Genomic DNA, 288,358 nt, shown 5'->3' on the forward strand with positions numbered 1-288,358 from the left:
TTAAATTATTATTTTAGTACTTTCTACCTCTTGTTCTCCCCAATTTCTGATATCCAGTTGGTAGCTAGTCTTGTCCGATCGCTGTAACTCTTGTACTGACTCAGGTGAGGCGAAGGTCGAGAGCTATGCGTCCTCAGAAACACGACCCGCCAAGCCTCACAGCTTCTTGACACACTGCTCGCTTAACCCGGAAGCCAGCCGCACCAATCTGTCGGAGGAAACATTGTACACCATGCGACAGTGTCAGCGTGCATGCGCCCGGCCCACCACAGGTGTTGCTAGAGCGCGATGTGACAAGGACATCCTGGCCGGCCAAACCCTCCCCTAACCCGGATGACGCTGGGCCAATTGTGCGCCGCCTCATGGGTCTCCCGGTCACGGCCGGCTGCGACACAGCCCGGTATCGATTTGCAGTGACGCCGCTAGTATTAGGCATAAGGATTGGGCCTTTGCTCAAGGAGAGAGAAACAGTCAGACATTACAGCAGCAGGTAAGCCTATAAAATATAACAGAGAATAGACTAACTAGATTCCAATTCAAAACATAAACTCAGCAAAAAAAGAAACGTCCTCTCACTGTCAACTGTGTTTATTTGTATGAACATAACAAGATTCAACATCTGAGACAAACTGAACAAGTTCCACAGACATGTGACTAACAGAAATGGAATAATGTGTCCCTGAACAAAGGGTGGGTCAAAATCAAAAGTAACAGTCAGTATCTGGTGTGGCCACCAGCTGCATTAAGTACTGCATTGCATCTCCTCCTCATAGACTGTACGAGATTTGCCAGTTCATGCTGTGAGATGTTACTCCACTCTTCCACCAAAACACCTGCAAGTTCCCGGACATTTCTGGGGGGAATGGCCCTAGCCCTCACCCTCCGATCCAACAGGTCCCAAACGTGCTCAATGGGATTGAGATCCGGGCTTTTCGCTGGCCATGGCAGAACACTGACATTCCTGTCTTGCAGAAAATCACGCACAGAACGAGCAGTATGGCTGGTGGCATTGTCATGCTGGAGGGTCATTGTCAGTGTACGGATACAGGTATCCTGAGTGTGTATCCTGTATGTGTATTTCTTTTCTCTCCTCCTCCTCACAGGTGACAATCATCACTCCCCAAGCAGAAGACACCTGTTCCTTTTCCCTCAACCAATCACATCCCCTTTTTCACTATTATAATTTGCATGATTTATGTTACGGGTCTCGTTGCCATCCCCCCTAGACTGCAGGGCCAAAGAGTATTCGTAACATAAGTGGGGGCTCATCCGAGATTTGTCATTACTGACACCCATGCCGCTCATGCAGATTGTTATAGTGGTTAGTTCAGTGTTGCGCGTCATAGCATTAGTGTTTGCTATTGGTTGGCTCTTGTGTTTTGGTGTAGTAGTTTAAGATGGCTACTTTTGATGTGAAATCCTTTTTGGATAACCCTTCGTGGGAGGTGTTTGACAAATGTCGTAAAATTGATTTAATGACCTTGGCAGACCATTATTCATTGTCTATTTCGCACAGTTTAGTTAAGGCGGAGGTTAAGAAACTAGTGTTAAATATTTAGTTGGAAGAGCAGGTGCTTGTGTTACCGCTGCCTGAGCTTACTACCCCTGTAAGGGATGTTGTGGCTCCAGTAAGCCCGTCGGTGTCTGAAGGCGAGGCTAAAGCTCCAGCCACATTGCCCCGTTTTGATCCCCTCTCCCCACTGTCAACCGGTAATGCCAGGAGGGATGTCCATTCGATACAGTTCCAACTGGAGGCGGAAGAGAGAGCCTAAATTAGGCGAGAGAATCTCCAGTTGGAGATATGTAAAATTGAGGCAGAAAAAGAAAAAGAACGAGAACAGCGGCAGTTAGAGTTGGAGATGTGTAAAATTGAGGCAGAAAGAGAACAGAAGTGGTCAAAGCTACTGTTCTTCGTGCCAATGAGCTTGTGCCTGAGGCATACCGACAGAGATTTAGGTCTCATTGAAAGTCTTCTAATAAGACTTATGTGGAATTTGCTAGAGACAAGGGAAATCTGTTTGATAAATGGTATGCTGCTAGTAAGGTAACTCTCTCCGGGAGTTAATCTTGTTGGAAGAGTTGAAAAAATGCTTACCCGAACGCATTGTAGTTTACCTAAACAAACAGAAAGTATCCTCCTTATCAGAAGCGTCTGTGTTGGCAGATGAGTTTGTGTTGACGCACAAGAGCGTGTTTTCGGCTCATACTGAGAGTAGAGCCACTGAGTTGCCTACTTTTAGTCCTAGTCGGCAGCAGTATATCAAGCACGCCAGAAAAATTAGTGTCCCTGTTTCTATTGTCATAAAGTGGGACATATGATTAATGATTGCTTCCTGCTAAAACGCAAACAAGGGATGCCTATTCGTGCCAAGCCGCCAACAGGTGTTGGGCTAATTCGTACGGTTGTGAGGTCTGAAACGAAACGGGTGCCTCAGGGTAAATGTAGTTTGAAAGTCTCAGTACCCGACCGCAGTTATGAACCGTTCATTTTCGAGTGGTTTGTGTCCATAGCGAATGACGAAGCATCTCAGCGTCTGGTTAAAATCCTTAGAGATACTGGTGCGGCGCAGTCGTTTATATTGTCTGATGTGTTGCCCTTATCCGACAATACATACTGTGGTTCCAGTGTGTTAGTTCAGGGTATTGAAATGGGTTTTGGCCCAGTGCCATTGCACTTTGTGAATGTACACACTGAGTTAATCAGTGGAATATTCAGAGTGGGGGTACGTCCTATGTTGCCAGTAAAAGGTGTGACCTTTATAATGGGTAACGATATTGCCGGAGGAAAGGTAGTACCTGTATTAGAAGTAATGGATAAAAGTGACCACTCTCTCTCCGATGAGCTGGCACAGAGTTATCCACATGTGTTCCCTGCTTGTGCTGTCACTCGTGCTCAGGCAAGACAAGTGGGTGACGTGATAGATTTATCGAACACTGTTCTGTTCAAAGAAGATGATCAAGAGGATGGGTTGTGTGCTACCTCTGAGAAGCTGATCACCTCTGACAAACAGCCCAGGGAATAATTGAAGTATGTTGAACTTATTGCTGATGCAATACAGTTACCAGTCACTCGTGAGCAGCTGATTGCTAACCAAAAGGTTGACAACAAGCTTGCTAAATGTTTTTCTAGTGTTGTCTCAGTGGAAGAGGTAAAGAAGAAGAATGTGGCTTACTTCATTGATTGTAATCTCCTCATGCGTAAATGGACATCCCATGTTGACGCGGATGGAGATTGGAATGCTGTTTACCAAATAGTGATTCCTACAGCCTTTCGACAAAATGTGTTATCCCTTGCTCATGATCACCAGTGGTCCGGTCATTTAGGAATCACCAAGACTTATGATCGGGTCCTTCGACATTTCTTTTGGCCAGGTTTAAAACAAGATGTGGCTCAGTTCTGCCGGACATGTCACATGTCAGATAACAGGAAAACCAAATCAGGTTATTCCTCCCGCTCCTCTTATTCCTCCCGCTCCTCTACCTATCATAGGTGAACCATTTGAACATGTGGTGGTTGATTGTGTTGGACCGTTACCGAAGACAAAATCGGGTAACCAGTTTCTGTTAACGATAATGTGTATGGCAACAAGATACCCCGAAGCCGTTCCTCTGCGAAGGATTACAGCTCCGGTGGTGAGTAAAGCCTTATTTAAATTCTTCACGACATTCGGGTTACCTAAGGTGGTACAAACTGATCAAGGTACAAATTTCCTGTCAAAGCTCTTCAAGCAGGTGTTAAAATCCTTGTCAATTACGCACCGTGTGTCAAGCGCATATCACCCAGAGTCTCAGGGTGCGCTTGAACGTTGGCATCAGACACTGAAAATATTGTTTGGAATCTGAGAAAGATTGGGATGAGGGAGTTCCTCTAGTTTTGTTTGCTGCTCGTGAAACTGTACAGGAGTCTCTATGGTTCAGCCCGGCTGAACTAGTGTTTGGCCACACAGTGAGAGGACCAATGAAAGTCCTTAAAGAACAGTTTTTGTCCCAAGAGTTGTGTACGGGAGATGAGAATGTGTTGGACTACGTTAGTCGCTTTCGTGAGTGCCTACACCAATCCTGTGCTCTCGCTAAGGAAGCTGTCTTCCTCACAGACGAGTATGAAAAGACACTATGATAAACAGGCTGTTTCTCGTCCACTACAGCCAGGTGACCAAGTACTGGTGTTATTGCCTGTTCCAGGATCTTCACTGTCAGCTCGTTTCTCTGGTCCTTATTTGATTGAAAAGAAATTAACCTCTTGGGGCTAGGTGGGACGCTAGCGTGCCACCCGTGGTGCACTCCATCAACAGCAGGTGCATTTCAAGAGCGGCAAATTTGAATCCAAATAAATGTCAAAATTCAAATTTTTCAAAAATACAACTATTTTACACCATTTGAAAGATAAACATCTCCTTAATCTAACCACGTTTTACGATTTCAAAAAGGTTTTACGGCGAAAGCATACATTTAGAGTATGTTAGGACAGTACATTTACAAGAGTTGTGTGTAATGTTTTGTCAAGTCAAAGACAGGGTCACCAAAACCATAAAACCAGCTAAAATGATGCACTAACCTTTTACAATCTCCATCAGATGACACTCCTAGGACATTATGTTAGACAATGCATGCATTTTTAGTTCTATCAAGTTCATATTTATATCCAAAAACAGCGTTTTACTATGGCATTGATGTTGAGGAAATCGTTTCCCTCCAATAACCGGCAGTCAAGTCAGCGTCACAAATTAAATAATTAAAATTAGAAAACATTGGTAAAATATTATATTGTCATTTAAAGAATTATAGATTTACATCTCTTGAACTCAATCAACTTGCCAGATTTAAAAATAACCTTACTGGGAAATCACACTTTGCAATAATCTGAGCACTGCGCCCAGAAAAATACGCGTTGCGATACAGACTAGACGTCATGTTGGGGAGATCTAAAATCGAAAATACTATGTAAATAATCCATTACCTTTGATTCTCTTCATCAGATGTCACTTCCAGGTATCACAGGTCCATAACGAATGTAGTTTTGTTCAAAAAAGCTCATCATTTATGTCCAAAAATCTCCGTCTCGTTAGCACATGATGTAAGCCAGCCGGACTCTCGTCATGAACGAGGGGAAAAAATATATTTCCGTTCGTTCAAACATGTCAAACGTTGTATAGCATAAATCATTAGGGCCTTTTTAACCAGAACATGAATAATATTCAAGGTGGACGAATGCATACTCTTTTTATAACGTATTGGAACGAGGGTACCCAACATGAACACGCGCGCCAGGTGTCTAATGGGACATCATCGTTCCATGGCTCTTGTTCGGTCAGATCTCCCTCCAGAAGACTCAAAACACTTTGTAAAGGCTGGTGACATCTAGTGGAAGCAATAGGAAGTGCCAAAATATTCCTAAACCCCTGTGTTTTTCAATGGGATAGGTTTAAAGTCAATACAACACATCAGGTATCCACTTCCTGTCAGAAAATGTCTCAGGGTTTTGCCTGCCAAATGAGTTCTGTTATACTCACAGACACCATTCAAACAGTTTTAGAAACTTTAGAGTGTTTTCTATCCATATATAATAAGTATATGCATATTCTAGTTACTGGGTAGGATTAGTAACCAGATTAAATCGGGTACATTTTTTTTTATCCAGACGTGCAAATGCTGCCCCCTAGACCCAACAGGTTAAGTGAAACTGATTATGTGCTTCAAACTCCTGATAGAAAACGCCAATCTCGTGTGTGCCACATTAACATGTTGAAAGCATACCACACCCGACCCATCACCCAGGTAGATAGTTCAAAAACAGCGGAAGGTACTGCTGTCTCCTCTGCTTCTACTGCTATGATAGTGGACTGTCATATTAATGATGTTGATGCAGATGGATTAGAGTTGCGCAATACTCAGCAGCAGTGCGTTAGATTGCCCAACTCAGAAATGCTGCTGTCTCTCCAGTCAGGTCTGGTTCATTTAACGGACGGACAGGCTGACGATATTGTGAGGCTACTACAGTTTTCCATGTCTCTTTAATGACGTTCCTACTCGCACAAACATGTTGGAACATGACATTAATGTTGGATATGCTGCCCCTATCAAGCAACACCCATGTCGTGTCAACGCTTCTGAGAGGAAGATAATGAGGGATGAAGTGAGATATTTGTTGGAGAATGACCTGGCTACGCCAAGTTCAAGCCCTTGGAGTTCTCCTTGCATTCTGGTTCCTAAACCTGATGGTACGTCCAGGTTATGTACGGATTATCGAAAGGTAAATTCTGTCACACTGCCAGATTCGTTCCCGTTACCCAGACTGGACGACTGTATCGACACTTGGTACTGCCACTTATGTAACAAAGTTGGACCTCTTAAAAGGTTACTGGCAGGTTCTGTTAACCTCATGTGCTTCTGAGATTTCTGCCTTTGTGACCCCAGACAACTTCCTACAATACTCTGTCATGGCTTTTGGCATGCGGAATGCACCAGCCACTTTCCAACGACGGGTTAACGCCGTATTAGCTGGCGTTCCCAATTGTAGTGCATACCTTGATGATCTAGTGATTTATTCGTCTGAGTGGTGAGATCCATGTTAACTCTCTAAGGGTAGTATGTGAACGTTTGTCAGCTGCTTCTTTAACCCTGAACTTGGCAAAGTGCGAGTTTTGGAAGGCTACTGTTACCTATCTCGGCAAGGAGGTCGGCCATGGACAGGTGTGCCCTGTTGATGCCAAGGTCTTGGCTATAACTGCATTCCCTGCACCTACCACCAGATGAGAGCTACGCCGCTTTTTAGGGATGGTTGGCTACTACCGTAGTTTCTGTAAACTTCTCTGCGGTAGTTGCTCCATTGACCGATTTGCTCAGTCCGGCAAGATCGTTTGAGTGGTCCCCGGACTGTAAGGTAGCTTTTGATACTGCTAAAGCACTCTTATGTAATACCCCTGTACTTGCTGCTCCAGAGTTTGATCAACCGTTTAAACTTGAGGTAGATGCTTGTGCCAGAGGTGCTGGTGCTGTTCTACTGCAGCAGGACAAGAGTGGAGTGGATCATCCTGTGTTATTTTTCAAGAAAATTTAACAAATGTCAGACAAACTATGCCACCATTGAGCAAGGAGCTCTAGCTTTGTTATTAGCTCTGCAATACTTTGAAGTGTATATTGGTTCTAGTGCCCTATTTGTGATTGTATATACTGATCATAACCCCTTAGTGTTTCTCCACCGTATGTACAATCAGAACCAGTGCCTTATGCGTTGGGCGCTTATTGTGCAAAATTATAATTTGGAGATCCGTCACATAAAGGGTTCTGATAATGTGTTAACAGATGCTTTATCTCGTGTGTAAAAATGATGATTTTTGTATGTTTTGCAAGGTTGCCTTTGTTTGTTGATCTTGTATAATTCATTTGTAAATACTTTGGTCGCAATCCCCCTAGGGTTGCTCTTTTAAGGGTGGGAGTGTTTCAGATACAGGTATCCTGAATGTGTATCCTGTATGTGTATTTCTTTTCTCTCAGGTGACAATCATCACTCCCCAATCAACCACAATCAGAAGACACCTGCTCCTTTTCCCTCAACCAATCACATCCCCTTGGTTTAAAAACCCATTCAGTTGTTTTCTCCCCAGATCAATCTTTGCTCTCTCACTCACTCACTCAAAGGGGGTACCAAGACAAGTCACCCATGGGCATACATTACCCGTAGGAATACTTTGTCTAAGTACCCTAGTTAGAACTGGGCGGACCACCCACTGTATTTTTGGTTAGTTAGCTAGCTGTTATTGAGGTAGGCTAGACTAGCTTAGGGGTGTTTTTGGATTATTGTTTCTTTGCTTGGGTCCAGCTCAGCCCCTTTTCTCACACCCCATTACCGTGTGTTTATAAATAAACCATTAGAGTTTGACGGTAGATTGTAGTTGTTTCTGCCAACTTTCCAAGGTGAGGCAGGATTTATTTCTATAAAAGAAAATCTTAACTATCAGCTTTTTTTTTAAATGTGTGTTTTTAAGAGGGTTTATCATCAATCCAAATACCCAAGTACTTATGATGGGGAACTGGCTCAATTTTGGCTCCCTTGAATCTGCAAATATGTAGGTCCTCAGGGTCAATATTAACCTAAAGAACAGCATAAATGTGGTTGTATTAGCATTTAGCACTAGTTTAAGATCAGTAAGTGCTTTTTGAATTGAGTCAAAACCATGTTGAAGGTCATGAATGGCCTGCTGTACTGAGGGGGCACAGGAGTAAATAACTGTATAATCTGCATAGATATGTTGCAGGTTTTAACAGACCAATATTATTTATATAAATAGTGAAGAGAACACGACAAATAATGTACCCCTGGTTGTAATGTTTAGGGTGTCCAATCAAAAACGCATCTTTTGACCAATGGGTAAAATAATACACTACATTACCAAAAGTATGTGAACACCTGTTTGTTGAACATCTCATTCCAAAATTATGGGCATTAATATGGACTTGGTCCCCCCTTTGCTGCAATAACAGACTCCACGCTTTCCACTAGATGTTGCAACATTGCTGCGGGGACTTGCTTCCATTCAGCCACAAGAGCGTTAGTGAGGTCGGGCACTGATGTTGGGTGATTAAGCCTGGCTCATAGTCAGCATTCCAATTCATCCAAAAGGTGTTCGATGGGGTTGAGGTCGGGGCTCTGTGCAGGCCAGTCAAGTTCTTCCACACCGATCTCGACAAACCATTTCTGAATGGACCTCGCTTTGTGAATGGGGGCATTGTCATGCTGAAACAGCCAGATGGAAGTGATTCATCACTCCAGAGAATGTGTTTCCACAGGTGTAAGGTTCTGTATTTATTTTCTTAGTCAACCTTGTGTTCTGTTTTGTTGTGTTCTTGAACGTAGCCCTGTCTTTCATTTTTGTTCATTGTTTTCACCTGTGTTAGTTACTCACCTGGTCTCATCAGCTCCTTATTTAGTTCAGTTCATTCTGTTTGTGCCTTTGAGGTATTGTTCGTTTTGACTCTAAGCCTTTTCCTAGCTTGTTTGTGAGAACCAGTTAAAGCCTTCAGTCCTAGTTTTGATTCACCTGCCTGTTTGCCTACCTGTGTATGACCATTGCCTGCCTGTGACCACAATTCCTGCCTTCTGCGAAGGCGAAATAAACACCTGCCGCACTCTGCGCGTGAATCGACACCTTTTTATCCCTGAGTATTCATTACAGAATACCTCACCCAAAAACGGAATAGATTCAGCGGAGCTACAGCAGCGCCTAACCCAGCAAGAGGAGCGTATGGAGAAAATCTGCCATTTTCTCCGCCAGCCTATCCCTACTCCTCCAATGCCAGGTATCATAACCCATAGCCCTCCTTCCTTCATATCATGCCTGGAAAATATGACGGTTCACCTGGGAAATGTCAGGGATTTCTGATGTAATGCAGCAAATATATTGAGCACAACCCCACTAACTGAACCTGCCTACGCCATTCAGGCCATCCTTGATTCCAAACGCTTGAGAGGTCGCATCCACTATCTAGTGGACTGGGAAGGTTATGGGCCTGGAGACCGATCCTGGGTCCCCGACCAGGACATCCTCGACCCAGAGATGATTCAGACATTCCACCGTGGTCATCTGCTCTGTTTTGCTCTTGTCTGGTGTGCAGTCCAAAATTATAGAAACATATTTGGCTGCTTTTAGCTTACTGCACACTGTCTGGATCTCTTGTGCATTACATTTTTTTATACATGTCAATGATTTCGTCCTGGATTCTTTTATCGCGGTAGTGCACATGTTTCTTTGGACTGTACTCTACTTCATGATTCCATCAAAGATACCCAGCATTTCCACATACTTCCCATTATTTGGCTCGTTCAGCCTGTCGGTGGTCCCGTGTAGTGCAATGTTCTGGGTGGCCATTACGCATATCGGGGCTATGAACCTCTGCAGCACCTACTGCCAGTGGAGTCTCTCCGTCAATAGCCCGTTGGGCTTGGGCATCGATAGTTTGCTTGGACACCAGCCTGATCTCCAGCTCCTTCCACCTTTGGAAACTAAATAGGTGGTCATGCGACTTCTCATGCAAGCTGAGGTGGCACAGATTCTTCCTGTCCCTGGTTCTGTCCCTGATCTGCACAGATTTGCACTCGTGTGAAAAAAGTTTGCCGCAAAAACAGAAGGCTGCATCGTTTTGCTTGGAATAGACAAGCCATGGTCTCTCCACTCTCTCCCTGTTCGCCATCCTCATTTTGTAGTGGGCCACTGAAACTGTTTGTTGCCCCTCATCTCTTCGAAAATTCCCCTCCTTGTCTTGATGTGGCCACCCTGCACTAACATATCCCATAAAGATCCATTCATATCTTTTGGCCACTCAGCGAGATCTTTTATGTTTTTTGTATGGGAGTCGGATTTAACAGCAGCAGCACCACTGTCATCGGGGACGGGGAGTGACGAATCTGAGTTCGGGTCCCAGATAGGGACTCCGCCTGCATTGTTTGGAGGAGTGGCTAGGCCTGATACGACCACCTGTTCTTGTCCACCCAGAGAGCTGTCATCATCGGTGGAAGTGGATGGTTCGCCCTCGTCGCTGCTGAACCATAGAATGGGGGCTCGTCCGTCTCGGGGAATGAATGGCCTGTCCTCGGAGGCTTGTCATTCTCCACACCGGCTGATGGACATTGCTGCTCACTGGTACATTTCAGCAGCAAATTTCTTTGGTTTAGAAATTCATTTTTTTATATTCACTTCCTGACATGGTAGCACATTTTGTTTCAAATCTCTATAGCTTACTTTTAGCTGAAATGATATCAAATTGTATTTGTCACATGCGCCAAATACAACAGATGTAGTAGACTTTACGGTGAAATGCTTACTTATAAGACTTTATCCAAAAATGAGGTTAAGGAAAATAAGTGTTAAAGTATTTACTCAAATAAACTGAAGTAAAAATAAAATAACAGTAACGCGGCTATATACAGGTGTACCAGTACTGAGTCAATGTGTGGGGCTAAGGTTAGTCAAGGTAATTGAGGTAATACTTACATGTAGGTAGATGTAAAGTGACTATGCATAGATAAGAAACAAGGGTAGCAGCAGCTTAAAAATGTGTGTGTGGGGGGGTCAATGCAAATAGTCTGGGTAGCCATTTGATTAGCTTTTCAGGAGTCTTATGTAGAAGCTGTTAAGAAGCCTTTTGGACCTAGACATGGCACTCCAGTACCGCTTGCCGTGCGGTAGCAGAGAGAACAGTCTGTGACTAGGGTGGCTGGAGTCTTTGACAATTTTTAGGGCCTTCCTCTGACACCGCCTCGTATAAAGGTCCTGGATGGCAGGAAGCTTGGCCCCAGTGATGTACTGGGCTGTACGCACTACCCTCTGTAGTGCCTTGCGGTCAAAGGCCTAGCAGTTGCCATACCAGGCGGTGATGCAACCAGTCAGGATGCTCTCGATGGTGCAGCTGTAGAACATTTTGAGGATCTGAGGATCCATGCCAAATCTTTTTAGTTTCCTGAGGGGGAATAGGCGTTGTCGTGCCCTCTTCACGACTGTCTTGGTATGTTTGGACCATGATAGTTTGTTGGTGATGTGGACACCAAGGAACTTTAAGCTCTTAACCTGCTCCACTACAGCCCTGTCAATGAGAATGGGGGCGTGCTCGGCCCTCCTTTTCCTGTAGTCCATGATCAGCTCCTTTGTCTTGATCACGTTGAGGGAGAGGTTGTTATCCTGGCAGCACATTGCCAGGTCTCTGACCTCCTCCCTATAGGCTGTCTCATCGTTGTTGGTGATCAGGCCTACCACTGGAGTCGTGCTTGGCCATGCAGTCATGGGTGAACAGGGAGTACAAGAGGGGACTGAGCACGCACCCATGAGGGGCCCCCATGTTGAGGATCAGCATGGTAGATGTGCTGTTACCTACCCTTACCACCTGGGGGCGGCCGTCAGTAAGTCCAGGATCCAGTTGCAGAGGGAGGTGTTTAGTCCCAGGTTCCTTAGCTTAGTGATGAGCTTTTTAGGGCACTATGGTGTTGAACGCTGAGCTGTAGTCAATGAATAGCATTCTCACGTAGGTGTTCCTTTTGTCCAGGTTGGAAAGGGCAGCGTGGAGTGCAATAGAGGTTGCATCATCTGTGGATCTGTTGGGGCGGTATGCAAATTGGAGTGGGTCTAAGATTTCTGGGATAATGGTGTTGATGTGAGCCATGACCAGCCTTTCAAAGCCCTTCCTGGCTACAGACGTGAGTGCTATGGGTCGGTATTCATTTAGGCAGGTTAACTTGGTCTTCTTAGGTACATGGACTATGGTGGTCTGCTTGAAACATGTTGGTATTACAGACTCGGTCAGGGAGAGGTAGAAAATGTCAGTGAAGACACTTGACAGTTGGTCAGTGCATGTTCGGTGTACACATCCTGGTAATCTGTCTGGCCCTGCGGCCTTGTGAGTGTTGACCTGTTTAAAGGTCTTACATCGGCTACGGAGAGCGTGATCACACAGTCGTCCAGAACAGCTGGTTGCTTGCCTCGAAGTGTGCATAGAAGTCATTTAGCTCATCTGGTAGGCTCGTGTCACTGGGCAGCTCGCGGCTGTGCTTCCCTTTGTAGTCTGTAACAGTTTGCAAGCCCTGCCACATCCGACGAGTGTCGGAGCCGGTGTAGTAGGATTCAATCTTAGTCCTGTATTGACGGTTCGTCGGAGGGCATAGCGGGATTTCTTATAAGCGTCCGGGTTAGAGTCCCGCTCCTTGAAAGCGGCAGCTCTACCCTTTAGCTCAGTGCGGATGTTGCCTGTAATCCATGGCCCCTTTGGGGTACGTACCCCCACTAGTAGTAGCAGCTAGCTAACGTTAACAGGCTAGGTTAGGCTACTGCCTAATCACTAATCGTCTTCATAAAAAAACAATACAATAATTTAATTGGCAGATTCATTTAAAAATATTTCATTAACACGTCATGGCATTTTGCGGGACAAGGCATAACTCCAGCATATCAACCAATCAGCATCCAGGATCCAAACAACCCATTTGATTTAAGAAATAAGGCACAAGAGGCAGTGCTGTATCATTAATATAGTCACAGGTAAATGGTGTTGTTCATCAACCCATTTACCTGTGACTGTATTCATGATATAGCACTGCCTCCCTTGCATTATTGGTTTTTTATACAACGGGTGGATCTAATGCTGTTTGGTTAAAACCACATTCCAGCCTGTGTCTATTCCACAAGTTACCACTGGCTAAATCTATGACGTTAAAATGCCTATTTACTCGGTTCCATCTGACTGTGCAATCCACTGTCTCATCAGCCCAGCCACGCATTTTATGAACTTCATCTCCACTATAAAAAAACATCTGGATGTTATCTCACTTTTTTTTTAGACTAACATTTCGTTTTCAACAGTGGAGATTTGTATAAACCTTGCTGTCTGTCTCTCCGACATTTGCAGCATTGTTTCAATATTTAAATTTGATCTCCAGCTGTCATATAGTAATAAACGTGTCGGGATGAGGCAGGCAGCTTTTCAGGTAGGCAGCTTTTCTCAGCCAGTCGAAATCATGAATCAGCATCATTTTATGGATATACAATGAAATACCAATAGAAAACAGGTAAAACGAATCGAAGTGCAGCTAGTTTGCAGTCTTTCCAGTTTCAGTTTAAAGTGAATGTGTTAGCTGTGTTGTTGGCTAGATTCCTCTGAACAACAGTGTACTGATGAAGAGCACATTTTCTATGCCAGGTGAAATCTCCCCTCATTAGCTCATTGTTATGGATGTATCCAAATAAATGTCACTAGAAAATAGCTTAAACATTTACATTTTAGTCATTTAGCAGAAGCTCTTATCCAGAGCTACTTACAATACTTTTTTCGTAAACAAATACAAATGCAGCTACTTTGTTATTCTGGCTGCACTGTTTGATGTGACTAAGTTAGCTGTAGTTGGTTAGCTAACAAGCAAGGGATAAGAACGTTGCCAGCCCTCAACATTTAGAACGAACGACTGGGTCGTGTCCATAAAAGGAACAAAAAGACTTAACGACTGGGTCGCATCTCTGGCAACTGAACTGATAGAATGAACGGATTTGCCAGTAGATTGCCAACTTGATTCATGATGATGACTGGTAGCTAAGATTTGAAGTATGATGTTGACATGATCAGTCCAATCAAAGCTACTTTAGATATAACGTGATTTGACCTCATTTTATCTGTGGCCAATGATCTTGAGCCTTTTGGGATGGGCACTTCTAATGTAACTCTATGGCAGCACCCAAGGGGCTTGAATTTTCGAGCTCTACCCATAGATTTGGCGGTGACGTGGTGTCCTCATGAGTGACAAAACACTGAGCCAATCACGACGCAACTAGATTACATTACCAACCCCTATGCTCCGTATTTTCCGCTGGCTGCCCCACCACCACAGAATGCACTGAGCTAGGCTGAAAAACCTGCATTTTGGAGCTGCCTTACTCAAGAAAGCAAAAAAGAGACCATGTTTGTATGGAGGCTTTATTAACTCAAAGATTTTTACAGTTTGCAAGCTGATATGTGACACTTATTAATGCCAAAATAACATGCAAAACAGGCAACTCCCTCAAAAAAGAATTTTTAATAATGTGGGGCTCAAAACAGGTGCTCTGAATGACGGGTTGCCGCTAGAAATAGTTCTTTATCTATTAATATACTGCTCAGCCTAAAAACACGACCTTCCATTAGAGCAAGATTCAATTTGAAGCTCTACATTATTATTGTGACGGCAAGCACGTTTTATTTTTATGATGGACATGTTCTGAAAACTGACCTCCAGGTTATTGAGGGATCTAGTCTAATTTAACCTCATAGGAAGATTGTTTCATTTTATGGAGGTTTAATTTAGGTTTCTCTGTTCAACTAAATACTGTGTTTGTGTTTGACAGGAGAGAGACCAGACTCTCAACCTGACAGCAGGAAGAGTCCTTCAGGGGAATTAGACCCAGAAATGCAAAACAACAGCGAGGCGACACCACTACTCTCATTATGGAAATACTTTTACCTGGTTCAGGAATGTAAAAGATCATGAGAGGACACACACAGGAAAAAAGCCATTCCAATGTGAAAATAAACCCACACGAGAATACACAGGAGAAAAGCCTCACCAATGCCCCCAGCGTGGAAAGCTTTTTAACCGGTTAGGACACCTCAAAACGCATGAGAGGACACACACACAAGAAAAGCCCTACCAAAATGCTTCCTTTGTTTAAAGAGTTTTACCCAGTTAGGAAACCTGAATAAGCATTACCGGAAACACACTGGAGGGGTTAAGCCCTACCACTGCTCCCAGTGTAAAAACAGCTTTACCAAATTAAGGCACCTAAATAGGCATGAAAGAACACATCCACAGGAGGGGAAGACATACCACTGTTGTAATTGTGAAAATGCAATTTCCTCATCAGAGGACCTGAAATCACATGGCTGTGTTCTGACTTATGTTTTTGAATGAGAATGCAATATTTTTTTTTTTTTATGCCACATGAAATCATATTGTATGTACGAAAGCTTAACCAATAATAGGCCTTTTTTGTTTTCTGTCTCAAATCAGATTAAAGATTTTGCTGTGTTTAAAAAAATATATATTCCTACACTATGGAGGTTGGAATAATACTGTGTAATTGTGAACATGAGGACAATGTCCTTTTAGTGTAAGAGCTGTTAGGAAAGACCACTGGAAATTTCTGCCTGTTTTGGTGGGAGGGAGTCTTGGGCTTCCAGGGTGACATCACCATGTGGTGAAATAGTTAGCCTAATATTCCATTAACAAAGAGATTTCCAAAACTGTCTGCCAATAACAGCTCATTTTCAGCTCATTAAACATTTAAAAATGTGTTTTGATGATTAACTTTGATAGATCAGATACAAGTATAAACCCTCAGATATTGCTCGCTATATGATTTGGATATATTAAAATGTAAACTATTTAATAGATCAATAGAATGTACATTTCTTGACTCTAACCTTGAATATAGTCATTTTGTTAGAGTTAATTTGTGTACTTTTAAGAGCTACATTCCACTAGATTCTGTGTTTTATAAAGTTGGGCAGATGAAAGACGTTTGATTGAATCTGGGTGTGACATTTACATGTTATATATATAGTGCATTTGGAAAGTTTTCAGACCCCTTGAGTTTTTCCACATTTTGTTACGTTACAGCCTTATTCTAAAATGGATTAAATAAATACAAATTCTCATCAATCTACACACAATACCCCATAATGACAAAGTCAAAACAGGTTTTTAGAATTGTTTGCAAATGTATTAAAAATAAAAAACGTACCTTATTTACATAAGTATTCAGACTATTTGCTATGAGACTAGAAATTGGGCTCAGGTGCATCCTGTTTCCATTGATTATCCTTGATGTTTCCACAACTTGATTGGAGTCCACCTGTGGTAAATTCAATTGATTGGACATGATTTGGAAAGGGACACGCCTGTCTATATAAGGTCCCACAAATGACAGTGCATGTCAGAGCAAAAACCAAGACATGAGGCACAGATCTGTGGAAGGGTACCAAAAAATGTCTGCAGCATTGAAGGTCCCTAAGAACACAGTGGCCTCTATCATTCTTAAATGGAAGAAGTTTGGAACCACCAAGACTCTTCCTAGAGCTGGCTGCCCGGCCAAACTGAGCAATCGGGGTAGAAGGGCCTTGGTCAGGGAGGTTACCAAGAACCCGATGGTCACTCTGACAGAGCGCCAGAGTTCCTCCGTGGAGATGGGAGAACCTTCCAGAAGGACAACCATCTCTGCAGCACTCCACCAATCAGGCCTTTATGGTAGTGGCCAGACAGAAGCCACTCCTCAGTAAAAGCCACATGACAGAACGCTTGGAGTTTGCCAAAAGGCACCTAAAGGACTCTGACCATGAAAAACAAGATTCTCTGGTCTGATGAAACCAAGATTGAACTCTTTGGTCTGAATGCCAAGCATCACGTCTGGAGGAAACCTGGCACCATACCTACGGTGAAGCATGGTGGTAGCAGCATCATGCTGTGGGGATGTTTTTCAGCGGCAGGGACTGGGAGACTATTCAGGATCGAGGGAAGCTGAACACAGAGATCCTTGATCCTGCTCCGGTGCACCAAGGACAAGTCTGGGGTGAAGGTTCACCTTCCAACAGGACACCAACCCTAAGCACACAGCCAAGACAACGCAGGATTGGCTTCGGGACAAGTCTCTGAATGTCCTTCAGTGGCCCAGCCAGAGCCTGGACTTGAACCTGATCGAACATCTCTGGAGAGACCAGAAAATAGCTGTGCAGCGACGCTCCCCATCCAATCTGACAGAGCTTGAGAGGATCTGCAGAGAAGAATGGGAGAAACTCCCCAAATACAGTTACGCCAAGCTTGTAGCGTCATAACCAAGAAGACTCGAGGCTGTAATCGCTGCCAAAGGTGCTTCAATAATGTACTGAGTAAAGTGTCTGAGAACTTATGTAAATGTAATTTCAGTTTTATTTTTTATAAATTTGCTAATATTTCTAAAAACCTATTTTGCTTTGTGATTATGGGGTATTGTGTGTAGATTTAGGGGGGGGCATTTTAATCAATTTTACAATAAGGCTGTAACGTAACAAAATATGGAAAAAGTCAAGGGGTCTGAATACTGTCCGAATGCACTGAATATACTGAACAGAAATATAAACGCAACATGGAACTGAGTTACAGTTCATATAAGGAAATCAGGCAATTGAAATACATTCCTTAGGCCCTAACCTATGGATTTCATATGACTGGGAATACAGATATGCATCTGTTGGTCACAGATACATTTGGTCATGTAGTGTATGTGGACACTTGCTTGCCGAACATCTCATAAAAAAATTATGGGCATTAATATGGAGTTGGTCCCCCCCTTTGCTGCTATAACAGCCTCCACTCTTCTGGGAAGGCTTTCCACTAGATGTTGGAACACTGCTGCGGGGACTTGCTTCCATTCAGCCACAAGGGCATTAGTGAGGTCAGGCACTGATGTTAGGCGATTAGGCCTGGCTCGCAGACGGCGTTCCAATTCATCTCAAAGGTGTTCAATGGGGTTGAGAGGCCAGTCAAGTTCTTCTACACCGATCTCGACAAACCATTTCTGTATGGACCTCACTTTGTGCACAGTGGCATTGTCATGCTGACACAGGAAAAGTGCTTTCCCCAAACTGCTGCCACAAAGTTGGGAGCACAGAATCTTCTAGAATGTCATTGTATGCTGTAGCATTAAGATTTACCTTCACAGGAACTATAGGGCCTAGCCCAAACCATGAAAAACAGCCCAAGACCATTATTCTTCCTCCACCAAACTTTACAGTTGGCACTATGCATTGGGGCAGGTAGCGTTCTCCTGGTATCCACCAACCCAGATTCGTCTGTTGACTTGTCAGATGGTGAAGCGTGATTCATCACTCCAGAGAACATGTTTCCACTGGCGGTGAGCTTTACACCACTCCAGCCAACGCTTGGCATTACGCATGCTGATCTTAGGCTTCACAATAACAGCACTTACATTTCATTAGAGCAGTTCTAGCAGGGAAGAAATTTGACAAACTGACCTGTTGGAAAGGTGACATCCTGTAACAGTGCCATGTTGAAAGTCACTGCGCTCTTCAGTAAGGCCATTCTATTGCCATTGTTTGTCTATGGAGATTACATGGCTGTGTGCTTGATTTTAAACACCTGTCAGCAACGGATGAGTCTGAAATAGCCAAATCCACTATTTTGAAGCGGTGTCCACATACTTTTGTGAATGTTTAGTGTACCTTAAAAAAAAAGGCAGTTGCGTGGATCAGAAAACCAGTCAGTATCTGGTGCGACCACCATTTGCCTCATGCAGCACGACATATCTCCTTCACATAGAGTTGACCAGGCAGTTGATTGTGGCCTGTGGAATGTTACCCCACTCTTCAATGGCTGTGCGAAGTTGCTGGATATTGGCGGGAACTGGAATACGCTGTCGTACACGTCGATCCAGAGCATCCCAAACGTGCTCAATGGGTAAGATGTCTGGTAAGTATGCAGGCCATGGAAGAACTGGGACATGTTCAGCTTCCAGGAATGTTGTACAGATCCTTGCAACATGGGGCCGTCCATTATCATGCTGAAACATGAGATGGCGGCGGATGAATGGCACAAAACAATGAACCACAGGATCTTGTCACGGTATCTCTGTGTATTCAAATTGCCATCAATAAAATGCAATTGTGTTCATTGTCCATAGGTTATGCCTGCCCATACGGGGCAGCAGGTAGCCTAGTGGTTAGAGCGTTGGGCCAGTAACCGAGAGGTTGCTAGATCGATTCCCTGAGCTGACAAGGTAAAAATCTGTCGTTCTGCCCCTGAACAAGGCAGTTAGCTCACTGTTCCTATGCCGTCATTGTAAATAAGAATATGTTCTTAACTGACTTGCCTAGTTAAATAAAGGTTATATAAAATACCATAACCCCACTGCCACAACGTTGACATCAGCAAACCGCTAGCCCATACATGTGGTCTGCGGTTGTGAGGCCGGTTGGACGCACTGCCAAATCCTCTGGTGGACATTCCTGCAGTCAGCATGTTAATTGCCTACTCCCACAACTTGAGACATCTGTGGCATTGTGTTGTATCAATCAATTTTATTTATAAAGCCCTTTTTATATCAGCAGATGTCACAAAGTGCTATACAGAAACCCAGCCTGATACTCCAAACAGCAAGCAATACAGATGTAGAAACACTGGCTAATAAAAACTCCTTAGAAAGGCAGGAACCTAGGAAGAAACCTAGAGAGGAACCAGGCTCTGAGGGGTGGCCAGTCCTCTTCTGGCTGTGCCAAGTAGAGATTATAAGAGTACATGGCCATTAACTTCTTTGTGATAGGGGGAAGTATTTTCACGGCCGGATAAAAAACGTACCCGATTTAATCTGGTTAATACTCCTGCCCAGAAATGAGAATATGCATATAATTAGTAGATTTGGATAGAAAACACTCTAACCTTTCTAAAACTGTTTGAATGGTGTCTGTGAGTATAACAGAACTCATATGGCAGGCCAAAACCTGAGAAGATTCCATACAGGAAGTGCCCTGTCTGACAATTTGTTGTCCTTCTGTTGCAGCTCTATCGACATTACAGCACTGTGCTGTAACGTGACACTTTCTAAGGCTTCCAATGGCTCTCTAAAGCCGCCAGAAAGTGGAATGGGGTGTCTGCTGTCTCTGGGCAAAGTACAACAGCAGAGTTTGTAAGTGGTCAGCCTGGGGACAGTGAGACTGAGATGCGTGTTCACGAGACTTCTCCATTTTTTTTCTTTCAGCCTTTGAATGAATACAACGTTGCCCGGTTGGAATATTAGCGCTATTTTACGAGAAAAATAGAGTGGCCTTTTATTGTCCCCAGCACAAGGAGCACCTGTGTAATATCATGTGGAATATCATGCTGTTTAATCCGCTTCTTGATATGCCACCACTGTAGGTGGATGGATTATCTTGGCAAAGGAGAAATGCTCACTAACAGGGATGTAAACACATTTTCACAGTAAATACGTTTTTGTGCGTATGGAACACTTCTGGAATCTTTTATTTCAGCGTATTTACCATTGGACCAATACATGTTGGGTTTATATTTTTGTTCAGTGTAAATATGTGTATTGAAAGGGGAGTTACTATGTATTTTTGTGTGTTCATGGACAAGTGTGGGCATGTTGTAGTATGTATCAGGTATGGTGATTGTGTCGTTTTTGTGTTTAGTTTTTGCTTTGATATTTATTTATATACACTACCGTTCAAAAGTTTGGGGTCACTTAGAAATATCCTTGTTTTTGAAAGAAAAGCACATTTTCTGTCCATTAAAATAACATAAAATTGATCAGAAACACAGTGCAGACATTGTTAATGTTGTAAATTACTATTGTAGCTGGAAACGGCTGATGTTTAATGGAATATCTACATAGGCATACAGAGGCCCATTATCAGCAACCATCACCCCTGTGTTCCAATGGCACTTTGTGCTAGCTAATCCAAGTTTATTATTTTAAAAGGCTAATTGATCTTTTGAAAAACCTTTTGCAATTATGTTAGTACAGCTGAAAACTGTTGTGCTGATTAAAGAGGGAATAAAACTGGCCTTCTTTAGACTAGTTGAGTATCTGGAGCATCAGCATTTGTGGGTTCGATTACAGGCTCAAAATGGCCAGAAACAAAGAACTTTCTTCTGAAACTCGTCAGTCTATTCTTGTTCTGAGAAATGAAGGCTATTCCATGCGAGAAATTGCCAAGAAACTGAAGATCTCATACAACGCTGTGTACTACTCCCTTCACAGAACAGCGCAAACTGGCTTTAACCAGAATATAAAGAGGAGTGGGAGGCCCCGGTGCACAACTGAGCAAGTGGACAAGTACATTATAGTGTCTAGTTTGAGAAACAGACGCATCTCAAGTCCTCAACTGGCAGCTTCATTAAATAGTACCCGCAAAACACCAGTCTCAACGTCAACAGTGAAGAGGCGACTCCAAGATGCTGGCCTTCTAGGCAGAGTTCCTCTGTCCAGTGTCTGTGTTCTTTTTCCCATCTTAATCTTTTATTTTTATTGGCCAGTCTGAGATATGGCTTTTCTTTGCAACTCTGCCTGGAAGGCCAGCATCTCAGAGTCGCCTCTTCACTGTTGACGTTGAGACTGGTGTTTTGTGCTTTTCTTTCAAAAACAAGGACATTTCTAAGTGACCCCAAACCTTTGAACAGTGTGTGTGTATTATATATATATATATATATATATATATATATATATATATATATATATATATATATATATATATACATACAGTACAAGTCAAAAGTTTTGACACACCTACTCATTCAAGGGTTTTCCTTTATTTTTGCTATTTCCTACATTGTAGAATAATAGTGAAGACATCAACACTATGAAATAACACATATGGAATCATGTAGTAACCAAAAAAGTGTTAAACAAATCAAAGTATATTTTATATTTGAGATTCTTCAAAGTAGCCACGCTTTGCCTTGATGACAACTTTACACACGGTTGGCATTCTCTCAACCAGCTTCACCTGGAATGCTTTTCCAACAGTCTTGAAGGAGTTTCCACATATGCTGAGCACTTGTTGCCTGCTTTTCCTTCACTCTGCAGTCCAACTCATCCCAAACCACCTCAATTGGGTTGAGATCAGGTAATTGTGGGGGCCAGGTCATCTGATGCAGCACTCCATCATTCTTCTTCTTGGTCAAATAGCCCTTACATAGCCTGGAGGTGTGTTGGGTCATTGTCGTGTTGAAAACAAATGATTGTCCCACTAAGCGCAAACCAGATGGGATGGCGTATCGCTGCAGAATGCTGTGGTAGCCATGCTGGTTAAGTGTGCCTTGAATTCTAAATAAATCACTGACAGTGTCACCAGCAAAGTGTTGAGGAGGATCACCTGAAATTGAAGATTCCTGGTGTCTGCGATGCCTGCTGTTTGGTACGACGCAGACCCGGTGGAGAGCGTGGTGAAATAGAAAAGACACTGTCTGTTCTGCTGAGTTTTGATGTAGAGTCTTTGCCCGACATGGTCAAGTTAGGATGTGTTAGTTATCCCGTGAGAGCTGTTGTCACGAACATATTACAGTGTTTTAGGTGCCAAGCTTATGGTCATGTTGCAGCAGTGTGTAAGAGGGAGATTCCTAGATGTGAGAAGTGAGCAGGAGGGCATGAGACGAAAGAATGTGTAGTATTGGTGGAAAATGTTTGTGTTAGCTGTGGGGGTGCAGAGTAGGTGAAGAGAGTAGTAGAGGAAGATGGGTACAGGGTGAGAGATTCTGAGAGGATCCATGTGAGTAGGCTGAGACCAATCGAGAGTGATAGGAATAATATGTGCTTCAGTAAGGTGGGTTTCTTAGCGTTCATTGCCATGAAAATAGAGTTTGTGGTGGCAGCTGCAGAGAAGTCCTTGGGATAGCGAGGCTTTACTGCATAAGAGTTACAAGGTGTTTTGAATGATAGTGTTCAGTCTTCCTAGGCTGCTGGCCTGGTGAAAGATCAGATAGGGTCAAAGTAGTGGAATAGCAGTGAGATTTTAATAGGTATAGTGGAAGGGCAATTTTATTTATTTATTTTTTTTATTCACAAAGTGTAATGAATTACTACAGAATAGGTGGCGGCATGCATCTATATCAGTTGTTTGCGGACCGCAATAATAACAGAGAAGAAGTCGGTTTGTAGAAATGTGAGAGGCTTTACGGACACGCCTGCTGGTTTTCGGGTTGACTTTTTACACACGTTCCCATGTGACCATCAGGTCTGCGGTCTATTTCTCAGGCTAGAGACCATGTTGCGGAGCCTTCGCTGGATGAGCGGTCATTTGATTGATGAAGAGATGGCCAGCAATCTAATTGCTGTTGCAGAGGAGTTCCTACAAGAGGCAAATGACATCCAACAACGGGAACCTTACGAAGATGGCAAGTTGTTACATTTGTATAATTCGTTTTTTGTACAGCATGTGTGGCAAAGGCTGTGTGTCAAGTCTCCTGTGTCAAGTCAATCAATGAAAAAAAACATTTTGTTGGCCTATAATGCTGTTCCTAAATTCTATATGGTGATCTTATAGTCTTTTAACCTAAAGTTTTTAGGAGTGTATTTTGTATTTATCTATTGTATTTTTTATTTCAGTATCCTATCAAGCGCCTTTGGAGGGAAGGCGGTATCATATCACCAAGGAGCAGCTTGAGTTCCTCATAGATTGCCATATGACCATCAGACAAATGGCAGATGTTCTCAATGCGTCGCACTCTGTGGTCAAGCGGCGCATGGAGGTAAGTTATCGTAATTGAATAAAGCAATTGTAACACTGGAGGGAGATCTCTAGATCCTCTCTAGATTTGATCACATTCCTGATCGATGTATCTTTTTGTGTTATTTTAGTTTTTAGTCATTTTCAGCTTTTCAGGTCCTACTCACTGTTGTCAGACGCTCAGCTGGATGAGAGGATCAAAGAGCTGATATCAATAAAAACAGAATGGCGTCACTATAAGAGAAAAAAATGGTTTTGTAAAACAAATGTATCTTTTTTAGGTGGAGGATTGTTATTCATGGTGCTGTGGATGGTTACAGCAGACTTGTTGTGTTTCTGAAGGCCTCTGACAACAACGGAAGTGCCACAGTCATGGAGACATTCGATGCAGCCGTCACCAGCTACGGAGTACCATCCCGGGTGAGATGTGACCGGGTGGTGAAAACAACCTTATCTGTGCCTTCATGGAGCAGTTCAGGGGTGGTGAGAGGGGAAGTGCCCTCAGAGGAAGTAGCACTCACAACCAGAGGATAGAGCGGCTGTGGGGGGGACGTCTGGCATGGAGTCTCCAACGTTTACCATGACCTGTTCACCTTCTTGGAGATGGAGCAGATCATCGACATCAACAATGAGGTGCACCTGTGGGCACTGCATTTTGTGTTCCTGCCACGGGTGAACAGAGATCTTGCTGTGTTTGCCAGTCAGTGGAACCGCCATGGGCTGAGGACTGAACAACGGCAGTCACCTCTGCAGTTGTTCGTCTCGGGTTCCCTGGCAATGCAGAGGGCCAATCTGACAGCAGTAAGGGATTTGTTCGCCCCAAATTCAACCACCATCAGGTCTCAAGCCACCATCTCAGCTCCCCCAACCACTGGCGCCGCAGCTCTTTATTGGTCGGAATGGGTGATTGTGCCACAAATCCAGTTCACCATCAGCAACACACAGATGGAACTGTTGCGGACAATAATTCCATTGGAAGGCCCCAGAGGCAGCCTGGGAGTTGACAATCTACAGAGGGTTATGGCAGTTATGTCTTCAGTGCCACTCGTTCCTTTGAATCAGTTCATTTTTATAATACTAACATTCCCCCTCTTTCACACACTGTATGATTTGGTCTCTAGAAAGGTACGATAGACATCTTCAACTCTAAACGGATGGGGACCAGAGTTTAGACACAGGTGGCCTTAACAAGTTAAGTACTTCCCCATTCCAGTACGATTCTGTTTGGCCATATTTGGAGAGAGTCAGGTACTGTTAAGATATACGGCCTATGGTTATTGTATTTTGCTCTATGGCTCTTTAGCACAGCATTCCATCTGCTGACACAATATTTGTCTTCCACTCCGTACAACACGACCCAGGAGAGGCCTACTGCAAGCACTGGATTGGAGCCTTCAGAGCGTGCCTGCTGTGGGAGGACAACAGAACATTCTGAATGGACATTATTAAAACAGAACTTACATTCTTGTAATGCCTAATTGGGACTTTTATAAATTGTTAAAATAAATAGTGTGGAGAACGCCCTATAGTTAAAAAAATAAACTATGAAGATAGTGGTTCGCCCCCGTTACATTTGATATAATTGTGATTAACAGCAACCTATTACAGTTAGTAACATAACATTGTGACAGATCAAATGATGTGGTTGAAGATGGACAAGTGCAGGGCTCCTAACCTTGTTCCTGGAGAGCTACTGTCTTGTAGGTTCACTCCGACCCTAATCTAGTGCACCTGATTTTAATAATTACCTGCTTAATGAGTTAATGAGGTTGGATTGTAAACCTACAGGAGGGTAGCTGTCCAGGAACAGGGTTGGATTGAAAACCTACAGGAGGGTAGCTCTCCAGGAACAGGGTTGGATTGTAAACCTACAGGAGGGTATCTCTCCAGGAACAGGGTTGGATTGTAAACCTACAGGAGGGTAGCTGTCCAGGAACAGGGTTGGATTGAAAACCTACAGGAGGGTAGCTCTCCAGGAACAGGGTTGGATTGAAAACCTACAGGAGGGTAGCTCTCCAGGAACAGGGTTGGATTGAAAACCTACAGGAGGGTAGCTCTCCAGGAACAGGGTTGGTTTGAAAACCTACAGGAGGGTAGCTCTCCAGGAACAGGGTTGGATTGAAAACCTACAGGAGGGTATCTCTCCAGGAACAGGGTTGGATTGTAAACCTACAGGAGGGTATCTCTCCAGGAACAGGGTTGGATTGAAAACCTACAGGAGGGTAGCTCTCCAGGAACAGGGTTGGATTGAAAACCTACAGGAGGGTATCTCTCCAGGAACCGGGTTGGATTGAAAACCTACAGGAGGGTAGCTCTCCAGGAACAGGGTTGGAGTGAAAACCTACAGGAGGGTAGCTCTCCAGGAACAGGGTTGGAGAGCCTAGGACTAATGGATCTAGTTCTTAGATCAATGCATTTGAAATTCCATTAGTCACTACGAAGGTGCAGTTCCCAGAAGTGGAGCTGTCACTTAATGCAGTGGATGGGAAGCCTTATTTCATGTAGTTCTAATTAAATGATAATGGCTGAAGTTAATTTGTTCTTAATGTAGGACATCAAATTATCAGATTTGGATGAGTTGGCTGCAATATGACAGCAGTACTTCAGTCAATATCAGCAAAGGATATTGGGTATTAGCGAAGTGTCAGTAAAGTGTTTCTAAAAAAACTAAACCTTAACACCAAGACAAGCAATATGGATTGTTTAATTTAATATTAATGATCATTAAGTGAACAATAACGGCCAATATGGAAATCCAGTGTATTTGGAAAGTATTCAGACCCCTTGACTTTTTCCACATTAGAGCCTTATTCTAAAACGTATTAAATAAATAAAAATGTAGCGTCATACCCAAGAAGACTCTATGGTGTAATTGTTGCCAAAGGTGCTTCAGCAAAGTACTGAGTAAAGGGTAAAAAATGTAATATTTCCTTTTTTTTTTATACATTTGCAAAAATGTCAACCTGTTTTTGCTTTGTCATTATGGGGTATTGTGTGTAGATTGAGGGGAAAAAATGATTGTATCCATTTTCGAAGAAGGCTGTAACGTAATAAAATGTGGAAAAATTCAAGGGGTCTGAATATGTTCTGAATGCACTGTACAAACAATACAGATGTAAGTAGATAAATGCTTAAATGTTGATGTGCAGTTACATTTTCAAACACTCAATTGCTACTGTAATTTAGTGCTACTAGATACAATTATGTATTGTAAAAATGTTTTTATGCAACACCGAAATGTGGGGAATTCACAATACTGGAGGTCATGAATTCCCTAAAGGCATTGTAGGTGCTATGAAGAGGGAGCCTTAGTGTCACAGCACACGTGTTTACCTCTGGGTACTTTTTCTTCTGCTGCCCAGCGAGACACCCTCGCGCTGTGTGGAGGAATTTGATGGTCGGGGTGTCCTCAAACCCAAGGGGTGGCACCACCGTTGCCCCAGTAGCAAACTCCAACACCATCGCCACCGTTAAAGGAGGACATTCTCCATCTGAGGAGTACACAGTAAAACATTTAAAATACATATTTAAATCACAAAATGGAATAATATGCAGTTACCGATAAACTTGAACAATTGACTATTTTACCTTGCACCTCAGCCAGCCAGTTGAACCAGTGGCAGATGGTGTCGTTCTCCAAACACCGCCGGTTGCCACCAGGTATGGAATAGGTTACTTTAAACAGGTCCCTGGCAGTGGGAGGCTTTATGGAGTCCACAAAAAGTGCTTGGAAGCTGTCCGTGTGGTTCCCCAATGCTTCGAGCAACCCAAGAGAGTTGAGACGATATTTGAACCGGTTATGGTTTAGAGACAGTATGTATATTTAAAATAAGTGTTAAGGACAATATAGTGATGTGTATTGATTTAGGGGGTTGGACTGATTAAAAATACTTATGTTAGAGGAGGTAATGACAAGTACTTCACAGATTTATGACAGAGTTGACTTACTGCTCCAAGGCCACCTGCATGCTCCCTTGGACAAATTGTTGAGCCACCAATTCAACCACACCATCTCTGTCCTCCATTGTCTTGACAACAATCCCTTTTTTTTTGTAGGGGAACTAGACTCCTCCTGTCTGTCTTAAAGGCCTCTACATTTGGATTCATCTGGGGGAATGTTTCCCCCAAAACCTTCAAGAAGCTGCTCTCCTCCTGACCATAGGGTACTTTGATCTGCCTCACAGGATACTCTAAAGATACTGAGATATGGAAACATTATTTTAATCTAATAAAACGTATCCTAATATAAAACAGGGAAACAGTCCATGATCTTTAAATCAGTAAAATAACCTACAATAAGTCTATGTTTAATCACAAGATGGATTCACACCTAGCTTACTTACAAAGCATGCACTGTGCATCGCACTGTGTCCTCATGTACTACATGGATATAGGGAAAATGTACCTATCCTGTTCAGCTGCCGGATGGTAGGGTCAGCGATCAGGCAAACCCTCATAGTTATCAACCTGCTTCTCCCGGTTTGCCGCCTTTGGACTCCAGCATTATTCCGTCTCCTGAACGATTGAAACCTGACATGTGAAAACGTTATAAAAGTTACAATAAAGACACAGCATAATCGACACCGCCCATACTCGCGCACCCCACGGTAGATGTTGCAATCATTAGCAAGCTAACGTTCCTAGGTAGTTGTGCCCGGTTAATGTTGACTTTTTCCAAGTATTACCTAACCTACCAGAATTAGGTAGGTTATTAAGGTGGTTGCACTTGGCTGGCAAAACTTAAAAGCGGTCTCATGTTTTCAAGGTTCGACATGACTTAGTCGTTAGTTGGTGATGATGAATGAGAAGTTTTTCATATAGTGATTGGCCAACATTTCCACATAGTTTACATATTGTTATTTAACGTGTATCTTTTTGACACGCAAAGACCCAAACGGCGTTCCATACACAATTGCATTTTATAGAGAGGAATTAGATTACCCAGAAATACCGTGATGAGATCCTGAGGCCCATTGTCATGCCATTCATCCACCGCCATCACCTCATATTTCAGCATGATAATGCACAGCCCCATGTTTTAAGGATCTGTACAAAATTCCTGTAAACTGAAAATGTCCCAGTTCTTCCAAAGCCTGCATACTCACCAGACATGTCACCCAGTGGCAGGGGTGAAAAAAAGCACCCAATTGTCATACTTGAGTAAAAGTAAACATACCTTAATAGAAAATGACTCAAGTGAAACTCACCCTGTAAAAAACCTACTTGAGTAAAAGTCAAAGTATTTGGTTTTAAATATACTTAAGCATCAAAAGTAAATGTAATTGCTCAAATGTACTTAAGTATCAAAAGTAAAAGTATAAATCATTTCAGAAGACGGTCACATTTTCTAGTTTTTTATTTTATTTACGGATAGCCAGGGGCATGCTTTAACACCCAGACATAATTTACAAACTGAAGCATATGTTTAGTGAGTCCGCCAGATAAGAAGCAGTATGGATGACCTGGGATATTCTCTCGATAAGTGTGTGAATTACACAATTTTCCTGTCCTGCTGAGCATTCAAAATGTAACGAGTACTTTCGGGTGTCAGGGAAAATGTATGGAGTAAAAAGTACATAATTGTCTTTAGGAATGTAGTGAAGTAAAAGTTGCCAAAAATATTGAAAGTAAAGAAACTCCCCCAAAACTACTTAAGTAGTACTTTAAAGTATTTTTACTTAAGTACTTTACACCTCTGCCCAGTGGAGGCTCCCGAGGGGAGAACGGCTTATAATAATGGCCCTGAAAGTATTTGATGCCGTTCCACTGATTTCGCTCCAGTTATTACCACAAGCCCATTCTCCCATTCTCCATACCACAAGCCCATTCCCTTCCTATCCCGGTAACGGGATTGCTTGACAAGATAGCAAAAATCTAATAATTTCAATTTCTCAAACAATCAACTATTTTACACCATTTGAAAGATAAACATCTCCTTAATCCAACCACGTTGTCCGATTTCAAAGAGGCTTTATGGCAAAAGCATAAAGTTAGATTATGTTAGGACAGTACATTGACAAAACATTACACACAGCTATTTTCAATGCAAAGACAGGCGTCACCAAAAGCAGAAAACCAGCTAAAATTATGCACTAACCTTTGACAATCTTCATTAGATGACACTCCTAGGACATTATGTTAGACAATATATGCATTTTTTGTTCTATTAAGTTCATATTTATATCCAAAAACAGCATTTTACAATGGCGGTGATGTTCAGAAAATATTTAGTTTCCAAAACTGGCGGTGAACCTGCGCTACAATTTACAAAATTACTATTCGAAAACATTGGTAAAATATAATATTGTCATTCAAAGAATTATAGATTAACATCTCGTGAATGCAACCGCATTGCCAGATTTCAAAATAACTTTACTGGGAAATCACACTTTGCAATAAATGAGGTACCATACTCAGAAAAATAGGCTAGGCGATACAGGTTAGCGCCATCTTGGAACCATCTAAAATCAAATATACTATCGTAAATATTCACTTACATTTGATTATCTTCATCAGAAGGCACTTCCAGGTATTCCCAGGTCCACAACAAATGTAGTTTTGTTCGAAAAAGTTCATAATTTATGTCCATATAGCTCCTTCTTCTTAGCGCGTTCCGAAGGCTACTCAAAATGCGGGACTTGTCGTCACGAAAGTGCAATTATTTATATATTTACGTTCGTTCAAACATGTCAAACGTTGTATAGCATAAATCTTTAGGGCTTTTTTCAATCAGAACTTCAATAATATTCAAGGCGGACGATTGCATTGTCTTACAAAACATTTCGGAACGAGAGAGTACCCACGGGCACGCGCATCATAGTAGAAATGGACTTCCCCCTATGACAAACTTTCCAGGCCTCTCGTTCGGTCAGTTTTTACAGGAGAAGACTCAAACCACTTTGTAAAGACTGTTGACATCTAGTGGAAGCCGTAGGAAGGAACACTAATTTACAGTGTGTTTCATAGGCAAAGGCTTGAAAGTGATTCCACACATCAGATTTCCACTTCCTGTTAGGATTTCTCTCAGGGTTTTAACTGCCATATGAGTTCTGTTAAACTCACAGACACCATTCAAACGGTTTTAGAAACTTCAGAGTGTTTTCTATCCAAATCTACTAATAATATGCATATCCTACGTTCTGAGTTTGAGTAGGAGGCAGTTTAATATGGGCACATATTTTTTCCGAAATTGTCAATACTGCCCCCTAGCCCCAACAGGTTTTAAGGTGCCACCAACCTCCTGTGATGTCACCCATTAACCATGTTTAGGATGCTCTGGATCAACGTGTACCTACGACAGAGTGTTCGAGTTCCCGCCAATATCCAGCAACTTCGCACAGCCATTGAAGACGAGTGAGACAACATTCCACAGGCCACAATCAACAGCCTGATGTCTATGCAAAGGAGATGTGTCGTGCTGCATGAGGCAAATTGTGGTCACCAGATATGGTCTGATTTTCTGATCCATGCCCCTACTTACTTTTTGTCGTTGTTACCAAAAGATGCATATCTGTATTCCCAGTCATGGGAATGGGAATTTCTTTCAATATCCTTATATTAACTGTAACTCAGTAAAATCTTTGAAATTATTGCATGTTGCATTTATATTCAGGCTAACATCAGAGAGACATTCAAACCCTTCCCTCTTGACCAGGTCTGCAGTGAGGTGTCAAGGAGAGGAGGGCAGGGTTTTATTCTGCATAGAAAAGTATTGGGCGGGCTGTCTAAGTGTTTTTTTTGGGCTGCCTATGACCAAACAGTAAAAAATAATATATAATTTTGGGGGGTGGAAAAACGTTTTCAGTGTAAACTTAAACCAGATAAAGTATGTAGAAAAGATAATGGACCTATATCTTTTTTATAATATAATCTTTGAGAACTAACAATCACCAACATAAAAGCTAGACAGTCAGGGAGAATCAAAAATGTAAAAAATAATATGCATTTAGGAGTATTTTTGTCATGGCATGGGGACCCCATAGATTTTATGATGTTTGAGTCACTCGGATAGCATAAGCCATGGGAAAATGTGTAGAATTCCAGGAAATTTGCTTTAAAATTGCACATTTTTCTCTCAGCCTGATGGCAAAATGAGTAGAATTGCAGGAAATTTAAAACGGCTACATTTGGTCACTGCAGCCAACAGGACCGCACCATTGGCCACACTCATGGCAATGCCCCCGTCCACCTGCCCCATAGAGTACCACAGTCTGAGTCATAATACCCCTAAAACCTACAGGTCAAACAGGAAAATGTTTCCAATTGTTTTTCCACCATTCATTTTTCCCATAGGGTAATTTAGAAACACTTAAAATAAGGGTTGTGCTTTGTGTAGGCTTACCCTGGCATTATGTTTTGATAACCATGTACATCTCTTTAGGACAAGGTGACTTTTATCAATATATTCACTTAGTTTTCAGATTTGGCCTATATCCCTGTTTTTTAGACCTGATTAGATAGCTATACCACCCAAATAATGTAAACCTGATCTGCTGCTATACAGACCTATCGATACAGTATTTGTACTTTGCTTTTTTGTCAGTAATAAACCATTTTTATAAAAAAAAAGTGAAACTGCTCTGTGCCTCTATAAATGAAGAAAAACCTAAGTACATTCTCCATATTACACAACCATTATATCAGAACATTCTGAAACATTTTGCCTAATGAATGTGACCCAGTATTGCGGGGCCTTGCTGTAGGGCTGGGGTCTGAACTGAGTGTGTTGAGTAGTTTGTGTGGAGGCTTGGCCAGCTCCCCGTCAGTGAACTTGTTAGGGTGGAGTAGGTAGCTGGACTGGAGCTGTTCCATTAAGGTGATCAAACTGTGGAAACTATCCAGCAACTCCATGTGCATCGGCACCACCTCTTCTGGACCCCCTGACTGCTGAAAGAGGGGTAGGTACCTGATATGTCTCTTTTAGAAGTCTAAAGAAAATAGATTCTCAATGAGAATAACCTGTATAAATAAATATTAAATTCAATATTTGACTGACTCTGAATAGTGTTTTACATTCAGCTGAATCCCAAATACGAGGGCTACCGACAGCACTACACCCAGGAGGTGCTCCAATGCATCCTGGGATACATGCAGGAGGCCTCATAGACCATCAGGAAGGAACAGGAGGGTGACCAGGATGATGATGATGTCAGAGGTCAAGCCAGACACTGCCACCACTGTGGGCACCAAAACAAACTGCAACAGAGGAACAGGCCAAAACATCAGAAATCACACTTAACGATGATGGTCAAACAAGCGGTAAGAGGAAGAGTTACCCAGAGGCAGGCCAAGGCGGCAGTATCGGCAGCCGAAAACAGGAAACCTCTCACCCAACCCAAGACGAAGTCCTCCAGTGACAACACTGTAGCTCCAAAATTCGAAGGCGAAGAAGAGGGGGAGAAGAAGCAGGAAGAAGAGAAGGAAAGCGACGTGGAGGGGAAAGGAGAGGCGGTCCCTAAAGAGGCAGAGGTGAAGAAGTGGCCCAAGCTGAGCTGGCTGTCCTCAGGGAAGCAGCCCAGTATCTTCTCTAAGTTCATGAGCATGGGCTGGATTAGCTGCCACACAGGAGGGAAGACAGAGACAGCCGAACCTGACCAGGAGGACACGCAGAGTAGCCAACCTCAGGAGAATGGTGGGGAACACAGGAAAAACCCTGTAACAGAGGTAACAGAGGAAGCGGAGGAGAAAGCTAAAAGTGAAAGTGAGGTTATAGTTGAGTACATGTCGTTGGAAATCTACTTCATCGACCGTGTCATGTCTGTCACATTTTTTTGTACCCTTGCTTTGGCTATTATGTTTTGTCTATTACTATGTTGAATCCGGACTATCTTTTCCTCTCCCCTGTCCAGAGTGCCTGGGTGTGGACCTGATGGAGCGTTTGTTCCAGGGCCTTCTGGTGTTGAGGACACGCTGTCTGTAATGTGAGTGTCACGCTGAGAGAAGACTTCCAGGACATCAGTGTCCCAGTGCAGGCGGACGAACACCGCACCCCAGACAATAGCTCGGAATGTGAGGGGTGTTATGTGTACACACACTCACACAGGGTTCTTGTTTAATACGGCAATCCTGCAGCCTAGAGACTGTGCTATACACGCACACAAGTTAGCACACGGTCACACATACATGAAGTCACCACTTAAACAAGCTGTTTCAAAGATCAGCCCAAACAACAGTCTCCGCAATGTCTACCTTCTCACCCTAACCCCCTCTCCTCTGCTCTGCTCTGCTCACCACCCCTCCAGTCCCCCCTGACCCCAAGCTGGAGCTGAGAACTCTGAAGTGGGCCATCTCCCAGTTTGCCTCAGTGGAGAGGATCGCAGGAGAGTACCTCTGTGAGACCTGCCACCACTACACTGAGGCTGAGAGGAGTCTGCCGTTTGTTTGAACCCCCAGAGGTCGTCACCATCCACCTCAAGTGCTTCTCTGTCCTTTATAATGCCCTCTGTCTCAAGTCTGCTTGGTTTTGCTCTTACTCTAGTTACAGTAGATGGATGCTTTGTCACTTACATACAACTTCAACACACAATCAGATATAATATAACACAGAAACGCAACACCATATTGTACAACAGTACTTGGTAAGCCGATCTGATGAAAAAAGGAAGGTTTAGATTAGTTCAGTGTTTGTTTTACAACCATCTTTGTAACCTCTGTGTCTCAAGCTACTCAGCATGTGTAAACGGACTCTCTCTCTCTCTGTGTTGTTCAGGATGGACCCGTACGCCGGCCTCTCAAAGGTGAATACCCCCCCTACAGACCCCTTTCAAGCGCTCTCTGGAGGAGTGGTGCATGCACCCCTCAGCCACTGGAGGGCAGCACTACCAGCTGTTTGCTGTGGTCATTCACAGCGCTGTCACCATCTCCAGCGGACGGTACACCACCTACTTCAGGATGATGGACCTCAAGGAAACCAAAGTCCGCCTGCCCGAGGGGGATGAGAAGCAGAGCGGAGAGGAAGAGGAGTGTGGTGGGAAATTGCATCGTCCGCAACCCAAGGAAGAGGTGTTGGATTATGATGACGGGGAAGTGTCTTACAGTCTCAGTGGTGAAGGACAAAATGGTTCTGCTAATGCCAACTCTGCTAGCACCATAATAACCAGAATGAATTGTGGTTTATTTGGTAGCATTTCCGTGGTGTGACTGATTTTACTAATTGCATTAGTACTGTACAAAGTTAGAGGTGCGCTATTTGATAGATTTCCCCGCTCCCCCTACCCCGGGCTTCCAGTGGGGAGACCTGAGGTCAACCTACCCCCGCCCCCTCCCCATCTCGTACTTCTGAGTGGGAGACCTTCCCAGGCAGTAGCCTGCCTAGCTCACAAACTAGAATCAGGGCGCCCACTCCGACAAGGCTAATTGACCCACAGTCCCACACGGTGACATATCATTGACGTGACGTGCAAATGAGCGATAGAAAACCGATCGTGCAAATGTCACCATTCCCCAAACATTTGTGCGGGCGCCCCATGCGGCCTATACCTAAATCCGCAACTGGTGTGAGTGATCAAACTAAGTATTTTCCTCGATTCCTCAAGTCTTCTTTCCTCACCTCTTTCTCAAATATCAGAGGGAAGTGAGGAGAGCTTTGTAAAAGGTCTCCCGGTGTTTTGAGACAAGAGGACTCGTCTTGAAATGCAGCCTGGTTGACATGCTGGTACTCCTGTCACTGATGTCTATAACCAGCCTATGATCCCTTTAAACATTCCTTAACATTCCACTTGCATGCTCCCTCAAAACTGGTGCACCTGTGTAATGATCATGCTGTTTAATCAGCGTCTTGATATACCACACCTGTCTAAGGAGAAACGCTCACTAACATGGATTTTGAGAAATAAGTTTTTTGCGCGTATGGAAAATGTATGATGGTTTCATGAGCTGAAATAAACAAAAACACTTTACATGTTGTGTTTATATTTTCGTTCAGTGTAGATGTAGTATGCTAAAGTTAACTAGCTTGCCTGGCGCATCATTGCCCATTATTAAAGGAAGTTAGGCAAGTATTTATTTTAACCAGGTAGCCTAGGATAACAAAAGCTAAAAGCGTGTGCTGTATGACAGTCATAGACCGTTTTGGCAACATGAAAGAGGATGATGGAATTGGCTTTTCTCTACAGGTAGGGTGAGTCAACATGTTTTTTTCTACTTGGCACGCGCCCACAGCTTACTTTGATTGGACTAAATAGTTGTTGGTATCTTTTAGTTGACACTATTAGTTGACACTATTAGTTTTAGTTGACACATACACCTGAAACCCCACCTCTTTAAGGAATACCTAGGATAGGATAAAGTAATCCTTCTAACCCCCCCCCCCCCCCCCTAAAAGAGTTAGATGCACTATTGTAAAGTGGTTGTTCCACTGGATATCATAAGGTGAATGCACCAATTTGTAAGTCGCTCTGGATAAGAGCGTCTGCTAAATGACTTAAATGTAAATGCATAGGTGATTAGATGGTGTTGAAATTTACATTTACATTACATTTTTATCATTTAGCAGACGCTCTTATCCAGAGCGACTTACAGTAGTGAATGCATACATTTCATACATTTTCTTTTAAAAAATTGTTTTTTTTTTCTCTCCGTACTGCCCCCCCCCCGTGGGAATCAAACCCACAACCCTGGCGTTGCAAACACCATGCTCTACCAACTGAGCCACACAACTTCCAAGGACATACACTGAGTGTACAAAACAGTTTCCAGTGTGTATCAAGAATGGTCCACCACCCAAAGGACATCCAGCCAAAAAGACACAACTGTGAGAAGCATTGGCGTCAACATGGGCCAGCATCACCGTGGAACACTTTGAACACCTTGTAGTCCATGCCCCAATGAATTGAGGTTGTTGTGAGGGCAAAAGGGTGTGCAACTCAATATTAGGAAGGTGTTCCTAATGTTTTGTACACTCAGTGTATGCATGAGGTTACTTATAACAATTCATGGCCCAAGTGTCCCAGTGGTCCAAGGCACTGCATCTCAGCGCAAGAGGCGCCACCACAGACCCCGGCCCGATTCCAGGCTGCATCACAACTGGCGGCGATTGAGAATCCCACAGGGCGGCGCACAACTGGCCCAGCATCGTCTGTGTGTCCAGGGTATGCCGTCATTGCAAATAAGAATTTGCTCTTAAATGACTTGCCTAGTTAAATAAATAAATGTCCATTGGTTCAGGTATTATAGCCCCTGTATGATATGGTGCCATCTAGTGGTGTAGCATGTCTGACTTTGAATGCAGCAACTAATCATTCTCAAATTTATTAGAGTCTAATTCATTGAGTATATATATCAAATTTGGAGTCAATCTAACTTATGGTTCATGAGAAGAAGATAAAACATTTATTTTATCATTAGCATATGTGCTAACATGCATCTATAGTTACAGTGTTGCCATATTTGAACGTAGCAACAATTTTTCTGCAAACTATTAAAGACTAACGTAATGAGTCTAAATACCAAATCTGGAGTGAATATGATGTATGGTTCATGAGGAGAAGACGATTGCAGGTGATTTTGAGCATTACCATTACATATGCAAATTAGTTATTAATAGTTACTTTTTTATATATATGCCAACTCACTGTAGTTCATCTTAGGGAGGTCCATAATAGCAATGACAAGTTTCAAGTTGATAGGACACTGTGGTCTGGATTTACAGTGGTTTAAATGGACATGTACAATCACATTTTTTAATTGTCAATAACTCGGCCATCTTCTTTTTACTAATCCCTTAGCTTCTCAAACTAAGTTAAGACATGCCATGGTCCTACATTACAAATTTGGTGCAATGGTTCATGAGAAAAACATTTTTAAAGTATCTTTTGCATATTTTAGAACATTAGCATACCAGCATCTATTGGTATAGTGTGACCATCTTTGAATGCATCAATATTATTTTCTCAAACTCTTTAGGGACTATTTTGATGAGTTTAAAGACCACATTTGGAGTGAGAAGAAGATTTTCTATGATTATTTAAAGCATTACATTGTCAAAAGTGAATTGTTAATAGTTTCCTTATTTTTTAAGATAGCAATGCCAAACCTAATATGGTTCACTGTGAGTATGTCTTTGAGGACCCTAAAAATGTACAAGTTTTCATTTGGAGTGGATTTACAAAGGATTTAAATTGACATGTAAAATCAAATTTCCTAATTTACCAATAACTAAACCATCTCTTAAAAATCTCTTAACCAAACGAATTTGGTGTTATTTGGAATTATGGTTCACGGGTGTAGGGTTTTCAAAGGTTTTCCAAAATTTCCAAGATGGAGGAAAATCTATCCTGATGGACCTAATGGGTCCTTGATACAAATTTGTTTAGCATGAGTAAAGACTCCTACATACAAAGTTTCAAGTCTCTACGCCAAATGGGGCGACGGATATGAGGGTTTAAGTGAGAATGCAAAAACCAAGCAATGAGGTCGAAGGAATTGTCCGTAGAGCTCTGAGACAGGATTGTGCTGAGGCACAGGTCACACCAGAAATGGTGCTGGAATAGTGGAGGCAGCTCCTGTTTTCTTTGCGACTTGCAGTAACTCTCCGTAGTTCTAAATTAGTTGTTTAATGGTCCGAAAATGTCAGAAACATTACCTTGCTTGACCATGCTGTAGGTCATGTAAATGTTTATTAAATGCGATATGCTTTGTGGACAGAGGTTGCTCCGGTTTTGTGGTGAAACAAAGGTGTGGTTGAATTTATTCTGTTACTGTCTTCTTATTGCATCGGCCTTAGGCCTATATCACGGTTGCAAGGCATATGAACTAACAGGTTATAGAGCAAACAACGCAATTATCACAACATAGATTGTAATATGGCATTTTTTTCCTGGATTGGCTTCCCCTGGTGATTTTACCCACGCACTGCTACTGTGAATGAAGTCAATCTACTATATAACCCTTTACCATTCATAAATCATACAACGTAGTTGTATGTCCATGGTATCCCACCGGGACAAGTAAACCAAATGTCTTGTTTGTATTTTCCTAGGATATGAAGCCCATATCGGGACATGGCAGACAGTGACGCTAAACTGAGAAATGTGTCAGTGATTGAGTATGTTTACATGCACACTAATAATTTGAAATGAAACATATGGCAGTAGGCAGATTATGCAAAAGTCATGTAAACACCTTACTCAGTTTATCTTAAATCGGCGTAAGGTCAAAATTGAAGTAAGAATATGCATATTAAAACCTGTTTTTCTGAGCAATCTTTCAAATTGTTAGGACATGTAAACAACTTAAATCGGCGTTCCAGTAGTGTATTTGATCTGTTTACACCAGCCGAGCAAGAACCCCCTCTTTAGAGCTAGTGAAGTGAGTTCGGAAACACTAAATGAATGCTTAGTAGAAGTAGTTTTCATGTGCAAACTCCGAATCAAATATGCTTCCCAAAAATAACATGGTCGCTGTGGTAGAACGCTTATTTTGATTGGCCATTTTCTGCATTTATCAGAGTGCCATTAGGTAGCCGGATTTCAGATGTGTCCATGTAAGTAGTTTGGTGGTGTCGGTGCTGATCTTTTTTGCCCATGCTACAGGCGGCTAAATCGGTCCGCTAATACAGGACTAGTAAAGGCTCAGAGGCAGGCCAAGGCAGCAGTATCGGCAGCCGAAAACAGGAAACCTCTCACCCAACCCAAGAGGAAGTCCTCCAGTGACCCAAGGGGGGGGGTCTGCAACAGTATGTAAACATTTTTATCAAATGTATTAATCTGACTACCCACAATAATCGGATTATAGTGTGCATGTAACCATACTCAGTGTAGCCCACCGAATCACATTGGAGTGAGCCGTTCATTTGGCTCCCTAATTTGCATACTGGTAAACTTTTTGGCTGTTAATCTGTAGATAAATTATGAAAGCATTCAATGAAGATGGTGACTCCTCACTGCAGGAACAATAGGTAGTGGAGAGACTTATTCTGTTCCAAATATGACAATGATTAAAAAAAAATACTTAAACATTTTATTTTTTTAATTGTAACCTTTTTTTCAAGATGTGCCCTATTTAACACAATTTTCTATTTTAAAAACCTCTTAGATGTCAGGTCCCATTTTGGGGACCTGCAGGGTTACTGGTACCGGATCCGACCCGACATTTCCGCTTATAAATCGATTTGTAGACACCGTAGATCGAAATGGCTTCCATTGAGCGATAACCCTGGTTCCTACGGACACAGTAATTCATGTCGTGCAGTAAAACTGTATGTAAGACTTTAAACCTGTCTTTTCATATAGGCCTAGACAACATCCAAAATATCTTATAATACACTGAATTTGTATACATTTAGTAAGTAATTTAAATTGTAAAGTCAAGTCTTTCTACACAGTACCACAACTCATTTTATCAATCTTGGAGGAAAACTTGATGAAGTAGCCAATCATTTTGCTGTGTATTTTATATGGAATCAAGTCATTATAACATATCAGAGGCCACCAAAATAAAGCTCATTTGGCAACCTTATTTAAGCCCCCATGGTCTGGGAAGTCCATAGCTGGCTTTACTTAGGGAAAACACTGGCTCCATGCCTTCAAATACTGTTGGACCGTCAGAAATAAGCTGCTCAGTTTTGGTCCATAATGTTTTAAGTTCAGTTAGATATAGATAAAGGAGGCCATCTCGGTCTAGTTCTTGGTGGAATAACTTTTGCACGTGTAGAAAATAACATTTCTTGGTCGATTTATTATTTTGTACAAAATTGTATAAATAAATTCAAGCAGTCAATAAATACCTAGCCAATCACTTTACAAAATGCTAGTACAACATCGCATTGAAGACGACTCCATGTTTTGGCATCGTGGATTAATGTATATAGCCGACATCGGATGTTTTCTTGGTAAGTTCTGTCCAACAGCAGTACCTCATTCCAGTTAAACAAGTTCTGGCCCTATGAAAGATCATATCTAGAATGATAACTTACTATAAGCAATAAAGTTGTAACTTATGTAAAACATAATTTCTATGAATCTTTTCCCTGCTGTCAAAAATATTATTTTCTAAAAAATTTAAAGAAATGGTTTGGTTTTGAAACCAGAAAAGTCCAGAATAGTTTCCTTTGCATGTGAATAATTCCCACATATTTTCTACTTATCGCTCCTGCTATAATTTGTAGATTCTCTTGTACATGTAATAAAACACCAGCATATGCAAAGTTTTTCTTTGTGTTTGCCCAAGAGTTTTTCAAGATTGTCTTTTTCCGTCTTCAAAGAACAGTACTCACCCATTTGGACATTCAAATATTTATTTAGTAAAATATTTAAAGTAAACAAAAAAACTATTCAATGTCAATGTTTAAAACATTTCCCTAATTAAAATCAAAATGTAGCTTAACTAAAAATTATGATAAATAGTGTCAATATATATTTTCAAAGTTTTCTTTCCTTCCAATTTTTGATTAAATATTAAAATGTTCGAGTCGTAAAATGCATTGATACACAGTAAATAAAATAAAAAGTGCACACATGAAATATGAATACAGATTTGACATTATACTTAGTAAGATCCACTTTGTTAAACCCACTGATTGCATAACAGGCTGCCTGCCTGTAAACAAATAAGACACTTGAATGACGTACCAAGTTCGTGGTAACACTTCTTTAGCTTTCCTTCTGCTCGCTATCGGGAACGCTGACTCTGTCTTTACACATGAACAAATTAAGGTAATGATTCTTAATTTCAAGTTTTCTTCATCTTCAAAGTTCAAGCTTGCGGAGACTCATTCTGCTGAAGGAATCCCTGTGGGGAAAAAAGAACACAGAATGCAAAGTCAGACCAGATTGGCCATGCATATAACCTTACACCCAGTAGAGACCAAGTGCAGACAGTTTTACAGAGGTGATTCAAATCACAGAATACCAAACTATCTGGTGAAGCTGTCCGTTTGCTGCATTTAACAGAAGCAAAAGCACGAAATCATATTTATGTGGAGGGGAATGCATAACAAAACATAAGCAATATGAGTATTTCATACGTCCAAATGCACATCATAAACACTCCAAAGAAAGAGTCGCCGCGAACATTAGAAACAGTTTACATTTAAACAGTTTCGATGTCTCAAAAAACATTTGTTGCCATAGTTGCACATGATATAACACTACTTGTTAGCTTTTCCCCATCAGATAGCATAGGGATAAGTATGCCAGGTTAACACCACCAGCTGGACCTGATTTTTCCTGTGACAAATTCTGTAACAGCCAATTAAAAATGTTGACGTGACCAACCCCTTTTTTTCATGAGCGTCCTTAACAGAAGTCACACAGCACCATCTGCTAATCAAAGTTAGTAAAACATGCACAAAACTTAAGTTGGACAGATAGCTCAGTCAGGCTTCTAATCCCAGGTGAGAGAATTTTTTTCCTTTGAAATGTAGACCTACATTTATTTTGATAGTGTGTTGCGAAGGGTGCAGCCAAAACCTTGTAAATGAAGATTACAAATGTATCCAATGAGGAGTTCCTCTCGTAGACCGACACATAGGCTTCTATTATACAGGGGTGTAGATCGACCGGAGCGATGATTCGTCACTTCTCAGAATGGTGCTTGTTTAATAAAGTGTTCTAACTTAAGGTGAATCAATGTTTCGCAAGATCACTTAATGATTCATCAGTATTCTACATAAGCCCAAAATACCGAATATATAATAGCATCGTTTCATGTAACTGTTAGACCAGAAACATCATTTCATATGTAGGCTACACTTACAACATTTTATATGCATTATTAGAAATCATCCACTTTGTTACATTTTGAATCGAGCATCAACGAGTCAGTGAAAAGTTTTGCTCAACAAAAAAGTGTGGGTTCAATTCCCCCTTACGTCAAAAGTGCCCTATGGATTTAGTCAACCGCTTTAGCATTGTGTGCCACTTCGAAGCGATGGTAATAACGCTACATGACCGCTAATCAACAAGTCCATAAGGCTCTTAGTCTATTTATTCGATGTACGATAAACGTACATGTTTGTAAGGACCTAATTGACCTTTTCTCCGCAAAAACTTGGGATTTTGTCATATGTGAAAACAATTGCGTGTAAAGTTAGTACTAGTAGCTAGTTGCCTAGTCAAGGATTCATCAATGCAATATTGGCACACAACATTTTGATACAGACCGATGGAACAAAAGTAAACCTTGAATTTGTAGGTTTAAAATATCCTTCTGGTGGCCAGAGTTGACCTATTTTAAGAAATGCCATTGATAGGCTGATGCGGAATTTATTATAGGACATAATCAGTCATCTGGTGAGGTTAGCATAGGGCTGACGAGACCAAGTACAATGTAGTGCTCGATCACGTTCAAGTAAATCAGCCATTTTAATTGGCTGATGCACATTTTGAGACCGAGAAACAGTTTAATTAGGGGTGAGCCAAGTACTTGGACAAAACGAGTATCGTAACGAATATGGAGAATTTTCCGAATACGATTATGACCAGTCTTTTTTGTAATTATACGGAAAAAAGTACATTTCAGCTGCCAGCACAATTCTCTTTCACTCAATGTGAAGGGCTGTGTGCTCCAAACAACTATTGGCTAGTTCTTCTGTCTGTAAAGAAACAGGCGGGGTATCGGTTGAGCCAGCTGCAACGATTTGGATTAGAACAAGCCGCTCTCAAGTCTCTCCTTCTCCAAACACTGAGTATGAATCAGAATCCGTAGCTAGTCAATGTTCTAGTTATTTCCTGTCCACTTTGCTGATGCTATTTGGTTGTTTTGTCTGTCTACTTGGCGTTGTTTAGTAAGCCTACTTTGTCTGAAGGTATAATTATTCCATTGCTGACGATGTCTGTCGTTATTTCGTGATCCAAACCCATGCATGCTTGCTATTATTATTTATTCTCGCCCAGGCATGTTTACCGAGCGACAGATCATTAGAAAATAAAATTACAAATCTAGATTGTTTATTTTGATTATATACATGTTGTGGCATAAGTGTCAGGAGAGATAAGTTTTGATCCTGTCGAAGGTGAAACAATATATGGGGCGAATTAGCCTATCTTCATTTAAATCTGTGTTTGGAATAAATTCAGGCACTATTTATTAGCCTATTTCGTTGATAATCGAATAGGACTAAGTAAGTAAATCATGTGCATTTTCATCTGTCGGGGTCGTTTAACAATGTGGGTGAATGAATGAAGGACATGGTGGAGAAAATTGCAAGATTATGTTATAATACTCTTATTGCATCAAATGGTTGTTTTATGAAACAGAATAGGGGGTTGTTAGAAAATGTTCATCTGTGTGTGTTCTACTGAGGATGGGCCTCTGGGAGCTTTAATGCTGTCAGAAGATTTACCATGTCTTTGGGTGATGCACCTAACAAGATCGCATTCCATAGCATGAGTTACCGTTCCTGTACTGGGTTACCATGGGGAGATGGCTCCAGTATTGAGTTGGTGGGGCCAGACTCTGGTTTCTACACAACGAGAACAGTCTTGACAGCTGATGGATGCTAATAATTCACAGCAAAGGCTTTCATATGAATTTTAACCTTGTCACCCATTCCATACATCTGGTGTTTGTCATGAACATCCAGGAGGATGGACTTCGCTATAAAATGCTGTGGCTTAGTCCTGCTGGTTGGGCTCTCAACGAATCCCCTACCGGGGGGGGGGGCTCGTTGACAAGCTCCATTACTGCAGTAATTAAATAAGAACGTTTACTTGTTTTGAAGAAATGTACAAGTCTCTCATTCTGATTAGAATAATTCCACAACAAGGAACATAAAGATGCACTTGAGGGATAGCACAGTAATGTGCACTTGAGGTTTAGGCTTTACCAGCATTTAAAGCGCACGTCCGGGTTTCCTGATCAAGAGTAAATCTGATTATGAGTATCAAGTGTGATAAAACGGATACGATTCCGATGAGATCGGCACACCCCTAGTTTAAAGTTAAACTGTTTCTAATGTTCACAAGTATGCCCCAGTATGTTCCTGCTAGTCAACACACACACACACACACCTGTGAGAGTTGACCTGCAGCACAGGTTTATAAAGCTGGGGTATCTTTCTGCAGATGAGTGGCTGTAGCGCCTCCTTCAGACGATGGTAGTTCCTCTCCAACTCCCTCTGGTACTCCTTCTGGTCCGGACCAATCAGACTCTTGTTCTTACGGAGGGCATCTTCACACCTGTATGGAGGAGAATAGGACAGGTGTGAGCAGAGCACTGGACTTCAATATGACCTGTTGCATACAGCACAGGGAATTGGAGTCTATAATCTTGATTTACCGCTTCGTGAAGTCTTTGAAGCAGAGGCGTAGTTTGTTGTGGTGTCTGTAGAGTTTAGGGTCACTGGGGATCTCTGAAAGGAACACCTGGGCCACTTCCAGAGGTCCCTGGTTGACGGTGGTCCCCACAGACCCCTGCAGGACCATTTGCAGCATCTTGGCATCGGAGGGGTCCTGGTTAGTGGCGAAGGCCAGCTCCTGGGTCTTCTTCTGCATATCCTCTATGGCCACCTCGATGGGCATGGAGCTGATCTAACACAGGGCCAGAGAGACAGGGAAAGACGATCAGATGGAGAAAGCAGACGAGAGACAATTGCTTCAATATTTCAAATAAACAGACAGAGGTATATGTCTATTTTTCATACGAATGCGTGTCGGTAAGAACATCGCTGTAGTGGTCCCTATGAGATGTGTCGCGGATTTCATGTAACAGTAGCATGTGGTGCACGGCATCAGACGACGTGCCAGTGCCTCACCTCTTCTTTGTGGACGATGTTGATGCGGGTCTTGATGTAGGGGAAAGCGTGGGAGGTGGTCAGGATGGTTTTGCGCTTGAACTGATCGTGCAGATCCCCGTGCGCACGCCCGTCCAGCGTGAACGGCGTGCAGTAGACAAAGCGCCGCAGGTTGTAGTTCTTGTCGAAGTACGTGATGCGGTCCTTCATCTCATAGGTGTCAAAGTACGGCTCCACGTACGTGATCTGGACATAAGCCTGGACACAGTAAAGATGCACAGTGACACCTGGTTAACATGATGTTTTACCAACATGAACCGCAATACACATAAATAACCAATTCATATTCAAATTAGTGATTATTTGGAATAACATCTTTATCCACAAAACCCTCTCCCCCACACACCTTATTTGGGTCCAGTTTGCACTTGTCCACTGGATTGGAGTCCTTAATGACTTCCACCTGGTCTTCTCCATAGCGCTCGCCATAAAACCCCTAAGAGACCAAACACACAGGACACACTCGGTGCTCCAGCTCTCTCACAGAGTAGACCGAGACCATTTCACAAACTGAGAAGAGACCATTATTTAAAGGAAAATTCCACTGAAAAACAATCTTTTGGTATTGCTTTCATTAGTCCACTGTTGATACGGTCCCATAACGTACTGTAGCAAGAGACACTTTGCATCTTGAAAGTCCAACATCTTGAAAACGTGACTGCTGACACGTGAAACATTTTCAGGACTGTTATCAACAGTAGACTAATGGAAAAAAGATCAAAAGATAGTTTGAGAGACACTCCTCCAAACTGCCATTTACCTCGAGTCGGTGTGAGATCTCTGCTAGCTTGGTGATGGCAGGCTCTTTGTACACAAACTCCTGCTCGTCCAAGTCCCCAAATTTAGAGCCGTAAAATCCGACTCTGAAGTAAGTACCAAACATTCTCTTCCCATCCTGTGAGACAGAAAACATGTTTCACGTGTGCAAATGTAAAATATAAGAACGCACATGCTACTTGAACAAAAACATGCTGCTTTTACACAGAATGTCATCAGAAGTGTAAGGACAAAGTACGGTAGTAACCCCGTGGATGGTGACAGTCTGATTATGTCTGAGCCAGACTATTGATACATTAGCTGAAATCCATCCAACTCAGTGAAACCAAGTTCAAGTTCTCGTCAGCAAACACTTCAATTGCAACACCAAATATGAACACAGATCAACGACCTTCAGCATAATAGACACCGTTATTAGGCTAATGTAAACGTTTGAATAAACTTTCAGAGGCTGACCAATGATGTGTTATTGCTGATCAGATTGGAATATGTGCAATGACCTAGAAACAGTATGTATTTCTGTGTGTTGTGTTGACGTGTGAATGGTTAGATACTACTGCACTGCTGGAGCTAGGAACACAAGCATTTCGCTACACCCGCAATAACATCTGCTAAATATGTGTGTGTGACTAAGAACATCTGATTTGATTTGAGTACATGTGTGAGAAGTCTGTCACGGTCTAAGGTCCCGATGGCCCGGTACCAAAGCCTTTAAACTGGCAGATGAATGAGGAGGGACAGAGGGAAATTAAATGAACAGGCGCTGGTCAAGCAGAGAGCTCTGTAGTTTTTCAGGAAGGAGTGGAGCAGCTAAGGAAACGGGGGTGTGTCGGTGTGGTATGTGTGTGTGAAGAGGGGGAGGAGGATATATGTGTGGCTGTACAGAACCAGGTCAGGACTGAGCCAAACCAGATCAACTCAGTGGCTCAGTTGGTAGAGCATGGTGTTTGCAACGCCAGGGTTGTGGGTTCGATTCCCACGGGGGACCAGTACGGAGAAAAAAAAATGTATGAAATGTATGCATTCACTACTGTAAGTCGCTCTGGATAAGAGCGTCTGCTAAATGACTAAAATGTAAATGTAAATTCAAGGCTGCAAGCTCCCAGTACTGCTCCTATTGGTTGCGTTGAACAATTATTTTAATTTACATAGCTTTGGTATTATATATAGGTATATAGTACAGAGTGAAATACATAGCATATTTTCCTGTGATCAGTTGCTCTGCCATTTGGCTCAGTGGTTGTTTGTCAGTGGTTCATTGCATTACATTCCCCTTCAAAAAGTAACAGAAATAAAGTAACCCCCAAACTAGAAACTTACCACAACACAATAAGTAAAGTGGGAAGGAAGGGTCGGCATGGCAACCAGGGAAATCAAAAGGAGAAAACAAGAACACATTTTAATCAGGATTCCAGGTAATTCACTAGAGAAACTAAACAAGAACAACACAAACCAAGGTAAATAGAATAGACAGCAACCACCAATACCAAAACAATTCTTTTTGACTTTAAGAACACACGACACGAAACATGCGGAGAAAGAGAGGGTGAAGTAAAGGGAGGTGAAAGGAGAGAGGGAGAGAAAAGAGAGCAAAAAAGAGAACGCAGTCATGGTGGTGATGGAGTGCCACAGTCCCTGGAAACATTCAGGGAGCTGTACTCCCAGTCCTTAAGTTCCCTCAGGAGAAAAAGGAGGAGTGTTCTGTCCTTGTCATGCAACACACCAGGTTAATACCAGTTAACACAACAGCAGCAGTATGAATGAAGGAACTCAGGGGTCGATTTTGTTCAAATAAAAAGGGAGAACATTTGACTTAAGTGGGACAAATCTAACAATCCAGTCCAAAATCCTTGGACTTGCACCCTCTTGAAATTCAACATTTCTTAACCAAATGTGGATTCAGTTGGAACTGCATATGGTAAACGCAAGTTTGCAATAGTTTGTGGTTAATTTGTTTGTCAGAACATTCTATTACGAAAGGGCTCTGGTTTGTGGGAGTGTGTGTTGAGAGAACAACCTGGGGGAGTGTATCCTCAGCATGAATATCTGACTAAAATCGAACCCTGTGGCCGTAGATGAGATGAGTTGTGACAACAGGCGAGCGAGCAACAGACCAGATGTTGACGCCCGACCAGACCAGACAGTTTGTTGTTGATGAGAGATGGTCTGACAAGGCAAGGGGTGCAGGTAGGTGATGCACTCATTCACCAAGACTTGCCATTAGTATCACACTGGGGCTCCCATGCACGGCCTGCCAAAACGGTCACGTTAAAACAACCTTCCGCAGACAGAGCAGAAGAGGAAAGGAGAATGAGGAGGGTTGCTGCCCGTAACATGGCATCAGCAGTCCCACAGTTGGTTGGACGGAGGGACAAACGGACAGCACCCAGTCTAGGTAGATGTTAATGGATGGTACAGTATAATGTAACACAGCAGCAGAGAGCAACACAACTAGCAAATAATAAATATGAAGTAGAGACAAAAAGTAAATGAGCAGGCCAAGCAGGAACCATTAGGACCTACCTCCCAGCCAGTGCTCTGTGGTGACAAAGGAAATAGAATATAAACACGTTTACAGTCACGTTGGTACACTGCAGTGACTGTCGGTCTGAGAGTGTACATATTTGGCATGCGCTTTTCTGCAATGCCTCCAACAGACAACAGGGCATTGCACTGGTGGGTCCATGCTCCTAACACACACACGGCACAGTACAGTCACAGTACGTGTTTCTCTGTCCCAGAATCAGACATGCACGCGTAACATCCACAGACAGGCAGTCCTAAACGACCTCCACGCAGAGGTGGGGCACGTAACAGTGTCTGTTGGGCACATAACAGTCCTGTCTGTCTGTTTTCTATACCTACAGTATGTATAGGGCAAGAGCTAGATAAAAGCATGTGGATTTACCTGGTGCACGATTTTGCCAAAGGCTTCCTGTAGTTTACCATGTATGGTGGCCAACTTCTTGGCGTCCCGGTTGGCCTCGTGGATGGGGATCAGGACCTTGTACACCTCGTTCACCGCCTCGTACATACCAGCCTGGGAAAAGGTATTGAAAGTATTGGTGCGCTTGATTTAGCTTGGGGCTTGCACTTTCGGGACTATTCCATTGGTTCGACTATACCGGGCAAAAATGATCAAGTGCATCTTAAGTATTTGACCCAGGTCTGGTTATGTGAAGTATTTATTCCTATGAGTGGTTAGATTAAGCCTTGACAACGCTCCATGTGTCATAGATAGACCAGAGGCAGTCCACAGCTGGTTTATCTTAAGTGCAGTAGTTCTTTCTCCGAGTCTCACCAGGGAGAAGGAGGAAGCAGCCTGATCCAGCAGCCCCACTAGGCCAGCCTCAGTGAAGTATTTCCCCGAGCAGATACCCTCCTCATCGGGAGACACCACGTCGTCAGACACTGCAGACTCCTCCAGCACGTTGGAAGAGACGTTCTGAAACGGAGAAAGACAAGTCACACATGGTCACTCATTATTTAGACAGACATAATACTCTAATGGGTTAATCATGGTATTACATTTTCTTTACAACATGTTACTCTGTATATGCAGTTGATTAAATTGAGTCAGTTGTGATGGCACTGAGCTAGGACTAAACCTGCAGTATCATGTCTCTCCAAGATGATTTCCTGGGCAAAACAAAGTAGTCAAATCTACACAGTCCTAAAATAGTATTTTCCCTTGTCGTCACCTGGAACGTGACACAGCCGACAGGCAGGTACTTGCGGTCCTCCAGCATGCTGAGGTATTCTGCCACCAGGGCCGCGCTGTGCACCAGACACTGTGCTGCCTCCGCGTGATTGGTCCTCTCAGAGTGTTTACCCGCCATGTTCTGCATCCACGTCAGACGCAGGTCTGGAGACGTCTGGTAACCCTTAGCAATCCTGGACACAGACGCAGCAACGCCTTGAAGCAAAGCTCAATGACTGTGTGTGTGTGTGTGTGTGTGTGTGTGTGTATGTGTTCCATACCTGTACATGAGGTCTATGAGCATCTCTGGGTCCTCCTGATGCTCCTTCATCTTGACTGTATCAGACAGGATCATGTGCAGGTTGAACACCAGATCCTGGACCTACAGTACACACAAAAGATCGAAACATGAAGCGTGGGTAATAAGGTGACATCACCATCTCACGTGATTGGACAAGGTATTCCCTTTCCGGTCAGCCATTTTCTGATGACATTTTCATAGGTTTTTTTTGTGTTGTATATTGAAGCACTTTTATATATTGAACAAGTAATTCCACTGCTTTGTACTACAATAACTAAAAAGGGTTAAATGTCAGTAAGTCCGTACTAATCTATTGACATCCAGCATGTCTGCTGCGGTTACCTGGTCAGGGAAGGTGGTGTCCCGGAGTTCCAGGTCTTCCTCGCCGTAGGTCAAGATGGTCTTCAGGGAACGTCGGAGGAATTCCTCGTTGAAGTTCTGAGACGTTCCCACCAGGGAGGACAGGGACATGGTCGCCTGCATCTTCACCCGAGCAAAATTCTACAAAAGGAGCAGGGCCAGTCAGAGAAACGGCGAGAACATAGAACACCTACATGGACATGGAACCTGTCCTGAAAAGGAGGAACATACGTTACATGTGGAATATGTACAAGACGTGCAATCCTTCTCCTGCGTTTCATCAATAATGACCTCTAAAGGGATCAATAGTTGTATTGAAAATTGGTTAAGTAGCTGGCAGGTAGACAGTACTGGTATGCGTCCGTGTTTGCTGTGCGTTGTCCTGACGTTGTACTTACGTTGCCAATCTCAAAGTTCTGCCTCATGAGCAGGTAGAGCGAAGCGGAGGCATGGGATCTGATGGTGCCAATACTGCTGCTACAGTTCCTCAGTAGACGCAGACACAGGTCAGCACACTGCTCTGTCTCCTCCTCGAACAGCAACTCTGGGAACTACACACACACACACACACACACACAAACAGTAGTAGGAAACAGAACAGATACACAGAGATAAACAGACAATACGCAGACGTTTTACAAATTGACTTCACAAAATCTCTTTAAAAAAGTGCAACTCCTCGATGGAAAATATCGACACGATTGTAGACAGGAAGTCAATTCTGACCTTGGAGACGAGAGCCCTCTGTGTAGCAAAGCAGTGCTGGAGGTAGAGGGCACTCTGGTTACAGGCCATGCTATGGAGCAGCACCTTCAACATTCCGCCCAGGATACTCTCCTTCGACTCTGCCACAGACACCGTCTAGGATACACAAATACCGTCATTGCAAATAAGAATTTGCTCGAAATTGACTTGCCTAGTTAAATAAAGGTTAAATAAAACAACATTTAAAAATACATATCACAATCCATCAATAAATTTGTATTATCCCCAGAGGGAAATTTGGCTTGCAAATGTGTCCATCTTTCAACCTGACTGTGTGCGTGCGTGTGTGGGGAGTCTGGTGCCTCTTAAAGGTAGACTCAGCGATATGACATAGGTGCACAGAGTAAACAGCATAGTGGGCACATTTCCACAACAACTAAGAGTGTTGAAGCGCGAGGCTGTACTTATCAGCTATTTTGGTGCCCTGGCTGCCACGCTGCAAGAGCGTGAAGCGAACTTGTGCACGTACACATGCGCAGATATTGCTAGTGACTGTGTGAGAGCAAAGTCTTGCATCTCGATCATCGCAAGATCTGCAGGGCTGCTCGTGGAAATGTCATTCCTCTGTACCTGGACGATGATCTCCAGAGTGTCCAGAATGATCAGGTTGGCCTCCGTTGCCAGGTTACCGTCAATAAGTGCTTCGTGCTCCAGCTCCGCTCGGGTCCTGTCACGGGAAACAGGACGTGACAGACGGTCAGACACTCTCCAAAATGGCCGCCGGCCAGCTCCATACTCATGGGGTCCCCTTGAATGCCACAGCACTCATGCCTGACAGTCACATTCGAGCCATCGCACACAGATAGGAGTTCTTCCATGTGCAACGTACTGTAAGGGGTTTGGTGTATGGAGGGGTTGAAGAGTAGGATGATGGTGGTGGGGCGTTATGACATGTTTTGTTACAGTTGATGAGTTACACACCTAACTACTAAAGGCTCCTGGGTTGTGTAGTAGGATGCCGTCTCTAAACCTGCACGACACATTACTCACACAGTACACCACAGAGTCCAGAGCACACGGTAGCTACGCGCTGCATGGCATGGCTAGCACACGGAGAGGAGAGCAGGGGACCCAAACGCACCTCCAACCCTTGGGGGGGGGGAGTTACATGCTGACCAAACCGGACGCGCACACGTTGATTTTGTTCACCCACACCAGACGCGATCAGGACACGCAGGTTGAAATATCAAAACAAACTCTGAACCAACTACATTAATTTGGGGACAGGTCAAAAAGCATTAAACATTTATGGCAATTAGCTAGCTAGCTAGCTTGCTGTTGCTAGCTAATTTGTCCTGGGATATAAACATTGGATTGTTATTTTACCTGAAATGCACAAGGTCCACTACTCCGACAATTCATCCACAGATAAAACGATAAACCAAATTAGGTTCTCATCATCTCCCCTCCTTCCTTCAGGCTTCTTTTTATTCTTTTATATGAAGGTTGGCAACCAACTTTACAGTGCATTACTACAACTGACTGGAGTGCGGACCGCAATCACCCACGTGGGTATGTGCTCCTAAAAACCAATGAGGAGATGGGAGAGGTCGGACTTGCAGCGCGTTGAGCGTCACAAGTAGAACCAATTTCTATTTTAGCGCCTGGCCACGCAGACGCTCGCGAGCAGTGTGGGTGCAATGATTGAATAACATGCATGTGTAAATTTATTTCGCAATGCTCGCGCACGTGACGCGAGTGGTGTGGTCAGCATGTTAGGCAGCAGAGGTAAGACAGGAGGAAGGTTAGGGAGGCACTGGTTGGATGGAGAGCGGTAGAGGTAGAGAGGCCACACCAATAGAAGATGTGATGTCGATGAAAGTGCTTATCCATTTTTTTGTTGTTGATTAAATGGACATTCAGTATTACAAACGGGTCTAATTGGCAAGTACACATGCTGTACAATCATCTACATGTTCTACTGTGCAAATTGTCACACATGCTAAAATAAACCAATTGAGAACCTACCAGTTAAGACAGAATCACATTGATTTCACCCATCTAAACCCAGAATAGCGAATAGAGGCACACGTCGGTCAGAACCCAAATGAGCACTGCACACTGGTTAAAGGACCAGCAGTCCCACTGCAGGTGCCAGACAGACATAAACCACAAGCACCGTTACAGGAGAGGTTAGGGGTCAGAGTTCAGGGTTCGGAGGTAATGAGTCAGGTCACCAAAGCAGCAGGAGGAACTCAGAGCACTGCAGCACACTGACTCCAGGGGGACCATTCAATACAATACCTGAGTGATCTGTGGCTCCTACACAGAGGCACAGTGAGACACAAGAGAACATTCGGAGGAATGAGTTCACAGATGAAATGGGATGGAGGAAAAGACGCATGTGCCTTACAGGCGTTTTAAACACTGAGCATCTGAAAACAATAGGATAGGGTCAATCAGCGTGTATTCTTCTGTTGTAGCATCAGGAATCCGACCCATATCGCTCGGTGTGGGCTTGTTCTCTTCAAACTAGATTCTTGTTTCTTTTAAGAAGCCCCACTATAGGGCCTGAGTGGATTGTAAGATGGCGATGTGTGCGTGCATCTCTGTGTGTGTGTGTGTGTGTGTGTGTGTGTGTGTGTGTGTGTGTGTAAAAAGCTTAAGCATACTTGTCCATCCTCTCGCTGTGCTGGCGCCAGTGTGTCATGTCTTTCCTCCAGCGCAGATTTTCCTGGCTGCCGAAGGCACTGCCTGACGGACTCCTCTCTACCGGGTGGGGGAAGAGACGACGACATAAGAGGAGGAGAGAAGTTAGAGGGGAAAAAGAAGGCAAGGAGATGTGGAGCGAAAGGGAAAGAGAAGTTGAAGGCGAGAGAGATGGAATGGTCATTTTCAGATCACTTTTCCCAATGCGTGTGTGTGTTCCGTGTGTACCTAGCTGTCCCCTACTGCGGCGGACCATCTCCTGCCGTGCCCCGATGCTCCCCAGTATGGCCTCCTCCAGCTTGGCCTTCATGTCCTTGGACTTCTTGAAGGTCAGGCTGTTCATGCGCTCAAAGGCCTTCTTCCCCTGCATGGTGAAAACAATGTGGGCCTTTTTCCATGATGAGGATGGAGAGAAGTTACACAGGGTTACTGCGCCACACCAAGAGAGGTAAAATGGAAGAGAGATGGATTATATAAGAGTAAGGTGAGCCGAAAAGAGTAGGAAAGCCGAAAAGAGTAAGGAAAGCTCTCCGATTAAGATTACTTTATTAGTCAACTGCACACAAGGTCCAACTGATACTTCAGTTCCACTTGTAACCCAACCTCTCCGAAAAACAAACAAACACACACACACACACACACACACACACACACCACACACACACACACACACACACACACACACACACACACGAAGTCGGAAGTTTACATACACTTAGGTTGGAGTCATTAAAACTTGTTTTTCAACCACTCCACACATTTCTTGTTAACAAACTATTGTTTTGGCAAGTCGGTTAGGACATCTACTTTGTGCATGACAAGTCATGCACAAACAATTGTTTACAGACAGATTTCACTGTATCAGAAATTCCAGTGGGTCAGAAGTTTACATAACCTAAGTTGACTGTGCCTTTAAACAGCTTGGAAAATTCCAGAAAATGTCATGGCTAGAAGCTTCTGACAGGCTAATTGACATCATTTGAGTCAATTGGAGGTGTACCTGTGGATGTATTTCAAGACCTACCTTTCAAACTCAGTGCCTCTGCTTGACCTCATGGGAAAATCAAAAGAAATCAGCCAAGACCTCAGAAAATAAATTGTAGACCTCCACAAGTCCGGTTCATCCTTGGGAGCAATTTCCAAATGCCTGAAGGTACCACGTTCATCTGTACAAACAATAGTACGCAAGTATAAACACCATGGGACCACGCAGCCGTCATACCGCTCAGGAAGGAGACGCGTTCTGTCTCCTAGAGATAAACATACTGTGGTGCGAAAAGTGCACATCAATCCCAGAACAACAGCAAAGGACCTTGTGAAGATGCTGGAGGAAACAGGTACAAAAGTATCTATATCCACAGTAAAACGAGTCCTATATCGACATAATCTGAAAGGCCGCTCAACAAGGAAGAAGCCACTGCTCCAAAACCACGATAAAAAAGCCAGACTTCAGTTTGCAACTGCACATGGGGACAAAGATTGTACTTTTTGGAGGAATGTCCTCTGATCTGATGAAACAAAAATAGAACTGTTTGGCCATAATGACCATCGTTATGTTAGGAGGAAAAAAGGGGGAGGCTTGCAAGCTGAAGAACACCATCCCAACCGTGAAGCAAGAGGGTGGCAGCATCATGTTGTGGAGGTGCTTTGCTGCAGGAGGGACTGGTGCACTTCACAAAATAGATGGCATTATGAGGAAGGAAAATTATGTGGAAATATTGAAGCAACATCTCAAGACATCAGTCAGGAAGTTAAAGCTTGGTCGCAAATGGGTCTTCCAAGTGGACAATGACCCCAAGCTACTTCAAAAGTTGTGGCAAAATGGCTTAAGGACAACAAAGTCAAGTTATTGGAGTAGCCATCACAAAGCCCTGAACTCAATCCTATAGAACATTTGTGGGCAGAACTGAAAAAGCGTGTGAGAGCAAGGAGGCCTACAAACCTGACTCAGTTACACCAGCTCTGTCAGGAGGAATGGGCCAAAATTGACCCACGTTTGACCCAAGTTAAACAATTTAAAGGCAAGTCTACCAAATACTAATTGAGTGTATGTAAACTTCTGACCCACTGGGAATGTGATGAAAGAAATAAAAGCTGAAATAAATCATGCTACTGTTATTCTGACATTTCACATTCTTGAAATAAAGTGGTGTTCCTAACTGATCTAAGACAGGGAATTTTTACTAGGATTAAATGTCAGGAATTGTGAAAAACTGAGTTTAAATATATTTGGCTATCGTGTATGTAAACTTCCGACTTCAACTGTACATATGGGAAGTACAAATTCATAGAACCTTTTGAAATAAGTTTCTTTCCACCCAGTCTTATCCAGGCACGAAATAATGGACTGTCAAGTGAGGCAATACACTTGACGTGCTTATACAGAATTGAGGCATTACTGTTAAGTTCATGTTTTAAGTATCCCTATTTTTCTGTTATTACGGGGCTATCACTCAGTCAAGAGTGCGGCTGCGCAGGAAGTTAGTTCGTGGATGGACCTAGCCGTGAGTGTAATGGCTACCTTGTAGTGTGTTCATACAGTATAGTAAACTTTGTTAAACTGGAACCTTGTCGTTGTGTCATTTCGAGTTAACATTGGTAGCAGAGGATGGCTAATAACTACAATGTGCCACCTCGCTTCGACGAGAAGAGGTCGTACGAAAGTTGGAAAAATGAACTTGGAATCTGGACACGGGTTACTGATCTGGACGCGAAAAAGCAAGCACTTGCGGTGGTATTATCGCTCGAGGGAAGAGCGAGAGATACAGCACTGGAAATATCCGTTGAGGATTTGAACAATGATGATGCTATGGGAACTTTGATCAGAGCACTGGATTCTGTATTTCTTAAAGAAGAGAAAGACCGTGCCTACGAGGCATATTCAAACTTTGACAGTGTTTCGAGAGATATTTCGGTTGCAATGACGGACTACATCATTGATTTCGAACAAAGGTACAATAGGATGCGCAAGTACGACATGGTTCTCCCGGATGCAGTGTTAGCTTTCAAGTTGCTAGATACTGCCTGTCTAGATGGTAGGGAGAAACAGTTGGCTTTGACTGCTTGTACTGTACTGACTTTTGCATCAATGAAGTCGGCACTAAAAAGAATTTTTGGTGAAAAGACGTCTGTCGCGCCGTTAACAGATGGAATGCAAGCGAGTGACGGAGCATATTACACTGAGCAGCAGAGAAAAGGCGCCAAAAAGTCACGTTCAAGACAACCTGAAGAGGGCGCCATTTCCCGGAACAAATCCACTGGACAAATATGGAAGGAGATCAAAATGTGCTGTTTGTCAAAGCACTTACCATTGGGTTAAAGACTGTCCTCATAAAAATGAACAAGTTAAACTAACAGAGGAAAATGTAAACACAGATATAGAGCAGTGTAACATTACACTGTTTTCAAATGAATCTGCTTCTGATACTGAGATTTTTTATAGTTGAATCCTTAGGATCTGCTGTTATTGATACTGCATGTACACGGACAGTGTGTGGTGCAAAATGGCTTGATAGCTATGTTAGTGAACTAAATATGAAAGAAGTACAAAATATGATTGACACACCAAGCAACAGAGCTTTCAAATTTGGAGATGGGAGAATTGTCCATTCTACCAAGAGAGTTAAGATACCAGCAAAAATTGGTCAGTCTAAGTGTCACATTGAAACAGAGGTGGTCCCTACAGATGTCCCCTTACTATTAAGCAAAGCTTCCCTCAAGAAGGCAGGGGCTGTACTAGACATAAAACATGACAAGGCAGTGATGTTTAAACAACCAGTGACTCTTGAACTTACTACCTCAGGCCACTATTGTGTAAACATTTTAGACAAAGACATCACACAGAGTCCATGCAAAAATGAGATTCGGACGGACACAGAGCACATGGAGATTCTGACAGTCACAGAGAACATGAACACAAAAGAAAAACAAAGTATTTTTTAAAGCTTTACAAACAGTTTGGACATGCTACAGTTGACAGACTTCAGAAGTTACTCAGCAGTTCAGGGAATAATGATGAGAGTATTTCCATTCTACAGCAGATAGTTAACAATTGTGAGACATGTCAAAAATACAGTAAACCTAAGCCCAAACCAGCTGTTGGTTTGCCACTAGCTTCCAAGTACAATGAAACAGTGGCTGTAGATCTACATGAGTTAGCACCAAGTGTGTGGTACCTTCACATAATCGACCACTTCACACGCTTCAGCACTGGAAGCATTGTGAATACAAAGAAACCCAGTGACGTCGTCAGGCACTTCATGCATTCCTGGGTAAGTGTGCATGGCCCTCCCCAGAAATTGTACAGTAACAATGGAGGAGAATTCAATAATAATGAAATAAGAGAAATGGCAGAGAAATTCAACATGGAGGTAAAGACAACTGCTGCATACAGTCCATGGAGCAATGGACTTCTGGAGAGACATAATCAAACACTCACAGAGATCATGCTGAAAGTGAAGCAAGACAATGGATGTGACTGGAACACAGCCCTAGATTGGGCTTTGATGGCAAAAAACTCTATGCACAATGTTCATGGTTACAGCCCATACCAACTAGTGTTCGGGCAGAACCCTAATCTTCCCTCTGTACTGGTTGACAAGCCACCAGCACTAGAAGGGGCCAGTGTGAGTGCATGGGTGGGACAGCACCTGTCAGCACTACATGCAGCGAGAAAAGCGTTCACTGAAGCAGAGTGCTCAGAAAGAATTCGCAGGGCTCTGCGTAAACAGCTACGACCCACCGATGAGAAGTACGAAACTGGAGACAAAGTGTACTACAAACGAGTTGACTGTCAAGAGTGGAAGGGACCGGGAGTAGTCATTGGCCAAGATGGTGTGGTGATATTTGTGAGGCACGGAGGCATCATTGTCAGGGTGCATCACTCAAGATTGCAGAAAGTAAATTATCAACAAGATAGAGGGGCTGTTGCTGAGAATCATCCTAATGAAAAGGAGACAGTAACAGACACAAACCTACCAGATGTCACATCCAATGATATGGACACTGAAACTGACACAGGAAATGGAGCAGAGACCTTCAAACATGCCACAGATAATACTGTTGAGCGTTCAAATGAGGAAAACATTCAACAACAGCCACATGTGTTAAGACAACATGGATGTTCCAATCTGAAAACTGGACAAACTGTTAAATACATGGACAGAGAAAGTGGTATTCCACATACAGCAACCATCATTGGACGAGCAGGAAAAGCCAAAGGAAAACACCAGAACTGGTACAACTTGCAGTACTCTGAACCAGTTACACTTTCTGGTACAACAGGGTCAGCTGACCTGTCACTTGTAGATAATCTCAGAATTGAACCAATGGAAAATCGAGAATGACATTCAAAATGATGATGTACTTGAAACAAAGGACGTGTCATTTGACTCAGCTAAGCTAGATGAGCTCAGTAATTGGAGGAAAAATGGAGTGTTTGAGGAAGTTACAGACATTGGCCAAAAATGTGTCTCAACAAGGTGGGTGTGTACCCTTAAAGAGTCCTTAACTGGAATAGTGCCTAAAGCACGTCTAGTGGCTAGAGGTTTTGAGGAGCTGGCTGCTAAACAACTCCCAAAAGACTCACCGACATGCGCCTCAGAGTCACTCAGATTGCTGATGTCCGTGATCTGCCAGAAAAAATGGAAACTTAATTCCATAGACATCAAATCTGCATTTTTGCAGGGAACAGAGCAGTCAAAAAAGATCAGAAGGGTTGTCCGAAGCACACTTGCTGGAGAAACACTTGCTCTTGCGGATGGAATTGACAATGCGATCTTTCTTGCAACTCTGTTCTCAGAGCTTACCACTGGTGAGACAAAACGGCACATTCTACCTGTAGTTTGTGTCACTGACAACTACTCATTAGTTGATGCTTTGAAGTCAACCAAGTCTGTCACAGAGAAAAGACTTCGTCTTCAGATTAGCAGCATCAAGGAACTTATTCAAGCACAGAGAATCCAGCGGATTCTGTGGTCGACCACAAAGGAACAGCTTGCTGACTGTCTGACTAAAAAGGGAGCATCCGGTCTTGTGCTCCTACAGGCTCTCAGTAATGGAAAGTGGCAGCTTGAGTAATACAAATAAAAACTGTCACAAAACCCATTTGTAATGGGGAACTTAAATAATACTTGGACATTGAATTATGTTGTTGATGTTTAATTTGCCTTTAAAGAAAAGGGGGAGATTGTTAAGTTCATGTTTTAAGTATCCCTATATTTCTGTTATTACGGGGCTATCACTCAGTCAAGAGTGCGGCTGCGCAGGAAGTTAGTTCGTGGATGGACCTAGCCGTGAGTGTAATGGCTACCTTGTAGTGTGTTCATACAGTATAGTAAACTTTGTTAAATTGGAACCTTGTCGTTGTGTCATTTCGAGTTAACAATTACTACAATAGATCTACAACACGCGCGTGCCTTTTCTGTGCTCCAGGTGTCACGTTACCTTGTACTCGAAGCAGGAGACACAGAGGAAGAGCATGTCCAGCAGACGGTTGAGCTGGGAGACAGATAGGTCAGTGAACCACTTCTGTAGTACACACTCATCTGCATTCTTCAGAACCCACAGCAGACAGATCAACAGACTGCGACTGGACTCTGCTGAGAAGGTGGCGTGCGGACGACTGGCCTGGGGAGAGAGAGAGATGGGAAAAGACCAAGGGGGAAAAAGGTGAGCAAAACAGAGAGGTAGAAAGGGGGAACTTAACAGAAGGAGAGAAAGTAACCGGAAGAAAAGAGAGGGAATAAGCAAGGAAGGGATGGAGAAAGAGAACAGGAATTGTAGGTGCCTGTGGGTTGAGCAGGAAGCTGCTGGGACGGGACATTGGAGTTGAGGTCCCCGCTATCGCCATGGCAACAGTCTGACTGATCATGCTGTTGCCGTCCTCTACAGACTCATCCCCCCCGGCCCCATCTGCGGACCCCTGAGCTCCCCCAGGGCGGCCCCACTGGATATGGGACTCTACATAAATGAGGGGGGGAGAGGAGAGAAACCAATCAGGATCAACAAGCACAAAACAAAATTAGTCGGGAGTAGCACATTAGAGTTGCAGACATTGTTTAATGGGCTTTTCCTGAGCAGCACCAGAACCAGTGGGATGCCCAAAGATTTCTAAAGCCACCTGATAGTCCATCTATCTAATCACACAGCCATTCAAGTATGGATAAACTCCACATATCTACAGACTCAGAATACTCCTGAAAGTTTAGGACAGGGAAAGGCTAAATGTAGAATTTAGACCCACCTGTGAAGTCGTGCAGCTGGGGCAGCGTTTCCATGACGATGCCGATGAGTGGCAGGTAGAGCATGGCGACACGGGCCTTGACCTCAGGGTCAGCGTAGCGGGGGTCGGAGTCATGGCTGGACAGCAGGTTATGGACCACACTGACCACCTTCTTATGTAAGCCAAACATCCTATAGGTTAGGTAGGGAGAAAGACAGAGGTTATTGTTTATTTGGACAGGGACAAGTTCAAACACATTGACCAAACAATTTCCTGATGCATTGCATTATGGCGTTTCTAGCTTACGCTAATTCTATACAATTGTTTTGTCATTCTTGACCCAAAAACTTTTGCGGAAACAAAAGACAGCGTGTGAGGTATCAAATCAAATGTATTGGTCACATACACATGGTTAGCAGATGTTAATGCAAGTGTAGCGAAATGCTTGGCTTCTAGTTCCGACAATGCAGTAATATCTAACAAGTAATCTAACAAATTCACAAAAACAACCTTATACATACAAATGTAAAGGGATGAATAAGAATATGTACATATAAATATATGGATGAGAGATGGCCGTGCGGCATAGGCAAGATGTAGTAGATGGTATAGAATACAGAATATATATATATGAGATGAGTAATGTAGGATATATAAACATTACTAAAGTGGCATTATTTAAAGTGACTAGTGATACCTTTATTAAGTCCATTTATTTAAGTGGCCAGAGATTTGTGTCTGTATGTTGGCAGCAGCCTCTCTTTGTTAGTGATGGCTGTTTAACAGTCTGATGGCCTTGAGATAGAAGCTGTTTTTCAGTCTCTCGGTCCCAGCTTTGATGCACCTGTACTGACCTCGCCTTCTGGATGATAGCTGGGTGAACAGGCAGTGGCTCGGATGGTTGATTTTTTTTTTTGCCTTCCTGTGACATCGGGTGCTGTAGGTGTCATGGAAGGCATGTAGTTTGCACCCAGTGATGCGTTGTGCAGACCGCACCACCCTCTGGAGAGCCTTGCGGTTGAGGGCGGTGCAGTTGACGTACCACGCTGTGATACAGCCCAACAGGATGCTCTCAATTGTGCATCTGTAAAAGTTTGGGTGTTTTAGGTGACAAGCCAAATTTCTTCAGCCTCCTGAGGTTAAAGAGGCGCTGTTGCGCCTTCTTCACCACGCTGTCTGTGTGGTTGGACCATTTCAGTTTGTCTGTGATGTATACACCGAGGAACTTCAAACTTTCCACCTTCTCCACTGCTGTCCCGTCGATGTGGATGGGGGGGTGCTCCGTCTGCTGTTTCTTGAAGTCCACGATCATCTCCTTTGTTTTGTTGACGTTGACTGAGAGGTTATTTTCCTGACTCCACACTCCGAGGGCCCTCACCTCCTCCTTCCTAACTGACTGAGTATATTGGTTCCTGACTTCCCTGAAGAGTTGCATATTGTTGGGGCTATTCGATCTAATGCAGAACGACACAGGATGTTTTTGTGCTGGTCAAGGGGAGTCAAGTCTGGGGTGAAACAGGCTATATCTGTTCTTAGTTCTACATTTTTTGAACGGGGCATGCTTGTTTAAGATGGAGAGGAAAGCACTTTTGAATAGCAACCAGGCATCCTCTACTGACAGGATGAGGTCAATATCCTTCCAGGATACCCGGGCCAGGTCGGTTAGAAAGTCCTGCTCGCTGAAGTATTTTAGGGAGCTTTTGACAGTGATGAGGGATGGTTGTTTGACCGCGGACCCATTACGCATGCAGGCAATGAGGCAGTGATCGCTGAGATCCTGGTTGAAGACAGCAGAGGTGCATTTAGAGGGCAAGTTGGTCAGGATGATATCTAAGACAGTGCCCATGGTTACGAATTTAGGGTTGTACCTGGTAGGTTCCTTGATAATTTGTGTGAGATTGAGGGCATCAAGCTTAGATTGTAGGACGGCCAGGGTGTTAAGCATGTCCCAATTCATCCAATGGCAGCGAGGAGTATACCACCTCAGTCATCGGCTTCATCAATAAGTGCATCGACGACGTCGTCCCCACAGTGACCTTACGTACATATCCCAACCAGAAGCCATGGATTACAGGCAACATCCGTATTGAGCTAAAAGCTAGAGCTGCCGCTTTCAAGGAGCGGGACATTAATCTGGAAGCTTGTAAGAAATCCTGCTATACCCTCATAAGAACTATCAAACAAGCAAAGCGGATTAAGATCGAATCCTACTAGACCAGCACTGACGCTCGTCGGATGTGGCAGGGCTTGAAAACTATTACAGACTACAAAGGGAAACCCAGACGCAAGCTGCCCAGTGACACGAGCCTACCAGATGAGCTAAATGCCTTTTATGCTCGCTTCGAGACAAGCAACACTGAAGCATGCACGAGAGCACCAGCTGTTCTGGTGAGTTTGAGAGTTGTTCTTGAGAGTTTGAAAGCTGAAAAGGTTGCTTTTAGTACTTGCTGTCCTTCTCTCTATCCATGGGTGCTTCATTCTGTCTCTCCAAAACTGTATCATAACACTCTCGGTAGCCAATGTGAGTGAGACCTTTAAACAGGTCAACATTCACAAAGCCGCGGGGCCAGATGGAATACCAGGATGTGTACTTAAAACATGCACATTACAACTGGCAAGTGTCTCCACTGACATTTTCAACCTCTCCCTGACCGAGTCTGTAATACCTACATGTTTCAAGCAGACCACCGTAGTCCCTGTGCCCAAGGAAGCAAAGGTAACCTGCCTAAATGATAACCACCCCGTGGCACTCACATCGGTAGCCATGAAGTGCTTTGAAAGGCTGGTCATGGCTCACAACAGCATCATCCCAGATACAATAGACCCATTCCAATATGCATACCGCCCCAACAGATCCACAGATGACGCAATCTCAAATTGCAGTCCACACTCACCTTTCCCACATGGACAAAAGGAACACATGTGAAAATGCTATTCATTGACTACAGCTCAGTGTTCAACACCATAGTGACCACGAAGCTCATCACTAGCTAAGGACCATGGGACTAAACACCTTCCTCTGCAACGTGAGCCTGGACTTCCTAAAACGGGCCTCCCCATGTGGTAAGGGTAGGCAACAACACGTCTGCCACGCTGATCCTCAACACTGGGGACCCTCAGGGGTTTGTACTTAGTCCACTCCTGTACTCCACTGTGGGGACGACGTCGTCAATGCACTTTTAGGATGAACATTCATTGTTCACCCACTACTGCGTGGCCAAACACGACTCCAACACCACCATTAAGTTTGCTGACGACACAACAGTGGTAGGCCTGATCACCGACAACGATGAGACAGCCTATAGAGAGGAGGCCAGAGAACTGGCAGTGTGGTGCCAGGACAACAACCTCTCACTCAATGTGAGCAAGACAAAGGAGCTGATCGTGGACTACAGGAAAAGGGCCCCCATTAACATCGACGGGGCTGTAATGGACCGGGTCGAAAGTTTCAAGTTCCTTGGTGTCCACATCAGTTAAATAAAGGTTAAGTAAACAAACACACCAAGACAGTCGTGAAGAGGGCACAACAAAACATTTTCCCCCCTCAGGAGACTGAAAAGATTTGGCAAGGGTCCCTAGGTGCTCAAAAAGTTCTACAGCTGCACCATTGAGAGCATCCTGACCGGTTGTATCATCGCCTGGTATGGCAACTGCTCGGCATCAGACCGTAAGGCGCTACAGAGGGTAGTGCGTACAGCCCAGTACATCAGTGGAGCCAAGTTTCCTGCCATCCAGGACCTCTATAATAGGCAGTGTCAGAGGAAAGCCCATAAAATTGTCAGAGACTCCAGTCCCCCAAGTCAAGGACTGTTTTCTCTGCTACAGCACGGCAAGTGGTCCCAGAGCGCCAAGTCTAGGACCAAAAGGCTCCTTAACAGCTTCTACCCCCAAGCCATAAGACTGCTGAACAATTAATGAAATGGCCACCGGACTATTTACATTGACACCACCCTCCCCCCACATTTGTTTTGTACATTACTGCTACTCGCTGTTTATTATCTATGCATAGTCATTTCACCCCTAATTACATGTACAAATTACCTCAACTAACCTGTACCCCAGCACACTGACTCGGTACCCCCTGTATATAGCCTCGTTATTTTGTGTTACTTTTAATTCTTTTTTACTTTAGTTTATTTGGTGAATATTTTCTTAACTCTTCTTGAACTGCTTGTAAGTAAACATTTCACGATAAGGTCTACACTTGTTGTATTCGGCGCAAGTTACCCCAAGTTACCCTAACAGGTAGGCCTACATTACATTCAATGTGTTTATGCAAGTTTTCTGGGACATAAAATTCACCAATAGGATGCTAACTTGTTAAAAGATCACATTTGGGATCTAGCTAATGATTAGCCTAATAGGGTAAATGCAGATTAGCTATAAATAAATAGGCTGAAGCATGGGGTAGCCTCTATGCTGCATCAGCTGGGCTACAGGTGTTAACGCTTACTGCTAACAGCATACCTGATAACATGGACCATTCATAGGCTATATGGACAAAGTCCAATACCATCACCAGCTGGGCTTTTAAACTGTCACTATATGGGGCAGATGTTCACATCATCATTTTTGTAGGTTTGTGTCAAGAACTGCAACGCTGCTGGGTTTTTCCACGCTCAACAGTTTCCCGTGTGTATCAAGAATGGTCCACCACCCAAAGGACATCCAGCCAACTTGACAACTGTGGGAAGCATTGGAGTCAACATGTGCCAGCATCCCTATGGAATGCTTTCAACACCCTTTAGAGTCCATGCCCCGACCAATTGAGGCTGTTCTGAGGGCAAAATGGGGCGCTGCAGCTCAATATTAGGAAAGTGTCCTTAATATTTTGAATACTCATTGTATACGTCAGATGAACGATAACCCTGCTTATTAACAGTCACTCACTCACACAATGTACTGCCCCTTAGCCTTGAGAGGGTCAAAAATGACAAAGACACACAGTATAGGTCAAAGGAGAGAAACCTTCTCAATAGCACGCCACGCACAGTACCCCCCTAGACCTTCAGAAAGTACAGAATGACCGAGAGAAACATGAGGTCCAAGTGACCACAGTAACCCTCACACACAGTAACAAAATGTACTAACCACCTAGGAGCCTGCCTCGAGAATGACAGAGAGCGACAAAGGAGCCAAATGACATAACCTCTCGGTCTCCCTATCACACACAAACACAAACACACAGACAGTAACACAGTTTATGATTACTGACGCTTCGGCCTCTGGGTCCAGGATGACAGCCAGTTCAGTCAGCACCAGACCAGCCAGGTAGTGCTGCTCTCTGAAGGGGACAGACAACTCAAACATGTTGGCTATCTTCTGGTCCTGGGCATGGGTAGAGAAGCCAGAACTCTGTGGAGATGGAGAGAGGTATGGAGAGAGTGAGAAACAGAAGCAGGGGATGATTTAGAGACATTGTCCACACACCACTTACTCCTCCAAGATGTGTGTGCGTGTGTATATCTATGTGTGTGTCCAGTGTGTGTGTATTGTGTATAGCTGACCTGTGAGGTTGCGGATGACATGCTGGGTGAAGGCGAGGCGGGGGGCGTGAGGAGGCTGCAGGGCAGGTTAAGTGTGACGTAGTGCTCGTGGCTACAGACGATCCTCAGGAAGTCGAGTCTCAGGGACTCCAGAGTCGGGTTCTGCAGCATGTACAGCTTAGTGGATACCTGGGGAAAGACATGGAATGAGGTCTAGAAAACTGCCCAAAAAACAGGGTTTGATGGAGAAGCACTGTTGAGGCCCTTTACTCCAAGTCAGTGAAGTGACATCCAGTAGTGTAATTCAAATCAAATCTTATTTGTTACGTGCTCCGAATACAACAGGTGTAGACCTTACCGTAAAATGCTTACTTACAAGCCCTTAACTAACAATGCAGTTCAAGAAAGAGTTAAAAAGTAACACAATAAAATAACAATAACGAGGCCATATACAGGGGGTACCGGTACCGAGTCAATGTGTGGGGGTACAGGTTAGTCAAGTTATTTTGTACATGTAGGTAGGGGTAAAGTGACTATGCATAGTTAATAAACAGCGAGTAGCAGCAATGTACAAAACAAATGTGGGGGGAGGGTGGTGTCAATGTACAAAACAAAGGGGTTTCAATGTAAATAGTCCGGGTGGCAATTTGATTAATTGTTCAGCAGTCATATGGCTTGGGGGTAGAAGCTGTTAAGGAGCCTTTGGGACATAGACTTGGCATTCCGGTACCGCTTGCTGAGCGGTAGCAGAGTGAACAGTCTATGACTTTGGTGACTGGAGTCTTTAACAACTTGTTGGGCCTTCCTATGACACCGCCTAGCATATAGGTCCTGGATGGCAGGATGTACTGGGCCGTACGCACTTACATCTGTAGCGCCTTTACGGTCAGATGCCGAGCAATTGCCATACCAGGCGGTGATGCAACCGGTCAGGATGCTCTCGATGGTTCCGCTGTAGAACTTTTTGAGGATCTGGGGACCCATGCCAAATTATTTCTCCTGAGGGGGAAAATGTTTTGTCATGCACTCTTCACGACTGTCTTGGTGTGTTTGGACCATGATAGTTCATTTCTGATGTGGACACCAAGGAACTTGAAACTCTCGACCCGGTCCATTACAGCCCTGTCGATATTGATGGGGGCCTGTTCGGCCCGCCATTTCCTGTAGTCTACGATCAGCTCCTTCGTCTTGCTCACATTAAGGGAGAGGCTGTTGTCCTGGCACCACACTGCCAGGTCTCTGACCTCCTCCCTATAGGCTGTCTCGTTGTTGTCGGTGATCAGGCATACCACTGTTGTGTCGTCAGCAAACTTAATGATGGTGTTGGAGTCGTGTTTGGCCACGCAGTCGTGGGTGAACAGGGAGTACACGGGGGGACTAAGCACGCACCCCTTAGGGACCCCAGTGTTGAGGATCAGCGTGGCAGATGTGTTGTTACCTAACCTTAACACCTGGGGGCGGCCCGTCAGGAAGTCCAGGATCCAGTTGCAGAGGGAGGTGTTTAGTAACATTGGCCTTAGCTTAGTGATGAGCTTTGCGGGCACTATGGTGTTGAACGCTGAACTGTAGTCAATGAACAGCATTCTCACATAGGTGTTCCTTTTGTCCAGGTGGGAAAGGGCAGTGTGGAGTGTGATTGAGATTGTGTCATCTGTGGATCTGTTGGAACAGGTATGCGAATTGGAGTGGGTCTAGGGTTTCCGGGATGATGGTGTTGATGTGAGCCATGTCCAGCCTTTCAAAGCACTTCATGGCTACCGACGTGAGTGCTACAGGGCGGTAATCATTTAGGCAGGATAGCAGGATTGATAATTGGCAGAATAGCTACTGTAGCGTTACTTCCGAAATCCTGTGCACAAGGTCACTCTAATCTATCATAGTGGTTTCATCACCAAGCCTTTTAAATGAAAGCAGATTCTGCAAGGATGTTGTCATTGAGGTGCTGTTGGGTGCTAAGTGGGTTGGTTCCCTCTCCCAGTACCTGTTTCCAGTATGTCTTGATGAGGGAGAAGACAAAGCCTCGGTCCATGACAGACAGCAGGTCATTCAGGAAGAAGGCCAGGCTGGTGTTCAGACGCTCCACCAACTCCAGGTCCTGATTGGACAGAAACACAAGGTCAGAGGTCAGGTTAAAGTCTCGAGAACACTGCTCGATCTGATTGACTCAGAACCAGAAAAGGTCAATTTATTTGAAGTATCTGTGTGGTTAGTGGCATTAGAAACTGCTGTGTTGATGTAAGCCTGATCTGTACTGTCCCGTGTGTCCTATGCTGGTGACAAAGTTTATTCAAATTTTCACTCCTACCTTCTGAAAGCGTGAGACAATGTCCCCAGCGATGGTGCTGACCAGGGCTGTAATGTCATCCATGAAGCGCTCGGGGAAACGGTTCTTTCTGGGCGACTCTAGCCGGTCGGTGAAGTACAGGTGGTGGATGATGCTCTTCACCTGAGGAGTGAGGTCATCAAGGTGAGACAGGGCCCAACCATAGATGATAGAGGACTCTAGGGCCCAAAAGCTTGTTTTAGCATGGGCAGCGCCATTGAGGACTTTCACCATTTTGAAGTAGTAACTGGGTGGGACTTCATATGGGTTAAGGATGGATCACATAATTCCATCCAGGTCATCAGGAGGAATCAGCCAATGAATTGTGCTTGTGAGTAAACATTCCATAACTGCAGGTGGCAATACATCGCCAACCTTGGCATAATACCTGTTCAAACAACACACTACTCCATAATGGGACAGACACATTTTTTTACATTTTAGTCATTTAGCAGACGCTCTTATCCAGAGCGACTTACAGTTGTGAATACATTTCATACATTTTTTTTTCTTTTTCGTACTGGTCCCCCGTGGGAATCGAACCCACAACCCTGGCGTTGCAAACACCATGCTCTACCAACTGAGCCACACGGGACTTCCTGAAGACACAGTGATGTCTAAGTCTATGGGCCCAACACATAGTGGTAGTCATGAGTCGTCAACATCTGGCCAAGTTGCAAAGTTGGAAGCCCCATGTAGTTCTACAATTTATCTTCTTAAAATCAGTTTTTCAAACTAACCAAGCAATTCTGGTGGACATGCAACCAGGCCAGAGCAGTACAGGTCGGCACAGCTTAGTAGTGTGAAAAGGGCGCCAGAGATGCAGCTGTGTGTAGTCTTGTCTTACCATGAGCTCAAAGAAGAACCAGGCCTGTTGTAGAGCTCCCTCCCTGACGATGCCACTGCTCACCACCCACTGTAGGGCCAGCTCCTCATGGAACAACTGAGACACAGAGAGATGGAGACACACAGACCAAACAGTTAAGCTCAAACTAAATTGATGTGTGTGTCTATCTTAAACATGTAATATTTGCTCAGAAAGACTAAATAATCCACTTGGTGCACCTGTGTCTGGTGGTAACACTGAAAAGGGAGGCTTCATTAAAATATAAATATGTTTTATTTATATATTTATATAAATAAATATAAAAGTGTGTGCTGTTTCCCTGAACAAGAGTAAAAGTGCTATAGTTAGTGGTACATTACACACAGACACACACACACACACACTTCAATCACAGCCAAGAGGTGGGACTTCTACACTCTACATCAGGGAAGGGCAACTGGAGGCCAGCGACCCCCCTTTTGTCAGTCGAGGTCTCGACTTACTGGTTAGAGTTAGAATAAACAAGGTGCAATTTCTAAATGTGGTTGTGTATCGGCAGTTTTTCTCCTGTTATGTCAGTCACCGAGTCACTCAATTAGGCCATGTCAGCTACATTTTTTTATTTTTTATTTTTAGATCGGCAAGTTAGTCTCGCCAGCTATCTAAACCTGTAGTAATCACAGTTGAATTACCAACCTGGGGTCCCCCATGGATTTTGTTAGTCACTCAGTCACTCAATCAGATATCATATTAAAAACTGCAAACAATTCTCTCCGCTCCATGAAAAATGAGCAGAATTGCAGGAAATTGCTAAATGTTCTCTCCACCCCATGACAATGTGTAGAATTACAGCAAACTTGCTTTAAAACTGCCACATGGCAAAATGTGTAGAATTGCAGAAAATGAACTAATAAAACGTAACATTTTTGTCTCACCTGTCAAGAGGGGGGCTGCTAAAATGTTTTGCTCGCAAGGTGTGGGGACCCTCCAAACAAAATGTAATTTAGGGCTGCATGCTTATTTGGATCCCCATTATCTTTTGCAGAAGCAGCAGCTACTCTCCCGGGGTCCACAAATGTGTGTGTATGGATGTAGGTATGCAGACTTGCATGCCACTGTGGCCCCTCATTAGGAGTTCAGATGTTTTGTGGTCCCCAACCTCATCAAAGTTGCCCATCCCTGCTCTACATCCAAAAAGACCACAATCCCCCAAATACACCATCCAATCAAGAGGCACACATCCAAACACAGACAGGTGAATAAGGTGAGGGGGGCTCTCTGTATGGTTCCTCCCCCAGTGTAGACAGTGGCAGGTACCTTTCTGGTGGGTAACCGTCCTGTTAAAGTTTGCAAGAAACTGGAGCTCTCAGTGTGCGAAGACATGCGGTTGCCACAGCGCTCCATGGCCTATGGGTGGGATGGATGGGACGGTGACAACAACAACAGGTTAGTGAGGTCTAGCTGTAGCACCTTCTCAACCCAAGGAGATGTGTCTGCAGCAGAATCCCTCTCTCACACACACACACACAATTAACAAACATGAGCACAAACAAATCACACAAAACAACATAATCTAACCTACAGTATACAAAACATACAGTACCAATGTAGAAGTAGAGTGTGTGAGTTCCCTCATATTTACATTTCTTACACACCTCATTAGATACATTTTACACAAGTGGAAAAACTGTCGCTAGACATGCAGTTCGTGCACAGTTTAAACTGTGGGGGAAAAATGACAACAAACACCCCAAATGTGGGTTAACTTGTGCGTACAACTTAACTCAGTTAAATAAACATGCATATAGGATTTTTTACTGAATCTTTGGACATGACTAGACCCACAAAACATCCTTCATTTGGGGCGGCAGGTAGCCTAGTGGTTAGAGCGTTGGCTAGATCAAATCTCCGAGCTGACAAGGTAAAAATCTGTCGTTCTGCCCCTGAACAAGGCAGTTAACCCACTGTTCCTAGGCCGTCATTGAAAATAAGAATATGTTCTTACTGACTTGCCTAAATAAATAAAGGCAAAATAAAAAAATAAAAAATGTCAACCAATGACGACAACCATAGTCACAACACAGACAGAAAAAAGACAAAGAGAAGCACGTACACACTCGCAGTCACTCCCAAACCCACCCAGCACACTCCACATCATGCCCGTCCCACACGCTGAATGAGATTAGTAGTAGGTCATGCATGGGTTTAAATGATCATGGTGAAAATTAAACAGGACTGGGAATGACAGGGTGAAGAAAGCCAATTAAAATGAATGTGCAGTGAGAAATTCTTCTGCACTTGTTTCAAGACAGTGACAACCCCCCGGCTTCAGAATGGGCATAGATGTTTCTTCTACAGCCAACTGGAGAGAGAAAGGTGTTGTGTAAAAACTGAAAGGATGACAAGAAGGGAAATAACTAAAGAAGAAAGAACTGAAGATGGCGGTCTAAGGTTCAGCTTTGACTTCCTAAGTCTGGAGCGTGTAGGTGAGGGGTGGTTGAGGTGCGGGTTAAGAAGGGTAGGGAGTGACGGTGATGTGTTTTTTGGTGGGAGAGGAAGGGAGTTATTGTTGAAGCACCTGCATGGTGTCAGTGTCAGAACCGGTGCTGGATCTCCAGGGGGTGCTCTTACACCCCATGGTGTGCACCCAGGAGTTGGAGCGGTCTAGGCCCTGAGACGTCAAGGGTCCCAGGTCAAAGGGTAGGCAAGATTAAGGGAGCAACAAGCGGACGGAGCAGCACAGGGGAAGAAGGAATAGCATAGAGGTTAAAGGTTAAGATGATTGAATCGTAAGCAGCAGGGCGGAATAATAAAGTTAGCTAGTTAAAGATCTGAAATAATTTAATTAGAAACCCATGATTCATGAAAACAGCAAAGCATGAACAGATTAGATCGCATATCCCATCATGATAATCTGCACCCTTGGTTCAGAAACAAGAATACAGGTTAGTTTAGTAGCATTATACTGTAGGTATCATTTGTCACACAGAGGAAGCCATAGAACTAGAATTACTAGGATACCTTGAACAGGAATCTCCATTCAAGTCGATGTGCCATCATGGGTGGCTATTCTATTTCTATGGGGGTAGCATCCATCACGCTAGACCAGACTATTCAGAAAGACCGAGAAGGGAGTGTTCATCACTCACTCATCTGTCAAGCACTTTTGGGGTCAAATTAAGTAATTTGATCAAAGTACCAAATCATTGTACGATTTATATGACTGCATTAGAGTAACAAGTCCATGTTATTAACTCATTTACAAAGTGTCTCTGCAATACACTTGGATACCCCTGGAAATGACCCAACTAACAGAGCCATGAAGATTGTTTAACGTTACTAAAAGTGTGCTACTGTATGCTTTGCTATGCCTTCGTCGCTGAGGTTGCCCTCTCTCTTCTGTGTGTCAGGTTGCCAATACAGGGGTTACAGAGATAAGGTGTTCCTGCTGATGTTTGTCCATCAGCTATAGGGTTTGACAAGTCACACAGTTGAGAAATGCTGCTCTCAGGTTCATAGTGTACAGTAAGTGATACAGTGAACGCTTATGTGGAGGCAGAAACAGTGGGGCTTTTCAATCCAATCCTCTTTGAAGTCAGTGAATCCATGTAAATGAGGGGGGAAAAAAGTGCTTCAGTGTACGCTTGTTATATAATTAAGCAATAAGGCCAGAGTGGGTGTGGTTTATGGCCAATATATCACAGCTAAGGGCTGTTCTTTTGGACGACGCAAAGCGGAAATCCTGGATACAGACCTTAGCTGTGGTATAGTGGTCATATACCACAAACCCCCGAGATACCTTATTGCTATTATAAGCTGGTTACCAATATAATTAGAGCAGTGCATTCGGAAAGTATTCAGAATCCTAGACTTTTTCCACATTGTTACATTACAGCCTTATTCTAAAATGGATTAAATAGTTTGCTCCCCTCAATCTACACACAATACCCCATGACAAAGCAAAAACTGATTTTCGAAATGTTTGCAAAAAAAGGATCTCTGTACTTTCCTCCATTAATCTTTCCCTCGATCCTGATTAGTCGCCCAGTCCCTGCCTCTGAAAAATATCCCGACAGCACGATGCTGCCACCACCATGCTTCATCAGAAGTGACGCTTGGCATTCAGACCAAAGAGTTCAATCTTGGTTTCATCAGACCAGAGAATCTTGTTTCTCATGGTCTGAGAGTCCTTTAGGTGCCTTTTGGCAACTCCAAGCGGGCTGTCATTTGCCTTTTACTGTGGGAGTGGCTTCCGTCTGGCCACTCTACCATAAATACCTGATTGGTGAAGTGCTGCAGAGATGGTTGTCCTTCTGGAAGGTTCTCCCATTTCCACAGAGGAACTCTAGAGCTCTGTCAGTGAGACCATCGACACAATCCTGTCTCAGAGCTCTATGGACAATTCCTTCGACCTCATAGCTTGGTTTTTGCTCTGACATGCACCGTCTACTCTGGGACCTTATATAGACAAGTGTGTGCCTTTCCAAATCATGTCCAATCAATTGAATTTACCACAGGTGGAATATAATCAAGTTGTAGAAACATCTTAAGGATGATCAAAGGAAACGGAATGCACCGGAGCTCAATTTCGAGTCTCATAGCAAAGAGTCTGAATACTTAGGTAAATAAGCATTGGCTTTAAAAAATGTAACATTTGCAAAAAGTTATAAAAACCTGTTTTTGCCTTCTCATTATGGGGTATTGTGTGTAGATTTTTTTATTTAATACATTTTAGAATAAGGCTGTAACATACCAAAATGTGGAAAAAAGTCAAAGGGTCTGAATATCGAAGGCACTGTATATCACGGCTGTCAGCCAAATCAGCATTCAGGGCTCGAACCACCCAGTTTATAATGCAAAATATGTCCCATATAACATAATTCAGACTACAACTGAACTATAGTTTAGTTTCTTACTGAAAAGTAAAACACCAGTGTTTTAATATAAATTTTTTGCTGAAGGAGTTCTATTTTGGTGGCCTCCGGTGAACTGACTCCATCCAAAATATACAGCGAAATGATTGAATCTAATAATGGCGCCAGAGGGGAAGGCTGCCGTTTACGGGCTCCTGACCAATTGCGCTATTTTTGTATATTGCTGATCCTACAATGTTTTGTATATAACAGCGATTACTAACCTCGATTTGGATGAGTACTTCTATTTCAACGAATCGGAGCCAAAGGACATAATGCTCATCCCAGACCAAACCCAATCCCCATCACTCGGAGGCTGCGGCGACATAGATATCCTGCACGCCAACCTCTAACAGGACTGAGTGGATAAGTCGCCATCACCCTCAATTCTATTGGCGAATTTGAAATTATTAGAATATAAACTGGATGAGCTCCATTAGAGACTATCCTATCCATGTGATCTGAAAAACGAATATCCTACGTTTCACCGCTTCGTGGCTGAACAAGTACATGGAAAATATAAATCTAGTTGGTTTTTCTATACATCGGCAGAACAGAACAGCTGCCTAAGGTAAGCTGTGGGGAGGGGGGTGTGTCTCTTCGTCAAAACAGTTGGTGTGCGATATCTAATATTGAGGAAGTCTCAAGGTTCTGCTTAGAATACCTCATGATAAGCTGTAGACCACACTATTTACCAAGAGAGTTTTCATCTACATTTTTCGTAGCCATCTATTTACCACCACAAACCGATGCTGGCACTAAAACCATAAGCGAACAAGAAAATACTCACCCACATGCGGTGCTCCTTGTGTCCAGGGATTTTGATACAGGGAAACTGAAATCTGTTTTGCCTAATTTCTACCAGTATACCTCGTGTGCAACTAAAGGTGAAAAAAAACTACAGATCAACTCTACACTACACACAGAGATGCATACAAAGCTCTGCCTCCATTTGGCAAATCTTACCATAACTCTATCCTCCTGATTCCAGTTTACAAGCAAAAACTAAAGCAGGGAGTACCAGTGACACGCTCCATATGGAAGTGGTCCGATAAAGCGGAAGTCTAAGGTACAGGTGTGTTTTGCTAGCACAGATTGGAAAATTTTCCGGGGTTTCATCCGATGGCATTAAGGAGTTTACCACATCAGTGACTGGCTTCATTATAAGTAAATTGATGATGTAGTCCCGACAGTACATACATATCCTAATTAGAAGCCATGGATTACAGGCAACATCTGCACTGTGCTAAAGGCTAGAGCTGCAACTTTCAAGGAGCGGGACACAAATCCGGACAGGATTATTATTATTATTATTTTTTTTAAATCGATTGAATCTTACTACACCAGCTCTGACGCTCGTCGGATGTGGCAGGCCTTGCAAACTATTACGGATTACAAACGGAAACCCAGCCGCGAGCTGCCTAGTGATGCGAGCCTACCAGATGAGCTAAATGCCTTCGATGCTAGCTTCGAGGCCGGCAACATGGAACCATGCATGAGAGCACCAGCTGTTCCGGACGACTGTGTGATCACGCTCGCTGTAGCCGATGTGAGTAAGACTTTAAACAGGTTAACATTCACAAGGCTGCAGGGCAGATTACCAGGATGCGTACTCAGAGCATGTGCTGACCAGCTAGCAAGTGTCTTGACTGACATTTTCAACCTCTCCCTGACCCAGTCTGTAATATCAAAGTTTCAAGCAGACCACCATAGTCCCCATCCTCAAGAACGCCAAGGTAACCGGTCTAAATTATTATCACATTGTACCGCTCACATCTGTAACCATGAAATGCTTTGAAAGGCTGGTCATGGCTCACATTAACACAATCATCCCAGACACCATGGACCCACTCCAGTTTGCAAAACGCCCCAACAGATCAACAGATGACGAAATCTCTATTGCACTCCACACTGCCCTTTCCCCCCTTGACAAAAGGAATACCTATGTGAGAATGCTGTTCATTGACTACAGCTCAGCGTTCAAGACCATAGTGCCCTCCAAGCTCGTCACTAAGCTAAGGACCCTGGGATTGAACACATCCCTCTGCAATTGGATACTGGACTTCCTAACGGGCCGCCCCCAGGTAGTGAAGGTAGTCAACAACACATCCCTCACGCTGACCCTCAACACGGGGGCCCCTCACGGGTGCGTTCTGAGCCCCTTCCTGTACTCCCTCTTCAGCCATGACTGCGTCGCCACACATGACTCCAACGCCATCATTGACTTTGCTGATGACAACGTTGGTAGGCCTGATCACCGACAAAGATGAGACAGTCTACAGGGTGGAGGTCAAAGACCTGGCAGTGTGGTGCCAGGTCAACAACCTCTCCCTCAAACGTCAGCAAGACAAAGAAGCTGATCGTGGGTTACAGGAAACGAAGTGCCGAGCATGCCCCCATTAACATCGACAGGGCTGTAGAGGTAGACGATCGAGTGCTTCAAGTTACTCGGTGTCCACATCACTAAGGACCTATCATAGTCCAAACACACCAACATAGTCATGAAGAGGGCACGACAAAACCTCTTCCCCCTCAAGAGGCTGAAAAGATATGGCATGGGACCTCAGATCCTCAAAAGCTTCTACAGCTGCATCATTGAGAGCATATTGACCGGCAGCATCACCAGTTGGTATGGCAACTGCTCGAAATCTGACCGCACGGCGCTACAGAGGGTAGTGCGTACAGCTCAGTACATCACTGGGGCCGATGGTTCTCCCTACCATCCAGGACATCTATACCAGGCGGTGTCAGAGGGAGGCCCTAAAAATTGTCAAAGACTCCAGCGACCCAAGTCACAGTCTATTTTCTCTGCAACCGCACGGCAAGCAGTACCGGAGCAACAAGTCTAGGACCAAATAGGCACCTTAACAGCTTCTATCCTAAAGTCATAAGACTGCTGAACAGTTAATTAAACGTCTACTCAAACGTTCTGCTTATCACCCCCTAGCTACATGTAAACTCAGCAAAAAAAGAAACGTCCTCTCACTGTCAACTGCGATAATTTTCCGCAAACTTAACATGTGTAAATATTTGTATGAACATATCAAGATTCAACAACTGAGACAAACTGAACAGGTTCCACAGACATGTGACTAACAGAAATGGAATACTGTGTCCCTGAACAAAGGGGGGGGGGGGGTCAAAATCAAAAGTAACAGTCAGTATCTGGTGTGGCCACCAGCTGCATTGAGTACTGCAGTGCATCTCCTCCTAGACTGTACCAGATTTGCCAGTTCATGCTGTGAGATGTTACTCCACTCTTCCACCAAGGCACCTGCAAGTTCCCGGACATTTCTGGGGGGAATGGCCCTAGCCCTCACCCTCCGATCCAACAGGTCCCAGACGTGCTCAATGGGATTGAGATCCGGGCTCTTCGCTGGCCATGGCAGAACACTGACATTCCTGTCTTGCAGGAAATCACGCACAGAACGAGCAGTATGGCTGGTGGCATTGTCATGCTGGAGGGTCATGTCAGGATGAGCCTGCAAGAAGGGTACCACATGAGGGAAGAGAATGTCTTCCCTGTAACGCACAGCGTTGAGATTGCCTGCAATGACGACAAGCTCAGTCCGATGATGCTGTGACACACCACCCCAGACCATGACGGACCCTCCAACTCCAAATCAATCCCGCTCCTGAGTACAGGCCTCGGCGTAACGCTCATTCCTTCGACGATAATCGTGAATCCGACCATCACCCCTGGTGAGACAAAACCGCGACTCGTCAATGAAGAGCACTTTTTGCCAGTTCTGTCTGGTCCAGCGACGGTGGGCTTGTGCCCATAGGCGACGTTGTAGCCTGTGATGTCTGGTGAGGAACTGCCTTACAACAGGGCTACAAGCCCTTAGTCCAGCCTCTCTCAGCCTATTGTGGACAGTCTGAGCAATGATGGAGGGATTGTGCATTACTGGTGTAAGTCGGGCAGTTGTTGTTGCCATCCTGTACCTGTCCCGCAGGTGTGATGTTTGGATGTACCGATCCTGTGCATGTGTTGTTACGCGTGGTCTGCCACTGCGAGGACGATCAGCTGTCCGTCCTGTCTCCCTATAGCGCTGTCTTAGGCGTCTCACAGTACGGACATTGCAATTTATTTCCCTGGCCACATCTCCGTCCTCATGCCTCCTTGCAGCATGCCTAAGGCACGTTCACGCAGATGAGCAGGGACCCTGGGCATCTTTCTTTTGGTGTTTTTCAGAGTCAGTAGAAAGGCCTCTTTAGTGTCCTAAGTTTTCATAACTGTGACCTAAATTGCCTACCGTCTGTAAGCTGTTAGTGTCTTAACGACCGTTCCACAGGTGCATGTTCATTAATTGTTTATGGTTCATTGAACAAGCATGGGAAACAGTGTTTAAACCCTTTACAATGAAGATCTGTGAAGTTATTTGGATTTTTACGAATTATCTTTGAAAGACATGGTCCTGAAAAAGGTCAGTTTCTTTTGTGCTGAGTTTACGTAGTACTTCAATCAATCACCTTACCAAACCTAAATGTACATACCTCAACCAATCACCCCAACTACCTCGTACCTCAGTAAACTGACTTGGTAGCGTTACTCCTTGAATATAGCCTGCATACAGTGCATTCGGAAAGTATTCAGACCCCTTGACCTTTTCAACATTTTGTTACGTTCAAGCGTTATTCTGAAATGGATCAAATAAAAACATGTCCTCAATCTACACACAATACCCCATAATAACAAAGCAAATGGTACGAATAAAAAACAGATACCTTATTTACATAAGTATTCAGACCTTTTGCTATGAGACTCAAAAATGAGCTCAGGTGCATCCTGTTTCCATTGATCATCATTGAGATATTTCTACAACTTGATTGAAGTCCACCTGTGGTAAATTCAATTGATTGGACATGATTTGGAAAGGCACACACCTGTCTATATAAGGTCCCACAGTTGACAGCGCATGTCAGATGAAAAACCAAGCCATGAGGTCGAAGGAATTGTCCATAGAGCTCCAAAACAGGATTGCATCAAGGCACCGATCTGGGGAAGAGTACCAAAACATTTTTTCAGCGTTGAAGGTCCCCAAGAACTCAATCATTCTTAAATGGAAGAAGTTTGGAACCACCAAGACTCTTCCTAGAGCTGGCCGCTTGAGAGAATCTGCAGAGAAGAATGGGAGAAACTCCCCAAATACAGGTGTGCCAAGCTTGTAACGTTATACCCAAGAAGGCTCAAGGCTGTAATCGCTGCCAAAGGTGCTTCAACAAAGAGTGAGTAAAGGGTCTGATATTTCCGTTTTCTTATTTGTAATACATTTAAAAAAACTTCTAAATACCTGTGTTTACTTAGTCATTATTGGGGTATTGTGCGTAGATTGATGAGGATTATTATTATTTTTATAATCCATTTTAGAATAAGGCTGTAACTTAACAAGATGTGGAAAACATCAAGGGGTCTGAATACTTTCCAAATGCACTGTATAGCCTCATTGTTATTGTGTTACTATTTCATTTTGTTACCATTTTATTTGTATCTATTTGTTAATTTTCTTACTTTATAACTGCATTGTTAGGAAAGGGCTTGTAAGTCTACACTTGTTGTATTTGGCGCATGTGAAAAACACAGATTTGTTTTAATTGAGTTATCTCCCAGATTGGAAAGATGTGTTGTTATTTTGTAGAAAGAAATGACTTCACAATTTAAATTACTAAGCCTATATGATCAGGACTATTTTCTAAGTACGAGACCATTAAAATCTTTAAACGGTCTTCGAGATTAAAGTTTTATTTACAGTTTTACTGCAAGATATGAATTGCCACAATGTTTGTTCTTCAAATTATGTATTTTATTCAAACAGAAAAATTAAGTAAATAACACATACTATCTTGAAAACATTAACTATAATTTAAGGGCTTCATTGCCAAAATCCTGAAGTATCCCTTTATCTACTTCCCCAGAGTAAGATTAAATTGTGTATACCATTTTTATGCCTTAGCATAAAAGTAAGTTACCAATTTGAAGGAAGTTGCTATCTAGCATTGCCGCAATTGCTAACTAACATTAGCGCAATGACTGGAAGTCTATGGTAACAGCTAGCATGCTAGTAGATATCATCGACTTCCAGTCATTGGGCTAATGCTAGTTAGTATTGGCTCCCGAAACTACCTCCAACTTCCTTCATACTTGATACAAAGACAATCAGAATTCATCTCTCTGGTGAAGTAGATAAAAGGCTTCATTGACAAATACCCAGTGTCCCTTTAAATTGAAAAAAGAAAAGGGTTATCAGTCTTAAGTATTTTACAAAGCCTAAATCAATGTAAATTTATGAAATCAAATTCTATTGGTAAGATATCCATATTTAGCAGGTGTTATTGCGGGTGAAGCGAGATGCTTGTGTTCCTAACTCCAACAGGGCATTCGTATCTAAAGAATTCACAACAATACACACAAATCTAAAAGTAAAAGAATGGAATTAAGAAATAGTGCCTTCGGAAAGTATTCAGACCCATTGAGTTTCACATTTTGTTATGTTACAGCCTTTTTCTAAAATGGATTAAATAAAACAATTTCCTCAGCAATCTTCACACAATACCCCATAATGACAAAGCGAAAACAGATTTTTGGAAATGTATTAAAAACAGCAATAACTTATTTACATAGGTATTCAGACCCTTTGCCATGAGACTCGAAATACAGCTCAGGTGCATCCTGTTTCCATTGATCATCCTTGAGATGTTTCTACAATTTGAATGGAGTCCACCCGTGGTGAATTAAATTGACATGATTTGGAAAGGCACACACCTGTCTATATAAGGTCCCACAGTTGGCAGTACATGTCAGAGCAAAAACCAAGCCATGAGGTTGAAGGAATTGTCCGGAGAGCTCCGAGACAGGATTGCGTTGAGGCACAGATCTGGGGAAAGGTACCAAAACATTCCTGCAGCATTGGATGTCCCCAAGAACACAGTGGCCTCCATCATTCTTAAATGAAAGACGTTTGGAACCACCAATACTCTTCCTAGAGCTGGCTGCCCGGCCAAACTGAGCAATCGGGGGAGAAGGGCCTTGGTCAGATAGGTGACCAAGAACCCAATGGTCACTCAGACAGAGCTCTAGAGCTCCTCTGTGGAGATGGGAGAACCTTCCAGAAGGACAACCATCTCTGCAGCACTTCACCAATTAGGGCTTTATGGTAGAGTGGCCAAATGGAAGCCACTCCTCTCATATTTCCAGTCACCTTCGCATGGATAAATGCAGTTGTTCGTGGTTTCGGTTTTGCGCAAATGCTGCAATCTATCCATGGTTTCTGGTTTGGGTAAGTTTTAATAGTCACAGTGGGAACAACATCCCCTATAAACTTTCTGATGAACTCAGTCACCGTGTCTGTGTATACGTCAATGTTATTCTCAGAGGAAACCTGGAACATATCCCAGTCCATGTGATCAAAACAATCTTGAAGCGTGGATTCCGATATGTCAGACCAGCGTTGAATAGACCTTAGCACGGCTACTTGCTGTTTCTGCCTATAGGAAGGGAGGAGCAAAATGGAGTTGTGATCTGATTTGGCATCTCGAAAGGGGGAGTAGCAGTGGTCCAGTGTTTTTCCAGAGCGAGTACTATAGTCAATGTGTTGACAGAACTTTGGTAGCGTTTTCCTGAAATTTGCTTTATTAAAATCCCCAGCTACAATAAATGCGACCTGAGGATGTGGATTCCAGTTTGCATGAAGTCCAGTGTAGTTATTTGAGGGACGTCATGGTATCGGCTTGAGGGAGAAGTATACACGGCTGTGACTATAACCAAAGATTCTGCCCCTGAACAAGGCCGTTAACCCACTGTTCCTAGGCCGTCATTGAAAATAATATTTTTTTCTTAACTGACTTGCCTAGTTATATAAATGTATTTTTTTTTTTTATAAATAATAATAATAATAATAAATATATATAATGTCGACCGTAATTGTATTAAGGTTATATATATATATATATATATATATAAAACCTTAATACAATTACGGTCGACATTTGATTGTGAGGTATTCTAGGTCGGGTGAACAAAAGGACTTGAGTTTCTGTATGTTATCACAATCACACCATGAGTAGTTAATCATGAAACATACACTACCGCCTTTCTTCTTCCCGGAGAGTTCTTTATTCCTCTCTGCATGATGTACTGTGAACCCAGCTGGCTGTATGGACGGGGACAGTATATCCCGAGGGAGCCATGACTCCATGAAACAGAGTATGTTACAGTCCCTGATATCTCTCTGGAAGGAGATCCTCGCCCTGAGCTCGTCTTCTTTATTGTCCAGAGACTGAACATTAGCGAGTAATATACTCAGAAGCGGTGGAAGGTGTGCATGCCTCCTGAGTCGGACTAGAAGTCCACTCCGAATACCTCTTCTCCCCCGGTGGTATCTTGGAGCAGGCTCTGGGATAAGTTCAATTGCCTTGGGGGGTACGAACAAAGGATCCAATTTGGTGGTCGTAATGCAGGTAAGTTACCGCCGCACTGATATCCAAAAGTTATTTCCGTAAGAAATAACAATACACTGCAAAGTTGCTTAGGAGCTAGAAGCAGAGCTCGCCCATATCTCAGAAACCCACTGCAGCCCTCATCCTTCACATGCAACATCCGTTCAGTTAAAGGTCCCCAAAGCACACACATTCCTGGGTTGCTCCTTTTTTCAGTTTGCTGCAGCTAGCGACTGGAACGAGCTGCAACAAAACACTCAAACTGGAGAGATTTATCTCCATCTCTTCATTCAAAGACTCAATCATGGACACTCTTACTGACAGTTGTGGCTGCTTAGCGTGATATATTGTTGACTCTACCTTCTTGCCTTTGTGTTGTTGTCTGTGCCTAATAATGTTTGTACCATGTTTTGTGCTGCTGCCATCTTGTGTTGCTACCATGTTGTTGTCATGTGGTGTTGCTATAGACCATGTCATGTGTTGCTGCCATGCTATGTTGTTGTCTTAGGTCTCTCTTTATGTAGTGGTGTCTCTTGTCGTGATCCGTGTTTGGTCCTATATTTTATTTTTAACCCCAGCCCACATCCCCGTAGGAGGCCTTTCGCCTTTTGGTACGCCATCATTGTAAATAAGAATTAGTTATTAACTGTCTTGCCTAGTTAAATAAAAGGTTAAATAAAAAAAATATATATAAAAAAAGAGATGCCATGTCTGTCGGCGCCTTCTTGGGTAGGGCCCTATAAAATCCATTAAAATATGCCTGAGTCCGGGTTTATTTTTCCAGGTTTTCGCTCTCAAAAATCACTTCTTTATAGAAAAACAACAAATGTTATCTTTTAAGTCCACAACCATGCTTAAACCACATAAGGAGACCACTTTTGATGTCTGGGAAAAATCTGAGAAATATATATTTTTGAGTGTAGTTACCATTAATTCAAGTGCGCACATAGCTAGAGGCTGTTGTTTAGCAGTGTTTTTGTAGCGGTAGAGTTCGCTAAACAAATACCCACTGGATTAAATTAAATTAAATGAATGAAAAACAAATCATGATATAATGCTGCCAGGTAAGGATAGGCTACTTTGCAGTAAAAATGTAATTGAGAAAGTTTTTGGGAAAGCCTTTCCAACTTCCAGAAGACTATTTGCATTAGCATCATCACTAACAGCTACACAAAGCGGTAGACGACTGTGCCGTACATACAGAGACAGAGGCATTCTCATTGCCTCTTCAGAAAGTAGCAGGTAACATGAACCAATGATGCATTCTGTTCATGACTTACAATAAACATGTATACATTTCCTATACATTTAGTTGATTCCCTACTACGGTCAATGTGTTTTTTTTTTATATTGTTGAATTCCGTTTCAATGCTTGGATTGCGCAAGGGCCCTAATTATCGTATTTGGACCCGAATGAGGCTCTCCACTACCCATTGTTCCTGCAGTGATGATTCACCATCTTCATCTAATGTTTTCATAATTTATTCGCAGATAATTTCCAAAAAGCCTACCAGTAGCCTATGCAAATGAACGTCTCTCTCACCGATACGAGTCGGCAGGCTACACTGACTAACGAGATGATAGTCACTCACAGACATGCAAACCTCAGCATGGCGGCGGCACCCCAATAGATCGCTAGAAGATGCATATCGTTCATTCTAGCGGGAAAGGGTGCGACGGGACTAGCGATTTGAAACTTTGAGTTAGTTAATATAAAGTGGAAAAAGTAGCCGGCTCAAAATGAGTCTGTAACCGTCTGATTAGCCGACGGCTGGCGCTAATGGAAAACACTGCACCATTGATGCATAGTGGACTGACTACACCCCAAAAGTACTGAGAAACATAACGCAAGCCATGTGTTGTCTGTGGCGTGTCTCCTACCTTACTACCGATGATGGATCGGACCTCATCGTCAGGGGAGGTGGGTGTGCCAGAGATATCAGGGTTACTGTTGCTAAGGCTACGGGAGCGGTTGAGGTTTAGGCTGGCAGGTCGCTGGGCGGACCTGGCCATGGTGGCATAGTGGACTGAACCACCCAGACCTGGACCTAAGACAAACGCACACATGGAAGAGAAGAAAAGAGTAGTTATCGCTCCACAATAAATGTAATGGCTCTTACAATTTAATTGATTTTAATATCATTTAATAGAAGTAAAAAGAGGTAAAACAAAAAAAATAAAGCTGAGGTACCTGGTGAGGGGGAGTTGGGGTCCATGTTGGGCAGGCGGAAGACGTAGTATATGTAAGAGGAGAGCAGGCTGTTTCTGCCGTGCATGTCCTGACTAGTGTCCAAGTACTTATGGAGCCGGTTCACTATGGACGCCATCACCTCGAACGACGCCTGGCCCAGGTTCACTACACATACAGACATGGACAACACATTTAGGACCAGAAAGTACAGTGGTTTTATTCAATGCCAGTTCAGTGGCAGCACAAATAAATAAGTTCAAAGGCACATGTTTCAGGTTTGTTCTTAAAATATGTGCACTTTGAATATTTGTGTCATTTATGATCTTCCTATTATTGTTAATCATTTGGAAGGTTAGATGACCGACGGAATATAATTATTTAAATGAAGTCATTGAAAGGCTACAGTTCCTATGAGCCTGGATGCGGTACCCATCTGTCCTGATATGACGGGCGGCCGCACCACGAGCAGCACCAGCTTGTCCAATAGGAGGTGGAGGAAGCGGACGATGGGCTCCAGCTGGGAGGAGTTTAGCGCGGCGATGCTGGACTTTAACTCCTCCTCCAGGTTGTTCTCCATGATGCGCATGTCTCCTATCCGCACAGGGAACATGTGGTCCAGGGCATGGACCAATGCAAAAAACTTATCCAGGTACTGGTCCTGATGGCGGGAGGGATGGAAGGAGGGAGGGAAAGAAAGAAAGAGAGAGAGATGGGGGGGATGGGAGAAGTCAGTAACAAAGAAAACCTGGCTTTGATAAAATAAATATGCGAGACTCCACCGCACAATAGAAGTGCTCGAACTGTGTGCTCTGTGGTAAGAGCAACAGACTAGAGGTCGACCGATTATGATTTTTCAACGCCGATACCGATTATTGGAGGAACAAAAAAAAGCGGATACCGATTAAAAATCGGCCGATTTTTATATATATTTGTAATAATGACATTTACAACAATACTGAATGAACACTTATTTTAACTTAAAATACATAAATAAACTCAATTTAGTCTCAAATAAATAAATGGAACATTTTCAATTTGGTTTAAATAATGCAACACAGTGTTGGAGAAGAATCTAAAAGTGTGTGCCATGTAAAAAAGCCAACGTTGAAGTTTCTTGCTCAGAACATATGAAAGCTGGTGGTTCCTTTTAACATGAGTCTTCAATAATCCCAGGTAAGAAGTTTTAGGTTGTAGTTATTATAGGAATTATAGGACTATTTCTCTCTATACCATTTGTATTTCATATACCTTTTGACTATTGGATGTTCTTATAGGCACTATAGTATTGCCAGCCTAATCTTGGGAGTTGATAGGCTTGAAGTCATAAACAGCGCTGTGTTTCAAGCATTGCGAAGAGCTGCTGGCAAATGCAGGAAAGTGCTGTTTGAATGAATGCTTACGAGCCTGCTGCACTTAATTATAATATAATAAACACACATAAATATGAGCCTTAGGTCATTAATATGGTCAAATCCAGAAACTATCATTTAGAAAACAAAACATTTATTCTTTCAGTGAAATACAGAACCGTTCTGTATTTTATCGAACAGGTGGCAACCCTAAGTCTAAATATTGCTGTTACATTGCACAACCTTCAATGTTATGTCATAATTACGTAAAATTCTGGCAAATGAATTACGGTCTTTGTTAGGAAGAAATGGTCTTCACACAGTTCGCAACGAGCCAGGCGGCCCAAACTGCTGCATATACCCTGACTCTGCTTGCACTGAACACAAGAGAAGTGACACAATTTCCCTTGTTAATATTGCCTGCTAACGTGAATTTCTTTTAACTAAATATGCAGGTTTAAAAAAATACTTGTGTATTGATTTTAAGAAAGGCATTGATGGTTAGGTACATTGGTGCAACGATTGTGCTTTTTTCGCGAATGCGCTTTTGTTAAACCATCACCCGTTTGGCGAAGTAGGCTGTGATTCAATGATAAATGAACAGTTAAACTAGTAATATCATCAACCATGTGTAGTTAACTAGTGACTATGTTGATTGATTGTTTTTCATAAGACAAGTTTAATGCTAGCTAGCAACTTACCTTGGCTCCTTGCTGCACTCGTGTAACAGGTAGTCAGCCTGCCACGCAGTCTCCTCGTGGATTGCAATGTAATTGGCCATAATCGGTGTCCCAAAAAATGCTGATTACCGATTGTTATGAAATCTTGAAAATCGTCCATGACGATTAAATCGGTCGACCTCTACTACAGACTACAGTAGGGTAATGCAGTGAGCAGAGCTACCTCTCCACACTACAGCCAACAGAACAGAGCGATGGAGTGGGCTGCACTAAATAACACCAGTGAAGTTCAACCAGTAAAGAACTGAGGAAGGGACACATTACGCTCACCTCTCCTCCTCCTTCCACTACCCATGTTGTGGTATTTTATCTATCTATCAGTCTCAGAGTCTGACACAGATATATGCTATACATGTATACCAGGTAGTGAATGGAAAGTGTAGGGGGTCCTTTGTATGAAATACCTGGGTCGTGTTCAGTTGAGGCACACTGTAACAAAACGTTTTGCAACAGAAAATGTTGGTTGTGGTAGGCTATACCTGTGTGTGGACAGTGGAAACGGATGTCACTTCAACGTTAAAAACACCTCTGTGGTTATCCACCCATTTCATCCCAGGTAGAGGAACATCGGGGGAGAGAACAGAGTAGGACTGAGGAGGTTTCTCCAGAGACACAGGCAGACAGAAGTTTCCTGTACGCAGACGACCGTTCTGCAGCATAGGAATCCACTAAGGAGTGAAAAACAGATGATTAGGGCCTGATAACAAAAGGCATGTGTGTGTGCTTGTGTACCTGTGTGTGTGACATGCCCGTGCATATATGTGCAGTAGTTACCGTGTATCCCACGGGGGTCTCCAGAGGGGTGTTCTGTTTCTGCTGGCAGCTAACGTGGTAGAAGGTGAACAGGATGTGGTGGTGGTCAGTCAGAGAAGCCGGCAGCTTGATCTTCACCTCATCATGGAAGTCTGGGGACCTGGGGGAAACACAACAACCATTACACACAGAGTTGAATTAAAATGGTTGGTTAGGGCTTTATAAGAAATAAACGTCTGGGAAAGACTGGGGTCGTATAGGAATAGCCATCTAAAAAGGAGTATAGAGAAGTCAGGGAATCTGAGAAGCACAACAACCATTACAGAGTCATGGTCAGTTAGGGCTGTAAAAGGAATAAGGGCTGTAAAAGGAATAAGCATCTAAATGTTACGGTTGGTTAGGGCAGAGGTTTATAGGAATAAACAACACACTAAAGACTGAAAAGAAAGAAGCAAGGGGTTAATAGCTATAGAATAAACATCTAAATTAGTACAGAGCAAGCCTTTTTCTCATGGAGAAGATAAAATAGATTGTGGATAAAAGGGTAAAAACATCCTTTGGAGTGAAGGAGCCTGAGCAACCTATTCCCCTAAGGGAAAATATAACATTATTGGACAGGCCGAGAGAATTAAACCCCAAACATCCAAAGTGCAAAAGGTGAAACCTTTCAAAATCTGTGGTAACTTTTTTTTAAACTATGTTAATCCTTAACACTAGAAAAGCCGAAGGCGTCATATGGACGCAAAACAAATGTACATGTTTTATTACTCTGCCATTTTTAAATTCATGTCCCCCATGTCCTTGACTTTTCCTAAATAAATCTAATACACATTGTCAACATCTTAATATCACAAACAGAATGTGTTATAAGCAGTTAAGAGGACATGTCATTCCCCCTCCCCTTTCATTGATGACCGAACAGCAAGTGTTGACTAGTTTATCAAAGGTGTTGAGCTGAGTGAATGAAGTCAATCTCCTATATCCCTTTGCCATTCATAAATCACACAACGTAGTTAGAGTGGCAAGAAAAAGTTTGTGAACCCTTTGGAATTACCTGGATTTCTGCATAAACTGGACATCAAAATTGATCTGATCTTCATCTAAGTCACAGCAATAGAGAAATGTAGTGTGCTTAAACTAATAGCATACAAATTATTGTATTTGTCTTGTCTATATTGAATACATCATTTAAACATTCACAGTGTAGGTTGGAAAAAGTATGTGAACCCCTAGGCCAGTGGTCACCAAACGGCGACTTGTCAATCTCCAAGGATTTTGTAGTCATTCGCCAAACATTTCTGTAAAAAACCAAACGATAAAGCTTTGTTTTCCAAAAAAAAAAAAAAGTGTCTGGCTGTTGATGGTAGGTGCAGCAAATTCAACTGCCCTACGCGCCGGGTAGGCAAACTGTTGCCGTTTCATGTGTCTGAAGGTACAAACTGGGCCTTCCCGGTGGGCCCAGAGAGGAAATCAAGTACACTATAAGCCTACCGCTGACCAATCAGATTGCTCAGATAACCGAGTCTGCAGTAACATAGCAGGCATGAAAGAAAGCTACGGCAAAATTGATGCTGTGAGATTTCAAAACGTTCAAAACCATGACTGGAGAGAGACCGTCAACGAATACACCAAAGAGCTGCTGTTTTTATGAGGGAGTTCATGTTTAAGTTCTTACTCAGCACTGTCAACACTTTTATAAGTCATAAAATGAGTGTTCAGATTTCCACTCAGCGCTACAACAAGCAGTGCAGCAGTAATGACTGAGTAGGAAAGTGTATATATAGGCTTGCGCTGTTATTATTAGCAGTTTGGGTCTTTTTTAACATCAAGGAATATTTCACTTTCTCTGTTCATAGGAGTAACAACATGAATTTGTGCATGAGGCAGAAATAATGCGGTGCGACTCGAGTTTCGCCATCAGCTGGAAGACGGTGTCTCTTTGGTCAGTGTCAGTGGAGGAAAGGGAGAGCCGAGGGACGTTGAGAGACGGACCCTCAGTCTGCTGCTCTCTCCCTCCACTGAGACTGACCATCAGATGCATGCACCATCAGCCCAGTAAAAATAAAAAGCTAATTATTTAAATGTGTGCTCACTCAGCTCTTCCTCACAAGTAATTCAACAATGGATCTATTACCGGTGTGATCATATAGCCTACCTCAAATGTTTGAAATATAATTAAAGAAAATGTCCTGAACAACAATGCATTCATTGGCAGGTAAATTCAAGCAAAGCCAGTATGCGGTGATAATGTATTGGGCCTATAGCTTACTGCACAAAACCTCACTGCTACAGTACTGTTTTTAACTGGTTAATGTTGCATAGGCTTACATTTTTTAAGTCATGTTAATAAACAAATCAGAGCTGTAGATCTCGCGGCATGCATTTTGACTCAGAAAGTGATCTTGACTCAGAAAAGGTTGGTGACCACTTGAGGTTGGCTAATGACTTCCCCAAAAGCTAATTGGAGTCAGGAGTCAGCTAACCTGGAGTCCAATCATTGAGACGAGATCGGAGATGTTGGTTAGAGCTGCCTTGCCGTATAAAAAACACTCACAAAATTGGAGTTTGCTATTCACAAGAAGCATTGTCTGACGTGAACCATGCCTTGAATAAAAGAGATCTCAGAAGACCTAAAATTAAGAATTGTTGATTTGCATAAAGCTGGAAAGGGTTACAAAAGTATCTCTAAAAGCCTTGATGTTAATCAGTACACAGTAAGACAAATTGTCTATAAATTGAGAAAGTTCAGCAGTGGCCATCCTGCAAAGATGACTGCAAGAGCACAGCGCAGAAGAATCCTAGAGTTTCAGCTAAAGACTTAGCATGTTCCAGAGACTTCTCTAACATCTCTTGACGAGTCTACGATACGTAAAACACTAAACAAGAATGGTGTTCATGGGAGGACACCACGGAAGAAGACACTGCTGTCCAAAAAAAACATTGCTGCACATCTGAAGTTTTCAAAAGTGCACCTGGATGTTCCACAGCACTACTGGCAAAATATTCTGTGGACAGATGAAACTACAGTTGAGTTATTTGGAAGGAACACACAACACTATGTGTGGAGAAAAAAAAAGGCACAGCACACCAACATCAAAACTCATCCCAACTGTAAAGTATGGTGGAGGGAACATCATGGTTTTGGGGCTGCTTTGCTGCGTCAGGGCCTGGGTAGCGTACTATCGTCGACAGAAAAATGAATTCCCAAGTTTATCAAGACATTTTGCAGGAGAATGTTAGGCTATCTGTCCACCAATTGAAGCTCAACAGAAGTTGGGTGATGCAACAGGACAATGACCCAAAACACAGAAGTAAATCGACAGAATGGCTTCAACAGAAGAAAATAAGCCTTCTGGAGTGGCCCAGTCAGAGTCCTGACCTCAACCCGATTGAGATGCTGTGGCATGACCTCAAGAGAGCAGTTCACACCAGACATCCCAAGAATATTGCTGAACTAAAACAGTTTTGTAAAGAGGCAAAATTCCTCCTGACCGTTTTGCAGGTCTGATCTGCAACTACAGAAAATGTTTGGTTGAGGTTACTGCTGCCAAAGGAGGGTCAACCAGTTATTAAATCCAAGGGTCCACCCTGCACTGTGAATGTTTACACGGTGCGTTCAATAAAGACATGAAAACGTATAATTGTTTGTGTTATTAGTTTAAGCAGACTGTTTGTCTATTGTTGTGACTTAGATGAATATCAGAAAATGTTATGACCAATTCATGCAGAAATCCAGGTAATTCCAAAGGATTCACATACTTTTTGTTGCCACTGTATATGTCCATGGTATCGTACTGGGACAAGTAAACCAAAGATCTTGTTTGTATATTCCTAGAATATAAAAATGGCGGGACTTGGCAGTGAATGACTCGTCAGTGTAGCCTACCAAATCGCATTGTTGAGTGCGGTTCATTTGGCTCCTTAACTTGCACACTGGTAGGCTTTTTGGCGATTATTTGCAGATACATTATGAAAACGTTCAATGAAGTGCAACAATAGGTAGTGGCGAGAGAGCCTCATTCTGGTCTAAATATGAGAATGATACTTAATTTCAGTAAAATCAGAATGATATAATACTTAAGACTGATATAACCCTTTTATTTTTAAAACATCACTTTGTTTATTTTTCAAGATAATATGCCCTTTTTAGTAAATTTTTCTGATGAAATAAAATACATAATTTGAAGAACAAACATTGTGGCAATTCATATATCTTGCAGTAAAACTGAAAATGAGACTTCAAGGTTTAATGTTCTCCACTTAGAAAATAGTCCTGATCATATAAACCTAGGCCTCGACGATATCGAAAGAACAAACAATACAATGAATTTTCAGTAAATTAACATTTTAAAATTGTAAAGTCATGTCTTTCTACACAATACCACAACTCATTTTACCAATCTGGGCAGTAGCCTTGATAAAATATTCAATCATTTTGCTGCGTATTTTGGGTGGAATCAAGGCATTAGAATGTACCAGAGGCCACGAAAATAGAGCTTGTTCTGTAAAAAAAATATTTTACCTGCGATGTGTAACTGTATAATCCCCCCAATCACTACTAAGCATGACCATGTCCCAGATAAATCTCTACATTAAATAATGTAAAATCAGGATAAAATAAGACCGTCAGATCATACAGAGGGGGAAGACCTGAGTACATCTGACAGAGTAACCCTCAATGGGGTTACAGATTGAGCCTTCAGCTAACCCATTATAACCTATACACTTTTTGGGAGGCTCAATTTCAGCCTCTTCAGAAAATCACATTCAAGACAATGTGTGACCGACCGGCTCGAGCTTATGTAGCAAAATTTGAAATTCTTTTTTTTTTTTTTACATTGGATAAAACTACAGACTTAGAGCTAGAAACATTGTATTTTATACACTGCAGTTGAGGAACAATGGGAAAGTAATTATTTGAAAGTTGATAAACCTGTAACCTCACTTTTGCGAAAATGGCCCTTCAATGTTTTGGTACACCTACTGCAGAGCTCTTCTTTGTCTACTCATATTCAGCATCGTTCACACCCTCTTAAGCCCTAACCCCACCCATCTCTTTAAGGATTCACATGTGACGCCATGTACTAAACAATCAAAGATGTCAATACTAAAGGCTGGTTTATACTACGGATGTGTTCGTAAATTCAATCTGGAGTGCCAGAGTGCGCTCTGGGCATTCGTAAACTCATAACTTTCTCAGATTGTCCGTTCGAAAACTTCGAGGAGTAGGCCGAGGAGTAGGGTTGATCCGAGCGTTCTGACCTAACAGCAGCAGTCAAGCACCCAAACTATCTGGCTAACGTTGGCTTGCTACTTCCAGACACAAACCTGATAGAACAGCTCACTCTGACCATTTTACTCGTCCTTGCAGAGCTGGTTAGGCTGTTTTCATATTATCCAGAGCGTTGGTGACCGTAACTGTGCTGCTGGCAAAAATGTTATTACGTTTATTTGCCAACGTTTACTGACACCGGCCATATTCAAAAGGTGTTGAGCGTTCTTAAATGTGTCAGTTATTCTGTGCTCTGGCACACACACGAGAGTGGTCTGAAATCAGAGTAGATAGCCAGAGCAAATTTACCAGCAACGTCTATCGACGGTTGTCGTAGTGACATCATGAACATTCCACTGAAATGGTTACTTGCATAGTGGAGACTTTTGTTTAAAAATGTAGCTAGCTAAACAATGAAACATAATCCCAACTCATAACGTTACTACCCTGCATGAATCTGGTTCAATGTTAGCTTGCTAATATAAATTTGCTAATAATTCTAAAAACCTGTTTATGCTTTGTCATTATGGGGTATTGTGTGTAGATTGATTAAATACATTTTTTCCTCATCAATTTTAAAATAAGGCAGGAATGTCACAAAATGTGGAAAAAGTCAAGGGGTCTGAATAGACTGTCCATGGATGGACGCTTCTCCTTCTGTCACGGATGCCATGGTTGCCCTTAGTTTGAAGATGTAATCCGGAGACAGGTGTTTTATACAACAGCCTTCGATGTGTTCAATTTTCAAATCCCTCAATATTTGCAATCAAACGCTATAATTTTCTCCATCTCCCTAGCTATCATACTCTAATCCCACCGGAGAGCAACACCTTTGCTTTTTGCAGTTCTACTACGAGATATCGTTCAAAAATACTGCGTTAGAAAGGATTACCTACACATACTGACCAGCTCATGTTATAGACAGAAGCGTGTTACATGGCAGACCAATCCAAAATCATCTCTCGACATGTCCAGACCAACCATTATCTCAGCCAATCATGGCTAGCGGGAAGGTCCCTGTCTTTTTCGGTGGCTAAACCAACGAGGAAAATCAACATCAAATTTTATTGGTCACATACACATGGTTAGGAGATGTTATTGCGAGTGTAGCGAAATGCTTATGCTTCTAGATCCGACAGTGCAGCAGTATCTAACAGGTAATATCTAACAATTCCACAACAAAACCTAATACACACAAACTAGTGAAGGAATGGGATGAGAATATTTAACCTTAAATAAATGGATGAGCAGTGACAGAGTGGCTAAGATGCAATAGATAGTGAAGGATACAGTGTACAGTATATACATATGAGATGAGTAATGCGAGATATGTACACATTCTTAAAGTGGCATTAAAGTGACTAGTGTTCCATTTATTAAAGTGGTTTCCTGAAACGAGTCTCATATAAGCTTGCTAGCGAATTCAATATTATTCTCTTCTTATTGGTGTCCTTTAGTAGTGGTTTCTTTGCAGCAATTCGACCATGACGGCCTGATTCACACAGTCTCCTCTGGACAGTTGAGATACTGTCTGTTACTTGAACTCTGTGAAGCTTTTATTTGGACTGCAATTTCTGAGGTTGGTAATTATAATGAACTTATCCTCTGCAGCAGAGGGAACTCTGGGTCTTCCTTTCCTGTGGCCGTCCTCATGAGCCAGTTTCATCATAGCACTGGTTGGTTGATGGTTTTTGCGACTGCACTTGAAGAAACTTTTAAACAATTTTCCAGATTGACTGACCATGTCTTACAGCAGCCTTTCTTAAAGTACGGGTCGCGACCCGGGCCTGTTAATGGTGGGTCGCGACTTGTCAGAGTAAATTTATAATTATTTAATGAATTACTGGAATTTATTTGGCCAAGTGCATCTGCGGGCTCTGCTCAGTTTAGCAGCTGAGGGAGAGCGATGCCTGTGTGCTTCGTGGTTTACAGGATCTTTTTTCTGCAGTTTTCTTGAAGATCACTCCGCGACACACGATGCAGCACTGTCGTTCAGCAACAGATGATTCGCTGTGAGCCACTGACTTGTCATTCCCACTCGCCATCACTAACCGCTGTCGTCAAATGGACTCATGCTAGCCACAAGTTCTGACTGAGCTCAAATTGTCATGAAACGCATATACAGCGCTGAGTTTCTCGCTCTTTCATACAAACTTATAACGAGGAGTGCCCACAATGCGTTTTGTGCAGGGAAGTGCTTAGTAGTGCTTCGACAATGGAAAAGTCAGTCAGCTAGCAAGGCATTGTTGTCATTTTAAAACAGGTGGTGATAAGCAGAAATAAGGGAGTACTTACTAACTCATAGTAGTAGATGTGAGTTTATCTTTCTAACAATCCCCTGGCCTTGTACACAAATAATCGCTAACATTAGCCAAAGCAAGCTAACATCCCTTAGTAACAGTACAGATGAAGATGAAAAATGATCAGGCCTACTGTACATCTTACTGTTGAAAACTAGTCTAGGTTGGAACTGTTGCTGTTAAAATACAAGTAATACTTTTTACTCTGAACTGGAATGAACTGATTGAAGCAAGATGCTTTTGAGGCAAACACTCACACAGTTCTGGGTTGCTCATCTACAGAAGGAAGGGGTCTCCTGCCTGACTGAGAAAGCAGTAGATGTTCTGATCCAGTTTGGCACCACATACCTCAGTGTTCTCAACTCTGACATACTTAAAAAACAAGTACAGAAACAGTTTCAAGGCTGAGCATGACCTCAGTGTTGTACTGTCAATAATGGAGCCCAGAATCAGCTTCTTCCAGTTCAGAATAAAAATATGTATTGTATTTTAACAGCGACAGTTCCAACCCAGACTTTCTTTCAACAATAATTTATACAGTAAGATGTACAGTAGGCCTGATCATTTTTCATCTGTACTGTTACTTAGGGTTGCACTATCAAAAAGCCTGTGTGTGTGTTCTGTTATTCATCTGTGTGATCAATCAGTTTAGAATGAAAATGATTTATTGTATTTAACAGCAACAGTTACAACCTAGACAGATATGTGAGTGTTTTTAAATGGGTTTTATATTTATATGGATATTTCATTTAATTGTTATTTATTTTTGTCTATATTTCATTTGTTTTAGGCATAAGGGCAATGAAATGTACCGATATTTATGTATAGTTGCTTATTTTCCTAAGCTTGGGTCCCAGGAAAACACAGAATTTCTCATTTTGGTCCCAGGCTGAAAAAGTTTAAGAACCCCTGTCTTAAAGTAATGATGGACTGTCCTTTCTCTTTGCTTATTTGAGCTGTTCCTGGACTCAGTCTTTTACCAAATAGGGCTATGTTCTGTATACCACCCTTATCTTGTCACAACACAACTAAGTAATTCACAACACAACTAAGTAATTCAAATAACCAAATTCAACCTAGCTAATTTCCGATTTATACGAAATTGTTTGACTACAGAGGTAGCAAAACTGTACTTCAAATCTATGATACTCCCCCACTTAACATACTGCTTGACTAGTTAGGCCCAAGCTTGCTGTACAACATTAACACCTATTCAGTCTGTCTACAAACAGGCTCTCAAAGTGCTTGATAGGAAGCCCAATAGCCATCATCACTGTTACATCCTCAGAAATCATGAGCTCCTGAGTTGGGAAAATCTTGTGCAATACACCGACGCATGTCTTGTAGTCAAGATCCTAAATGGCCTGGCTCCCCCTCCACTCAGTATTTTTGTTAAACAGAAAACCCAAACATATGGCAGCAGATCCACAAGGTCTGCCATGAGAGGTGACTGTATAGTTCCCTTAAGGAAAAGCACCTTTAGTAAATCCGCTTTCTCTGTGAGAGCTTCCCATGTCTGGAATACACTGCCATCAGACACACACAACTGACATAACAGACATAACAGACATAACACTTTCACAAAAAGCATGAAGACATGGCTAAAGGTCAATCAGATTTGTGAACATAATCCCTAGCTATGTATTGCCGCTTTCCATGTTGTCTGTTGTCTGTAGCTTGTGAGGTGTGGAAACACTTTGTTGCATTTATGGATCTTGTCTTGTTGCTTTTTGTTCTATGTTGCTCTGTCTGTATGCTACGTCTTGCTTGTCCTATGATGCTCTGCGTGTGCTCACTGCTAAATGATTGTCTACATTGTAATTGTTTTTAGTAACCTGCCCAGGGACTGCGGTTGAAAATTAGCCGGCTGGCTAAAACCGGCACTTTTACTGAAACGTTGATTAATGTGCACTGTCCCTGTAAAAATAAAATAAACTCAAACTGATTGTCTCAAACGCATTAAGGAAAAAAATTCCACAAATTAACTTTTAACAAGGCACACCTGTTAACCTGTTAGGGCTATGGGGCAGTATTGACACGGCTGGATAAAAAACATACCCGATTTAATCTGGTTACTACTCCTGCCCAGTAACTAGAATATGCATATAATTATTGGCTTTGGATAGAAAACACTCCAAAGTTTCTAAAACTGTTTGAATGGTGTCTGTGAGTATAACAGAAATCAAATGGCAGGTCAAAACCTGAGAAGATTCTGTACAGATAGTACCCTGTCTGACCATTTCTTCCCCTTCTTGATTATCTCTATCCATTACAAAGGATCTCTGCTGTTACGTGACACTTCCTACGGCTCACATGGGCTCTCAGAAGGCAGCAAAAAGCTGAATCGTGGCTTTGCAGGCTCTGGCTGAAACAAAGTAGCGCGTTTGGGTAGTGGCTGGTTACAGTACTGTGAGACTCAGGCTCGTGCCCGCGTCGACCGAATGCTTTGTTTTCTTTCCTCTGTTTACCTAAACGGAGATTCCCGGTCGGAATATTATCGCTTTTTTACGAGAAAAATGGCATAAAAATGGATTTTAAACAGCGGTTGACATGCTTCGAAGTACGGTAATGGAATATTTAGATTTTTTTTGTCACGAATTGCGCCATGCTCGCGACCCTGATTTACCATTTCGGATAGTGTCTGGAACGCACGAACAAAACGCCGCTATTTGGATATAACGATGGATTATTTTGGACCAAACAAACATTTGTTATTGAAGTAGCAGTCCTGGGAGTGCATTCTGACGAAGACAACAAAGGGAATCAAACTTTTGTAATAGTAAATCTGATTTTGGTGAAGGCTAAACTTGCTGGGTGTCTAAATAGCTAGCCCGTGATGGCTGGGCTATGTACTTAGAATATTGCAAAATGTGCTTTCACCAAAAAGCTATTTTAAAATCGGACATATCGAGTGCATAGAGGAGTTCTGTATCTATAATTCTTAAAATAATTGTTATGCTTTTTGTGAACGTTTATCGTGAGTAATTTAGTAAATTGTTAGTAAATTCGCCGGAAGTTTGCGGGGGGTATGCTAGTTCTGAACGTCACATGCTAATGTGAAAAGCTGGTTTTTGATATAAATATGAACTTGATTGAACAAAACATGCATGTATTGTATAACAATGTCCTAGGGTTGTCATCTGATGAAGATCAAAGGTTAGTGCTGCATTTAGCTGTGGTTTGGGTTTTTGTGACATTATATGCTAGCTTGAAAAATGGGTGTCTGATTATTTCTGGCTGGGTACTCTGCTGACATAATCTAATGTTTTGCTTTCGTTGTAAAGCCTTTTTGAAATCGGACAGTGTGGTTAGATTAACGAGAGTCTTGTCTTTAAAATGCTGTAAAATAGTCATATGTTTGAGAAATTGAAGTAATAGTTTTTCTAAGGTATTTGAAAATCGCGCCACGGGATTCAACTGGCTGTTGCGTAGGTGGGATGAATTCGTCCCGCCTAGCCCAGAGAGGTTAATTGAAATGCATTCCAGGTGACTACCTCATGAAGCTGGTTGAGAGAATTCCAAGAGTGTGCAAAGCTGTCATCAAGGCAAAGGGTGGCTATCTGAAGAATCTCAAATATAAAATATATTTTGATTTGTTTAACACTTTTTTGGTTACTACATGATTCCATATGTGTTATTCATAGTTTTGACATCTTCACTATTATTCTACAATGTAGAAAATAGGAAAAATAAAGAAAAACCCTTGAATGAGTAGGTGTCCAAACTTTTGACTGGTACTGTGCATACTTCTTTTAACCTGTTAGGGCTAGGGGGCAGCATTTGCACGTCTGGATAAAAAAATTTACCCGATTTAATCTGGTTACTAATCCTACCCAGTAACTAGAATATGCATATACTTATTATATATGGATAGAAAACACTCTAAAGTTTCTAAAACTGTTTGAATGGTGTCTGTGAGTATAACAGAACTCATTTGGCAGGCAAAACCCTGAGACATTTTCTGACAGGAAGTGGATACCTGATGTGTTGTATTACCTTTAAACCTATCCCATTGAAAAACACAGGGGCTGAGGAATATTTTGGCACTTCCTATTGCTTCCACTAGATGTCACCAGCCTTTACAAAGTGTTTTGAGTCTTCTGGAGGGAGATCTGACCGAACAAGAGCCATGGAACGATGATGTCCCATTAGACACCTGACGCGCGAGTTCATGTTGGGTACCCTCGTTCCAATACGTTATAAAAGAGTATGCATTCGTCCACCTTGAATATTATTCATGTTCTGGTTAAAAAAGGCCCTAATGATTTATGCTATACAACGTTTGACATGTTTGAACGAACGTAAATATATTTTTTCCCCTCGTTCATGACGAGAAGTCCGGCTGGCTTAGATCATGTGCTAACAAGACGGAGATTTTTGGACATAAATGAGCTTTTTTGAACAAAACTACATTCGTTATGGACCTGTGATACCTGGAAGTGACATCTGATGAAGAGAATCAAAGGTAATGGATTATTTACATAGTATTTTCGATTTTAGATCTCCCCAACATCGCAACGCGTATTTTTCTGGGCGCAGTGCTCAGATTATTGCAAAGTGTGATTTCCCAGTAAGGTTATTTTTAAATCTGGCAAGTTGATTGCGTTCAAGAGATGTAAATCTATAATTCTTTAAATGACAATATAATATTTTACCAATGTTTTCTAATTTTAATTATTTAATTTGTGACGCTGACTTGACTGCCGGTTATTGGAGGGAAACGATTTCCTCAACATCAATGCCATAGTAAAATGCTGTTTTTGGATATAAATATGAACTTGATAGAACTAAAAATGCATGCATTGTCTAACATAATGTCCTAGGAGTGTCATCTGATGGAGATTGTAAAAGGTTAGTGCATCATTTTAGCTGGTTTTATGGTTTTGGTGACCCTGTCTTTGACTTGACAAAACATTACACACAACTCTTGTAAATGTACTGTCCTAACATACTCTAAATTTATGCTTTCGCCGTAAAACCTTTTTGAAATCGTAAAACGTGGTTAGATTAAGGAGATGTTTATCTTTCAAAGGGTGTAAAATAGTTGTATGTTTGAAAAATTTGAATTTTGACATTTATTTGGATTCAAATTTGCCGCTCTTGAAATGCACCTGCTGTTGATGGAGTGCACCACGGGTGGCACGCTAGCGTCCCACCTAGCCCATAGAGGTTAAGAAAGGGCCTAAGCACACTTCATACAAAATGGAAACATCAGTGAATTGTCAAAGCTGGATCGGAGTCCCTCACCTGTTATGATACACTACAGCAGTGTATGCTTCTTTGGCGTAGTCGGCACAGCTAGACTTGCCAAAAATCACCTGGGGAAGAGAGAGACAAGAAATAAACTTAGATGAAGAACAGCATACAGGGGTTGAATTACAGAGGAAGAGAGGCAACATACAGTGGACATTAGACTTATGTTTGTCTGCATGTGTTAAAATGATGTCTTTAGTAACAGAGCTCAAATATACTTGAACACCATTCAGTCTAGGATTGTGCAGCGGTACCTGGTAAAGCACCAAAATACACTAATAACTCTATGAGACATTCTCGTGGGAGGGTGAGCTAAGAGGAATTATTGTGGGTGGGTGGGCTAAGAAGCATTCTCGTGTGTGTGTGTGTGTGTGTGTGTGTGTGTGTGTGTGTCATTATTACCGGCATTGCGTTGTTGGGGTCCTCCCCGTTCATGAACTGCACTTTCACTGTGATGTTCCGGGCTGAGCCTTGACGGTTGGCAAAGTTCAGGCTGTGTGGGTTCACATACAGCAGGTTCCTAGAACACACACATATAGACACGCATTCCCATCGTGAAACCAAACCACCTTCCATCAAAACAGGAACACATGAACTCAACTGACATAGCAGCACTGTTGATACTGTATGTATCAACAGCTCTGAGTGAATTTCACAACATTGTCCCCTCTCCATTTTCCTTAGGACATTACATACCCCCTACATATAATGTACTGAATATAACACCTGTATAGTACTATCAATAGGTCAGTGACTGGAGTGACCAAGGCCATCAGGGTAGACCTCTGTGGCCACTGACTGGTGGAAAAGGGAGGCTGGTCCTGTCAATCACTCTGGATCCACGGCAACTAAATCCTCTGCTGGGCTGGATTGGGGGGGGGGGGCACGGGGGCAACATTTACCTTACTGCACCACTGCTGGGGGAAGGTGCAATAATGCCATGGCCAACTGTGCATGTTCGATACCGTCAAAGAGGTATAATGTTCATCATCGATGAAAGATATGTAAATTGGACAGTTATTTGACTTTTTTTTTTTTTAAATGTGTCTATAGGTCCAAAAGTTGATGTTTTAAAAAAGTCCTCCTCTCTTCTCCACAGGCAGTAAGCAGCGGGGCTTCAGTTAACACTAGAAAGGCAGAGAGTGTCATAATGACGCAAAACAATAAAAAAAAAATGTATTACTCTGCCATTTTTTAAGTCGTGGTATAAAGTATAATGGCAGTATTGCATTTGTGCTGATTTTCACTATTCACAAGCACACTTGGCACTTATACGGCTGTATAGGCTACTGATATTTTCTTGATTTGACCGGAGGTCTTGGTGGTTTGGGTATTTATATTTGTTTTGCTGTTATAAAAATAAAGCTTTTACTCTGTTCTAACATACATGATTTTTGTTTCAGAGTTGTAACAAAGGCACTCCACGAATAACTTTTATTTTACACTTGAAAGTGTGTTTTTAGTTTTTACATATAGCCGACAGTAACAAACAAATGAACATGTTACGTTATATCAAATAGTATTTTTTTGCAGTCTCACTTTATTTGGATAGTCCATCTGTATATACTATACAGATGGTTATACTATCAATATATAACCAACTGCTTGCTAAGTTTCGGTTAGATTTAGAATAAGGGTAAGGGTTAAGGTTAGGTTAAGGGTTCATTTACAGTTGGGATAAGTGTTGGGGTTAGGACAAAGGTTAGTAGATAGTTAGTTGAAATGTAACTGATAGTCCATCTGTAGATGCATTACAATCCAATCCAAATAAGGTGGTACCAATGTTTCGTATTGTAATGTTACCTAAGACCTTCATAAACACAACCAAACGTTTTTTTTTTTTTACAATAGCATATATTTAATCTATTTATTAGACTATTAGAATTTTGAAAAGACGTGTCATTGCCACGAAGGGCCAGGCTTTTCTAGTGCTAACAAGCTGGACACACGCTTTAGGGTTCCCAGGGTTACGACCCCAGAACGTCCGAGGCAGCCGCAGCGCAGTGGCCTGACCACATTGACGTAGATTCCGCCGCAGGGGAGGTCCCCCTAGGACCACAGCTGTGATGACAAATGGCTGAAACCGTGGGAATCCCTCATCCTTTCTCTCTCGGTTCATCTCCCTCACTCACGCTCTATCTATTTAATTTCCTCTCCCTTCGTTCCTCCCTCCCCGTCTAGTAGCTGGTCACGTGTGTCTCCGTGAAGGCGAAGAGCTGGATGATTTTTTTGATCTCCTTGATTGTTCTTTGAGGCACCCATGGTGATTTTAGAATTATGTAATTGCATTGCAATAAAAAGCCATTCTTACACATACGGACCAGATACAGCTCCCTTTTCAGCACGAGGCCAATTCTCTCCTTCAGCCTCAACAGATTAATCTCAGATTAATCAATTACTTGACTCAGAGGAGCTGCATAACCAAACCAAGCCTAAGTACTGTTTGGGAGTCACACAGTCAGCACTCGTCTCCCACTGTAGGCCTACAACATGTCTCAATGTGAATATTGTACCCTGTCTGGGCTCCCCACAGATTTAGGAAGGAGAACATATAGGGAGTAAGGAATCTTGTAGACAGCTTTTAGCTAAGCAAGCACAGCTCAGAATCATGTAGGAATGGTGTTTGTTCAGAAACCCATATTTACTAAGGACATATTGCAGCCAGAGTCTCTGTACTGTATGAACAAATAGCCAGCGTATCTGCATTTGCTATGAACTTTGCTATGCACTAGAGTAGGGATGGGTAACTTTGATGGGGGTGGGGGCCGCAGAAAAAAATCTGAACTCATCATGGGCTGCCACAGTTGCTCACGGGTCCAAGTACTACACATTTTGGCATGGGACGGAGAGAAATGTTAGTTTTTAGTAAGATATTTGACTGACTAACAAAATCAATGGGGCCTGTAATTCGGCCATGATAACAAGTTAGATAGCTGGCCGCTAAACTAACTTAGTAATCTAAAATAAATTAGCTAGCATGGACTAATTGACTGACTATCAGTGACTGACATAAGAGAAAAACTGCTGATGCACAAACAAATTTCAAAATGGGGGAGTGGGGGAGGGGGGGGGTTGATCCGAGGGGGGCCACCAGTTGCCCATCCCTGCACTAGAGTTACCCGCGTCTGTAACGGCATGGCGAGTTTTGTCATGCATTTACAAGAAACAAATGCTAAAGCAACTTCTGACAAAGGAGACGCTAACTACCTCCCCACAATGTGCCTCTGTTGAAGGGAAGTTGCTGTCCATCACTCTTTCCTCATTATGTACTGGTGTTTTATTTGAAACTTTTGGGGACCCCAAAAATAAAGTAGAGCCACCGCTTTTCAGTTGGATAAACAACCTAAAAAGGCCAAAAGTTGCTAAAAAGTCCTAGAGGCCCCCCCCCCAACTCTCTGCCCCAACCCACCCACCTCTACACCCAATAAAACATATAGTAGAGTAGGACTAATATGATTTAGAGTCACTGAACCACATTGAAACATGCTGTCGAGATAGTTTGACCAACATCTCAAAGTAGTCAGATTATTGGGAGCATTAAAATAATATTGGCTAAGTAGGAGCAACAAAAGATGCTCACAAAGAGAGCTCGGTCAGATTGCAGAACTAGAATAGTCAAATATGGCAACAGAACGTAACAACAATTTAGGCTTTGTATTCATCATTAGTGGAAGCTTGGATTTGTACAGTAACGATATAGTGGATATGAAACGACAAGCCAAGAACAAACCACTGACTAGGAATTCCTATTAAAAGTGATTCATTAAAATAGATCTTTAGATTGATCAGAAAGACTAGACTACATTAAATCAGAATAGTACGATCAAACAAAACCAAAATGAGTTCAGTCGTCTACATTTAGGACATTATTCTCACCCAATGCAAACTACAGCAAATACCATAGCATTGATGACATCCACCTGCCTCTCTCAGTACATACAGCACACCTCATCTAGACCCAGCGAGAGGGACCTGAGAGAGTGATGCTGGGCTGATTCAGCAGGACGTTAAATCAAACCCATAGACAACAATTGTGTGACATATTATGAATCATGGTGAGGTGTGGCTGCTATAAGGTGAGATTGATAGGGACAAATGAGCCATCATCTGATGGCCTTCCACTGTTGGCTTTCTGCTGATCAGCTAAAGCAGGGTACTGCAGATGGAAGCTGGGTGGGGTGTGGTGGGTGATTTGGGAGGTTAAGCGGGGGGGGAGCTGTCGTGCTAAAGGGGTGTATTTGCTATTCGCTCACTGCAGTGATTTGTTTGTTTATGAAAGGAGGGGGTTGAGGGGGCCCCCGAGGGGATTTCAGGGGGCCCAGTAGCTCAAGCATAACAGGGCTTAATGATCAACTAATCTACCCTTCCCTTGCTGGACTGGGGTATATAACACAGGCCTGCCTGCTGCTCTCACATCTTTCTAGCAGACTGACAGAGAGAGAGGTAGAGGGAAAGAGGGAGAGTAAGAGGTGTACAGACAGACAGAGTGAAAGTAGGGCAGCTGAAGGAAGAACAGAGAGAGAGACTACTTCTTGCTATTCCACGATTGCTGAGAGAGATTTGACCATGAAGCTCTTCTGCCTCTTGTTTCTGCTGGGTGTGTCTACAGTTCAGGCAGCTCATCAGGACACCTCCAGGGTCTACCCCACCGTACCCTCGCAACTCAAGCCCCAGACGGAGCCTCCAGCCGAGGCCAAGTCCCGCTTTGCCATGCTGGACGATGTCCGTCTCCTTGCCAACGGCTTGCTCCAACTGGGTCAGAGCCTCAGGGAGTTTGTCCACAAGACCAAGGCCCAGATCAACGACATCTTTCAAAAACTCAACATCTTTGACCGCTCTTTCTACCAGCTCTCTGTGGTCACCTCTGAGATAAAGGAGGAAGAGGAGGAGCTGAAGAAGACCACCACATTCCTCAAGGCCAACAACGAGGAGATCCGGAACCTGTCTCTGGAGATCAACTCCAAGATCAACAGTATCCTGCAAGAGAGGAGCCAGCTGCAGAGTAAAGTAGGAGGGCTGGAGGAGAAACTGAAGGGACTGTCGGAGAGCATGATACCCGCAGAGCAGCTCAACGAGATCAAGTCACTCAAGGTACACTGCTGACCTTCACTCATTAAATCAGTACTGAGATTTATGACTTATTCTGTTTCAATGTGAAATGTCTTTGTTCTAGAATAAGATTGTGTTTCTGGCACACATATTCAACATACAATTCCTACTGAATATTACATCAAATTTTATTTTGCTGAATTCATTGAGAAGTTTAATTTATTAATGATTTCAATTTCAAGTTATGCCATTAGGAAATGTATTTTAATGTGAGCATTAACGAGACAGTGTTAACTGGTCTGTTTCAGGATGTGATTGAGGTTCAGGAGAGGACCATCACGGACCTGCTGAAAGCTGTGAGGGAGCAGCACGATCAGCTCAACCACCAAAAAACTAAGATCAAGACTCTGGAGGAAAAGGTACTCGTCTCTGTTGCTTAAAGAGATAATCGAATTGTATACAGTAGACCAAAGGTAATGGCCATTTCTTTCATCCCAGTTCAATCAGTGTATGTAAAAGGCCACTAAAAACAGTTAAGGAGACACCATACCGTTTTAAATTTTGCCTGCTATTCCAGATCAGCATTGACAATTTCCAGGACACAACTGACAAAGCAGCGGATTCCAACTCGGAGACGCCAGACATGTTTGAATACCTGACAGGCAACTCCACTGGTCCGGACACAGACCTATCCATGGACTGCAGTGATCTGTTCAACAGAGGAGAGCGAAACAGCGGGGTGTACTCTGTCAAGCCAAACCTATCTGAGCCTTTCAACGTGTACTGTGAACTGACCTCAGGTAAGACACAATCCCGTCTCAAATTCTCAACCAACTATGTGACAGTAATGTGTCAAACCATTTCTTTGCACTACATACAAGCGTTAGCAGTTGATGTTACTCTTCAAAAACACAACCCCCAAAGCAAATCAGGGGGAGGAAAATAGGTTTATTCACCAAAGAGAACAACTCATGCGGGGAGGTAGATAGATGTTCATGCTCCCCCATCCTCAGTGATTCTCTCCACAGAACAAAGCAACAGGATGTAATTTATAACCCCCCCCACACTAGCCTGTGGCTGACCAATTAGAAGTCCTTGCAGTACAACCAAATAACAAGTATCCTGCTCCAGACTCAATGTACAGACGATTCAGTCTAGAGAAAGGAACTGGACTTCGTTGTTGTTGTGTTTCTCTGTCCATGTATTGACTACATGTCCCATCTCCCACATCTACAGAAGGAGGATCAACAGTCATCCAGAGCAGGGAGGACGGGTCTGTGGATTTTGACCAGGCATGGGAGAAGTACGAGAACGGATTTGGGGATCTGGAAAGTTAGTTTGGCTTATTTCTTTCTATCAGTACATTTTGTCAGTGGTTTGGACAGTAGAGCACGAACGATATGTTTTTTGGGGTTCGATACAGATTCCGATTTTTGGGGGAAGAAAAGGTACAGATACCAATATATCTGCCAATATACTGTTTTACTGCGGGGGAAATTAAAAATTGTCATTTTCCCCACTGAATTCTCATAAATTGCCATCCAAATGAGCAATTGTCCAATCTCTACGCTTCAAATGTTGATTAAATACATTGTGACAATAATGACATGAGAATGGCCGCAAGGGTTCAGATAAGCATTAGATTCCTTTTTTTCATCCTATTTATTGTGTGTTGGTTATCGTTGGACTAGCGATAAAAGGCCAATATCGGCCGATAATATCGTTGAACCAATATCTCGGTCGGGATCTAGTAGACAGTCAATACATCTCTATCTATAAAGAACGAAACAAACAAAGTATATCTTTATGGCTCAACTCAACTCAGCTGCAAGCACCCATACCTGATTATGCCTTTATATCCTGATTCCAGTCTACAAAATGCCTGTAGGCATTCATAAAGCAGGAAACAGCCAATACAGCCACACTCCACCACTCTTAAATACTTCCTGAAGGAACAGCGGACAGGAAACAGCTATTGTAAATTAGCTTATCAGGCACCCTTTGACAGATTGACTTCCTCCATTGTCTGACTAGACAAAGCAATAGCTGCACTTAACTTCAGCCAGGCTTGGACCCCAGCTCATAGGCATATAGTCCTACTGCATTCCAACAATGCCACAGGTCCTTTAAGCTATGAATTGTTCAGTGTCAGTTTCCTTCGCTGCTACGAGCGTAATTATGTCATCACACCCATGACTACAGTATGCAGCCAGCGGCTAGGGAAAATAGTATTGAGTGTCAGAACTTGCCCCACACTATTTAACACGAGTCATGGGCATGGCATACAGAACAAAACAAAGTAGCTAGGCCTACAGTATAGAATCTGAACTAGCTTTATGGCCATTTGATGGCATTGTATGTGTTTGTGATCTGTTAAAGTAGAGTTCTGACATGTGTGTGATCTGTGTTACTATAGAAGTGTTAACAGAATGTGTTTGTTCTCTGTGTTATCATAGGACAGTTCTGACAGAATGCGTGTTTTATCTGTGTGTTGTAGCTCTATGGCCATTCAATTACATTTGTGTGTGTTATCTGTGTTATTGTAGGAGAGTTCTGGCTGGGCCTGAGGAAGATCCACAGCCTTGCTAGTCAGGGTGAATCTATCCTGCGTATTGAGCTGGAGGACTGGAAGGAGGAGAGGAGGTCTGTAGAGTACCAGTTCACCCTGGAGGGACCCCAGGCCCACTACACCCTCCACCTCACCCACCTGTCTGGTGATCTTCCCGACGCCATGGGCAACCACAGTGGCATGATGTTCTCAACCAAGGACAGAGACAACGACAACCACCAGGACTCCAACTGTGCCAAAAACTACACAGGTATGTATAGACCACACACCTGATGCAACTACAGGTACGGACTACACACTTGGTACAGGTTCACAGCACTGTCTGGTACCATACACCTGTTAAAGACATTTCCAAGCAGGCAGCACAGAGATTGACTATGGGTTCTAGACTTGTTATATAATTTAACCCATTTCTGGCAGGTGGCTGGTGGTTCAATGCCTGTGGTGACACCAACCTGAACGGCAGGTACGTGTGGCTGAGGTCAAAGGGTCGTTCCATGAGGAGGAAAGGAATCCAGTGGAAACCTATGGGGACCTCCTACTCCCTCAAGACCACCAAGATCTCCATACGACCCGTCTCACCCGCCCCCCTCACCTCAAGCCCCCCCTTAACCTCGTCCCCAACTACATTACACCTCGTTGGTATGGCAACAACAAATACACCCCCTCTCGCCGTAACCTTCCACTTACCCACCCTCACATTACACATTGTTGGCATGGTAGCAAAAGATTGAGCAGTTGCTGACAGTAGAAAAAAAAAAAGTCAGCCGCCAATAACAGCCAGCCAACAAATTTGTATGACAGAAAATAAGCTGATTCGTCAGAATGAGGCAATAGCAGTCAGCCGGTCAATGACCTCACAAATTGTTCCAGAAACACAGAGAGTTGGGTAACAACTGGGAGGGGTAATCGGTTTTATAAGAGCCAAGTTTTGCTTTGGATGGAATGTCAGATGATTCAACACTGTCTGTCCTGGTCTGCAACACATCCCAGCACTGAGAAGCTAGGCTACCTTCAAAGGGTGGGAGAAAAAAAAAATCAATTAAGTAATTATGTAACCGACAGAACACTCTGTTTTAGATAAGTTACTACTCATTATGTGTTAAATGAATGAACTGCATGTGACAAAGGCATAATCCTTATCCACTGATTTATCACTCTATATTGTATTTCTGCACATTTGGTGGCTGTTGCTGAATGTACCAAATATTCACACGTAAGTAGACAAAATATCAACATGATGCATAGATCTTCAAATGTATATGAGCTTAGTGTTTTCACCATCTTTTTAAAAACTTTATACTGTATTTAAAACTATTTTGATAATGTTCTATTAAATGTGCTGCCAGGTTAGTTAACGTCAGGTCATTTACATTGGTCATATTGACTCGTCTCCTGCCAACTCTTATCTTTCTGCTGCATTTAAAACGGCTGCTACATACTGTACATATTTTATGTTTCTTACTAATTATTGCTGAGCGATTAAATTAAATGTAGTTTTTTTCCCCCCATTATTAAACTAATTGACCGACGTTGGTTCAATTACTTGAATTCCATTTCATTTTTGTCAGTTCAACGCGCCGTTCCTCTAGAGAAATAAAAACAAGCAAGAGAGAAAACAGATCAAGAATGAACTGAAATGCTAAAGAAAGTTTTTCAATAGAATAATATTTAACCTAGTTCAGCGCATAAGTGGTAATTAACTACAATGTCCATAATCCATTGCGCCTGTACTGCCTTCCATATGTTACTCTCGGCCATATGCATGAGAGAGTTATGTACACAAAACCGACAAAAGGGATAGAGACAGTTTGAGAGGTAGCTCTACCCGATTGACAGTTGTAGTATTTGGTAATTAGCAGTCTTGAAAGTGATTTTTTCATACAGCATAGGCAGCTAGCTACTAGCTTAGCTAAATAGGATAACTAGTTGGAGAGAACGTCAGATGGTTGTCTGGCTGGCTGCTACTGTCTGAGCAGAGATGAGATGACTAACAAATTAAATAGAATAAAAAGTAATAAGACTGTTAGAATGTTTTCAATGTTTTGGCAATTGGAGGTTCTCAATATTTGGCTTTGGAATATTTCTTAAAAAGCTCTAAAATCATTTTAAGGTAATCATTTCATGTAAAAAAAGTTTTTTTTACCAAAATAAAAATCCCCCACAAAAACACTAATCGCTCAGCACTATTACTTCCACCTTATCAGAGAGACTCTGGTAAACTACTGTATATTTATAAATGACAAATAAAACCATCATACTCAAAACAAATATACCGCTGTCCTTTGTATTCTTTGCCAAGGAAAAACCAACAAACTGGGCTAATGATCTAATGCCATCTAAGCAGGTTTAGCCAATGCTTTACCAACCACAGGTCATCACACCCCTGGCCTATAAACTCAACAGTTGAGTCCGATCAGCCCGCAATGCTGACAACAATCCTGAAACATTATTTGCATTAACTATCTTATGCAAGTGAGAGGCCAATATACAGTACACGCAAACAACAGTGAGTAAATGGCATTTGCTACCGTGCCCAGATGTACTGTACCGCTTATCCAATCAACATGTAAATGTACATAGGTAAATAAACTTCAGAGCTCACAGCGTTTTCTACCATAGAATTAGAATACTAGAATGGACATGAACCTTCTTATGACAGTATAAATGGTAAGCAATGGTGAGTTGCTGTGATAAGATCGTGTAAGACGATTAATTTGAAGATTATCTGCACTGTGCGTTTGTTAGCTAGCTAAACAGACAGGTTTAGTGGAATGATTGCAGTAGTTCTTCAAATTAAACTGCCAATACGACAACATTCCATACAAACAATGCAGTCAATCCACAGCCACAGAGTGGCTGAAATAAGTTGATGATAGGACTTAGACAAGTTGGAAATGCAAGTACTGATATTGTAATATCACTCATAGCTTTCCAAGAAAACAAAAATGGAGACATGGTCCGTTGACATATTTCCCCATCTCAGGAGGTAACTATAGTAGGTGCCCATTTAAAGTAACAGGGTTGACGATTTAATCTTATATCAGTCATAAATCCCTGTGTGACAGGGGGAATGGAAGCTTGTTGTGTGCAACAGGGAGTGGCAATTGAATGCAAGCGTCACAAAAAGTAATTGCTAAAACATTTCTAACCCATATATCTTTGGGTAAGAGGGACGACGTGTTATGTTCGACCGGCTCGGTTTTCAACCACAAAACCCCAGAAAATTGCCAAAAAGGGTAGAACCTAAATGAATCACTAATCATATGAAATAAATCATAATCTTCAGAAATTACTGTCAAAGCAACAACATAACTAGGGCTTTACAGTGACGGTAAAACCAACCTTTGGAGTAAGTGGGTTGAAAGCTTCCTAGAAGATAATATTTTGCACTTTGGCAAACCTTTTTCATATTAAAAAACAAACTTATTGAATTCTCCATGTGGTCTACATTAAAGGGCACTTCATTTAACAAAATAAAAAAATCTATATAGGTGCACAACTTCAACTAAAATATCAATGGGACGGAAAAGGGACTTTTTGTGGAACGAATCACATGACAATATTTTAGGTTGACAATAACTATTACATGTAGTGATGTACCGAAATGACATTTTTGGCCGATACCGATATCTTCCTTGTAAAAAAAAACCCTGATACCGATAACCGATATTTAACATTTTGGCAGCCTTTTAAGCATTCTAGTACAGTTAAATAGTTCGCACACACACACGGACACAGCGGTCTAAGGCACTGCATCTCAGTGCAAGAGGCGTCCCTACAGTCCCTGGTTCGAATCCAGGCTGTATCACATCTGGCCGTGATTGGGAGTCCCATAGGGTGGCAGACAATTGGCCCAGCATTGTAGGCCGTCATTGTAAATAAGAATTTGTTCTTAACTGACTTGCCTATTTAAATAAAGGTTACACACACAAAAGTTATTTTGTTGGCATTTAGGCATGTCCCCATCACCAGTAAAATATAATCAAGACCTATTTATTTCACTTACTTGCTGTGCTGTTTCGTTCAGTCGTTTCATTCTCAACCAGGATTCTATGGAATGTTGTTTGGGTCTTTGCGTGTCAAAAAATATACTATTTGACGTGTCAAATAAGCTTGTTGACCAATCAGGACCCGAATATGACTGCACGTCACATAATTTAACGCATTCATACATTTTTTATGTAGTTATTACACATTGATTACACTATCACTCGTATTTCATGTCACAACGATTCATCGATACGTATACTATGACGCTGGTAACATTGTCTCGCACTCCTACAGTGCAGGTCATAAAAAAAGCTAGCTAGCTTATGGATGCAAACAATGTTCTTCCCCAAAAACATAGCAAAACAATATAATCTGTTTCAGGAGGTTAAATAAAGGTAAAATAAAATAAAAATATCGTGCATCCCTAATGACAGGATTTCTGATATCTCCCATTTTACTTCTATTTTCCTGCATACGTAAAAGCAGGAAATGCATCACCTACAGTATGCCTCTACTGCCATTTATTCCAATTAGAATGGTTTGGATTTCTCCCTGACCAAAATGGCTGCCATTACCAAACCATTCTGGGTTTATGATATATCCCTCCTAGTAATGTAATAGTTTCTACCACATCAATCTCCTTAACCAGGAAGTATGCAGAGCAACTAAAGCAGAGATACTAAAGCTGGCAGGAGCTCAATCTAGGAAGGCCCTGACTGCTATCAGGAGCCAAACAAGGCCTCAGGGCAGTTGAAGTGACCATGTCAACACAACCTGTGATAAGGGTCCTCTCGCTCTTTCTTTCTTTCCTTCTTTCGCTCTATCCCTCTCTCATTCCCTCCATGCCACCACAGTGTCTGATAAGAGCCCTCTCTCCCTCCCTTCATCTCCCTCTTTCTCTCTCGCCATGTCAACACAGCGTCTGATAAAAGTCCCCTCTCCCTCACTCTCTGACCTTGACTAAAATAGCAGCAGGGCTCAGAAGGTCACTCAACACAAGGCTGTGTGCAGTTAGTCAGTCGATCTGGCAGTCACACGGGACATGGGGTGCCGTTACAGATTGTTACATGTTGAACCCGATGCGCCACGCCTAGGAGGAAAGCTTAATATCAACAGGAAGGCCTGTAGGTTGTGTGTTGTGCTGCTCTGTTACAGTAGTGTTACCCCCATGGCTCAGATGAAAGCGAGACACAGAGTGGAAGGGAGAAAGACCGTTTGGTTCGTCTGTGTCCTCCAGGCTCCAGTGTGTTTGATCAGAACAGTTAGATGGAAAAACACAGTCTCAAAAACAGGAAGGACTTCATGTGTGTCACATTCCCCTTGACGACTAGGAATGACATCAACGTGTCAGGAATGCCCTGTTGGTGGTATTAGATTGTAAGTTTCAGGATGGTATTGTATTACAAATTCAAGCCATCTAGCACAAACTTCCGCCGTACCTTACTTCATTTTTAAACTACAGACTTACCAGACCCGATCACAGGGATGGCAAACTCTATAAGTCCCGTTGAACTGTTGAGGAATGTGATTGCTTTTCATTAATTGCTTGCAAGTACTGTATGTTTTTATTGCATTGCATTTGTAAAATGCTGTATTTGTATGCAGGGCTCTCTTGAAAGAGAGGCCTTGGTCTCAATGGGATTTCCCTGCTAAAATAAAGGTTAAATAAATATCCATGCATGTCATCTTGTTATGTTGCCTGCTGGTTGGTAGAGTGTATCATTACACGTAAGGCTAAGTAATGTACAGTGCATTCGAAGAGTATTCAGACCCCTTCACTTTTTCCACATATGTTACGTTACAGCCGTATTCTAAAATTGATTAAATTGTTGTTGTTTTTTTACTCATCTACACAGACACACTACACCATAATGTCAAAGCAAAAACAGGTAAAGAACTTTTTCAAAATGTATAAAAAAAACTAAAAATGAAATAACATTTACATAAGTATTCATTATGTAAATAAAGTTTGTTTTTCATTTTAAATACACGTTTTTGCTTTGTCATTACGGGGTATTGTGTGGAGATTAACGAGCAAAAACATTTTGTTAATCCATTTTAGAATAAGGCTATAACGTAACAAAATGTGGGAAAAAAGTAGAAAATAAATACTTTCCGAATGCACTGTAAGTGGTATTGTTTCATTACCTGTAGGTGGTGTTGGGTAATGCTAGCTAAGTAATGTACAGTAAGTGGTATTGTTTCATTACCTGTAGGTGGTGTTTGGTACGTAGACGTCCTTGGGTGGGAACTCCAGTATCTCCCTGGTGGGGCGGACCCTGCTGTCTGGGTAGGGCTTGACCTGCTGGAGGTCAGGGGTCAAGCAGTAGTGGGGGTTCTCTGGGGCCGGCGAGATGTCAATCTTCAGCTGGGCTGGAGGGAACAAGACAGGGTAAACAACATCACACACAGAGCTCTAGACCTCAACGAATATCTAAGCCTAATGGACTGATATGGCAGTGGTGCTCTCTCACTGGAAGTTATATGTAAGTCAGAGGTTTTCAAAGTGTGGGGCGCCAGAGAGTTTTAGTGGAGGTGTGAAAGGAAAGTCAAACTGTATTCTCTTCTCGAATAACATCGCAGGGAAAACACACCTTTTAAAGCAGATTTGATGCATACATTTTTTTTTAAAAGAGGGTGTCAAGCTTTCCAGTGATACCACATTTACTTCTCAACTCCTAGAATTGTGCACATGGCATCATAAAAAAAACGCATATACAACCAGTTTGTAGCATGGTTTAGGCACAATCAAACTCTTAAAGGGGCAGCGGCATTTTAAAAATGCCAGACATACTTTGTAACAGAAACCAAAATATTATTTTCAGATTAAATAATAAATTACTTGGATATCCTGAAAGCACTTTTATTGATTTCGTTTTTAATAGGTCAGTTGCATGTTCATGAAGTTGTGCAGAGCATGGTTTAACTCCAACAAGCCCACTGTGACGCCAGCGTGTTCTGGACTTCTAACCCCTTTAAAAACACAGACTTCTGTGTTGTGCCATTGGATTTGTCTATTTGTTCTGCATCCATTGATACAACCATTAGTCTGTGATTAATGGGGGCTGAGCTAGAGCAGTGTTTGTGAGACAAGGGCAAATCACAAAGGGGCCAGGGGCGGGGTCTATAATACTGTAATAAGCTCACATAGTTGCTGTCAAACACCAAACAGTTGTCACTGACTAGTTGGATATTAATTTCCACTGAGCAAACAATATCTGTAAGTAAACATTTCTGTACACATAAATTCATTATCAGGTTTTTGCTTTGGAAAAACATATAATTTGACATTTGTCAATAAAACTCATGTAACTTTTTATGTCAAATTGTTTTGTGTTCCGCTTGTAGACCTGGCTGTCCTGAAAATAAAATGGTAAAACACTTAATTGTGAGGCTAAATATAAAGACTGGAAAGTCAGATAAATAAAAAGCTACTTTTTTCTGGGGTCTCAGGATTAATGCCTTCAATCAGGACAGTGTCCATAAATAAAAAGTTGTTCTCCAAAAGTTGTATTGAAACTACTGTATTTGAGAAATTAATAGAATATATTTTTCCTGATTTTCTCTGACGGGAGGCCCACTGTATCAGACTTTGAAAAAGCCTGATGTAAGTAATTAGATGTGCTTGCTGAAAGCAAAGAACAACTTTAAAAACGGTTAATATTATCATCATTATTGCGCTGGAAACTCTAGCACTAAAACTGTAAAAACTGTAAAAGCTACCAACACCAAAATAACAAAAAAAATTGCAGATTGGCACTGGTCAGAATGCTTTTTGATACTACTTACACTTTTCACACTACAACCATATTTTCATAAATCCCAATGCATTTCAATGGCCATAGACTTCGACAGGAAACATTCCGGTCGTAACCAGTCTTCCACCGTTTAAGATAGAAACACCATTCAAAATTTCAAGCGCAGTCTGGAATAGGTTGCATACAGCTTTTTGATACCATTTAAATTATAACTTGTATTTTTTTATTTAACTTCTATTTATTCAGGGGAACCCAATTGAGACCAGTGTCTCATTCTCAAATGGTGCAATGAGAACAAACAATTCAACATTATAATGCAATAAAACAGCAACAACACAAAATACTCCTAGATACATTACAACACAAATAAATGATTACAATCAACCAGAACACTCAGTGAATTCATTCCTTATCAGCGTTCCAAACGGCCCTATTGGCACCAGTGATTCAAGACGTAATGAGGATTGTAAATGATTCCAAACGTGGGTGGGGCGTTAAAACGAGAGGTCAACCGATTAATTGGAATGGCCGATTAATTAGGGACGATTTCAAGTTTTCATAACAATCGGTAAATCGGCATTTTTGGATACCGATCATGGCCGATTACATTGCACTCCACGAGGAGACTGCGTGGCAGGCCGACTACCTGTTATGCGAGTGCAGCAAGGAGCCAAGGTTAGGTGCTAGCTAGCATTAAACGTATCTTATAAAAAACAATCAATCTATCATAATCACTAGTTAACTACACATGGTTGATGATATTACTAGTTTATCTAGCTTGTCCTGCGTTGCATATAATCGATGCGGTGCCTGTTAATTTATCATTGAATCACAGCCTACCTCGCCAAACGGGTGATTTAACAAGCACATTCGCGAAAGAAACCACTGTCGTTGCACCAATGTGTACCTAACCATAAACATCAACGCCTTTCTTAAAATCAATACACAACTATATACTTTTAAACCTGCATATTTAGTCAATATTGCCTGCTAACATGAATTTATTTTAACCTCTTTGGGCTAGGGGGCAGTATTTTGACATCCGGATGAAAATCGTGCCCAAAGTAAACTGCCTTTTACTCAGGCCCAGAAGCTAGGATATGCATATATGGTAGATATGGATAGAAAACACTCTAAAGTTTCCAAACTGTTAAAATAATGTCTGTGAGTATAACAGAACTGATATGGCAGGCGAAAACCTGAGGAAAATCCATCCAGGAAGTGCCATTATTTTGAAATGGGTGTTTTTCCATTGAAAGCCTATCCACCATATAAAGGGACATGACCCAGATTGCGTTCCCTATGGCTTCCACTAGATGTGAAGTCTTTAGACATTGTTTCAGGCTTTTATTCTGAAAAATTAGGCATATTTAGTTAATATTTCCTGCTAACATGAATTTCTTTTAACTAGGAAAATTGTGTCACTTCTCTTGCGTTCTGTGGAACAGAGTCAGGGTATATGCAGGAGTTCGGGCCGCCTGGCTCGTTGCGAACTAATTTGCTAGAATTTTACGTAATTATGACATAACATTGAAGGTTGTGCAATGTAACAGCAATATTTAGACTTAGGGATGCCACCCGTTAGATAAATTACGGAACGGTTCCGTATTTCACTGAATGAATAAACATTTTGTTTTCGAAATGATAGTGTCCGGATTTGACCATATTGATGACCTAAGGCTCGTATTTCTGTGTGTTTATTATATTATAATTAAGTCTATGATTTGATATTTGATAGAGCAGTCTGACTGAGCGGCGGGAGGCAGCAGCAGGCTCGTAAGCATTCATTCAAACAGCACTTTACTGCGTTTGCCAGCAGCTCTTCGCAATGCTTCAAGCATTGCGCTGTTTAGGACTTCAAGCCTATCAACTCCCGAGATTAGGCTGGCAATACTAAAGTACCTATTAGAACATCCAATAGTCAAAGGTATGTGTGTTATTGGGGACCTTCAATGCTGCAGACATTTTTTGGTACCCTTCCCCAGATCTGTGACTCGACACAATCCTGTCTCGGAGCTCTAAGTATAATTCAATCGACCTCATGCCTTGGTTGTAAAATGTATTTAAATTTTAAAAAATGGTTCTACAATGAGGGAGGCAGAAAGCTACAGTAAAAAATTATCAAGTGAATCATCTATTGTGGATTTGCTATCTGTTTAGAGGTGAATAAAGGACTCCCTCTAGAGCAGGGATGTGTAACTTAGAATTATTATTATTTATTTTTTTACCTTTATTTAACTAGGCAAGTAAATTAAGAACAAATTCTTATTTACAATGACGGACTAGGAACAGTGGGTTAACTGCCTTGTTCAGGGGCAGAACGACAGATTTTTACCTTGTCAGCTCGAGGATTCGATCTAGAAACCTTTCGGTTACTGGCCCAACGCTCTAACCACTAGGCTACCCTGCCGCCCCTTGATGGGGGTGGGGGCCACACAAAACCTGAACTCATCATGATGGGCCACAGTGGCACGCGGGTCAGCGTACCCACATCCATATAAAGCCGGCACTAGACTTTTGGGGGCCCTACGTGACATTTTGTTGGATTCTCACCACTACAAATAATGAATATTGTTTTGGGGGGTGCATGCGACACTACTGCTTATAACTAACTAAGTATAACAATAAGAAATCTAAGATGTGTCAAATTAAATTCAGCTCTAGCTATGCATTTGGTTTGCTAACTTGCTAGCTAAGTGGTTAGATGTCAAGATCAAGCTTCTTGGTTACAGCAGAGACATTCAATCACCTCCTGCATCAAGATCCCTGTTGCATAAATTACTTTGTACGTAAAAATGTAATAAAATAAATATTATTGTTTCTATTTCTTTGTTGTTAAAATTGCGACACCTTGTGTGCACTTCCGGTCATGCCATATAACCCGCTACGGTACAGAAACTATGAAAATCTGGAGACCACCCAATCCAATTTTTTGGGGACAATTCATACATGAACCATGGGTTAGATCTTTACTTTACCCTTAATCATGTACACTGCTCAAAAAAATAAAGGGAACACTAAAATAACACATCCTAGATCTGAATGAATGAAATAATCTTATTAAATACTATTTTCTTTACATAGTTGAATGTGCTGACAACAAAATCACAAAAATAAATCAATGGAAATCCAATTTATCAACCCATGGAGGGCTGGATTTGGAGTCACACTCAAAATGAAAGTGGAAAACCACACTACAGGCTGATCCAACTTTGATGTAATGTCCTTAAAACAAGTCAAAATGAGGCTCAGCAGTGTGTGTGGCCTCCACGTGCCTGTATGACCTCCCTACAACGCCTGGGCATGCTCCTGATGAGGTGGCGGATGGTCTCCTGATGGATCTCCTCCCAGACCTGGCCTAAAGCATCCGCCAACTCCTGGACAGTCTGTGGTGCAACGTGGCGTTGGTGGATGGAACGAGACATCATGTCCCAGATGTGCTCAATTGGATTCAGGTCTGGGGAACGGGCGGGCCAGTCCATAGCATCAATGCCTTCCTCTTGCAGGAACCCAGGGCCAACCCCACCAGGATATGGCCTCACAAGGGGTCTGAGGATCTCATCTCGGTACCTAATGGCAGTCAGGCTACCTCTGGCGAGCACATGGAGGGCTGTGCGGCCGCCCAAAGAAATGCCACCCCACACCATGACTGACCCACCACCAAACCGGTCATGCTGGAGGATGTTGCAGGCAGCAGAACGTTCTCCACGGCGTCTCCAGACTCTGTCACGTCTGTCACGTGCTCAGTGTGAACCTGCTTTCATCTGTGAAGAGCACAGGGCGCCAGTGGCGAATTTGCCAATCTTGGTGTTCTCTGGCAAATGCCAAACGTCCTGCACGGTGTTGGGCTGTAAGCACAACCCCCACCTGTGGACGTCGGGCCCTCATACCACCCTCATGGAGTCTGTTTCTGACCGTTTGAGCAGACACATGCACATTTGTGGCCTGCTGGAGGTCATTTTGCAGGGCTCTGGCAGGCTGCTCCTCCTTGCACAAAGGCGGAGGTAGCGGTCCTGCTGCTGGGTTGTTGCCCTCCTACGGCCTCCTCCACGTCTCCTGATGTACTGGCCTGTCTCCTGGTAGCGCCTCCATGCTCTGGACACTACGCTGACAGACACAGCAAACCTTCTTGCCACAGCTCGCATTGATGTGCCATCCTGGATGAGATGCACTACCTGAGCCACTTGTGTGGGTGGTAGACTCCGTCTCATGCTACCACTAGAGTGAAAGCACCACCAGCATTCAAAAGTGACCAAAACATCAGCCAGGAAGCATAGGAAGCAGAACCATTCCTTTATTGGGGGTGTCTTGCTAATTGCCTATAATTTCCATCTGTTGTCTATCCCATTTGCACAACAGCATGTGAAATTTATTGTCAATCAGTGTTGCTTCCTAAGTGGACAGTTTGATTTCACAGAAGTGTGATTGACTTGGAGTTACATTGTGTTGTTAAAGTGTTCCCTTTATTTTTTTGAGCAGTGTATATGGGGCATGCTTATCTGCAACAGAGTTAAACAGAGAGAGAAAACATTTAAGGGCCTGATCTGAATCAGAGAGAGGACCCACCCACCCAATCATACAACGTCCAGGACAAACAGGAAATGTTGATAAGTGAAAGTTCTAAAATGTATCTTTGTAATAATGCGTGAACGTTATTTAAGTAGCTTGATATGTCACATGTAGGCAATGGGACAACGGTCACTGAGCTTGTTAGCAAAAATTCCATTGGCTGTATACTTACAAAGGGTGTTGGTCAGAATGATATCTAAAATAGTTGATTTTTCAAGGTGTTTTAAGTTGGGGCGGGTTGGTTTAGTTATCAGTTAAGTTTAGCACAGTACAAATATCTTTCAGTCCATCTGATACCGGCATCAACCAATCCAGGTTAAGATCACCCAATATTAATAATTCAGATTAGCAGTTAGCAAGATTATGTCTTGCTGTCTAAGAGCAATTGGGAGGGCGATAAACTCTCACTAACGTTAGTTGGGAATTATTAAAGGCCCACATTTAGGACAAGACATTCAAATCGTTTGGGGACAGAGGTGGTAATACACACAGCAAATTTCAAGATGTTCTTTATGAATATCGCTACACCCCGACCTCTTCCAGCTCTGTAAACATTGGATCCATTCAGAGACATCAGAGTCTGGCACAATTTTTAAAAACTAAGTCTCAATTATTATCTAAAATGTCTGTGTTGGTTTGAGAAGCCAGAATTACAAGAAGATCCATTTTCAACATTTACATGAAACAGTCCAAGGCCACAGCTGTGGGTTTTCAGATCGGTTTCCAACACAAACATGCTATGATCAGTAGGTAACCCTCTATATAAAATAGACACGGGTTGGCATGAAATGGGAAAGATACAACATTGCTTAGAACTGTGCCATTTGTAAATGTAAATAAATTCTCCAACGCTTGAAGGGGAAGTATTTGGATTTGCCACAGCTTTTAAACTGGTTGTAGCTCAGTTGGTAGAGCATGACGCTTGTAACGCCAGGGTAGTGTGTTCGAGGGGATGCTGGCCCATGTTGACTCCAATGCTTCCCACAGTTGTGTCAAGTTGGCTGGATGTCCTTTGGGTGGTGGAACATTCTTGATACACACTGGATACTGTTGAGCGTGAAAAACCCAGCTGCATTTCAGTTCTTGACACACTCAAACCGGTGCGCCTGGCACTTACTACCATACCCACGTACAAAGGCACTTCATCTTTTGTCTTGCACATTCACCCTCAATGGCACACAATCCATGTCTCAATTGTCTCAAGGCTTAAAAAAAACCTTCCTCCTCTTCATCTACACTGATTGAAGTCTATTTAACAAGTGACATCAATACTACCATTACTACTGCTGTCACTACCACGAGTAATACTATTTCAAAACCATAAATACCTCTAGACTAGCAAGCACACCACATTTACTTCAGTAAAGGTCCTTTTCTAGTTAATGGATTAATATGGTGATTTAATTCAAAAGATTGTGTTTATTGACGCAGTGAGTAGTGCTGATGGTGGTGGTGTTACTGTACCTGTGATGGGTCTCAGTCTCCTCAGTACAGAAGACGGCCTCCTCATGTCAGCTAAAAACTTATACAGGTCCTCATCACTCAACCTGTCCCCCTCCTGTTTAAAGAAGTTGGTGACGGTGAGGGTAGCAGGTCTGAAGCTGCTCAGGCTACATGACTCGTCTCCACTGGTGGTCCTCTCCAGGGAGCGCCGGCCCGCAATGCTCGAGTTCCTCCTCTCTGACCATGACCCTTTCCTCTCTGGGGGGGGCAACAGAAAGCCACAGCCAGGGTAGTCAGAGTTACAGAATCATCATTACATCACAAGGTCAAAGGTATTCATATAGACCAGCCTCTACTCTCTATATTCAATGATATGTTTAATTTCATATGATAATAAAGTTAACAATTGATGAAAAGCGGCCTAGATGTGTTCCCTGAGTCCCCACCCCCAGTATGAAACCTCTCCATCAGCAACCTTACCCCCAGTATGACTAATGTCCACCCGATGACTCATATAGACAATCTGCACGGCCCTGTTCTGTTCTCAGCTGACACTGACATCCAGGAAGAACTGGCCATCCTCTGTGGTAATCAATTCAACTCTGTACAACTTTATTGTGCGTTCTGACCTGGAAGTCCCATCTCTAGCTCAGTCTCTCTCTCCAGGCTACCAGCGCTGTTCACAATGTTCATCAGGTGGATGGCTGTCCAGGCGAAGGGCATTCGGTACCGACCCAGACGTGTGCAGAACTGCTCCGACTGGCTACGCAACTTGTCCAACTTCTCTTTGTTCTATATATGGAAGGAGAAACAATCAATACATTTCCTCCATCTGTTCGGTGATCTACACCACTGAATCTACCCATAAACATCATAACTTACCTAATCTATGAAAAGATTACCATCACTTTGAGTCTGTTGCTTATTTGAATGTTTTTTTTTTTTTAAGAACGCTCTTACCTTGGCTGTGTCGGACTCTTTGAAGACCACGTAGGGCTCTGCACACTCTCCTATATCTCCCTGCTGCAACACCTTCTCCAGCTGGTGACAGCCAACACACATGAAGGAAGTTATCAGTCACTACTCACATACAGATCGGCAGATCCAATGTACAGGAAGTGATTAAGTTTACATTGCAAAAATTCCCTGGTTTTTCAGAAATCCCTGTCGGATGATTTACTTACATCTTATTCCCTTCTGATTTTTTTTTTACATTTAGGGAATTTTGCAACTCTAGAAATGTGCGTGACGCTGACCTGTATGACGAGGAAGACGTCCTGGGAGGGGTATGTGATGGAGAAGATGGCTGAGCGGGCCAGGGTGGAGATGGCTGCTGTCTGGTTGTGGGAGCGCAGCATCCCTTTAGTCTGCTCCGAGTTCAGGTCGAATAAGAAGTTCTCTGATATCTGATGAGGGAGAGAGACATGATATTTTGAATGGAATAAACAGTGTAAAAAGACAGGACACTAGTCTGATATTGATATCGGTTAGTGCAACGTATTTCTCAATCCATTACCAATACTTAATCTGACAACATTGAAGTTTCTAAAAACTCTGAAATATTTGTTCACTGTAAATTGACTGAGCATGGAAGAGGGGCTTGGAGGTACTTTATTTTAAATTGGTTACCGCTTAGCTCTAACGTTTGATGCGTATGAGCAACGATTGAGTGTTACTCATACAGATACATGGTATGACTTAAAGAGCATTCATACAATGATAACAGGTCTCATATGTAAACTTTTATAGCCCAGTCATCTTGTTCATGTTGGACTCCAACCACTTTTAATGATTTCTCAGAGACTGACCCAACAACTCAAGGCCGAGTGGCATTGAGGAAAACATAACAGCTTACCTTTTTCTTTTCCTTGACATCGTATAAGGCCAAACTGGCGAATATGGGCTCGATTTCGATCTCAAACCTTGAAGGGGAAAAAGGATTGGGTCAGTAGAAAGCAGAAGGCAGTTAAAAAGAGTGCAGCTAAAATGCTTTTTAAAAGTTCTGTCGGTGTGTTCCCCCACTTACTTCAAGGACAAGCACTTGACGAGTAACCTCTGGCCAAAGTGCTCCTTAGGGATGTCAGGCACACAGTGGCGCTCTATGGGTTCCTCCTGAGGACGCAGAGAATATATAATAAGAAGAAGAAGAAAAACATGAACATACGTTTTTGTATGGTACATTATGTATTGGAATATGCGGTGTATAAACACTATCTGAGGAAACGTAGTTTCACACTTGTGTGAAACCAGTAGCGTCTACTCCGTGAATTTTCGTCGCTTTAAAAAGCCAGGTGATGTGACAGCGTTAGCAGACAGGGTTGCCAGGTCTAGCTAAAATTTCTAGGCCAATGACTACTCAAAACCTGCCCACAAGGCCTGAAAACTACCCCATTTTTTTTCAGCGGCGAGAGTGTAGTTTAACGTTTTTGAGCGAATTAAGGAATATCGACTTAACTTCTAATGACCTAAGAAAAATGTGGTTTTCCATCAAAATAATTATTGTGAACTAATAAAATAATTTTAATATGTAGCAAGAGAAATTATAATTTGCTGTTAAATTATTTTCTGGCAATTGTGCCGTTATTATGGCCAATTAGATTTACTTGTCAATCAATAGAATTAGGCTAGGCCTACTGACAAAAATCTGAGTTCATGATTGTAATTAAACTTTGCCATGGTTTGGATAGCTAGATGCAAGCTATAGCCCCTGATACAGTGGCTTGCTAATGTATTCACCCTTCGGCATTTTTCCTATTTTGTTGTCTTACAAACTGGAATTAAAATGGATTTTGGGGGGGTTTGTATCATTTCATTTACACAACATGCCTACCACTTTGAAGATGCAAAATATATTTTTTTATTGTTAAACCCCCCCCCAAAGTCAATACTTTGCAGAGCCACCTTTTGCAGCAATTACAGCTGCAAGTTTCTTGGGGTGTCTCTATAAGCTTGGCACATCTAGCCACTGGGATTTTCTTCAAGGCAAAACTGCTCCAGCTCCTTCAAGTTGGATGGGTTACGCAGGTGTACAGCAATCTAAGTCCTACCACAGATTCTCAATTGGATTGATGTCTGGGCTTTGACTAGATCATTCCAAGACATTTATATGTTTCCCATTAAACCACTCGAGTGTTGCTTCGGCAGTATGCTTAGGGTCATTGTCCTGCTGGAAGGTGGACCTCCGTCCCAGTCTCAAATCTCTGGAAGACAAACAGGTTTCCTTCAAGAATTTCCCTGTATTTCACGCCATCCATCATTCCTTAAATTCTGACCAGTTACCCAGTCCCTGCTGATGAAAAACATGGGGATGGTGTTCTCGGGTTGATGAGAGGTGTTGGGTTTGCGCCAGACATAGCGTTTTCCTTGATGGCCAGAAAGCTCCATTTTAGTCTCATCTGACCAGAGTACCTTCTTCCATATATTTGGGGAGTCTCCCATGTGCCTTTTGGCAAACACCAGACGTGTTCGCTTATTTTTTCTTTAAGCAATGGCTTTTTTCTGGCCACTCTTCCGTAAAGCTCAGCTCTGTGGAGTGTATGGCTTAAAGTGGTCCTATGGACTGATACTCCAATCTCCGCTGTGGAGCTTTGCAGCTCCTTCAGGGTTATCTTTGGTCTCTTTGTTGCCTCTCTGATTAATGCCCTCCTTGCCTGGTCCGTGAGTTTTGGTGAGCAACCCTCTCTTGGCAGGTTTGTTGTGGTGCCATATTCTTAACATTTTTTAATAATGGATTTAAATGGTGCTTTGTGGGATGTTCAAAGTTTCAGATATATTTTTTTTACAACCCAACCCTGATCTGTACTTCTCCCTGACTTGTTTGGAGAGCTCCTTGGTCTTCATGGTGCCGCTTGCTTGGTGGTGTTGCAGACTCTGGGGCCTTTCAGAACAGGTGTATATATACTGAGATCATGTGACAGATCATGTGACACTTAAAATCCACCTGTGTGCAATCTAACTATGTGACTTCTGAAGGTAATTGGTTACACCAAATCTTATTTAGGGGCTTCACATGCATGGATCCACTATCCATTTTTTTTTAAACAGCTGATCAGCAATTGCGATATCATTTGTGATCATGGTCACAGTTCTAACTTCTAATTTCATTAACTAAACATGGCCATTAATAATTGCATTATAACACAAGGCTACAACACACAGTTATAATATAGCCTATTTATTAAATCCAGCGGTTTAAAGTACTTAAGTAAAAATACTGAAGTAGTTGTTGGGGGGGTATCTGTACTTTACTGATTATATTTTTACTTTACTATTTTCTTTAGGAATGTAATGTGCTTTTTACTCCATACATTTTCCCTGACACCCAAAAGTACTTGTTATATTTGGAATGTTTAGCAGGACAGGAAAATGGTCCAATTCACACAATTATCAACAGAACATCCCTGGTCATCCCTACTGCCTCTGACCTGGTGGACTCACTAAACATACACACTTCATTTGTAAATTATGTCTGAGTGTTGGAGATAAACCCTGGCTATGCATAAATAAATACAATAAATGGTGCCATCCGATTTGCTTAATATAAGGAATTTGAAATTGTATATACACTTTTACTTTTGATACTTAAGTATATTTAAAACCAAATAATTTTACTCAAGTAGTATTTTAATGGGTGACTTTCACTTTCTTATTAATGGTGACGTTCACTTTTACTCAAGTATGACATTGGTACCCTACTTTTTCCAACAGTTAATAAATCCATTTGACAGCTCCAGGAAGGCTACACAAGTGACACAAATTCATTTGCAATGACTCCAGTGATATTTATTGTATAAAACAGCAGACTACAGTAGCCTACATAGGCATAGAAATTAATAGGCTAATTAATGGCCAAAAGATAGATGGCTAATCTTCTGTCCATAACAGAAGAACGCGAGTTAGTTCTATAACTTCCATTTGAAATTCCCACTCGCATTAAGCAATAAGGCATGAGGGGGTGTGGTATATGGCCAATATACCACGGCTAAGAGCTGTTCTTACACACGACGCATCGCGGAGTGTCTTGACACAGCACTTAGCTGTGGTATATTGGCCATATACCACAAACCCCCGAGGTGCCTTATTGCTATTATAAGCTGGTTACCAACATAATTAGCAGTAAAAATAAATGTTACGTCATACCCTTGGTATACGGTCTGATATACCATGGCTGTCAGCCAATCAGCAATCAGGGCTCGAACCACCCAGTTTATAATGCAGTTTAAACCACCTTCAAGCGAATTTATCTAATGCGCTCTACAGCGCCTAAAGTCTAATGGCCGTTAATTCTTGACGCGCATCCGTTCTAACGCGTTAATATGTTTTATGGGAAAAGGGTTGGAAATAGGTGTGTCTCCATAATGATAATCTAAATAGCCTACCCACAACTGGTAAAAAGTTATCACGACGTGGACACCTGCTGCTCTGTCTCCTCTCACTCACGTGACTCAGCTGTCTGCTTGCAGCGCGCAGTGTCAACACACAGACACCGCTCTGGCCCTTTACTTCCACACCTCACTCACTCAGCAACACGCTGCCTCACTGCCTGATAGTTAGCAGCAGGTCACAGTGAAATATATATATTTTTTAAATTGCCAAGGAGGCCACACTGGAATTTAAAAGTTGCCCAAAAACACGCAACCAATACATTTTCACCTGCCACATCATTTTCAAATTATCCCAATTTGCGGGAAAACGGCAGGACATGGCAACCCTGATCATGGCTGACGATACACATTAATGTGAGGAGACAGACATGCACAAGATCCTGGCGAAGCAAACGCTGGCCAGACACGTCAAAAGGCACTCCAGTCTCTATGGAGAAATGCAGCAGTGTGTGTACGCCTCTGTCCTAACCTCTTCGAGGGCGGGATGCAGGGCGAAGAGCTCGCGATGGCGGTTGGACTTGCGGTGCTCCTCATTGTGGCGGTCGATCTCCTCGTTGGGGGCTCGGTCCAGCAAATGGGGCAGGAGGGCGTCGGGGACAGAGTTCTTCAGGTCAAAGATACTGCAGGCCCAGCTGCCACGCGGAGTGTCGTCTATGGATATGGACCTACGCTTCAGGTCATCCTGGGATAGGACAAACACACAGGTTAGAGAGGGCCTATATACACACACACTATAAAAATATTGAAAGCGTAAGATGACCGCCCTGTTGCTATGGGTTACCTAGTCGACTGCCCCATTGCTATGGGTTACCTGGTCGTCCTGATAAGCGCTAACGTCTGGCATCTCATCAGCCTCAAACACCTGTTTGGGCAGGCCTTTCTGCCTCTCCTTCTGCTTGTCCAGGGTGTTAGGGTTAAACCCAGTACCAAGCTTATGGTATCTGTTGAAATAAGTAGACCAGAATGCGAGTGTTGAGGTGTAATAAATAACTAGCTGCCAGGTGTAATTGTAAAAATGTGTAAAATAAGGGTTAAAATGTGGGTGTTAAGATGTAATGAATAGGTTTTATACAAAGGACACACTCCCTAAATAATAAGAGAGGAGCCTTACCTTCTGTTGACAACGGCCCAGTCCTCAGTGTAGGACCTGACACAGTCTCTGACGTGGGCGTCATTGTGCCTGGAAGGCAAAGAGATACCGCACGTTACAGTCAAAGTCTCATCCTCAACACCAGATGTGTTCAGTGAGCTTTAACGTTCATATGTTGCAGAGGGAAGCGTAGTTAATAGAGCTATTACTGATTAGATATTTCTGGGGGGTTTCTAGTTCAAAAAGGGGCTTAGGTGGTGGGCGTGGCAGGTGGCGAGATCGGCCCGTTTAGAGAACATTTTAGAGGCCCTGTCATGACAAAAAGTGTCCCCCCTGTCAAAAAGTAATGGTAATTCCAAATGCCCTTAACTAGGTGTCTTCGCCAGACAGACAGAAGAATGTGAGAAAGGATGAAAGTGAGAGAGGAAGACAGTGATGGAGAGAGAAACAGAGAGAGAAAGACAGCAGTGCAAATGTACTTAGACTCGAGTATTTCAACAACTCTTCTCATCCAACTTGTTAGGCAATCATATGTACCTAAAGGGGAAGGATGGCCAGCCACACAGGAGGGGGATTTTTTTACTAAGGAGCAGAAGGAGGCCGTGCTGACCAAGATGTATGCTGGCCATTTCGGAGTGAAACGCATGATTGCCAAAATCAACCTACTGTTCTCTTCTTCTGACGGGGAATTGTCAAGGTGAAGGACAGCTGGGCAAGTGAAATAACCTTTTGTTTATCAATCACGTTCTATTATATCTGAAATTATTATAATTTTAATGAATGTCACTTTTTGCTTAAAAGCTCAGTACCCTGTCTAGCATGCCAGAAGTTTGAGAGGGCGAAGACTGTGGCGCCGGAGCTGAAGCCCATCAAAGTTGTTTCACCATGGCACATGATCGGTAAGTGTCCCAACTCAAATTTTGCCCTGATAAGTTGTTTTGTAATGGTTGCTTTATTTGACCAAAGAAAAGTTCAATATTATAGAATGTGTGTGTGTGTGTCAGTATCTTTACAAATATTAAAATCTGCATACTGTATGACACAGATATGAGTAAGAATAACCTAAATCTTCTCCCTAACAATTTAAATGTTAGGGGTGGCCCTCATCGGACCCTTCACGAAATCCAGGAATGGCAACAGCTGGTGTCTGAAAACAACCGATCACTTTAAAAAGTGGGGAGGCAATACCCATTAAGGTCGGTAAAGGACGAGTACGTTCTTAACTCTACATTTTCTTCTGTAACCCATTAAAAAGGGTGCTTGCAACCAAAAATAGATTTACCGGACGTCAAAACCAGAACAGTTATTTGCTTTATTCATTTGGTAAATCAATTGGTGCAATTGTGTTAAAATGAGGAGATGCATCCTGTTTGCTGCAACTGAGTTAGACCTGATGTAGGCCTAGAGGAATCTGATAATGTCTCAGCTGATAATACAGACTCAGCTCCTACTGTTTGGGGCTTTTTTTGGGGGGGGGGTCTACGGTAAAGCCCTTTTTGATAACTTGATATAAAAAAGGCTTGAAATTAAGTTGTATTGATTGAGTTCCTCAGGACCAACTCTAACCCAGCCAGTCAGTATTGTCCCAGTCCAGCACCTACCCTTCCTCAGGCACGGCCTGTCCCACTGTGCGACACTCTCTGGGGGTGCAGACCACCTCGATGTCGTCTGGGGGGAACTCGATCAGGTCCCTCAGGGGGCCCGACTCGATGATAGGTGGGTGAGTGCTGAGGTACTCCTCAAAATCCACTGGCTCCACTGCCTCTGTGAGAAGCACCTGGAAAACAGAGAGGAGAGGCTTTGTTAGAGTGAATACAAAAAAATCTGAGAATATATATGAAAAAGGCCTACCCGAAGGCCTACCTAACTGGGTTAGCCGCCAGAAATCATCCCCAAAAAAGTTGAACCATTCAAGAAATTTCTTCAAAAATTAAGGAGAAGCGAGAGAGGAGAGCGAGCTAGCTTTATTTCGTAGTATTGTTTTTTAATAACTTTCAATTTTTACTTACTTAACTAGCTTAGCTAGTTTGCTAGTATAGTCCACTCAAACCCAGCTCACACAGAGAGGGATGCTATTGTCAGCTAGCTGGCTATGGTTATCCAACATTCAAAAACTCTTCCAAGTCAAGGTAAGCTTTTTATTTAATAAATGTATAGCACCTGTTCAAGAATGGCTTTTTTAAAAACTTTATTTCGATTACAACCTCTCTTTTTTAAATGACATTTTCTAAATATCACTATTTTAAAACAAGCCACAGAAAGTCTGTTGCAATTTCAGTTTAATCCACAACAAGGCAGAACAAATATTACAACAAATAATGGTTCAACTCAAATATACTAGTTGATAAAAACAAATTTGGAAAACTGTATAACCTTAAATTATATCAGAAATAGGACTGGTGGAGTTATCCCACATGCAGCTAACAGAAATATATGGACATATCTGCTCTATGCAAAATTATAACCAAGTATCTTAAAAAAGGAGTGGAAGGGGGAGAAAGTTAGGAACTTGTCTGTCAGCGCTGCATTAAAGACCAAAATTGGTTAAAGAAAATTGTGATAAATGAAAAAGTCTACCAGTTTCATTTAAGGACAAAAATAATTGACAGCTGTGCCATACAGATTGCAAAATATACTGAACAAAAATAGAAACGCAACATGTAAAGTGTTGGTCCCATGTTTCATGAGCTGAAATAAAAGATACCAGATATGTTCCATACACACAAAAGGTTTCTCTCAAATTTTGTAAACACATTTGTTTATATCCCCGTAACTGAGCATTCCTCATTCACCAAAATAATCCATCCACCTGACAGGTGTCGCATATCAAGAAGCTGATTAAACAGCATGATCATTACACAGGTGCACCTTGTACTGTGGAAAATAAAAGGCAACTAAAATGTTCAGTTGTGTCACAGCCATTGAAGAGGAGTGGGAGAACATTCCACTGGCCACAATCAACAACCTGATCAACTCTATGCAAAGGAGATGTGTCGCGCTTCATGAGGCAAATGGTGGTCATATAAGATACCGACTGGTTTTCTGATCAATGCCCTATTTTATTTTTTAAGGTATCCGTTACCAACAGATGCATATCTGTATTCCCAGTCATGTCAAATCCATAGATTAGGGCCTAATGAATGTATTTCAATTGACTGATTTCCTGAAATATGAACTGTAACTTAATAAAATCTTTTAAAATTGTTCCATGTTGCGTTTATATTTTTGTTCAGTATGTGTAAAAGGTGTACCACAGGGGTCGATTTTTGGGCCGGATGTGGAGGTCCTGGGCTGGTGTGGTTACATGTGGTCTGCGTTTTTAAGGTCGGTTGGACGTACTGCCAAATTCTCTAAAGTGACGTTGGCGGCAGCTTATGGTTGAGAAATTAACATTCAATTATCTGGCAACAGCTCTGGTGGACATTCAGGCAGTCAGTGTGCCAATTGCATGCAAGCCTCAAAGCCTGAGACATCTGTGGCCTTGTGTTGTGTGACAAAACTGCACATTTTAAAAGTGGTCTTTAAATTGTCCCCAGCACAAGGTGCACCTGTGTAATCAAATCAAATGTATTAATAATGCCCTTTTTACATCAGCAGATGTCACCCATGATCATGCGGTTTAATCAGCTTATTGATATGCCACACCTGTCAGGGGGATGGATTTTCTTGGAAAAGGAGAAATGCTCACTAACAGGAAGGTTAAAATTTGAGAGAAATTAGTTGTGTGTACGGACAATTTCTGGGATTTTTATTTCAGCTCATGAAAGATGGGACTAACACTTTACGTGTTGCATTAATATTTTTGTTCGGTGTAGTCGGGAAGAGATTTCGATGTACCGTTTCCATTGAACATGGTTTATATACTGATACACAAAACGACACCAGATTCAAAACTGAGTTTTTCAATTAAAATTATTATACAAAATTCTTTCAACCAACAGAATGTTAAATATATGGGAGATACAACAATCCAAGCTTTGCAGATTGATTTTTGACATAGGTTCAGGAATGGATGAAGAATTGCAACATTTACCTGGAGTTAACTGTGCATATAGCACTGCTGGGTGATTTGAAAAGTCAGAGTCAGTCGATCAATAATACTTAAAAAATGTTTCTTTATTTACAATTTGTAAAAACTATGAGAATCGAAAGCTTCAGACCTTCTGTGAAACATCATAGCACAATTGAAAAATATATGGCAAATAGAAATCAACTGGATGGTGTTCAGCGATAGATGGGAGGGGTTGAGGGGAGCTGAAGGGTGGGACTAAAAATAACAAAAAAAACAAGATAAATACACGGTGTCTGTAAAATGCATATAGGTTCAGAACTTTTGTGAAACAACACAGTTGAAATATATGGCAAATAGAAATTAAACTGGATGGTCGTCGTAGATAGATGGGAGGGGTTGAGGGTAGCTGAAGGATGGGACTAAAAACAAACAAAAGATAACTTATGTAAAATATACCATGTCCGTAAAAGCTGGAAGTAGAAGCCTAAGTGATATTGTCCATTAGTTTACTCCAATTGGGGGGGGGGTAATAAAGAGAAGAGTGCAAAGAGAGTAGTGCAACAAGGTCCCTGAGAGGCAGTACTAAGCGGTGGGCGGGTGGACATGGCTAGTACCGTGTCAAAGTTCAGCAGGGTTACAGTAGCTGGAACGAAACTGTTCTTAAGCCTGCTAGTGCGGGAACGTAGAGACCTGTGCCACCTGCCTGATGGTGGAGGGCACACAGCTTGTAGCATGGATGTGAAGGGTCCCTGATGATGCTGGGTGCCCTACGCAGACACCGCTTGCGCTGGAGGTGTACAATGGCAGGGAGCTGGGCACCAGTGATGTGCTGGGCAGTTTTCACCACCCATTGCAAGGCCTTCCGGTCAGCCACGGAGCATCCGCCAAACCACATTGTGGCGCAGTTAGTCAGAATGCTCTCGACCGCGCAGCGGTAAAACTTCACCAGGATCTTGGGAGACAGGCGGGCCTTCTTCAGCCTCCTCAAAAAGTACAGGCGCTGCGGCGCCTTTTTGACCAGGGTTGAAGGTGTTGAGGGTCCAGGAAAGGTCCTCGGAGATGTAGACACCCAAGAATTTGAAGCTGGGCACACGCTCCACCTCAGTGCCATCACTGAGAACTGGGGCGTGGCTGCAGCTTTTAGACTTCCGGTAAATCCACAATGAGCTCCTTGGTTACCTTTGCATTGAAGACCAAGTTGTTGTCAGCACACCATGCATCCAGGTGCTTGACCTCCTTCCTGTAGGCTGACTCGTCATTGTCACTGATCAGGCCTACCACTGTGGTGTCATCTGCGAACTTGACGATGGTGTTGGAACAGTGAACAGGAACACAGTCGTAGGTGAAGAGTACAGGAGGGGGCTCAGCAAGCAGCCCTGTGGCACACCGGTGTTCAGGTTCAGGGTTGAGGAGGTGAAGTTGTCTAAGACAGGACTTCGCCGGATGTGAAAGCAGCGTCGCGTGCCTTTAGCAGTAGTCAGACCTCTCTGTTCATCCAAAGCTTCTGGTTGGGGAAGGTCTTTATTAGTTTATGGGTGGTGACATTCTGGATTACATCCGCATCAACAATGGAAGAAACACATGTTTCATTGTCTGTATGGGAGTCAAGGGTGGGCTGAGTGGCAAACAATCTCCAGTCTGTGTGTTGAAACTGGTGCTGTAGTAATGGGTCTGACACCTCTGGCAACACTTTGACTGTCCCGACTGATGGTTTCACAGGTTTAATGAGGGGTAAATACTTGGGAAGTAGGAACAGTGAAAGGTGATCAGACAGTCCCAGGTGGGGGAAAGGAATGCCTTTGTAAGCCTCCGGAATGTTTGTATACATGTGGTCTACTGTATTGTCTCTAGTGGGCCAGGAGACATTTTGGTGGAATTTGGGGGAAAAAAACAGTTCAGATTTGAGTGGTTAAAATCCCCTGCAACAATAAAAGCACCATCAGGATGTGCAGTTTTCTGTTTGCTAATAGCAACCTGCAGGTCTTTCATTGCTAGTTTAACATTAGCATCCGGAGGTATATAGGCTGCAGTAACAACAATGGATGTAAGCTCCCGAGGCAAGTAGAAAGGTCTACACCTAATCATCAGGTACTCTAGACTGGTTGAGCAGTGACTCCCGGTTATGTTACTGTCTGTACACCATGCTTTGTTTACATAAATGCACAGACCACCTCCTCTGGTCTTACCAGAGTCTTCTGCAGTACGATCAGCCCTGAAGACGTCGCGCCCCTCTAGCCCAATAGCTTTGTCGGTGTCGTGTCTTTGGCATCAATAAATTGAAGACTTATTTTATCAAATCAATTCTCTGTAATTATTATTACGTGATTCAACTAATCATGTAAATGTAATTAACCTCTCTGGGCTAGGCGGGACGAATTCGTCCCACCTACGCAACAGCCAGTCTAATCCAGTGGCGCGATTTTCAAATACCTTAGAAATGCTATTACTTCAATTTCTCAAACATATGACTATTTTACAGCATTTTAAAGACAAGACTCTCGTTAATCTAACCACACTGTCCGATTTCAAAAAGGCTTTACAACGAAAGCAAAACATTAGATTATGTCAGCAGAGTACCCAGCCAGAAATAATCAGACACCCATTTTTCAAGCTAGCATATAATGTCACAAAAACCCAGAAGACAGCTAAATGCAGCACTAACCTTTGATGATCCTCATCAGATGACAACCCTAGGACATTATGTTATACAATACATGCATGTTTTGTTCAATCAAGTTCATATTTATATCAAAAAACAGCTGTTTTACATTAGCATGTGACGTTCAGAACTAGCATACCCCCGCAAACCTCCGATGAATTTACAAAATTACTCACGATAAACGTTAACAAAAAACATAATTATTTTAAGAATTATAGATACAGAACTCCTTTGTGCAATCGAGGTGTCCGATTTTAAAATAGCTTTTCGGTGAAAGCAATATTCTCAGTAGATAGCCCAGCCATCACGGCTAGCCATTTAGACACCGACCAAGTTTAGCCCTGACCAAACTCCAATTTACTATAACAAAAGTTTGATTACCCTTTGTTGTCTTCATCAGAATGCACTCCCAGGACTGCTACTTCAATAACAAATGTTGGTTTGGTCCAAAATAATCCATCGTTATATCCGAATAGTGGCGTTTTGTTTGTGCATTCCAGACACTATCCGAAATGGTAAATCAGGGTCGCGAGCATGGCGCAATTCGTGACAAAAAAATTCTAAATATTCCATTACCGTACTTCGAAGCATGTCAACCGCTGTTTAAAATCCATTTTTATGCCATTTTTCTCGTAAAAAAGCGATAATATTCCAACCGGGAATCTCCTTTTAGGTAAACAGAGGAAAGAAAACAAAGCATTCTGTCGACGCGGGCACGAGCCTGAGTCTCACAGTACTGTAACCAGCCACTAACCAAACGCGCTACTTTTTTTCAGCCAGAGCCTGCAAAGCCACGATTCAGCTTTTTGCTGCCTTCTGAGAGCCCATGTGAGCCGTAGGAAGTGTCACGTAACAGCAGAGATCCTTTGTAATGGATAGAGATGGCAAAGAAGGCCAAGAAATGGTCAGACAGGGTACTTCCTGTACAGAATCTTCTCAGGTTTTGACCTGCCATTTGAGTTCTGTTATACTCACAGACACCATTCAAACAGTTTTAGAAACTTTGGAGTGTTTTCTATCCAAAGCCAATAATTATATGCATATTCTAGTTACTGGGCAGGAGTAGTAACCAGATTAAATCGGGTACGTTTTTTATCCAGCCGTGTCAATACTGCCCCCTAGCCCTAACAGGTTAAGTAAATTACTGCTAATTTGCTAAATCTGGGTAGACGCCGAGCCTCGTGTTGTACACGTGCCGCCATGTGTGTAGAGTAGCAGTCATTCATTTAGCAGTCATATATTTAGCAGTCATACATTGTAGAATAATTGTGAAGACATCAAAACTTTGAAATAACACATATGGAATCATGTAGTAACCAACAAAGTATTAAAATAAATATTTTAAGTAACCACACTTTGCCTTGATGACAGCTTTGCACACTCTTGGTATTCTCTCAACCAGCTAGCTAGCTGTATGTATGCATGTATAGGTCAAGAGATTAGACACACCTACTCATTCATTACTGGTGAGTGGAGCAAGGCAGTGCTATCACTGACCACACCGTAGGGGTGAGAGGATGTGAAGAATGGACCTGTTAATTGTTAGCTGATACACTCAAACCCTTCCCCCTCTGTCCATGTACCTCTACCTCTCCCTCTGCAAAAACACCAAGATGCATTGTGGTTAGAAGCCTACGGTGTTGCTTGCGGCGGCACTCACGTTGAGGTTCTTGAGGAGCTGTGGGGAGCCCCCATACTGACCAGCAATCTGCTTTCTCACCTCAGCTGCTACAGTCCTGCAGGGAGGTGAGGAGAGAGAAGCTTAGCAGTGAATATCAAACCATTAAACAACTTCTTAGGGCTAGGCCCCTTTTTTCGCCATTTCCGCCTGAATGACGTGCCCAAAGTAAACTGCCTGTAGCTCAGGCCCTGAAGCCAGGATATGCATATAATTGGTACCATTGGAAAGAAAACACTTTGAAGTTTGTAGAAATGTTCAAATAATGTAGGAGAATATAACACAATAGATATGGTAGGAGAAAATCCAAAGAAAAACCAACTTTTTTTTTTTGGAGATAGAGACCATCCTCTTAGAAAATGCAAGAGAAAGCACATTGTAAAATAGCTCCCTGGATGCAATTAATATGGCTTCCACAGGGTGTCCGCAGTCTATGTTCAAGGTTTCACGCTTGTAACTTCAAAAACTAATAAGACATACGTTTTTGTATGATGACACACTTGGAAATCTGTGTCTTTGCGTACCATGATGAAGTTGCGGACCTGCTAAAATCGGTTTCCTATTGAACATACTTCTTTCCCAAAATAAATATTATATAGTTGCTTACAGTCAAAGATGTCACACACACACACACACACACACACACACACACACACACACGTTGGAAAAGTGGAAAATGGCAGGGAAGGCATAATAACTTAACAGATAAGGCCAGTTAATTTACAGCAGTAGTCTGGTCACTCTGAAGGACAGGTACAGTATAGTCAAGGGTAGGTGTTCTGTAGTGGGCAAAACATTATTATATATTATGGTCCTTGCTATAAGGGCTCCCGAGTGGCGCAGCGGTCTAAGGCACTGCATCTCAGTGCTAGCAGCGTCACAAGACACCCTGGTTCGTTTCCTGGCTATAACAACCGGCCATGATTGGGAATCCCATAGGGTAGGGCACAATTCGCCCAGTGTTTCCAACTGGCTTTCCTACAGTGAGGGAAAAAATGATTTGATCCCCTGCTGATTTTGTACGTTTGCCCACTGACAAAGAAATGATCAGTCTATAATTTTAATGGTATGTTTATTTGAACAGTGAGAGACAGAATAACAACAAAAAATCCAGAAAAACACATGTCAAAAATGTTATAAATTGATTTGCATTTTAATGAGGGAAATAAGTATTTGACCCCTCTGCAAAACATGACTTAGTACTTGGTGGCAAAACCCTTGTTGGCAATCACAGAGGTCAGATGTTTCTTGTAGTTGGCCACCAGGTTTGCACACATCTCAGGAGGGATTTTGTCCCACTCCTCTTTGCAGATCTTCTCCAAGTCATTAAGGTTGAGGCTGACGTTTGGCAACTCGAACCTTCAGCTCCCTCCACAGATTTTCTATGGGATTAAGGTCTGGAGACTGTCTAGGCCACTCTAGGACCTTAATCTGCTTCTTCTTGAGCAACTCCTTTGTTGCCTTGGCCGTGTGTTTTGGGTCATTGTCATGCTGGAATACCCATCCACGACCCATTTTCAATGCCCTGGCTGAGGGAAGGAGGTTCTCACCCAAGATTTGACGGTACATGGCCCTGTCCAACACCCCCAAAGCATAATGTTTCCACCTCCATGTTTGACGGTGGGGATGGTGATCTTGGGGTCATAGGCAGCATTCCTCCTCCTCCAAAGTGCGAGTTGAGTTGATGCCAAAGAGCTCCATTTTGGTCTCATCTGACCACAACACTTTCACCAGTTGTCCTCTGAATCATTCAGATGTTCATTGGCAAACTTCAAACGGGCATGTATATGTGCTTTCTTGAGCAGGGGGACCTTACGGGTGCTGCAGTATTTCAGTCCTTCATGGCGTAGTGTGTTACCAATTGTTTTCTTGGTGACTATGGTCCCAGCTGCCTTGAGATCATTGACAAGATCCTCCCGTGTAGTTCTGGGCTGATTCCTCACCGTTCTCATGATCATTGCAACTCCACGAGGTGAGATCTTGCATGGAGCCCCAGGCCGAGGGAGATTGACAGTTCTTTTGTGTTTCTTCCGTTTGCGAATAATCGCACCAACTGTTGTCACCTTCTCACCAAGCTGCTTGGCGATTGTCTTGTAGCCCATTCCAGCCTTGTGTAGGTCTACAATCTTGTCCCTGACATCCTTGGAGAGCTCTTTATTCTTGGCCATGGTGGAGAGTTTGGAATCTGATTGATTGAATGCTTCTGTGGACAGGTGTCTTTTATACAGGTAACAAGCAGAGATTAGGAGCACTCCCTTTAAGAGTGTGCTCCTAATCTAAGCTTGTTACCTGTATAAAAGACACCTGGGAGCCAGAAATCTTTCTGATTGAGAGGGGGTCAAATACTTATTTCCCTCATTAAAATGCAAATCAATTTATAATTTGTTGTTGTTATTCTGTCTCTCACTGTTCAAATAAACCTACCATTAAAATGATAGACTGATCCTTTCTTTGTCAGTGGGCAAACGTACAAAATCAGCAGGGGATCAAATACTTTTTTCCCCTCACTGTAGTTAAATAAAAATAATGAAAATGCTGTGGACTGAGGGCTCTCTCTCCCTGACCCTGGTGGTGGCCTTACGGTTCCCTCTGACACTGCTGTATATCACACAACAGAAAAAAAATAAAATAGGGAAGCAGTTCTGTTGTGGGCCAAACATTACTATTATGGTCCCTGAGGACTCGCTCTTCCTGGCCATGACCAAGCTGGAGGCCTTACGGTTCCCTCTGACACCATTATGGTCCCTGCTGTGGCCTGGTCCCTGGCCAGACTGGGCCTAGTCCGGAGTAAGCAGAACGTCTAGAGCTGCCGAATCGTTGAAGTAGAAATATTCATCCAAATCAAAGTTAGTGATCGCTGTTCTGATGTCCAGAAGCCGTTTTCGGTCAAAGGAAATATTATGTACAAAAGAAATTAAGATCAGCGTAGAATGGCCACTATCTACTGCAGCGCCATCTCGGAGCATACGCTGATCAGCTGGCAAGTGTCTTCACTGACATTTTCAACCTCTACCTAACCGTCTGTAATACCTACAGTGCCTTCAGAAAGTACTCATACCCATTGACTGATTCCTCATTTGGTTGTGTTTCAGCCTAAATTCAAAATGGATTAAATATAAAAAATGTCTCATCTACACGCAACACCCCATAATGACAAAGTGTTTCACATTTTTGCAAATTTACTGAAAATAAAATACAGAAATCTCATTTACATAATTATTCACACCCGAGTCAATACTAGCGCTAACTGATTAACAGAAATGTCGGTTATTTTTCGGTTTTCAAACAACTAATTGACCTGTCGGTTCAGTTATTTGAATTCCATTTTGTTTGTGTTTTTTCAGTGAACTCAATGCGCACATTACAGTTTCTCTAGAGATAAATCAGATTCAGCCTGAACTGTGTGATGTAGTAGGGAGTTGTAGTTTCCAACAGGCCAATAATCTACAGTTTAGCACATAAAATATGGTATTTTACTACAATGACCATAATCCATTATGCACATAGTGCATTCAGAAAGTATTCAGACTTTTTCCACATTTTGTTACGTTACAGCCTTATTCTGAAATTGATTAAATTGCTTCCCCCTATCAATCTACACACAATACCCCATAATGGCAAATAAAGAAATAAAAATATATATAGTTAAGTAATATCACATTTCCATAATTATTCAGACCCTTTGGCTGCGATTATAGCCTCGAGTCTTCTTGGGTATGTTGCTACAAGCTTGGCACACCTGCATTTGGGCATTTTCTCCCATTCTTCTCTGCAGATCGTCTCAAGCTGTCAGGTTGGATGGGGAGCGTCGCTGCATAGCGATTTTCTAGTTTCTCCAGAGATGTTCGATCGGGTTCAAGTCCGGGCAAATCAAGGACATTCAGAGACTTGTTCCGAAGCCAATCCTGCGATGTCTTGGCTGTGTGCTTAAGGTTGTTGTCCTGTTAGAAGGTGAACCTTCGCCTCAGTGATTATGTCATCTACCTACATTATATACAGTTAAAGTTGGAAGTTCACATACACCTTAGCCAAATACATTTAAACTCAGTTTTTCACATTTCCTGACATTTATTCCAAGTAAAAATTCCCTGTCTTAGGTCAGTTAGGATCACCACTTTATTTTAGATTGTGAAATGTCAGAATAATAGTAGAGAGAATGATTTATTTCAGCTTTTATTTATTTCATCACATTCCCAGTGGGTCAGAAGTTTACATACACTCAATTAGTATTTGGTAGCATTGCCTTTAAATTGTTTAACTTGGGTCAAACGTTTTGGGTAGCCTTCCACAAGCTTCCCAGAATAAGTTGGGTGAATTTTGGCCCATTCCTCCTGACAGAGCTGGTGTAAGGGAGTCAGGTTTGTAGGCCTCCTTGCTCGCACACGCTTAATCAGTTCTGCCCACACATTTTCTATAGGATTGAGGTCAGGGCTTTGTGATGGCCACTCCAATACCTTGACTTTGTTGTCCTTAAGCAATTTTGCCACAACTCTGGAAGTATGCTTGGGATCATTGTCTATTTGGAAGACCCATTTGCAACCAAGCTTTAACGTCCTGACTGATGTCTTGAGATGTTGCTTCAATATATCCACATAATTTTCCTCTCTCATGATGCCATCTATTTTGTGAAGTGCACCAGTCCCTCCTGCAGCAAAGCACCCCCACAACATGATGCTGCCACCCCCGTGCTTCACGGTTGGGATGGTATTCTTCAGCTTGCAAGCCTCCCCCTTTTTCCTCCAAACATAACGATGGTCATTATGGCCAAACAGTTCTATTTTTGTTTCATCAGACCAGAGGACATTTCTCCAAAAAGCACGATCTTTGTCCCCATGTGTAGTTGCAAACCGTAGTCTGGCTTTTTTATGGCGGTTTTGGAGCAGTGGCTTCTTCCTTGCTGAGCAGCCTTTCAGGTTATGTCGATATAGGACTCGTTTTACTGTGGATACAAATACTTTTGTACCTGTTTCATCCAGCATCTTCACAAGGTCCTTTGCTGTTCTGGTTTTGATTTGCACTTTTCCGCACTAAAGTACGTTCATCTCTAGGATACAGAACGCATCACCTTCCTGAGATGCATGACAGCTGCGTGGTCCCATGGTGTTTATACCTGCGTACTATTGTTTGTACAGATGAATGTGGTACCTTCAGGCGTTTGGAAATTGTTCCCAAGGATGAACCAGACTTGTGGAGGTCTACAATTTTTTTTCCTGAGGTCTTGGCTGATTTCAAGGTAGGCCTTGAAATTCATCCACAGGTACACCTACATTGACTCAAATTATGTCAATTAGCCTATCAGAAGCATTTAAAGTCATGACATCATTTTCTGGAATTTTCCAAGCTGTTTAATGGCACAGTCAACTCAGTGAACGTAAACTTCTGACCCACTGGAATTGTGATACAGTGAATTATAAGTGAAATAACTTGTCAGTAAACAATTGTTGAAAAAATTACTTGTGTCATGCACAAAGTAGATGTCCTAACCGACTTGCCAAAACTATAGCTTGTTAACAAGAAATTTGTTGAGTGGTTGAAAAACGAGTTTTAATGACTCCAACCTAAGTGTATGTAAACTTCCGACTTCAACTGTAGATTCCCTTGCTCATGCGTGGTTCGGACGGACCCGTCATCAGCACCATCTGCAGTGCCTCTACTCAAATGACTCTCACCTAACACACACATGCCATACGTTGCTGCTACTATTATATTTTTTCCTGCTGCTCAGCCACTTTACCCCTGATTGTATGCATACAACTACCTCGTCTATAACTATCGTTATTGATATTGTTGGTGAACATACTGTATATTTTATTTATATTGACACCATCTATTTCTGATATTGCTACTATGCAAGTAACCTTTGGCTGTACCGTTTACACCTTCTGTAGAGACCCATCCACTTAGCAAGACTTAGTAAAATATTGATATATAAAATTAATATTGACATGTGTGGTCGTAACATGATTGTGACATACCACACAGACTCACTAAACACAAATGCTTCGTTTGTAAATTATGTCTGAGTGTTGGAGTGTGCCCCTGGCTATCTGTCAATAATTTTAAAAAATAGGGCCGTCTGGTTTAACCTGTTATGGCTAGGGGGCAGTATTTTCACAGCTGGATAAAAAACATACCCGATTTAATCTGGTTACCACTCCTACCCAGTAACTAGAATATGCATATACTTACTACATATGGATAGAAAACACTCCAAAGTTTCTAAAACTGTTTGAATGGTGTCTGTGAGTATACCAGAACTCATTTGGCAGGCAAAAACCTGACAAGGTTTCAGGCAGGAAGTGGCCTGTCTGACAAGGTGTCGTTCTTCTTGTCTCTGTTTATTGAAGAGTGAGGATCTTAGCTGTCCCGTGACACTTCCTACGGCTGCCATAGGGTCTCAGAAGGCGGTAAAAAGCTGAATCGTGGCTTTGCAGGCTCTGGCTGAAACAAAGTAGCGCGTTTGGGTAGTGGCTGGTTACAGTACTGTGAGACTCAGGCTCGTGCCCGCGTCGACCGAAAGCTTTGTTTACTTTCCTCAGTTTAGCTAAAAGGAGATTCCTGGTCGGAATATTATCGCTTTTTTACGAGAAAAATGGCATAAAAATGGATTTTAAACAGCGGTTGACATGCTTCGAAGTACGGTAATGGAATATTTAGATTTTTTTGTCACGAATTGCGCCATGCGCACGACCCTGATTTACCATTTCAGATAGTGTCTGGGACGCACGAACAAAACGCCGCTATTCGGATATAACGATGGATTATTTTGGACCAAACCAACATTTGTTATTGAAGTAGCAGTCCTGGGAGTGCATTCTGACGAAGACAACAAAAGGTAATGAAACTTTTATAATAGTAAAGCTGATATTGGTGAGTGCTAAACTTGCCGGGTGTCTAAATAGCTAGCCCGTGATGCCTGGGCTATGTACTTAGAATATTGCAAAATGTGCTTTCACCAAAAAGCTATTTTAAAATCGGACATATCGAGTGCATAGAGGAGGTCTGTATCTATAATTCTTAAAATAATTATGCTTTTTGTGAACGTTTATCGTGAGTAATTTAGTAAAATGTTAGCGAATTCCCGGGGGGTATGCTAGTTCTGAACGTCACATGCTAATGTAAAAAGCTGGTTTTTGATATAAATATGAACTTGATTGAACAAAACATGCATGTATTGTATAACATAATGTCCTAGGGTTGTCATCTGATGAAGATCATCAAAGGTTAGTGTTGCATTTAGCTGTCTTCTAGGTTTTTGTGACATTATATGCTAGCTTGAAAAATGGGTGTCTGATTATTTCTGGCTTGGTACTCTGCTGACATAATCTAATGTTTTGCTTTCGTTGTAAAGCCTTTTTGAAATCGGACAGTGTGGTTAGTTAAAGGAGAGCCTTACCTTTAAAATGCTGTGAAATAGTCATATGTTTGAAAAATGGAAGTTTTTGTATTTTAGAGGAGTTTGTATTTCGCGCCACGCCCATCATTGGATAATGGAGCAGGTGTTCCGCTAGCGGAACGTCTAGATGTAAGAGGTTAAGGAATTTGAAATGATTTATACTTTTACTTTTGATACTTAATTACATACTTAAGTATTTTTAAAACCACATACTTTTTTACTGGGTGACAGTTTTACTTCAGTAATTTTCTAATAAGGTATCTTTACATCTGGACACTTTCTGTTTAGCTGGAATTTTTCCTTATTGTAGGCTACTACCACTTTTAGTCTTAATCTTTACTACTCTACTCACTGTTTAGCGCATGACCTCACATGTGAATCCTTAAAGACATGGGAGGGGCTGGCCTAAGAGGGTGTGAACTATGCTAAATGGGTGTAGACAAAGGAGAGCTCTCAAGTAGGTACCAAAACATTCAAAGGCCCTTTTCTCAAAAGTGAGTTCACAAGTTCATCAACTTTCAAAGCAGAATTACTTTCCCATTGTTCCTCAAAAATGATATACCATTTTGCAGCTCTGAGTCTACTTTTAACCAATGTATATATATATTTCAATTGTTGCTACATAAGACCGAATCCAGGTGGCGAGTCACATATGAGCAATTTCTTCACAACAATGCAATGCATTGTTTTACATCCAGCTTTAATTCCACTGGCATGAACAGCAAGCACCTGAAATTGACACATCGCTTCTGGTTTTGTTCGTTTCAATAGACGCATTAGATCTGAATGCATTACCTTTAACTGTGGTTGACATAACTTTGAATGTTAGGTCTTTTGCTGGTAAACTACCACTGTCCATGACAATGTTAGTTAACATCACCGTATAGCCGATTAAACTCAACTCCACGATTTAGGATTGAGGGCGGCGACTCAGTTTAGGCAAACTGGAGCTCCATCACATAAAACAAACAATTATTTATCATAAACTACTGATTTCAGCACCCAAAGAATAGCCCGCAATTACACAAGTCATTGTTCTGCGTAATTGCGGGCTATTCTTTGGGAACTGAAATCAGCACCTACAGTAGATTTCGCCAACATTAGTCGCCGCTCAACTGGCATCATAGCTACTGTGTTGCTTTCTCTCGTCGATGTGTCAGTGCTACCCAGCCGTAGCCAACAAGTTACCGCAACTGTCTACAACGGATTTTCTAGTCAGGCCAACTAAATGCGTACCAAAATCCTTGTAAAGACAGATAGTGGTTGGGTTTGATAGATGTCAAACGTAGCTAAATGTCAACCCCGTATGCATGCAACGGCACGATACACAAAAATAACATTGAGAAACAGGCAGCGCTGTACTATATGGCGGGTCTATGACTGGCACTGGGGCATCTTTGATATGGCTAACGATAACTAGCTAGCTGGCAGGGCCTTATTTGGGGATGGCTTTGCCTTGAAACGGAGGGCAGAGGACGAGAGTTTTTTTAAATATTGAAAACAGCGTAGCTTGAACGAGGGACTCAGTTCTATCAGTGTTAAAATTGGAAGTAACGCCCTTACCTGCTGATTTTTTGGGCGAATGCGCGGCGCTCAGCCATGACTGTAGACGCTGATGTGCTTGGGTTCCCAGACTTTCCGCTGCTTCCTCCCAAGGAAAAAAATGAGTCTGGAATAGCAACCGTAAAGATCATAAAGCAGGCGCACACGAACACACCCTGCCACAAGTCAGACAGACTGTTTTTGTATGACACCAAACACTTCATTAGCCTAACACAAGTTTCAAAATGCAATTTGGCACGTATTTGCTGTTGAATAAAATTCAATTTTCAAATAGTTTTTTCAAATCTCACTCCAACACTCAGCCTCCAACTGCTCTTAAATGCAAGTAAAACTAAATGCATGCTCTTCAACCGATCACTGCCCGCACCTGCCTGCCCGTCCAGCATCACTACTCTGGATGGTTTTGACTTAGAATATGTGGACAACTACAAATACCTAGGTGTCTGGCTAGACTGTAAACTCTCCTTCCAGACTCATATTAAGCATCTCCAATCCAAAATTGAATCTAGAATCGGCTTCCTATTTCGCAACAAAGCATCCTTCACTCACGCCGCTAAACTTACCCTAGTAAAACTGACTATCCTACCGATCCTCGACTTTGGCGATGTCAGCTACAAAATAGCTTCCAATACTCTACTCAGCAAACTGGATGCAGTCTATCCCAGTGCCATCCGTTTTATCACCAAAGCCCCATATACTACCCACCACTGCGACCTGTATGCTCTCGTTGGCTGGCCCTCACTACATATCCGTCGCCAAACCCACTGGCTCCAGGACATCTATAAGTTTGTGCTAGATAAAGCTCCGCCTTATCTCAGCTCACTGGTCACAATTACAACACCCACCCGTAGCACGCGCTCCAGTAGGTATGTCTCACTGGTCATCCCCAAAGCCAACACCCCCTTTGGCCGCCTTTCCTTCCAGTTCTCTGCTGCCAGTGACTGGAACGAAATGCAAAAATTGCTGAAGCTGGAGACTTATATTTCCCTCACTAACTTGAAACATCAGCTATCTGAGCAGCTAACTGATCGCTGCAGCTGTACATAGTCCATCTGTAAATAGCCCACCCAATCTACCTACCTCTTCCCCATATTGTTTGTATTTACTTTTCTGCCCTTGTCCACACCAGTATCTCTACTTGCACATCATCATCTGCTCATTTATCACCCCAGTGTTAATCTGCTAAATTGTAATTACTTCGCTACTATGGCCTATTTATTGCCTTCCTCCTCACGCCATTGGAAGGTTCAGCGGTGGAGTATTAAAGCTATAGGAGGTGGGTAAGATCATTAAAGGGAGGTAAGTGGGAGTGTTGGAGAAATATTGCGGGAAATTGGGGGCAGAAACACCAGTGGGGGAAGTGTGGGCGGTGATTGGCGAATGTCGGGAAGTTGCAGACGGTTGGGTATGCCGGTGTTGGAGGATGGAGAAGAGATCACTGTAAATTATAAAGATAAAGATGACTTACTTGTATGTGTCAAAACGTTGCAGGCTATCCACCAGTAGTGTAAAGTACTTAAGTAAAAATACTTTTAAGTACTACTTAAGTCGTTTTTTGGGGTATCTGTACTTGAATTTACTATTTATATTTTTGACAACTTTTACTTTTACTCCACTACATTCCTAAAGAAAATAATGTACTTTTTACTCCATACATTTTCCCTGACACCCAAAAGTACTTGTTACATTTTGAATGCTTAGCAGGACAGGAAAATTGTCTAATTCACGCAGTTATCAAGAGAACATCCCTGGTCATCCCTACTACCTCTGATCTGGCAGACTCACTAAACACAAATGCTTAGTTTGTGATTGTGTTGAACTGTGCCCCTGGCTATCCGTAAATTAAAAAAACAAGAACATTGTATTGTCTGGTTTGCTTAATAAGAAATGCTAAATTATTTATACTTGTACTTTTGATACTTAAGTACATTTAAAACCAAATACTTTTTAGACTTTTACTCAAGTGGTATTTTACTGGGTGACTTTCAATTTTACTTGAGTCATTTTCTTTTAAGGTATCTTTTACTTTTACTCAAGTATGAAAAGGAGGAGGGAATTAAGACACAGACAGTAATGATGTCAAACAGAGAGGATGAGCTTGAGCCTAACTATGATAATATTGACCCGAGCAATGACTGATCTGCGCCGGGCGATGCAAGAGAAGAAAACACGGCTCCGGTTAAGGATGGGCTATGCTATGAACAACTTAAACACCTGGATGATTTGGAACTGGAGGAGGTATTGGAATATTGAATACAGTATGGAAGGAGGGGACGTTACCAGCAGCGTGGAAACATGCCATAGTTCCAATCGTGAAACCGGGAATAAAAGCATCCCACCCGGGCTCATACCGACCCATAGAGTTGACCTCTGTACTGTGTAAAGTAATGGAAAGAATGGTCACAGACAAATTAGTACATATGTGTGAGAGTGTAGGTCCCTTTTCTCTGTACCAGAGCGGATTAACCATGGACTCAGTGCTAGCACTGGACTGTGATATAAAGAAGGCGATGGCCAACAAGGAGGAACTGGTGGCGTTATTACTGGACATTAAAAAGGCATACGACATGCTCTGGAACTGGGGACTGCTGCTGAGGCTGCATGATGCTGGAGTGCGGGGTCACCTGTTTAATTGGATCCAGGATTGTGCAACTGGGACCTAGATTTGTGCAACTGGGTCCTAGACTTCCTGACAGGCACCCAGGTGGTGAAGGTAGGCAACATCACCTCTGCCACGCTGATCCTTAACACGGGGGCCCCACAGGGGTGCGTGCTCAGCCCTCTCCTGCACTCCCGGTTCACCCATGACTGCATGGTCATGCATGTCTCCAACTCAAAAGTTTGCTGACGACATAACAAAGGTAGGCCTGATTACTAACAACGGCAAGACTGCCTACAGGGAGGAGGGGAGAGGACTGTAAGAGTGGTGGCAGTAATATAATCTCAACTTCAACAAAACGGAGGTGCTGATCGTGGACTACAGGAGACAGCAGAGAGAGCACGCCCCCATCCACATCGATGGGGCTGCAGTGGAGAAGGTCAAAAGTTTCAAGTTCCTCGTGTGTACACATCACTAAGTACCTGTGTAATGATCATGCTGTTTAATCAGCTTCTTGATTTGCCACACCTGTCAGGTGGATGGATTTTCTTTACAAAGGAGAAATGCTCACTAACAGGAATGTAAACAAATTTGTGCAAAAAAGAGTTAAAGAGTTAAAGAGTATTTTTGTGTGTCTGGAAAATTTCTGGGATCTTTATTTCAGCTAATGAAACAGGGGAACACCACTTTACATGTTGCGTTTTATATTTTTTATCAGTAATAGTATTTCTTTAGAGCCCTAATAAAACAAGGTAGATTGTTCCTACTGCTGTTCAAGTCTACAAAAATGCATCTGAAATGTAGCTGTACACTTCAACTACCTTTGTTTTATATAATAACACAAGAAAGATGTGTGCCCCACTACCACTTGAATAGGGAATGGTGGCTCTGCACTTTCCCGCCTGTCCATTCTGTAGGCTACTTCGGTTTTATAGTGGAGCATGTGCTTATTATGAGCAGCTGAGAAATAAATATAAGAACACTTATTTCACTCCATGCATCAACCACTGTTTGAGGAGCATGCTCTTGCTGCCCGACAGGTGATATTGCGCCCAAACTCTGTATGCCATGGGCTGTCCAAACTTTTCCTGCAGCTACCCAGTGCTTAATTTGGGAAACCAAGTGAAATCTGTCCGGGAACATCCATAGTAAAATGTTTTCGCAACAAAACATATTTCACTAAACTGTTGACAGCCCGTCTGCGCACTCGAGAAGGAAATAAAGGAGAGAAAGGAGGAGATGGAAGAAATATGGTGGAAGTGGATGCTGAGTTTGAATCAAGCAGCGCATCATTCAAAGTTGGTAAAGGCAAATGTTCTGAATGGACAACAGTAGTATCGAAGAACTGCAACAGCAATGAAATTGTCTAAAATTGAAGTGGAGGATACGTGTATGAATGATAATGAATCGCTTCTTGTTGGGATGTGTTTGTTGCGTGAGGATACATATGTGGGAGACCCGTTTGAGGTGTTGAAAATATGAGCTGGGAAAAGTGGAGTCTGTCAGAGTGACCAGGATTGGTCTTATTTTCATTAATTGTATTTCTGAAGAACAGAGGAAGATTGCAGTAAGCCTCAAAAGAATCCGGACAACAGAAGTTTTGTGTTTTGAATTTCGGAGTAGAGCACCCGTCAAAGGAGTCATCTCAGGGATGACTACGAATGTTCAGGATGAATACCTGAGGAGAATTCCTGGTGTGGTTGGTGCCTGGCGTTTGATCCACTGGGTGGAAAAGAAGAAGAAAGTCTGTTGGTCCTGTTGTTTTTTTATAAAGAGCAAATACCTACGCATATGAAGCTTGGTTATGTAAGATACGCTGTAAGAGCTTTCATCCTCAAACCAATTGTAAGTGTGTGCAGATGGACAGAGTATACTGAAGAACGGTGTGTGGAAGGACAATGGTGTTGTAATTGTGGTGGGGTTCATGATCCGGAGTTCCTGGAGTGCCCTGTAAGGGTGAAGGAGATTAAGGTGGCAAAAATTAGAGCGGTCAATCGAATCTCCTATGCGAAGGCAATTTAAAAGTATTGAGAAAACAAGTGATACTAGCTAACGTGGTAGTGGATGCACCACAGCCAACAGTAAATGTTTGCTGCCAGTCAAAAGATACAATGTGTGTTAAAAAGGTGGATTTTGTGACACTCATTGCCAGTTACAAACTGTACGACACAAGTCTCAAAGAAGTCTAAGAAACTGGACATTATTGTGGCTGCGGCAGAAAAGTTTTTGGGACTTAAGGATTTTACATCTGAAGACTTGAAAGCGGTACTGGCGCTGGAAGACCTGCCCTCCTAGGTTCGAGTTGAACATGTGTAGGGATCAGAGCTGTTTTATTATTTTACAGAAAAGTTATTTATTTATTTTTAGTGGTTTGGTAGTTTTTTTGTCGTTAAGTTTTTGGAATACTGTTTCCATCCCGCACTGTCGGTGGCAGGATGCACATTAATTAGTGCAATTGACAATATGCCATAGAAAAAGTAGAGACGAGGAGATGGAAACACATGGTGGTAAGATATTCTGTATAGCTGAAGGTAATGTGTTGCCCAATTAATTATGAAAATATAAAAAATCCCCTATTACTAGGCTACTTAAAATTGTCAGGTGGTGAGTAACTGGTGCAGTGGATCAGGCGCAGGAGAGCAGAAATGAGTGTACAAGGTATTTAATTCCACGACAGCACCAGTATAGAGACAATACTCAAGGTGCGGAGAAATACCGGTCACTCGAAAATAACGGGCGTAAATACATAACCCGGCAAACATAACCAGCCAACAAGTACCGACATGAACAATCAATAAACATGCACACTAACATGTGGGAAACAGAGGGCTAAATAATGAACATGTAATTGGGGAATAGAAACCAGGTGTGTAGAAAACAAAGACAAAACAAATGGAAAATGAAAAGTGGATCGGCGATGGTTAGAAGACTGGTGACGTCGACCGCCGAACGCCGCCCGAACAAGGAGAGGGACCGACTTCAGCGGAAGTTGTGACAAAAATACAAATACACATTCACTAATTGTAGGCTAACTGGCTATTAGTAAATATAAAAACAAGAAAATTGTTTGATATGGTTTGATTAATATAAGGATTTTGAAATGATTTATACTTTTACTTTTGATACTTAAGTATATTTGATAAATTACATTTAATTATAATACTTAAGTATATTTAAAATCAAATACTTGTACAATTTTACTCAAGTAATATTTTACTGGATGACTTTCACTTTTACTTAAGTCATTTTCTATTAAGGCATCTTAACTTTTACTCAAGTATGACAATTTGGGCTTTTTTTTCCACCACTGCGAGTATGCCATGGTGAAAGTAGGTCTACAAGATGTTGTCATTCGCTCTGGTCAAGTTGCCTGCAGCAAGTGTAAGGTGCCAGCTATAGCTTTGACGCCTCCAATCCAGTGGTGTTATGCGAACCGATTGAAGAGAACTTGTAATTGGAGAAGTTTGACATTGGCGAGGGACTAATGGAGATCTGCCAGACAGAAAGACCTTACGTTGAAGTGCCAATAGGGAATCATACCAAACATGACGTGACTCTACCTACTGTAGTAGAAAAGCTCTAGGCAACATCCAGCCAGTAGCAAAAAATGTGCAGACAGACCAACTGAGCTACCTCGAGCAAACTGTGATTGAAGTTATACAGCCTTGGCTCATCATCCAACCCTAAAGGTGACAGAGATGAGACAGCAACATTCTGGCACCCACCAGCTTTTTAAATGTATTTATTTAACCCTTATTTTACCAGGTAAGTTGATTGAGAACACATTCTCATTTAATGTTAGTCATCTTGATGAAGAGTAACAAAGGATTGTCAAGCAGATGCCATGTTAAGAATCATGTGCATTCTCCCGCGACAATACTGATATAGGATGCATCCCCAGCCTCCAGATGGCATTCAACTTATAGGATGATATCCCAGTCCAAAGCCCTTTTACAAGGAGGTTAAAGACTATGTATAAGACCTGCTCGCTAAGGGATGGATAGTGAAGTCGAAATCACCTTGCTCCACACCGGTAGTGTGTGTCCTGAAAAAGGATGGAACACTCAGGTTGTGTATCGACTACAGGCTACTCAATCACAAGACCGTGCCAGACAGCCATCCTCTACCACCCATTCAAACTCTCACAGACACCCTGGGAGGATACAGCTGGTTTTCAGTTCTGGACCAAGGAAAAGCCTATCACCAAGGCTTTATGGCTGAAGGGTCTCGACAGATGACAGCTTTCATAACTCTCTGATCTTTCAAAGGAGTCACCCTTGTCCTTGATGACAGTTTTGCATACTCTTGGCAATCTCTCAACCAGCTTCATGAAGTAGTCACCTGGAATGCATTTCAATTAACAGGTGTGCCTTGTGGAATTTCTTTCTTAATTAATTTGAGCCAATTAGTTGTGTTGTGACAAGGTAGGGGTGGTATACAGAAGATAGCCCTATTTGGTAAAAGACCAACTCCATATTATGGCAAGAACAGCTCAAATAAGCAAAGAGAAATGACAGTCCAACATTACTTTAAGACATGGTAAGTCAAAACTTTGAAAGTTTCTTCAAGTGCAGTCGCAAAAACCATCAAGCGCTATGATGAAGCTGGCACTCATGAGGACCACCACAGGAAAGGACACAGAATTACCTCTGCTGCAGAGGATAAGTTCATTAGAGTTCAAGTAACAGACACATCTCAACATCAACTGTTTAGAAGAGACTGCGTGAATCAGGCCTTCATGGTTGAAACCACTACAAAAGGACACCAATAAGAAGAAAAGACCTGCTTGGACCAAGAAACATGAGCAATGGACATTAGACTGGTGGAAATCTGTCATTTGATCTGATCAGTCCAAATTTTAGATTTTTGGTTCCAACCGCCGTGTCTTTGTGAGACGCAGAGTAGGTGAACGGATGATCTCTGCATGTGTGGTTCCCACCTGGAAGCATGGAGGAGGATGTGTGATGGTGTGGGGTGCTTTGCTGGTGACAGTCAGTGATTAATTTAGAATTCAAGGCACACTTAACCAGCATGGCTACCACAGCATTCTGCAGCCATACGCCATTTAAAAAAAAATATATATATTTCACCAGGTAGGCCAGTTGAGAACAAGTTCTCATTTACAACTGAGACCTGGCCAAGATAAAGCAAAAGCAGTGTGACACAAACAATACAGTTACACATGGGATAAACAAACGTCCAGTCAATAACAAAATAGAAAAATCTGTATAGTGTGTGCAAATGAAGAAAAGAGTAATTACAATTAAGCAATTAACACTGGAGTGATAGACGTGCAGATGAGGATGTGCAAGTAGAAATACTGGTGTGCAAAAGAGCAGAAAAACAAAAACAAATAAGGGATGAGGTAGGTAGTTGTTTGGATGGGCTATGTACAGCTTCAGCGATCGGTAAGCTCCTCTGACAGCTGATGCTTAAAGTTAGTGAGGGAAATATAAGTCTCCAACTTCAGTGATTTTTGCAATTCGTTCCAGTCATTGGGAGCAGAGAACTGGAAGGAATGGCTTTGGGGATGACCAGTGAAATATACCTGCTGGAGCGTGTGCTACAGGTGGGTGTTGCTATGGTGACCAGTGAGCTGGGATAAGGTGGAGCTTTACCTAGCAAAGACTTATAGATGACCTGGAGCCAGTGGGTTTGGCGATGAATATGTAGCAAGGACCAGCCCAACGAGAGCATACAGGTCGCAGTGGTGGGTAGTATATGGGGCTTTGGTGACAAAACGGATGGCACTGGGATAGACTGCATCCAATTTGCTGAGTAGAGTGTTGGAGGCTATTTTGTAGCTGACATCGCCGAAGTCAAGGATCGGTAGGATAGTCAGTTTTACGAGGGTATGTTTGGCAGCATGAGTGAAGAAGGCTTTGTTGTGAAATAGGTAGCCGATTCTAGATACAATTTTGGATTGGAGATGCTTAATATGAGTCTGGAAGGAGAGTTTCAGTTTAGCCAGACACCTAGATATTTATAGTTGTCCACATATTCTAAGTCAGAGCCTTCCAGAGTAGTGATGCTAGTCGGGGGGGCGGGTGCGGGCAGCGATCGGTTGAAGAGCATGCATTTCATTTTACTAGCATTTAAGAGCAGTTGGAGGCCATGGAAGGACTGTTGTATGGCATTGAAGCTCATTTGGGGGTTTGTTAACACAGTGTCCAAAGAAGGGCCAGATGTATACAGAATGGTGTCGTCTGCATAGAGGTGGATCAAAGAATCACCCACAGCAAGAGCGACATCATTGATATATACAGAGAAAAGAGTTGGCCCGAGAATTGAACCCTGTGGCACCCCCATAGAGACTGCCAGAGGTCCAGACAACAGGCCCTCCGATTTGACACACTGAACTCTATCTGAGAAGTAGTTAGTGAACCAGGCGAGGGCAGTCATTAGAGAAACCAAGGCTGTTGAGTCTGCCGATAAGAATACGGTGATTGACAGAGTCAAAAGCCTTGGCCAGGTCGATGAAGACGGCTGCACAGTACTGTCTTTTATCGATGGCGGTTATGATATCGTTTAGGACCTTGAGAGTGGCTGAGGTGCATCCGTGACCAGCTTGGAAACCGGATTGCATAGCTGAGAAGGTACGGTGGGATTCGTAATGGTCTGTGATCTGTTTGTTCACTTGGCTTTCGAAGATTTTAGAAAGACAGGGCAGGAAAGATATAGGTCTGTAACAGTTTGGGTCTGGAGTGTCTCCCCCTTTGAAGAGGGGGATGACCACGGCTGCTTTCCAATCTTTAGGAATCTCAGACGATACGAAAGAGAGGTTGACCAGATTGGTAATCGGGGTTGCAACAATGGCGGCGGATCATTTTAGGAAGAGAGTCCAGATTGTCTAGTCCCGTTGATTTGTAGGGATCCAGATTTTGCAGCTCTATCAGAACATCAGCTGTCTGGATTTGGGTGAAGGAGAAGCGGGGGGGGGGAGAGAGAGACTTGGGCCAGTTTGCTGCGGGGGGTGCAGAGCTGTTGGCCAGGGTTGGGGTGGCCAGGTGGAAAGCACGGCCAGTCGTAGAGAAATGCTTATTGAAATTCGTGGATTTATCGGTGGTGACAGTGTTTCCTAGCCTCTGTGCAGTGGGCAGCTGGGAAGAGGTGCTCTTATTCTCCATGGACTGTCCATCCCATCTGGTTTGCGCTTTGTGGGACTATCATTTGTTTTTCAACATGATAATGACCTAACACACCTCCAGGCTGTGTAAGGGCTATTTGACGAAGGAGAGTGATGGAGTGCTGCATCAGATGACCTGGCCTCCACAATCACCCGACACCAACCCAATATAGATGTTTAGGATGAGTTGGAACTCAGAGTGAAGGAAAAGCAGCCAACAAGTACTCAGCATATGTGACTGTTGGAAAAGCATTCCAGGTGAAGCTGGTTGAGAGAATGCCAAGAGTGTGCAAAGCTGTCATCAAGACAAATGCTGTCAACTTTGAACAATCTAAAATATATTTTGATTTGTTTTACACTTTTTTGGTAACTACTGATTCCATATGTGTTATTTCATAGTTTTGATGTCTTCACTATTATTCTACAATGTAGAAAATAGTAAAAATAAAGAAATACACTTGAATGAGTAGGTGTGTCCAAACTTTTCACTGGTACTGTATATCATGAGCTCCTCCAAGCTGAGTGCGGTGGGTCACAGATGGGTTGGTGAACTTGCCGACTTTAGATCTGACAGCAAATGCAGACGAGTCAAGATGAACACGGATGCGGACACACTCTTCCGGTTGCCACTGGACATCAACAAGTATGTCGCTGAATGCAAAGCTGCCCAGAGACAAGACATAGCCTGGGTGGCCGCTCTTAACCTGTCACAAGGCAACTCGGAACCAGACTCAAGGGGACCCTTGCAGACGATCAGCCACAATGAGTTTGTGGGGACTCAGAGAACGGATAGGGCCGTTGGAGAACTAATCAGATTGAAAGAAACCAACACAGTCCTGACCAGTAATGACAGACGAGGAGGAAGTGGTCCTTTAAGGAACATGATGCGTGAATGGAGGAAACTTCACCTCGACAATGGACTACTATACCGCAAGACATGCCAGAGAAGACAACTGTCGGAACTGCGAGAGTCCTTATCCTGGCGAGGCACCGGTTTTACTGGCCCAATTAATGAAGAGAGACATCGACGAGCATGTAACCCCACAGTGCCACTGTATAAAGCAAAGGAAGCCGGTTACACACACCAGAGCACTAGTAGGCGGCATTACTACTAGTTCACCTTTGGAACTTGTGTCTATTGACTACATGTATTTAGAGGACAGCTGAGGTGGCTATGAATATATCCTGGGTGTCATTGATCATTTTACAAGGTTCGCCCAAGCGTATCCAACAACAACAAAAAATATTCTGGAAGAACAACGGCAGAAAGGATCTTCAGCGATTTCATTCCACAGTTCGGATATCCAAGAAAGTTACACCATGACCAAGGCCGTGAGTTTGAGAATGAACCTTTAAGACGTTGCATCAACTCACCAGAGTGAGTAATTTGAGGACAACACCATACCACCCACAGGGTAATCCAGCAGAACGATTTAACAGGACGTTACTCAAGATGAATAGATGGAAGACCACCTTCCACAGGTTGTATATGCCTATAATTGTACCAAGCACGAAGCTACAGGATTCTCAAGTTTTACTTGCTGTATGGCCGTTATCCACGCCTATCAGTAGACTTGTTGTTTAGTTTGATGATAGGTGAAGTGGCTCCTTCTTCTAAGGGTTATGCCGAGAAGTGGGCTGAGAGGATGAGAGAAGCATATCAAATTGCATCTGAAAACAGCAAACAATCAAGTACAAGTTGGAAGAAGCTCTATGACCGATACATGAAAGGAGTCGTTCTTCACTCTGGAGACAGAGTACTTGTCTGGAATCTGGGGGAAAGAAGAGGTCCACGGAAGTTAAGGTCATATTGGGAGAAAACTGTGTATGTTGTCAAAGAACAAGTAAATGACAATCCAGTGAGTAAAGTATTTCCTGAGACAAGTGGAAACAAGACCAGAATCCTACACTAAAACCTACTACACTTAGTCAATGACCTACCTGTCAACTTACCACCACAGTCCGAGAAGACAATCTAACCTAAAGAGAAAAGAGGAAGAAAGAGACAGATGATGGAACAAAATCAAAATGAGATGACATCAAACAGTGATTCAACAGACTCGAACAATGATTAATATCCCAGAAGTAAATGTTTTTAAATATTTTTATTTATTTAACCTTTATTTTAACTAGGCAAGTCAATACTGGTTGAGAGTACCTGTTAGGAAAGGACCTGAAAGAGAGAACACTAGACTTCCCTGTGAGTGTCACAAGCGTCGATGAAAGGTGACCAAAACACAGCGGGTATAGTGCTCATCTTCGAATATTTATTTAGAGAGAGAACACTTAAACAAAAATAACAAACGACAATTAACAGTTCTGTAAGGCACACGGCTATACAGAAAACAACCATCCACAAAACAGGAAAAAAACAGGCTGCCTAAGTATGGCTTCCAATCAGAGACAACAAAAAACACCTGCCTCTGATTGGAAACCAAACATGGAAAAAGAAACATAGAAATAGAAAACTAGAACCAAAATCCCCTAGAACCAAAAAACCCCAAAACACACAAAACAAACACCCCTTGGCACGCCCTGCCCATACTACAGTTACAAATGACCCCTTTACTGGTCAGGACGTGACAGTGAGAGTCAAAGGATTTTGGTGCATGGAGAAACACTACTGTGCACCTATAATGTCAGAAGAAGAAAATTACCACCAACAAGAAATCAGACTGACAGAGCGAGACAATAGACCTGAAATTCCTCAAACAGTTGATAACCAGACCGACCCAGTCAGGAGATCCACAAGTGGTAGGAGGCCTACACAGATGTTTACTTACCAGTCATTAGGTCAGCCATCATTCGACCCACACAGTTCGGTTAGCACTGTAGGGTTTTATGGGGTACCACTTATGCCAGTTTGGCAAACAACCTTATTACAGTATATGCCAGCTTACCAGCCCATGCCTTACACAGTAATAGTGCCTTACGCCAATCTCACTTATGCATACCAGTTGAAAGGGAACTCATCTGAAACAAATCAATACCTTTAAGGGGTGTTTAAATTTGGTTTATAAGGGTTTATAATGTCATGAGCCATTACAGTTTTTGTTGGACGGGAATGGGGAGTAGGCGGTATTTTGGGTGGGAGTGATGGGAGTAGTGAGGTTTGTAGGGAATTATTGTGTTTTATTAGAAATTCAGGATTAGTTAAGAGTATATAGTGGTATAGACAGCTCTATTCACATTGCAGAATGATGATAACACTGCGAGAGTCACATGATTGGCTTGTTGCTTTGTATCCTCAAGATGTAAACACTGGGAGCTTAGCTATATAACGTAACAAATTAAATATTAAACTGAAATGCCAACTTTTATGTTCAATTATTTGACATGCATCCATTTCTTCGAACAAGTCTCGGATCTATCTTGTTACACCGGAAACTGAACGTGAAGCTAAATAGTTAGTGTGAATGCTAGCTAGTTGTGAGCTAAACAACTGTGTAAATTAGCTACCGTTGAGCTAACTTAGCTAGCTAGTTAACTGTTTGTGCTCTTGCCAACTCTATTGCTGTTACCATGCTTGGCATGGCCATTCCATAAGAAGTTGGCAAGAGATTAGCTAGATAGCTACACAACATGACCAAAAGTATGTGGACACGTGCTCATCGAACATCCCATTCCAAAATCATGGCCATTAATATGGAGTTGGTCCCCCCTTTGCTGCTATAACAGCCTCCACTCTTCTGGGAAGGCTTTCCACTAGATGTTGGAACATTGCTGTGGGGACTTGATTCCGGTGTTCCAATTCATCCCAAAGGTGTTCGATGGGGTTGAGGTCAGGGCTCTGTACAGGCCAGACAAGTTCTTATACACCGATCTCAACAAACCATTTAAGTATGGACCTCGCTTTGTGCATGGGGGCATTGTCATGCTGAAACAGGAAAGGGCCTTGCCAAACTGTTGCCACAAAGTTGGAAGCACAGAATTGTCTAGAATGTCATTGTATGCTTGCTGTAGCCTAGCCTGAACCAAGCAAAGCAGCCTCAGACCATTACTCCTCCTCCACCAAACTTTACAGTTGGCACTATGCATTGGGACAGATAGCATTCTCCTGGTATCTGCCGAACCCAGATTCATCCGTCGGACTGCCAGATGGTGAAGTGTGATTCATCACTCCAGAGAACACATTTCCACTGCTCCTGAGTCCAATCGCGGCAAGCTTTACACCACTCCAGCCAACACTTGGCATTGCACATGGTAATCTTAGGCTTGTGTGCGGCTGCTCGGCCATGGAAATCCATTTCATGAAGCTCCCGATGAACAGTTCTTGTTAGGGGCGCAACTTTCACTGGGAACAAGTCCCCCCCACATTCTGAAATTGCATTTTTGTCTCCCCCGTTTTATCATTGGAATGTGATACAAAACCTGGCAATGGTGTGCTTTAGGACCATGCAGATGCCCCAGAGTGGTCGGCTAGGCTGTTTTGGAGTGTTTATCCGACTTGAATAAAAAAAAGAATGAAATAATTATGGCCCCCCCAATTCTAAAACCAAAGTTGCGCCACTGGTTCTTGTGAGGATGTTGCTTCCAGAGGCATTTTGGAAATCGGTAGTGAGTGTTGCAAATGAGGAGATGATTTTTACGCTCTATGCGCTTCATCCCCGTTCTGTTAGTTTGTGTGGCATACCACTTCATGGCTGAGCAATTGTTGCTCTTATACGTTTCCACTTCACAATAACAGCACCTACAATTGACCGAGGCTGCACTAGCAGGGCAGAAATTTGATTAACTGAATTGTTGAAAAGGTGGCATCATATGACCGTGCCACATTGAAAGTCACTGAGCTCTTCAGTAAGACCATTCTACTGCCAATGTTTGTCTATGGAGATTGCATGGCTGTGTGCTCGATTTTATACACCTGTCAGCAATGAGTGTGGCTGAAATAGCAGAATCCAGTCATTTATTTAGACCCCTTGACTTTTTCCACATTTTGTTACATTACAGCCTTATTCTAAAATTGATTTTTTTTAATCTATACACAATTCCCCATAATGTCAAAGCAAAAACAGTTTAACCTCTAGAGGATAAAATCCTGTTAAGGGGATTGGTTGGACAACAACCAGTGAGAAAGCACGGCGCAAAATTCAAAAAAAAATCTAAAAATTAAAATTAAAGTATTATACGGCATTTTAAAGATACTCTACTCTTAATCCAATCACATTGTCCGATTTCAAAAAGGCTTTACGGTGAAAGCAAAACATTAGATTATTTTAGCATAGCATCTTAGCAACAAAAAAAGCAATTTTCCAAGCACGGATAGCCATCACAAAACCAGATATACAGCTAAAATTAAGCACCAACCTTTGACAATCTTCATCAGATGACACTCCTAGGACATTATGTTAGACAATACATGCATTTTTTGTTCGATCAAGTTTATATTTATATCCAAAAACCCAATTTTTACATTGGCGCGTGACGTTCAGAACATGTTTTCTCCCCATAACTTCCGGTGAATAGGCACATTTAATATACAGAAGAACTCATAAACGTTAACAAAATGTATAACAATTATTTAAAGAATTAGAGATAATCTACTCCTTTATGCAACCACTTTGTCAGATTTCAAAATAACTTTACGGAAAAAGCACATTGTTCAATATTCTGAGTACAGAACATAGCCTTTAATGCTAAGCTATACAGTTAGCCTACAACCACGACGTCGACAAATCAAAAAAAATATGTTCGAAATATTTACTAACCTTTGCTGATCTTTGGCAGAATGCACTCGGATGGGCACCCACTTCCACAAGAAATCTTCATTTGTTCTGCAAAGTCCATCATTTATGTCCAAATCTGTCCGTTTTGTTGACCCATCCAGAACACTTTACAATGCCATGTGGCGTGGACGCAAATCCATAGACGAAATGTTCAAAGTTCCATTAGCGTTTGTAGAAACACGTCAAACGATGTTTACAATCAATCCTTTAGGGTATTTTTTAACGTAAAATTGGGATAATTTTACAACCGGGCAATAGGTATTCATCCAACAAGAAAAATAAAAAACAACAATGTCACGTGCACACGCGTCATAAGACACCTTTCCTCAGACTGGTCAGTGATTGACTGAGCCACAATTTTCTGCCCGGTAACAGGTGATGGATAAAACCAGTTCCTAAAGATTGTTGACAGCCAATGGAAGAGTTAGGAGGTGCAACGTAAATCCTATGTCACTGTAGTTTTTGTAGGGATTCAAAAGAAAAACTACATTTCTAATTTCTCCCACTTCCGGATTAAATTTTTCTCAGGGTTTTTGCCTGCCATATGAGTTCTGTTGTACTCACAGACACCATTCAAACAGTTTTAGAAACTTCAGAGTGTTTTCTATCAAAATCTACTAATAATATGCATATTTTATTTTCTGGGCCAGAGTAGTAACCTGTTTAAATTGTGTATGTTTTTGATCCGGCCGTGAAAATACTGCCCCCTAGCCCCAACAGGTTTTAAACAGGTTTTTAGACATTTTTGCAAATGTACCATGTATGCATAAGCATTCAGAACCTTTGCTAAGAGACTTGAAATTGAGCTCAGGTGCATCCTGTTTTCATTGATTATCCTTAGCCAGCCACAGGAGAGGACGTGGAGGATTTCCGGAGGGACCTTTCTGTGGCTGACCTACAGGAAGGAGTTCCCTGCCCTGCAAGGCTCCTCCCTGACCTCTGATTGTGGCTGCTTGCTGAGGGTGGGACAGATGATGCTGGCTCAGCCCCTTTATGCAGTTCCTGGGCAGAGGTCAGTGGGATGGCAATCAACCAAGTCTATGGCTATTTCAAAATACGTCTATGGTTGATTCCTCAAATACTTTTTCCTAAGTTCTTTGTCTTAATTTATTGGAGAAGAAGGTCTAAGGGGAGGGACCTTGGAACTTCACCTCCAATACGTTTTGAGAAGGATGAAAGGAAAGAATTTGACCATCAGGTGGTTTTATTTGTCCCCCCAAGTTTTATGAGCCCCAAAAAAACTAAATGTGCATTGTTGGACATAAAAGACAGTAAAAACACCAGGAAAATCAGCTCCATGTGATTTGAATTTTGGAAATCTGTTCCCAAATATTTCCATGCATAATAGAGAAACAAACACGTGATCCTATACAAATGTAAGCAAGGTTTGAAATTATATTTTAGTCAAATACTATATCTGTATGGCTTTCTTGCGGTCAATTTGCAGTCTACAAATTATATTGAACAAAAATATAAATGCAAAATGCAACAATTTAAATTATTTACCCAGTTACAGTTCATATAAGGAAATCAGTGAATAAATTCATGAGGTCCTAATCTTTGGATTTCACATGACCGGGCAGGGGCGCAGCCATGGGTGGGCCTGGGAGGGCATAGGCCCACCCACTGGGGAGCCAGGCCCAGCCAATCAGAATTAGTTTTTCCCCACAAAAGGGCTTTATTATAGACATAAATACTCCTACATTTCATCAGCTGTCCGGGTGGCTGGTCTCAGACGATCCTGCAGGTGAAGAAGCCGGATGTGGAAGTCCTGGGCTGGTGTGATTACACGTGGTCTGCGGTTGTGAGGCCGGTTGGACGTACTGCCAAATTCTCTAAAATGACATTGGAGGTGGCTTACGGTAGAGAAATTAACATTCAATTCTCTGGCAACAGCTCTGGTGGACATTCCTGCAGTCAGTCAGCATGACAAGTGCATGCTCCCTCAAAACTTGAGACATCTGTGGCATTGTGTTGTGTGACAAAACTGCACATTTTAGAGTGGCCTTTTATTGTCCCCAGCACAAGGTGCACCTGTGTATTGATCATGCTGTTTAATCAGCTTCTTGATATGCCACACCTGTCAAGCGAATGGATTATCTTGGCAAAAGAGAAATGCTCACTTACAGGGATATAAACAAATTTGTGCACAAACATTTTTTGCGAACATTTCTGGCATATTTTATCTCAGCTCATGGAACATGGGACCAACACTCTACATGTTGCGTTTATGTTTTTGTTCAGTATATTTGTAATTATGTTCTGTCCCCCTGACCATCCGCTCAAGAATAAATCGTACCGCGGTGGAATCTAGGTGATGATACCTGGGATAGAGGATGTGAAGAATCAGGGAAAGATATTTACATCTCTATCTATAGCTAAGTGGGGAAGAAAAAGGGCTATAGTATGCCCCTAAACATTTTTACGAAAAAGTGAAAGACATGTTCCATTCCCTCGGGCATAGCCTAGAGTACATTGTAGTCAAATAGAAAAAGAAACAGGTTTTGTCATTGTTAGTTGTAAGTTGACCATTTTAATATACTCCTAAACAAAGTGGTTTCTCTGTTCTTTGGAGTCTGACCTCTTGAGACCCACACAATGATGAATATGAACCTCATTTTATTTTTATGCAGCCATTTAGAAAACAATATTTGAGCCTTAACTTGTTCTTCCACTGATTCTGAAATATGTCATTAAAGAAATCTTTCTTTCTAGCTATAAAATGACTAATGGCCACTTAAAGATATTTATTGATCAATTTCCCTTTCATTCACTCTGCAAGGTCATTATATTAATGCCTCATGCCCTAGTCCGGCTCCTTTTATGACCTTGGCCACTCCCACCCTCGCCACCCCATGTGCCCACCCTGTTTGTAGGGCTAAAACGCTGTAAAAGTGAAATACAGGACGTACTGAACAGCTATAATTGGACTATTATACCATAGGGTTTTCTCATTCTCTTATTTAAAGTCAAACTGGACTGTATCTGTTACAGCAGAAGATTTAAGGCAAATCTTTATTTCATGACTTCTGAAAGACTCTTTGTTCTAAGAGTCTTTGGTCTGGAGAATGTGGTTCAATGTCACATTTGAGCTAACAGCCAGAACACTGGTACCATTTGCTGTAACTTTAGTCTTTCTTGTGCTGAATGTTGAAGATTTTACCATATTTGCAGAGCATACTTTAACAAGGCACATTAAATAAATGATCTGATCATTAAAAGTTTCCTTTAATAGCAGTGTTCAACTAACAAATTGGAAAATATATATTAGGTGTTAAAAAACTTGATCGTCCTATCTCTGTCTGTGTTCCTCAGACTGGTTGGAGGCGTTGACCCTCCAGCCTCTAAACATAGAGGCCTGAACTACCAGTGCAGCCAAGTGTCTGGTGGCCAGCCTGGAGGCCTCGTTGCAGCGGGAGAGGCCCTTGGACCCAGGGCCGCTGCTCCATGCTCTGGGGGCTCCTGGAGTAGTGGAGGAGGCTGACACCCACCTGAGGGAGGTCTTCCACCGCACCCTGGTGTCCTGGATGGGGGACAGCCCCCAGGCACAGCCCCCAGGCACAGCTGGGGGTCCACAACCTGGTAGAGCTAGGCCTGGTGTCTGGAAATGGGTAGAGGACCGGTACGGCCCTGCCGTGGTGGCAAATCCTGTGGTGGGTCTGCTTCTAGAGTTATATTAATGCAGTGATAATGCTATAGGGTGATATTGATGCTGTTGACATTATTGGTGGCAACAAAATAAATATTTGTCTCTCTCTCTCTCTCTCAGAAAATATGTAGAGGAGGCAACAGACCCTGGGCTGGCAGGTATAACTGTTGATGTCTCCCAGGACTGTACAGGTATGACAGACGAGCCTCCTCTGGGCCGAGGGTCTGGGCACCTCGCCCAGTCCGACCCCGCATCAGGAGAAAACAGTCTAGAGGGACAATAGATATAAAAACCCAGAGGACAAACCATCCAGGAGAAGAAAAAAAATGGGAGGTCATAGGATTTTCAATGGTTTTCTATGGGATACCATTATTAGGAACCTGGTTGCAGTTCCTATGGCTTCCACTAGATGTCCACAGTCATTAGAAATTGTTAGATGATTTTCTTTTGAGAAATGAAGAAGTAGTCCTATTCATTGTAAGTGTCACTCCAGGTGGACTCTACTGTTTTGGTGCGCGTGAACAGGAGCGCTCTCCACATTGTTTTTATCCGGTATTAGAAACAGTTTATTCTGTCTTAAATTTTATCCATTATTTACGTTTTAGGGAACCTGAGGTTGGATTATAAACGTTGTTTGAAATGTTTGGACCAAGTTTACAGGTAACTTATTAGATACTTTGTAGGCATGTTGGGCAAGTTGAAACTGGTGTATTTCTGAATCAAACGCACCAAATAAATGGAAATGTTTGGGACATAAAGAAGGACATTATCGAACAAAAGGACCATTTGTGATGTTTCTGGGACATTTTGGAGTGCCAACAGAAGAAGATCTTCAAAGGTAAGGCATTAATTATATCGCTATTTCTGACTTTCGTGGTGCACCTGCCTGGTTGAAATATGATTTTCATGTGTTTGTATGCGGGGCGCTGTCCTCAGATAATCACATGGTTTGCTTTCGCTGTAAAGCCTTTTTGAAATCTAACACAGCGACTGGATTAAGAAGAAGTTAAGCTTTATTTTGATTTATGACACATATATTTTCAAGAATGTTAAATATTTGAATTTAGTACTTTTGAATTTCGCGTTCTGCAATTTCACCGGATGTTGGCCAGGTGGGACGCTACCGTCCCACCTGCCCATAAGAAGTTTTAAGAGCTGGGATAGATAGAGAGAGGATAGATGGAGAGCAGGGAGAAAGGTAGAGAAGTGGCAGGAGGCTAACACCTCCTCCAACCCCTCATCCTAAATCCTCCTCCTTCCTCCAATATTTTGGATTTTGAATAAAGTCCTTCTTCTCAATAGCAAGTGATTGGGACTGCTTGTGTGAGAGAAAAGAGAGTGTTAAGATGAGAGCTGCAGGATCTTGACTCTCCCAGTGTGTGAAGAGAGCATTACAGGTACAATAGTAGGGCACTATAAGGATGAGAGAGGTGGAGAGCAGCAGTGGATTACACTCTCACACTACTACAGAATACAGACACACTTATGATTGGAGACCTTGGTGAGAGAGTTGAGTAGAGAAGTTGCTCTGTGGGCAGGGCTGGGCAAACTTTTTGTCTCGAGGGCCACATCGGGATTTTAAAATTCAACGGAGGAACGCATTTTTGGGGGGACCAATTGTTTATTAAAATCAATCTGCAGGGGCCTCCCGAGTGGTGCAGCGGTCTAAGGCACTGCATGAGGCTTCACTACAGACCCAGGTTCGATCCCAGGCTGTGTCACAGTTGGCCGTGACTGGGAGACCCATGAGGCAGCGCACAATTGGCCCTGCGTCGTCCGTGTTAGGACAGGGTTTGGCAGGCTGAGATTTCCTTGTCCCATCGCGCTCTAACGACTCCTGTGGCGGGCCGGGCACATGCACGCTGACACGGTCGCCAGGTGTACGGTGTTTCCTCTGACACATTGGTGCAGCTGGCTTCCGGGTTAAGCAGGCATTGTGTCAATAAACAGTGTGGCTTGGCTGGGTCATGTTTCGGAGGATGCACGGCTCTCGACCTTTGCCTCACCCGAGTCCATACGGGAGTTGCAGCAATAAGACAAGACTATAACTACCAATTGGTACCACGAAATTGGGGAGAAAAAAATTGTAAAAAATATATATATTTATTTTCTTTTTTATGTCTCGCAGGCCGGATTGAAGTGCCCGTGGGCCGTATTTTGCCCCCCCCACCCCCCCTTGCTCCATGGTCTACCGGTGTAATAACACTCGACTCTGTCTGTTATAGATATTTACTCTATAGTAACAACATACATCATCATCGCAAATGTTCAGGGTTTCGATAGAGGCAGGCAAAAGTTTCACCCTGTCTGACCTCTGGTATTGATCACCCATAGTGTACACGCTGATGTCATCAATAGCCACTGTTCGTGTTTGGCAGGGGAGCGGTCGCCATTCTCATCCCGGTCTGGCTGGAGGGAGAGGCGACAAACCCAGAGTACTTCAACTTCGTCAAGGTGGGAAAAACAATAACATAAACCTCATAGGATTATCCTCTCCTTTACATAAACTTGTATTGAAAAGAGTGTAGAAAGTAGTGATTAGAGAAAAGAGTAGGAAATGAAGAAATTAGTAAACGCTTACTGTAGCTAACAATTGTGTGATTCAAATGCAGTCAGAGAGCCTCTGTGTGACCAGGGATGCGGTCTATAATATCATATTGGATTGTTTTTTTTTATTTTTTATTAAAAGTCATGTCTGTAGGGAAGTGACTCTAAAACCGCGCAGTTGTTCATAAGTAGTAGGTCCCAGATATATCTAAGTTGGATCTGACAGCAGAGGGTTGGTATTAGCTACAGTAGTACATAGACCTGTTATATTCAGTCCATTCAGTATATTCCTGTTCTGTGTACAGTTGCGGCCAATATATTGGCACCCTTGCACTTTTCTTAAATAGTTAACTATTTCTAATGAAATAAGTTGAAATGTAAAACAACTTTTGGTCACAACAACTTGTTATTGGATTTTTAACATTTGCAGAACCAATTTTATTTTTGTAACTTAAGTCCCCCAGCCAGGACACCTGGGTAAGGTGGTAGACCTCCTTCAGGTGGGTGTCAGCATCCTCCGCTCCCCCTGGAGCCCCCCAAAAATACAAATGGCATGGACAAAATTATTGGCACCCTGGAGCTAGTATCTGGTTGTATACAGTGCTTGACTTGGGCCGGAGCTGTCCAGAGCGCTGTACAGGTGTTGTACCGAAAATCTCCCCCCCTGCCAGAATTCTCCCCCCCCCCACCCCCACCCTTGCGTTCTTCATTGCTGCGACTTGCTTGCTAGTCGAGATTTCTGTTCTTCACTCCGTTGTCTATTTAGTCAACATTTCACTGATCTTAGTAGCAGAAAGCATTTTTGTCTGCAGTTTTCGGTTTGGCTATTTGTTTCAAGTGTATGTGGCGGTTATAGCTTGTATGGTGCCCTGAGTCCGCTACTGATTTGAATTAGTCTCTAAATAAATCTCTTTGCCAAAATTCATCATCTCTCCCATGTCTTATTCGACAAGTATTTTTGAAAGTGTAAGGATAATTCAGCCGTAGTTGTTCTGAAACGTTTATTGCTTGCCAACATTTTACTCCCTCCTCTATGTTTAATATAACACACATACATTAATTATTCATTTCGGTTGCCTATCCTGACGTGAAGTTTGTTCTATAGAAAGTATTTGACTCTGATGTGTGCCACAGAAAGTATTTGACAAAATTAAGGAAATTTGAAGGGGGGGGGGGGATTCTAGCAGGGGGGAGATTTTCGGGCACAACACCCGGCACTTACAATTTTTTGGGAATTGTGTACCAGCTACTCTATAAAACAAAGTAGCCTATCGCTGGCCCAGATTCACACACTGAGGCCAAAACGTTTGATCAAAGAGGGATGAAGGGGGGATCTGAACTCACGTCCTTTTGTTCACCCGACCTAGAATACCTCACAATCAAATGCCGACCGTGTTACCTCCCAAGAGAATTTTCTTTGGTTAAAGTCACAGCCATGTATATTCCCCCTCAAGCCGATACCACGACGGCCCTCAAAGAACTTCATTGGACTTTATGTAAACTGAAAACCACATATCCTGAGGCCGTGTTTATTATAGCTTGGGATTTTAAGAAAGCAAATTTGAGCAAACACTACCGAAGTTCTATCAACATATTGACTGTAGTACTCGCAATAACACTGGACCACTGCTACTCCAACTTCCGGGATGCCTACAAGGCCCTCCCCCGCCCTCCCTTTGACAAATCTGATCACAAATCCATTTTGCTCCTCCCTTCCTATAGGTAGAAACTCAAACAAGAAGTACCCGTGCTAAGGACTATTCAACGCTGGTCTGACCAATCGGAATCCACGCTTCAAGATTGGTTTGCTCATGTTATGTTATGTTCCGAGTAGCCTCCGAGAATAACATTGACAAATACACTGATACGGTGACTGAGTTTATCAGGAATGTTGAGGAGATGTTGTACCCACTGTGACTATTTAAACCTACCCTAACCAGAAACCGTGGATAGATGGCAGCATTCGCACAAAACTGAAAGCGTGACCCATCACATTTAACCATGGCAAGGTAACTGGGAATATGGCTGAATACAAACAGTGTAGTTATTCCCTCTGTAAGGCAATCAAACAGGCAAAACATCAGTACAGAGACAAAGTGGAGTGGCAATTCAACGGCTCAGACACGAGACGTATGTGGCAGGGTCTACAGACAATCACGGACTACAAAGGCAAACTTCAGCCACGTCGCGGACACCGACGTCTTGCTTCCGGACAAGCTAAAACACATTCTTCGCCCTCTTTGAGGATATCACAGTGCCACCGATGCAGCACACTACCAAGGGCTGTGGGCTGTCCTTCTTCGTGGCCGACGTGAGTAAGACATTTAAGCGTGTTAACCATCGCAAGGCTGCCGGCCCAGACAGCATTCCTAGTCCCGTCCTCAGTGCATGCGCAGACCAGCTGGCTGGAGTGTTTATGGACAATCTCTCCCTATCCCAGTCTGCTGTCCCCACATGCTTCAAGATGTCCACCATTGTTCCTGTAGCCAAGAATGCAAAGGTAATTGAACTAAATGACTATCGCCCCATAGCACTCACTTCTGTCATTATGAAGTGCTTTGAGAGACTAGTCAATAATCATATCATTTATGGGTGGCAGGTAGCCTAGTGGTTAGAGTGTTGGACTAGTAACCGAGAGGTTGCAAGATCGAATCCCCGAGCTGACAAGGTAAAAATCTGTTGTTCTGCCCCTGAACAAGGCAGTTAACCCACTGTTCCTAGACCATCATTGAAAAGAAGAATTTGTTCTTAACTAACCTGCCTAGTTAAATAAAGGTAAAAAAACTATATATATCACCTCTACCTTACCTGACACCCTAGACCCACTTCAGTTTGCTTACTGCACCAATAGATCCACAGACGATGCAATCACACTGCCCTATCCCATCTGGACAAGAGGAATACCTATGTAAGAATGTTCTTCATTGACTATAGCCCTCCAAACTCATCATTAAGCTTGAGGCCCTGGGTCTAAACTGGGTCCTGGACTATGTGACGGCCCCAGGTGGTGAAGATAGGAAACAACACCTCCACTTCACTGATCCTCAATACTGGGGCCCCACAAGGGTGCGTGCTCAGCCCCCTCCTGTACTCCTTGTTCACCCACGACTGCGTGGCTACTCACGCCTCCAACTCAATCATCAAGTTTGCAGAAGACACAACAGTAGTATGCTTGATTACCAACAATGACGAGACAGTCGACAGGGAGGAGGTGAGGGCCCTGGGAGTGTGGTGCCAGGAAAATAACCTCTCACCCAATGTCTACAAAACAAAGGTTGATCATGGGCTTCAGGAAAACAGCAGAGGGAGCACCCCCGGGACCGCAAGTCGAGAAGGTGGAAAGCTTCAAGTTCCTCGGCGTACACATCACTGACAAACTGAAATGGTTCACCCACACAGACAGTGTGGTGAAGAAGGCGCAACTGTGCCTCTTCAACCTCAGGAGGCTGAAGAAATTTGGCTTGGCGCCTAAAACCCTCACAAACCTTTACAGATACACAATTGAGAGCATCCTGTCGGGTTGTATCACCGCCTGGTACAGCAACTGCACTGCCCACATCCGCAGGGCCCTCCAGAGGGTGGTGCGGTCTGCCCAACACATCACCAGGGGCAAACTACCTGCCCTCCAGGACACCTACAGCACCCGATGTCACAGGAAGGCCAAAAAGATCGCCAAGGACATCAACCGCCCGAGCGACTGCCTGTTCACCCCGCTATCACCCAGAAGGCGAGGTCAGTACAGGTGCATCAAAGCTGTGACCGAGAGACTTGAAAACAGCTTCTTTTGCAAGGCCATCAGACTGTTAAATAGCCATCACTAGCACATTAGAGGCTGCTGCCCTATATATGCTACCGTTCAAAAGTTTGGGGTCACTTAGAAATGTCCTTGTTTTTTAAAAGGCCAGCATCCCAGAGTCACCTCTTCACTGTTGACGTTGAGACTGGTGTTTTGCGGATACTATTTAATGAAGTTGCCAGTTGAGAACTTGTGAGGTGTCTGTTTCTCAAACTAGACACACTAATGTACTTGTCCTCTTGCTCAGTTGTGCCCCCGGGGTCTCCCACTCCTCTTTCTATTCTAGTTAGAGACAGTTTGAGCTGTTCTGTGAAGGGAGTAGTACACAGCGTTCTATGAGATCTTCAGTTTCTTGGCAATTTCTCACATGGAATAGCCTTCATTTCTCAGAACAAGAATAGACTGACGAGTTTCAGAAGAAAGTTATTTGTTTCTGGCCATTTTGAGCCTGTAATCGAACCCACAAATGCTGATGCTCCAGATACTCAACTAGTCTAAAGAAGGCCAGTTTTATTGCTGCTTTTATCAGGACAACAGTTTTCAGCTGTGGTAACATAATTGCAAAACGGTTTTCTAATGATCAATTAGCCTTTTAAAAGTATAACTTGGATTAGCTAACACAACGTGCCATTGGAACACAGGAGTGATGGTTGCTGATAATGGGCCTCTGTACGCCTATGTAGATATTCCATAAAAAAATCTGCCATTTCCAGCTCAGATAGTCATTTGCAACATTAACAATGTCCACACTGTGTTTTTGATCAATTTGATGTTATTTTAATGGACAAAAAATGTGATTTTCTTTCATAAAACTAGGAAATCTCATCGTGACTTGAAATCACTGCCCATTTTAATAATGGAACACTAGTCACTTTAAATGTTTTACATATTTTACTCATCTCATATGTATATACTGTATTCTATTCTAGTGTATCTTAGTTTATGCCACTCTGACATTGCTTGTCCAAATATTTATATATTCTTAATTCCATTCCTTTACCTTAGATTTGTGTGTATTGTGTGTATTGTGGTGAAATTGTTAGATATTACTTGTTATATAATACTGCACTGTTGGAGCTAGAAACACAAGCATTTCGCTACACCCTCAATAACATCTGCTAAACATGTGTATGTGACCAATAAAATTTGATTTGAACAATCACTTTTTCTGATTTGGCTGTCAGAAAAGTTCAGTCGAACCTCCTGCACAGCACAGCAATAGTCTCTACAAGCCCGAATGTTGAATACAATTATACTTACACTTATTACCGCTTGTACATGCTGTTGGTCCTTTTGGCGGTAGGAGGTGAAGATAGAGTATCCACAGGACAGTGTTGTTTACCCTACTTTTTGCGACGCCGGTAGGTTTGTCGGTTGTATCTTCTATCTCTTGACGCATTGCACGTGAAGCACAATATGTAAACAATAGCAGAATGTAACCAAACTTAGTTGACCGAAGCACGTTTTCTCGCAATCAGCTGGAAGTGTTTGTCATTCGATCTGTGGTTCGGTTAGGCTTGGCCATATTGTGCAAGTGTTTGTCACATGTGAATTGCATCAGTATTGAAAATAAAACCGGTAATGCAAACTGATATACAGACCATCTAATGAAGGTCTGGTTGATAAGACTTCCTTGTGGATTATTTCTATCAGATTACCTCTGACATAGGGACAACATCGGTGGACAACAGGGAAAGTAAATTTAAATTAAGTTTGTTCAACATTCTGACTTGGAATAGGACTGTTCAGAAAAGCTGAGCCTACATGTTAGAGATGATTGTGTTAGTATTTTACTCTCACATTCAAAAAGAGGCTAGCTAGCTAATATTATGGGACAGTACTGGATTTTAGCTAGATCACGTTATTTTTGACTAACTTTTCTAGCTATGGCAATTGTCACCTCTCTAATGTAAATTTGACGACATAATGATTGCAAAGTTGTTTCAAACTAATGACTTGCCTACTTTAGCAATGTCATCTTATTTCCAGGCCACTAGTGTCTCCTCAGATAATGTTAGCTAGGTTGCTAGCTACCAAAGCCCGTTAGCTAACTTAATAATAGTAGCTGACATTAGCCTGTTTACTGTTGTTCAAGCTGCAGTCAGAGTAAGTCACCCAAAATGTACCAAGGTAGCCTACTTGATTTAGCTTGTGTCTTGTCTTTTTTACATTTGGTTTTTCTTTGATGACAGAACAAAATAAAATGCTCAAATTGACTATTTGAAGAGTATTTGTCATTAGATATTAGAGCTAAAACGAACTGGCTTGTAATTGGATTTGTAGCTACTGGCTTGCCAGACAGAAGAAAGCGAGGGTAGCTATTATTATTAGCTAGCTAGATATCTCATTAGGTGTACGTTTATCTGTGATATGAATCCTAAAAAATAGTAAGCCATCTGGCTGTTGAATGCAATAATTAATAAATCATATGACTTTTAAAAGCTCAGGCTGGACGTCTAGCTGGTTTGACTTTGCTACAGGCATACGTGATCATATTATTTGAACAAGATGGCGCCGATGATGGTTGTCCTGTTCCTAACTCCCATCAACTTTGGTTTGATATTTCACTTATGGACTATCAGATAGGAAATTGTTACATTTTTTCAAATGTGTGAGTGAAAATGATTATAAAATGTAACTGTCACCTTGCCAAAAGGTTGATAACTTGTAGCTACTGTTGGATTCTAGCTTGAAAAATACTTATTCATTTTTACCATACTAGAACTTATTGATTACTTTACATGTATAAGGAATGTTAGGGGTTAAGGAAGGGTAAAGAGAAACTAGGTGTGTGGAAAGTTACTGAGTGATATGGAAAGTTACCGATTGGGAAAAGGGGAAGTGTAGGAAGTTCATGTTCTGTTCAAATATGTTATTGTTGAATATAAATGTTCCTTAGAAGGGAGGCAAAGGGCAACAGTCTAGTTTCAGTTCTTGATAAGGCAGACCAGTTGCTGAGGAACCAGGACCATGAGGGATGTTGAACTCAACTCGAGATAAGGTCAACAGATGAAGAGAGAAGACATTGCTGGGAGGGGGGCCACACCGGTCCACTCTGAAGCCCATCTGATTATAGTCCTATCACACATACACATTTAAGAGGAACCTACTGTGTTTCTGCCTAACAACAGAGAATGAGTGTCTATCTTAGGATAGACATGCAAGGAGATGACTCCGCCTCGTTGGAAGGTATAAAGATGTTCTTGTGTGACTTGCATGTTGTCTTTGCAGCTGCATGACCCAGTGGGTGAATAAACTTGGTTTGAGCTTTTTCTAATTGTCCGTGAGTTTTTACTCTGTTCATTCATGATCCCCTTATGTGCTATTCGGTCATCGCTGAGGAAGGCCTGCAGGATGAGAACCATGAGGTCATGGACTTCTTCGAGAAAGATGCTTTTGTTGAGGAGCTACTTGGTGAAGATGAGAACAAAGAGTATGAGACACACAAACAGGTGAACATCGATTGGCAGAGAAGCAGCTGTAACTCTCCTAGGTTGATGCTGGTGGTGTCTGCTGTACATCCTAAGCTGGTGGTGCATGTTGTAGAAATGCTATAGCCTGGTCCCAGATCTGTTTATGCGGTTTTGCTAACACCTAATGTATGATAGTTATTACTCCATGTTACCATAGCGTAGGAGTTGTCTATATAGCACAAACAGATCGAAGACCAAGCTAGAAACGTCAATGTACTTGAGGACTACTATAGAAATTGTTGATTTTGTTACAGGAACGATGGAAAGGAGAATATGACATGGTTTGCTTGTGTGGCACCTGAATGCAAGGGCAAGCAGTTGTGTATGATATGATATTAGTTGTGTATGTCTTTCCTTATCATATGTAAGAGTTGATTGTTTTCTGTCATTTGTTTTGGTGCAGATATGTTTCATTTACTATCCGAATAACAAAGTGTCACAGAAAATTCACAGACAATTCAGAGAAGATTCCATATAGTTTTTGAAATGTACTATCAATCACTGAAACAGGTGTTACTTATTTTGTAAGGGTCAGAATAGAAATACATTTAACTGTGAATGAGTTATGCCTTCCAAAGCTTGAGTTGTAAAGCAATAACTTGAAAGGATAGGCCTATATGCCATGATTTTGAATTCCATTATAACCATGTTTATGATCTGAGATTTTATTTACACAAATACACAATGGAGTACTTTGGAAGTTTACAATAAAGAAAACTGAATTGCAGTGGATCTGTTTATTATGTTATATAAATAACTGACAAGAAAATTGTGACAACAGAATTCAAGTGTTTACTTATTAGAAACATTTAAGTAAATTAGAATCTCCAGTAGTATCACAAAGTCTATTTTGCAAATTATGAAATAGATTTTGTGTTGATACTGACATATACCTGGCAGCCAACTATTCATTGCATAATGCCATGATTATCTACAGGGCAGACTATAGGCGTCTGGATCTCAGAGGCCAAACACAGTAAGTAATGCTATACTTAGTGTTACTTGCTGTGTTAGGCCTCTGAGACGCAACTGCCCATGGTATGCTATATATACAAAAATATGTGGACACCTCTTCAGATTTGTGGATTCAGCTATTTCAGCCACACCCGTTGCTGACAGGTGTATAAAATCAAGCACACTGCCATGCAATCTCCATAGACAAACATTGGCAGTTGAATGGCCTTACTGAAGGGCTAGTGACTTTCTACCTGGCACCGTCATAGGATGCCACCTTTCCAACTAGTCTGTTCGTCAGGAGCTTCATGCAATTGGTTTCCATGGTCGAGCGTCATGCTTCACCATCTGGCACACCAACGGACAAATCTGGGTTTGGCGGGTCCCAGGAGAACGCTACCTGTCCCAATACATAGTGCCAACTGTAATGTTTGGTGGAAGAGGAATAATGGTCTGGGCTGTTTTTCATGTTACGGGTTAGGCCCCTTAGTTCCAGTGAAGGGAAATCTTAACGCTACAGCATACAATGACATTCTAGACGATTCTGTGCTTCCAACTTTGTGGCACAGTTTGGGGGCCCTTTCTTGTTTCAGTATGACAATGCCCCAGTGCACAAAGCGAGGTCTATACAGAAATGGTTTGTCGAGATCGCTGTGGAAGAACTTGACTGGCCTGCACAGAGCCCTGACCTCAACCCCATCGAACACCTTTGGGATGAATTGGAACGCCAACTGTGAGCCAGGACTAATCGCCAAACGTTCCAACATCTAGTGGAAAGCCTTCCCAGAATAGTGGAGGCTGTTATAGCAAAGGGGGATCAACTCCATATTAATGCCCATGATTTTGGAATGAGATGTTCAACAAGCAGGTGTCCACATACTTCTGGTCAGTATATATTTTTTATTTTTTTACCTCAACCGCCAACCACAGGAGGACTCAGGAGCCTGCTCTCACTGAGTCTAGACAGCCTGCTGCTGCTCTGTTAATCATCAGATGGAGGAGGGGGGAGAGGAGGAAAAGGGCCCATGTGGGTAACTGGGGGCCCTGCCTTGAATGGGTAACTGATTAATAAAATAAACGCCATAATAAATAAATGTGACTGGTCAATTGTGTGATTCAGGGGCTGGACCCAAGACCATGAATTGCGTTACTTTTGAAATTATAATTTTTTATCCAACCACAGGAGCCCGCTCTCAATGTTAAAAATACACCAGAGAGCATAATTTAGCCACAGAGGATCAATAGCTTATAAAAAAAATAACTGGATTAAGTTGTATCACAAGTACAAACAGGTATCTGCCAAAATAAAGGAAACACACTTCTTAGGGATAGGGGGCAGTATTCAGAAGTTTGGATGAATGAGGTGCCCAAAGTAAACTGCTTGTTACTCAGGCCCAGAAGCTAGGATATGCATATAATTGGTATGGGATAGAAAACACTCTAAAGTTTCCAAAACTGTTAAAATAATGTCTGTGAGTATAACAGAACTGATATAGCAGGCAAAAACCCGATGAGAATCCATCCGGAAAAATGTTTTTTTGAGGTGACACCGTTTAAAATGCCTGTCTATGGGGAAATCAATGGAAATCCTCCCAGATTGCAGTTCCTAGGGCTTCCAGCAGATGTCAACAGTCTTTAGAAAGAGTTGCAGGCTTGTTCTTTGAAAAATGAGCTAGAATTTGTAGTTTTTCTAGGTGGCTCCCATTTTGGCTGTAGTGTTGTGGCGCACGTCGGTGAGGGCGCCCACTTCATTATTTATCTCCGGTAATGAACATACTATTCTCCGTCTTAAATTTGATCATTTATTTACACATTAGGGTAAATAAATGATTGATTATAAATGTTGTTTGACTTGTTTGGACGAAGTTTATTGGTAACTTTTGGGATTCATTTGAATGCATTTTGAATGAGGGAAACCGGTGGATTACTGAGTCAAGCGCGCCAACTAAACTGACATTTCTGGGATATAAAGAAGGACTTTATCGAACAAAAGGACCATTTGTTATGTAGCTGGGACCCTTGTGATTGCAACCAGAGGAAGATCTTCAAAGGTACGTGATTTATTTTATCGCTATTTCTGACTTTCCTGACGCCTCTGCTTGGTTGGAAAATGTTTGTAATGCTTTTGTACACGTGGCGCTGTCCTCAGATAATCGTATGGTGTGCATTCACCGTAAAGCCTTTTTGAAATCTGACAAAGCGGCTGGATTAACAAGAAGTTAAGCTTTTAAATTATGTAAGACACTTGTATTTTCATACATTTTTAATATTACGAATTTTATATTTTGAATTTTGCACTCTGCAATTTCACCGGATGTTGGCCAGGTGGGACGCTAGCTGCCAGAACAGCTTCAATGCGCCTTGGCATAGAATCTACAAGTGGACCTAAATGACGCCAGCAAAATGCACACCATACTGTAACATGTACTTTGTATTCCTCATTAACTCAAGTTTCCTTTATTTGTTGCATTGTGGCCATAGACATATAATCCATAGAAGGGTTTTGTAACATCTTACACTGGCGATATGACAATTAAATTCGTTGGTACACTAGCAATGGATGCTATTCCAGACTTGAATGGGAATAGCCATCTATGGATTATATTTCTATGGTTTGTTGCGGCTGTTGGTTTGACTTTTGCAGATTTCGAAATGCAATCACGTGAAAAACGTACAGTTTTGAAAGCAAATGCCTACTGCTGAAAAGAGAAGACTAATCTGTCTGTAGAACCAATATATTTGTTTTTTCTCAACAACTCTTAGCTAACTGCAGCAGCACTGTTTCTCAAAGTAGCTCATCTTGAGGTAGGCTAATGCCATGATGAGCGCATCGGCCATCACGTGAGTAGCCTATGGCTTCATCTTCATTATTAGGTGACTCGTAGTGCTACTGGAAATTATATTTAGTAGCCTACTGTAGCCTATGATATACAGTGCCTTCAGAAAGTATTCATACCCCTTGACTTATTCCACATTTTGTTGTGTTACGGTCTGATTTCAAAATGGATTCAATATATTTTTCTCTCACCCATCTACACACAACATAATGACAAAGTGAAAACATGTTTTTAGATTTTTTTGCACATTTATTGAAATATCTCATTTACAAATGTATTCACACCCCTGTGTCAATACTTTGTAGAAGCACCTTTGGCAGCGTTTTAGCTGTGAGTCTTTTTTCTCATCAAAATTCTTCAAGCTCTGTCAAAGAGTCCTCAATGATTACAAGCATAACCATAACATGATATAGCCACCACTATGCTTGAAAATATGAAGAGTAGAACTCAGTAATATGTTGTATTGGATTTGCCCCAAACATAACATTTCCTACATTTTTTGCATTATTACTTTTGTGCCTTATTGCAACAGGATGCATGTTTTGGAATATTTGTATTCTGTTACAGGCTTCCTCCTTTTCACTTTGTCATTTAGGTTAGTATTGTGGAGTAACTACAATGTTGTTGATCTATCCTCAGTTTTCTACTATTACAGCCATCAAATTGGCCTCATGGTGAAATCCCTGAGCGGTTTAATTTCTCTCCAGTAACTGAGTTAGTAGGAAGGAAGTATGTATCTTTGTAGTGACCGGATGTATTGATACACCATCTAAAGTGTAATGAATAACTTCATGCTCAAATGGATATTCAATGTCTGCTTTTTTATTTTTACCCAACTACCAATCGGTGCCCTTCTTTGCAAGGCTTTGGAAAACCTCCCTGGTCTTTGTGGTTGAATCTGTGTTTGAGGAGTATTTCTGAGGAGTATTTATTTCTGTCTGTAATAAAGCCCTTTCGTGGGGAAAAACACATTCTGATTGGCTGGACCTAGCTCCCCAGTGGGTGGGCCTGGCTCACAATTGGATGGGCCTATGCCCACTCATGGCTGCGCCCCTGCCCATTCATGTGAAATCCATAGATTAGGGCCTAATACATTTATTTCAATTGACTCATTTCCTTACATGAACTGTAAAATGGTTTAAATTGTTGCATGTTATGTTTATATTTTTCTTCAGTATATATATATTTCCTTCTAATATTGTACATTCTGGCCTGGTCTGTTGGCCATTGGACCATTGGCCTGGTCAACAGACCATTGGCCTGGTCTGTTGTTTGTTTGAATTCAAGACCAGATTGACCTGTAGACACTCATTTTGGTCATTTATGTGTTATTAAAAAAGATGAATCTAATGTCTTATTATTTCTTTTTTTTACCACTTTTTCTCCCCCACTTCGTGGTATCCAATTGGTAGTTACAGTCTTGTCCCATCGCTGCAACTCCCGTACGGACTCGGGAGAGGCGAAGGTCGAGAGCTGTGCGTCCTCCGAAACACAACCCACCCACTGCTTCTTGACACAATGCCCGCTAAACCCAGAAGCCAGCGGCACCAATGTGTCGGAGGACACACGTACACCTGGCAACCTGTCAGCGTGCATTGCACCTGGCCCGTCACAGGAGTCTCTCGCCCGCGAACATCCCTGCCGGCTAAACCCTCCTCTAACCCGGACGATGCTTTGTCAATTGTGCGCCGCCCCATGGGTCTCCCGGTTGCGGCCAGCTGCAAAAGAGCCTGGACTTGAACCAGGATCTCTAGTGGCACAGCTAGCACTGCGATGCAGTGCCTTAGACCACTGTGCCCCTTGGGAGGCCCAGCTAAGGTCTTCTGTCATGTAAATGATGTAGAATTGCATTAAATGTGATTTTAAAAGGCTATGATTTCTTAATCCGGCCCTTGGGACAGATTATAGATGACGGGGTTATGGAACTGTTGCGGGATCTGGACAGAGAGAGAGAGACAGGGTTGCCACCGTCACCTCGGCACTGACCGGACGGGCTCTGGACTGGGGTGCCAAGGTCGAGTCCTATAAGCGCTTCACCCTCCTCTTCCACTCAATGTTTGATCATCCTGTGGAGGGCCGACAGATCTGGGGTTATAGAACTGTTGCGGGATCTGGACAGTATGGGAAAAAAATTGACAGGACAAGATAGGACAGGGATGAATTGTAACTCCCGTGTCAACCTCTAGCGCAGACCTCTAAATTGGTATTTAGTTTCCTTCCAAGTGGCATTAAAAATGTATTACATTCAACTTCATGGAACCTGCAGATACCCTGAAACAATCATTGAACATCTAAGAGTCAAACCATAGTTTAACAGCAGTTGAGCTTTTTGTACTATTTTTGGCCGTGTTGTTTTTGTGAAAAAGTTAGCAGGTCGAACATAACACGTCAACCCTGCTACCCATAGATAGACAGGCTAGAATTTTTTATCATTACACATTTTTTTTGTGAAGGTTATTTTCAACTGCTCCTCCCTGTTTCACACAACAAGCTTCCATTCTACCTGTCACAAGGGGATTTATGTCTGTTTAAAGATGAAATTGTCAACCTTGTTATCACCGATTTTCCCAGTACTGCTTCTCATTCCGTTCACCAGCTCCGGAGGTCTACGTCACCGGCCTTTTACGCGTCACTGAACTGGATCATTACAGTGGACTGGCAACCATCCTGCTTTTGGAGGGGAATGTGCAGTCCATCCAGTCTCCAGCACTGGTTCCAGCACCAGCCGCCACACCACCACTACCTGCCTCCGTCTCATCTGAGCCGGTCCGCGGAATACCCCTGTCCCTCCTGGAGCGCTTTGACAGCGCCAGTGAGATGCAAGGGATTCCTTCTGCAATGTGACCTGTACCTCGCTCGCTACACCGAGGCTGTCTCTGGGAGAGACATGGTTGCCACCGTCATCTCGGCACTGACCGACGGGCCCTGGACTGGGGTGCCGCGGTCTGGGAAATGGGTGGGCCCAACGTTGAGTCCTACGAGCGCTTCACCCTCTTCCCTTCGATGTTTGATCATCCTGTGGAGGGCCGAGAGGGAGGTGAGTGCTTACTCCAACTACGCCAGGGATCTAGGACCGCCTCGGAGTTCGCCCTGGAGTTCCGGATGGAACGAGTCGGCTTTGATCCCCGTTTTCCGCAGCGGACTGCGAGAGGAGGTACAGATGGAGTTAGCCTGCAGTGATGACAACCTGTCACTCGACCAGCTCATCAGCATGGCAATCTGTTTGGACAACCTCCAGCGGTCCCGACGAAGACCTGCACGGAATCCGGAGCCCATGGCTATACCTGCTCCATGGCCAGAGCCGATGGAGGGGGCTCTGCACGTTTGAAAAGGGTAATTTCTCCCCAACCTGCCCTCTGTCCACTAATAGGTGAGGAGGTGACAAGCCAGGGAATTCCCCTGCTTCAACCCAGGGGTGGTGTCTCGCGGTGTCTGTCAACACCACTACGGTGGAAAGTCCAGACCACGCCCCTCAAGTGGATTTACCGGAGGAATACCAGGATGTGCACCGGGTTTTCTCTAAGACCCAGGCTACACGCCTGCCTCCTCATCGCCCCTGGGACTGTGCCATTGACCTGCTGTGTGATGCAGCCCTCCCGAGAGGACATGTCTACCCCCTCTCCTATGCGTAGCCCGAGGCCATGGAGACCTACGTACAGTAGAGCCTCCAGCAGGGTTTTATCTGCCCCTCTACGTCACCAGCCTCCTCAAGCTTATTTTTTGTTAATAAGAAAGATGGGGGACTGTGCCCCTGCATTGATTATCAAACACTGAATAAAGCCACCATTAAGTTCAGCGTTGTGGTTTATATATACAACATTTTGGTATATTCTGCTGACAGCGCCCAGCATGTCTCCTTGGTCAGTTCCATGCTGGGAAGACTGTTGGAGCATCATCTATATGTTAAACAAGAAAAAAATGCTCTTCCAGCGGTCTGTGTCCGTTTTGGGCTACCTCATATCCACGGAGGGGGTGGAGATGGAGGAGCAACACTTCAGCGCAGTCAGGTCATGGCCCATCTTCAACTCAGTGAAGCAGTCCAGCGATTCCTGTGGTTGGCCAACTATTTCCGGCGTTCAGCCTGGTGGTCGCGCCTCTTACCTCCCTGCTGAGAGGAGGTTCCCAACGGCTTTGTTGGATGGTGGAGGAGGAGAGGGCGTTTGAGACATTGAAGGCACGCTTCACCACTGCTCTTGTGCTGACACATCCCGATCCCTCACTCCCCTTCTTTGTCGAGGTGGATGCCTCCGAGGTAGAAGTCGGGGCAGTGCTGTCCCAATGGCCCGGAACCCCTCCAAAGCTGTGGCCCTGCACCTTCTACTGCAAGCAGCTAAGCCCCGCCCAGAGGAACTACGACGTAGGGGACCGGGAACTCTTGGCGCTCAAGAAGGGTCTGAAGGCGTGGAGGCACTGGTTGGAGGGGTCCAAACACCCTTTCCTGGTGTGGACAGACCACCGCAACCTGGAGTACATCAGGACAGCGAAGAAACTAAACCCTAGACAGGCCAGGTGGGCTCTATTCTTTGCCAGGTTCCAATTCACGCTTTCCTATAGACCAGACTCGAAGAACGTGAAGGCGGACGCCCTGACTCGCCTCTATGACGCAGAGGAGAGGAAGGGAGAGGAGACACCCATCATCCCTCCGTTCCGTATCTCGTGCCAGTGGTGTGGGATTTGGACGCCGACATACGGCAGGCCCTGCATATGGAACCCACACCTGCACAGTGACCAGAGAACTGCGCCTATGTGCCCACAGGTGTGCAGGACCACCTCCTTACCTGGGTGCACACGGCGCCTGTGTCGGGTCACCCTGGGATAGGCCGTACCATCGCCTGCCTGACTAAGAAGTACTGGTGGCCCACCTTGGCTAGGGATGTCCGGGTTTACGTCTCTTCCTGCTCCATCTGTGCCCAATCTAAGACACCCAGACACCTCCCTTATGGAAAGCTCCTTCCACTGCTGGTTCCACAACGACCCTGGTCTCACCTCTTGGTGGACTTTCTCACTGACCTTCCCCACTTCCAGGGGAACACCACCGTTCTCTTCGTTAATGGACCAGTTTTCCAAAGCTTGTCATCTCCTTCCTCTGTCTGGACTCCCGTCGGCCATGCAAACCGCCGATTCTCTTTTTACGCACGTCTTCCGGCACTACGGGATCCCGGAATACATTGTGTCAGACCGTGGCCCTCAGTTCACCTCACGCGTATGGAAGGCGCTCATGGAATGCCTGGGGGTCACGGTCAGTCTCACCTCCTGGTACCGTCCTCAAGCTAATGGGCAGGTGGAGAGGGTCAATCAGGAAGTGGGCAGGTTCCTGAGGTGTTACTGTCAGAGTGGGCAGATTTTCTACCTTGGGCTGAGTACGTGCAGAATTCCCTTCATCACTCCTCCACTAACCTCACTCCTTTCCAGTGAGTTGGGGTATCAGCCGGCCCTGGCACCTTGGCATCTGAGCCAGACTGAGGCCCCTGCGGTGGACGAGTGGTTTCAGCGGGCTGAGGAGATCTGGAACGCAGCGCATACTCATCTCCAGCGGGCTGTGCGTCATCACAAAGCATCAGGCCGACCGCCACCGCAGTGAGGTGCCTGTTTTCTTTCCAGGCAACCGGGTCTGGCTCTCCACCTGGACCCTGCCCCTCCGCCTGCCCTGCCGGAAGCTGAGCCCGCGGTTTGTGGGGCCGTTTAAAGAGGGTTAATGAGGTAACTTACCGTTTGCAACTCCCTGCTGATTACCGCATTAACCCAACTTTTCATGTCTCTCCTCAGGCCAGTGGTGCCTGGTCCCCTCGCTGAGGCTGGACCCAGTGACGCCCCGCCTCCTCCTCTGGACATTGAGGGAGGTCCGGCACACTCAGTCCGTGAAGTCCTGGAATCGAGGCATAGGGCGGGGCGTCTACAGTACCTCATCGACTGGGAGGGGTACGGCCCAGAGGAGCGGTGCTGGGTTTCTGAGGTGAACATCCTGGACGCTTCGCTGATCAGGGATTTTCACCGTCGGTGCCCTGACCGACCCACACAGCGTCCCTGTTGTCGTCCCAGAGGCTGGATTCCCCCATACTGCTGCTCATTCCGTTCACCAGCTCCAGAGGTCTACGTCACCGGCCTCCTAGGCATCACTGAACTGGATCATTACCACCAACCCCGAACTGTCTTGTCTCATTACGCACACCTGGTTCCCATTTCCCCCTGATTAGTATGTGTATATATGTGCCCTGTGTTTCCCATTGTCCTTGTTGATTATTGTTCCATGTCCGTTGGTCTTGTGAGTACCTGTGCTCTGTTGTATCGGCTTTCGTGTTACCTTGTTAGTGTGCACTTGTTATTACGGGAGTCGTCCCGTGTATTTATTAGAGATTTACACCTTGTGCTTTGTTTGGATTACTGCCCTGTGATATAGATATATATGTTTGTTTTGGGCTTCATCCCCATCATGTTCATGTCATACTCTATTTTGGGTAGAGAAATAAAAAATCCTGTTTCGTATTGCGCCTGTCTCCTATTCAACGTGACACTTGTCACAGTCAACCCCGTTATAGTCAATCCTGTTACTTTGTTTGACACTTACTGTAGTCATTTGTTTTGTGAGATGGGAATACATTTTTTGAGGGAAAAAAATTGTAAAATTAAGTGAAATCAAACTTCATTTTTTATTTTTTATTATTAAGTTACACTACTCAAAAGGCACCCAGTTGGTGGAACGACCCATTTGACTGTTTGTCCCCTGGTCTCCATCCTCCTCAGTGCATATTGAGTTTGGAGCACTGTATCGGCATCATCGAGAGGAAGTCCAAAGAGGCCTGCTACTTCATGGGCTTTTAAGGTTAGTGTTTCACCAGGCAAAGGACTAGAGAGAGGGAAGTGGAGATCATTTAGCATAATGTCCTTTCTCCTCTCTGTATAAAGAGGCAAAGTAAGTTCATGCATTTGTGTACGTGAGGAGAAGACCGTAGAGGACTGGATATGAGAGGAGTGTGTGTGAAACAGCGCTTATTTTATTTTTCTCTGACCATCAAAGCCTGGCTCATTTATCATGAGGGGTAAACCTCCCAAGTTGTGTTCGTAATTGATTTCCATAGGAGGCATTATGCATATCATCTCATCCTCATCTATCCAGTGGGGCCCAAAGTGAGCGACTCTCCATCACCTTCAGCGGCCAGGAGGAACCTTCAGTTGTACATTTTGGCAGTCAATATTTATGCATTTACATTTTACCAATTTGAAATACAGTGCCGGATTATGTCTAAATGACAAGCAATACATTCTCGCTGCCAAAACGCAACTCCAGCCCACATACATCATATGCAAATAGCTGAATATAATTGTGTGTTTGTAAAAGTAATTGCCCTACACAAAAATTCAATGACAGCCTCCTTTCCGTGGCCGGGGGTAAAAAATGTGCTTGCACAACGACATTTGATTATGCAGAGTTTAATCCACCCTGGTCGATATTAAAAAACAAGAGGCATATTTGACTGTAAGAAGGCTAACAGTAGCCTAGCGGAATGACTTTGAGCTACTCTGCATATAAAGTGGAGGGAAGTAATGTGTCGTTGGCGTGGTAGTGTTTGTAATAATCAGATGTTTTTTGAATAACTTGTCTTTTGTTTTGTCCTTGTAGATGACAGCTTGATTTACATGGACCCTCATTACTGTCAGTCTTTTGTGGATGTCAGCACGAGCCGTTTCCCTCTGCAGGTAATGGGAAATTACACTGAGCTGACTGGGGCTCAGTAATGTGAATTTAATAGTTTCTGTTAGTACTTAAGGATATGAATCCTAAAGCAGCCTATGCGCAATTACTGAGTCTCTGGCTGCTGATTTATTTGCTGTTCAGACATGTGAGGCTGCTGCAGTGGAGAAATACAGCATGTGGAATATAAGGAGCTCAGCTACTATGATCCTGAATATTTCAGCACTGGTACACATAAAACATGCATTTATCATAGTGTATTAGACTACTGCATTGGAACTTCTACTGATGCTTGGTCAAAGGGTGCAGCACACAATGTGACAAGAGATCAGAAACAGCTAGACTTTTATTTTCACCAGTCTGTGAGTGTGACAAGATTAATTACAACTGCATTGCGTTCATAAAACATAACATTTTATCTTCATAATATGTCCTTTTAGTTTCGCACTTATATCTTTGATACTTTACTGCACTAACAAGCAATTCAATCATAGATGTTTAATATTACCAGCAATAACACATTGCTGTCCATTTGACACAGGATTTTCTTTGTCATTTTGTGTTTCTAGTCGTATTATTGCCCGTCGCCAAAGAAGATGCCTTTCAGTCAGATGGATCCTAGTTGTACCATAGGCTTCTACTCTAGAAGTGCCCAGGACTATGAGAGAATCAGCCAAGAACTGTCCAAGGTGGGTGAACTAAAGGCTTTACTATTTGGTCAGAATCCTATTAGTTTGTAATGAAATAAAATGCATATCCCATTGAAAGCATAGTTAGGGAGTGAGATGTGAGAATGGCTGTAAGTGTGACAGAACTTTTATCATAGAGTCAAGACAGTAAATAGCGCAATTGGATTTTTGGCATAACGCCATGATTTTTGGCGCGTCTGCACAGGGCCACACGGTGAGTATAGGCGTTAACTGTTGATAAAATCTGCTCTGTGTCCATATTGCTTCTGTACATAAAATTAACTTGACACCAGGTGGCACCATTTAGCTGTGAATCTGAGGCAGGTTTCCCGTTTCCTCTCCCTGCTCTCCAGCTCTCAGGTGGGCTTCTTTGGATACTTCATGAAACTTTCCTGACTTTCGTGTATCATTATTGTATGCTGTGTTTTTGTTTATGAATCAGGTGTTTCAGCCATCAGTGAAGGACAAATACCCAGCATTCACTTTCATGCAAGGTCACGGAAGAGATTACGACCTTTCGGCAGCATTAACCCCGGAGAAAAGGGAATGGCCCTTCATCCACAACCCACGGACAGCGGTTGCCACTGCTGGAGACTTTGTGCTGCTCTGAAGGCCGACGCCAAGGGCAAAGGTCATGATCAGAGACTTTTCAATGGCTGGCGAAGTCACTTTACCAGACAGACTGAAACAGGCTTATCCAAGGCCAGGACTCGTCAAACTGGACCTCTCAAGACCCCATCTCAGACACTCCCTATACCCTATGGATCTGCTAGCTATTCCGCAATTTTTTCAGACACTTAAATGTATTTATTTAATTTCTCACACCAGCATTCATGGCTTAATTAGCTAAACTTAAAAACATTCAAATAGTTATCCTGTACTGTAGATAGTTGCTGTTAGTTTTGACTGCTCAAATGTAATCAAACATACCAGGAGTCTGTATTATGGACATGAAATTGTACTGGGGGTTATGCGCTGTACTGAATCTTATACATTGTACCTTATCGATACTGATGGAGAATCGGGTGCCTTGGCTTATTGGAAGAGTGACTCTCAGCCAAATATAACACACATTTACCTTTTAAGGAAATCAGTGCGGCACTACAGAAGCCGCCAACGGGGATTATCAGAGGACGTGTATGAGGAAGGATATCTCTGTGGTTCTAGAACTGGGCCATATATCCTGGTAAAGTGCTTGTATAGGAGAGTGCCATTCACATACTATAGTTTGTTTTTAGCGATACTGAGAAAGTACTGGAGGTTTGGATTGGTAAAATATGTTCTAGGTTGTTATCACATTTACCTTAGGAGGAAAAGTATTATGTTGCCAAATCATTTCAAGATGTTTAGCATTTTCTTAGGTAGGTTATTTGAGCATTTCTGATTATTGTCCTTGAAAAGGTACTTTGGTTCATGACTTTTCTTTTTTCATTTCAAAGCAAATTAAATTAGTCTAAATGGAAGGTTTGTCAATGTCACAGTCAAACACATCTATAGAGGTGACGGGTACAACGCCTTGCTTCTCCTTGCACTTTCATTATAATTGCACTAGTTACAAACTTCATATACACTATACTCACATACTAACTGCATTGTAATAATTGAATCATCTTGTTCAAATGGTGACAGACATTTGTAGAGTACACCATTTTTTTTATGTGGGTTGAAGATAAGGTTGAATATAATTGAAATGTTGTACGATAATGTTGGACTGTTTCAAGATCAGCCCCTCAACTGTAAATCTATAAAGACAGCTAAATTCTACCAGTGTTGCCAAATGTTTACAAAATGTGTCTCTTTATCACAATATTGATTCTCACACTGCTGTGCAGCAAAGTAGAATAAAGTCATAAAATCTTTTTAGAATTTCTCGTCTGATCCCTGCACCTCTTTACACGTTTTAAAAGCATTAAAGAGAGAGATTTTTGGGGGTTTTGTCTCATCTTGCAATGAAAAATACAAAACTTGACATGTGTTGAAATGTATTCAACCCTGTTTGTTACCCAGTCAAATGTACTAGATTAAAACTAATCGTACGTGCTAACCATCTCTACAGCCCATTAACCAGCCGGCGGGAAAATGTGACCCTGTGACACAGGCTGGGATTGTGTCCGCCTGTAGAGGAAAATAAAATATTGCTGTGTGCAACGACGCACTGTTGCCATGGGTAATATTTCTGTTGCTCTACATATTGTCATGTACAATACAAACTCTTGTATTATCAGGAGCTTGGCATTGGGCTCGGGGGTCCCAGTTCAGGGATCTGTTCACATGTCCATTCAGTGAGAAACCAGAGAGCCCCAGCACATCGACACGGTACTGGTACCCGCCAAGTTATCGTTACTTATTACGGATTTATTCCTTGTGTTATTATTTCTCTCTTTTTTTTTCTCTCTCTTTTTTTCTCTCTGCATTGTTGTTTACGAAGCATGTGACAAATACATTTGATTGGGTTTTTATTATTCGAAACATTTTAATTTAACTCGGCAAGTCGGTTAAGAACAAATTCTCATTTACAATGACGCCTACCCCGGCCAAACCCGGACGACACTGGGCCAATTTTGCGCCGCCCTACGGGAATCTGAATCACGGCCGGATGTTTTACAGCCTTATTTGAGCTGGTAGAGGACATAATGGCATCACTTACAGGAAGTGTCAGATCAGTATGTTCATACATAACAAGGCTGTTTTTAAGGCCAACCGGCCAGAGAACTGTGCATCAAGCCATTAAATATGCGGCAATGTTTCTGCATTTTGGTGTGGTGGATAGTCTGTGGGGGGGGGGGTTGCTGTGGAGAGGAATGTGATGGGAGGGGGAATGTTATGGGGGATCAGGATTTGGGGATTTTTGTCAGGCCCCAAGTGAACATGAAAGAGTGTGTTGTGCTAGGAGGCACAGGGATGGCTGCTGTGTGCTGTAAGGGTCTGCTATGTTCACCTTGTACTTACAGGGATGTATGAATATTTGATTAGTGAGTCATGGATGGGCTCAGGGGAAATGCATTGTACAAAGCCGCACACATAAACACACTCTAACCCCCCCAACCACACTAACAAATATCACACACACACACACACACTCTAACTATCCTAACCATGCCCTCCTGTTTAATTAACACAGACACAGCTGCCAATAGTGTCATTGACATTGCGGATTCTTGAAAATCTAATTTGCCCAGCCGAGCACATTACTCACATGAAAGGGAAGGGAATCCATGAGGCCTCCTTCTGTCCCAGAGTTTGGAGCTCACAGATGGACACTCAATAAAGATTTTATTTTGGTGTCATTCAGGGGAGGAAATGGCTTGTGTTGCTGGTCACACAGCCCTTGGGCGACGCATCTTCCAGTGCGCAGGAACGGGATTGGAATGAAGCAGGCTTTTGGCGGAATCGGCAGCACACAAATTCTTGGGACTAGAGCTGTGACGGTGTCTCTGTAGGCTAGAGCTAGAGCTTTCATAGTGACACAATGTGTTTGGGTGAAGATGTGTTTAAATAAATCCAACCATGAAAAATCCAACCATGTTACATTGCTCTGTACTGTAGATGTTTGAGATTAGCCTTCTTAAACCCCCAGATCCTTACAGTGCAACCTAGCATTTTATCTTACAGTGCAATTAAACATTGCATTTGTAATGTGGAGATGTTTAATTACGGTATTGTACTTTTTACTCCATACATTTTCCTTGACACTCAAAAGTACTCGTTACATTTTGAATGCTTAGCATGACAGGAAAGTTGTCTAATCCACACACTTATCAAGAGAACATCCCTAGTCATCCCTACTGCCTCTGATCTGGCGGACTCACTTAACACAAATGCTTCGTTTGTAAATCATGTCTGAGTGTTGGAGCATGCCCCTGGCTATCCGTACATTTTGAAAACAAGAAAATTATGCCGTCTGGTTTGCTCTATACAAGGAATATGAAATTATTTATACTTTTACTTTTAATACTTAAGTATATTTTAGCAATGACATTTACTTTTGATACTTAAGTATATTTAAAACCAAATACTTTTAGAATTTTACTCAAGTAGTATTTTACTGGGTGACTTTCAATTTTAATTGAGTCATTTTATATTAAGGTATCTTTACTTTTACTGAAGTATGACAATAGGGTACTTTTTTCAACAATGCATATATGTATGACCTATGTACACACACTAACATGTAGTGTAAGTGTGAAGTCCTGGCCTCTTCTAAGGTGTCAGACCTATCTCCTCCCAAACCGTCCCTGTCCCTACGCCAGGTGCAGCAGTGCTAGATTTACGCCCGGCCCTTCCTCGCCCCTCTGTCGCCCTCCGCTGTGGAATGCTATGCAGTGCATCTTCAAACAAGCAACTCCACCACTTTGAAATCTCATCACTTCGTGATAGGTCTAAATGGGTAAATATATGTGTTCTAGCAGTCGTCAGAACATAAATACTTCCTGGCGCACGGGCGCTTACGTTTGAAATCTGTCCACACATCTGTCCCCTCCTCTCACCCCTGTCTTGTCTTGTCCTGCTTTACCCTGTCCTATCCTACCCTGTCCCATACTGCCCTGTCCTATCCTGCCCTGTCCTGCCCTGTCCTGTTCTACACATCCTGTCCTGCCCAGTCCTGTCCTTTCCTGACCTGCCCTGTCTTGTCCTCCTATCCTGTCCTGTCCTTGTCCTGGCCCTGCCCCATTCTGCCCTGTCCAGCCCTCTTCATCCTGTCCTATCCACTTTCGTCCTGTCCTGTCCCGTCTTATCCTCTTTAGCCCTGTCCCATCGAGTCCTGTCCCATCCTGTCCTGTCGTGGACCTATTCTGCCCTGTCCTATTCTGTCCCATCCTGTGGTGTCCCTGTCCCTTCCTATCCTGCCTCAGTTCTTTGGGCTCCTGAGGAGTGCTGAGGCGTTGCATGCCTCACATGTCTCTGCATGTCTCCAGTGGCCCACTGCCAGACAGCTGTCATGATGCAGCAATACATCAACACCCACCAAGATAATTTAGTGTCCAGGAAAAACCTGAAGGAAACTTTGAATGAAGTAGTTTAGATGTGGTTAATTTCCTCTACAATGTGACTTTGTGTTGGAACTGGGAGGTGTCTGTGTCCATCTGTACTGACCCTATCTTGCATTGACTCTATGCACACCCACAAGACTATACCCACACACACACTCACACACACTACACTGACACTCCCACACAAACCCCCCACACATTCACATGCACTACATATGCACACACACACACACACACACACACACACACACACACACACACACACACACACACACACACACACACACACACACACACACACACACACACACACACGACAACTAAACACACACAAACACACACGCACACACACGCATACCAACACAACACAAACACACATACACAAGCTATACTGACACAGAACAAACACACACACGCACACACCCATCATATGCTTCTGCTTCTGCTACTCTGTTCTTTATTTTACTCTTATTATTATCTATCCTGATGCTTAGTCACTTTACCCTGTCTTCATGTACATACAGTGCCTTCAGAAAGTATTCATACCCCTTGACTTATTCTACGTTTGTTGTGTTACAGCCTGAATTCAAAATTGCTTAAATAGATTTTTTCTCTCTCCCATACACCAAATACCCCATAATGACAAAGTGAAAACATGTTTTTAGAAATACAGTATCTTGGTAAGCAACTCAGTGTATATTTGGCCTTGTGTTTTAGGTTATCGTCCTGCTGAAAGGTGAATTTGTCTCCCAGTGTTTGTTGGAAAGCAGATTGAACCAGATTTTCCACAATGATTTTGCCTGTGCTTAGCTCTATTCAGTTTCATTTTATCCTAATAAACTCCCTAGTCCTTCCTGAAGACAAGCATACCCACGACATGATGCAGCCACAACCATGCTTGAAAATATGAATAGTGGTACTCAGTGATGTGTTGTATTGGATTTGCCCCAAATACAACACTTTGTATTCAGCACATAAAGTAAATATTTTTGCCACATTTTGTGCAATTTTACTTTAGTGCCTTATTGCAAAAATGACTCATGTTTTGGGATATTTTTATTCTGTACGGGCTTCCTTCTTTTCCCTCTGTCATTTAGGTTAGTATAGTGGAGTAACTACAATGTTGTTGATCCATCTTCAGTTTTCTACTATCACAGCCATTAAACTCTGTAACTGTTTTAAAGTCACCATTGGTTTCCTTCCTCTCTGGCAACTGAGTTAGGAAGGACACCTGTATCTTTGTAGTGACTGGATGTATTGATACACCACCCCAAGTGTAATGAATAACTTGGGCTCAAAGGGATATTCAATTTCTGCTTTTTTATTTTTACCCATCTACCAACAGTTGCCCTTCTTTGCGAGGCATTGGAAAAACTCCCTGGCTATTGTGGTTGAATCTGTGTTTGAAATTCACCACTCGACTGAGGGACCTTACAGATAATTATATGTTTAGGGTGCGGAGATGAGGTAGTCATAAAAAAATCATGTTAAACACTATTATTGCAAACAGAGTGAGTCCATGCAACTTATTATGTGACTTGTTAAGCACATTTTTACCCCTGAACTTATTTAGGCTTGCCATAACAACGGGGTTGAAGACTCAAGGCATTTCAGCTTTTCATTTTTAATTAATTTGTAAAATAAAAATCTAAAATCATAATTCCACTTTGACGATATGGGGAATTCTATGTAGGCCAGTGACACAAAATCTCAATTTAATACATTTTAAATTCAGGCTGTAACACAACAAAATGTGGAAAAAGTCAAGGTGTGTGAATACTTTCTGAAGGCACTGTATCTACCTCAAATACCTCATACCCCTGCACATAATTCTGGCACTGGTACTCCCTGTATACAGCATGTGACAAATACATTTGATTTGATTTGCTCCTCTTTCTGTTAAATGTTGCCATGGCAGGTGCCCAAAGAAAAGCCTCCTAGCCGGTGTTGGCTAACCTTGCCTGGCTGTGACAACATGGAGGGCACTGCAGTTAACATTTAGACAACAGATGTGTGTGCTGGTTTTGATTTCTATTCCCGGTGACAGGGAATCTCAGGCAAATGGTCTCCGGGGTGATGTGGAGGAACACCGAAATTCCTCATTCCCCTCTCCTCTCAGGCATGGCCGGCCCTCTGTCAGCTTTTACTAACCAGATGCATCCGCAGCCTGAGAAGGAAGGATCCAGCGCCGCAACAGGGCTGAAGGCACAGGATATTGCCTGCTGTGTAGCTGTCGACTCAGTTCTCCTCCTACTCCTGTGTCGAGAGGGGTGGCAATGTGTGTGTGTGTGTGTGTGTGTGTGTGTGTGTGTGTGACAACATACTTTGTGCACCCGTGCATTGTGTTTGAAAGAGAGTATATTGCACACTAACACAGTTCCCTCTACCACTAGCCTTACCTCCCCCTGTCATTGCTGTGCATGAGTCTCTGCCACACTGAGGTTTCATAGCCCTGCTCACTCCACACCTAAGTCCGTTAGTATTCTACCCCGTCTCCTTATAGCCAGCGCACTGTATGAGTGTGTGCCTGCTCGTTTGTTTGAGTATATTTGTGTAAATCGATTCTGTTGAGTATGTCTATGGCATGTGTATGTTTGAGAATGTGTGTCTGTGTGCACATTTCTATGCGCGTGTATGTGCATACGAGAGTGCGTGATTGCATGCTTAAGTACTTGCTGTAGGTGGTTGCCTATGCGCTTGCGGATCTGCACACACACACACACACCACTATCCTCCTGCGGCTGCAGGGCCCTAGCTAGCTTCTCCATGATCCTGGAGCTGCAGAGAGACGCCATAAAGCCAGAGTAATTAAAGGGGATCCGGATGTAATTGCCTCAGTGAATCAACTTAATCAGCACCTGCACCTGTTAAAGACTCAACATGATGGTGCAATCTAACCTTTTTAATCCCCTAGAAATTAGAATGATCAAAAATGACATGCCTAGTAATCATTTGGTTTTCAAACACTTTCACCAATGAGTGGACCATTGTCCAAGGCAAATATTAAAAGATGAGGTTGGAGGAGTCGAGTGAGTTAGACTGGAGGTCAGGGGAGAAAATGTCAGGACAGTGAAACGTCTCCGGTGGCTATTGGTGTGCATCCGCCCGTGGAGTTAGGGCCAAAGAGTTAGTTATTTACACAGCGTAGTGATACGATCCCTGCAGCCTGGCTGACACATAAAACCGCTCTGATGTAGAGGTGAGAGAACTGTCACAACAACTGTATGTGTGTGTGTGTGTGTGTGTGTGTGTGTGTGTGTGTGTGTGTGTGTGTGTGTGTGTGTGTGTGTGTGTGTGTGTGTGTGTGTGTGTGTGTGTGTCTGCGCGCACACGCGCGTGCATATGATCTCTAAAAGCCATAACAACTGCAAAACACAGATACCACAGAGGATAAAATCATGAATGTATTAATGTGCCCATTATTATAATACTAGGTCTCCACACTCCGTTGAAATATAGGTCTTCTCAACACATATACCTAATATACTAAAAAAAGAACATTTAAAATGATTCAGTGGAACGTGTGAACGCATTAATTTTCAGAACAAAAAATATATATTTTTAAGCAGGTCTCAGGCCCTACTTTTTCTCTAGCTGAAATGCATTAATGGATTCCCATCTAATCCATTACAGCAGGAGAGAGAGGGAGAGAGTCTTCATCCCTCCTCCACCCGGGGTTGTTCTTCTTTAAATGAAGTTTTAATATATCACGACAGAGGGTGTCCAAGGTCAATTACAAGACTCTGTCCATCCCACCGTCCAAGCCCTACATGGTGCTTAGTTAACCATAATATATGTCAGTCATACACCACTGGTCCACTCGTAACATGTATACATGTCAGCTATGCAGACTACACACACGAAGGCTGAACCTATCCAACAACTCGGTGTACGTTTACTGTTGACTATTTGTCCACCTGATTGGCAGCTAAGGTCGCCACCGTCAGTGACAAGCGAATCAGAGAGCTCACTGTCGCCAACGTTCATTTGTCATGGCTTGAGGTGGAGAGATATCTCTTTATGCATCAAGAATACGCTAAAAGTCACTAGGTTTAGATATTAATTTAATCTGTCCATGGTGTTTGGCAGCCCGGATAGGCGTGCGGGGGGGAAAACCATGGTCCACCCTATTTTAAAGACTAAGGAGGATTTAATGTAAGGGTGCTTATGAACACACTTATGTATTCATTTGAGCAATAAACGACAGGCCGAGTCAGCACAGAAAAACAAACTGCCTCTCTTCCGGGGGCCATTTTAATTAAATGTCATAGATTGTCAAATTTATCGATCCTTCAGCCTGAAGGATGTCTTGAACCATTTCCATATTTTTACTGAGGTGAGGGAGATGGAGGAAGGCTCTGCTGGCTAAATAGGCCCGGCTGTTATGGGCATGGGAGAAGGAAGGGGGATATGTCCTGAAGCAATAGGCCCAGTATTATGGGGCTAGGCCCGCTCCCCTCTCTCTCTTCTCTCTCCCCTCTACCCTTTTGCGCCGCTCTCTCCCTCTCTCTCCCCCGTCTCTGTCCCCTCCCCCCACTCCTCTCTCCCTCTCAATACCCGCTCTCTATCCACCCCTCTCTTGTTCTCCCCATCTCTCCCTTCTCTCTCTGAGCTGTATACAGATGGGCCTCTGACAGCCCTACAGCTGTTCCGCTAATTGTTCATTAAGTGTTCTATTGATTCCCTGATTCTGAGTACATGTGTTTTTCAGACGCCGCTCTCGTGTGATGTATCAGGTGCTAACGCACACATGCGTGCGCACACACACACACACACACACACACACACACACACACACACACACACACACACACACACACACACACACACACACACACACACACACACACACACACACGCACACGCACAGCCCGGGCCAGATGACAGGGCCGGCTGATGCAGAGAACGCAAGCTGCCACTTCCAATCGAGGGCCCCTCTGTCTGAGGGAAGCAGCTCTACCGTGCTAGCCGAGCAGGCAGGGTTTTATTTTCTAAACTTTTAGCATCAATCTATTAAAGTGCCAGCGGCAGCATGGATTTTTTTTTATTTTTTATTCTTTGTTAAGCGGGCAGCCCCAGATTGAACCTGGCTGATAAGAGAAGCTGTTGTGTGAGTCTATTAGAGCTCTGATACCCTCACTGATTACCAAGTTAGTCCTATCTACGAAGAGCACAGCTTGACCGGAAAATAATGCGTAGGGAGATGAAAGAGGGAGGGATAACGGGAGGGATGGTAAGAGAGGGAGGAGGAGAAGAGGAGAGGGAGGTGGAGAAGGGGAGAGAGAGAGAAAGGAGGGAGGGAGGGAGAGATAAGGTAGCAGAAAAAAAAGAACGCTTTCATTCAGGCCTTCAACGGGATCCCTGTGATCTACTGGCAGACGGGTCCATATTTAATCTACAGACAGAGCTGATAAAACCATGCAGAACCATAAATCTACCTTTCAAAACAAGTAGACTGGGGTAAAACTGTAAAAGTTATTTAAATGACCATAACGGACAAATGTGTCCATCTGCTGGTTTACTGTAAGTGAAGCAGAGACGCTGACTTGGATTGTTATCTGAAGGCTCAATACAATCCCTTTGACAGAATTGTCCTTAACCAGTCTATCCACTGTCGTGATAAAATAGATGAAAACACTGGACATAGGTATAAGATAAAAACTGATGTCACATAGTAGCCTAGTATTTATTTCGGCGGGGGGTTTTTTCGATTATGAAATGCAGAACACGTTCAGTACAGTGTAATTTGATTCAGTACTGTTATGAATTTATAGAAGAAAATTCAATGAATAGAAATAGTAATAGTATTGTAAATCTGTCCAAGACCAGACCAAAGAGAGAAAAATCACCCGACAATCTGTAACCGTCTCTTTTTGTTCTAAAGCACCACAATTTGGCTTTCAAATTGGACTGAGTGCTTCACTGAGTCAAGTCATATACTCCCTCCCGCCGTGGCTGGTGGTCTCTCCATTTCCTGGCCGGGCCTCTCTCTCTTTCGCCACTCTCTCATTCGGTGGAGTGATAATGTTCTCTGTAAAACACAATCACTCAGCTCCCTGCTATCCTTTGTATAAGGCTCCCGGAGCCCAATCAATATGGCCAGGCTAGGTGACTTATCATCTAGTGTTGGGATGGCAGGCGGGCGGTGTTGGGACAGAGCAGACAGGGGACTGCATTCTGATGCATATGTGAGGCCTGTCGCCTGCCCAGCCTTGCTCCGCTCTCTATGGCAGGACAAACAGGACTCAGTCAGGCTTAAAACTGTGTAGCTTCTGCTGAACGGGAAAGGAAACATAATTTTCCAGAATACATTTTTGACAGTTGCTCTTATGACTGTGTAGTAACACTGTAGTTACACGAGTGAAAACATTGTTATGACGTGTTGTTACGTGGTACTTTTTTTATTTCGTAATAATGGCATTCTGCATGCTTTGCGACTCTGTACAGAAGAATGATGTGTACTTGCCATACATCTATTGCTATACAGTACATTAGCTTAACTTATGCTCCCAGCGTTCTCATCATAAAACTACAGTAGTGATCCGGTCAAATCAGCACCTTGATGAAGGTTGAAATACTCTGGACTGAAATGCCATGGTCTTTGGGGTGTACACAGTTACCTCCGAATGAGCAAGACATCATAAACCCAGTCTGGCTTGTACACAGCTATGGCCATTCTTTAACCTCTCTGGTATAAGTGGGACGGTAGCATCCCACCTCGACAACAGCCAGTGAAATTGCAGGGCGCCAAATTCAAAACAACAGAAATCCCATAATTAAATTTCCTCTAACATACAACATAAACTTCTTGTTAATCCAACCACAGTGTCCGATTTCAAAAAGGCTTTACGGCGAAAGCACACCATACGATTATGTTAGGTCAGCGCCTAGTCACAGAAAACCATACAGCCATTTTCCAGCCAAGGAGTGGGCTCACAAAAGTCAGAAATAGCGATTAAATTAATCACTAACCTTTGATGATCTTCATCAGATGGCACTCACAGGACTTCATGTTACACAATAAATGTTTGTTTTGTTCGATAATGTCCCTCTTTATGTCCAAAAACCTCAGTTGAAATTGGCACGTTATGTTCAGTAATCATTGTCTCAAACAAACATCCGGTGAAATTTCAGAGAACCACATCGAATTACAGAAATACTCATCATAAACATTGATGAAAGATACAAGTTTTATACATAAGATTAAAGATAAACGTCTTGTTAATCCAGCCGCTGTGTCAGATTTCAAAAAGGCTTTACGGCAAAAGCACACCATGCAATTATGTTAGGTCAGCGCCTAGCCACAGAAAACCATACAGCCATTTTGCAACCAAGGTGTCACAAAAGTCAGAAATAGCGTTAAAATTAATTAATCGCTTACCTTTGATGGTCTTCATCTGGTGGCACTCCCAGGACTCCATGTTACACAATAAATGTTAGTTTTGTAAGATAATGTCCCTCTTTATGTCCAAAAACCTCCGTTTTGTTGGTGCGTTTAGTTCAGTAATCCAAAGGCACAAAGCGTGCTCTCAACATCCAGACGAAAAGTCAAAAAAGTACAGTAAAAGTTCGTAGAAACATGTCAAACGATGTTTAAAATCAATCCTCAGGTTGTTTTTGTCATAAATAATCAATAATATTTGAACCGGACAAAAGCTTCGTCAATAGAAAAGGAGAAACAAGAAAGGCACGTTCCCGATCACGCGCTGGACTCATGTCTGGAAATGTCCACTGTCCACTCATTGAAAGTGCTGTATCTCCCTCATTTTTTCAGAGTAAAAGCCTGAAACAATGCCTAAAGACTGGCCACATGTAGAAGAAGCCATAGAGTTCGTGAACTTTGCATAGTGGATAGGCTTTCAATGGAAAAACAGCCTTTCAAAATAATAGTACTTCCTGGATGGATTTTCCTCAAGTTTTCGCCTGCCATATCAGTTCTGTTATACTCACAGACATTATTTTAACAGTTTTGGAAACTTTAGAATGTTTTCTATCCAAATCTACTAATTATATGCATATCCTAGCTTCTGGGCCTGAGTAGCAGGCAGTTTAATTTGGGCATGCTTTTCATCCAAAATTCCGAATGCTACCCCCTACCCCAGTGAGGATGATGTGTGGTCATGAACCATTTTCTCTTGACCTTGCTTGCGTCTGCAGTCTTGAGGCAATACTCCCAAGGCCTTCATTTACCATTATCACCAGTGTGGCTCAGTTTTTATATGTTGACATAGAGATGGTACTATGTTCGTGGAACTCAAACTTTCTTGAAACTCCTGCATTGTTTACATTCGATGCCTGAACACATGTTATACAAATATATATTATTGTAAGTAGGCTATCCAGTTTCAATTGATTTATTTTACAATCTTATTTTTGCCAGTGTAAGCAATGTTAGGCTTAGTATTTGCCACGACTTCCGCTGAAGTCGGTCCCTCTCCTTGTTCGGGCGGTGTTCGGCGGTCGACGTCACCATCCTTCTAGCCATCGCCAATCCACTTTTCATTTTCCATTTGTTTTGTCTTTGTTTTACACACCTGGTTCCAATTCCCAAATTACATGTTCATTATTTAACCCTCTGTTTTCCCCATGGTTTTTGTGCATGATTGTTTTATGTGAACGCACACCGAGCAGGGGACGAGGAGCACACAGGAGTTCCCCTTGGACTTCCGGACCCTGGCCGCCAGCGCAGGATGGAACGACTGGGCCCTGATTGATCACTACCTGTGCAGTCTTTGCGAGGACGTCCGTCGGGAGTTGGCCTGCAGGGACACCACTCTCACATTTGACCAGCTAGTGGACCTGTCCATCCGGCTGGATAACCTGCTGGCTACCCACGGACGTCCGGATCAGGGCCTGTCAGTTCCATCCCCCAGCACCACCGCTCCAACGCCCATGGAGCCGGGAGGTGCTGCGCTTAGGGCGACCGGAGGAGGGGGCGTTCCCTGCACCATCTGTGGCCGCAGAGGGCACACTGCTGGTCGGTGCTGGGGAGGTTCCTCTGGGAGTCGAGACAGCAGGCAGGGCACACTCGTTTCACCCCAGGTGAGTCGGTACCAGGCTCACCCAGAGCCCCCTGTTGCTCACATGTTTTTGTTTATACATTTCCTGAGTTTTCCCCGCATTCCCAGCATAAGGCGCTCATAGATTCAGGCGCAGCCGAGAATTTTATTGATAGAGCATTTGCCCATAGTTTAGGGATTCCCATTGTTCCTGTGGATATGCCCTTCCCTGTGCATGCCCTAGATAGTCGACCATTAGGGTCAGGGCTAATTAGGGAGGCCACCGCTCCACTGGGCATGGTTACGCAGGAGGGTCACAAGGAGAGAATTAGTTTTTTCCTTATTGATTCTCCTGCGTTTCCTGTGGTGCTGGGCCTAACCTGGTTGGCCTGACATGACCCCCCTATTTCGTGGCAACAGAGGGCTCTCAAGGGGTGGTCACGAAAGTGCTCAGGGAGGTGTTTAGGGGTTTCCGTCGGTGCTACTACGGTGGAAAGTCCAGACCAGGTCTCCACCCTGCGCATCCCCTCTGAATATGTCGATTTGGCTCTCGCCTTCTGTAAGAAGAGGGCGACTCAATTACCACCCCATCGACAGGGGGATTGTGCGATAAATCTCCTGGTAGACGCAGCACTTCTCAGGAGTCACGTGTATCCCCTGTCACAGGAGGAGACGGCGACTATGGAAACATATGTCTCCGAATGCAGTATTTATTTATTTTGCTTGCGCGTATCAAAATTGGCCCAGCAGCGAAATCATTTAAACCATTTGAAAAGGATAATTACACAAATACTCAATTGACCAGTTTAAGTGTGCGTTCAGTAATTCATTCATTTCATTAACTTGCGGGGAATAAACCTGAATTACATTACCTCCTACTGAAACATGGAGCCGGAGAAGATGGCCGACGTTTTACGTGCCCCCAGCTGATTGGGTTTTTTGGGTCGCTTATTTCGTTGCTTGTAACTTATTTTTTTACTTATTTTGTACATAATGTTGCCGCTACCGTCTCTTATGACAGAAAATAACTTCTAGACATCAGGATTACTCACCACGGACTAGCAGAATCTTCTTTTTCCTTTCACGACTCTGATGAGCCCGACGCAAAGGATACACTGATTCTAGGCCCCGATCCCGTGATCTGTGTGAAGAGGAGGTGGAGAAAGAGGGGCCGAAGGTCTGGCTGTCTTCTGAGAATTTGCAGGCGATCTAATAAACCCCCACTTCCCTCCATTCTGCTAGCAAACGTGCAATCTTTAGACAATAAAATCGACGAGTTACACGGAAGACTAAACTACCAACAGGACATTAAAAACTGTAACATCTTATGCTTCACAGAGTCGTGGCTGAACGATGACAACATCAACATACGGTTGGCTGGTTATACGATGTATCGGCAGGATAGAACAGCGCCGTCTGGTAAGACAAGGGGCGGACTATGTATTTTTGTAAATAACAGCTGGTGCACGATATCTAAGGAAGTCTCAAGGTTTTGCTCGCCTGAGGTAGAGTTTCTCATGATAAGCTGTAGACCACACTACCTACAGACAGAGTTTTCATCTGTATTCTTTGTTGCTGTTTACATACCACCACAGTCAGAGGCTGACACTAAGACAGCATTGAATGAGCTGTATTCCGCCATAAGCAAACAAGAAAACGCTCACCCAGAGGCAGCGCCCCTAGTAGCCGGGGACTTTAATGCAGGGAAACTTAACCTCTCTAGGGCAGGTGGGACGAATTCGTCCCACCTACGTAACAGCCAGTTGAATCCTGTGGCGCGATTTTCAAATACCTTAAAAATCATATTACTTCAATTTCTCAAACAAATGACTATTTTACAGCTATTTAAAGACAAGACTCTCGTTAATCTAACCACACTGTCCGATTTCAAAAAGGCTTTACAACGAAAGCAAAACATTAGATTATGTCAGCAGAGTACCCAGCCAGAAATAATCAGACACCCATTTTTCAAGCTAGCATATAATGTCACAAAAACCCAGAAGACAGCTAAATGCAGCACTAACCTTTGATGATCTTCATCAGATGACAACCCTAGGACATTATGTTATACAATACATGCATGTTTTGTTCAATCAAGTTCATATTTATATCAAAAAACAGCTTTTTACATTAGCATGTGACGTTCAGAACTAGCATACCCCCCGCAAACTTCCGGGGAATTTACAAACAATTTACTAAATTACTCACGATAAACGTTCACAAAAAGCATAACAATTATTTTAAGAATTATAGATACAGAACTCCTCTATGCACTCGATATGTCCGATTTTAAAATAGCTTTTTGGTGAAAGCACATTTTGCAATATTCTAAGTACATAGCCCAGCCATCACGGGCTAGCTATTTAGACACCCGGCAAGTTTAGCCTTCACCAAAATCAGATTTACTATTATAAAAGTTTGATTACCTTTTGTTGTCTTCATCAGAATGCACTCCCAGGACTGCTACTTCAATAACAAATGTTGGTTTGGTCCAAAATAATCCATCGTTATATCCGAATAGCGGCGTTTTGTTCGTGCGTCCCAGACACTATCCGAAATGGTAAATCAGGGTCGCGCGCATGGCGCAATTCGTGACAAAACATTTGTAAATATTCCAATACCGTACCTCGAAGCATGTCAACCGCTGTTTAAAATCAATTTTTATGCAATTTATCTCGTAAAAAAGCGATAATATTCCGACCGGGAATCTCCTTTTCGGCAAACAGAGGAAAAAACACAAAGACGGGGGCGGCCAGTGCACGCGCCTAAGCCCACAGTCCCTTGATCGGCCACTTGAGAAAGGCGATAATGTGTTTCAGCCTGGGGCTGGAATGACGACATTCAGGTTTTTCCCGGGCTCTGAGAGCCTATTGGAGCCGTGGGAAGTGTCACGTTACCGCAGAGATCCTTTGTAATTGAATGAGATGTCAAAGAAAGACAATAAATGGTCCTGTAAAGGAATCTCTCAGGTTTTGACCTGCCATTTGAGTTCTGTTATACTCACAGACACCATTCAAACAGTTTTAGAAACTTTGGAGTGTTTTCTATCCAAAGCCAATAATTATATGCATATTGTAGTTACTGGGCAGGAGTAGTAACCAGATTAAATCGGGTACGTTTTTTATCCAGCCGTGTCAATACTGCCCCCTAGCCCTAACAGGTTAAATCCCTTTTACGAAATTTCTATCAGCGTGTTAAATGTGCAACCAGAGGAATAATAACTCTTGACAAGCTATACCACACACCCTCGCCCTCCATTTGGCAAATCTGACCATAATTATTTCCTCCTGATTCCTGCTTACAAGCTAAAATTAAAGCAGGAAGCACCGGTGACTAAATCAATAAAAAAGTGGTCAGATGAAGAAGATGCTAAGCTACAGGACTGTTTTGCTAGCACAGACTGGAATATATAATGTAATTCCTCCGATGGCAATGAGGAGTATACCACATCAGTCATTGGCTTCATCAATAAATGCATCGATGACGTCATCCCCACAGCGACCGTAAGTACATACCCCAACCAAAAGCCATGGATTACAGGCAGCATCCGCACTGAGCTAAATGCTAGAGCTGCCGCTTTTAACTTCTTTGGGATAGGGGGCAGCATTTTCACGGCTGGATAAAAAACTGGTTAATACTCCGGCCCAGAAAATAGAATATGCATATAATTAGTATATTTGGATAGAAAACACTCTAAAGTTTCTAAAACTGTTTGAATGGTGTCTGTGAGTATAACAGAACTCATATGGCAGGCCAAAACCTGAGAAGATTCCATACAGGAAGTGCCCTGTCTAACAATTTGTTGTCCTTCTGTTGCATCTCTATCGAAAATACAGCATCTGTGCTGTAACGTGACATTTTCTAAGGCTCCCATTGGCTCTCTAAAGCCGCCAGAAAGTGGAATGGGGTGTCTGCTGTCTCTGGGCGAAGAACAGCAGGAGAATTTGTAAGTGGTCAGCCTGGGGACAGTGACACTGGAGATGCGCGGTCACGAGACTACTACTTTTTTTCTTTCAGCCTTTGAATGAATACAACGTTGCCCGGTTGGAATATTATCGCTATTTTACGACAAAAATCGCATAAAAATTGATTTTAAACAGCGTTTGACATGCTTCTATGTACGGTAATGGAATATTTTGAATTTTTTTGTCACGAAATGCGCTCGCGCATCACCCTTCGGATAGAGACCTGAACGCACGAACAAAACGGAGCTATTTGAATTTAACTATGGATTATTTGGAACCAAAACAACATTTGTTGTTAAAGTAGAAGTCCTGGGAGTGCATTCTGACGAAGAACAGCAAAGGTAATCCAATTTTTCTAATAGTAATTCTGAGTTTAGGTTGTCCCAAACTTGGTGGGTGTCAAAATAGTTAGCCGTGATGGCCGAGCTATGTACTCAGAATATTGCAAAATGTGCTTTCGCCGAAAAGATATTTTAAAATCTGACACCGCGATTGCATAAAGGAGTTCTGTATCTATAATTCTTAAAATAATTGTTATGTATTTTGTGAACGTTTATAATGAGTAATTTAGTAAATTCACCGGAAGTTTTCGGTGGGTATGCTAGTTCTGAACATCACATGCTAATGTAAAAAGCTGTTTTTTTTATATAAATATGAACTTGATTGAACAAAACATGCATGTATTGTATAACATAATGTCCTAGGAGTGTCATCTGATGAAGATCATCAAAGGTTAGTGCTGCATTTAGCTGTGGTTTGGGTTTATGTGACATATATGCTAGCTTGGAAAATGGCTGTGTGATTATTTTTGGCAGGGTACTCTCCTAACATAATCTAATGTTTTGCTTTCGCTGTAAAGCTTTTTTAAATCGGACAATGTGGGTAGATTAACGAGAGTCTTATCTTTAAAATGGTGTAAAATAGTTGATTGTTTGAGAAAATTGAGTTGTGGTATTTTAGTTGGTTTTGTATTTCGCGCCGTGCGATACCATTGGCTGTTGGCTAGGAGTTCCGCAGGCGGATCGGGGTTCCGCTAGCGGAACGTCTGTCCTCAACAGGTTAAGGAGAGGGACTCTAACCTGGAAGATTTGAAGAAATCCCGCTATGAACCATCAAACCACTAATACAGTACTACATCGGCTCTGACGCTCATTGGATGTGGCAGGGCTTGCAAACCATTACAGACTACAAGGTGAAGCACAGCCGAGAGCTGCCCAGTGACACAAGCCTACCAGATGAGCTAAACTACTTCTATGCTCGCTTCGAGGTAAATAACACTGAAAAATGCAAGAGAGGACAAGCTGTTCCGGGAAGACTGTGTGATCACGCTCTCTGCAGCCGATGTGGGTAAGACCTTTGAACAGGTCAACATTCATTAGGCCGCAGGGCCAGACGGATTACCAGTATGTGTACAGCGAGCTTGCTCTGACCAACGGGCAAGTGTCTTCACTTACATTTTCAACCTCTCCCTGTCTGAGTCTATAATACCAACATGTTTTAAGCAGACCACCATAGTTCCTGTGCCCAAGAACACTAAGGTAACCTGCTTAAATGACTACCCACCCATAGCACTCACGTCTGTAGCCATGAAGTGCCTTGAAAGGCTGGTCAAGGCTCACATCAACACCATCATCCCAGAAACCCTAGACCCACTCCAATTTGCATACCGCCCAAACAGATCCACAGATGATGCAATCTCCAGTGCACTCCACACTGCCCTTTCCCAAAAGTAATGCCTATGTGAGAATGCTATTCATTGACTACAGCTCAGTGTTCAACACCATAGTGCCCTCAAAGCTCATCAATAAGCTAAGAACCCTGGGACTAAACACCTCCCTGATCCTGGACTTCCTGACGGGCCGCCCCCAGGTGGTAAGGGTAGGGAATAACACATCCGCCACGCTGATCCTCAACACAGGGGCCCCAGGGGTGCGTGCTCAGTCCCCTCCTGTTCTCCCTGTTCACTCATGACCTCATGGCCAGGCACGACTCCAACACCATCATTAAATTCGCTGATGACACAACAGTGGCCTACAGGGAGGAGATCAGAGACCTGGCCGTGTGGTGCCAGGACAACAAGCTCTCCCTCAACGTGACAAAGGAGATGATTGTGGACTACAGGAAAAAGAGGACCGAGCACGCCTGCATTCTCATCGACAGGGCTGCAGTGGAACAGGTTGAGAGCTTCAAGTTCCTTGGTATCCACATCACCAACAAACTATCATGGTCCAAGCACACCAAGACATTCGTGAAGAGCGCACGACAAAACCTATTCCCCCTCAGGAGACTGAAAAGATTTGGCATGGGTCCTCAGATCCTCAAAAGTTCTACAACTGCACCATCGAGAGCATCCTGACTGGTTGCATCACTGCCTGGTATGGCAACTGCTCGGCCTCCAACCGCAAGGCACTACAGAGGGTAGTGTCACGACTTCCGCCGAAGTCGGTTCAGCTCCTTGTTCGGGTGGCGTTCGGCGATCGACGTCACCGGTCTTCTAGCCATCGCCGATCCACCTTTCATTTTCCATTTGTTTTGTCTTGTTTTCCCACACACCTGGTTTACATTCCCTCATTACCTGTCGTGTACATAACCCTCTGTTCCCCCATGTCTGTGTGTGAAATTGTTTGTTGTAAAGTGTTTGTGCACTCTGACTGGTTCACGGCGGGTTATTTTGTACCCATTTTCTGTTGTTCTGGGTGCCGTTGGTTTTTCATATTAAACTGCTCCGGTTATTACCCAGTTCTGCTCTCCTGCGCCTGACTTCCTTGCAGCCAGTCACGCACCCCTTACAGGTAGTGCGTACGGCCCAGTACATCACTGGGGCCAAGCTTCCTGCCATCCAGGACCTCTATACCAGGCGGTGTCAGAGGAAGGCCCTAAAAATTGTCAAAGACTCCAGCCACCCTAGTCATAGACTGTTCTCTCTTCTACCGCACGGCAAGCATTACCGGAGCGCCAAGTCTAGGTCCAAGAGGCTTCTAAACAGCTTCTACCCCCAAGCCATAAGACTCCTGAACATGTAATCAAATGGCTACCCAGACTATTTGTAGTGACACCCCCTACCCCCTCTTTACGCCACTGCTACTCTCTGTTGTCATCTATGCATAGTCACTTTAATAACTCTCTCTACATACTACCTCAAATAACTGGTGCCCGGGCACATTGACTCTGCATCGGTACCCCCCTGTATATAGTCTCGCTGTCCTTATTTCAATGCTGCTCTTTAATTACTTGTTACTTTTATCTCTTATTTTTAGCTGTATTTTTTGAAACTGCATTGTTGGTTAGAGGCTCGTAAGTAAGCATTTCACTGTAAGGTCTACACTTGCGGTATTCGGTGCATGTGACTAATACATTTTGATTTGAACATCCCTGTGGTCCATGTGCTAACCAGTGGTGTGGAAGTGTTGTCAGGCTTGTCCTTTTGTTAAAATGGTTTAGGCTGCATCTGAAATGGCACCCTATCTCCTATACTGCACTACCAGAGCCCATCCCCTATCAGAGCCTATAGGGCTGGTCAAAAGTAGTAAACTATATAGGGTGCCATTTTGGACGCACCCTTAGTCTAAACGCTCTGTATTTGACCAGCTCATTGAGCATCTGTCTGGCCAGTTAAAACCACAGTTGTAGAAATAGACCTGGTCATTTACCTGGAGTGCTGAAAAAGTGGGCTGATTTTGCGTTGAACCTGGAAGGAACCCTGCGAATGCTTCTGTTTACAAAATGTCCATGGCCCATCTTTTAGAGACAAGGGGTAAAAAAACAGCAGTTGGAGGGGTCTTGTGGATGTTGACTTTAACCTTGATGATGTTTCCAGCCAAGCCTGCTGTAGTAATGGTCTCTAATTACGTTAGTGAAGAGAACATGTTGACATTTCCTTTATGCTTGTAGCCAAAGCCTTGTTTTAACCATTATACTAATTCAACCATTATATATCTGTGGGTATTTATGGGACTGACACCAGTGATGTTACAGGTAAAGGCCTGTGAAATGGTCTATAAACACACAGAATTGATTCCAGGAGGCTGAGGGAGGAGGCGGCGGTAGGATAGGAAAGTCACTGGTGCTGAGCTGTGCTAAGCTGCACACACACACACCCTCCTCCCCTTCCCTTCCCCCTTTCTCCCCTCTCTCATTCCCCCCAGCCTCGTCCAGCCTGTCAAATTGTCCCAGACAGCATCAACAGACCTGTCAGGGGCCATCAAAAAGGTGCCCAAACAAAGTGTGAAACGCTGGCCACTTACAAAAATGAAACAGGATCAGAATCAATACAGTTTGGTGTGTTTCTCCCAACACCAGAGGTGCAGAGCACATCCTCCACCACCACCCACCTCATCATTATTCTCTGCCTTGGTATCAGCCATGCTGGACTCCTTGAACCTCTGTCTCTCAAATCTGAACAATGGAGAAATCCCAACATAGTAGCCATATAAGGTGCAGGGAAATATAAAACACTAAAATGCTTTGACGAATGTCTTTATTCACCAAAATCTTCGCACATCAAATGACTAAAACGTTCTAAGTGTGCAGAGTTTCCTTTTCCTAAGACACGTCTGAACTGTACCATTAAACACAAGTATTTTTGTGGTACTGCAGCTGAAGAAGTTTTAAATGTTTTACTTAAGTGAAGCAGTGAAATAAAGTCAATGTTAAATATATAAAAATATCTGGTCAGATTACTTTGATACACATCTATAACACTACTATATCAACCTTATTACTTTGATACACTACTATAACACTACTATATCAACCTTATTACTTTGGAGTGTAGGGCAGTTAGATCACATATTCCATCACAAATAACTACACTCAGGCTACTACACTTTTACTCATAAGGAATTAGAAAAGTTTTGGGCTAAAAGCCATATCGTAACAACAGGCTGAGAGGAGCAGAGTAGCAAACTCAGTCATGTTAATTTAGCCTGGTTTCGCTCTCTTCACGGCTCTGGGAGGAGACTATAAAACCAGGGCCTGTGCTGGCAGCCTGGAATTGAAGCACTCTAGCGTCCACCCATGTATTAATTTCCTGTTCGTCAATCTCCTAATAACTGGCAAATGGGATGTGTTTGATTTCAACCCCTCGTCCTACAATAAAATTCTACACCTGAAAATGAGCTAGTCTCTTCTAACAACAGTTGGGCTAGAGACTGTTATTAGGCCTTTTTGCTTGTATTGTCTTGGAATGATTTTGCATTGGCAATCTACATAGAGCATTCCAATCTTAAGGATATACTGAACACAGTGGCTGTGTGAGTTTACATCCTGTCAATCTATAGGACTCACTACTAACTTAAACGGCTAATATCATATACCGTACATAATAACTACTCAACACAACTGTCAAGACTCACAGGGCTAATAATAATTACCTGGCTATAGCTATACGTCTGGCTGCATAATAAATCAGCTGTATTCATCCAGAGAAAATTCACTTTTTTTTCATCCCCCAACGAGATGGAATTTAAATACGAAGCACGGGCTAATAAAAGATAGGCCTGTCATAATGAATCAGCTGGACCTGTGTCAGGCTTTGAATGTGAGTCTATCCTCTCACATATCCATCTCTTGTACCATATTATGTGCCACAGTGTGTTGGAACAGGGGATAGAGGATAGAGAGGACTAGCCTGAACCTTATTTTCTACTTCCCTCTCCGAAATTAACTTTGGTCCCAGAGAGAGAGGAGACACAGTGTTTGGTGCAGCACAGTTTCATTTTCTCTCCCTGTGCTCTCCTCTGCCTTGGCCCCAGAGGGACACCAAGATAGATTTGCATGCTGCACGCTATCCTCTGCTACCTGCTGCAATGTATTATTGTGGCATGCCAGATTCCCAACAGCAACTGGGAGGACTCTTAAAACTAAATGGTATCTGCGGGCGGTCTGGATGCACAACAGACACACACATGAACACACGTACGGATGCAGACTCACACACACACACACACACACACACACACACACACACACACACACACACACACACACACACACACACACACACACACACACACACACACACACACACACGCGCACACACACACACAGACGCACGCATGCACACACATACACAGATGTACGCACGCACATACACACACAAATGTGAAAACTGCCCCAAAACTGTAGTCTTTGAAGTGAAGTTCTAGGGTTAAATACAATATGGCCGTCCATACTTGCAAATAAAGTGTTGTGATTCACCTAAGGTGTGAAAAGTGACTCACCTGAAAACTGCTAGCGATAGTGTGAACAAAAGGTAATGTGCCTATAGGCAGGCACATAATGTGTTTTCCTACCTTTGACAATAAGGTATGGTCTACTACTCTTTATTAAAACGGTATATTTTGATATACACTGAGTTCACCAAACATTAGGAACACCTCCCTAATATTGAGTTGTACCCCCCCTCCCATTTGCTCTCTGAACAGCCTCAATTCTCTACAAGGTGTGGAAAGCGTTCCACAGGGATGCTGGCCCATGTTGACTCCAATGCTTCCCACAGTTGTGTTAAATTGGCTGGACGTCCTTTGGGTGGTGGACCATTTTTGATACACACGGGAAACTGTTGAGCATGAAAAACCCGGCAGCGTTGCAGTTCTTGACACAAATCGTTGTGCCTGGCATCTACTACCATGTTCAGGGGCACTTAAATATTTTCTCTTGCCCATACACCCTCTGAATGGCACACACACAATCCATGTCTCAATTGTTTCAAGCCTTAAAAATCCTTCTTTAACAGGTCTCCCTTTCATCTACACTGATTGAAGTGGATTTAACAGTTTACATCAATATGGGATCATAGCTTTCACCTGGATTCACCTGGTCAGTCTATGTCATGGAAAGAGCAGGTGTTCCTAATGTTTTGTACACACTCAGTGCCATATCAAAGCTCAAAATACTGAATGAATCATTAAACTGTATGGAATGTTGATTGCAATATAAATGTCTTATCAATGTTAAGGGGGTGTAGTGTAGTAAACAAGTTTGAATGATACCCTGTGATATAGCTATCTACCAGGCCACATAAGTTTATCCAACAATAGGACGAGACATTCTCTACAGGCTTGATGCGGCAATAAGACAGGCCATTCTACTCTATACAAGCCCGGTGTATTAGAGAGGTGATTACTGAGCTATAGATGTATCTATACCAACACTAAGTTGAATTCAATGTTTATTTACTGTGTGTAGGTTAGTCTCATTATTGGTCCATTTGGCCCCTCTTCCTTCTCCTCTGCTCCCAAGGTAATTGTTGTGTTGTTGTCATTGTTGCGTTACATACTGTACTTCACTGAACGTAATGCACATACTATTCTTAATATTTTGTATACTCAGTGTACATATGATGTATTTGTAGTATCACAGTGTCATTTTGTGACCACACCAGTTTTAATCTGATATCCATTTGAACATGTGAAATAGCATTCCATGGTGAGTAATATGGTATGATACTGAAAACGGACAGAGGGCAGACAGGTATTTTGCCCATGTTGAACATGTTGTCCATCCCTTTCTGGGGTGATGGGAACAGCCAAGGTCATGAACCTGTTGAGATAGAGGTCATTGGAGGGGTTTGGAGGGGTGTGAAGGGGAGTTGGGATGAGGTCACTGCAGGTAACACTCATTAACCTTTGTCCCCTACTTTGACAGGCAGAATTACGCTGATTATCTATTATCATGTTATTGAACATCAATTTAAAAAGCTGTTATGAGCTGCTGGGAAATCAATACCTTTTAAATGCTGTTTATATGTGATTAACGGTTAATATCCTCACAAATGATTTAATATAATAAGGTCATTTGTCTTTCACAGGAGCCCGGTACCCTGCAAAGAATAATAGAATAATAAATGAGGACACTAGTAAAGAGGAGATTTCTGATGCTTTCCCCGGGTCTAGTTTTATCACCCACATCCTCTTTACAGCCACAAAGCTGCACTATGGTTATTTTATGCAAGTCATAAAATTAGCCTGAGATGGAATTAGCAGACTCGCGGCTCTTTATAGGTCAAGCCGGTAGTTTATGAGCCCGCGACTCCCTAGCACTATTGTCAGGAGCCTAGTTAGAGGGGTCTTTAAGCATGATTTAATATGTCCATGCCTCGGAAAATAGTTAAATAGCTAATTAAATGGAGGAGTTAATTTACATATTAATTGACCTTCCAGTAATATTTATATTGATACCTACATGAGGAGCCCTTGTCTTCATTGCCTTTCATCATAGTTAGTCTGAGCAAATATGGTGTAACTTTTTTTGTTTAATCTCAAGTTTCTTTTTATTGTCACTGGAGAGCACCAGTGTATTCCAGGGCAGTGGTGGTAGCTAGGCAGGCAGCCATGCATGCAGGGCGGCAGGCAGGCAGCTGGCTGGGGTTTGTGTGGCGAAGCTCCCTTTTGTTGTGGGATAATAGGGTGAAGAGCCATAAACACAGATGAGAAGTGGCCTTGAGGGCTTTTAGGGGAGGTGGGGGACACGGGGGAGACTGGGGGAGTATGAGGGGGGAGGAAGGGGGAGGGGCCATGTCAAAGCTGCTCTTAATTATATCTCTAATCACCAATCAGCTCCTCTCTGTCCCCCAGAGCCCAACATTATCCCAACCTGTACAGAATAATCACAACAGTGTACCTGCAAGGTTACCCAGACACCACCACCATCTCCCTCATCACCAACACTCAGTGCCATTTTCCACAAACGCCATTTTTGTTCTAGTCCTCCAGATGACATGATGATGATGACACAATCCGTTTATTATTTAGTGTCCATTACCATTCAGAAATGGAAATATGCTCTAGTCTATCTCTCGGTGGATTTGCATTGCACCATGTTGAATTGTCATGTAGATGTCCGCCGGGAGGTCTGGATAGCCATTCATTGAGGGATAATGATGACACGTATCAACGATGATTAATAGGAAGCACATTGTTTGTTTTCAACGGGGGGTGGGGTCCATTCTGCCCACCATGTTGTTAGCATGGTAAGCGTGTCTTATACCCTACTATGGGCTGGATCATTTGTCACTAGCTGTCTTCCTTTTGTCTCTGACGTTCTCCTTGGATAATGGCCCTTCAAATTGATCTGCATTGAGGGCCACGTTCAACAATGGCCGCGCTAAATGAGCTCTTTCAGCCCGTGTAAACAGAAAACGTGGCAACAACTAGCGTAGCAGAGGGTGGTCGCTTAGTGTCCCTTGTTAGAGTCTATAGTGCTGGGTTCATCCCAAAAGGGTTGATTCAAAGGCTTTATTGTGGCTTATTTCACTCTTTCTGGATATCTGCATTGTCTTTTCCCTGTACTCATAAACCAAAATGTTAAAGCGAACGAATACTCATAGGTGTAATGCTGTTAAGGACGCAGTGATTGATTTGTGGGAAAACTATCCGGTGCGCCACACTGTCGTCCATCTCCCAGTGGTCGTCTCTCCCGCTGGTCCTCACAACACTCGGCCAGTCCTGATCCCCTATTTCACCACCAAGCGACCAGCTGCCCGACACTCCATCTCCTACCCCAGCCTATCAGCCCATCAGCCCATCAGCTACACCATAGGCCATGGCCAGCCAGCCATCATCAATCACAGTGGTTAAGTAGGTGACAGTAAGCGTGTGATAAACGAGTGTTGGAGCAAATTGAATATCGTTATGTCCCATTGTTTTTCACATGATCATGTGTGATCCCGCTTTAGCGAGAATGTAGAGATAGATCATCTAAATCAGCGATTCTCAATTGGTTTGCGTCTCGGCAGGTTTTGAATGGGTTGAGTGTCTGAGTAAAGAAAAATAAAATAAAAAATGTCCGAACTTAACCGAATAAAACCAGGTAGAAAGTGTGTAGAAATGACAACTAACCTATATATTTTTTAAATAATTGAACCTCTTCAAAAATGTTCTTCAATCACAGTATGTCCAATAGGGAGTTATTAGCAGTGCTGTTTAGTGGATTTGGTTGATTTTGTGGTCTTCATCAAGAATATGGGCAAATGGAATTATTGACAATGGAAAAGATGTGACTGTTTTTCCCTTCTCATAAAATTGGTACATTTATTATCAATTTAGCATTAAAGTTTTCCATATTGTATTTAGGCAAAAAGAATATCGTGATGCGGATATCGCATCGCGACTGAGACAACCTGGTTCATTTTGAGTCCCGAGGCAAAACCAGTTGAGAACCACTGATCTAAATCATCTAATTGTATCTCTGTGGTTCAGACTTCGTCATCACTGGTCATTTAACCAGGTGTATCAGGACACTGCTAGATGATGTGGTCACTAAATTGATTCAGGGGAAAACATAATATCCGTTATGTTTTTACATGAGGCTTGCCTAAAATGGGCAGCCCTGTAGACACAGACCAGACCAGACCGGGACACAGTGACCAAAAGCTGAAGCCCATGTCATTTTTCTCTGGGTGTCGTTTAACCAACCAAAGTGCCCCAGACCAGCCCAGCCCAGCCCAGCCTAGGATGCTAGTCAGGCCAGGCTCCCCTGTCCACAGCCGGTTGGTTATCACCTCAGACACTATAAGTCTGCTAGCGCACTTGCCTAGCTGTATCTCAGAGACTAGCCATTGTCATGTTAGCGCATCAGGTTGGTTATCACCTCAGAGACTATCCGTTAGCCTGTTAGCGTTTGGTGTACTAGACTACTGCACTGCAGTGGTGCTGAGCCAGCCAGAGGTCCAGCGGGGCACGTGTGGACAGGGCCAGGGTCTGGGAGATATCAGCTGTGCAATAACAATAATGTAACCAGGCCCCCTCCACCCTTCATGGCCCAGCCAACGTCCAGTGTCCACTCCAGCAGCATTTCCGAGTGAATAACTCTATAAAATGGACACCTGCCACCTTGCCACATGTATCACCGCGGCCCACGCCTCCGTGGCAAGCAGCACAATCGCCCGGCAGTCATGGTCAGTTGCCCACTAATATATCACATGCGATCCTGAAGCAAGGGTTTAGCGCCCCAGCCAAATGTTCACGTTATTTGTGCTTGTCATTAAACTAACCTTTATTGTGACTCTCTGGCTGTTATTGCACCGGTGGCGCTTCTCCTGGTCCGGACTTTATCATTTCAACTGTCTATGAATCTCCCGGGCTTTGCCACCGCACTTCACTGAGCTATAATTCCTGCTGTATGCCCTCATGCTAGGGGAGGCCAGGGGATAGATGGGGGAAGAGGGGTGAAGGGTGGGATTGATGGGGGAAAATCTATATGACAAGAGCAAGGGCTTTTCAATTTGCCGCCCTGATTTGCAATTTAATAAACACTCTCACAGCATGCACACACTCACGTGATGTCAGCCATTTTTGTGGCTCAGTGTGTGAGTGTGTTATGTGTGTTTCTATATAACCAGCTGTAGAATGGTCAATAACGTGGGTAAGGTTCAAATGACCAACATGTTGAGCATACTGTTTGTGCAGTTATTGCATGGCATACACTACTGATGTTGTTATCCAGCGGTATCCTTTTTTTTTATAATAGCATACAATTCTAAATATTTCTTCTTAGGCCTACAGACAAGCCTAATCTGAACCCACCTTTACAGGACCATCAGGTCATTGGCTGCTGCTGCCTCCACTCTCATCCATCCAGTCCCATCTAAGATCCAAACCATTAACCTGTGGCCATGGTGAAAACCATTATTATTCTTTTTACTATGGAACTTTACATCAAAGGTTTTGTTGAGGTGAAAAATAGAAAGTGCGGTGCCTGTTAAACTGTAATGAAAAGGGTTGTGATCCATGGGTGTTGATTTGCCTCGATGTGCTTTACGGCGGACGAAGAGAGGGCATCCCTCGATCGGTTTTTGTCATTCACCCCGCATTCTTCACTATTCTATATGCTCCTATCTTCCCATGTGGATTCCGCTCTCTCTGAGCGTTATCCGTGTTATTAAATAAATATTTATTTCAATCGGAATTCAAAAATGAAACGTGTCTGAGATGTGTGTGAGGGTCATTAGGACGCTGTGACTGTTAGAAAAACATTAGCGTTTCCTAGTTACGCCACGGACAAGAGGTGGCTGTTTGTACAGCGTGTATATTTTCCAAAAGGTTCTTGAAAGAGACAATGCGGTCATAGAAAATCTAAACTGCAGATAAATGACATGACATAAAACCGCAGTCCGTGTCCTGACAAGCTTGGGTGGCTTCCAGGCTGAAACTGCCTTCATTTTCACCTCCTGTGAATAGATAGTGCTAACATTCTTTTCTCCTCTGGGTGGAATGAAAAAATATATATTTTGATGTGCTTTAATAAGATGGTTGGATGGCTGGATTATGCCATTTTACATCTTTATACTTATGTGTGCGTATCCGATGACACACTCCGACAGCAAAGCAATGGAATTAATTTCAGTGGCAATGGGAAGCCTGTGCCTGTGCCTGTATGGGCATCCGTGTTTGACTCGTATTGTCACAGGGTCGATGAAATGATTGTAGCCTTATCTATGAGTCTACGATATGTATGCATCTACAATATTTACATTTTCTATCATAGATTCATGTCTGATCTCACATAATCAATACACCAGAGGATAATTTTGTCTAACATTTAAAGACTGAAAATCGTTCTAGTTTGTGAGAGATACATCCAAGTCACGTCCATTGTTGGTCAAGCGTAAGATCTGGTGCTGGTCTAGGAACACTCAAAAACCACCGTAACATGTCCAGCATCTCTTCTTCCCAATGAGGTAAAAAGGGCAAGTTTTTGTTCTTTAAGATGGCGGGACATAACCCGTCCATGGAACATAAACGTGTCTGCTAGTTGGTGGAAGATGGATAGAGGCCCACATGCCTGCCTTCATAAAAAGGTCTTTAAACCCTCATCCAGATCTCCTTCGCATTCCCAGGGAAGCATGAGATTAAAGGAAGAAGCAAGGGGAGCCGTGCAGCCGCCTGGGAAGGCTGCTTGGTAAATGTAATAGATCGTCAGGAACATTTAAAAGCACTGAGGGAGGAGGCAGTTATGCAGAACAGGGTTGGCTGATAGTAATCTGCACCCTGTCTCTCAGCCGCCAAAGACAAAGAACACACTCCGAGGCCCTGATTGCTTCTTAAGAAGCCTTTCCCCGTACGCCGCCATGATGGATTCCCATATTTTGACTGTTAATATGTTTGAATTAAAATTATTTATACATTTTGGTGAGGTTGAGCGCCTATCGCTGTGATTACTGCCACGGAGAATGAGAATGGAAGCAGGAAATGTCCATGTCAGAGCCTGATGTATACCCAGATTATAAGCTGATTGCAGCTCAGATGAGCGCCGGTGGAGAATCATTTGCCTGTGCCTGTGACAACTCCTCGTCCCTGACAAGGCCTTTTAGTTTTTCCGGTTATTGATGCATTCTGCATAAATGCAATCCGTCGGTGGCATTGGTTGGGGGGATGGTTGGTGAGATGGAGGGATGGAGCGATCGGAGGTGTGAGGGAGAGTATTTAATACACTCTGAGGCAGGGAGGCGAGCGGCAGAGAGGGAGAGAATCCGGAGGGTTTTCTATCTGCCGCTGCGCCCTGCCGCGCTGGCCGGGGAGCTGATCAAATGTGAATCACATGCGCAGGGAAATCTGCATATGTGATGATGCGATTTACTTTTGCTCAGCTCCCTGGTCGACGCGTCATGGCGCAGCGGCGGACGAAAAACACTCAAGATTCTCTCGCTCTCTCGCTCTCTGCCGCTCGCCTCCCTGCCTCAGAGTGTATTAAATTCCCTCACACCTCCGTATCCCTCCATCCCTCGATCGCCCCATCTCTCCATCTCGCTAAACATCCCGCCAACCAACGCCACCGACGGATTGCATTTATGCAGAATGCTTCAATAACTGGGAAACTAAATGTCAGCCTATGTTGCTCTTCAGTTACTAAACTTTTTGGCCTTTACGGAGACATGGATTAACCCAGAAAACACTGCTGCTCCAGCTGCTCTCTCATCATCTGACTGCGTATTTTCTCATAGTCCGAGAGCATCTGGTCATCGCAGTGGTGGCACAGGGCTAGGGATGTGACAAATGGACCGTTTTTCTTAACGTTTAAAGAGCCATTTCTTTATTGGTTTTACGTTAAAACAATAATAGAAATCAATAAAATGTCATGGTGTTTTCACAATGCAGCTGTGCTGCTGCCAGTAACGGTTTGGGTCTCATGGTGTGTCCTTTTCAGATGGTTAATCACCTGTACTACTATTACTGAACCTCAATTACACCTCTGAGTGTCAAGATTTGATTCCACTAAGAATCAACTAGGTATTTTTTTGCAATTCTTCCAAGAACACAAACACTTGCATCTTCCATAGCTAGCTAGCGAGGGAGGGAGGGAGGGAGAGAGAGGAGAGGGGCACAGTATAGCCAGGTTGGCCACCAGGCAGACAGTCAGAACTGTGCACCAGACCTATCTACAGGTAATCAAAAGCTGTATCTTGCATTGGAATGCTGTATCTCACAATCTCCTGGATTGCAATGTCTCGCAACTTCAGTAAAGCAGGGCCTATCATCAATGAATAGGCTAGGACATTCTACATACACCAGACTGAAGACTGAACACACTAACATCATTAGTGAAGAGAAAGATAAGTCTCATTTGTCCAAACAGTTGCAAAACGGAACAACTAAAACACGAGTGTCTATTGGACAAATTCAGGTAGGTCCCTCCTCGTTTTGTTCCATTTGCTTCCATTTAAGATAAGTTTAGCAACAGAATCAGTGTAATGAATATGACACAGGCGAGCCAACGTGATGGAAAGAGAGGAGGGGCAGGAAGAAAAACACGGTGCGCATATGTCTTGGTAATCTATTTTGCATGCCTCGCAAATTCACCAAAGTAGCCTAAAGTTTGCCTCTTATAGCCTATCGTCTAGTTATGCTATAACATTGAAAATAATATGTTTTGTGATAACTGCACTGCGATTAGAATTTTGTCGGAGGAAAAAACAAAAAAAACATTGTTTTTTCTTATTTTGTTTAAGTGTTCACACTACTAATTTCTCCTAAGTGGAAATTTTCTATTTTCTCCCTCTCTCACCTATCCATCTTCTAATTTCAATTCCATGCTGTCACTGTCACTTGTCCACTCAAGCTTTACAATGTTGTCATATATCGCCCACCAGGTGCCCTATGAAAATTCCGCAATGAGCTTGACACCTTGATAAGCTAATTTACTGACGATGGATCACCTCTCATCGTACTGGGTGACTTCAACCCCCCGACGCCTGACTTTGATTAATTTCTTTCCACCTCTTTCTTTCCACTCCTTTCCGCTTTTGACCTCACTCTTTCCCAGTTCTGTTCACCTTCTAATCTGGCTGCAACCTCTTCAATGTCTCTAATCACCACGTTATTTCCTTTTCTCTCTCTCTCGCATTCAACCATACCAACTCAGCTCCTACTAAGCCCCTACCCACAACTGTCTCCTCTTATAATTTCTACCTTCTGCTAAATCGTTCTCTCTCCTGTGTCTTGATTCTGCCTCTTCGACCCTACTCTCCTCCCTTTCCACATCCTATGACTCTCACTGTCCCCTTTCCTCCCGGCTGGCTTGGCCCTCCCCTTCTGCTACTGGCTGTGCCCCCTCTGACTTCAAAATGTCTCTCGCCTCCTCAAGAAACCAACAATCGACCCTGCTGACGTCAACAAATACAGACTGGTATCCCTTCTTTCTTTTCTTTCCAAAACACTTGAGCGTGCTGTCTATGACCAACTCTCACGTTATCTTTCTCAGAATGATCTTCTTAACCCTAAACTGTCAGGCTTCAAAACAGCTCACTCAACTGAGACCGGCTCTCCTCTGTGTCACCGAGGCGCTCCGCACTGCCAAAGCTGACTCTCTCTCCTCTGTTCTCATCCTCCTAGATCTATCCGCTGCCTCGAAGGCACCGTGAAACATCAGATCCTCCTCGCCACCCTCTCAGGGCTGGGAGTCTCAGGCTCTACACACTCTTGGATTGCATCCTACCTGGCAGGACGCTCCGACCAGGTGATGTAGATCAAATCTGAGTCTGCACCACATGCTCTCACTACCGGCCACAGTGTCCCCCTCCCAGAGTGCAAAGAGCCTTGACGTGACCATGGACAACACCCTCTCATTCTCTGCAAACATCAAATCAGTGACTCACTCCTGCAGGTTCATGCTCTACAACATCTGTTAGAGAATGAGCCTTCCTCACACAGGAAGTGGAGCAGGTCCTAATCCAGGCTCTTGTCACCTCTCGTCTAGACTACTGCAACTCTCTGTTGGGTGGGCTTCGTGTTTGTACCATCGAACCCCTGCAACGTATCCAGAACGCCGCAGCCCGCCTGGTGGTTCTCCAATGTCAAGTTCTCCCATGTCACCCCACTCCTCCGCACACTCCACTGGCTTCCAGTCAAAGCTCACATCCACTACAAGACCATGGTGCTTGGCTACGGAGCAGCAAGGGGAACTGCCCCTCCCTACCTTCAGGCTATGCTCAAACCCTACAACCCAACCCGAACACTCTGTTCTGCCACCTCTGGTCTCTTGGCCCTCCCACCTCTATAGGTCAGCTCCCGCTCAGCCCACTCAAAGCTCTTCTCTGTCCTGGCACCCCAATGGGGGAACCAGCTTCCCCCTGACGCTAGGACATCTTCCGAAAACGTCTGAACCCCTACCTCTTCAAAGAGTATCTTAAATTAATCCCAAGTTGTATTTTACTACTAACACTGACTTTGCTGATAACTACTTTATTGAGGGAAAATGTACTTACTATGACTGTGATATGTGGTTGTCTCACCCAGCTATCTTAAGATGAATGCACTAATTGTAAGTCGCTCTGGATAAGAGTGTCTGCTAAATGACTAAAATGTAATGTAAATGTAAAACCAACACCCAGGCCGGCACCAAGCCTCCAAAGTCTTATTCATAATTAAATAATTTGTCCTCTCTCTAGTTTTATATCTTTGCAATATGATGATTTCTCTTCATACCTAAAGCTGACCTCTGGCACAGAAAAGGCAAATTTACACCATGTGCTATGGGACCAACTGAAATATTTTGAACTCAGCCTCCCCCAAGAGGTTAGAGCAACCTACACCCAAGCCACAATAAAATGGCATAAGCAATAAACAAGAAACAAATCTTCACCCCCCCAACCCTACCCTCCACCCCTCCCTCTCCTGTACCCCCAACTCCAGCTTCAGACCCCCTTGTCTCACCCACATGAGTAACACTACCCGGGCAGGCAAGCAGATGCTATCTCTGTCTCTGTTTTGGGGCCTGATTTGAATTCAAGCCTTGTTTTATGGAGCTGTGTAATTGGAAGGCAGTGATTTACTGCAGTGTATACAGGGACTGCATCCAACAAAATATCTGGAAGCAGGGAATAATCCCTTCCCGGCCAGTCAACGCATCTATCTGGACACAGGTATATTTTAACCACCCTGTGTTGACAGTGTTGGCTATTAGCCGGCAAATAAATTATTCAGTACTTACAAGGGAGGAAAACATTTGAAAAATCTCCTTTCCCCCCCAACTAGCATATAACAGGACAAAGCCAAATTGGCGGGGATGGGAGGGCAGACAAAAGAGACAGTCGTTTTTTTTTGCTCAATTACAAAAGGCAAATATTTATTATTTATAAGTACATTCCTTGTATGGGCTTAAATGTTATTTATGGACCTGTTGCATAGTGATATACCATGTAACTCATTATTTTTAGCCGGAGAGCGTTGTAAAGGAGCAAGGATATACTTAATGACACTCTGCTAGTTGGCACAATTACAGTGTAATCATTATGTAAAATGTGCTATTAATTAAAGACATTTCTAGGCTAGGGAACATCATTTTCTGCAGTGCTCTTCTCTGCTCTTCATCCTTTAGAAATCAGCCAGCCAGACATCTGTTTTTCACTAAAAACCTCTATTATGTTGTGTCTTGGCTGCATACATATTTATAAAAGAGATTTTCATTATGCACAGATTTCAACCACGGGTAGATTATTCATGTGGGGGACGTCCCACCGAAGGATTGAAAGGAAATGAGGTTTCTTTCCAATCTTATCTTTCTGTTTCATCTTTTGGTGGTGATAACTATATTATAAAGATCAATGCATTTAGAAAGCTTAATTTCACTACACATTCTTTATTTAGAATGTAGTCATTTGGTTTTGAAATGTAAAGAGTTTATACCTATTCCCACTTTATTCTGCATCTACAATATGAAGTTCAGTAACATACAAAGGTGTATGAGAAAAATAAAGTATCTCGATGGTATATTTTCTATATGTAGTTTAAAACAATGACATTACAATGACATAGAACATAGGTATACCTTTAAGATGCTTTTAACGAAATAGCATCTCAGGTGAGGTGAAGATTCACACCATTGGACATTATAAAGTATTTCTTGCAAATTCCAGAATCCAATTGTCTTGCTCATCAGAAAGAAAATGTTGGTGTTAGCAAGCACCTAGAGATAATGTGATTGACCCTGTGTTTGCTATGCTGCCAGGCGCTAATGTTGCTGCTGAGCCAAGGGGTCATTAACACTTCCAATGCTCTTTAGACAGAATCTGTTTTCTTTACTTCATGGCACAAAGGAAATGATTAAGAAAACAATTCAATATAGAGAAGAATACAACCATTTACATTGCAAATGCACCTGTTTGCTATTCAGAGAGCATAGGGCGGTAGACGTAAATCTGTTAAGCGAGTCAGTCCACCAGAGGACTGCATAATGTCTATACATTTATTCCTCCCCCTGTTAGAGAGATACACAATCTTGTGATCAGCAATACACTGCTACAAGCTTCCCTTGTTTTTGAGATACATGTAGGCCTAGTGTAACCGATGTGAAATGGCTAGTTAGTTAGCGGTGGTGCGCGCTAATAGCGTTTCAATCGGGTGACGTCACTCGATCTGAGACCTGAAGTAGTTGTTCCCCTTGCTCTGCGAGGGCCGCGGCTTTTGTGGCGCGATGGGTAGCGATGCTTCGTGGGTGTCAGTTGTTCTTGTGTGCAGAGGGTCCCTGGTTCAAGCCCAGGTTGGGGCAAGGAGAGGGACGGAAGCTATACTGTTAAACTAAGGTAAGACAATTTGGGCAGATATGTGGTACAGTAGAATGGAGTACACTAAGGCACTGCTACAGTGCTGCACATACTGTGTTCGGCTTCATATAATTGATGTCATTATTTCATTTAGAACATAAATATAGGGTAGGAAGCATGCTTAATTTCAGGAAAAGGTCATAGATTTATGATAACCAATGTCTTCTGATTTATATGGAGCAGGACAAAAACGTGCCATGTCCGCAACAATGTCTTCGGGAAACTCAACCCCAGCTGCACCATAGACCATATTGCACGGTCAGTCATTGGATTAGATATTGCATGGATCCTCCCAGAATCCTCCTTCTCCATGAAGTGTGTCCATTCATTCATAAACCTGTAGATCAATATCTCTGGCTCTAAACCATCTCTGGTAACAACATCAGCTGGCTCCGACCACAGGCTTTGCTCTTATCAAGAGTTAAGCTGCTTGTCATGTGGCACTGTGGCTAATCTTGTGAATGTCTGACTGGGACTGTCACTCTAACTATGACACCTGCTCCTAGAAAGACAGTCACTGTGTGTGTGTGTTGATATTTCCATTTTATTACATTTATTTATCTGCTATATGTCTCGAGAATATTTTTGGGGTGAATCCTTTATACACAAAAACAAACGTTATTTTTCACACATTATAGCCACCAGACTAGCTATATCAAAATCAAAAACGGATAACCAATGAAAGCGCAATAAAAACTTCAGCCAAACTGAGCAATCGGGGGAGAAGGGCATTGGTCAGGGAGGTGCCCAAAAAACTGATGGTCACTCTGACAGAGCTCCAGAGTTTCTCTGTGGAGATAGGAGAACCTTCCAGAAAGGCAACCATCTCTGCAGCACTCCAATCAGGCCTTTAGGCTGGAGTGGCCAGACGGAAGACACTCCTCAGTAAAAGGCACATGACAGCTCACTTGGAGTTTGCCAAAAGGCACCTAAAGGACTCTCAGACCATGAGAAATAAGATTCTCTGGTCTGATGAAACCAAGATTGAACTCTTTGCCCTGAATGCCAAGTGTCACGTCTGGAAGAAACCTGGCACCATCCCTACAGTGAAGCAAGTGGTGGCAGCATCATGCTGTGGAGATGTTTTTCAGCGGCAGGGACTGGGAGACTAGTAAGGATCGAGGGAAAGATGAACAGTGCAAAGAACAGAGAGATCCTTGAGAAAACCTAGTCCAGAGCGCTCAGGATCTCAGACTGGGGTGAAGGTTCACCTTCCAACAGGACAACGACACTAAGCACACAGCCATGACAACGCAAGAGTGGCTTCGGGACAAGTCTCTGAATGTCCTTGAGTGGCCCAGCCAGAGCCCGGACTTGAACCCGATCTAACATCTCTGGAGAGACCTGAAAATAGCTGTCCAGTGATGCTCCCCATCCAACCTGACAGAGCTTGAGAGAGATCTGTAGAGAAGAATGGGAGAAACTCCCCAAATACAGGTGTGCCAAGCTTGCTGCATCATACCCAAAAAGACTTGAGGCTGTAATTGCTGCCAAAGGTGCTTCAAAAAAGTACTGAGTAAAGGGTCTGAATACTGAATCATTTTTATTAAATTTGCCAAACAATCTAACAATCTGTTTTTGCATTGTCATTATGGTGTGTAGATTGATGAGGGGTAAAAATGATTTAATCCATTTTAGAATAAGGCTGTAACGTAACAAAAAGTGGAAAACGTCAACAGGTCTAAATACTTTCCGAATGCACTGTAGATCCTGAGTTATGTGGATACCTAGGAACTTGAAGCTCTTCACCCACACCACCACAATCCTGTCGATGTGCTCGGCCCTCCGTTTCCTGTAGTCCACAATCAGCTCCTTTCTCTTGCTGATGTTTAGGGAGAGGTTGTTGTCCTGGCACCACACTGCCAGGTCACTGACCTCCTCCCTATAGGTTGTCTCATCGTCATCGGTGATCAGGCCTACCACCGTCGTGTCGTCAACAAAATGAATGATGGTGTTGGAGTCGTGCGCGGCCACGCAGTCATGAGTGAACAGGGAGTACAGGAGGGGACTAAGCATGCGCCCCTGAGGGGCCCCCGTGTAGTGTCAGTGTGGCATGCACCCCTGAGTGTCAGTCTGGTGGATGTGTTGTTGCCTACCTTCACCACCTGGAGGCGCCCCGTCAAGAATTCCAGGATCCAGTTGCAGAGGGAGGTGTTTAGTCCCAGGGTCCTTAGTTTAGTGATGAGCTTGGAGGGCACTATGGTGTTAAACGCTGAGCAGTAGTCAATAAACAGCATTCTCACATATAGGTATTGCTTTTGTCCAAGTGGGGAAAGGGCAGTGTAGAGTGGAATAGAGATTGTGTCAACTGCGGATCTGTTGGGGCGGTATGCGAATCCTTCCTCCCCCTCCCCATCTTTGCTCTATCGTCAGATTTTTTTAAATCTGCGAGGCATCAACAGGCTAAGATTATTATCATCTGAGCGAGAGGCGGTATGAATTACAATATTTATACCGAACGGTTTATTTGTGCCGGCCAGACGGATGGCGGCACAGCGTTTTAATCCATTACACCACGCTGAGGTGTCAAATTAGGCTGCTTCATTAATACACTATCCACAAGCACATTATGACTGGAAAGGAGACAGAGGGGGGATGGGGGGGGGGGCACAGAGAGAGAATTTAAGTGAGTAAGCTCCCAATGAGAGAGCAACGTGGAGAGAGAGAATGAGAGAGAGAGAGAGAGAAACAGAGAGAAACAGAGCGATAGAGAGTAGGAGGAGGGAGCCACTGACTGTACATCAAGTAGAGATTATTATTATTCCTTCTCCTAGAGATGAGCAAATTATAAGAGTATACACCTTCTTTATCTGTTTGGATAAGAGGGGGGACTGCCATGTGGTGCCCGGGTGATGGATGACTGTGTTTACAGATGAGGGTGATAATGTTAAGCAGAGCCGCATTGAGCAGCAATGAGCTACAGAGCCAAGCCTGGGCTCCAGGCCGGGTCGGTCAGACACTCAATGAGGCCGAGAGTGATGAGGTCTCCCCGGGCACCAAATCAGGCAAACTTCCCCTACTCCTCCAGATTGATAGAGTCACTGCTCAGGACAGAGATTGCAATGGGAGGACTAAAGTTTACTCTCTCTGTGTTATCTGTGGTTATTGTACAGCAGGGTAAGGCCGGGGCAGTGGTCATCTATGTGGAAGAATAACCTCACCTGAGGGAATCTGTAGAATAGAGGTCCCAAAGTGAAATAATAATGACATGAAAATAATGATTTCTAGGATTTCCGGTGAGTTCCTAAAAATACTTTTTTTTCAGTTCTGCCCCTCTGTAGGACGTGTATGTTGCTGTTTTTTTTAAAACTTTTTGACAATGTCTGCTGTGTATGTGTACGTGGCATGGTGTTATTGTGAAGATTGGCAGCATATTGCCTGTTATCATTGAATTCTGTTAGAGAAGGTCAACCAGGAATATCTGCGTTGTCTGGTCTCTTTATCGTTATACTGAACCTCCAGCAAAATGTTAGGGCGAAATATAGGACTCATTTTTTCCCTTTATCATTATCCAGGATCATGAAAAAATGTATAGGTTGTTGTGTGAGATTTTATGTTTTAAATCAAGCTTCTATAAACCGGTCCTCTGTTTGTTGTCTTAATACTAATACAAAGTTCCATGCATTACACTTTGTTTTTGTATTGTGCACTCTCATATTGGTTTTACAGTACGAATGATTACTCAGTTAAGTTTAAGTGCAACTGTTACCGGTAGTATCCTTGGTCACAGTTTGAGGTCAACTTTGCTATCTCTTTGCTATAGCGTTGCTACATCTGTAAGGTAGGCCCCATTGTTTTAGGTGTTTTGTACTCCTTTCAAACAAAAGGCTTTCCCTCTAAAGCACCTTCATTATGCAGGTTCAGATTGTCTGTATGAAAGGGGTAGGGGGTGAAAAAAACTTGACCATCAATTTATTATATCACCAAGCATTAACCAAAGATGTGCCTTGGCCTTCACTGGAGTAAACAACACAGGGAACACCCATTGAAGCACTGTGCACCCAATGTGAGTTTAATCAACAGCGGAAGCTTCTGTTTATTCCAAGTCAAAATACATCAATCTGCCCTGTCTCAAAGAACAGAAAGAAAAATGGCTGAAGGTAGGAAGGTTAAATGTCTGCATTAGAATGTGTGTCCCCGAGCATGTTAAAGAGCTTGGTATCGGAGGGGGGCCCCAGTCCCTCATGATTCCACTACGCCTTGTTATCCTTCTCCACGTGTCACAGGTAATAGAGTGATGGATCACTTCCTGGTGTCACTGCTGTGGACTGGTGACAATCAGCCGAATGATAGTGTCTGCCTGCCTGCCTACCTACATATACTGTATCTGTAATTGATAGCCTAAACCCCAAACACTCTCTTCTCCGGTTTGCTATGATGAAACATTGCATTGAAATCACTCCCGATGAGGTGGAGCCCAGAACATTTGTTATTTACTTCCCTCCCTCCCTACCTGCGCGCCGCACCGCACCCCCCCCCCCGTCTCCCCCTGCTGACCGCCCCTCTCCCTCCTTTCACCCCAATCCCGGCTCCCTCCACCCCCAAGTCCATTCCCTCGCCCCTGCCAGAATTTTTGCCACAAGAACCCATAAGGTAATCCAACAGTGTGTGTATAAGAATCAATCAAGGGAAAAGCCACCGTAGAGTTACGACACGGCAAACTCTGTTTGTAACTTTTGATTCATGAGAGATTTTTGGTATTCTAAATTGAGAACGAGGCAAACTGTGGAATGGGGGGGGGATGGCGGGATGGATTTGAACCCACCCGGCATTTCCATTTAGATGCGGGAGAAGTGGGGGGACACGCACAATGATCGCGGGGCCCTCCGGGCCACCCGAGACAAGCCCATTTCCCTGACGACGTATGGATGGCGTCGCTGTAACGATGGATGCCCATTTCCTTCAGCCCCTCATCAGCACCAGCACCTTGTAGCCGCGGCAACGAGAGCCTGGGATGACTGATTTATAAAGTTGTTTTGGCAATTTGCTGTTATGTTATTTCCCTGCCATAAATACATATATCTATCTCAGTATGCAGGTATTGTCAGGGCTGTAATATAGGAGCATCAGAAGGGCTGTTATGTGAGTACTTTGGGTTATTTGTGGATATGCACAGGTGCTTTAACAAGAGCTAACATGAACATTAATCCTGGTGGTATGACTGGGAAAGTCAGAGGAAGGGTTTTGCACTGACCATTATATGTTCCTGTATGTATGATCTGTACACAAAGAGTTTGATTCCAAAAATGTGATCTACGCCAATTTTTACATTTGCATTTTTTCATCTAAAATGCTCATAGGTCCCTTTACATGTGTATGAATTATGGCTGTTCTCATACTGTTAAAACATGTACTTTAAATGTACATTCTCATTGGTTAATCGATATGGGCGGGGTTTAAGTGATGAGGTATAACTGCTGTCCTTTTCTCTCAGCTGGGGATTGTACACTATTTTACAGTCTCCATGGGAGTTTGTTTGTTGCTTCCTGTATGAACAACAGAGGAGGCTGGTGGGAGGAGCTATAGGAGGACAGGCTCATTGTAATGGCTGGAATGTAATTAATGGAACGTGGTTTGGAGTCAAACGTGGTTTCCATATGTTTGATGTGTTTGTTACTGTTCCATTCATTCCATTCCAGCCATTACAATGAGCCTCCTCCCACCAGCCTCCTCTGATGTACAGTTAGTTTATTTTAACTGTCCTCGTTGATGCTCCTTAAAGCCAATTTATGCTTGATCCGAAAATGTGGTCATAGGCTTCGTATGGAGGGTGTGATGCAATCGAGGAGCCTCCGGAGGCATGCAGAGGCCAAGCTCTGTACCGCATCGCAGTGTGCACCGCAAATGTTGTAACAATACTTAGGGCTCGGTATAGCTCCGCATTGACAAAAATAATTAAACAATCAAATACTTGAGTAACTTCAAGCGCTAAAGGTAGTAGCCTGCAATTAGGGGAAAAAAATGTACACAAACACATGAAGGTAAAAACAATATCTAGACCTAGGCCTATATAATAAGATCCTTTGAGTAACTTTGGTTCGGGTCATGTTATAATATGAACAAAGGCATCTAGCCTGAGAGCATATTTCTGTCTTGTCCTTTGGAGCGGGAAATGTTATGCCCATGGCAGTAAGCTCAAAGTACAAAGAAAAAATACCTCAAGTGTTGCTTGTTCACCCGTGATCATCTCCTTGTACTGGTGGCGGAGAGCAGGTTTATGCTGAACGACACATTTTGAAAATTTGGTTAAAACATTAATTCGTTAATGTCCTATACTGTACAGTAGCTTGTTATTGCCTGTTGACTGCTACGGCTGTGCTAAAACGCCCTGAACACACTTAACCTGCTTCCAGCCCAACAATGGCAATGCAGACACAAGATAACTAGCTAGATTTAGCAAACATTTGGCCTTATAATTACCAGCTGGCTAGATGTAAATGGTATTCATCTAATTAGCCAGCTAGTTGAACAAAAAAACAACCTTGAAATCTATAATCCAACAGCTAGCTAGCTATTTAGCTATCATTTTATTGTGGCTAACTAGCTAGGCAACTTAGCATGTGTCCCTATATTATTTGTACAATATTGTTGAGACAAATTGCTTATTTTAATATTCATGTATTGATATTTTATTTCATGTAACTGTTTAGAACCCAATTGGGATACTTTTTCTATTGGAATTACGTTGTTTAAAGTGGAGTGTACAAAACATTAGGAACACCTTCCTAATATATTGAGTTGGCACCCCCTTTTGCCCTCAAAACAGCCTCAATTCGTCAGGGCATGGACTGCACAAGGTGTTGAAGGCGTTCCACAGGGATCCTGGCCCATGTTAATTCCAATGCCTCCCACAGTTGTGTCAAGTTGACTGGCAGTGGATCTCTACTCCGAATAGGTCATTCCATCTCAATTAGATTGAGATCCGATGACAGTGCAGGCCACTGCAGTAAGCTGAATTCACAGTCATGTTCGTGGAACCATTCCTGGACAATCCTAGCCTTGTGGCATTGGGCATTTCCTGCTGAAAAAAAATATATTCACAGATGCACACACTGCTGCCATGAAAGGATCCACCTGATAGGCAACGATGTTCAGATATCCTGTGACATTCAAACGATTTCTCCATTTTTATCAATGTGCCCAATGTGTGCCATGAAATTCACCCCACACCATCACACCCCCACAGCCTGCAGTTTTGACACGTGTCATGATGGATGCATGTACTCACATGGTTTTCTCCATACCCTAGTGCTCCCATCAGCATGAAACATAAAGAAACGGGATTCATCAGACCAGGCAATGTTTTCCCAATACTCCGGTGTCCAGTGTTTTTCTTCCTTAGCCCAATGCAACAGCAGTTTCTTGTTTTTTTGCTGAAAGAAGTGGAACTCCGTAAGGTCGCCGGCTGCCATATCCCATTCGTGTCAAGGTACGATGAGTTGTGCATTCTTTTATGGGTCTTTGGGCTCCAATGTTGTACTGGACTGTCAGTTGACTAACTGTAGCCCATCTGTTGCTCTTTAACCCGTCTGATCCTTCTTTAACCTGTCTCCTCTCCTTCATCTACACTGATCAGTCAGGGGTTTAACAAGTGACATCAATAAGGGATCATAGCTTTCATGCTTCCATCTGGATTCACCTGGTCAGTCTGTCATGGAAAGAGCAGGTGTTCCTAATGTTTTGTACCCTCAGTGTATATCGTTTTACCACAAAACGTGAATGTCTCAAATTTGGTCTAAAATAAAATGACCTTGAAATATATTTCAAACAAAATCATGTCTGTCTTTTCACTAGCCCATGTCATGGTAAGATACAAATAATAGCTCTATCTCTTTCATAAGATGTTTATTTTATTCATGTTAATTTACCAACATTTCTGAAAATGTATATATTGTGTTTCGTAATGAAACCCGTCACATGCTTCCTTATCAAAGAGAACTTATCAAAGATAATTTCTGTTGGTACAAAATCCTTTATGTATCTCTATGACTCTCATTACAGATAAAAAAAAAAACGGTTTGCTCCTTCTTTAATAATTCAATTATTATGTTTCCAAGTAAAAACTGCTTCAAGTCTCAAGGCCCATAGAGGGACATTTTAGGTCTGCGAATTGTGTTGGTTTAACTACATCATTACTTTCCATGCAACGTAAACATAACAACACACACAGATCCCAGAATCGTCACCCGCATTGGAACTTCTGCAGATATTTAGGTTGGCAAATTCGAGGCACAAATTGTTTGTGGAATCTCCATTATGCCCTTTCTAATGTTGTCATTAGCAATCAGCTCACTGTGAAAACAGGGCGGCGGGAGGGGAGGAATACCATTTGAACCCGTGGCTCTTACATAGATTGGCCGGCGCTGTGGGGGGTCAGGGGCTGGCAGGGGTGACAGCCAGGGTCAATACCGCGGGCCAGGAGGGCGCGTAGCAGGACCCACGGGGGTTTGGGGTGGGGTTGCCAAGGATCAGCCATCATTACCATGGAGTCAGCAGAATTCTGAAGTTCGGGTGGGGGGGGCAAGGGGGCTGAGGTAAGGTGGTGGGTTGAGATAGGAGATAGTTGCTGACAGTGCCGGCCCCAGCTCCTGGGCCATACGGTATATGGTCATTGTTGTCATCTTCTCCCACTCCCCATCGCTCCTCCACTGCCTGTCTGTCCCCTCAGAGAAGGACGATGTGACAGGGGGCTGAGGTATATCGCTGTCCTCCTGTCCTTTCCTGCCAGCCTGCACCCTCCGTCTACGCCACTCACTCAGAGGGCATGGCACAACACCACGTGGTGGGCCTGATGCAAGGGATATCGAGTTATTGATTCAGCGTCTCTGTCTGAGAAGTGTGTTGTGTCTTTGTATGTGTGAGTGAGTTATCGATACAGTGGACTGAGAGTCCAACAGCCCACCATTGATCCCCCAAAACACCACCTGCATACAAGTCAGGTAAAAAGACACACTTCAAAACCTTGAAGGCTTGTTTCCAGGCAGAGGTTTGCATCCAGGTCGAGGTTTGTTTCCAGGAAGTTTTCTGAAATTTCCTACAGCGTAAGGACTACTCCATCAGCCGACGTGTGACATTATGAGCACATTAATATGTGCAAACTAGCGAGGTGATTTGATGATAATGTTATGGTTCTCTGTCCAGACAAAAATACAAAATATCTAGCGAGTAATGAATAATATGGATGGATTTAAACGACTGTTATAGATGTGAAGGCATTTCATATCAAGACATTTCTGCCAGGCACATTCGATACAGGCAGGGGCCATTTGGAATGGAAAAGAGGTAATAACCTCAATTCCCCCCCCCGTGTCCCCATCTCATGACAAACGGCTTTTACAACTTGCTTTGCCTTAACTGGTTTCCAGAGGGATTTAGAAGTTTTGCAACTTGTCAGTCAGATGGAATAGGCAGAGATATGAAGTTCAGGTCATCGTTCTCTCTCATAGTTCAATATGTTGCTAGTGATTCAGACATGGCTGATGGAGGGTATTTGGGCTATTAAACCTCTGGCTGAGACCCTAGGTGTTCTTATAGGTCTGGGGCTGAATGTGGATAACTGGTGATAGGATAGTGTGTGTGTCTGTGTGTGTGCGTGCGCATTTGTGCACATGCGCACCTGTGTGTGTGTACTTGCGTGTGCTTGTGTGCGCATGTGTGTGCGTGCGCATGCATGCTTCTTTGTGTGTTATTCCACATTCTGTCCGTTGCTCGTGGGGGCTGAGAGAGCATCAGGTCTCAGCTCCCCGAGAGCCTCACTCACCCTGACTCCATCGCTATCAATTGTCTTTGAACAGCTCCGATCATCACCTCAATTATCTGCTGTCCAGCCCACATGATAGGTTTCCAGCCAACTATAACTTCTCTGTTGATGAACATGAAATAATGACAGCTGAGGCTGGACGGCTCAGACAGATGGAATACAAAGAGAGAGGGAATGGCTGTGGACATGCCTATATGCCAAACACACACACACACACACACACACACACACACACACACACACACACACACACACACACACACACACACACACACACACACACACACACACACACACACACACACACACACACACAAAATCACATGCATTAACACGCATTCACACGCAGGCACACACACACACACACCCTCCACTGTGGAAAAGCCATTTACGGACCGCCAAGATGTCAAGTTCTCAAGAGCAGCAGATCGAGAGAAAGAGAGAGAGAGAGAAAGAGAGAGAGAGAGAGAGGGGCCTGGGAGGAGATGTGACGTGATGTAGAGAAACTAATTTACTCTGCAAACCCAAATACATAAGCAGAGTAGGAAAACATATTTATACCACAGGTGATCTTATTACTGGCCTGGTAAACCGAACCATGAGAACATCATCTGCTGCAAATGCCACTCAGAAACACAGTCAGAAATATTGAAGAAACGGGCATAGGTGAACCATCCTACGGAAAATGAAATAAATAGAAATGTTCAATCAATATGCAATCTACGTATATGTGTGGTTAAACAGTTCCAGTTTAAGGGATTGAAAACAAGTCCTACTGTACAACTGTGGGTGGGCACGTAAGGACGTCGAAGAGCCAGTGTCTTCATACGTTTAGAATGCCATTCTGTGTAATGACACTTTTCTATCTGATGAACCAGCTGAGATATTATAGAATCGTAGTTCATATTCAACTAGTCCACAAGGGTCCCCTCTCAGTGCTGTACTCATCCACCCAGATAACCATCCAGCCTCCACCTGCACTGTTAGAGTGTTTGTATTATGTTAAGAATAAGAACTATTCCACACTGAATTCTTCTCTGTGTTAGATAACTTCCAACAGCCCCTATTAGCATTTCCCTCTCTGTTCCCATCTATAAACATTTTGGTTTGCTGAAGGGTCATCTGTGTATCCCTCCGTCTCTGGCCTTGGTAATGAATGAGTGTAATTACCAGCCTTGATTGGTTGGAAGGTCATTGGGAATCCTGTAATTTTTCACTTATGTTAAGCTGCTGTTTGTGATGAATGTAGCCAACCTTTCTGCATCGCTCCTTAGATTACTCTGGGCATAAAAATGCAACCGCAAATGAAGCTGTTCATTGAACACTGTGAGGCCAGACCTGTGGGCTCGTTTATACAGATTAACAAATGGAAAGATGCGTTGTGGTAAAAAAAAAAAAAACTCCTCTTCCTACCAATTTTCTGGTAGAATATGAATAGTTTTAATGAGTTAATAGGTAACTTCCATTATTTTATGCTTTTCAATACTTACTAAATTAAAATCATAGATACTTTGAATAGATGAAGTCTATTTCAAAATGCCATCAGTTACAACTTGTGAATTTAATCTCAGAAATGTCTTCACTACAGCAGCTGAAATAGGGCGATTCCACTCAAGTGGGAGCAGAAAATATTTTTGGTATCTCAGATTGTTCTGGCAATTTTCAATAGAAACTTAATGTTTGACATGTTTTATTCATTTGTATCACAAACCTTTTTCTGGAAAATCAGGATGAAAGTGGCCATTTTAGTCCCTTTTTAGAAATATACATGTCTACTGTAAGACCTTGTGATCTGTGAACCGTACATGATACAGACGACACATTGGTGTCATTATACTACTAATGTGTCTACATTCAGAAATGCAGATTTTTACATAAATTTATTCAGCATATTAATATGAATATCTCATATCCTTTTTGATTTTGGTTCATTTTAAGACATTGTTTGTAACAATATACTCTACAAGTACATCACAAAACCGAGAGTGGGTTCTTATAGGACTCATGTCTCAGTCTAAAAAGGGCCTAAAATGGTCACTTTCATTGTGATTTAAAAAAATTATAATTGTGAATCAAATGTAAAAAGCCTTTTAAAGATTATTCCTCCCAATGAAGTTTCTACGTGAGAATTGCCAGAACAATCTGAGATACCAAAAATATTTTCCACTCCCGCTGGCGTGGAATCGCCCAATACAGCTGGGTCGTTCCACCAATTCGGTGCATTTTGAGAAGTGTAACTTGGTAAAGAAAAAAGTTTGATTTCACCTTATTTTTACGTTCTGTCATAAAGAGCACATCCTCAACTTCAATAAAACATGTTTTCCCATCTCAGGAAGTTAAATTAAAAAAAGGAAGTAAGTTCCTATTAAGTGCTAAATAAAGTAACGGGGTTGAAAATGTCATCTTAAATCAGCCATAAATCCCCTGGTGGGGGAATAGAATCTGGGATGTAGCAGGGAGTGACAATTGAATGCAAGCTTCACAAAAAAAAGTACTTGCTAAAACATTTCTAGCCTGTCTAGCTAAGGGTATGCTCGACCGGCTCAGTTTTCCTCAACAGAACACCAGAACATTGCCAAAAAGCGTTGAATCTGCCCACCTGCTTTTACATTACGATTTGACTATTAGATATTTTAAAAGGAATAGTTTCATCATATTAATATGAGAGTTCAGTTCACGCAACAGAGTTGACCTTAACATGAGGGACAGACGTAAATGAATCACTAATCACATGAAATAAATAATAATCCTCAGAAATGACTTTGTCAAAGCAACAAAAATAACTAGGACTTTACAATGATGGTGATACTTGGACACATTTTTGTATTAAGTAGGTTGAAATCTTCCTAGAAGTGACATATGGTTGACGGAGGGACATGTCAAAATGCAGAATTTAGGCACTTTAGCAAGCTTTTAATCATATTAAAAAAAAACGTATTTATTTATTTCTCCATGTGGTCTTCATTTAATATAAGATGCTTCTAAATGCAACATTGGTGAACAATTTCTACTTAAAATATGAATATCAAAAGGCCCTCTTTTTTTTTGTTGGAACAACCAAGCTATACTAAATCCTATTTGCAGAGGTCTCACCCTGTAAAAACTTTACACATCACCTTGATTTAAACATGCTCTGCTTTGAGCATTATCTTCCTCTGATCATCAGACACATGAACTTATAACAGCTTATTAAAAAGCACTTGACTGTTCCCCCTCTACCTCACTATTTCACTCTCTCTCACCCTGCTCTTCTCTTTCTATTTGTCTGTCTCACTTTCACTCTGAACCTCTCTTCTTCTCACTCTGCTCGAAAGAGTTGCTTTTTCTAAACCCAAACTTTCTCTCGCCCTCTCTCTCTCCCTCTCTCTGTCTCGCTTTCACTCTCTCGCTCAACTTCTTTCACTCTCTCTCTCCTTGGACATACTGTCTCCGGTGTGGTTCGTAGGGTTGGTGTTCTGTAGGTTGAATTAGGGTTCTGTCAGGGTTGTTACACTGCAGGGGATTGGCAGGTGCCCCCACTCCAACTCCACCGCCTATCAGCTACACGTCCATCTGGCCAGTGTAGAGGGATGGAAGGGTGGATGGATGGGGTGCAGGAGTGGAGGGGTGGAGAGCTGGAGGGACAGAGGAGGATATAAGGGATATAAGGGTGGAGGGATGGAGGGGCGCAGGGTTTGAGGGGATGGACGAGGGAGCGATAGGGAGATTTGGGTTGGGGGGGGGGCTGAAAGGGTGGTGGGGTGGAGGGTGAAGGGGCAGAGAGGTGGAGTGGAGAGGTGAAGGGGTGTGTGGTCAGAGACTCTTTGGTAGGTAGTCAGTCAGGGGGCCAGTGAGTGGATGGATGCCAAGGAGCCTCCGCCTCACTCTATCACTCCCTCGCTCTCTCCCTTCCCTTCCTCTCCTTCCCTCTCTCCCTCTCACTATCGTTCTCTGACAGGTGGAGTGGGGCTGTGATGGATGATGCCCTCTCCAAGTCGGACAACATTTTCTCTCAGTCCCAATGCAGGCTCCAGCCGCATCAGACCTCTTCAGTGTTAGCAAGGTCCTCTAGCTGGAGGAGCTGTGTTCAGTCACCCCTCTCACCACCCCGAGTGCATCCCAAATGGCACCATACTCCCTGTGTAGTGCACTACTTCTGCACTACTTTTTTTTAACTAGGCCCTATGGACCCTGGTGAAAAGTAATGCACTTTGTCGGGAACAGGGTGCCATTTGGGACATAGACCCCTGACATAACCACCAGTACGCTACGCAAACTGGAGATTACCACAAGGCCTCAGACTATATAGTAACTCCGGCTATGCTGGGGAAGTACAGGAGTTCTGTCAGGATTGTTCCGCTGGGCAGGTGTCCCACTCTAACTCCCCAGCATTTAACTATGTAAGAGGTCACCTTGTACCACTGTCTACAAGTCAAACGGAATTAAGACTTGGCAATGGATTTCCAAACGACTTGTTCTACATTTCAAATCTGTGTATTATTTGACGATGATATATTTACAATAGGTTCGTTAGTACGCATGCCAACGGTTGCGTGCATTATGCCTCAGACATATAATGTCATTAAAATGTCCATCCTCTTTGCTTCTAAACTATACAAAGTGTCTATCCTCTCTATTTTCAAAACTACGAAAAATGTGGACAACTAAACTGGTTGTTGCAGGCGTTAGACAACTAGAGCCTCTGCTTGCTTAATTCAATCTCATTTATTTGATCACGCCTAATCAATTGCCACGCTGAAAGGTCTAGTTCAATCATTGATCACCATGTTTCAATTCTTCCCCAACAACAAGAGCTTCATCACCAGCCTTTTGGTTCTTTAATCTGTTTCCTCAGGTTGCAATGTCTCTGGTATGTTGGGTGGGGGGGGGGGATACTGTCTTATTACTGTGGTGTAGAGGGGTGGCCCATATATAGCCTTGGGACCCCCCCTCCCCACCACCACTAGCCTGCCCTCCCCCAGCCTACTGTCCCCTGTCCCCTGTCTTCTCCCTGCGCAAAATTAAAGCCATGCTCCCACAAAAACACCTCACATTTCCAAGGTATTGACTGCTCTGCTCGACTAGAAACTTCATTTATTCTGGCTAACTTCTCAATTATCTAGCCAGTAGTGGAGACGTGTAAAAAGTACAAAAATCAATACCATTCAATTTCCCTCGTATTGGAAAGGGGGAAATTAATGAGATAGGACACTCTTAATCAGAAATAAATGTTTTAATTTGGATAATGACATAGTTGTCCCTTGCAGAAGGATGACAAGTGCTGGGTGCTGTAGCCCCTCACAAGAAGCCGTTTCAATTTTATTGTAAATGTAAAAGGTATTGATCTGGGAGATGTACAAACCCTATTGCTTACAAAAGCCATTCAGGGAGGGCTGGGAAAACTATTAAGGGCCGGGTCAGAAATCAATAAACAACACTGAGATGTGGCCGCGCTTGGCCTTTCTGGCACCTTGGAAAGCAGAACGGCAGAGTTAGTGACAGAAGCGTCTCTGGTGGAGCAATGTTAGGAATGAAAGGGTCAGGGTGGTTCATCTCTCCTGGGGGCCCTGACAGGTCTGAGGTGGCTGCAGACCCAGGCCTGACAGCCTGCCATTTAAACAGACACTGACTCATCAGCCTGCCACTACAGTTATTGTTGCTCTGTGGAGGTCCTCTGCTGACAGATCCCATTCCGCATTCTCCTTTCTCGTTCTATCTCTCGTTCTCTCTCTGCTCTCTCGCTCTCTCTCTCTCTCTCTCGGGTCACCTGTCTCTCTCCTCACGGTTCTCAACCTACTTAATACGGCTGTCCGAGGTTGTTTTGCATCCGACTTGGTATCACGTAGTAGCCAGCGAGTCACATATGCGTGGGCCCCTGTGTGTTTAGCAGTCGGAATAAACCTTTCAGAGTAGACACGGTGTTTGTGTTTAAATCCCTCTAGTTTGAATGCAAATAACGAAAGGCCTGCGTGTGTTCACTTGTTAGAGTCTGTGTCGTATGTCAGAACCCTCGTGAGTCTGATGGAATCTGTTTCTTCTCATCATACACCGATGGGTGTTCAAACATGTGGTAGACACTATGCAACCGTAGCAGATGGCCAGGGTCCTATTGTTAACAACAACTGCTTCTCATAACACATACACAGTCATTTAATATGCTCATGTATGACAGAGTTTGCGTCAATATAATAGCTTTTGTGACTCATCGGCTCATGGGCCTATAAGCAGAGGTTGTGCGAGAGCCTGAGGGCAACGAGGGAACGACATCCCGGATAGATTTACGTTGATCTGTGAGGAAGAGAGAAAGTAAAGTTGAGGCTGTCTGTCCAGTAATTATGGTGTGGAGGGGAGCGAGCAGACTGGGCCAGGCCAGATGACTTAACCCCAGATCTATGGACTCCATTGGCCAGCCTGGAGGTCAGGACCCGCTGGCCGCTCCATAGTCCATATCCCTGAGCTCCACTGATGAGTCCTGGGGATCCAACATGATCCGATGCCTCTATGGAACAGGTATAGCAGAGCAGGCAGGAGTAGACATCGCTAGCTGAATTAGAGAGCAAAGCCATCTTAACAAACATGGCAAATTGATAAATCATTGGGATGCGCAGAGGGACTGTGTCTGCTGGGGATCCAAGGGGCTTAGGAGGGATCAAGCAGTGAGTATTGCCATCTTCAGCGACATCCCATCCGATCCGGGCTGGTAGATAGATAAATAAATAAATGGATAGTCATATGCGTCTGTATACAAATGAGAGAATGAACACGTCTTGGTGGAGAAAAGGGACTGAGAGGCCGGAGGGGACATGGCCGTTACAGAAAATCCCACGCCATCTCCCCCGCCGTCGATCCGCGATGATGAGATTTAGGAAGGGTCAACGGCACCTATCAGCAGGTGAAGTGTTTAAGCAGGGGTGAAAGAAGAGGGGGGGTCCCGAGGATCCTGAGGATTTGGTTCCCTACTACCCTTCTACCCCACCCGCCCCCCCCTCTTTAGGTGTCTTCCTGTGTCACTCTCATCTCCCAGGATGATGATGAGAGGGCCCCCCCCTCCACCCCCCTCCCTCGGTCACTTGACCCCACTGTGTAATTCCTGCGTAATGCCCTCGTTGCGAACAAAGCCCCCGTATCCGTGGCATATCCATTGCGTTTCCGTGGTACCCTTCGACCCCACTTGACCCTCGGAGTTCCAACACAATGCAATTGGCCGTGTCATTATATCTGGCTGGCCCTCCGTCCCATCTCCACCCCGTCTCCCTCCCGACGTCCCTACATGCACGGGGAGGACTGTATAAATTGATTTCCAGGCAGCTGTCTGTGTGGTGAGGCACCTCGGCCCTGGATGCAGCCTAGCGCCGTGAAAATGAGAAAAAAGGGCTGCCAGAAAGGTCATCTGATATTTTAGATGATATCCAGGGGGAAAATGGGCCTAAACAGACAGGGAAAAAATATTTATCTACACGAACGTCTGAATTTCCATTTACCGCCGGAGCCGAACAGGGAGCAGGGTTTTTTACTCTACAGTCAGAGTGAGATGGTATTTATCTACAAAGGCTTTGGCCGTCTGATGAGATGCAAAGTGGGAATTGTAAACTGCAAATAGGTTCATAAGCCGTTTTGAATTAATTTGAATAAATTGTTTACATTTTTAAAATATTCCTTCTTTACTATAAGTTGCGAAGTTACTACTTATTGTTGTTTTTGTAAGATAAATTGAGTAGAATTTTACATATGTTCAATAAGAGAAAATACGCATACGTACTAATCTAAACGTGATCTAAAATGTAAATAACAGAACCCCAGAATAAATACTAGTGATGAATTTGAAAATATCAAATTATGGAATCTCCAACACAAAGTGTTGAGTCTTGTTAGGCTCTCCACATAAAGTGTGACATTCATATCTACCCTATCTAATATTTATTTAATACGACATGATCCTCCCTCCCCATACAAACGTGTTACCCTGGGACCTGTGCAGGTGCTTGCTTTACCTTTAGTTTTACAGCAGAACAAACTGTCAATTTCTCACAGGCTGATGTATATGGTAACTGTGACTCGTCCATAATTCAGCCTAAAGAATACAGCCACTTTTCCCCACTTTGTTGTCTCACCACAGAGCAGACCTTGCGCTGTAAGGCGGTGGTGAGCAGTGGTTGGTGCTGTGCGGTGAGGAGCAGAGCGGCGAGCGAGAAGCACAGGGAGAGAGAGACAATTTATGATCCAGTGACACCGGCAGAGAGGGTGATTTATAGTTTAATTTGCTGTCGTAATGGACAGAGGATAATAACATGTAAAATATTAATCAATGTGTAGCAACAGCAGACATCATTTGCTAAGCTTGTTATCCGCTGCTCTGGCCCCTGACAGCGAACAATTAAATTGACACGGGGAAAACAAGGATCCGTATACACGGGGGGGCCAGGGGGTGCAAGCCCAGGACCCCCATATTCACCCCTCCTCTTGGCCCCTTTTAGCCCCCGCATTTGGGTTAGGGCGCACGGAGGCCCAAATAAGGGGGGCATGTATCGCGCCAAGAGGAGCCAACTGTCTGTGACATAATTTCCTCCCATTAGCCCTTGTTCTTTGCAAGCCACGTATAACAGATAACAGATAAATTAGCCTCCTAGAAGCCAATCAGTGAGGGATCAGCAGATTGTTGTGATGTGAGGGATGTGTAGGCATACATACTGTAATGAATGTGTGAACAATGTGTGAACGATGTGTATGATTAGGCCTGTTAGAAGTGGGATTGAATTACTTTAATCCTGTAAAATAAAACAGTGATGGTTGGAGTTCAATAATCTCACTTAGCACTGTCATTATTTTGAGTAAACATGAAAACACACAAAATCAGGAATGTTAATAATTATTCTAATTGACATAATCAATGTAAATTGAGATACATTACATACAAAATATTGTTTCTATTTTTTTCTAGTTATTTTACTTTCATTAGAACTCGAGATGTGAACTGATATAAATTATTATTGTTGTAGCTGTGTTATGGAGCCATATAACTGTAGAGAGATTTGATATCACTACTTTAAAGGGAACCATACATTTTTCTCTCAACACCATTTTGTCATTTAATAATTGTTATATAATTCATCAAATTATACTGTCATTTAAATCAATAATTAATTAGATATATAATCAATCCTATGTGTTTGCTAATATGTCATCAAATAGTTATTACAATACAAATATGTTATTGATTTGAATACAGTCATTATAGTGGAGACTATGCTGTAGGGAAAATAGACAATATTATTTTGCGACATTGGGCTAACAAAAAAAGCGGGATGCATTTTCATCATTGTCTCCAATGGCTTTTGAAGTGGAGTTGTTGTCCTATTTTTGAATAGAGGACCAGCTATAGGAACTCTTCCTTTCTATGTCAAGGCTAGGTTCACATCCTGCTATGGGCAACACAGATGGCTTTTTAACCTCCTGTCTGAATTTCTCTTTCACCTTGCTTTTACTGTAGACATGTTATGTCCCCCCCATCATACCCCATCACCCCCTCCCAGTGGAGGCGATCTGTATGTCGGTTGGGTGGGGATCGGAGGGAGTTGGAGGGGGTACCTCTGGCGGTAGATGTATGGAAGGTCATCCTCAAAGATGAGCCCCTACGATGAGCTTTTAACAAGAAACCCTTTCAAAAATTCAATTATAGCCGCAGAAATGAATAAATCCTTTCTGTTGGTAAGGGGGGAAAAAATGTGTCAACCTGTCCATTTTTCCGCATCTCCCCCTGACCCCGGTCAATTACATTGCTTGTAAATAGTTTTTATACATGTTCAAATAATTGCTCATCCTAATGTGCAGTGATCTGTATTCGTCATGCTCCAGTCGTGCAGACCCCATCACTATAACACCAGCCCGCTACGAGCCACCCGGAGCCATTTGCTTGGGAGGGCGGGCGGGCGGCTGTAAGTGAAATTGAAATTGAAGTTATAATTGATATCGGGACCCATCACCATAATGGGTTCATCATAGCGCCATCTAAAATATTAATTTTCTAATTATGGATAAATGATCAGACAAGCTGAGCCAGCGCTGGCTGTGGAGCCCCTGGGAGCCCGAGCGATGCGGATGGGAGGACAAGGGCCTTGTAAAGCCCACAAATCTTCTCTAATCCTCTACTCTCTATCTGCCGCTCTGCTCCACTCCTCGCTGCACAGCACAGCGCCCCGGCTCCCTCCATTCCCCACTATAACGGATAAATAATAGTTAAGAATCAGGCTGTTAAGCTCAATTGTCTCTCCTTCAGCCTCTTTCTTTGTCCCTTTTTATGTTTAGGTTGGGGTGGGTTGTTAAGAGGATTGTGGGACTTTCTTGTTTTCTTTCATCTCTCTCTTTTGCTCTCTCTTTAACCAAATGCTACCACAGCCACAGTTGGTGTGTCAGAGGGGGGGGGCTACAACACTATTTAATTGCTATCACTTACGGAGCTGACGAGGCTACTTAGCAATACATCTATTTGCACAGTGTAGACCCAGGATTGCCCTGCATGAAGACTAACTTTATTATACATACAGACATACAGTATTACGTATAATGGATTCGGAACAGAAATACATAATCATTTTCACAGTATCATTTCAACATTTCAAATTCCTCATTCATATTCAGTTTGTATAGCCGGCCCATTAAAATGAACTTTTTCACTCAGGAGGTAAAAGGCAAAGGAAATGTCATTTTTTATGTGGTTATTTAGGAAGGACAGCGGATCACGCACGACGTCCAGGAATTAAACATGCTGTGGCAGAACGTAAATTTCCGTTTTATGTGGCAATACTTTCTGCTAATTGTTTCCCTGCACCTTGATCCCATAATTAGGACTTTACTAATTACCTAATTACCACCGAGCAGAAGGGCAGGTTGACGGCAACATTTCAGCCATCGTTCAAATGCTCATTATCCTGCTGAAAGTCACTCTCTACCCCTCTCCTCTTCTCTCCTCTCCTCTCCCTCTCTCTTTTCTCTCCTCTCATCTCCGTGGGCTGGAGGGCGGTAGGTAGGGAGGTAGTCAGGACCACGAAGTTCTGCCACCCTTCTGCATTTGTCAAGCTATCCGTTACAATGGCAAGTTAGCCACATCGCAACTGCCCCTCTGACAGGCTAGTTTAAATTGCAATGGGAACCCACAGGTTGAGGGGAAGTAGAGGGAGGGGAAGGAAAGAGTGGAGGAGGGGATGGAACGAGGGGAGGGTGGATGGAGAAAGGGACGAGAGAGTTAAAGAGGGAATGAAAGTGATAATTTATAGGTGGTGGGTTTGATTCGCACTGGCGCTCTTGTCTCCCAGCGAGATATATGTTAGAGGAGCATGGAGGATGGGGTAGCCGGGGGAGAGATGGAGGACAGCAGGGGAGCCAGGCTCCTCTCGTACCCACGCTCCCCCACCGCCCCAGGCTTCTCCTGGGCTTAGCTCAGGTGCATGGAACCCTTCTCATTTCATTGCACAGTGGGGCCTCCAGACGTGACAACTGCTAGGAGCCCTGGGGACACCCCTCTAACCCTCCTCCCTCCTCTCCCCTCCTCCCCTCTCCCACCTCCTCCTGGGGTATCCTCCACCAGCAGGGATCTCAACCTGCAGGCTGGGACTGGACAGGGACAGTGCAGCTTTGTGTCTCTGGTCTCCACGGCCATTTGACTCAATCTGGGACAACAGGATGGTTAATCACTAATCCAATTCTGGGCCCTATGTGTCGGTCTGTGTTGTCGGGGAATGCTCTGTATTGCTGTCACAGTTAATTAGTGTCATGACCAGACATTACCTTTTGTTTCCGGGTTAATGTTCTCACTGACACCACCGCGGGCAGGGAGAGGGGTAGTGGAGGGGAGGGCAGGTAGGACTGGCCAGTAGGGGAGTCTGCTGAGGAGGAAGGGGTAAAAATCTATCTTCATGATAGAGAAAATAAAGGTCACAGAAATGCATACTGTATACATTACATGATCAGTTGTTTCACAGTAAGTAAATACATTTTCAATAGTGTATATATATATATATATATATATATATATCTATCTATACATGTACAGTTGAAGTCGGAAGTTTACATACACTTAGGTTGGAGTCATTAAAACTCATTTTTCAACCACTCCTCAAATATCTTGTTACCAAACTATAGTTTTTTCAAGTTGGTTAAGACATCTACTTTGTGCATGACACAAGTAACTTTTCCAACAATTGTTTACTGACAGATTATTTCACTTATAATTCACTGTATCACAATTCCCGTGGGTACGAAGTTTACATACACTAAGTTGACTGTGCCTTTAAACAGCTTGGAAAATTCCAGAAAATGATGTTATGGCTTTAGAAGCTTCTGATATGCTAATTGACATAATTTGAGTGAATTGGAGGTGTACCTGTGGATGTATTTCAAGGCCTACCTTCAAACTCAGTGCCTCTTTGCTTGACATCATGGCAAAATCAAAAGAAATCAGCCAAGACCTCAGAAAAAAATTGTAGAGCTCCACAAGTCTGGTTCATCATTGGGAGCAATTTCCAAATGCCTGAAGGTACCATGTTCATCTGTGCAAACAATAGTACCCAAGTATAAACACCATGGGACCACGCAGCCATCCTACCGCTCAGGAAGGAGACGCGTTCTGTCTCCTAGAGATGAACGTACTTTGGTGCGAAAAGTGCAAATCAATCCCAGAACAACAGCAAAGGACCTTGTGAAGATGCTGGAGGAAACAGGCACAAAAGTATCTATATCCACAGTAAAACGAGTCCTGTATCGACATAACCTGAAAGGCCGCTCAGCAAGGAAGAAGCTATTGCTCCAAAACTGCCTTAAAAAAGCCAGACCACGGTTTGCAACTGCACATGGGGACAAAGATCGTGCTTTTTGGAGAAATGTCCTATTGTCTGATGAAACAAAAACAGAACTGTTTGGCCATAATGACCATCGTTATGTTTGGAGGAAAAAGGGTGAGGCTTGCAAGCTGAAGAACACCATCCCAACCGTGAAGCACTGGGGTGGCAGCATCATGTTGTGGGGGTGCTTTGCTGCAGGAAGGACTGGTGCACTTCACAAAATAGATGGCATCATGAGGTAGGAAAATTATGTGGATATATTGAAGCAACATCTCAAGACATCAGTCAGGCATTTAAAGCTTGATCGTAAATGGGTCTTCCAAATGGACAATGACCCCAAGCATGAACAGTGAGAGACAGAATAACAGCAAAAAATCCAGAAAAACGCATGTCAAAAAATTTATAAATTGATTTGCATTTTAATGAGGGAAATAAGTATTTGACCCCCTCTCAATCAGAAAGATTTCTGGCTCCCAGGTGTCTTTTATACAGGTAACGAGCTGAGATTAGGAGCACACTCTTAAAGGGAGTGCTCCTAATCTCCGCTTGTTACCTGTATAAAAGACACCTGTCCACAGAAGCAATCTATCAATCAGATTCCAAACTCTCCACCATGGCCAAGACCAAAGAGCTCTCCAAGGATGTCAGGGACAAGATTGTAGACCTACACAAGGCTGGAATGGGCTACAAGACCATCGCCAAGCAGCTTGGTGAGAAGGCGACAACAGTTGGTGGGATTATTCGCAAATGGAAGAAACTCTCAAAAGAGCTGTCAATCTCCCTCGGCCTGGGGCTCCATGCAAGATCTCACCTCGTGGAGTTGCAATGATCATGAGAAAGGTGAGGAATCAGCCCAGAACTACGCGGGAGGATCTTGTCAATGATCTGAAGGCAGCTGGGACCATAGTCACCAAGAAAACAATTGGTAACACACTACGCCGTGAAGGACTGAAATACTGCAGCACCCGTAAGGTCCCCCTGCTCAAGAAAGCACATATACATGCCCGTCTGAGGTTTGCCAATGGACATCTGAATGATTCAGAGGACAACTGGGTGAAAGTGTTGTGGTCAGATGAGACCAAAATGGAGCTCTTTGGCATCAACTCAACTCGCCGTGTATGGAGGAGGAGGAATGCTGCCTATGACCCCAAGAACACCATTCCCACCGTCAAACATATACTTAGGGGGTGTTTTTCTGCTAAGGGGACAGGACAACTTCACCGCATCAAAGGGACGATGGACGGGGCCATGTACCGTCAAATCTTGGGTGAGAACCTCCTTCCCTCAGCCAGGGCATTGAAAATGGGTCGTGGATGGGTATTCCAGCATGACAATGACCCAAAACACACGCCCAAGGCAACAAAGGAGTGGCTCAAGAAGAAGCACATTAAGGTCCTGGAGTGGCCTAGCCAGTCTCCAGACCTTAATCCCATAGAAAATCTGTGGAGGTAGCTGAAGGTTCGAGTTGCCAAACGTCAGCCTCGAAACCTTAATGACTTGGAGAAGATCTGCAAAGAGGAGTGGGACAAAATCCCTCCTGAGATGTGTGCAAACCTGGTGGCCAACTACAAGAAACGTCTGACCTTTGTGATTGCCAACAAGGGTTTTGCCACCAAGTACTTAGTACCAAGTACTAAGTCATTAAAATGCAAATCAATTTATAACATTTTTGACATGCGTTTTTCTGGATTTTTTTGTTGTTATTCTGTCTCTCACTGTTCAAATAAACCTACCATTAAAATTATAGACTGATCATTTCTTTGTCAGTGGGCTAACGCATAAAATCAGCAGGGGATCAAATACTTTTTTCCCTCTCTGTATATATATACAGCTCTGTAAAAAATTAAGAGACCACTGCACAATTATCAGTTTCTCTGGTTTTACTACTTATAGGTATGTCTTTGGGTAAAATTAACATTTTTGTTTTATTCTATAAGCTACTGACAACATTTCTCCCAAATTCCAAATAAAAATATTGTCATTTAGAGCATTTATTTGTTGAAAATCACAACTGGTCAAATTAACAAAAAAGATGCAGTGCTGTCAGACCTTGAATAATGCAAAAAAAATAAGTTTATTTTTTATTTTAAACAACACAGTACTAATGTTTTAACTTAGTAAGAGTTCAGAAATCAATATTTGGAGGAATAACCCTGATTTTCAATCACAGCTTTCATGCGTCTTAGCATGCTCTCCACCAGTCTTTCACATTGACGTTGGGTGACTTTATGCCACTCCTGGCGCCAAAAATTCAAGCAGCTCGGCTTTGTTTGATGGCTTGTGACCATCCATCTTCGTCTTGTGGCGTGGAGCATTGTCCTGCTGGAAAAACCAATCCTCAGAGTTGGGGAACATTGTCAGAACAGAAGGAATCAAGTTTTCTTCCAGCGCAACCTTGTACTTGGCTTGATTCATGCGTCCTTCACAAAGACAAATCTGCCCAATTCCAGCCTTGCAGAAGCACCCCCAGATCATCACTAAATCCTCCACCAAATTTCACAATGGGTGCGAAACACTGTGGCTTGTGGGCCTCTCCAGGTCTCGCACCCACTGTGAAATTTGGACCCAGAGTTACCTTTGCTGCAGAGGATAAGTTCCTAAGAGTTACCAGCTTCAGAAATTGCAGCACAAATAAATGCTTCACAGAGTTCAAGTAACAGACACATCTCAACATCAACTGTTCAGAGTAGACTGCGTGAATCAGGTCTTCATGGTCGAATTGCTGCAAAGAAACCATTACTAAAGGACACAAATAATAAGAAGAGACTTGCTTGGGCCAAGAAACACAAGCAATGGACATTAGACCGGTGGAAATGTGTTCTTTGGTCTGATGAGTCCAAATGTTAGATTTTTGGTTCCAACTGCCGTGTCTTTGTGAGCTGCAGAGTAGGTGAATGGATGATCTCTGCATGTGTGATTCCCACCGTGAAGCATGGAGGAGGAGGTTTGATGGTGTGGGGGTGCTTTGCTGGTGACTCTGTCAGTGATTTATTTAGAATTCAAGGCATACTTCACCAGTATGGCTACCACAGCATGCTGCAGCGATACACCATTCCATCTGGTTTGTGCTTAGTGGGACTATCATTTGATTTTCAACAGGACAATGACCCAAAACACACCTCCAGGCTGGGCAAGGGCTATTTGACCAAAAAGGAGAGTGATGGAGTGCTGCATTAGATGACCTGGCCTCTACAATCACCCGACCTCAACCCAATTGAGATGGGCGGCGCTCAATTGGCCCAGCGCCGTCCGGGTTTGGCCAGGTTAGGCCGTCATTGTAAAAAATTATTTGTTCTTATCTGACTTGCCTAGTTAAATAAAGGTTAAATAAATAAAATAAAAAGATGATTTGGGATGAGTTGGACCGCAGAGTGACGGAAAATCAGCCAACAAGTGCTCAGCATATATGGGAACTCCTTCAAGACTGTTGGAAAGCATTCCAGGTGAAGCTGGTTGAGAGAATGCAAAGCGTGTGCAAAGGTATCATCAAGGCAAAGGGTGGCTACTTTGAAGAATCTAAAATCTAAAATATATTTTGATTTGCTTAACATTTTTTTGGTTACTGCATGATTCCATATTTTCATAGTTTTGATGTCTTCACTATTATTCTACCATGCAGAAAATAGTAAAAATAAAGACAAACCCTTGAATGAGTATGTATGTCCAAACGTATGACTGGTACAGTACTGTATATAGATATATATATATTTATTTTTATCAAATTATTTGTTTCTCAGTCTTATAAATCATGGTACTTCTAATATTATTTTGTTCTATAAACCTGTTTTACCTCTCCTGCTCACAATCTTTTAGTTTGCCTTTTAATACTATTATTACTATTTGTGTTTCTTGTGTGAAAATAAATACATGTAGATATTTATGTTTAGATCATAGAATCAAATTCATAAAATCAAAAAATATATAGAAATGTGGGCTCGTAAGTAGTTGTTTCGGTTAGCTACAACTAAATGGCATATTTTGTAACCGTAGAAGCCTTCGTGGTCATAATTCAAAAACAAATACAGGTACACACTATATCCATTGTGTGAGTAAGACCTAACTCCCCATGTATCCATCCCCATTTCCCCTGTCTGACCCAACCTCCATGTTGAGAGGCTGGGGCCAGGGTCCTGATCAGATGGGGATGTATCCTGAAGGCAGCTAGTCTAGCCCAGCCGAGCTAGCCTTGGTGCATCTGCTGCTGTGACTATATCGCAGAGTCTAATTGGCATGAAAAGAGCCACACAGAGCGCCAGAAGAGCACCAGAGGAGAGCCAGTGGGGCTTCCTATTATCCCCGTGGACATCTCATTTAGCTGGGCTCATAGAGGGAGACTGAGCTGTGGATGGGACAGGATGCATGGTTTAACAGCTATGACAGGAACATGGAGACATGTCTCACACCAATGCTGCTTTAGTGACGCTGATTCAAAGGGGCGCTCAACCCCATCATGGATTATTTAGATGGACAGACAGTAGTGGCGAGTGTGTGTGTTTGTTTAGAGATGCAATTCATAGTGTGCATGTCGTATACTGCACAGTATGTGCGAGTATATGCATAAAATAATAACACCTCATATCTACACCGATGCGTACTAACATCAAGCGAAAAGCCTTAAAGTAATATTCTCAATAGTATTTTCCTTTTCTCCTTAGTCGTAAAACCCAGCCCTCCTCTTGTTGTAATTGAGTTTTGGGAGTATCAGGAGTGTGAGTTGTGAAAATCATCCATCTAACTCAGCGAGATCAATAGGAGCCAGTGGGGTATCTATCTGAACCATTGATCTGTACCTATCCCTGCAGCCTGGTAGTTTAAAGCAGAGCTGTTTGTGTGTGTGTGTGTGTGTGTGTGTGTGTGTGTGTGTGTGTGTGTGTGTGTGTGTGTGTGTGTGTGTGTGTGTGTGTGTGTGTGTGTGTGTGTGTGTGTGTGTGTGTGTGTGTGTGTGTGTGTGTGTGTGCGCGTGTGTGCACTGCCGGCCTATAAGCCTGCCACTAGGCTGGATCTAGGCCTCCCCCTCTAACCACAGCATCAGACGAACACGAGCCCTCATTACCGCATGTGTAAATAAAGACGGATGGCCGGCGATATTCCCACAGATTTGTTTCACATTACGGGCCTGCGGGGGTGGCGTGCAGCGGTGGGTAATTGCGGCCTGTGCCCAACTCCCCTGAGTGTGCGTACAGTTACATTCATATTACTGTTAATCAGCCCTCTAACAAATTGGCCTGTATCCCCCTGGTGGGAGTTGACATTCATCCTTGGCGGTCAGCGGTTCTCTCTTGGCACTGAATCATTCAGCTGAGGGAGAGGGGCGCAGGGCCTAGTTATATACCACCTCACTGCCTGGGAGCCTAAGAGGGAAGGGAGGGTTGGGGTGCATATGTGAGTGAGGGAGGGGGACGGGACATATGCGTGTGTGTATATGTGTATATAAATTGTGTTGTACATGTGAGTGGACTTGAGTGTGTTTTTGTGTTTTCACAAATGTACGTGTGTGTGTGTGTGTGTGTGTGTGTGTGTGTGACAGGCAGATGGTCTTAAGGACCTTTAAGTACCTCTTAAGTACAGCCATGTCATGAGTATTCTGATTGGTGAGATATGTCACACTAATACATCTATTGTCACACCTGCTGAGGGGAATTGTGACGCCTGGTTTTTGTACGTTACACTGGTGTCTATAACGTTGCAGAAAATCAAAACTGTAAAACAGTACTGATGAAATTAAGCCATCCTTGTAAATAAGACTTCGTTCTTAATTGACCTGCCTGGTAAAATAAAGTTGAGTGATAAAAACATATACCAAAAAATGACAGTTACAGTATAGTCTAGAGTCATAAGCAGAACAATTGGCAAACGTGAGACTGAAAATGTAGGCATATTGCAAACAAATTTAGTTAGCCATGAATTGATATATACTTACGATCACCTTCGTTTAAATTAGCACACTCTACTACATGGTGAAATTATAACACTACATACAAAACTGTCAACAATCAAAACATCAAACCTTAAATAAATCCTAAACATTATGAGACGTGATTCAGTAAAGCCTCTTGCTCTAGTTTTTCCTATCTGTCAGAAATTCAACCTGACAATTACAAAGCTGCGGTTGGACTCCCTTTTCTTCGTTATCATAATGAGGTATTTCATTTATAATCCTCCATTATATTTTATTGTTATATATTATACCATACATTACCATACATACACTATTTCATATTTTTGATTGAGAGAACTTTTCGCATCCTTGCTCAATTTTTTGGTTGTTGTTTGCTGTCAAGGAAAAGCAGCAAGAAAAGGTCAAATAAAATATATTGAAATACCTGATCACAGCCCGATGCCTCAACAATAGATTGGAGAGTTGTCTCTCTCTGTATCTGTATGCTCCCTCTCTCCTCCTGTGATACATGAAGAGAAGAAGAAATGAGGAAAATGAATGGAGTGTTGCGCCCTGAGAAAGAGAGAGAGAGAGAGAGAGAGAGAGAGAGAGAGAGCAGCAATAGCTTCTTCAGTTCCCACCTTATCGATTTCTCCAGGAAATATGGAACTGTGGACTGCCATGGTGGAGAGGGAGGGCCGCACAGCTATTGAGTCGTTTTCCCATCTTTTCCAAAAATCTTTAATCAAAGTTAAAGTGAAATACTAACATGCCACCTGACGTGACCTTTTAGCCTGTTATGAATGACCTGTTTTTGAAATGTGCCGGTGTTGCAGCCCGTTATCGCTCTCCTGTCCAGTAATAGATGTTTCCTAATCATGGGGTTGTGAAGGAGAAAAGAACAAGTTCAATGACTGAGTCTTAATGACCACCAAAGGGCCTGTTCACTGTTGACCTTTGACAAATGCTGGACAACAAATCTATGTTTAAGCACTGCCCTACCGGATTCCTTTATGCTACTACTATATCTACCATATACCACAGGCTCTGGACAACAAAAGGCATGAAAAGTGACTAACTCAAAGCCAAAAATGTTGCCACCCCCGAAGACACACGAGAAAGATACAATGTAGTACCTGCACAACTATGGCTTCATAAAAGACTGATATACAGCGAGACAGATGATACATATCACCAGGGTCATAGCTGAACATAGCAGGGGGACTTGTGAGCATACGATCTAAAGGCTTCCAATGACAGATATGAAATCAATAGGCTGACTTTAATTTGCCCAAAGCATAACTGTGATGTAGTACGCGCTAGTACGCAGTGTTTCGATTAAGCAGGGGAATAAAAGACTGTGTCTCCGTGTCGAGAGGGCGTGCCCTTTTGAACCCTGGCGCTCTGAGAGATTGTGTCGAGGCCGTAAAGGAACAAAGGGGATGTTTGGTCATTGAATAGGCTCCTTATGGCTCATTGGTAATAATGTCACACATTGAGGCGTGTTTTAAAAAAGAGCAGATGATGGCATAATAGCTAGCAATGTGTTCCACTACACTGACAACATTATGGCAGTAAAAGGGAGAAAATAGAGCAGCTGGATGATATGCGATGAATAACAAAACCTGTCACTATTCACCTCTAGGAAAAAAATGCTGATATAATGCATTTTTTCATGTAACTAGGCAAGTCAGTTAAAAACAAATTCTTATTTACAATGACGGCCTAACCCGGCCAAACCCTAACCTGGACTACCCTGGGCCAATCATAGCTGGTTGTGATACAGCCTGGAATTGAACTAGGGTCTATTGTGATACCTCTAGCACTTAGATGCAGTGCACTTAGACCACTGCGCCACTCAGGCCGCTGTGCCACTGTGTGTCTGTGTGTCTGTGTGAATGAGAGAATGAATAAGTTAAGTTAGGGATCGGCGTCCCGTCAATGGGACAGTTGTAAATCATGCTGCGCCTTGTGTTATGATCGCAGATTTCAGAGAAACAACAAATGTCGGTACATACAAGTGTCTGAAAGCTTAAATTCTTGTTAATATAACTGCACTGTCCAATTTACAGTAGCTATTACTGCGAAAGAATGCCATGCTATTGTTTGAGGAGAGCTCCTAACAACAAAACACTTTTTTTCACCACGATAGGTTTGATAAATTCACCTCTGAAGGTGAAATGTGTACTTACATTCTGAAATCTTGCTCTGATTTATTTTCCAAAGGGTCCCAGAGTTAACATGAAGTGTTGTTTTGTTAGATAAAATCCTTTTTTATTTCCCATATCCTAAAAAGGTCCATGTAGCATGCACAATCGATTTTGTATTTCCACTTGTTCAATTTGCAAACAAAGGTATCTGTGAAAATCTAACCCTAAACGTTTTTTCAACCAGTCAAATCACGTTCGTATGTATTCCTCAGAGATCCTAGAACGTAACCAGACTTCACTATATCATTAGCGGTGTAGTATATCCTATAGGACACCATATTTGGTCAGAGAGCAACGCCTTCATGACACAGTCTTCACTTGAATGACTCTAACTTTGTCAAATAAGCACCAATCGGGGTCAAAAAGCTAGCTAGATAGCCAATGAGCTGGGCTTTATGGGAGTATCCGGAAACCCTGTATATGTCGTAAAATGTAGCTACTAACCTTGTGCGACAGCATGCCTTTTCCTTTTGGACAAAAATTCTAAGAATATTCACAGTTATGAAGTTATGAAAACTAGTTGTTTTGCAAATGTTGAACTTATAATATGACTCCTAATACTGGAAAAGCTAAATCAAAGTCCAAGTATACAGATTTGACGATATTCTTGCAGAAAAATGTAATATGAATGCAAATGACGCCTTCACGATTTGCCCAAATGTACCTGGGTGACTTCACACTAAATGTCATGTAATTCGCTCATACTTCAAGTTATCCATCTGAAACGTTGCACATACACTGCTGCCATCTGGTGGACACCATCGGAATTACAACCAGAGTGATGGCTAGAACTGAGACCTTTCTCTTGCATTTCAAAGATGGTGGTAAAAAAAACGTTTGTTTTTTCTTCTACCAGATCTATTGTGTTATTTTCTCCTACAGTCAATTCACATTTCCACAAACTTAAAAGTGTTTCCTTTCAAATGGTACCAAGAATATATCCTTGCTTCAGGGCCTGAGCTACAGGCAGTTAGATTTGGAATGTCATTTTAGGCGAGAATTGAAAAAAAGGGGGCTATCCCTAAGAAGTTTTTTAAAGACTACGAGGTCCATATAACCATTACATCCTCTAAATGAGTCCAGGTTGTCTGTCTCTCCCCCTGGGCTGCTAGCATCTGAGGGCAGTATGGCCCAGACAATGGGCTCATTGACCCAGGCTTAGCCTTAAAACAACATGCAGCTCAGTGATCTCCTCAGAGACAATGCTGCCCACATGACCCAGCATGGTGTGGGACGGACAGGTAGGGGGGCACAATGAGGGACAGTGATTTCCCCACCATGCTGTCCCATTGGGAGGACATTTGTCCTGACTGTTCTTTTCTATGGCTGGCTCTGGGAGCAAGCAGCAGGGTGACGGTGGATGAGAGGAAGAGGGGCGAGGGGGTGTGTGACCCCAGCTAACCAGGGTCTAAGACCTCCAGCACTCCAGCAGGGTTAGAATGAGCGAAGCCTCCAGGCAGCACATCTCCCAGTGCCAGACCAATCTCCACTCATTACTGCTCCACGCTACTCCACACTTCATAATGAACTCACATTCCACACGTTAAACCCACACACCCACACCCAGACACTGACAGGACGGGGAGACAGACAGCTCCACTTAGCCTCTCTCTTTCTCCTCCTCCTCCTTCATATCTCTTTTCTCCATCATCTTCACTCTTAATCTCACTATTCATTCCCCTCTTTCTCTTGGCCTTTCTCCCTCCCTCCCTCCCTCCCTCCCTCCCTCCCTCCCTCCCTCCCTCCCTCCCTCCCTCCCTCCCTCCCTCCCTCCCTCCCTCCCTCCCTCCCTCCCTCCCTCCCTCCCTCCCTCGCTTGCTCTCTATTCGTTTTACCCTTGGTTAAACCTCATATTTGTCCAAAAAGTGAGTGTGTGACACCTGTAAAAACACACTATGTATACCTCTCCTCCCATCTCCTTAGTTTCCAAATTTAGACCTGGAAAACAGTTAGCTTCTCCAGCTCTAGGCTTTGGTCTGTCTGCTGACATGTAATAGAGTGGTAAAACATGGCCGCCACAGATCCCGAGGAAACAGTTTGTCCAACGAATTGGATGTAGTAAATGTTGTTCGTATTTCACCCGCCAATTAAACTGGATTGAATTAGCATTATGAAATGAAACACTACATTATAATACTGTTAGATAAGCACCCAGGGAGTTTTTCTAGATGGAAACCATGATACATAGTGACCTAAGAGATAAATACACAGGACGAGGAAATGAAATTATAATAATAACACAATTAATAATGTCCTCGGCATCTCTATCTATCAGTCTCTAAGTGCCCATCCATCTAATAACCTGCAGGCTCACTAAATATTGGCATCCCAAATGGCTTCGTATTACCCAAAGGGCTCTGGTCAAAAGTAGTGCACTATGTAGGGAATAGGGTGCATTGGGGAGACAGCCATTGTATACCGTTACAGAGGGAGCTGTGCAGCTAAAGTAAATGATTCCCAGTTATATGAAAGCCACTTATGTGGATCAGATGACTCAGGTTTTGATAGGGTTGTAATGGACTTTTCCCGTTCATTAACTGAGTTATAGCGCCTGAATTTTATGCTTTTGCAGTTATAAATTGAATTATGAAGTTAAAGTAATATTAATATTTTCAAAATCAATGTTGGTAAAATTTTATGTACACAGTAGTATGTGTTGATGGCTGGTATCTGCAAATAAAGGGAAAGATTTATGGAAGCTCTGCCCTGTTTTTCCTTACTATTATCACAAGTGAAACGCAGACCATAAAAAACTTTAATTAAAATTTTAATTAACACCGGTAATCAATAGGGTGTAACATAACATCTCACATATTTTCAATGACACGGAGGGAAATGCAATCAAACAAATACAGAGGGCCCAAATATGATGATTTTATTGGGTAATAAGCGTAAGGTAAATGTGGCAGGACGAGAGGTAATGCTCAGTTCTCTCTCTCTCTCTCTCTCTCTCTCTCTCTCTCTATTTTGTTCTCTCTACTGTTAGTCTGCAAATGTCCTTCTTGCTTCTCTGAGCTGAGCTTGTTTCTTTTCAAAGTGACCACTGATGCACTGTGAGTTCACAGGAAGTTAATGACTGAACCATCTAGGCCAGGGATGGGCAACTTTGATGGGGGTGAGACGCAGTGGCACATGGGTCTGCGTGCCCATCCCTGATCTAGGCCTATATTTAAGTAATTAAGCTGCAGCTAAATTGAGTGTAATAAAATATTACTGCTTCAGCATGAATGTGTAACAACGGTGTTATTGCGGTTTAATAACATGATCCTCTTTTAATGTCTTCTACAGAGCACAAAAATAAATCCATCCGCCAAAATTCGGTCATATGTATATATGCTCTAGTTTAGCTTTCTCTGTACCGTCGCTTTCCTAGAACGCTTTAGGCCTGAAAGTGTGGGGTCAGCCTCCACCCGATGAGGTGAAACAGGAGCTGTATTTTCCTGGGAAGCATTACCAACTATAGCCCTCCTCCTCTCCCTCCTCCTCCTCTCCCTCCCCTCCTTATTCCGGCATTCCATTCACATTCCTGCCAAAATGCAACCCCCCCCCCCTCCCGCCCGTCCCCACCCGTCCCTGTCCCCCCTCCATCTCCCCGTTTCACTCTCTCCCCTCTCCTTCCTCAACTCCTCAGTCACAGTATTCAAAGTGCACCTTGAGAAAGAGGGCTTTCAATTAATGCTCAGTGATGAAGAAAAATGTCACATAAAAATGACCTCCTGGCCCCTAAGTGGTGGAGAGGAAAGCAATATTAGTACAGCGTACTCACAGCTGTTCTGGTGCTGGTGGTGTGAGAGCAGAGGGGAGAGGGGAGGAGGGAGGGAGGGAACGGAGAGGAAGAGAGTCTCTTGAAGGGGAGAGTGAGAGAGAGAAGGACAGAGAGAGAGGGAGAAAGAGAGAAGGAGAAAGCGAGAGAGAGAGAGAGAGAGAGGAAGAGGGAGAGAAGAGAGAGACTATCAGGGTAATAGTCCCCAGAGAATGTCTTTATTTCTACCTCTCTCTCCTTCTTTCTTTTTTTTCAAAAGTAATCTCCACCCGCTCTAAGCAGGTGCACCACAGAACTGCCACACGATAAATGAATTGGATTGGCAACAAAATAGGAGTCGCATATAAAGCAATAAAGCAATTTTCAATCACGCTCACTCTGGGGCCGCACCTCGCACTGGCAGGGCAGGTACACTTGTCTGTCCCAAGGTTATGGAAACAGTTGGTGGGGAAGGGGGGGCAGTGTTACCCCCCCCCCCCAAATAGCACTCCCTAAAGCAGACTTCTGGAGCTGTGCCACCAGGCTGCCAGCTCACGCCCAGGAGAGAGCACCGCCAGTCAGGCTATCACTTCCAACTAATGCCCCCCCCTGCTCTGGAGTGGATTGGATGGGCTTTACCTTAAGATAGGATTTGAACTCTCCTAATCATAACCTCTAGATTTCAATTATACAGTAATAAATCATTTATAAATAATATATGAATTAGTTTTTCATGGACTCTTAAGTGATGTCAGTTATTGCGTACTCAGCCCATCTCCATTCTGTAAACTGTATTTCTATGTTAACTCCAGCCTCTGGTCCAGCTGTGTCGTCTCAGTATGAGTAAGTAGGTACACAGTACGTGTGTAGGGTGGCTGTTTAAAGGTATGTGTCTAGGCATGAGTGTGTGTAGACAGGACAGGCATGCATGTGTGGTGTGTGTGTGCGCGTGCGTGTGTGTGCGTGAGTGTGTGTGCACGTGCGTGCATATGTGCGTGCGTGTGTGTCTGCAGGACTCACCCAGACAGTGATGAAAGGCCTTGCTCCCAGGACCCCTGAGTTAACCAGTGATGACGAATAGTTTCCTTCCTACTCCTCTTATCATTGCACTTGACCCTGCCTGTGAATTTCTTCTGCAAACAGCTCGATTGGACGGGCAAACGTTTGCCCGGCTTCGAAAGGGTGTTCAGCCTGAATATTTGAAAGTATGTTTGTGCATTTGTTACTACGTCTCAGTTTTATTTATGTCTCTCCCTCACATCATCCTGTGCTATTTCTTGAAAGGAAAAGTCTCACCTGACAGCAGGGTTCGAGGAGATGTGCACACAGAATATAACCTCTGGCCATTTACAGTTTGTAGCACGTTTTTAGCCATTGGGCCTTCTATTTTTCTGCTGTTTTTGCTGGTGCCTTAGCTTCCTGTGCTGTTGTCAGAGCTAGAGAGCACAGACGGCCATATATCGCTGTAGACAAACAGGACTATTCATGACACATCTCCTGTGTCGAATCCACCAGCATGCATTCAGCTGAACAGATTTTATACTGCTCTCAGCTAATACATATTTAGGGTTAACTCAATGAAATGATGCAAACACAAATGAAATGCATTTAATGGGAATCCAATCATACGCATGAACTCACACGCATGCACACACACACTCACTCACAGACACACAAACAGTGACACTCGGAAAAGGCACTTCACATATATTCTGTCAACAAGGTTGTTTGTTCAACAACCTTCAAATAATTTACACCAGTGGAACATGGACTGTTAGGAGCGAGAGTGTCTTTAAATCTTGGCCCTCAAAGTCAAACGTCAGATAAACCGGAGCGAAATAATGTTTATTTTCTCTCTCAGGTCTGAGTCTATTTTTAACCACCACAACACAACCTCCAATATCCCATAAGTCACCTGTTCGCTTGACCAATTCATGATGTCTGGGGTTTAGAAATGACAAAGATAGAGATAATACAAACATACATTTAGCTCAACAAATAAATAAAAAATTGTTAAACACATTTTACTACTACTGTAATTACTGTTACTACTGTTTATAGGACAGCATTTGGTCTGTATTTAAACTCATTCCAGTTTGTAGAATAGTCCAATACCAATTGCTTTGGGTGTTTTAGAGATTGAAGTTTTGATCTTCTTCCATCTTTGATTTGATTGGTTGCCATGGTTTCCTCCAACAGCGTCCTGCGTATAGCTCTCTGTCACCATGACAGCACCTCAGTGTGTGTGAGGCACATTGATGAGAACGCCTCTCTCTCCGTCATCACACCTCCCTTTCTTTCCCTCCGTCTCCATCGTAGTTCCCTTTTATCTCCCTCTGTCTGCTCTTACCATCTCCAACCCCTTTGAACTTTTACTGCAGCGGGCTAAATCAGGGTCACACAGAGTGATTCTTGGTAGTCGCCAACAAAGGTATAGACCTCACACACATGGTTATGGGCTTAAAAAAAGAAGACCCCTTGTACCATGTCAGATATAAAGTTGAAATGCAATTTCAAATTTTGAGTTTGCATCCCCACAGTACACTGTATATACATCGCAGAAGACTGAAATTAGACAAAACTGTTTGACATGAAAACACCGGGTTTTCGGCGGGTTTTAGGAAAAATCGAAATAACATTCCACCCATGAGGCCACTAGGTCATTTGACTGCAGGAAAGGGCTACATGATGATGTCTGTTTGTGCTTAATCCAAATGCCTCACCCATCTCACCCCTCCTCACCCCATCTCACTCCCCACCCCAACAAACCCTATTCCCCGTCCATTTCACTCAACAGCCCTTTATCAGAAATACACACACACACACACACACACACGGAGCACACACACATGAACACACACATTCACTCTACACACAGAACGAGAGAGCAGATAGATAGAGAGAGAGAAAGAGAGAGGTCAGAGAGAGAGAGCGTGTGTGTAGAAAGGAAAACAGAGAGAGGTCAGAGAGGGCGAAAGAGAGAGAGAGGTCAGAGAGAGAGAGAGAGAGAGAGAGAGAGAGAGAGAGAGAGAGAGAGAGAACACACGTCCGAGCCTCCTCTTCTTCTTCTTCTTCGTCCTCATACATATTTGTTTCCCCTTAAAAGATTCACAATGGGTGTTTTCTAATAGCAAATCATTTATTTTTGTCTGGGCTTTAATCTGGCTGTGTCTGACAAGGCCCATCCTTTCCGCTGAAGGGTAAGACCACTTAGAGAGAGGCCAATAAAGCCCTGCACACTATGCCGGCCTGACTGGGGTAATTTGTCAGTGTGCTGCGCCGGTGGTCACACCAATGGATTTATCCCAAGGTAAATGGAGATACGGCTCCCTCCTCCGCGCGAAGCCCAGGACTCTGATTACGGCCCTCTTTCTATCTGTGTTGATAGATGTTGCTTGTGTTTATCTATTTGAAATGCCACTAAATCTGTGAATACAATGTAGGTGGAAAAGGGGACTGGGGAGAGCCGGCAGAAGAAAAACCTAGTTTGATTTATGTCACGCTATGCAGAGCAATAGAGAGACAGGGACCAGGGACAGGGGTCCAGCAATGCCTTTTGTAACAGAGGGGGATGCGGAGGGGATAGCGGGTATTGGGGGGGCAATCTCATCTCATGCACTTCTCACCTGGTCCAGCCTTGATGCCATAAGAAAGACAAACATGGGGAAAGCGGGTGAGAATGTTCCCCCAGCGCTCCGACGGAAAACAGAATCCACTTCCGAGGGGAGATCAGAGATGGGATGCACGGTGAACATTGTGGCCCGCGCTCCCGCATCGAGGGCGGAGAGCAATTCCACACATGGACTATCACTGGGACAGCAATGGCTGGGACAACCTCCTCCATCTCTCTCTCTTCTTCCTCCTCCGCTATCTCCTCCTCCTTCTCCTCCATGTCACAGTCTCGGAGTAGAGGGGGGGGGGGGGGCGGGCTGTTCTAGAATCAGTTTGGCCTTTTAGATCCCAATGAATACGATTACGATTATGGACAGGGAGGACCTGATTCTAGATCAACACGTTTTTTTTTAAGATGGGCCCAGGGCACCCTCTCTGAGCTCTGCTCCACAACCACCTAAAGAGGCCCTTACGTCAGGTACGATCCCCTGAGTTAACCCCCATCCATCTCCATCACTTTCAGAATCAGATATACACGCCGTTGGATTTTGAAGCGAATAGTCCAATCTTCCAGGAACCGTTCATTCATGTGATGTTATATCTAGATCTGATTTGCATAAGGTTAAATCAAGCCAATTACTAGAAATACTAGAATAACGAGATAAATCTAAATGTAGATTGTTTATTGAAACATTCAATTAGCTCATAGGTCAATGGTAATGCTCTGTCCCTGGGAAATTCCCTGGGAAGAATTACGTATGTTTACAACAGTATACTTATTTTCCGTTACCGGGTAAGCTGAACCAAATTGTAATTAATACATGTGGTTATTTGTGTCCCCATGGGGTAATTTTCTCTTGTATCTCAACACAAACAAGTACATGCATTACATTCAGTGAAGTACAGTACGTAACGCAACAATGACAACAACACAACAATTACCTTGGGAGCAGAGGTAGAGGAGAGGAAGAGGGGCCAAATGGACCAATAATGAGACTAACCTACACACAGTAAATAAACATTGAATTCAACTTAGTGTTGGTATAGATACATCTATAGCTCAGTAATCACCTCTCTAATACACCGGGCTTGTATAGAGTAGAATGGCCTGTCTTATTGCCGCATCAAGCCTGTAGAGAATGTCTCGTCCTATTGTTGGATAAACTTATGTGGCCTGGTAGATAGCTATATCACAGGGTATCATTCAAACTTGTTTACTACACTACACCCCCTTAACATTGATAAGACATTTATATTGCAATCAACATTCCATACAGTTTAATGATTCATTCAGTATTTTGAGCTTTGATATGGCACTGAGTGTGTACAAAACATTAGGAACACCTGCTCTTTCCATGACATAGACTGACCAGGTGAATCCAGGTGAAAGCTTTGATCCCGTATTGATGTAAACTGTTAAATCCACTTCAATCAGTGTAGATTGATCTCGCCATCACGGTTGACAACTCCCTTGTGTCCTCCTCCCAGAGTGCTAAGAGCCTTGGCGTGACCCTGGACAACACCCTGTCGTTCTCCACCAACATCAAGGCGGTGACCCGATCCTGTAGGTTCATGCTCTACAACATTCGCAGAGTACGACCCTGCCTCACACAGGAAGCGGCGCAGGTCCTAATCCAGGCACTTGTCATCTCCCGTCTGGATTATTGCAACTCGCTGTTGGCTGGGCTCCCTGCCTGTGCCATTAAACCCCTACAACTCATCCAGAACGCCGCAGCCCGTCTGGTGTTCAACCTTCCCAAGTTCTCTCACGTCACCCCGCTCCTCCGCTCTCTCCACTGGCTTCCAGTCGAAGCTCGCATCCGCTACAAGACCATGGTGCTTGCCTACGGAGCTGTGAGGGGAACGGCACCCCCGTACCTTCAGGCTCTGATCAGGCCCTACACCCAAACAAGAGCACTCCGTTCATCCACCTCTGGCCTGCTCGCCTCCCTACCTCTGAGGAAGCACAGTTCCCGCTCAGCCCAGTCAAAACTGTTCGCTGCTCTGGCACCCCAATGGTGGAACAAGCTCCCTCACGACGCCAGGACAGCGGAGTCAATCACCACCTTCCGGAGACACCTGAAACCCCACCTCTTCAAGGAATACCTGGGATAGGATAAAGTAATCCTTCTAACCCCCCCCTTAAAAGATTTAGATGCACTTTTGTAAAGTGGTTGTTCCACTGGATACTATAAGGTGAATGCACCAATTTGTAAGTCGCTCTGGATAAGAGCGTCTGCTAAATGACTTAAATGTTAAATGTAATTGTAGATGAAGGTGGAGAAAACAGGTTAAAGATGGATTTTTAATCCTGTGTGCCATTCAGAGAGTAGCAAGACAAAATATTTAAGTGCCCTTGAACGGGGTATTGTAGTAGGTGTCCGGAGCACCGGTTGGACGAGTGTCAAGAATGGCAACGCTTCTGGGTTTTTCACGCTCAACAGTTTCCCTTGTGTATCAAGAGTAGTCGGTCCACCACCCAAAGAACATCCAGCCAACTTGACACAACTGTGGGAAGCATTGAAGTCAACATGGGCCAGCATCCCTGTGGAACGCTTTCGACACCTTGAGTCTGTTCTGAGGGCAAAAGAGGGTGCAACTGAATATTAGGAAGGTGTTCCTAATGTTTTCTACACCAGTAGAGGCTCCTCAGAGGAGACCATCCTCCTCAGTGAATTTCATTAAAATAAAAATTTTAAAACATTAAAAAAGTTATCCTTTTTAGAACTCCAATTTGAGCAGCAGCAGCTGAAAAATGAGCTCCTACAAATATTGAAATTTACATGGTTTTTAGAGTGAAGTACATCGGGAAAAAGCAAAAGAAAACTGCAAGACTGAATAGGAGAAAAAACAAGCAACAAACAAAGAAGATAGGCTTTTGAAAAATAACTATTTTTCATAAAATTGTAGTTATCTTAGCAAGCTGAATTGTTTACCAGTTGCTAAGCAGTTGCTAGGGACTCTTTTGGAAGAAGCTAGCTAGCTAACGAAGAACAACAAAGAATATCTAGTTAACAGAAGAAAAGAAAGAGAAAATCAGGACAGAAGAAAAAGGATATCAAAGTGAAACAGTTCTCTAAAGACACAGGAGACAATAATACAAGAAACAACACTTCTGTAGCTTGTCAACTATGTGTCTGTCTATCCCTGTTCTCTCCTCTCTGCACAGGCCATACAAACGCTTCACACCGCGTGGCCGCTGCCACTGTAACCTGGTGGTCCCAGCGCGCACGACCCACGTGGAGTTCCAGGTCTCCGGCAGCCTCTGGAACTGCCGGTCTGCAGCCAACAAGGCTGAGTTCATCTCAGCCTATGCTACCCTCCAATCCCTAGACTTCCTGGCGCTGACGGAAACATGGATTACCACAGATAACACTGCTACTCCTACTGCTCTCTCTTCGTCTGCCCACGTGTTCTCGCATACCCCTAGAGCATCGAGCCAGCGGGGTGGTGGCACTGGAATCCTCATCTCTCCCAAGTGGACATTCTCTCTTTCTCCCCTGACCCATCTGTCTATCTCCTCATTTGAATTCCATGCTGTCACAGTTACCAGCCCTTTCAAGCTTAACATCCTTATCATTTATCGCCCTCCAGGTTCCCTTGGAGAGTTCATCAATGAGCTTGACGCCTTGATAAGTTCCTTTCCTGAGGATGGCTCACCTCTCACAGTTCTGGGTGACTTTAACCTCCCCACGTCTACCTTTGACTCTCTGCCTCCTTCTTTCCACTCCTCTCCTCTTTTGACCTCACCCTCTCACCTTCCCCCCCTACTCACAAGGCAGGCAATACGCTTGACCTCATCTTTACTAGATGCTGTTCTTCCACTAATCTCATTGCAACTCCCCTCCAAATCTCCGACCACTACCTTGTATCCTTTTCCCTCTTGCTCTCATCCAACACTTCTCACTCTGCCCCTACTCGGATGGTATTGCGCCGTCCCAACCTTCGCTCTCTCTCTCCCGCTACTCTCTCCTCTTCCATCCTATCATCTCTTCCCTCTGCTCAAACCTTCTCCAACCTATCTCCTGATTCTGCCTCCTCAACCCTCCTCTCCTCCCTTTCTGCATCCTTTGATTTTCTCTGTCCCCTATCCTCCAGGCCGGCTCGGTCCTCCCCTCCTGCTCCGTGGCTCGACGACTCACTACGAGCTCACAGAACAAGGCTCCGGGCAGCCGAGCGGAAATGGAGGAAAACTCGCCTCCCTGCGGACCTGGCATCCTTTCACTCACTCCTCTCTACATTCTCCTCTTCTGTCTCTGCTGCTAAAGCCACTTTCTACCACTCTAAATTCCAAGCATCTGCCTCTAACCCTAGGAAGCTCTTTGCTACCTTCTCCTGCCTCCTGAATCCTCCTCCCCCTCCCCCCTCCTCCCTCTCTGCGGATGACTTCGTCAACCATTTTGAAAAGAAGGTTGACGATATCCGATCCTCGTTTGCTAAGTCAAACGACACCGCTGGTCCTGCTCACACTGCCCTACCCTGTGCTTTGACCTCTTTCTCCCCTCTCTCTCCAGATGAAATCTCGCGTCTTGTGACGGCCGGCCGCCCAACAACCTGCCCACTTGACCCTATCCCCTCCTCTCTTCTCCAGACCATTTCCGGAGACCTTCTCCCCTTCCTCACCTCGCTCATCAACTCATCCTTGACCGCTGGCTACGTCCCTTCCGTCTTCAAGAGAGCGAGAGTTGCACCCCTTCTGAAAAAAACCTACACTCGATCCCTCCGATGTCAACAACTACAGACCAGTATCCCTTCTTTCTTTTCTCTCCAAAACTCTTGAACGTGCCGTCCTTGGCCAGCTCTCCTGCTATCTCTCTCAGAATGACCTTCTTGATCCTAATCAGTCAGGTTTCAAGACTGGGCATTCAACTGAGACTGCTCTTCTCTGTGTCACGGAGGCTCTCCGCACTGCTAAAGCTAACTCTCTCTCCTCTGCTCTCATACTTCTAGACCTATCTGCTGCCTTTGATACTGTGAACCATCAGATCCTCCTCTCCACCCTCTCCGAGTTGGGCATCTCCGGCGCGGCCCACGCTTGGATTGCGTCCTACCTGACAGGTCGCTCCTACCAGGTGGCGTGGCGAGAATCTGTCTCCGCACCATGCGCTCTCACCACTGGTGTCCCCCAGGGCTCTGTTCTAGGCCCTCTCCTATTCTCGCTATACACCAAGTCACTTGGCTCTGTCATATCCTCACATGGTCTCTCCTATCATTGCTATGCAGACGACAGCGGAGTCAATCACCACCTTCCGGAGACACCTGAAACCCCACCTCTTTAAGGAATACCTAGGATAGGATAAAGTAATCCTTCTAACCCCCCCCTTAAAAGATTTAGATGCACTATTGTAAAGTGGTTGTTCCACTGGATATCATAAGGTGAATGCACCATTTTGTAAGTCGCTCTGGATAAGAGCGTCTGCTAAATGACTTAAATGTAATGTAATGTAGATAAAACTACACCAAATATAATCACGTCACCAAATATCTGATTAAAACACTATTTTGCAAAGAAGGTCTACAGTAGCCTCTAAGCACTCTGTTGGGTAGAACCATGATGTAGCCGGAGGACAGTTAGCTTCTGTCCTCCTCTGGGTACATTGACTTCAATACAAAACCTAGGAGGCTCATGGTTCTCTCCCCCTTCCATAGACTGACACATTAATTATGACAACTCCCGGAGGACGTCCTCCAGCCTATCAGAGCTCTTGCAGCATGAACTGACATGTGTTCCACCCAATCAAAGGATCAGCTACAGCTAGCTAGCACTGCATTATATAAGATGTGGTGAGTATTTGACTCAAAGAGAGAGAAAGACAATAGTTGAACAGTTTTGAACAAATTAATTTATTCCAAAATGAAGGAGAAGCAAGAGAAAAATAGAGAGAGAGATTGTCTTTTTTTTCAGTTTCACTTAGTTAGCTAGCAAATGCAGCTAGCTAGTTCCAAGTCATGGTAAGCTTTTGGTATTACTAATTTATTGCCACCGGGGCTCAACTGTTGGACTAATGATTACACCTTATATCAGCTAGATGCAGACAAGAGTGTGCAATGCAGTATTGAATGTCACTGTCTGTCCATGTGTCACTGTCTATCTCCTCAAATTTGTCTCTCGACCTGTGTGCACCTACGTTGTAAACTTTCATTCATAGGCTAGGTTGTAGCAACCTCATGATGGGTATAGGGAAAATGTGAGTGTCACGTAGTAGCCTAAACCTATCACTCTTACATTGAACTGGGTGAATTGAATATGAATGAGTCATCCAATATGCTGTAATAGTCGTCCTTCATCTCATTACACTCAGTGTAATATGCCACACACAGAACAGAGAACATGTCATGATGTGCATCAACACACTAATATAAGGGGTGAATATCAACAATATTACATTAGAAGTTACTGAGCGTGACTATATTGTGACCAGGTGCATCAACAAAGAGTAACGAATTAAAGGAATTTTATTAGGTACTCCTGATTGATTTATGTTCAGATGAAGGGATATAAATTTGTGCATGTTTGTGTGTGCACGTCTGTGTGTACTGCACGTCTGTGTGTGTACACGTACACTGTACACACTATCCGTGCCCTTTACACACATTAGCAAAGCAATGTCGGGGGAAATCCCGCTTTCTCTAACCTTTCCAGAGCTTATGTTTGGCTGGCCATTGTTTCCTTGGCCTATTGAGGTAAGATAACTGTGGCGGAAAGAGAGCTAAGAGATTATACATCAGTAAAATCACAGGGGGCATACATCACTGACACTGAGATACACCCACCGAAATGAATTGGGTCAAATGAAAGCAATGCATCGGGGCAGGGCTCTCTGACAGCCCCTAGGAGTGTACAAATGGCCACAGGTTTGTAACCTTTGCCTATTCCAGGTAGGAGACGGTGGGCGCGCTGTGAACACTAACTAAATCAACGCTTCAGCGCCTATCTGAGATGTAAACTCAAGACTATATTCCAACAGGACAGGAGCTACGCCTTCCAGAAACACACACACTACACTGAGTGGGACAGGACAGGCGTGTAGGGCAGGAGAGCTGGAGAGCTGGCAGTGAAGAAGAGGAGGTATAGGAGGAGGGGAGGGAGACTGTCCTGACTGGGCTGGGCTGGTGTGTAGATCTACACTAGGACTGGTCTCTACTAGGGACATTAAGGAGGAGTGTGTGTGGGTGTGTACAAGTGGTCTACATAAACACCTGTAAACATCACGTTAGCTTACAAGTACAATTCCTGTATGCCAATATATTGACATAGTCCAATGAAACCATGTTCTCTTTCTTTATTCATTCACTGGTGTGGGTCTCATCCCCAGTAGTAATACTATTTGGTCTCTCCTACTGTACTGTATTACAACAGTGTGAGAGACTAGTGGGGTCAGCATTGAAACTACACGGCATGGCCAGCAGAGTCAACTTTATGTTCAGGAAAGACAACTCTAGCGTTGTGTAGGAATGTTACACCCTGCTCTGTGATTCTCCCTCTGCTCTGTTCATCCTCTCATGGTCAGGTTGTTGTTTTATCCCACAAAAACGCCAGAGCACGCCCTGGCTACGTACCTCGCATGCCCTGGCTACGTACCTCGCTTCGGCTGGAGCCTTGGCTGGAGCCAGGATTTAGAGCTGATAATTGCATTTTTTTTTTCAATCACTTTGATACAATTTTCACAAGTAGAGTATGTGGAACATTTTCACAACACAAAAATCTAACCAGATCATCAAAATGGCTCATGTTTCAAAACTCTAAGCACATTTTCAACTGACTGAGTAAAACAAATACATTTACAAAGATACTTGTTCACTGCACCAAGTCACTCGTTCAATTTGGATACACATTCAATCTAAGTATCTGTTTTTCAAAATGAAATAATCCCTTTAATTTTGATATGATTTTCTTGTTGTTTGTTACCAATACAATTAACAATCACTTACATTTTTTTCAATCACTTTGGCAAATTTTTCAGATGTGCAAAACTCTAAACTGATAACACTTGTGATACCCCCGTATCTTATGATCAGAAGCTTTGATTGTGTATTCATTGGGGTTTCACACATCCTTCACGGCTGAGTCACTCGTGCAAAATCAACCTTTTCCCTGAAATACCATGAGCACATTTCGTTCAGTCACCAATGTATCAGATAATGATAGGCTCACCATTTAGTCATTTTTGGTTGATTTTGCATGAATGACTCAGGAGTGAAATATGTGAGAAACCCCAATGAATACACAATTAAAGGTGGCAATTACAAGTTTAGACTTTTGAAAATATACCACTGACAATTGAAAAAATTGCCAAAGTGACTGACAAAACTTGTAAAGTGTATTACATAATGTGTGTGTGTCTATGTGTGTGTGTTGTTGTCTCCAACTGAACGGTGCGCAGACTCACCCCTGCCTGATGCAGTATGCATTGGGGCGAGGTGCGGTACAATAGGCTGGCTATGCCTGTGGGCATAGGGACCGGTGCACCTGGGGAGAGGGCCTAGTGGGGCTGAGCAGGCCAGAGAGGGCCTAGTGGGGCTGAGCAGGCCAGAGAGGGCCTAGTGGGGCTGAGCAGGCCAGAGAGGGCCTAGTGGGGCTGAGCAGGCCAGAGAGGGCCTCAGATATGTGAGGCAGTGGACTGACAGTCAGATGCTTAGAGCTCAGATGTGGAGAACAGCTGCGTCCATCAGTTCACTGGAATGGCCACGGGTCTGACCCCTATCTGCTCCACAGACACACACGTATACACACACACACACACACACACACACACACACACACACACACACACACACACACACACACACACACACACACACACACACACACACATATACACACACACACACACACACACACACACACACACACACACACACACACACACACACACACACACACGTTATGTTATTCTATCCTTGCGGGGACCTAAAATGTATATCGATTCAAAATATCTTAAGCCTAAGCCCAACCATCTCCCTAACCTTAACCCTAACTTTAACGCAGAACCTTAAACCAAACCATAAACCTAAACCTAACCTCTACCCTAACCTTAAACCTAACCACTAAACCCTTCCATTAACCTAACCCTAATTCTAAACCTAACCCTAAGTGTAACCGTAACCCTAAACCTAACCCCTAAGCTTAAAATAGCCTTTTGTCCTCAGGGGGACGTGGGAAATGTCCCCACGATTAAGAATTGTCCTTGTTTTACTATCCTTGTGGGGACTTTTGGGGATTTTAGGTCCCCACAAGGATATAAGAATCAACCCACCCACCCCCTCACACGCACACACACCTCTGCAGGATTATGACATGTTATTAATTGCCACCATTATCGGCGACAGCTTGCCTGAAAACTGTTCCTCTCTCTGGAGGCTGAAGGCCCAGTGTAGCTGAATACAAAAAAGAAAAGAGATGGAGAGAGAGAGGGGGGGGCAGAGGAAGGGAGAGAGATAGATAGAGGAAGACGAGAAGGAGAGAGAGAGAAATAAAGTAGCAGAGGGGAGAAGTGGATGAGAGAGGAAGAAAGAGAAAGTGAAAGAGGGAGGGTGTAATGTGTCATGCGGCGCAATGCAACACTCTGCCCAAAAGGGATTGTGAGATAGTGAATAATTTATCAGAAAACATTTTTCTTGGTCCTTCCCGCAGACCCACAAATCCTCCTTGAGCTCTCTTTAGCCGGCGTGGAGATAATGTACTTCGGCCGGACAAATAGACTAGGGGGATCTGGAGGGGCCTGGAGAGAGGAAGGCTGGCCAGCTACCTTCATCTACTCAGGGAGGGTTTGGTTAAGAAGTGCAGACCTCTGGATTACAGCCACAGAGACCAGACCACTACTGAACATACTATGGCTGAACCTAGGAAATCCACATACAGAAATATGTACAAAATGTTTTTTAAAAATCTGGGTTTGGTTTTAGAAGTGGGGGAGACATAACCTGGAGGTGGATCTGGGGGTCCTCCCCCATAATATTTGGGGGTATCAAAAGCTAATTTCCTGCATTTTTACACAATCCAATATGCCAAATCTATTTAAAACAAAAAGTAAGCAAACATTCCCACAGTCATCAAGCTAGGTAAGAGATCATTATTAAATATGTTTAAGTGATTATTAAGACTGAACTAGCTCAAAGCTAATTCAATAATAAATATTGTGTTGTACCTTTAACTAATAGTCTAACAAATGAACAACTTTAAAAAAAAATACAGGCTTTTGATTGGCTTTATTAAGACATCCTCTATATAAAATATGTTGTATCTGCAAAAAATCACCACACCTCCACAGACTGGTCTTCCCTGGTAGCCTGACCCTGAGGAGACCCCTGTCACCTTCTGATCCTGCTCAGATGAGGCACGACAAAGAATTACCTTGGTGTACATTTATACATTCTATTATCTAAGAACAGAATCTATGGTTCAATAATTGAAATGACCATTATTCCCAGATCCCAGACTGTAGCTTTAAGCTTAAACTGATGTCTTGTAGCTACTGTAGGTCTACTCATCAGTTCAAGATGGACCTTTGTATCATTCACTAATATTGTGCCGGGACCCGCATCTGATCCTTCTAAGAAATGATGAGCATAGTGTTGTGTATTGACTGCACTAGAGGGCTGCATTCCCGCGGGACGCCTGAGGGACCTGTGGGTCCCGAAGAGAGATCACAAAGATCATTGAGGCGCGGTCTGGATGTTTCATGCTGGAGTCGGTCGGTCAGACAGACGATTTTGTCCCATTATTTGGAAACGGTCCTCTTTCTGCTTTGTGTGTGTTAGCCTATCTATTGTATTAAAAACACACTTTTTTGTGTTAATCACACACTCAGAATTCGCTGCTTCAACTTCAGTAGCCTACCTCTCCTAGATGGGCGTGAGAGTTCAAGTGCGCCAAGTGTGTGTGGTGTCATTGAAATAGAGTAGGCTGCCTACATGGGCGGAGAATCACGTGGCAGTTAACATGAATAGGAAATTAACATAAATATGATGATACTGTAGTTTACAACAGAGTCTGTAAATATATATTGATAATGGAAAGAAGTGGAGGGCGTTTAAACAACGTGAGTCGAAGTACAATCAAAACATGTAATTATCATTGAAAAGGAAAAGGCACAACAAATGCACATAGGTTAGGCTACTAGGGTGAACATAGGTTAGGCTACTAGGGTGAACATAGGTTAGGCTACTAGGGTGAACATAGGTTAGGCTACTAGGGTGAACATAGGTTAGGCTACTAGGGTGAACATAGGTTAGGCTATTAGGGTGAACATAGGTTAGGCTATTAGGGTGAACATAGGTTAGGCTACTAGGGTGAACATAGGTTAGGCTATTAGGGTGAACATAGGTTAGGCTACTATGGTGAACATAGGTTAGGCTACTATGGTGAACATAGGTTAGGCTACTATGGTGAATATAGGTTAGGCTACTAGGGTGAACATAGGTTAGGCTACTAGGGTGAACATAGGTTAGGCTATTAGGGTGAACATAGGTTAGGCTACTATGGTGAACATAGGTTAGGCTACTATGGTGAACATAGGTTAGGCTACTATGGTGAATATAGGTTAGGCTACTAGGGTGAACATAGGTTAGGCTACTAGGGTGAACATAAGGCTACTAGGGTGAACATAGGTTAGGCTACTAGGGTGAATATAGGTTAGGCTACTAGGGTGAACATAGGTTAGGCTACTAGGGTGAACATAGGTTAGGCTATTAGGGTGAACATAGGTTAGGCTATTAGGGTGAACATAGGTTAGGCTATTAGGGTGAACATAGGTTAGGCTATTAGGGTGAACATAGGTTAGGCTATTAGGGTGAACATAGGTTAGGCTATTAGGGTGAACATAGGTTAGGCTATTAGGGTGAACATAGGTTAGGCTATTAGGGTGAACATAGGTTAGGCTATTAGGGTGAACATAGGTTAGGCTACTAGGGTGAACATAGGTTAGGCTACTAGGGTGAACATAGGTTAGGCTACTAGGGTGAACATAGGTTAGGCTATTAGGGTGAACATAGGTTAGGCTATTAGGGTGAACATAGGTTAGGCTATTAGGGTGAACATAGGTTAGGCTATTAGGGTGAACATAGGTTAGGCTATTAGGGTGAACATAGGTTAGGCTACTAGGGTGAACATAGGTTAGGCTACTAGGGTGAACATAGGTTAGGCTATTAGGGTGAACATAGGTTAGGCTATTAGGGTGAACATAGGTTAGGCTATTAGGGTGAACATAGGTTAGGCTACTAGGGTGAACATAGGTTAGGCTACTATGGTGAACATAGGTTAGGCTACTATGGTGAACATAGGTTAGGCTACTAGGGTGAACATAGGTTAGGCTACTAGGGTGAGCGAGCGTTGTGCCTTTTCAGTTTCAATAAGTATCGATTACCCATTTATTTGTCTCTGCCTGCAAATTGTCCTCCTAAAAGGTAGGCTATATCCTATAGGACTATGCAAAATGTAGCAAGTGTCACTGTCATAATTCTTGCTGTTTCCAGTTCAGTAGCCATACCTGTGAGATCAGGTGTGCATGTGGTCTCAGTTAAATAGAGTAGGCTATAGCCTATGTAGAGAAGCACGGGACTCTTATCTTTGAAAGGAAATGTACTTCCTAAATAGGCCTATGATTAGACTATAGTTTACTACATTGCCTAGAAATAGGCCTAAATATTGGTCACCCATATTTCTCCATCTGAAAATCTTCCCACTCCTAAAAGATAGGCTATAAAAATAGCTCAAGAGAAAGTGCAAGTTTCTCCAACTCTGCTCTCTTCAAACTACATCAAACATATTGGCTGATTTAGCCCCGTAATACAATGTAAGGGTCATGTGAGAATCTCTGGTAATTGAACCTATTTCTTAAGTTATTTTTGCACATTTGATATTCTCTATAGAGTGCAAAATTGCTGGGACCATGGTTGGCAAGTGAGCTGCGTCACATAAGCCTAAAATAACATTACAGGACTGCAGTTGAGTTTGGGACCAGTTCTTGTGGCAGCGGGTAGGATTCAGACAGAAAGCCAGCGGGTGCGGGAGCACGATGAAGAAATTGGTCCTGTGCAGACCTCTACTGTGCACCATGACAGTGAAACCTGCAACGTTAGAGCTGTTTATTACTGTGTCACTGTGAAAAGTAGGGAATTAGCTAGGGAAACTGACAGATTCATAATGTTACATTGCCATACTAACTGATACAATTCACATTGCACTGAAAAAAACGTCAGAATATCAATATTCAATCGTATGGCTGATGGTTTCATCATTTGTTTCAGGTCTAGTGTGATTGAGGCAAAAATAATGGCTAACATTAGCCAACTTTTGGCAAGCTCTCTCTCTTCTGAAAAAGAACAAAACAAACGCTGTTAGATAGTCATATTGTCACCTCATATCGCTATCTGACAGTTAACTAGAGGCTATAACTGACCTGACTGTGGTAGCTACTAGCTAGGGTAGCTTATCCATTTACCTTAGTTGAGAGGAGATTAAACATTAGCTAACGTTACATGTCAGGTACAATACTCGCTCAGCACTGCAAATATATCAAATCAAATCAAATCACATTTTATTGGTCACATACAGCGGCTTGCGAAAGTATTCAACCCCCTTGGCATTTTTCCTATTTTGTAGCCTTACAACCTGGAATTAAAATGGATTTTAGGGGAGTTGTATTATTTGATTTACACAACATGCCTAACAATATGAAGATCAAAACATTTTTTCTTTTTTGTTTCTCCTTTATTTAACCAGGTAGGCCAGTTGAGAACAAGTTCTCATTTACAACTGCGACCTGGCCAAGATAAAGCAAAGTAGTGCAACACAAACAACACAGAGTTACACATGGAATAAACAAACGTACAGTCAATAACACAATAGAAAAATCTATATACAGTGTGTGCAAATGTAGTAAGATTAGGGAGGTAAGGCAAAAAATAGGCTATAGTTGTGAAATAATTACAATTTAGCAATTAAACACTGGAGTGATAAATGTGCAGAAGATTAATCTGCAAGTAGAGATACTGGGGTGCAAATGAGCAAAAAAATAAATGAGGTAGTTGGGTGGGCTATTTACAGATGTGCTGTGTACAGGTGCAATGATCGGTAAGCTGCTCTGACAGATGATGCTTAAAGTTAGTGAGGGAGATAAAAGACTCCAGCATCAGTGATTTTTGCAATTCGTTCCAGTCATTGACAGCAGAGAACTGGAAGGAAAGGTGGCCAAAGAGGAGTTGGCTTTGGGGATGACCAGTGAAATATACCTGCTGGAGCACGTGCTACAGGTGGGTGCTGCTATTGTGACCAGTGAGCTGAGATAAGGCAGGGTTTTATCTAGCAAAAACTTATAGATGACCTGGAGCCAGTGGGTTTGGCGATGAATATGAAGCGAGGGCCAGCCAACGAGAGCATACAGGTCACAGTGGTGGGTAGTATATGGGGCTTTGGTGACAAAACGGATTGCACTGTGATAGACTACATCCAATTTGCTGAGTAGAGTGTTGGAGGCTATTTTGTAAATGACATCGCCGAAGTCAAGGATCGGTAGGATAGTCAGTTTTACGAGGGTATGTTTGGCAGCATGAGTGAAGGATGCTTTGATGCGAAATAGGAAGCCGATTCTAGATTTGATTTTGGATTGGAGATGCTTAATGTGAGTCTGGAAGGAGAGTTTACAGTCTAACCAGACACCTAGGTATTTGTGGTTGTCCACATATTCTAGGTCAGAACCGTCCAGAGTAGTGATGCTAGACGGGCGTGTGGGTGCGGGCAGCAATTGGTTGAGGAGCATGCATTTAGTTTTATTTGCATTTATGAGCAGTTGGAGGCCACGGAAGGAGTGTTGTATGGCAATGAAGCTCGTTTGGAGGTTTGTTAGCACAGTGTCCAAAGAAGGGCCAGATGTATACAGAATGGTGTCGTCTGCATAGAGGTGGATCAGAGAATCACCAGCAGCAAGAGCGACGTCATTGATGTATACAGAGAAAAGAGTCGGCCCGAGAATTGAACCCTGTGGCACCCCCATAGAGACTGCCAGAGGTCCGGACAACAGGCCCTCCGATTTGACACACTGCACTCTATCTGAGAAGTAGTTGGTGAACCAGGTGAGGCAGTCATTTGAGAAACCAAGGCTGTTGAGTCTGCCAATAAGAATGCAGTGATTGACAGAGTCAAAAGCCTTGGCCAGGTCGATGAAGACCCCCCCTCCCAAAGGCAATACTTTGTAGAGCCACCTTTTGCAGCAATTACAGCTGCAAGTCTCTTTGGGTATGTCTCTATAAGCTTGGTACATCTAACCACTGGGATTTTTGCCCATTCTTCAAGGCAAAACTGCTCCAGCTCCTTCAAGTAGGATGGGTTCCGCTAGTGTACAGCAACCAATTGGATTGAGATCTGGGCTTTGACTAGACCATTCCAAGATATTTAAATGTTTCCCCTTAAACCACTTGAGTGTTGCTTTAGCAGTATGCTTAGGGTCATTGTCCTGCTGGAAGGTGAACCTCCGTCCCAGTCTCAAATCTCTGGAAGACTGAAACAGGTTTCCTTCAAGAATTCCCCTGTATCTAGCACCATCCATCATTCTTTCAATTCTGACCAGTTTCCCAGTCCCTGCCGATGAACAACATCCCCACAGCATGATGCTGCCACCACTATGCTTCACTGTGGGGATGGCGTTCTCGGGGTGAATGGGGGTTGTTGGGTTTGCTCCAGAAATAGCGTTTTCCTTGATGGCCAAAAATCTACATTTTTGTTTCATCTGACCAGAGTACCTTCTTCCATATGTTTGGGAAGTCTCCCACATGCCTTTTGGCGAACACCAAACGTGTTTGCTTATTTTTTACTTTAAGGAATGGCTTTGTTCTGGCCACTCTTCTGTAAAGCCCAGCTCTGTGGAGTGCACGGCTTAAAGTGGTCCTACAGACAGATACTCCAATCTCCACTGTGGAGCTTTGCAGCTTCTTCAGGGTTATCGTTGGTCTCTTTGTTGCCTCTCTGATTAATGCTCGCTTTTCCTGGTCTGAGAGTTTTGGTGGGTGACCCTCTCTTGGCATGTTTGTTGTGGTGCCTCATTCTTTCAAATTTTTTTATAATAATGGATATATTTTTTTATAACCCAACCCTGATCTGTACTTCTCCACAACTTTGTCCCTGACCTGTTTGGAGAGCTCCTTGGTCTTCAGAGTGCCTCTTGCTTGGTGGTGCCCCTTGCTTAATGATGTTGCAGACTTTGGGGCCTTTCAGAACAGGTGTAAATATACTGAGATTATGTGACAGATCATATTACATTTAAATAAAGTCCACCTGTGTGCAATCGAACTAATTTTGTGACTTCTGAAGGTAATTGGTTGCACCAGATCTTATTTAGGGGCTTCATAGCAAAGGGGGTGAATACATATGCACGCACCACTTTTTCATTTTTTATTTTTTAGAATTCTTTGAAACAAATTATTTTTTTCATTTCACTTCACCAATTTGGACTATTTTGTGTAAGTCCATTACATGAAATCCAAATAAAAATCAATTTAAATTACAGGTTGTAATGTAACAAAATAGGAAAAATGCCATGGGGTTGAATACTTTTGCAAGGCACTGTACACATGGTTAGCAGATGTATCTAGTTCAGACAGTGCAGCAATAATTAACATGTAATCTAACAATTCCACAATAACTATCAAATACACACAAATCTAAGTAAAAGAATGGAATAAGAATATTTACATATAAATATATGGATGAGCAATGACAGTGCGGCATAGGCAAGATGCAATAGATGGTATTAAATACAGTATATACATATGAGATGAGTAATACAAGACATGGAAACATTATTAAAGTGGCATTATTAAAGTGACTAGTGATCCATTTATTAAAGTGGCCAATAAACAGTCAATATTTTCTTTCTGTTAAGTTAAACAGCAGTTACTTTGCAAGCTACATCAGTTAACTAAATAGTAGCTAGTTTCTGCTCTGCTTGCTTTTCACTCGGTGAAAGAGTGAAACACATACACACTGAACTTTGCTCAACTCTCCCAGTGCTGGACCAGCCAGCCTTCTAGAAGCTTTGCCCAGCCTGTCAGCCCTCACTGTGGTGTCCACATGTTCCTGAAGCACACCGTTTGTATCACATTGCAATGATAAAACTGGGGGGGGGGACAAAAATATTCAGAATGTGGAGGGGACATGACCCCCCTGTCCCCAGTAAAATTTGCACCCTTGCAATAAATATACAGGAGCCAGTTGATGCTGAATTATGACTGAACAGAAGGTCTATAAGCAGAATATTGAATTATCCCCATACATTTATCAACCATATACTTATATTTAGCTCATTGAAGTCTGACATGGCTGTTTGTGCACAGCATCTGCGTAACCAGCGATGAGGACAGTACACAGTAAAGATGTGAGGGAATAATAAACAAAGATATCAACAAATCAAATCTTAAAACACAATCTGTCGTGCTGTTCAATGCAGTGACCCTGAAACCAGCTGGGCCAGAACTATTTCACTGACCCTGTTCGTTACACAAACGCACACGCATGCATACACGCATACATACACAGATGCAGAGAGAAAGAGAGGTGAAATTGATTAGGACACTATACGTCGACAATCCTATTGTTAACAGCATCCTGGGTTTGCAACGACTCCCCCAACCCGTTCACCTGGATCGGCAGAAAAACCAGTTAGGTGAACTGTCACACAAAACTCTACTGTTAATTTAAAGTAATTAGCTTCAGAGTGATTCCCAATACATCATGGAGCTACTGGCAGACTCCACAATATTTCACAGCCAATCCTTCCTTCTCAACCCCACCCCTCTCTCTCTCTATTTCTCTTTCTCACTCTCTGCAGTGTAATACAGGTTGTGATGCCTCCCCTGCATGTGTTGGCACATTAACCTGATAGCACTGCTTCAGGGGTGTCATGCACCCCAAGAATCTGTGGGGACAAAAAGTATGTGAGGTTGCCTGGGTTGTGGTCCGTAAGGGGGCTATGCCCCGTCCATAAATTGGAGAATTTAGCATATTTCAAACACCTAAAACAGTGTTTTCCTGCAATCTAGAACCATAATCCTTATGCTTAATTCGATGTAAAACAATATGTATATTTTCTGCATATCTAAGCATTTCTTTTGAGCTTTCTGTATCCTCCTGACTGGTGTTTCTTTTTTAAAGAAACAAAATATGCTTCTCTGCATCTCTGCTAAAATCTGGGTAAAAGATTGAAAGTTAAGTGAGTCTTATTCAGTGCATTTAGTTATTGCTTGCTTTTGAAACTCTACCAACCTTGCCAGCAGGCATGTCGGCTTAGATAATTATACAAGCTAGCTACTCTAACTGAATTGATAGTCTGAAATGGCTTATTGGTAGCTAGATATGAGGTTGTGAGATTGGGAACCTATGTTGGCTAGTAAAAGCCAACTTCATAAAATTGCTAAGTGGCTAGTGGTATTACATAGAAAAAACAAACAAACAGCAAAAATGTATAAAGAAAATAATATTCTGAGGGGGCACGTGCCCCTGTGCCCACTACTGTACAGTATGTGCATGACGCCTCTGCACAGCTTTATCTTACTGTAAAGCAAAGGTTGCACTTTTGGCTGGATAAGTAACACACTGCATTTCAATGGATTTTGAATTAACCATTAGCATGTATGTTGTGTACACACTAAAACACACATCAGCAAATGTGCAGACACAAAGCCAAACAGGCACAAACATAAAAAACCTCAAACACATATGAGAATCTTTGAAGTCCCAAGTTAAAAGACTGAGGGCAAATAGTGTCACCTTTAGTACACATGTGAGTTCTGTTTGGGTTTTTTTCAGAAATGAATGGGACACTTGTGTGCATGCAGACAATATTTTGATGCCTTTTCTCTGTCTGTCTACCCACTCACTCTCTCAGTGCTCTCTCTCTCTCTCTCTCTCTCTCTCTCTCTCTCTCTCTCTCTCTCTCTCTCTCTCTCTCTCTCTCTCTCTCAGTGCTCTCTCTCTCTCTCTCTCTCAGTGCTCTCTCTCTCTCTCTCTCTCTCTCTCTCTCTCTCTCTCTCTCTCTCAGTGCTCTCTCTTTCTCTCTCTCACCAGCCCACAGTACTGCATATCTGTGTAATATCTTTCCTGTCCTACAGGTGATGCTGTTCTGATTGCAGGTCCTCACTGATGTGCCTGTGGTGTTTTAGCCGATATGTGAGTTATGGCACAGACAAACTGGGAATGATAATGCAGGGACAACCTACATGGCATGTTTGCCATTTATGGGCATTTATGTCCGATGTTCATAATGAGCCCGGGGTGGACATAGAACTACAAAGAGGATACAGGAGAAATAAGAGAGGATAGGCCTATACCCAACACACTATCACAGCTTATTGAGGATTAGACACAAATTACTTCATAACAGGCACACGGAAAATTACATCATTTCTATCACAACGCATTTTGTGTTTATTACATGATTTTCTTTCTTCATAACGCATTACACAAGTAACATTTTTGGGGTGGCTAAAGTCAGCTAGGCTAAGGGTTAAGGTTAGGGTTAGGTTTAGGGGTTAAGGGTAGGGTTTGGTAACATGCTACGTAGCTAAGTAGTTAAAGGGTTAAGGTTAGGGTTACGGTTAAAGGATTAGGGTTAGGGGAAAGGTTAGCTAACATGCTAAGTAGTTGCAAAGTAGCTAAAAAGTACTAAGTAGTTGCAAAGTCTCTCCCTCTTTCTCTCCCTATCTACTGCACCTGCTGTCTCGACCTCTGAATGCTGGGCTATGAAAAGCCAACTGACATTTATTTCTGAGGTGCTGACCTGTTATGCCCTCTAAAACCACTGTGATTATTATTTGACTCTGTTGGTCATCTATGAACGTTAGAACATCTTGTAGAATGATCTGGCCTTAACAGCCATGTACTCTTATAATCTTCACCAGGCACAGTCAGAAGAGGACTGGCCACCTCTCAGAGCCCGGTTCCTCTCTAGGTTTCTTCCTACAGTAGGTTCCTGCCTTTCTATGGAGTTTTTCCTATCCGCCATGCTTCTACATCTGCATTGCTTGCTGTTTGGCATTTTAGTCTGGGTTTCAGAATAAGCAATTTGTGACATCTGCTGATGTAAAAAGAGCTTTATAAATACATTGAATTGATAATTAGCTAAAGTTGTCCGTGATGAGATTCAAACAGGCAACCTTCAGGTTGCTAGACAATTGCGTTATACTCCGAACCATCCTCCCTGACAAATCCCCACTGACCAATCCCCCACCTATCATTTTTGTCTTAAGCAACGACCTGTCTTGATGTGTGATTGAAATGCACTGTGTACAAAATCGTGTACTGTACATGAAAAATTTTACTTTTCCGTGTGCCTGTCACAAATTTCAACAAGCAATTAATGTCTATTTCCCAATAATCTGTGATACTGGTTTGCTATACCACAGATAAGACACTGAAGATAGGTACTTGTCATACACTATTTGCTCCTCACACAATTCATTGGCAATTTAGCTATGAGTGATACAATGGTGCTATTCGTTATTTCTCTAGCTAATTATTACTCTGTCGAGTTCTTGTGCCATGTTTGGATGTGTGTAAACCTCTCTGTTATCATACACTGGCACAGTGCCTTGCTCTACCAGACACACTCAGTGAACCTGCAGCTCTTTGTCATGGAGCACCAGCTGGGGGTGTGTGGGGGTACTTTATCTCGCTGCACCAAATCAATCCTCAATCCCCTCCTCTGTGTCACTCTTACAGACTCTCTGTCTCTCTCTCTCACACACACACACACACACACACACACACACACACACACAACCACAGGCACGTGAGCGCACACACACACAAACACACCAACAGTATCTACATCAGGAAGGCTCAAGTGCCCCTGACTCTTGCTCACAATTACAATTATTTTATTACACTTCTTATGTAAAAACATGACATTTTGAAACCTGGAGAGGACAAGACTAGGCTGGGTGGCACCAGGCAGACTGGAGGGCCTCTCCGGGTGCCCCTGAAGTCTGATGTGGCACAGCCTTTTAGTCCCTGCTTTTCACAGAAACGGCTTGGTGAAGCCTCTATTTTCTTCTTCTAACTCTAGTTGTTTACATCTTGTGTTCATTTTCCCTTTTTAGGTATGGTGACTGTCGTCATCTGTGGGGCCCCAGGAGTGTGATTGTCCTAAAGGCACAGTTACCCCCCCCCCCAGCCTCCCAGCCTCTTCTCCCCAGCCAGGGTGACACACGCTGGGGTGGTAGGTAACCTAGTGGTTAAGAGTGTTAGGCTAAAAACTGAAAGGTTGCTGGTTCAAACCACTGAGCTGAAAAGGGCCCATTCTGTTGATGTGCCCTTGGGCAAGACACTTAACAGTAGTTGCTGTGGATAAGAGTGTCTGCTAATTGACTCAAATGTAAGAGCCTAACTCTGAGGTTCCCTGAGGCATTGTTGTGGAGTCTAGAGCTCCTCCCTCTCTGGAAGGTGTCACCCCACTCTCCCTGATGTGCACCTAGCGCTCAACCAACCCAGTCTTTCCATTAATGCAATCTTACTATATCCTTCCTTTTAATGTATCTCGGTCTAATTCCATTACGCGTTGGCACACTACGGCAACTCAAGCAATGATTCTGGCTGCTTACGCACAACCATACAAATACATTGCCTTTTTTATACATTGCCTTTTTTAAACCATTATTTTATCAAAGTAAATCTAATCCGGCCAGTGTTGGTTCGACGATAACTAGTTTAGGTGTTTTAAGGGCATTGAATTACCCGCTGTCGCCAACTTGGTGGTTTAAACTTAGCGGGAAGATCAAGGCAGATCATAAAAGCTGCAAAGAGCAGGTTGATGTTTATTATCATGAGTATTGTCCTTGAGGCAGAACTGAGTGATTTTCCCTTAGATAGGCCAGCTGCAAAGTCCAAATTGGTTACATTGTAAAAATGTATAAAAACCAAAATGTGCTTTTTGGTCTTAATTTAAGGTTAGGGTTAGGCATTAGGGTTAGCAGTGTGGTTAAGGTTAGGGTTAGGTTTAAAATCAGATTTTATGACTTTGTAGCTATGCTAGCTAATGACCACTCTGCAGACCTGCCTCCAGAACAAGATTCATGACGAAAGACGCTAACCTGGTAAAAAATGTGATATTAGAATTACTATAGAATCTCAAATTCAAGAAGTCCTAGTCATTCTGTTTGTATGGGTAAAACTTAGAGAGGAAGAGCTAGGAAGCAGACCATATATATGGTTACTAAGACAATCTCTCCAAACCAAGTGCTTTGCATCTTCAGACTAGCCCCTTCGGTGCTCAATGTGTTTGGAAAATGTGAGATGATTGCATTCAGAGGTTTTCATCACCGTTGTCTCAGGGGAGACGGTCACGGCTGATATGGGCAACAAGACAGAGAGAGAGAGGGATAGATAGAGCGGGGCAGTCTGTAACAATCCTCATCTGATTTGTTTTTACTCCTCTCCCCACACTGGCTCCTCAATCTCTCTTCCCCTCGTTCCCTCGCTCTCTGAGTGAGAATGAGAGAGGAGAGGACTCAGGTGCTGTTGCTAGGTAACGCCCGGGCTGCGTGCGGATGGAGGCATGCAGGGGTCCGGGGCCTAGTGGTAGTGTGCCGCGGCTAGCTGGCTGGGTGTTCGGGGGGCTGGCTTGCTCTCTATCTTGCTTTCTCCTCCTCTCTCTCTCCTTCTCTCTCTCCCTCTCTCACTGTGCTTTAGAGGTGGTGGTGATGCTAGCTGTCTCTCTCTCTCTCTCCTTGTCTCTCTCTCCCTTCACTCTTCCTGTGCTTTGGCATTTGTGCAAGGCAGTCTATCTCTCCTTCCCTCCCTCTCTCTCTTTCTCTCTCTCGCTCTCTCTATCTCTGTCTATCCATTCTAACTCCCTGTGTGGAGCTGGTCTGTGGGGCTGCGCTGAGCGGTGCGCTGAGCAGAGCAGCCGTGGGCATTTGTCAAAGCCTCGGCTCGTAATGACCACTCAGCAGTGGGGAAATTGAGCTGACCCAGGGGCCAAAGCTGTTAGGGAGACTGGTGGGGAGGGCACTGGGGTCAGGCCATCCTTGTCCCACCCACTATGTGGGCAGTTAGCACTAAAACATTAGTTTACTGTTTAGCTCCTTATATCCTCCAAGCCTAATCCTAAACACTTTAATGTTTACCTGACACAAGTTGTAAGAGAACCAGCAGGGGTAATCTGTAAACGTAGGTGGGGCGCCAGTAAATGGTATTACTCTTACTTGTAGTTTAAGGAACAATAGTGTATTCTTGTACTAAAGAAAGCGTGGATTCGGCTAAATAAAAAGTATATTTATCAGTTATTTTCTTATTGTTTATTTCAATAATATAGTACAGATGTCGATATTGAGTGTATTTTTCGAGCTATGTTAGTTTCACCTTTGTCTTTGAGACTATGAACTTTAAATGACGATATCTCTGTGTCCAGGGGCTCAACTTTGGTTTTAGAAGTGGGGGGACATAACCTGGTGGGAGGTCTGGGGATCCTCCCTCAGACATTTTTTGTCCATGTGAAGCTCATTTCCTGGATTTCTACACAAACGAATATGACCCTTTTATTGTAAATAACAATATTATATTTTTCTAAACACTTCTACATAAATGTGGACATTAATAATGATTAGTGAGATTGCATTGTATTGTGTCATTTTGGAATAATTTTTATTATTAATAAGAATATAATATGTTTCTAAACACTTCTACATTAATGTGGATGCTACCATGATTATGGAAAATCCTGAATTAATTGTGAGTAATGATGAGTGAGAAAGTTACAGACGCACACATATCATACCCCCAAGACGTGCTAACCTCTCACCATTAAAATAACAGGGGAGGTTAGCATTTTTGGGGGGGTATGATATGTGTGCGTCTGTAACTTTCTCACTCATCATTACTCACAATTAATTCAGGATTTTCCATAATCATGGTAGCATTCACATTAATGTAGAAGTGTTTAGAAACATATTATATTCCTTTTAACAATAAAAATGATTCCAAAATGACACAATACAATGCAATCTTTTCTATATCCTTCCTTTTAATGTATCTCAGTCTAATTCAATTACCTGTTGGCACAATATGGCAACTCAAGCCGTATTGCTTACCATTCATTATTTACCATTAATTTCTATTGGGCACAAAATAATCTGAAACACATCAAAACAAACAGCAAGTGCATCCAACAAATTTGTAGAGTCACAAGTTTGATGTAGTCATTGAGTGTGTGTCACGTCCTGACCAGTATAAGGGTTATTTGTTATTGTAGTTTGGTCAGGACGTGGCAGAGGGTATTTGGTTTATGTGGTTCGGGGTGGTGGTTTATTTAGTAGGGCGTTTGATTTATTATTTCCGGGTTTTTGGGTAATGTTCTATGTTTGTAGGTCTATGTGGTCTCTGGTCTTTTGTATTTCTATGTCTGGTTTATTGGGGTTGGACTCTCAATTGGAGGCAGGTGTTTTCTCGTTGCCTCTGATTGGGAGTCCTATATATGGGTATGTGTTTGGTTTAGTGTTTGTGGGAGATTGTTTCTTGTTTTGACTGTGTGAGCATGATAAGACTGTTTTGTTGTTCGTGAGTTCTTCGCTTTGTTATTTTGGTGTTTTCTTGATTTAAAATAAATTACAAGATGAGCATCCACATTCCTGCTGCGTTTTGGTCCTCCATTCCCGACGACAACCGTTACAGTGTGATGATTGTGGGACCAAATATGAAACTTTTTTACTAATTTAATACACATACAAGTGAATTTGTCCCAATAATTTCTTCTTCTTTTGATTTGAAATCAAACAATAGCTATGAAGTACAAACTGTCAGCTTTCATTCGAGTGTATTTTCATCCATATCGGGTGAACAGGAATTACAGCACTTTTTGTACAAATATCATATCTACATAAAGTGCTGTAATTGATGTAAATGAAAATACCCTCAAATGAAAGCTGACAATCTGCACTGTAACGTCATAGCCATTGTTTGATTTCAAATCAAAAGAAGAAAACATTCTTCACTGTCCCAATAATACCAGAGGGCATTGTAATTCATATCATAAGCCTAATTTTACTGTAGATCTATTTTTACTTGCACACAAAACAGCTGGATTGCCCCGTCCTGCCCCTAAGGGTCTACCGCCCTGCAGCGCCACAACCCAACACACCCCACTCAGCTTTATGATCTTAGTGAAACATTCATTATTGGTTTCAGGTGTGTTAGGTGAAGGCCAGAGTGACAACCAACAGTATGGCAGACCCCCAGGGCCAGGACTGAGCAGCCCAGCAGCTAAAGATTGCCTAAATAGGTATCTTCCCTGACGTGGGCATGTTTTCAATACTCCTTTTGTCGTACATTATTCCATATAATGCATCCAGACCTTATGAAAGTTGCACAGTATACCCTTAATCTTGTAATAGCCGGCTACCACCCGATTTCTCAACCCTGCACGTTACAGGCTGCTGCCCTATATACAGTACATAGACATGAAATCACTGGTCACTTTAATAATGGAACACTAGTCACTTTAATAATCATTTCATATGTATATACTGTATTCTATTCTACTGTTTTTTAGTCAATGCCACTCTGACATTGCTCGTCCTAATATTTATATATTTCTTAATTCTATTATTTTACTTTTAGATTTGTGTGTATTGCTGTGAATTGTTAGATATACTGCACTGTTGGAGCTAGGAACACAAGCATTTCACTACACCCGCAATAACATCTGCTAAATATGTATGTGACCAATACATTTTGATTTGATTTGATTTGAATCAAATCTAGTGATACATAACTGGACATTTGTGCCATCCATTGTGACATTGTGGGAGGATAACCAACCTTCCAAATAATGGCAATGCATTTCTTAGCCACTATAAATGCTAGGTTACACTGTTTCTTCTGATAACAGTCTCCAGTATCAACATTTTCATGCAAACATAAACAGGGAAGAAGGGAAAATCTCTAGACATGCTGAGATAAAAGAACATACTCTTAGCTAGAATTCAGCCAGCCTTCATAAGACCATAACATTTTGAAATATGTCCCCTTTTGTGTTTTACACCTCC

At 43.1% G+C, this 288,358-nt stretch overlaps 2 protein-coding genes and 2 pseudogenes across 17 annotated transcripts; 3 read left to right on the plus strand and 1 right to left on the minus strand.

Annotated features, from left to right (window-relative positions):
- The first annotated feature begins 30,985 nt into the window (after positions 1-30,985).
- On the plus strand, positions 30,986-35,334 carry LOC123729807 (ubiquitin carboxyl-terminal hydrolase 1-like; annotated as a pseudogene).
- Positions 35,335-40,939: 5,605 nt separating this feature from the next.
- Positions 40,940-146,344, minus strand: LOC106584026 (dedicator of cytokinesis protein 7). 16 transcript variants are annotated; one of them, XM_014168799.2, is made up of 48 exons: positions 146,234-146,344; positions 137,257-137,332; positions 130,527-130,702; positions 128,947-129,015; positions 128,647-128,776; positions 128,305-128,517; positions 124,478-124,563; positions 124,307-124,373; positions 123,708-123,857; positions 123,412-123,492; positions 123,081-123,243; positions 122,473-122,709; positions 114,892-115,054; positions 101,473-101,590; positions 101,065-101,135; positions 88,267-88,405; positions 87,972-88,160; positions 85,833-86,061; positions 85,404-85,568; positions 85,094-85,260; positions 72,442-72,534; positions 71,181-71,270; positions 69,885-69,980; positions 69,020-69,160; positions 68,696-68,809; positions 66,736-66,903; positions 66,444-66,583; positions 61,250-61,419; positions 60,794-60,966; positions 60,451-60,633; positions 54,235-54,394; positions 53,970-54,066; positions 53,602-53,619; positions 51,928-52,024; positions 51,319-51,453; positions 50,991-51,143; positions 50,575-50,733; positions 50,213-50,313; positions 49,933-50,125; positions 49,533-49,676; positions 49,140-49,271; positions 48,755-48,769; positions 46,215-46,340; positions 45,801-45,890; positions 45,416-45,652; positions 44,941-45,191; positions 44,673-44,840; positions 40,940-41,451 (listed from the first exon to the last, which is right to left on the minus strand). In XM_014168799.2, the coding sequence occupies exons 1-48, from the start codon at positions 146,269-146,271 to the stop codon at positions 41,409-41,411; spliced, it is 6,414 nt and encodes a 2,137-aa protein (XP_014024274.2). In that variant the 5' UTR covers positions 146,272-146,344; the 3' UTR covers positions 40,940-41,408. The 16 variants fall into 16 exon arrangements, with proteins under 16 accessions (XP_014024274.2, XP_014024278.2, XP_014024283.2 ...); XM_014168803.2 differs by having other exon boundaries at positions 54,235-54,370; positions 146,234-146,338; XM_014168808.2 differs by lacking the exon at positions 72,442-72,534 and having other exon boundaries at positions 54,235-54,370; positions 146,234-146,338.
- LOC106584028 (angiopoietin-related protein 3) lies at positions 105,482-114,355 on the plus strand. Its single transcript, XM_014168815.2, has 6 exons — positions 105,482-106,161; positions 106,428-106,538; positions 106,697-106,919; positions 107,356-107,451; positions 108,666-108,938; positions 109,109-114,355. The coding sequence occupies exons 1-6, from the start codon at positions 105,637-105,639 to the stop codon at positions 109,420-109,422; spliced, it is 1,542 nt and encodes a 513-aa protein (XP_014024290.2). The 5' UTR covers positions 105,482-105,636; the 3' UTR covers positions 109,423-114,355.
- A 10,117-nt stretch (positions 146,345-156,461) lies between the features above and the next one.
- Positions 156,462-189,065, plus strand: LOC106583988 (cysteine protease ATG4C-like; annotated as a pseudogene).
- Positions 189,066-288,358: the final 99,293 nt, after the last annotated feature.

The sequence above is a fragment of the Salmo salar genome, chromosome ssa23, assembly GCF_905237065.1.
Source record: "Salmo salar chromosome ssa23, Ssal_v3.1, whole genome shotgun sequence".
NCBI lineage: Eukaryota > Metazoa > Chordata > Actinopteri > Salmoniformes > Salmonidae > Salmo > Salmo salar.

Coding starts and splice junctions, on each gene's coding strand:
- LOC106584028 (XM_014168815.2), top strand. CDS start 105,637: ATGAAGCTCTTCTGCCTCTTGTTTCTGCTGGGTGTGTCTACAGTTCAG. Junction 106,162..106,427: donor ACGAGATCAAGTCACTCAAG/GTACACTGCTGA, acceptor GGTCTGTTTCAG/GATGTGATTGAGGTTCAGGA. Junction 108,939..109,108: donor CTGTGCCAAAAACTACACAG/GTATGTATAGAC, acceptor CATTTCTGGCAG/GTGGCTGGTGGTTCAATGCC.
- LOC106584026 (XM_014168799.2), bottom strand. CDS start 146,271: ATGGCTGAGCGCCGCGCATTCGCCCAAAAAATCAGCAG. Junction 122,710..123,080: donor GCTAGAGATGGGACTTCCAG/GTCAGAACGCAC, acceptor TGCCCCCCCCAG/AGAGGAAAGGGTCATGGTCA. Junction 60,967..61,249: donor CCAGCTGCACGACTTCACAG/GTGGGTCTAAAT, acceptor TCATTTATGTAG/AGTCCCATATCCAGTGGGGC.